The sequence below is a fragment of the Chelonia mydas genome, chromosome 27 (assembly GCF_015237465.2).
Source record: "Chelonia mydas isolate rCheMyd1 chromosome 27, rCheMyd1.pri.v2, whole genome shotgun sequence".
Classification (NCBI taxonomy): Eukaryota; Metazoa; Chordata; order Testudines; family Cheloniidae; genus Chelonia; species Chelonia mydas.
In genome coordinates this window covers 155,747-441,435 of record NC_057860.1, presented here as the reverse complement: position 1 = coordinate 441,435, position 285,689 = coordinate 155,747, and the positions used below count along the sequence as shown (strand labels likewise).

Genomic DNA, 285,689 nt, shown 5'->3' with positions numbered 1-285,689 from the left:
GTAATATCGCTACACTGCAGTGGAACTGTCAGGTTTAAGAAGGAAGTCGTCCCTGTACTGGTGCAGCTTACACCACCCCTATACTGGGGGCTGATTTGATCTTTGGTACTAGTTTGAGCAGGCTTGAGGGCTGACCTCACTCACACCCTGGCTGCAATAGCTGGGGTATAGGAACACCGCAGCCGTGCTCCCTCCCACCCTCAGTGCACTCTGGCATGACTTCAGCATGCATTCTGGGCCGGGGTGCCTGTCAGGGAAGGTGTAGAACTGGCTATGTTAGCTCTGCACCTGCTGTGGAGGCCTCCTAATCAAGGATGCAATGAACCCGTGGAATCCCCCCTTGATGCTTGATAATGCTCCCATAGAAGTCAGTGGAAAAACTCCCATTGATATCAATGGGAGCAGAATCTGGCCTATAGTTTATGATCATTGATGAGCTGAAAGCCCGTGTGGTCGTACATGTGTAATTCATAAAGGGTAAAAATGCCAAAAGTGGCTGAGAACTTAAAAACTGTACAGTAACAGACCATGAATTCCACTGAGGATTAGACCTGGTGATATTCCAGACAAAGAGAGCTCTCAACTGTCGCTTCATGCTGACTCAGCAGACATTCTAGGCTGCACAGTGACACACAAGTATCAGGGGGTAGCTGTGTTAGTCTGTATCCACAAAAACAACAAGGATTCCGGTGGCACCTTAAAGACTAACAGATTTATTTGGGCATAAGCTTTCATGGGTAAAAAACCCACTTCTTCAGTGACACACAGAAAGGGGACAATCCTGGAATCTTATGGTGTGGATTATTTGTGTTGTGTAGTGGCCAGGGCCCCCAGGATTGGGGCCAGTACCCCAGGGTGCTAGGTGCTGTACAAACAAACAACAAAAAGATCCCTATCTCAAGGTTCTTACAATCTAAGGCAAAAGGCTGCAGGTGGAACAGACAGATAGGGGAGCATATAATGCTGGTCAGCATGGCAGGCAGTGGTCTCAGCACACCAGTTTATAGTACTCCATGTGGGATCAGCCCCAAAATGTTCTGCAAGCCCTTCAAGAGCCAAGGCAAAAGAGTCATCAGCCCCTGCTGTAGAAATCACCTCTGATTCCCCTCGAGACAAGGCCACAAACCTCCTCCTAGATGCCAGCCATCAGAGATTTCGCCCCCGCATCCATTAACAGCTCATAACTCCATCTCCCAGCTTCAGAAATCCTCTTGGGGTCCCCCAGTTAACAAGCCAACAGCATCCCCTTTCTTCCCCCTGCTAAATGAGACTACAGTATCATGTCTTTCTTGACATCTCTTCTCCAGCAACAATGCCTAGATGGAATCCTTCCTAGCTCCCTGAAGGCCCTGGAAATCACAGGGGCAAACTCCACCCAAATCTCATCTAGGAGTTTGAAAATCTCCACTGGATTTCACTGAGGGTGGCTGGGGGTGGAGGGAGTTTTGTCTGTTTGTTAGGTTACTTTGTTTCTGCCCCTTGCATCCATTCCTTCTTCTGACTGAAGGCTGTTTTCAGGCCATAGTCACCTTTCAACCCCCAGCCACTGTGGTTGTAGAGCGGTTCAGACAACGGGGAAATCCGGGAAAGATTTTGTCTTTTTTAATGGAGAGTGTATTCTTTTTTTCAAACACCTCATTCTCAAAACTGACAGCACTGTTTCTGATCAGAATTTAAAATAAAAATCACTTGTGGGCAGAGATCAGACCTGAAAACTTTCAGCTCAAGAGGTAAAAGTTTCAGAAAGTTGTGAGTGACTGAAAACAGGCAGTTAAGATGGCATGTGATGGTCACAGCCACTCCCACAAGCATGGCTAACCACTGACTAATGGGGAGGAAATAATGGGACTACAAACTTTGCCAGGGTGTTAATGCAAAGAATGGAGATGCATCATTCAGCACGTTCCATGGGGTATAACAAGGGTGAATGGAAGGAGAAAACTGAGGCTGAAAATCAGAGAAAACATCACACCCGTGAGCTGCATTAGGTGGTTTAATAGTATCCTGGGACGCTCCATTGTTTGGAACTTTAAAAACGAGACTAGATGAAGCTCTTGGAGATGTCCCGTAGGCAGTAATCTTGCAGTAGCTACAGGACAAACGCAACGTGACTCGAGGAGGTCTCATTTCAAAATGCTGCTACAGAGATCATTCTACTGGCTCATGGCTTCAACCACCCCATCCCCCTCTTTGCAGGCCTCTGCTCGCTCCCCTTTCTCCACTGCACCAAAATTAATCATCAGCTACTTGTTTTCAGAGTTAAGGCTCTTCACAGCCTGTCCCTGCCCTACCTACCATCTCTTCTATGGTATGGAGACATTAACCCCCACTTTTGTTCTGGAAATGATGCCTGTTTAGACTGACCATTTGTCAGATTTTCCAACAAGCACCACCACCACAGTCTCTCCCTTACACCAACCGCAGTGCTTGGGGGATGCTTCCTGTAAAAATCCACAAGCCCAGTGTCCTCCTTCAGATCTCTTCTTAAAACTCCGCTCTGCTGCGATGCGTACAGAATACTTGACAGTGGTCAGGTAGTTAATGTGCTGTGCCTGCCCTTTATCACAGTGATCAGAACCATTTCATTGTTAAATTATGCTCCCTCAGCTGTTTTCCATAGACTCATAGATTTTAAGGCCAGAAGAGACCATTATGATGATCTAGTCTATCTTCTGTCTGAACAGGAGACAGCCAAGAAAAGAGTGTGGGTCTGCACAAAGGCTACAGCTGTACCAGGTGGTGCGGTAGATTGGATAATGTGAGTTCTGTAACTTCAGTTTCTGATTTGCTTTTGGGTACATCTGTGGATGACTGGTTATCTGCTTTGGGGAAGCGTACTGTCATGTGACTGTGGTAAAGCATCACAGAATGAGTCAATTTGTACTAACACTGAACAAACAACTTTACTAGAATGGGGAATCATAAAATCATAGAATATCAGGGTTGGAAGGGACCTCAGGAGGTCATCTAGTCCAACCCCCTGCTCAAAGCAGGACCAATCCCCCACTAAATCATCCCACCCAGGCCTTTGTCAAGCCTGACCTTAAAAACCTCTAAGGAAGGAGATTCCACCACCTCCCTAGGTAACGCATTCCAGTGTTTCACCACCCTCCTAGTGAAAAAGTTTTTCCTAATATCCAACCGAAACCTCCCCCACTGCAACTTGAGACCATTACTCCTTGTTCTGTCATCTGCTACCACTGAGAACAGTCTAGATCCACCCTCTTTGGAACCCCCTTTCAGGTAGTTGAAAGCAGCTATCAAATCCCCCCTCATTCTTCTCTTCTGCAGACTAAACAATCCCAGTTCTCTCAGCCTCTCCTCATAAATCATGTGTTCCAGTCCCCTAATCATTTTTTTTGCCCTCCGCTGGATGCTTTCCAATTTTTTCACATCCTTCTTGTAGTGTGGGGCCCAAAACTGGACACAGTACTCCAGATGAGGCCTCACCAATGTCGAATAGAGCAGAACGATCATGTCCCTCGATCTGCTGACAATGCCCCTACTTATACATCCCAAAATGCCATTGGCCTTCTTGGCAACAAGGGCACACTGTTGACTCATACCCAGCTTCTCGTCCACTGTCACCCCTAGGTCCTTTTCCGCAGAACTGCTGCCTAGCCATTCGGTCCCTAGTCTGTAGCGGTGCATTGGATTCTTCTGTCCTAAGTGCAGGACTCTGCACTTGTCCTTGTTGAACCTCATCAGATTTCTTTTGGCCCAATCCTCTAATTTGTCTAGGTCCCTCTGTATCCTATGCCTACCCTACAGCGTATCTACCTCTCCTCCTGGTTTAGTGTCATCTGCAAACTTGCTGAGGGTGCAATCCACACCATCCTCCAGATCATTTATGAAGATATTGAACAAAACCGGCCCCAAGACCGACCCCTGGGGCACTCCACTTGATACCGGCTGCCAACTAGACATGGAGCTATTGATCACTACCCGTTGAGCCCGACAATCTAGCCAACTTTCTATCCACCTTATAGTCCATTCATCCAGCCCATACTTCTTTAACTTGCTGGCAAGAATACTGTGGGAGACCGTGTCAAAAGCTTTGCTAAAGTCAAGGAACAACACGTCCACTGCTTTCCCCTCATCCACAGAGCCAGTTCTCTCGTCATAGAAGACAATTAGATTCGTCAGGCATGACTTGCCCTTGGTGAATCCATGCTGACTGTTCCTGATCACTTTCCTCTCTCTAAGTGCTTCAGAATTGATTCCTTGAGGACCTGATCCATGATTTTTCCGGGGACTGAGGTGAGGCTGACTGGCCTGTAGTTCTAGGATCCTCCTTCTTCCCTTTTTTAAAGATTGGCACTACATTAGCCTTTTTCCAGTTGTCCAGGACTTCCCCTGATCACCATGAGTTTTCCAAGATAATGGCCAATGGCTCTGCAATCACATCTGCCAACTCCTTTAGCTCTCTCGGATGCAGCACATCCGGCCCCATGGACTTGTGCTTGTCCAGCTTTTCTAAATAGTCCTGAACCACTTCTTCCTTCCCAGAGGGCTGGTCACCTCCTCCCCATGCTGTGATGCCCAGTGCAGCAGTCTGGGAGCTGACCTTGTTCGTGAAGACAGAGGCAAAAAAAGCATTGAGTACATTAGCTTTTTCCACATCCTCTGTCACTAGTTTGCCTCCCTCATTCAGTAAGGGGCCCACACTTTTCTTGACTTTATTCTTGTTGCTAACATACCTGAAGAAACCCTTCTTGTTACTCTTAACATCTCTTGCTAGCTGCAACTCCAGGTGTGATTTGGCCTTCCTGATTTCACTTCTGCATGCCCGAGCAATATTTTTATACTCTTCCCTGGTCATTTGTCCAATCTTCCACTTCTTGTAAGCTTCTTTTTTGTGTTTAAGATCAGCAAGGATTTCACGGTTAAGCCAAGCTGGTCGCCTGCCATATTTATTATTCTTTCTACACATCGGGATGGTCTGTCCCTGTAACCTTGATAAGGATTCTTTAAAATACAGCCAGTATTCAGGAAACAGTATTATCCCAAATACTGCCATGCTCTCTCCCTGTTTGGTGCAGAGCTTCTGCCTCAAACTTTCCCAGGCCATCTCCTGCCTAGTTTTCTGCTACAGCTTTGGAGATAGTTTTCACATCCTCACAGGAAAGGCAGGAGCTTCCTCCGCCTCGCTATTTGCTACTGTGTACTTTGCTCAGTTGCATTTAACTTAAGGATGGTAAATGTCCCACTTTCTACAGTGCATGTGCGATGGGGGATAGAGAGCAAAGGTAGGTCCTTGGGCCAGTTCCATCTTTTCGTTCTCTATTTGTCTAGCACAGTAGGGTCTTACTCCATGACTAGGGCTCCTAGGTGCTGCAGTAATACACGTAAATAATAACAATAATAATAGCTTTAAGCTCCCTCATTCCCCAGAGCTGCCAAGGGGCTGGCATGGCCCTCGTGTGAGCTACAGCAGCAATGACAACTCCCAAGAGATTCTTGGTGTCCTCGGAGACCACAGCCATTACTGGCAGGCTCAGCCAAATCTTCTTTGGGGTTGGGATGCGGGGGAGAAAGGGCTTATCTACACAGGGAGATGGTAAAGGTAAGGTGTGGATATACACTGCTATCGTTATACCCTGTCTAATTCCCTGTGTGGACACTCTTAAACCAGAAGAGCCCTTTTCCAGTTTAGCTCATCTCCTGTTCAAACGCACAGCTACGCTGGTAAATTTCCCCATGTACACAAGCCCTAAGTGTGGGAGGACAAGGCAGGGGCAGAGTCTCTCCTTCCCCTGAGCCTGTACCCAGGCCCGTGATAACAAGATGACCCTGGTAATAACAAGCGAAAGAAGAGCAGATGGTTGTGGGAGGGGCAGCTTGGACACATCAGCTAGGCCAACATTTTCAAACCTGAGTGTCTGAAGTTAGGCACTGAAAGTCACGTTTAGGGAACTAAATCAGACAGGGCCTGCCTTCTATTGACCTCAACAAGAGCTGCAGGCCCTTCAACCATCATCCCCAAATGTAGATTTAGGGACCTAGGGGATTTAGGACCACAAGCCCCACTGAAAGCCAATGAGATTTATGCTCCCAATTCCCTCAGCTGCCTAACTTTCGACTCCCAAATTTGGCAATTTTGGCCTGACGCTTTCTGGGCCTCATCTGTAAATGAAGATAGTAGCAATATTCCCCTGCCTCTCACAGGGCTTGGGAGGGGGAACCCGTGAGCGTGAGACGCTCGGATACTGCCATGAGCCTATACAGCGTCTGTGCTGGAAGGATGCCTGCCGGGGCAGGAGCGATCTGGGTGTTGGTTTCTATCCCCACAGAGCGGACCGGGAGCGGGGTGTCTGGGTCCAGCTGGGGTCTCCCCTCCGGGGGCGGGGGCTGCCTCGGGGGGTCTCTCGCTCGCCGCGCCGTCCCGGTACTCACAGGAAGAAGAAGGGCTGGTTGCGGGCAGCGGGCCCAGGCGGCAGTAGCCGGTGGAGCCCGGCGGGAAGGCGCCTGGCGGGCAGGGCAGCCCTGCTGCAGTTGAGCAGCCCCCGGGGGCACTGGCACGGGGCCGGGCAGGCGTTGCCGTGCCGCCCAGCCAGGGAGGCGGCGGCAGCCACCAGCGGCAGGAGGAGGAGCAGAGGCGGCCGGGGGCCCACCTCACCCATCGGGGCTCAGCGGATGTTGGGAGAACGGCGGCTGCTCCCCGTGGTTACCAAGCAACCACACCCTCACGCTCGTCGCGCACGAGGCACCGCATGGCCCCCGAGGGCTGCCCCTGCCGCCGATGTGACCTCTGGACCCACTAGCCTCTGACCCCATCAACAGCCATGGCCTGCCGGTGACCCCCCCAGCAGTGAGGTCACCACTATTCCAGAGCAGCCCCTGAGCTCAGCAGAGCCCCCCAGGTCTCCCCACTCCAGAGACTGGGAGACCTACGCAAGCCTCCCCCAGTGGAGAAGGGCCACAGTGCAAGCAAGGGGAGGGGACCCAGCCCCATACCCCCGGCCCGAGGGCACCAAGGAAGTAGATCCCTCCAGGTAGCCACCTCCTGGGCCGTGGTGGGTGGGGCTGGGGTGGGATTCCTCTGCCCCACTGCAAGGATGGAGACACACATGGAAAAGGGGGAAGGAAGCCTCAGGTACTGGTGGACAAGGGCCATGTGTGGAGCATCCATAGGGAAGGCTCCTGTCCCTCCCCCTTTCCAGTCAGGGTAAGCAATGATAGCAACCCACTGGACAGAGTGGGATGTTGCCAGCCATGCGAGGGGTTTGTGCACCCGCCCAGAAAAGGGGGAGCTGGGCAGCAGGGTGGGTGCGGCTAGGTGGCCCTCAGAGCCTTTGCAGTATTTCACATTTTTGTTTTCTCTTTGTTGATGGGCTGGTGCTCCCTGCCTCTTGTGGGCGTTGGGAAAGTGGAGTGCAGGGCTGGGGCAGATTAATGAGGGGGAATGAACAGATTGCTGTGTGGGAGGCAGAATGGATACCACACATAACCAAAAGAAATGTCATTAACTAAATGTTTGCCTAGCAGCACCTTGATTATTTGTCTGACCAGGCCTCACTCTCCCCAGCCTTCTCAGTGAGTTGTCTTGTTACACTGTCTGCTCCTCCAGGAAAGGGCTGGATCATTCCCAGGTTCACACGCAGTGCTTTGCACACCTTGGGGCACCACACGAACAAACAGGAATGACTAAAATACCGAAGCAAAAGCCTCCAGCTGTGTAACTGCCCTCTCACCTGAGCTCATCAAAGTGGGGGGGGGGGGCAACCCATCTAACCCCCGTTTTCCCTGAGGGTACCAAATAGGGGAAGCCCCATGTTGCAGATACTGTTCTCACCTGAGCCTGCCAAATCGGGGACAGCCCTGGGGATGGTGGAAGTACTAGCACCAACAGTGAGACACCTGGGAGCAGGGCATCAAGGTTTCTCAGCAATGGCCCACCACTGTGGATCTGTCCTAGAGGAACCATGGATCTCACCGTATGCAAAGAGAGAAGTAAGACTCGTCTCTTTTCAGTTGCTTTCTCACAATAATGGTTCAAGGAGAGCTCAGACCCCGACCAATAGGAGTTAGGTGCCTAAATACCTGGGCCTCAGTTTCTAAACCCTGAAGATAAATGAAGAAAAGAGAAGGGAGTAGAAGGTAATAGATCCAAGCACTCCCAATGTTAAGCACAAGGAGAGGGAGAATACAGTCATTTGACTACATATCTGCTCAGGTAACACTGACAGATTGATCCCAAAACCATCCTCACCCAAAGGCACTCAGAAGGGAAGAATGCCATGTGACAATCTGATAATCCCTGGCCTCCTCAAACCAGGAGGGTCTGCAAGATGAACAGAGGGTTGAGGGTTGCAGCATGAGGCACAGCATTGCCAACTCCCAGAGTTAAAAAGTTATGTCAGCCCCCACCCCCCACATCATGAGATTTTAAAACATAATAAATGGGGAGGGGGACTCTTGATTTGCCTTCCAGTTTCTGAGTCTTTAGGGGCCACTCAGGTAATGTTTTCAAGCTTTTCTATGCAACCTTGAGGCCAAAAATGTCCTTAAGCGGAGTTCCACACATGAAAAAATGGTTACTTACCTTCTTGTAACTGTTGTTCTTCGAGATGTGTTGTTCACGTCCATTCCAGTCTGGAGTTTTTATTCTCTCACCCACTACCTGCCCCCTGGTGGTCTCGGCGGTGAATGAAAAAGAGTGCCAGGGGCAACAGGCACCGGCTCCCAAGGCTAAGGAGGCCAAACGTATGGACCTCTTTGGCAGGAAAGTGTATACTGCTGGGGGCCTACAGCTCAGGATAGCCAACCAGCAGGCTATCCTCAGCAGGTATAACTTTAACTCTTGGGACGCTACGTCCAAATACAAAGAGATGCTCATTTCATCGTGGATCACGACTGCATCCGTACTTGCTACAACCTCGCCAAGGTTCCAGCTCCCCCTATTACGGCACACTCAACGTGGGCTCAAGCCACATCCACCATTTTCCTGGCCCAGGTGCCCATCCAGGAGATCTGCAGAGTGGTGACCTGGTCATCTGTGGACACGTTTACTACCCACTATGCCATCACACAGCATGCCAGAGAGGATGCAGCTTTTGGCAGGGCAGTTGTCCAATCAGTGGTTCCTTAACTCCGACTCCACCTCCAGGGGAGAGCTTGGGAGCCCCCTGATTGGAATCGACGTGAACAAGCACTCGAAAAAGAAAAAACGGTTACTCACCTTCCTGTAACTGTTGTTCTTCAAGATGTGTTGTTCACGTCCATTCCAATACCCACCCTCCTTCCCCTCTGTCGGAGTAGCCCGAAGAAGGAACTGGGTCATATATTGAGCGCCATGAAGGCGCCACTCCAGGGGGCTCCCTAGCCAACCCAACGGGAGCTGCTAAGGGAAAAGTTTCCAACGACCATGCATGCAGAGCACACACACCTAATTGAAATTGATGTGAACAAGCACTCGAAGAAGAATCTAGCTTTAATAAAACCACCAAATAAGTGCTGGCAACAGTGGAGGTAGTTGTTAAAAGCTCAAGTCCTAAAGAGGCTGAAGAATGTCCAGCTGCTCTGAAAATGATTTTATTAGATTAGTTTCACTGATCAAACTGTGACTGCACGGTTAACAGGACATGAGAGACCCTCACAGGTGTAAATGCCAGTAAAGAAAGTGGAAGCTAACTACCAGACGCCCAGTGCAATAGACTACAATCTGTCATAGAAGGAGACTGAAGTTGGTAGATCCCCAGTTGCTTCAGTGGAGGCTACCAGCTTCTTGTGTTACAGGCCATGGTTATTTAAGCAGGCCATAAACTACATAGGAAATGGGGAGAAGAGGAGCTTTAGTTTAACTCCAGTAATCCAGCACACATTTCAACATGGGGAATAGAAATGCAAACGTTCACAAACTTGACGTTGAACTACAGCTTCTCTTTCAGAAAAATTCCTTGTCATGAAGAACTTACCACAGCTGTGGGGAGTCTGTTCCAGTAGTTAATTATCCCATTTAAAAAAGCTGCATCTTATTTCCAATTTGAATTTTTCTAACTTCAGCTTCCATCTTGTGATGCCTCTGCCTTCTAGAGAGACCCCTACTTGTTAAGTGCTTTCTCTTCACCCCTCCCCAGGTTCTTGTCATGCAGACAGAAAGCAGAACACCAGAAGTCCGAAGTGCAGGCAATGCAATGTTTATTTGGGTTAGCTTTGTCAAAGTCAGATTCAAGACTCACTGAATTTGTCAGACCACTCTGTTTATTAGCAAAGCACTTTGCCAATGCACCCAGATATGTGTGAGCCTCTCTCTGAGGCTCATGCTAACTTATTTATACAATTAAGCCAGAGCCAATTTAACATAAGAGACAAAAGGAAGCAGAAACTGACAAATATACATACATATCTTATTTGCATACTAACGTTTACCAATCTCCTAGCTCAGTAGGAGCTCTAAGTTAATTAGTTTGAGGTCCCATTGTCTCACACTCCTTAATGTTTTTCTTCCTGACAACTATATTTCAACAAACCCTTCAAGTACCATTTCTTTAATGAATTATAATTTCAATATAATTCATTCTACTTTCACAATCCCTCCTTTTGGTCAAGCTACGCAATGACCAACAATGACTGGGTTCCACATATCAATCGTTCTTTATCTCTTTGTTCATCAGTGATATTTAAAGTCATCAAATTAGCACTCTGGTTTGGGGCAGCTATCTGTGTAGCATGCCTGACACAATTTTGGATACAACAGGAAAGTAACTGAAAACATATACAAATTATTAGGATTCCAAACAGGAGAGTTAGGGCTCCCTGAAACAACCAGTTTCCTACGCCAGAGAAATTGAAAAGGTTACTTAGCCACTTCCATAGAGAACTTGGCTCTTCGTGGGGAAGATATGCGATTTGTTCTAAGTGGCTAGCATGATCTGTTACCTCATTGGTGTTGTCTGGTATATACACACAGCAGTCTTTTCCAATGAGAGCACAAGTCCCTCCTTTTGCCGCCAGCACTATGTCCAATGCCTGACAGTTTTGGAGGGCCATCTGTCGGATTGCCCCTGTTTCTTTGGCCAGGGCTCTTAAACTTTCTCCGGCTTCATTTGCCATTATTTCAACTACTGCTTGTAACCTTAGGAGCCTTTTTGCATGGTGTATTACTCCCCCAAATGGTATGAAGGAACCGCCAATGGCCTCTTCCCAGGTTAAGGGGCTTATGCTATTTACATACCATTGAGCATCTGTTAAGTCCCTTCTTTTTCGCCTGAAATTGCGGAGGCGTTCTCGAGGGAAGGTTCCTAGCAATCGGAATTGTGGGAAGAGTCGGGCAGGATAACAGATTCCTGACCAATTAGCTGGTAGTGCGGTATAAGCTCTGGTCCCACACACTCAGCGATGGCCTATTAAGGCCGGGAAGGGTCAGTTGCACCCATTTGTCATATAGGTGTTGGCAAAGGAGGAGGAATATCCCCCAAAGGGTACAGGGTAATTCTCCTTACAAGGAGTGGTGTTATTTGCATGACTGTAGGGGGAACATGAGATTGATTTCTCTGTTTGAATTCATATCTCCATACCTGGCCCGCCACTTTTTAGTTTTGTTTGAATAATCCCATACACCATTGGCCACAATATGCTGAAGGCAACGGCTTTTCCCCAGATCCAGCTCTGTCCCATTACACACCCAACACCAATGACCTTTTCCCTCCACCACACTTATCCATTTAGATTCATTTATTCCCACTGCTTCCCAAGTGTCATTGCTGTTCCATATTTTGTTAAACGGATGAGGCCCTCCAGTGAGGTCTAGGGACTTGAGTGGGATAGCCAGGACAGGAACACCAGTTTGAGAGTGGGCTGGGATGTGGCTGCAGACCCAGCAATTAGAAATATTAAGGGTCTGAGCTATCCACACCTGGTGCTGAATAAAAGAATGGTCATCGTGGTCTCCCCAGACCATAAGATACTAGCAGCCGAGGAACAGCGTCTGCTTCTGGCAACCCTTACGAGAGCGTAGATTGTAAGGTGTTGCAGACTGTTCCTCTACGTCTTCTTCTGGAATCAAAATTGACTCTGCGTTGTCCTGAGGTGATGATTGGTTCTCTGGGGATGGTGCCTTCTTACACTGTGAAGCATGTATCCACGCTGGGATGCCAGATAGTTTAACAGCCGCCTGTGGTAGTAAGCAGTACCTGATGAGGACCCTTCCACCGGGGCTCCAAGGCTTGCTTTCAATGATGGCACCGTACGTAGACCCAATCACCTGGCTCGAGGTTGTGGCAAGCGTCGGAGGTGGGTTCCGTGGGCCAGGCGGCTCGAACCTTTGAATGGAAGTGACTTACAGCTTGCATTAGTCCCTTGCAACACTGAAGGAGCGCACTGTGAGTCAAGTTCAAATCTGGAACGGGAGTAATGGTAGTCATAGCTCGCATAGAGCATCCCATAACAATTTCAAAGGGACTTAATTTATGCCTTTGGGATAGAGTGGATCTCATGTCCATAAGGGCTAATGGTAAGGCTACTGGCCAGCTTAATCCTGTAGAGTCACAAATTTTAGCAAGCTTATTCTTAAGTACACCATTTCGTCTTTCAACTGCACCTGCACTCTGTGGGTGGTAGAGACAGTGCAACAGGTGTTTGATATGCAATATATGTTCCAGGTGTTGAACAAGTTGTCCAGTAAAATGTGTACCTCAATCACTGGACAGAGTAGCAGGAATTCCCTTGGCAGGCATAATATGATTTAACAAACATTTGGCAACAGACAGTGAGTCAGCCTTGCAACAAGGAAAGGCTTCAGTCCAACCAGAGAATAAACATACCATAACCAATATAAATTCATATTATTGACACTTAGGCATTTGTACAAAATCAAGTTGCCAATGTAAGAACGGTGCTTGAGGCAGGCCCCGGAACCCCTGGGCCACTTTTACAGGTTTACCAATATTATGGCTTTGGCAAATGGTACAGGCTGCACAGTGGCGGGCTGCAAAAGAGCTAAAATGGGGGGCCCACCATCCTGTCTTAGTTACAGCAGAGACCATCCCCTCCTTTCCAACATGTGAAACACAGTGTAGCAGGGCGGCCAGAGACGGGTAGAGTGAAAAGGGGGCTACAAAGGCACCAGTAGGCGAGCGCCAAAAAGAATCGGGATGTAGAGAGCAACCTTGGGCAACCCAGGATTCTTTCTCGGTTTCTGGGGCAGAGTCTTGGAGCAGGGTGAGGTCAGTGAGGGACCAGGAGGGTAAGAGGAGAGCTGAGAACAAGGGAATCAGACATTTCGACTAGGCACGCTGAAGCAGCTACAGCACACAGGCAGGGGGGTAAGCCTTGGGCAACAGGGTCTAAAGTGGCAGAGAAATAAGCCACTGGGCGGTTCTTTTTTCCGTGCGTCTGAGTGAGAACTCCAAGTGCACACCCAGATTGTTCATGGCAGAAAAGGGTAAAAGGCTTAGAATAGTCAGGCAGCCCTAAGGCAGGGGCAGAAGCCAAACCCTGTTTGAGGGAAACAAAGGCAGAATTGGCCTCGCGGGCCACGGCATGGGGTCAGGCGCAGAGAATCGAGTGAGTTCCTGGAGAGGTTTTGCAAGGGAGGCATATTGGGGAATCCACTGTCTGCAAAATCCAGCCATGCCTAAAAACGTCCGGACCTGGCATGGGGAGCGGGGTCGGGGAAAGCTAAGGATAGCTTGGACGCGGGTGGGAGAAAGTGCACGGGAACCCTGGGAGAGGAGAAAGCCAAGGTACATGACAGAAGCTTGACAGAGTTGTAGTTTAGAGCGAGAAGCTTTGTGACCCTTATTTGCTAGGGTAGTAAGGAGCACTAAAGAGTCAGTTTCAGAGGCAGACAATGAAGGGGAACAGAGGAGCAGATCATCTACATATTGGACTAGTGTGGACCTGGCTGGGAAAACAAGGTCAGCAAGGTCTCGGGCTAATGCTTGGGAAAAATATGACGGGCTTTCAGTATACCCCTGGGGCAGTGTGGTCCATGTGTACTGTTGCCCCTTGTAAGAAAAGACAAACAGGAACTGGGAGTCAGGGTGAACTGGGACAGAAAAGAAAGCAGAGCACAAATCAACAACAGTAAAATGAGTTGCATCTGGTGGGATAGAAGCCAGAATCTTTGAGAGAGGCAAGTTTTGATTCTGTCCACCTATGATTTGCCTCTGCCCACCACTGCATGAAACAATCAACCTCTCCTTTTGCCAATTTAGTTTTAGGTTGTCTGAGTTTGTCTTTTAAGACATTTACTCGGTCTTTGTCCCAAGATCCTAACAGTGGCCACAGAATTTTGGGATTCTCCTGAGTTAGCCTAGACCATTTTTCCAGAAATTTACAGGAGTCCGGGACCCTTCCTAAAATACATAAAATGAGCCAGCATTCCTTTAGGGAACTGTCCCGACTTAGACGTCTGGTTACCCATACAGGAGGACTTTACACACCAATCACACAAGAATGAAAGTCGGGTTTGTCAGAGAGATGCCCGGTGCAACACACAAAAGGAGCCCACAGGCTACTGCCTCAATCACCCTTGCTTTCACACCAAGGGTTTTACCCAAGGCGCAGTGCAGCTGCAATTGTGCAGATTTCACTCACTCAGACCGTGGGGACAGGAACCCTTTGGTCAGCCGATCCCTGGACGGAGACGGTGCCCAGACTCAAACACACCACAGGGAGGACGGATAGACACAGAGACAAGACAGTCCTCAGTCCGGACAAAACACAGAAATAATTACCTGACCAGATTCCTGATGTCAGATCCCGGGATCCCTACCAGAATAGAGTGGGAACCAACAGGTTCGATGGCGTAGACTTCACTGTGGTCATGCACCTTTCCGTTCTGGCGGAGGACCGCTCGGGCCAAATGCCCAGGTGCCGGCTTGCCACGGCCGTCCTAAGAACAGTCAGGAGTCACACAGCCCCAGTGAAGATGGTTGCCATCTTGGTGGAACCTCCAAATTATCAAAGTCAGATTCAAGACTCACTGAATTTGTCAGACCACTCTGTTTATTAGCAAAGCGCTTTGCCAATGCACCCAGATATATGTGAGCCTCTCTCTGAGGCTCATGCTAACTTATTTATACAATTAAGCCAGAGCCAATTTAACATAAGAGACAAAAGGAAGCAGAAACTGACAAATATACATACATATCTTATTTGCATACTAACGTTTACCAATCTCCTAGCTCAGTAGGAGCTCTAAGGGTATGTCTACACTACGAAATTAGGTCGAATTTATAGAAGGTGGTTTTTTTAGAAATTGGTTTTATATATTCAAGTGTGTGTGTCCCCACAGAAAATGCTCTAAGTGCATTAAGTGCATTAACTCGGCGGAGTGCTTCCACAGTACCGAGGCTAGAGTCGACTTCTGGAGCGTTGCACTGTGGGTGGCTATCCCACAGTTCCCGCAGTCTCCGCTGCCCATTGGAATTCTGGGTTGAGATCCCAATGCCTGATGGGGCTAAAACATTGTCGCAGGTGGTTCTGGGTACATATTGTCAGGCCCCCGTTCCCTCCCTCCCTCCGTGAAAGCAGCAACAGACAATCGTTTCGCGCCTTTTTTCTTGAGTTACCTGTGCAGATGCCATACCATGGCAACCATGGAGCCCGCTCAGGTAACCGTCACTGTATGTCTCCTGGGTGCTGGCAGACGTGGTACTGCATTGCTACACAGCAGCAGCAACCCCTTGCCTTGTGGCAGCAGACGGTACAATAGGACTGGTAGCCGTCATTGTCATGTCCGAGGAGCTCCTGGGCAGACATGGGTGCAGAGACTACATTAGAAGTGACTTGACCAGGTCATTCTCTTTAGTCCTGCAGTCAGTCCTATTGAACCATCTTAGGGTGAGCAGGCAGGCGATACGGATTGCTAGCAGTCCTATTGTACCATCTTCTGCCGGGCAGGCAGGAGATGAGGATGGCTAGCAGTCCTATTGCACCATCTTCTGCCGAGCAGCCATGAGATGTGGATGGCATGCAGTCCTTCTGCACCGTCTGCTGCCAGCCAAAGATGTAAAAGATAGATGGAGTGGATCAAAACAAGAAATAGACCAGATTTGTTTTGTACTCATTTGCTTCCCCTCCTCCCCCGTCTAGGGGACTCATTCCTCTAGGTCACACTGCAGTCACTCACAGAGAAGGTGCAGTGAGGTAAATCTAGCCATGTATCAATCAGAGGCCAGACCAACCTGCTTTTCCAATAAGAACAATTACTTAGGTGCACTTTTTCTTATTGGAACCCTCCGTGAAATACTCATTGATGTAAAGCCACCCCCTTTGTTGATTTTAATTCCCTGTAAGCCAACCCTGTAAGCCATGTCGTCAGTCGCCCCTCCCTCCGTCAGGGCAATGGCAGACAATCGTTCCACGCCTTTTTTCTGTGCGGACGCCATACCAAGGCAAGCATGGAGGCCGCTCAGCTCACTTTGGCAATTAGGAGACCATTAAACATCACACACATTATCCAGCAGTATATGCAGCGCCAGAACCTGGCAGAGCGATGCCGGGCGAGGAGGCGCGGTGGCACGATCACATGAGTGAGCAGGACATGGACACAGACTTCTCTGAAAGCATGGGCCCTGCCAATGCAGGCATCATGGTGCTAGTTCATGCTGTGGAACGCCGATTCTGGGCTCGGGAAACAAGCACAGACTGGTGGGACCACATAGTGTTGCAGGTCTGGGACGATTCCCAGTGGCTGCGAAATTTTCGCATGCATAAGGGCACTTTCATGGAACTTTGTGACTTGCTTTCCCCTGCCCTGAGGCACAAGAATACCAAGATGAGAGCAGCCCTCACAGTTGAGAAGCGAGTGGCAATAGCCCTGTGGAAGCTTGCAACGCCAGGCAGCTAGCAGTCAGTCGGGAATCAATTTGGAGTGGGCAAATCTACTGTGGGGGCTGCTGTGATGCAATCAAAGATCTGCTGATATCAAGGGTAGTGACGCTGGGAAATGTGCAGGTCATAGTGGATGGCTTTGCTGCAATGGGATTCCCAAACTGTGGTGGGGCCATAGATGGAACCCATATCTCTATCTTGGCACCGGAGCACCAAGCTGGCAAGTACATAAACCGCAAGGGGTACTTTTCAATAGTGCTGCAAGCACTGGTGGATCACAAGGGACGTTTCACCATCAACGTGGGATGGCCGGGAAAGGTACACGACGCTTGCGTCTTCAGGAACTCTGGTCTGTTTCAAAAGCTGCAGGAAGGGACTTTATTTTCAGACCAGAAAATAACTGTTGGGGATGTTGAAATGCCTATAGTTATCCTTGGGGACCCAGCCTACCCCTTAATGCCATGGCTCATGAAGCCGTACACAGGCAGCCTGGACAGTAGTCAGGAGCTGTTCAACTACAGGCTGAGCAAGTGCAGAATGGTGGTAGAATGTGCATTTGGATGTTTAAAAGCGCCCTGGCGCAGTTTACTGACTCGGTTAGACCTCAGCGAAACCAATATTCCCACTGTTATTACTGCTTGCTGTGCGCTCCACCATCTCTGTGAGAGTAAGGGGGAGATGTTTATGGCAGGGTGGGAGGTTGAGGCAAATTGCCTGGCTGCTGGTTACGCGCAGCCAGACACCAGAGCGGTTAGAAGAGCACAGGAGGGTGTGGTGCGCATCAGAGAAGCTTTGAAAACCAGTTTCATGACTGGCCAGGCTACGGTGTGAAAGTTCTGTTTGTTTCTCCTTGATGAAACCCCCCACCCCTTGGTCCACTCTACTTCCCTGTAAGCTAACCACCCTCCCCTCCTCCCTTCGATCACCACTTGCAGAGGCAATAAAGTCATTGTTGCTTCACATTCATGCATTCTTTATTCATTCATCACACAAATAGGGGGATGACTACCAAGGTAGCCCAGGAGGGGTGGTGGAGGAGGGAAGGAAAATGCCACACAGCACTTTAAAAGTTTACAACTTTAAAATTTATTGAATGCCAGCTTTCTGTTGCTTGGGTAATCCTCTGGGGTGGAGTGGCTGGGTGGCCGGAGGCCCCCCCACTGCGTTCTTGGGTGTCTGGGAGAGGAGGCTATGGAACTTGGGGAGGAGGGCAGTTGGTTACACAAGGGCTGTAGTGGCGGTCTGTGCTCCAGCTGCCTTTGCTGCAGCTCAGCCATACACTGGAGCATACTGGTTTGGTCCTCCAGCAGCCTCAGCATTGAATCCTGCCTCCTCTCATCACGCTGCCGCCACATTCGAGCTTCAGCCCTCTCTTCAGCCCGCCACTTACTCTCTTCAGCCCGCCACCTCTCCTCCCAGTCATTTTGTGCTTTCCTGCACTCTGACATTATTTGCCTCCATGCATTCGTCTGTGCTCTGTCAGTGTGGGAGGACAGCATGAGCTCAGAGAACATTTCATCACGAGTGCGTTTTTTTTTTCTTTCTAATCTTCACTAGCCTCTGGGAAGGAGAAGATCCTGTGATCATTGAAACACATGCAGCTGGTGGAGAAAAAAAAAAGGACAGCACTATTTAAAAAGACACATTTTATAAAACAGTGGCTACACTCTTTCAGGGTTAACCTTGCTGTTAACATTACATACATAGCACATGTGCTTTCGTTACAAGGTCGCATTTTGCCTCCTCCCACCGCGTGGCTACCCCCTCAACCCTTCCCCTCCCCGTGGCTAACAGCGGGGAACATTTCTGTTCAGCCACAGGCAAACAGCCCAGCAGGAACGGGCTCCTCTGAGTGTCCCCTGAAGAAAAGTACCCTATTTCAACCAGGAGACCATGAATGATATCTCACTCTCCTGAGGATAACTCAGAGAGATAAAGAACGGATGTTGTTTGAACGCCAGCAAACATACACTGCAATGCTTTGTTATACAATGATTCCTGAGTACGTGCTACTGGCCGGGAGTGGTAAAGTGTCCTACCATGGAGGACGCAATAAGGCTGCCCTCCCCAGAAACCTTTTGCAAAGGCTTTGGGAGTACATCCAGGAGAGCCGCGAATGCCAGGGCAAATTAATCCTTTCACATGCTTACTTTTAAACCATGTATAGTATTTTAAAAGGTACACTCACCGGAGGTCCCTTCTCTGCCTGCTGGGTCCAGGAGGCAGCCTTGGGTGGGTTCGGGGGATACTGGCTCCAGGTCCAGGGTGAGAAACAGTTCCTGGCTGTCGGGAAAACCGGTTTCTCCGCTTGCTTGCTGTGAGCTATCTACAACCTCCTCCTCCTCATCATCTTCTTCGTCCCCAAAACCTGCTTCCGTGTTGCCTCCATCTCCATTGAAGGAGTCAAACAACACGGCTGGGGTAGTGGTGGCTGAACCCCCTAAAATGGCATGCAGCTCATCATAGAAGCGGCATGTTTGGGGCTCTGACCCGGAGCGGCCGTTCGCCTCTCTGGTTTTCTGGTAGGCTTGCCTCAGCTCCTTAAGTTTCACGCGGCACTGCTTTGGGTCCCTGTTATGGCCTCTGTCCTTCATGCCCTGGGAGATTTTGACAAAGGTTTTGGCATTTCAAAAACTGGAACGGAGTTCTGATAGCATGGATTCCTCTCCTCATACAGCGATCAGATCCCGTACCTCCCGTTCGGTCCATGCTGGAGCTCTTTTGCGATTCTGGGACTGCATGGTCACCTCTGCTGATGAGCTCTGCATGGTCACCTGCAGCTTGCCATGCTGGCCAAACAGGAAATGAGATTCTAAAGTTTGCGGTTCTTTCCTGTCTACCTGGCCAGTGCCTCTGAGTTGAGAGTGCTGTCCAGAGCGGTCACAATGGAGCACTCTGGGATAGCTCCCGGAGGCCAATACCGTCGAATTGTGTCCACAGTACCCCAAATTTGACCCGGCAAAGCCGATTTAAGCTCTAATTCACTTGTCGGGGTGGAGTAAGGAAATTGGTTTTAAGAGCCCTTTAAGTCGAAATAAAGGGCTTCATCGTGTGGACGGGTGCAGGTTTACATCAATTTAACACGGCTAAATTCGACCTAAAGTCCTAGTGTAGGCTAAGTTAATTAGTTTGAGGACCCATTGTCTCACACTCTTTAATGTTTTTCTTCCTGACAACTATATTTCAACAAACCCTTCAAGTAGCATTTCTTTAATGAATTATAATTTCAGTATAATTCATTCTACTTTCAGAGCTTCAAGTAAACATGTCCATAGCTCTGAAGCCACAGAGCCTTTATCCATGTCCCATTCCCACCTCCTCTTTCTTAGCAGGCCCAAATATACTGCAGTGCACGCCCCTGGCCCCACCCCTTATAATTTATGGTCATGTTCTGTTCTGGGGGGTCGTGAGTCTGCGGGCTTGGTACCACCTCTTTTGTATCCGATGGGAGGGGTGAGGAGTTAGGTTGTGCTTCGGTCAGGGATCGGCTTTTCTTTGGATTTTAGTTTTCCTTATGCCTCCCCCTCATCTCCCCTTACCCCTCCCAACTGGTTGCTGGACCTTGGCTTGAGAGAGGAGCCAGTCTGACCAATCAGCTCTGTGTTTTTAGGGAACCAGGGCGCAGTATCTAGCCTGTCTGACTCATGAAAGACACCCCAAACTGTACCAAACTGATCAGAGAAAAGGCTTTCAGAGAGCAGTGAAGGGCATTGGGAGACACACCTAGACCCCTCCTGACAAGAGTGACAAGATTAAGACATCTCTATTAGCATACAGAGACAACTCCCCTAGCCTCATCTGCATTAAAGATGGGACAGGGAGACATCTCCATTTGCATACAGAATGGAGAACAGAGAACCGCACTGAACTCTGGGACAAGAAAAGCAGGGAAGCACTGCATCATGGGGGATCTCTGTTCCAGATGTTAATGAACCTACACCTGCACACACCCAGCTCAGCAGTTATCAGACCAATTCTAGTAATGAATCCTTGATTGATATCCAAAATACGGAAGCAGCCTGATTGCCTTGTGAGCTCCCTGGAAGAAAACACCACCCATAGCCAAGAGTGATCAGCTCCTACTGTCTAGCCTAAAGAAAACCCTTGAGTAATCAGTTTACCCATAAACAAATCTAGTGTTCTCCCTTGAACCATTGTTGTTTCTCTACAAAAAACCCTACCTATGTTCAAGTAAGGGTTCTGATGCATGGACCCAAACTCAGCATCAATTCTACTGGGACTCTGTTGGGATAGGTAAGGGTTAAAGCAGAAAACTGGGAAACTGCTGGTGAACAGAGATGGCACTGGGGAGTAAAAGGCACAGGCAGGCACCGCTTCTGTGCTTGATAAAGTGCAGCGTCTTTCTGTGTTTAATAGATTTAGGGCTACCTCTCTTCCCTCCCTTCTCCTGGTTAAGGGTTTGATAAGGTTACAGCTGCCTAAGGAACGTGGGGATCAAAAGGAGGCCTTCTTGGGTAACGTAGTGTTATCTCCCGCTCCCTTTGTTTCCCAGCTGCACAGGTGAGTTTGGGGTCATGGCCCCTTTCCCCCTTCCCTGCAAACTGCTGATCCAAGGAGTCCATGACTGCAAATATAGCAAAGAAGTGTATCTTCAAAGTAAAACTTATCAGTAGAATATGCTAAGGAGGTAACTAGTAATTGGGGAGGGGATGATTATATTCAGTATACGGTTATCAATATTCATTGTATGGGCGTTCATATTACTCCATAAGGGTTTTGGGGGTTGTCAGGGTTTCCTCCCCACTCTAACTCTGGGGTACAGATGTGGGGACCCGCATGAAAGACCCCCTAAGCTTATTTCTACCAGCTTAGGTTAAAAACTTCCCTAAGGCACAAATCCTTTCCTTGTCCTTGGACAGTATTGCTGCTATCACCAAGTGAGTTAGACAAAGATTCAGGAAAAGGACCACTTGGAGTTCCTATTTCCCCAAAATATCTCCCCCAAGCCCCTTCACCTTCTTTCCTGTGGAGGCTTGAGAATAATATACCAACCAATAGGTTAACCAAGTGAGCACAGACCAGACCCTTGGGTTTTTAGGACACTAAAAGCCAATCAGGTTCTTAAAGGAAGAATTTTATTATTAAAAAAAAAGTAAAAGAAGCACCTCTGTAAAATCAGGATGGAAGGTAATTTTACAGGATAATAAGATTTAAAACACACAGGATTCCCCTCTAGGCTCAACTTCAAAGTTACAAAAACAGGAATAAACCTCCCTCTTAGCATAGGGAAAATTCACAAGCTAAAACAAAAAATAATCTAACACATTTCCTTGCTTGCCTTACAATTTTTTGCTTATTTCAGGTAGGGTTTTAGGAGATGTTTTTTTCTGCTCTGGTCCCTCTCTGTCTGTGAGAGAACAACAAAGAGAAGCACAAACAAAACCTCCTGCCACAGATTTGAAAGGATCTTCTTCCCTTATTGGTCCTTTTGGTCAGGTGCCAACCAGGTTATTTGAGCTTCTTAACCCCTTACAGGTAAAGGAGGGATTTTATGCTACCCTTAGCTGTATGTTTATGACAGGGGTGTTGTAATAAATGTAGGAATTTACATACTAATGTAGATAAAAAGAGTATGATGCAACTAATCCAGGGCTTACTGGACAATTCGGTCCAGGGGAACAAGTATCGCAATAAAGAAGCCCATCTACTCAAATCCACCTCTGAGTCAACCTGTTCTTCTTCCAACAGACTCCATCTCCTGACTGATCGTGCTGGGGGCTCTGCCTGTCTCCAGCACTCAGGACCCTGAGCTACCACCATCACCTGGGAACCCCGACCAGTTCAAGCTCCATGGAGAGGGTGATCCCTCTCTCTTCTCTCTCTCTGTTTTCTTTTCTACCTCGGGAATTAACCTTTAATAATGTAACTGTTATGTTGGTTTAGGCTCTCCTTGGGTAGTTATTACTCAATAAATAACTTTTATGGTTAAGCTGGTTGCTTCTCTCTCTCTCTCTGAACTTTACTCTTTTGTGTTTTTAGCTTCCCCCATTTACTCTGCAGCAATGCTTCTTTTACCTAAGCTAAAGATCCCTAAAGCGCCCAAAATACCGTGGGGTTTGCTCATCAAGTGGGTTACGACCAGTACAATTGTGATGTGAAAGTGGGGACAGGGACGTGTTAAACCTGTGGCATATAAGGGGGTCAGCTTCAGAGTGCTGATTGACCCGGTCCGCTCAGACTTGCTGTGTGTGTGTGTGTGCGCGCGTGTGTGTGTGTGTGCGCGTGTGTGTGTGCACGCGCACGTGTTCATCTGGTTCTAGAGCTGGAGGAACCCAGTCCTGGGGAACCGAGGTCCGGCAGGATAGCTCCATTGGGAGGGGACTTGCAGAAGGAAGGAGTAGAGCTCCATATGAACACACAAGTGACATAAGCAGTACATTAATAGAATTATAGAACCCCCCGCCCCAAAGAGTAACCCTAATAAATGAGCATACCCCAAAGTAACGGGCAAATCTGGTAACACTGTGTTCCAGTGTATGGTCGTATATTAAACTCCCACTACACCCACAAACTAAGTTCCCTCTAAGCTGTGTGGCAGTGCAGCAGGCTATAAAGGGCCATACAGCCACAGGGGCTTGAAGAGAAGAGAGGTAGGGGGTGGGCGGCGACTGGGGAGGGGAGCAAGTTGGGGCATGCAGGGCTGCTGTGGGCCTCCCCACCTCCTGGAGAGCTGTGCTGCCGGCGGGAAGAGAGCTGGGGGAGTCCTCTAGCCCCAGCCCCGGGGCAGCCCTCACCCCAAACTCTTCACCCCTGGCCCCATCCCCAAGCCCGCATCCCCAGCTGGAGCCCTCACCCCTCCCACCCCAATGCTCTGCCCCAGTCCATGAGCCCCGTCCCTCACCCTGAACCTCTCATCTCCAGCCCCATCCCAGAGCCCTCAACCCCACACACCAACCCTCTGCCCCAGCCCTGAGCCCCCTCCCGCAACCCAAACCTCTCTTCCTGGCCCACCTCAGAGCCCACACCCCCAGCCAGAGCCCTCACCCCCCAGCATGGCAACCCTCTGCACCAGCCCTGAGGCCCCTCTCACACTCTGAACACCTTGGTCGCACCCCCGCTACACATTACCTCCATATTGGTGCACATATTAAAATTCATTCCGCACATGGATATGAAAAAAATAGAGGAAACATTGCCCAGTAATACTTTTCTGTTGGGCATAAGCAACACACAGAGTCTTTGTTTTTTGTTCACACGTATTAGTAAGGATATAAAAGTATCAAAAATCAAACCCCAAATTCTATCTTAGGCTAACAAACAGGCCTATACACCAATACTAGTATATTTTCCCCGTGTGCAGGCACCGTGTAGACTGTGATCAAGTCACCTTGTAACCATCCCTTTGACAAACGAAACAGAGCAAGCTCCTTTAGCCCTCCGTTGGAAGGCATGTATTCCGGATTTTGAATCATTGGTGTACCTCTTCTCCAAACCTTCTCCAATTTTTCAACAGCCTTTTTCAAGTGTGGATGGCAAAAGATGTCGGACAAAGGGATTAAGTGAAAGGTAAATCACTGTTTCCCAGAAAATTTACATGACACGGTTGGCACCACAGAGACTTGGTGGGACAACACACGACTGGAATATTGGCACAGAAGGGCAGACCTTGCTCAGGAAGGACAAGCAGGGGAAAAAGGAGGAGGTTTTTCCATGTACATCAACCATGGACACACTTGGACTGAGGTGGAGATGGAAACAGGAGACAGATTTGCTGAAAATCTCTGGGTAAGAATAAAAGGGGTAAAAAACAAGGGTGATGTCATGGGAGGGGGTCTAGCATAGACCACTTAACCAGGGAGAAGAGGTGGAAGAGGCTTTTTTTAAACAAAATCATCCAAAGCACAGGACTTGGTGGCGAGGGGGGACTTCAACTACCCAGACATCTGCTGGGAAAATAACACAGCAGGGCACAGATTATCCAACAAGTTATTGGAATGTATAAGAGACAATTTTTTATTTCAGAAGGTGGAGAAAGCTACTAGGGGAGAGGCTATTCTAGATTTGATTTTGCCAAATAGGGAGTAACTGGTTGAGAATTTGAAAGTGGAAGGCAGCTTGGGTGAAAGTGATCAGAGTTCATGATGCTAAGGAATGGTAGAAGGGAAAACAGCAGATTAAAGATAATGGATTTCAAGAAGGCAGACTTTCACAAACTCAGGGAGTTAGTAGGTAAGATCCCATGGGAAGCAAGTCTAAGGGACAAAACAGTTCAAGAGACCACCCTGGCTTAATACAGAGATCTTCAATGATCTGAAAAAACAAACAAACAAGAGTCCTACAAAAAGTGGAAACTAGGTCAAATTACAAAGGATGAATATAAAAAATCAACACAAGCATGGAGGGACAAAATCAGAAAGGCCAAGGCACACAAGGAGATTAAAAAATAAAAGGAGTACTTGTGGCACTTTAGAGAATAACAAATTTATTTGAGCATAAACTTTCGTGAGCTAGAGCTATGCATCCGATGAAGTGAGCTGTAGCTCACGAAAGCTTATGCTCAGATAAATTGGTTAGTCTCTAAGGTGCCACAAGTCCTCCTTTTCTTTTTGCGAATACAGACTAACACGGCTGCTACTATGAAAGGAGATTAAACTAGCTTGAGACATAAAGGGTAACAAGAAAACATTCAAATAAATAGAAGCAAGAGGAAGACCAAGGACATGGCAGGCCCATCGCTCCGTGAGGGAGGAAAGGCAATAACAGAAAATATGGAAATGGCAAAAAGTGCTAAATGCCATTTTTGTTTCAGTTTTCACCAAAAAGGTTAGTAGTGATTGGACATCTAACACAGTGACCACCAGTGAAAATGAGGTAGGACGTGAGGCTAAAATAGGGAAAGAACAAGTTAAAAATTAATTAGGGCAAGTCTACATGTAACAGTCGGGGGTTGGACTAGGTGACCTCCTGAGGTCCCTTCCAACCCCGATATTCTAGGATTCTATGAAAATGCTGCATTGGCGAGCTGTGCCTCTGTAGTGCTTTAATGAAGATGCTCTAAGGCAATGGAAGAGAGCTTTCCCATCGGCAGAGTTAATCTACCTCCCTGAGAGGTGGTAACTATGTCAGCGGGAGAAGCTCTCCTGTCGTCATAGCACTATCTACATGGGGGGTTAGGTCAGTATAACTATGTCGCTCAGGGATGGGGATTTTTAACACCCCTCAGTGACGTAGTTATATCGATAAAGGTCTGCCAGGTAGACCAGACCTTAGACAAGTTAGATGTCTTCTAGTTGGCAGGGCCTGATGAAATACATCCTAGAACTGCGCCGGCAGCGCAGTGAGCTGAGGCTGTGGGGGAGAGGGAACAGCAGGGGAGGGGCCGGGGCGAGCCTCCCAGGCCAGGAGCTCAGGGACTGGGCAGGAGGGTCCTGTAGGCCGGATGTGGCCTGCAGGCCATAATTTGCCCACCTCTGAGCTAGATGGAGCTGCTAGAAGGTGGGTGCATAACTGGTTGGAAAACTATTCCTAGAGAGTAGTTATCAATGGTTCACAGTCAAGCTGGAAGAGCATATTGAGTGGGGTCCCGCAGGGATCAGTCCTGGGTCTGGTTCTAGTCAATATCTTCATCAATGATTTGGATAATGGCATAGAGAGTACATTTATAAAGTTTGTGGACGACACCAAACTGGGAGGGGTTGCAAGTGCTTTGGAGGATAGGATTAAAATTCAAAATGATCTGAACAAACTGGAGAAATGGCCTGAAGTAAATAGGATGAAATTCAATACAGACAAATGCAAAGTTCTCCACTTAGGAAGGAACCATCAGTTGCACACATACAAAATGGGAAATGACTGCCTAGGAAGGCGTGCTGTGCAGAAAGGGATCTGGAAGTCATAGTGGATCACAAGCTAACTGAGTCAACAGTGTACCTCTGGTGCATAAAAAGTAAACATCACTCTGGGATGCATCAGCAGGCATGCTGTAAGCAAGACATGAGAAGTAATTCTTCTGCTTTACTCTGCACTGATAAGGCCTCAACAATTTCAGGAAAGATGTGGACACACTGGAGAATATCTGGTGGAGAGCACCATGAATGATTAAAGGTCTAGAAAACATGACCTATGAGGAAAGATTGAAAAAAATGGGTTTGTTTAGTCTGGAGAAGAGAAGACTGAGAGGGGACATAACAGTTTTCAAGTACCTAAAAAGTTGTAACAAGGAGAGGAGAGTGAAAAATTGCTCTCCTTAACTTCTGAGGCTAGGACAAGAAGCAATGGGCTTAAATTGCAGCAAGGGAGTTTAGGTTGGACATTAGGAAAAACTTCCTGTCAGGGTGGTTAAGCGCTGGAATAAATGGCCTAGGTAGGTTGTGGAATCTCCATCATGGGAGATTTTTAAGAGCAGGTTTAGGAGCAGGTTAGACAAACACCTGCCAGGATGGTCTAGATCAGGGGTCGGCAACCTTTCAGAAGTGGTGTGCTGAGTCTTCATTTCTTCACTTTCATTTAAGGTTTCGTGTGCCACTCGTACATTTTAACGTTTTTTAGAAGGTCTCTCTCTATAAGTCTATATATTATATAACTAAACTATTGTTGTATGTAAAGTAAACAAGGTTTTCAAAATGTTTAAGAAGCTTCATTTAAAATTAAATTAAAATGCTGATCTTATGCCGCCGGCCCGCTCAGCCCGCTGCCAGCCTGGGGTTCCGTTCACCTAGGCCGGCAGTGGGCTGAGCGAGGCCTGCGGCCGGGACCCCGGCTGGCAAGGGGCCGGCAGCCAGAACCCCAGACCGGCAGCGGGCTGAGCGGGCCCGGTGGCTGGGACCCCAGACCAGCAGTGGACTGAGCGACTCAGCCCGCTGCCAGTCTGGGGTTCTGTCCGCCGGCTCCTGCCAGCCAGGGTCCCGGCTGCCGGTCCCGCTCAGCTTGCTGCCAGTCTGGGATCCCGGCCCTGCCCACACAGAGTGGGTACCTACCTTCTCCCTGGTTCTAGCCCATTCTCTCCTTCTCTCTCTGCACTGAGCTGAGGGTGGGAGCGCACTGAGCACAGGGCGGGGGGTGAAGGAACAGGCTGGGGGTTGGGGTGTAGGGTCTGGCCAGGAGCTAGAATGAGGGAGGGGGCTCAGGATTGGGGCAGGAGGTTTGGGTGTGGAGTGCTTACCTGGGCAGCTCCCATTTGGTGCGAGGGTGCATGTGGGTATGTGGGGGGGGAGGGGGTGCAGGAGCTCCCGTTTGGTGCTCAGGGTGGGGGTGGGAATGTGGGGGGTGCAAGAGTCAGGGCAGAGGGCTGGGAGCATGTGAGGGGGGTGCTGGAGTCAGGGCTGGGGTCATGGGAGGACGCAGGGGTCAGGACAGGAGGCTGCAGTGTATGTGGGGGGGTGCAGAGGTCAGGGCAGAGGGCTGGGGGTGTGGGCTGGGGTCGTGGGGGTGCTCCCAGCCCCCTGCCCAGAGTGGCTCATGGCAGGGGCCTGGAGGGGATATGCCCTGATTCCATCCCCCTTCCCCAAGACCCCATCCCCACCTTGTCTCCACCTCCTCCCTGGAGTAGCGAGCGGGCTGCGGCCCCGCTTCTCCCCCTCCCTGGCAAGGGACATCAGCTAATCAGCGGCAGGGAGGGAGAGGAGGAGGGGCAGGACCCCAGCACGCTGGGGGAAGAGGCGGGGGAGGTGGGAGCTTGCCTGCCCTGCAGCAGCAGCCGGCAGGACCAAGCTTCTTCACCCTGCCCCCACACGGGGGGGTGGGGGTGGAGAGGAGCAGGCCGGGGCGGGCAGGATTTTTAATGGCACGCTGCGGCCTGCCGGGGTCCCAGCTGCCGGCCTCGCTCAGCCCGCTGCTGGCCTGGGATCGGCAGTGGGCTGAGTGGGGCCAGCGGCTAGGACTCGGCAGACAGCAGCGTGCCATTAAAAAAAAATTGGCTTGCGTGCCATCTTTGGCATGCGTGCCATAGGTTGCTGACCCCTGGTCTAGATAATACTTAGTCCTGCCATGAGTGCAGGGGCCTGGACGAGATGACCTCTTGAGGTCCCTTCCAGTCTTACACTTCTATGATTTGGGGAATCTGTTAAAACAAGAAGCCTCATGCTGCAGTTTAATGTCAATGTAATGCAAAACTTGCACTTTCTAAGCAAAAAAGGGCCTTTGTTTGGCACTATGGCAGGTTAATACGAAGAAGGAAAGGGCACATAGGAAAACCGCTTTTATCTCGCAACTGACTGGCTTGGTAGGTTACATGAGAGTTAAAGAAATGTTTCATAGGTGAGCAAACAGGTGTCTGTGTGTGTAAATTCTGCAGCTACTTACGGTCTCCTGTGGCAGGGCATTCACCTGTTGCTGCTCTCTCAGAGACTACACCTGGCCAATTGTACACTGAGAGGAAAAATATCTTCCTGACCCCCACAGGTTGACCTGCTGAAACCCTGCAGCATGAAATTTGATGATAATCTATCTTAATGCAGAGCTGCAAGCGTTATGCCCAAGCTGAAGGTAACCCAGGCAATCCTGGTGTTCTCAGGACCCATGAAGGAAGGAATGAACTGGGCGATCCTTAGCTATGTTTGTCTATCTTTATTTTAGTAACAATAGATTAATCATTTATTTCCACCACTTTATAATCCGAAGAAATAAAGCATCTAAAACATTTAGCATGTGCAATGTCAAAACTTTATGCTTTCATTCCTGAGCAACAATTTGAAATAAATACTGTAAAACTCCCAGAATACTTTAAACCACACTAATTAGATTGTTTCCCCTCCAGCAGGTGCTCTTCATCAAAACTGAAATCAGACAAAAATTCTTCTTCTTCTTCTTCAAGGTTCAGCTGCTCCAAGGACAAGTCATTGACCTGGAAAGAGAAATTAAGAGTGTATTTGCTACTCAGCACCATAGTTCAACCTTCTTTACCATTTCCTGGAAATGCAGAACGAACCATTGTATTTTAATCACATTTCAGGAAAACACTTCCCTGTCTTGAATCATGTCAGTGCAAAAACATTGGATGGGGAACCTGTCAACTACTGGCTCTCCCATTCTGGGTAGCTAGCATCTCTGCTAATTTCTCTGACTTACCAGCGCCACAAGCCAATGAAACAAAAGGAATCTCTCTCCTCCCAAGCTGCCCCTTTCAAGTTTATCATGAGTAGCTGGCTCACTGGTCTCAGTAGTTTGTGTGCTGAGAGTGAGGGCTTGTCTTCTCTACGGGGAAATTGATGCAGCCGGGTGTCGATTTAGTGGGTGTAGTGAAGTCCCACTAAATTGACTGCAGAACGCTCTCTGGTGGACCCCGGTATTCCACCTCTCCAAGAAGGGTAAAGGAAGTCGACCGGAGAGCGGCTCCCGTTGACACAGCGCAGTTAAGACACCAGGGTAAATTGACTTAAGCTATGTCGAATTCAGCTATGTTATGCACATAGAATCATAGAATATCAGGATTGGAAGGGACCTCAGGAGGTCACCTAGTCCAACCCCCTGCTCAAAGCAGGACCAATCCCCAACTAAATCATCCCAGCCAGGGCTTTGTCAAGCCTGACCTTAAAAATATCTAAGGAAGGGGATTCCACCACTTCCCTAAGTAACCCATTCCAGTGCTTCACGACCCTCCTAGTAAAAACGGTTTTCCTAATATCCAACCTAAACCTCCCCCACTGCAACTTGAGACCATTACTCCTCGTTCTGACATCTGCTACCACTGAGAACAGTCTAGAGCCATCCTCTTTGGAACCCCCTTTCAGGTAGTTGAAAGCAGCTATCAAATCCCCCCTCATTCTTCTCTTCTGCAGACTAAATAATCCCAGTTCCCTCAGCCTCTCCTCATAAGTCATGTGTTCCAGTGTCCTAATCATTTTTGTTGCCCTTCGCTGGATGCTTTCCAATTTTTTCACATCCTTCTTGTAGTGTGGGGCCGAAAACTGGACACAGTACTCCAGATGAGGCCTCACCAATGTCGAATAGAGGGGAACGATCACGTCCCTCGATCTGCTGGCAATGCCCCTACATATACATCCCAAAATGCCATTGGCCTTCTTGGCAACAAGGGCACACTGTTGACTCATATCCAGCTTCTCGTCCACTGTAACCCCAAGGTCCTTTTCTGCAGAACTGCTGCCGAGCCATTCGGTCCCTAGTCTGTAGCAGTGCATGGGATTCTTCCGTCCTAAGTGCAGGACTCTGCACTTGTCCTTGTTGAACCTCATCAGATTTCTTTTGGCCCAATCCTCCAATTTGTCTAGGTCCCTCTGTATCCTATCCCTACCCTCCAGGGTATCTACCTCTCCTCCCAGTTTAGTGTCATTTGCAGACTTGCTGAGGATGCAATCCACGCCATCCTCCAGATCATTAATGAAGATATTGAACAAAACCGGCCTGAGGACCGACCCTTGGGGCCCTCCGCTTGATACCGGCTGCCAACTAGACATGGAGCCATTGATCACTACCCGTTGAGCCCGACAATCTAGCCAACTTTCTATCCACCTTATAGTCCATTCATCCAGCCCATACTTCTTTAACTTGCTGGCAAGAATACCGTGGGAAACCGTGTCAAAAGCTTTGCTAAAGTCAAGGAACAACACGTCCACTGCTTTCCCCTCATCCACAGAGCCAGTTATCTTGTCATAGAAGGCAATTAGATTAGTCAGGCATGACTTGCCCTTGGTGAATCCATGCTGACTGTTCCTGATCACTTTCCTCTCCTCTAAGTGCTCCAGAGTAGCTGGAGTAGTGTAACTTAGGTCGACTTACCCCGATAGTGAAGACAAGCCCTGAGAGATGTTATTAGTTCAAATTCCACAAGCCACCAAGGGAGGAAGACAATTTTGTGGTTAAAGCACAGGACAGATCAGATTTAGGTTTTGTTTCCTGGCTTTACCACAAACTTCCCATTGACCATGAGTAAACCAATTACTCTGGGTGCTTTAAAGCCCTTTGATATACTCAGATGGAAGAGGCAATGGAAAGGAAGATTTAAATGGAGAACAAAATAGCTCTACATAGCAGAAGATCCATATCTTTCTTTAACAAAAAGGATAAAAAATAACCTAAGGCAATTCCACAGCACTTTGCACTGTAAATATATTAGATCCAGAACTAAAACAAACCATGTTCGAATGTTGTAATTACGAAAACACTGCTTTGCCTACGTGCACCTTAAGAGGACTAATGCATCAGGAGGTTCACTGAGACATTTCCTCTACCCACACTGCTGTGGGTGCTGCACAATGCCCAGATGTGCTGTGGGATGACTGTGTTGTCACAGATCCGGTGAATATCCCCAGCAAGTCCCACTGCTTTCAGATTAAGCAAGGCGACTATTCCTTATTCAAGCCTACATGTAAAGTTTGAATTTAAAAGTTCAGCTCTTTTTAAGTCCAGCATAAGAATTATGATTTTTTTTACATTGAAAAGATTTCCTTTTTATGATAACATAACTCACAATTAACAGCTTTCAGTCAACCCTCTACAAGTAATCACCTTTGAGTTTAGAGAACATAAGAACGGCCAGACTGCCTCAGACCAATGGTCCATCTAGCCTGGTATACGGTCCTCTGACAGTGGCTTGTGCCAGATGCTTCAGAGGGAATGAACAGAACGGGACAATTTTCCAGTGATCCATCCCCAGTGGTCCAGTCCCAGATTTGGCAGTTGGTGGTTTAGGGACACCCAGCACACGGGTTCGCATCCTTAACCATCTTGGCCAGTAGCCATTGAGGGACCCGAACTTACTTAATTCTTTTTTCAACCTAGTTATGCTTTTGGCCTTCACACATTCCCTGGCAATAAGTTCTACAGGTTGATGGTGCGTTGCGTGAAGAAGAACTTCCTTATGTTTGTTTTAAACTGGAAGCCTTCTAATTTCACAAGGTGACCACTAGGTCTTGCATTATGTGAAGGGGTAAATAACACGTCCCTAGTCATGTTCTTCACACCAGTCACGAATTTGTGCGCCTCTGTCTTATCCTCCCCCTCGTCACCTTTTCTCAACTGAACAGTCCCAGCCTTAATGTCTCGGGGTGCAGAAGCTGTTCCACCCCCTTAATCATGTCGTCACCCTTGTGTGCACCGTTCCCAATATCTTTTGAGATGGGGTGACCAGAACTGCAAGCAGGACTCAAGTTTTAGGTGCACCATGGATTTATCTAGTTGTATGATGATATTTTCTATTATCGATCCCTTTCCTAATGGCTCCTAACATTGTTCGCTTTTCTGACTGCTGCTGCACATTCAGCAGATATTTCAGAGAACCATCCACAGGATGCCAAGATCTACCCTGAGCTAACTTAGACCACATCACTCTCTAGGTGTAGTTAGAATTATTTTTCTAATGTGCATCACTTTGCACTTAATCACTTTCATGTTGTCACCCATTCACCCAGTTTACTGAGATCCCTTTGTTAACTCTTTGCTGTCAGCTTCAGAGCAAGTAGATGAAGTGCAACCCAAAGGAGAGGTTTATTTTAAAAACCGCTCTAAAGACTCATTTGGAAGTGAAGTGCCTTTTCAACCTTAATGAGAGTGTCGCTCCCACACAATGCTACAGGAAGCGTGGGCCTTGGCTTTGTCATGAGTTATACTGCTGGGGCCATTACAGTGTGGCTGAGGACATGGTCTCTACACAGCATCCCTAGTGTCTCCTATGCTATTTAAAAAATACATAATTTTGCGTAATAATATCAAGAAAATAAAGTTTTAAAATCTCAGTATACTGAATAATTTCAGGAATTGAGTACTGCAACCATACTGTAGGACATGGTAAGAAGAAATGCATTTTGAGGATCTACTAGATACATGATAAAGGGACTTGTAATGATTGCCGCTCATATCTGAGTATGACTAAAACTGGAAATCAGTTCCCACATGCCGGGTTTAGGAGACGTGCCCGGGCAAGTTGGTGTCTATGTTCCCTCCTACTGTTGGCTGAGGTGGCACGACGCTATTCTGTTGCTCGTTCTGCTTCCTTCGTAGAGGAGTGCCGAGCTCGCCTGTCGTGGGCCAGTGCAAGACAAAACAGCCTCTATTTACCTGAATAAGTCCCCTCAGCTCCTCATCTGTTAAGGAGTCAATGGGTTCCTCTTGGGCAGAGTTGTACTCCACAGCCACCTTACCATTCTCTGAAACAAGCATGCAACATGAGAATTAAGGAGGTATTTTCTTACCACTCGATTTAGTGACCACAAAATGATTCCATACTGTCTCAAGACTGAACTCAGCTTTATAACTGCCTGGAGAGCCAGGAGCATCAATCCCCTGGGGACAGGCAGTTTAAAAAGTTCAGAGATGGAGTAGGTACTAATTTTATCTTCCCATTGTTGGCACGGGGTAGGCGTGGGGGTTATAGCTCATTTGTTCCTTTAAGGACCCAATCTTGCTTCCATTAACATGAGTGGAAAGACTCCAGCTGACTTCAGTGGGAGCAGGATTAGGTTTTAAGGGATTAGACTTTTGTGGGGAGTCGGAGATATGGGAGATCTGAGAGCACAGCTAAGAAGAGAATCCAGTGATTTATGAAGCTACTTCTCACGCCCCCCATTTGAGAACACACTTTGCACAACCTAGTCTGACAATGCCAGGCTGTGAAATTACTTTGTACACTCCGTACCCCATTCCTTCCTCTGGTCTAGAGCATCTGCTTTCCAGATCAGGCAGAAAAACAAAAGGCACTTAACTAGGCCAAGCAAAGACTGGAAAAGCAGAGGAGCCAGAATCTGTGGAAAGCAGGGTACAAACAAACAAGAGGATGCTATTTACCTGCTTCTGTACAAGTGTCAGATCTGATAGCAGGAAATCCACCAGATATTTACACTTCAGACCTGGTCTATAAGTACAGCGGCTAGGAGTGTGAAAAAAGTCACTCCACAAAACCAACCATAACTATGTTGACAAAACCCTCAGTGTAGATGCAGTTATGTCAACAGAAGAGTGCTTCTGTCAGCGTAGCTAACATCGCTCGGGGAAGTGGTGTCACTGTGGCAGCAGACCTCCTTGGGTCAGCACACACTGCGTCTACACTAGGGAGCTGTGCCGGCACAAGCTCTGTAGGATAGACATGGCCTAAATGACATTTTAAAAGTCTAAGCCAGTCGTGGGAATTTAGGCTCTGATTCAGCACAGCACTTAAGCACATATTTAAATCTCATTGATTTCATGGAACTTAAGCCCACGTTTAAGTGCTTTGCTTTATCAGGGCCCGAGAGTGGGAATCAATGTTTGCTGGAAAGATTGCTGCGTATTCCTCTGCTCATGAAAAATACTAAACACCAAATCTGCTCCATCAAAATCATCAGACTGGAAACCGACTTTGTTTCTTAAATGCAAAAAATAATAATCGATATTTAATGCAGGTTTAAGAGCTATTCATTTAAACAAAGTATTGACGGATCAGCATCCATGAGGCACCTATGTTCAGATGGTGGGCATGTGTCCAGTTCAATAGTTAATCAAAAGTCAGGTCCAAATGCCCTTCCACAAACCCTCTTTCCTTCCATGCAACTTGTGACAGGCATAAGTTAAACGCTCATGGACAAAAGCACTCATCTTCAGGAATGTCCATGGAGGAGCTCCCAACACAGAGAGGGCCCTGCTCTGGCCCTAATGACAAACCTGGGAAGGAGGAGAGCACAGGCCACCTGAGTGATCTCGAGTGCCTCGCCACAGGTCACGCCAGGCTTTCTGTATCAGCACACAGACACTGGGGTGTCTCTCTGGGTTCCCTGTAGACAGTGCAGTTATTGTATGTGTTATTTTAAGAAAGGCCCAGGGTTAGGGAGCCTGGGACTCAGGAAACCTGGGTTGGATTCCCCGCTCTGCCACAGAGTTCCTGCAACCTTGGGCAAGGCCCTCTGAGTAAAATTCTAAAGAGGGCCCAAGTGACTCAGCAGCCCAAGTCTGTCTGAAAATTTCACCCTTCGGCTACGTCTAGACTGTGAGCTAGGGGTGCGAGTCCCAGCTTGTGTAGACATACTGGGGCTAGCTCTCATCAAGCTGGCACAAGCATAAATAGCAGCACAGCTCCAGTAGCACATGCAACAGAAACACAGCGAGCACAAATCCGCCTGGAACTGCTGGGTGTATGTATTCACATGCTGCCGCGACCACTACCATGGCTACATTGCTAGTTATACTTGATGAGACCTACCATATGTTTACCTGAGCTCAGAATATCAGCCCTAGCTCTGAGTGTAGACTCAGGTACTATGATAATGGTAGCCATATAAGTATAATAGATAGATAAGCTAAAACACATAGAATCATAGAATATTAGGGTTGGAAGAGACCTTAGGAGGTCATGTAGTCCAACCCCCTGCTCAAAGCAGGACCAACACCCACTAAATCACCCCAGCCAGGGCTTTGTCAAGCTGGCCCTTAAAAACCTCAAAGGATGGAGATTCCACCACCGGCCTAGGGAACCCATTCCCGTGCTTTACCACCCTCCTAGTGGGATCGTTTTTCCTAATATCCAACCTAGACCTCCCCCACTGCAATTTGAGACCATTGCTCCTTGTTCTGTCATCTGCCACCAGTGAGAACAGCCTAGCTTCATCCTCTTTGGAACCCCCCTTCAGGTACATAAGAATGGCCATACTGCGTCAGACCAAAGGTCCATCCAGCCCAGTATCCTGTCTGCTAACAGTGGCCAATGCCACGTGCCCCAGAGGGAGTGAACCTAACAGGTAATGATCAAGTGATCTCTCTCCTGCCATCCATCTCCACCCTCTGACAAACAGAGGATAGGGACACCATTCCTTACCCATCCTGGCTAATAGCCATGAATGGACTTAACCTCCATGAATTTATCCAGTTCTCTTTTAAACCCTGTCCTAGCCTAGTCCTATAGTCCTAGCCTTCACAACCTCCTCAGGCAAGGAGTTCCACAGGTTGACTGAGCGCTGAGTGAAGAAGAACGTCCTTTTATTTGTTTTAAACCTGCTGCCCATTAATTTCATTTGGTGGCCCCTAGTTTTTATATTATGGGAACAAGTAAATAACTTTTCCTTATTCACTTTCTCCACACCACTCATGAGTTTATAGACCTCTACCATATCCCCCCTTAGTCTCCTCTTTTCCAAGCTGAAAAGTCCTAGCCTCTTTAATCTCTCCTCATATGGGATCCGTTCCAAACCCCTAATCATTTTAGTTGCCCTTCTCTGAACCTTTTCCAATGCCAGTACATCTGTTTTGAGATGAGGAGACTACATCTGTATGCAGTATTCAAGATGTGAGTGTACCATGGATTTATACAAGGGCAATAAGATATTCTCCGTCTTATTCTCTATCCCTTTTTTAATGATTCCTAATGTTGGGGACACTGGGGCATGGCCACTAGGTAACTCGAGGGGATGGAAGACCACGAGTGTCGATGAAGCCCCCTCGCACTAGGCCCAGGTGTCCTTGGCCCCCCCTCCCGCCTGGAGGCACTCGGAGCAGCTCTGCGTACTAGGCCCAAGTGTCCTTGGCCCCCCCGCTGGAGGCACACACAGCAGTTCTGCTGAGAATCTGCAACAATATGTTGCAGAGTCAGATTGCCTGAAACTAAGCAAGGCCAAACAGGGCAGATATGGAAGAACAATGCTGAATAAAGCAGCTTTATGTATAGTTTAACAAATGATACAGAGAACCAGGGAACTAGCTGGGAACTGGATTGGCTGGCTATATGGATACTTGGGGCAGCTTGCTATTGGATAAGTGTGCTGGGAAAAAGGATGTATAAAAGCCTGTGTAACTTCCTGCTCTGGGTGCAGGATTTGAGATTCAAATCTCCCTGTACCTATTTGAAGCTTCAAATAAACTTTTCTGCTTCTCCACCCCGTTGTGATTATTGGGTGTAGCACACCGGGTAACGAACCAACTCAAGCTGTTGTTCAGCCTCTCGGCACTGGGTGCCGGCAACACTAACACCCTGTTCGCTTTTCTGACTGTCGCTGCATACTGTGTGGATGTCTTCAGAGAACTATCCACGATGACTCCAAGATCTCTTTCCTGATTAGTTGTAGCTAAATTAGCCCCCATCATATTGTATGTATAGTTGGGGTTATTTTTTCCAATGTGCATTACTTTACATTTATCCACATTACATTTCATTTGCCATTTTGTTGCCCAATCACTTAGTTTTGTGAAATCTTTTTTTATATAGAGGTAGTTGAAGGCTGCTATCAAATCCTCCTTCACTCTTCTCTTCTGCAGACTAAATAAGCCCAGTTCCCTCAGCCTCTCCTCATAAGTCATGTGCCCCACCCCCAATCATTTTCGTCATCCTCTGCTGGACTCTCTCCAATTTGTCCATATTCTTTCTGTAGTGGGGGCCCCAAAACTAGATGCAATACTCCAGATGTGGCCTCAGCAGTGCCAAATAGAGGGGAATAATCACTTCCCTAGATCTGCTGGCAAATGCTCCTACTAATGCAGCCCAATATGCCGTTAGCCTTCTTGGCAACAAGGTCACACTGCTGACTCATATCCAGCTTCTTGTCCACTGTAATCCCCAGGTCCTTTTCTGCAGAACTGCCGCTTAATCAGTCGGTCCCTAGCCTGTAGTGGTGCATGGGATTCTTCCATCCTAAGTGCAGGACTCTACACTTGTCCTTCTTGAACCTCATCAGATTTCTTTTGGCCCAATCCTCCAATTTGTCTAGGTCCCTCTGAACCCTATCCCTACCTTCAGCATATCCACCTCTTCCCACAGATTAGTGTCACCCGTGAACTTGCTGAGGGTGCAATCCATCCCATCATCCAGATCATTAATGAAGATGTTGAACAAAACTGACCCCAGGACCGACCCCTGGGGAACTCCGCTTGATACCGGCTGCCAACTAGACATCGAGCTGTTGATCACTATCCATTGAGCCCATTGATCTAGCCAACTTTCTATCCACCTTATAGTCCATTCATCCAGCCCATACTACTTTAACTTGCTGGCAAGAATACTGTGAGAGACCGTATGAAAAGCTTTGCTAAAGTCAAGGTATATCACGTCCACCGCTTTCCCCATATCCATAGAGCCAGTGGATATAGAAGGCAATTAGATTAGTCAGGCATGACTTGCCCTTGGTGAAACCATGCTGACTGTTCCTGATCACCTTCCTCTCCTCCAAGTGCTTCAGAATGGATTCCTTGAGGACCTGCTCCATGATTTTTCTGGGGACTGAGGTGAGGCTGTAGTAGGGCTGATGATTAATTGCAGTTAACTCATGCGATTAACTCAAAAAAATTAATTGCGGCGTTTTAAAAAGTTAATCTTGATTAATCGCAGTTTTAATCGCACTGTTAAACAATAGAATACCAACTGAAATTTATTAAAATTTTTTGGGTGTTTTTCTACATTTTAAAATATATTGATTTCAATTACAACACAAATAATAATGTAAAGTGAGCATTGTACACTTAGTATTTTTTTATTACAAATATTTGCACTGTAAAAATGATAAAGAAACAGTATTTTTCAATTCATCTCATACAAGTACTGTAGTAAAAAGAAAAGGAGTACTAGAGACTTACAAATTTATTCGAGCATAAGCTTTCTTGAGCTACAGCTCACTTCATCGGATGCATTCAGTGGAAAATACAGTGGGGAGATTTATATACACAGAGAACATGAAACAATGGGTGTTATCATACACACGGTAAGGAGAGTGATCACTTAAGATGAGCTATTACCAGCAAGGGGGCGGGGGGAGGGGGGAACCTTTTGCAGTGATAATCAAGGTGGGCCATTTCCAGCAGTTGACAAGAATGTCTGAGGAACGGTGGGGGGAATATAAGTACTGTAGTGTGATCTCTTTATCTTGAAAGTGCAACTTACAAATGTAGATTTTTTTTTTTGTTACATAACCACACTCAAAAACAAAACAATGTAAAACTTTAGAGCCTCCAAGTCCATTCAGCTCTACTTCTTGTTCAGTCACACTAAGAGAAACACGTTTGTTTACATTTACAGGAGATAATGTTGCCCACTTCTTATTTACAATGTCACCTGAAAGTGAGAACAGGCGTTCCCATGGTATTTTTGTAGCCGGCATTGCAAGGTATTCCAGAGGACATGCTTCTATGCTGATGATGTTAGGTAAAAAAAAAAAAAAAAAAATGTGTTAATTAAATTAGTTTCTGAACTCTTTGGGAGAGAATTTTATGTCCCCTACTCTGTTTTACCCGCATGCTGCCATATATTTTGTCTTATAGCCGTCTCGGATGATGACCTAGCACATGTTGTTCGTTTTAAGAACACTTTCACTGCAGATTTGACAAAGCATAAAGAAGGTACCAATGTGAGATTTCAAAAGATAGCATAGCACTTGACCCAAGGTTAAGAATCTGAAGTGCCTTCCAAAATCTGAGAGGGAGAAGATGTGGAGCAGGCTTTCAGAAATCTTAAAAGAGCAGCACTCTGATGTGGAAACTACAGAACCCGAACCACCAAAAAAGAAAATCAACCTTTTACTTGTGGCATCTGACTCAGATAATGAAAATGAACGTGTCAGTCCGCTCTGCTTTGGATTGTTATTGAGCAGAACCAGTCATCAGCATGAATGCCCCTTGGAACGATGGTTTAAGCATCAAGGGACACATAAATCTTCAGCACATCTGGCACGTAAATAACTTGCGACGCCGGCTACAACAGTGCCATGCGAACACCTGTTCTCGCTTTCAGGTGACACTGTAAACAAGAAATGGGCAGCATTATGTCCTGCACGTGTAAACAAACTTGTTTGTCTGAGTGATTGGCTGACATGAAGTAGGACTGAGTGGACTTATAGGGTCTAAAGTTTTACATTGTTTTGTTTTTGAATGCAGTTATTTTTTGTACATAATTCTGTTTGTAAGTTCAACTTTCATGATAAAGAGATTGCACTACAATACTTGTATTAGGTGAATTGAAAAATGGTATTTCTTTTGTTTTTAACAGTGCAAATATTTGTAATCAAAAATATCTAAAAAGTGAGTACTGTACACTTTGTATTCTGTGTTGTAATTGAAATCAATATATTTGAAAATGTAGAAAACAAGCAAAATATTTAAATAAATGATATTCTATTATTGTTTAAATCGCGCGATCAATATTTTTTAATAGCGCGATTAATCTTTTTAATTGCTTGACAGTCCTAGTCTGTACTTCCCTGGATTCTCCTTCTTCCCTTTCTTAAAGATGGGCACTACATTAGCCTTTTTCCAGTTGCCCGGGACCGCCCCCGATCGCCATGAGTTTTCAAAGATAATGGCCAATGGCTCTGCAATCACATCAGCCAACTTCCTCAGCACTCTCGGATGCAGAGCATCTGGCCCCATGGATTGTGCATGTCCAGTTTTTCTAAATAGTCCTTAACCTGTTGTTTCACCACTGAAGGTTGCTCACCTCCTCCCTATACTGTGCTGCCCAGTGCAGCAGTCTGGGAGCTGACCTTGCCTATGAAGGCCAAGACAAAAAAAGCACTGAGTACTTCAGCTTTTTCCATCTGTCACTAAGTTGCCCCTCACCCTCACCCCCCCCAGCATTCAGTAAGGGTCCCACACTTTCCCTGATCATCTTCTTGTTGCTAACATACCTGTAGAAACCCTTCTTGTTACCCTTCACATCCCTTGCTAGCTGCAACTCCAATTGCGCTTTGGTCTTCCTGATTACACCCCTGCATGCTCGAGCAATATTTTTATACTCCTCCCTAGACATCTGTCCAAGTTTCCACTGCTTGTAAGCTTTCTTTTTCTGTTTAAGCTCACCGAAGATTTCTCTGTTAAGCCAAGCTGATCGCCTGCTATATTTGCTATTCTTTCTGCACATCGGGATGGTTTGTTCCTGTGCCCTCAATAAGGCTTCTTTAAAATACAGCCAGCTCTCCTGGACTCCTTTCCCCCTCATATTAGCCTCCCAGGGGTTCCTGCCCATCAGTTCCCTGAGGGAGTCAAAGTCTGCTTTTCTGAAGTCCAGGGTCCGTATTCTGCTGCTCTCCTTTCTTCCCTGTGTCAGGATCCTGAACTCGACCATCTCATGGTCACTGCTGCCCAGGTTGCCACCCACTTCTACTTCCCCTACCAATTTTACCCTGTTCGTGAGCAGCCGGTCAAGAAGAGAGAAGGTGTCCACAATTCCTATGTAGGCTAGGAGCCAGGTTCTGTAACTACAACTCTAAAGCTCAAGGGGGAGAGAGCGCCCCAGTTAACAGGTACAACACCGAGCAAAACAGTTACAAAACACACAACTCACCAGACTGCAGGCCAGAGATGGCAGAAGGCTAGCCAGTAGTCAAAAATCATGTGTAACGGTGTGGCTGGGTTACTGCTGCTATTGGAGCCTTAGCTTCTTCAAATCTTGGATTTTTGTTCCAATTACAACCTTAAGATAGTATTAATGCAGGGTTTGCATTTGAAAAGTGTCCAGGTTTTCAGACATTTGGCTGTTTCAGCTATCTATAGACCAAAAACATCTAATTTTTCCTTTGCAATATGCCAAGTATATTTTCCTTCCACTCAGCGGACTCAAATGGCTGACTTATTTGATGCAAACTTTGCACACACTCACAAATTTAACTTTGAGCCGAGACCAAACAAGGAAGCATTCAACCCTAAGCAACACTTTTGAGAAAATATATTTATAATAGTTCATATTCACTATCATGAAACCTACAACACAGCTATTCTCAGACCAACCCCCCCGATATTTATAATCAATGTATAAAAATGCCTTACCTAAAACTATGAGAAGTATCTTCTGAAATGCAGCCGACAGAGCTTTCTCAACTGCAAGTTTCTGAACATTTCCTGTTTTCATGACAAACTCAAGGGGATCTAAACCCAAAAAGGTGTTATTTTCAAAGATTACATTTGAAAGCATGATGGTCATACAGTACTACCAAGAGCTTATTGCACAGTTAAATCCCTTCTGATAAGCAGACGCTCACCCAGTAACTCATATTACTCTGGTAGGAAGACTGTTTATTGCTGCACTTTTAAAATTATTTGTAACACGGCAGTGCCGTGAAACCTCAATCCTGATCAGGGCCCTATGGCATTAGGCACCGTACAGAGATATAGTGACACACCATTCCTTCCCAAAGAGTTTACATCTAACGCCCATAGCAGCCAACCTGACAGCGTGGAGTCCTGCTGCCAGTGTGTGATGCAGACACTCTGTCCACTAAGAACTGGATGAGTATCAAACCCATTTCACATAATTAAGGCTACGATTATGTAGATAAATCTCTGCACTAAGCATCTTCACATACCTTCCATATGACTTTGTATTATGCCTCTATTTTCACACAACTTTGTATAAGATCCTTATACAGAAAACTTTGTATTGAGCCTTGGAATAATGTTAAAAAAAAAAAGTCTTTTTGCTAGCAGTAGAATAAGATTTCCTCCCCCTCCGCCCTTTTAATCAATTGCCCTGTTGAATGAACGAGGTGTGAATGAGTAAGGCGTGGAAGGCAAGCACCTCCAGACAGCTGCAACAGTTGGAGAGGAGATGGAAGCCAGACCCAAGAACAATAAAACTCGTCAAGTGGGCTCACTAAAGAAGAGCAGACATACTGACGACCTTGGGGGTTAGAAGCGATCACCTTCTTTTGAAAACACGCTCTTTGAACAGCATTGGGACAAAACCCAGAAGGAAGCAGCACAAAGGACCAACTGACACAGACACAGATTTTGCATCTGGTATAGATTTGCGTGAGAGGAAAGCTGCTATAAATCTGAGGAGTCTTGCAGAGGACCCTGGGTCTTATCTTGTCAACATAGGAACATCGATCCGGATCGGCAGAAGCTCGGCTCCACCCCTCCCCCATCTAACTCACCTGGCCAGTGAAATTAAGGGGAGCAACTAGTTGGTAACAACAAGACGGAGTGTGCTTGTGTGCGTGCGTGAGTGCATGAGTGTAATATATATCATACGCATATGATACAGTGTTGATTGATACATGTATCACCAATAAATGTGGCGCTTTGCCTTATTCCCCCTGAAAAGATCCTTTGCAGTACTTTAAGTACAACAATTATGTCATGGAGGTCACAGAATCCGTGACTTCCATTGACCTCTGACATTTTCTGCCCCAGGGCCAGAGTTCCCATCCAGCCCCGCCTCTGCAGCTCCCAGCCCCCACGCTGGTCGGGGGGACCCCCCCCACAGCTGCCCAGCCCCGGTGGGTGGACTCCAAGCAGCCCAGCCCCGAAAGCCGGGGGACCCCAGAGTTCCCTGCACTGCAGTGGTGTGGGACCCGGGAGCCCCAGCAGCAGTGGGTGCTGAACCTGTCTACCCCTTTTGTCAGGGATATTCTTAGTGAAAGTCAGGGACAGGTCACGGCTTCTGTGAATTTCTGTCTATTGCCCGTGACCTGTCCCTGACTTTTACTAAAAGTATCCGTGACAAAAACTTAGCCTTACACATAATGCATCCGAGAAGAGTGCCTGTGATGGAGCGCAAATGAGCACTAAAGAAAGACATGAAAGGAAAGGAGACGAGAGAGAGAGAGAGAGAGAGATACAAAACAGAGGAGAGGAAGGGAGAGAACAGTGGTGGTCCTGTAGCTTTGGTACTCCACAGCGTTTGTTACCAACACCTTGCTGAACAAGCTGGTAGTCCACAGGCCCACCCTGCAGAAAGTCCAACAGCAGTGCAACATTCTAGTGCCTCTGAGCGTCCAGCAGCGTGGAAGCGATCAACACTAACAATCACAAAGTTACCAAATTGCACTGGACACGTACCTCGGCCATTTTCTACATGTGCCTCAGCAACGCCAAGTCCTCTGGTGCAGATCCCATGGTGGGGCAGCATTACTTCCACAATGCACAGGTATTTCAGGCACCTGCTCTCTGGCAAGCCTCCCAGCTCTTCATTCTCCACGTCAAACCCAGAAATATTCTGCAGCTGTTGGGATTTGCATTTTCAAACCATCACAGAAGGATTTTGACATAGCTTTTACTGTGCATTTGTCAATACTTAGACAATAAATGTCGGCACTGACTAGGAGATCGGCAACAGGAACCTTTGTGGCTGAGAAAAGATACTTCAGATACATGGAAGGGAGCTGCTGCATGTGGGGCTCAGAAGTGGTTTCCTTCGGAAGTGGTGCTAAAACCGGTGTTTTAGTATCCAAGTGACAGTGCAACTAGTTGAAGAGTTGGGGATAGCAGTGAGAGAGGGGAGCCAGAGAGATGGCATGGGGTCCATCCAGGGAGCTAGTTTTATCTGTGTACGAGAGGATGTCTGTTAGGTGAGACCTGGTGAGGGCAGGGATGGTAGGAAAAAGAGATGAATAGATTTTTATGACCAGAAGGGATGGCTGCGATATAAACCCTGAGCCCAATAACTATGGTGAAGCCATAGCAGAAGTGTCCAAACTTTCTACCCCGAGGGCCATGCATTTTATTTCAAGAAGCTCCAGCAGCCACCACCCTCTCTGACAATCAGGCTTGCAATCTCCAAGTTGTCTTTGACCGCTTGTGTCACACGCAGGGTATGGCCAAATCTTGGCTCTTCTCTCTTCTCCACAGTTTGAAGATCTGGTACCTCCATGTCTGGCCCCAGCGCTAGGATAAGCTTCTGTGCTCATTACCTTGCTCAGCAGAGCAACTCCTTCTGGCCAGTCGACCCCATAGCCAGGTAATTCTCTGACATTTTGTCCAAAATGCAGCTGCTAAGGCTCTCTTCGCTGCCCGATCAGACCAAGTCACTCCCCCATTTCAAATCCCTCCATCAGCTCCCCAGATCAGGAATAAGGGACCAGGAGGGAACAAAAGAATACAAGAAGGGCTTCTTACCATAATGATTCGGTTCGACCAGCCATTGAAACCAAGGTAGTAATTGGCTAATTCCTTACACTTGTAACTCCTCAGAGCAAGGACTTGCTGCTTAAAGGTCTTCTGTCTGGTGCAAATGCAAACCTGCCCAGAGGAGAAAAGCCCTACATGGATTAGGTGAGACTGGCTTTGCAGGCAGGAAGCTGTAAGTATTCACTAGCACTGCTCTTCCTGTTCCATATGACCAGGCCCTTAGTGCTCAAGGGTCCCACTGAGGAACCAGCATCGATAGCTCTGGGAGGACAAGGGTGATGGTACCCCACTCCCCAACCTCCTCAGAGGCAGCAGTGGTTCTGGGAGGTGGCAAATGCAGTCTTGCCAGCCCTGGTTGTGAGACAGGATGCCCCACCCCATGGAAGCAGGGGTTAGAGGAGGGAGTGGTAGCGATGTTAGTGTAACAGACGCCCCTGAGCATTCCAGCAGCTACCCCTCGAGAGAGCGGAAAGAAAGGGAATGATTTACTGCTGGATCTGTGTGGGGGTCCAGCAAGACCCTAACGTGCCATTGAGATTCAGGGCTTCAAGGACTGGGAACCCCACCCTCAAATGGAGAAGACTCCACAGCCACTTGTGTTTCCCTGTGCCAGCACCACCCTAGGCCCTAAGGCAGACATCTCAGGTCCCCAGCCTATGTCCCTTCCCCATTCTTCCAGACAGAGACCGTACTAACCATGTGAAGGAGTCCTGACTTGGAATTAGGTAACAGTCTGTTGTGTGTTCTGCTTTTTATACATATGAAGGAACCACATGACCATCGCGGGGGGCCAAAGAACCACGTTTACTAACTATACACAACATGCAACACCTAGTTACACATACACACTACTGCTCTGTGTGGTGTCTAAACTACAGAACATACTGAGTGCCACTAGAGGGTTCAAAACTATTTAAAGGGATACCCTACGGTTGCCAGTTTTGGTTGGACATCTGCCTGGAGGTTCCATTACATGAGATAATCTCTAATTAAAGATTAATCCAGGATACCACCCTATTTGCAGGACACCTCTCTGCTAATAACTGGAAGTTACACCTTGTTTTAATTCACTTACCTTTAAGGGAGATTTCTGAAATAATCTTTGCCTGTGGCATGCGCGCTGGGCTCTGCTGGCATCTCTAGCTGAATAGAACTTGACCAGAGCATAATACCCAGGCCCCGCAACTGCAGCATTTCTGTGAACTCGAACTGAATACAGCAACCCAAACTCAGAAAATGCTGAAAACAGAGAATGCTGAGGAAAAAAAGAGGAAAACGAAGATCAGCGCTAAGGAGATAGAGCAGCAGCCAAGAGGCACTGTGAACAGGGACTATGCACAACCTTGATTATTAATTAGGGAGTATTTTTCCTACAATCAGTTTCTTCCTCTAATAATAATAAACCGCCTGAGTAATTAACATGGGTAAAATATAACTTGAGTGTTTGGTTTGGACAGATATTGTCTCTGACTCTTTACATAGGAATACAGGAACTGCCAGGCTGGATCAGACCCAACATCCATCTAGTGCAGGAGTGGTCAACAAATTTTTGGTGGCTTCAGAGTGCAGCCACCAATTCTTGCTGGTGGCCGCTCCGACAATTTTTCATAAAATACTTAATTAACTTTAGGAAAAACCAATAAATATGCACAGCTGCATGTCCAGATCCTTGTATTTTTTTTTTTTTTTTTTTTTTTGCAGACTCAATAATACAAATTATGTGCAGTTGTTTCTATTCTTTTCTGGACCTAAACAGACTAGAAACACAAATAAGGTGCTTTGCATGTTTTTGTTTTTGCATGTTTTTTGTTGTTTTTTCTTTCGCTTTTTTTGCCCCTCTCCCCCCCCCCCCCTTTTTTTCTTTTTTTTTTAAGACTTGCTGGCTGGTAAGTTGCTGCTGTGAAAAGTGATACTTGTATGTTACTATCACTTTTCCCAGCCACCCAGCTAGCTACTAGGGCTACGGCTACGCTATGGATCTTACAGCAGCAGAGCTGTACGGCTGAAGCTGCACTGCTGTAAGGTCTCCCGGTGGCATAATTAAACCACCCCCAATGAGCGGCGGTAGCTATGTTGGCAGGAGCTGAAGCCACCGCTGTGCGGCTGGGGGACAAAGCCAGAAGCCCTGAGCCCGGAGACAGACCCCAGAACCTGGAGATGGAGGCCGAAGCCCTGTGGCTGGAGCCTGACCCCACCACCCCTAGGAAGATGGGGAAACTCACTGGCTGCTTGCTCCTCCAGTGTTTGTCACCTCAGAGTGGACAAGGCTCAACCCCTGCTGGAGACTGTGGCCACAAGAGATCCCCATTTATTCATCCAAGGATCACATTAGCACTGGGAGCTGGTGTTCAGTTGATTATCCACCATGGCCCCCAGATCTGTATCACAGTCCCTGCTTCCCAGGATAGAGCCCCCCATCCTGTAAGTATGGCCTACAGGCTTTGTTTCTATAGGTATATATTTACATTGTTCCCAGCTTACCAAGTGATCCAGATCACTCTGTATCAGTGACCTGTTCTTGTCATTATTTACCTCTCCCCCGATTTTTGTGTCATCTGCAAACTTTTATCAATGATGATTTTGTTTCTTCTTCTTGATAATAATGTTAAATAGCTAAGAACTATTCCCTGCAGGACCCCACTAGAAACATACCTGATCAATGATGATTCCCCATTTATAATTACATTGAGACTTATCAGTTAGACAGTTTTTAATCTATTTGGAGTGTTGTGACATTCTATACCTTGGGGGAGCATCCTGTAACCCCCATATTCCTCATTTTTATATAATCGTTATTTTACATATAAAGCATACCTTGTAAGGTATCAGGGAAAGGTTATGACCTGCTGAAAGTCTCTTCTCTATCCACACATGCATATCATTAATGCATATGAAGTCATGAGAAATGTGTTGTACGGTCGTCACTAAAACATGATGTAAGTTGGGGAATCAGCCAAGATATTATCTCCCCAGAGGCAACAGCAAGGCAAATAACCAACACCTGGGCGGGCTTTCAAACAACCCATCAACAACCATTGCACAGCAAGGGAGCTACAATTCAGTGACTCACCTGCATGAGGCCACACCAGGGGAATTACTCAACATTGCCTGGAGACTGAGGGCTAGTCTACACTGGCAGCGCTTTAACATGCCTTGTGTGGTCGCGGCGCAGCAGTGGGAGAGAGTTCTAAAAAAACCACCTCCAAGAGGGGCATAGCTACCAGCGCCGCGAGCACAGCTCCCGGTGCTGGTGCACTGTCTTCACTGGTGCTTTACAGCGCTGAAACTTGCTGCGCTCAGGGGGAGTGTTTTTTCACACCCCTGAGAGAGACAGTTGCAGCACTGTAAATTGGCAGTATAGACAAGCCTTGAGCAATGCCCCCAGACATGCCTGGACTTGTGTTTTCCAAGCACGTGGACCGAGGGTATAAAACAGATAGAGGGGACACATACTGGAGCGTTCTCCTGCCCCCACCTACACTGCAAGCAACTGAGGCCTTGTCTACACTGCCACTTTCTAGCTGGGAGTGGGGCTCCACATGCGGTTGTGCTGAGTGATCACAGCACCTGGAGGGGTTTGCTGCTGGTCACTAGCAAGGCACTGTGAGAGACAGCCCAGGCTGGAGAGAGTTAAGGGGGCACAGCAGTCCCACAGTTCCAGGCTGCACCCTGGGGATCCAGAATAGAATGATATAAAATTATCAGGTTTCAGAGTAGCAGCCGTGTTAATCTTTATTCGCAAAAAGAAAAGGAGGACTTGTGGCACCTTAGAGACTAACCAATTTATTTGAGCATAAGCTTTCGTGAGCTACAGCTCACTTCATCGGGGCCAGGGATGAGGGGTTTGGGGTGTAGGAGGGGGCTCTAGGCTGCATCCGATGAAGTGAGCTGTAGCTCACGAAAGCTTACGCTCAAATAAATTGGTTAGTCTCTAAGGTGCCACAAGTACGCCTTTTCTTTTTATAAAATTATCACAATGCACTATGCCTCCAAGTCAAATGCCTTCAACCAAACTTTGTCAACCAAACTTGTAATCTCATTCAAAAAAAAAGTGTTATCAAGTTTAGTATGACAGTATCTATTTTCCAGAAACCCACGTTGATTGGTATTAATCTTATTACCCGCCATTAATTCTTTATTAATCAAATCCCATATCAGCCTCTCCATTATCTTGCCCGGGATCAGTTTCAGATTGACAAGCCTATAATTATCCAGGTCTTCCCATTTAGCCGTTACAAATATTAGTGCAACATTAGCTTTCTTCCAGTCTTCTGGAACTTCCCCAGTGTCTCAAGATTATTGAAAATCAACATTAACTGTCCATCACATCATCAGCCAGATTTAAAAAAGGCAAAACCAACACACTCTTGGAACAAGTTATATGGACTTATTTAAAAATGTCGAACTTTAGTAGCTGCTGTTTAATACCCTCCTGAGATACGAGTAGAATGGGAAGAGTATTATCATATGACATGACGCCATCATCTGTTCCCCCCCCACACAGAACAGAACTATTTATCTAATATTTCTGCTTTTTCTGTATTACTATTGAGAATTCTACTATTGCCATCTAGTCATGGCCTAATACCATTATTAAGATTCTTTTTGTTTCTAATATACTTAAAAATATTCCTCCTTAGTGTCCTGAACTCTGCTGGTTGTAGATTTCTCGTTCTGTCCCCTTTGCTCCCCTACTAATTTTCTACAACTCCTGGTTCATATTCATTACTATCATATTCATTACAATTCATATTCATTACTATCAACCTCCCCTTTCTTCCATTTATATATAATAGCTGCCTTTACTTCCCCTCTAAACCAAAACCAATTATGTCCTACTTCCTTGATTGTGGCTTTTAGGGCAGGAAGTAAAGCATTCTTAAAGAATTCAATTCCCAATTATCATTCACATTTTTCTGATTAAATTCTTCCTCCCAGATGATCTGGCTCATGACTGTTTTCAGCTTTGTGAAAATGGCCCATTTAAAGCCCCCTACCTGGCCTTCATTCTGTTTGCACAATACAAATGTGGTCAAGTCACATTTGATCACTTGTACCTAAGTTACTATTAATTTTTAGTTCTGTGATTAATTCCTGTGTGTCATGACGAGGTCTAATGTATTCTCTTGCATCACGTACAACAACACTTTTTGATTTAGGAAATTGTCACCTATAACGTTGAGAGACCAGTGTAAAACTAGGGTTGCCACGTGTTCGATTTTCAACCGGAATGCCTAGTCGAAAAGAGAATCTGGTGGCTCTAGTCAGCACTGCTGACCAGGCTGTTAAAAGTCTGGTCGGAGGCTTAGCAGGGCTAAGGCAGGCTCCCTGCCTGCCATAGCTCCCATAAGCAGCAGCAGCAGGTGCCCCCTCCAACTCCTAGGCGTAGGAGCAGCCAAGGGGCTCCACACGATGCCCACACCCCAAGCGCCAGCTCTGCTGATCCCATTGGCCAGGAACTGTGGCCAATGAGAGCTGTGGGGGTGGCGCCTGAGGACAGGGCAGTGCACAGAACCACCTGGCTATGCCTCCATGTAGGAGCTGGAGGGGGAACATGCCACTGCTTCTGGGAGTTGCCTGAGAGAAGCACTCCCGAAGCCTGCACCCCCCCCCAACCCCTCAGTCCCAGCCCAGAGCATTCTCCTATGCCCCAAACCCTAATACCCAGCCCCACCCCAGGGCCTGCACCCCCAGTCAGAGCCCTCACCCCCACCATCCCAACCCCCTGCCCCAGCCTTGATACCCCCCACACCCCATGTACCCATCATTTCTGGCCCGCCCCCAGAACCTGCACTCCCAGCCGGAGCCCTCGTTCCTCCCCTTGCATCCCAACCTCCTGCCCAAGCCCAGAGCCCCCCCCACCCTGAACCCCTCATTTCTGCACCCAATAGCCCAGAGGCCATACCCCCCTCACACATCCTCAACCCCCTGCCCCAGCCCAGATCCCCCTCCTGCCCTCCTAACCCCTTGTCCCCAGCCTGGAGCCCCCCCTCCTCACCCCCACCCTACCACCTTGCCTCAGCCAGAACCCACAACAGCCCCCCCCAACCCTGATCCCCCTCCCACCCCCTGAACCCCGCCTAGAGCCCCCTCCTACACCCCAAATCCCTCATCCCTGGCCCCACACCAGAGCTCGCACCCCAGCCAGAGCCCTCACCCCCACCCTACCCCCCTGCCTCAGCCAGAGCCCGCAACAGCCCCCCCACAACCCAACCCCCTGCCCCAGCCCTGATCCCCCTCCCACCCCCCGAACCCCTCATCCCTGCCCCACCCCAGAGTTCGCACCCCTGCCCCAGCCCCAGCCCCGATCCCCCTTTCCCCCCTGGCCTTAGCGACTCCAGCAGTGACCGGGGGGCGGGCCCCCCCCGGCTCTGCTGCTCCGGGGGGGGCGCCCCACGGCAAGTCAGGCGCACTGAGCGGGATTCCCCTGGGTCCAGCGGCCCCCAGCGGGCCGGGCCTCACCTCCGCCCCCTCCTCCAGCCCCCAGACCAGCAGGGCCTGGCCGCTCTCCGCAGGCACCCGGAACCCCAGCACCTCGGGGCCGGCCGCCAGCGCCATGCGGGCCGCCAGCGCCAGCAGCAGCAGCGGCCCGGCCCACGCCCGCCTGGCCCCGCCCCCGCCCGGCCTAAGCCCCGCCTCCTGCCCCCGACCCCAACCCCACCTGGCCCCGCCCGGCCCAAGCCCCGCCCCGCCCTCGACCCCCCGCCTGGCCCCGCCCCACCCGGCCTAAGCCCCGCCCCCAACCCCCACCTGGCCCCGCCCCACCCGGCCTAAGCCCCGCCCCCAACCCCACCTGGCCCGGCCCTGCACGGCCTAAGCCCCGCCTCCTGCCCCGCCCCCGCCTGCCCGACCCCCCCAACCCCCACCTGGCCCTGCTCAGCCTCTTCCCCAGCCTGGTCCTGCCATGGCTGCCTCTTGCCTCCCAGGCCCAGGAAGCTGCGAGCCCTGTTCCTCGGCCCCCGGCAGGGCCAGTGCACCCCAGGGCGCGGCGCGCCCCTCGGAGGGCCGTGGCGTTTCACGCAGGGGGCGGGAGGGCACCGGGGGGAACAGGGCCCTGAGAGCAAGAGCTGTAACTGGCAGAAAGGGGTGGATGCGAGGGGCCTCTCGATGGCCTGTCTCAGGAACGTCCCCGGCTGCCCTGGCCTCCGCCCGCCCTCCGCCGCCCTCCACATGCCCAGGCCCATGGTCCTCACTGCCCTCGGCCCAGCTTGGTGGAGAACAGGCTGAGCTGCCAGGCCCCTCCATCCAATGGCAACGTGAGCATGGTGGTGGTGGGAGAACGAAGACGTGGGAGCGGGGTTCTGGCTGCCGTCCCGTGGGCTGTGGTTCCTCAGACATCCCCTCTGCAAGAAGCCAGAGGAAGCAAGCGCACCGAGCAATGAGACGCTGCGGCACAACGCGGGGCTTCTAGCTCGTTTATTCTCTGTAGGCAAAAAGGATTTTCTTTACAAAGGGGGAGGAGCATCATTATGCAGCCCCTCCAAAACACCACAGCTAGTGGGAGAGTATGTTCACGCACAGACACATCAGCCTCTGAGGTTCTCTCCACAAAGGGGGTCACACAGGCGGGAGCATGCTAACCTTGTCTTGTGTTAGCGCTCGGGGATAAAAGAACAGTGTTTCTGCCATCAAATGGTGCAGTTGCTCTCTCCAAACCGCCGGCACTTCATCAGTTTCAGGTAGGTCTCCACCTTGTGCAGGTCTTTCTTGAAGCAGGATAACAGGCCGTAGTTTTTTAATAAGGCGTCTTCGTTCCGGAGATTGATGTCAAATTTGTCATAAGTGGGTCTGAGGACTTGAAATCCCCGGAGGCTTCCATCTTCCAGCTCCTGTGGGGACATGGCAGCTTAGGTGGGAGGGAACGGCTCTTGGGCTGGCACATCAGAGCCCAAAGGCCTGGGACCATGGAAACAAATGGCAAGGCACCTGCACAGCTGAGTGCTTCCCAGTCTCAGCACTCCTGAAGAAGGGGCTTTCACAGGCACAGAAAGCCGGAGACAGGATTCAGGCAGGTGGTGTGGAGCTGTCTTAGCACATTTGCTTTTGGGAGTTAGCCTGCAAGAGGGAGTATGCTGGGGAGAGGAGCTACTGTCAAACCCAGCACACCCCCTCTCATAGGTGAGCTCATCAGCTACCCAAGACAGGCACCTGGGAGGGAGGGGGAGAGATGGGGTCTGGAAAGGAGGGGCAGAAGGGAGTAGGTGATGTGGGTCACCCTCTATGAATGTTACCGAAGGGTGTGCAGGATGAAAGCTCCTCTTTTGGATTCCTGTCAACCTTGGGATGGTCCCTTAGCTGCTGCTTCCCTCCCCCCTTCCATTTTCTTCTTGTAAACTACAAGCACATATGTTTAAAATCCATGGTTCTCAACCCAGCGCCCCATGTTACACCAGAAGATAGTTTCCCATCTAGCCATAAAGGAGGTGGGTACTGGGTTGCTGTTCAGAGCTCATGTTCCACTTGTGCACATTCTTTCACATACACATTTTCACAAGAAGAACAATTATACATGTACGATTGTGGACATATTAAACTATAGTCTGCATGAAGAAAGCTGGACAGGGCCCCGGACAAGACACAGCGGTGATGGGAGGGATGTGTGAAACAGGTTGGAGACTGCCTAGGTGTCTCAGTAACACAGCTGGCCAAAGTGCTGGCTTAGGGGAACTGGTACACTGGTGAAATAAATCTCTTTTCTCTTTAACACTTTGCAGTCCCAGTGGAGAAATCTTTAGCTGATGTTACCAGGCTCCTGCTGCTTCTGACTGAAAAGCTTTGTGCACCAGCTGGAGCTTTTTTAGCTTTTTTGGCCAGGTAAGCACTGCTTGAAATGGAAACCTGTTTATTTGACTGGCTTCTCAGCATCACTCTGCCCAGGAATTGAGTACAAGTGTAAGTGAAAACAGGGGGGGTTGCACAAGTGCATGTAAAGTGCTGTTGATGTGTGAGAAGGAAAGAACCCAGCTTGACTCTCAGGGCCAGACTTTCAAAGGCATTTAGTTGCCTAAAGATGCAGCTGGATATGTAGGTGCCTAACTCCCACAGGACTCCTAAGACACTTCTGAAAATCCCACTCAGCTGCTGTCTGCATCTTTGGGCACCTAAGTATTCTTACAGATCTGGGCCTCAGAGCCCAGGCTGAGTTTGCGGTAGATCTGCCTACGCTACATTGATGACGTCTTCATCATCTGGACCCATGGGAAGGAAACCCTGGAAGAATTCCACGATGAATTCAACAGATGCCACCCACCATCAGCCTCAGCCTGGACACCATCTGTCTGCTGGAGTCCAGGAGAGCAATATGATTCTGTAACCATGTCACATGCTGCTGCTTACCCTCATCAGAGCCTGGATACCTTCTTCTAAGTCCCTCAGTTTTTCGTAGACTCTGTCTGAGGTGCCAAACACAAGGCTATTGGTGAACACCCTGCTTAGGAACTGCACGGGGTTTAACCAGGACTGAATGAGAATCAGTGAAAACCGAAGCAGCTCCATGTCCTGAAATGAAAATAAATTGGGGTCAGAGCTCTGCTGGAAAGGTGTCTTCTAAGCAACAGGCATGTGCTTTCCACTCTAAAACAGAATGTGACTGAAAGGAACTCTGGAGCACTGATGTGCTTAAAGCCTGTCCTCTCCCTATGCAGTACCCTCCAGGGTCACGCATGGTGAAAAGGGTGATGCAAAGAGCAGCGTCTCTCATAAAGCACCTTTCATCCCAGAGCATTTTACACACCTTACATATGCCGGAATTGCTTTACCCCCAAAGGAAGTGGAATGTGGCTGAGAGCTATGCTATGTGACAGCTTGGGAAAGGAAGTGAGGAATCCTGATGATTCTACAAGGGGAGTTTAAAGAGACAGACTGGAATTCTCCAAACTAGAATTTGGCCAGGACACCTGGAAAAACTCCTGCTCAGAAAAATGCCACAGGCTGGTTAATGAGCACAAGTGTCTAAGCACCTCTTGCTTTTATCTCCCGTTGGGAAGTTAGCAACCTCCCCCAAGTACCATGCTGGGTCACTGCATTTAGTATTGTCTTTGATGGAATGTGCAGCTGACTACTTCATTCAGTAACCTGAACTTGATCCTCAGAGGTCTCCTCTTCAGGTACTGTCCAGGCCCAGCCCTCTTTAGCTTAGCACATCATGCTTAGCTGTAGTTTTACTGGGCAGGCGCTAAGGAGCTACCTCAGACAATGTAGAGTTCCGTTGGAAACCCTCTTTTCAGAAGCGGCTCTGCTGTCAGAATGTATTTGCCAGGTGAAGAGAACTTACTGATTTCTGCTGGGCATCATCTTTTCCGGTGGGAGCCGGAATGGTTTCTGAATAACAAAATGCTGATTGGGAAATTTTGTTGGAATGCCTCTGCTCCTCTGGAATATAGGTCCGTTCCTGTGAAAACATCCCAAACACACTGAGAACTGCTCTTTCTAGTGCCCTGGGAAGGGGCCTGGGACCCTTCTCCCCAGGCTGAACTGTACTGTTAACAAGGTGGGAAAATGAAGGAAAAGGTGACAGATGCTGTGAAGGGCTGGCAGGTGGGAAATGGCGTGCAATTCCATTGATGAGCCAGCATGTTGGCCAAGTAGTTACTGAGGCTAAAGATCAACCTCTGACTAGGTCTGTGCTATGGAATAACACGTGCAGTATTCAGTTTAGCTTCTCAAAGGAAGGACATGGACATGTAATCCCATTTGTATTTCTGCAAGCTAAGGTAGCAGAAAACCAGACAATTTTGGAAAGCCCAAGGTCTGCCAGCTCCATAAGTAAATTATACACTCCGTGGACGCAGTAAGTCTTGTAAAGATGTGTCATCTCCCATGGCTTCCAGGGGAATTGACGCCAAGTTCCCCTCAGTGAAGGTGTCTGAGCCACTCTGGGCTTTGGAAACTGAACTGTAATGCTGGTCACCATGAGGGGACAAGCAAATGTGGCGGATGAGAAAGAGAAATGGGGGGAGGGCAGGGGAACGTGAGGAAGAGGGGGGACTGGGGTGCAGGAAGGAGACTAATGGTTGTTGCTGGGAAAGGTGGGGAGATGGTGGGGGACATGAGAGATGCATGGGAATATGGAGATTGGGACATAAATGAGTTCAGAACCCCTGCCCAGGATTGGAGAGAACTCCACAAACTGAACATGTCTGCGTTTGTGGGGAAAGATTATCCCATTTTCAAATAACATGGGAGTCCAATGTCACAACCCCGCGATACTTACAAACTCTTTGTACGTGTCAGCAGCCAGCAGGTGGAGGTGCTGGGCCCTCAGCACGGCGTTGGCAAACAGACTGGAGAGGGGCATGGCAGGGAAGGCTGCTGCCCCCTGGGGCCACTGCAGCCCCAGGATGATTGCGGCAAAGAGCAGAGGAGAAAAATATGACCCTGCAAAAGAAAGGGGAGGTGTCAGTAATTCTGGGGGCAGTGGCCTAATTACTGTTGGGGTGGGGGGGTGGAAGGCTACAATGAAGCCCCTTCCATCCTCTTTGTTCTTTCCAGGGCTGGCACATAGGGTAAGCTGATGGTGTGTTGGGGTTCAAAGGGGCAGCTGGTGACTGCTTCATACATTTAAGATCATTCTGATCATCTTGTTTCAACTCCTGCATAGCACAGGCCAAACAACCTCAACCAGGGATTCCTGCATCACGCCCAGAACTTCTGGTTGAGCTCAAGAGTATCTCTCCAAAAGACATCCAGTCCTGACTGACTGACAGCAAGTGACGGAGAATCCCCCACGTCCCTGGATAAGCTGTTCCCATGATTAATTACCCTTGCCATTACAAATGTGCGCCTTATTTCTAGTCTGAATTTATCCAGCTTCAGCTTCGATCCATTGGCTCTTGTTCTGCCTTGTCTGCTGGATTAAAGAGCCCTCTATGATCAGAAATCTTCACCTCCTGGAGGTCTTTACAGATCAGGATCAAGTCACCTTTTAGCCTTTTCTTGGACAAACTAAACAGACTGAATCTTTCACTGTGAGGCCGGTCTTCCAGACCTCGAATCATTCTTGTAGCTCTTTTCTGAACCCTGGCCTTTGCACTCATTGTACTTACCCATTCGTATTACCATGAGGTTACTTCTGCATAAAATAAACCAGATTAGACGAGCAATATGCAAGTACAATGCCAAAGAGACAGACCTTTTCTTGCATTTTTAAGATTCTCTCATGCTCATCCCCCACCCCCACTCTCTCCCTCTGGCCTGTTCTGTGGTGACTGTGGAAATTCTGTTCCAGACTTGCTGAGCCAGTGTGCCCTCCTCCTTACCCAGGGCTCGCCTGGTGCTTTATAAAGGGGCAGAGAATCCTTGCCTCCATTTTACAGATGGGGAAACAGCCTTTGAGAGATGAAAGCCAAAACTTTCAAACATGGGCGCCTAAATACGAGTGGGCTGGCTCCGAAGGGCCGAGCACCCACAGCTTCCCCTGCAATCAGTGGCAGCACCCAGCATGCCTGAAATTCAGGGCGCTTCTTTAGGAGCCTCAATATGGATTTACAATGCCTGACTTTAGACAGCCAGATTTAAACGTGTTGGTCCTAATCTCTGTGTCCTAGTTCCCCCTTGCCAGCTGGGGTACCGATACACATCTTCCTGGGGGACTGGGGAAGGTTTGGTTAATATTGGGGCAGTGCTTTGAAAATGTAAAACACTCTGTAATTGTTATCGGAGCACACACTGGTTCGAGGGGTGGAGTGGATTGCACATTACAATCACAGGCTTCAGTGGACACATACTCCCCAGCATTGCAACCAGAAAAACACCCACCTCCTCTTCTTCCCCCCCAAGGGCAGAAATAAAGCTAGTCTCTTTCACCGGTGCCTGTCCAGGGCAAGCAGAAACAGCTCTAGTAAGGTTCTTGGGTGCTGGGGCAGGTGTGTGGGTGTGTGTGGGGGGGGTGTAAGGCTAGCGAGTGGTGCCAGGTGCAAAGTCTAATGCCAATGGATGGTGCTGAAGGTCATGGGTTCCGAGGTGAGGTGGGTGATGCCAGTAGGTGGTGTTGGAAGTTCTGGGTACAGGTGGGAGCTGGGTGACGCTAAGGCATTATGACAGGTTTCAGAGTAACAGCCTTGTTAGTCTGTATTCGCAAAAAGAAAAGGAGTACTTGTGGCACCTTAGAGACTAACCAATTTATTTGAGCATAAGCTTTCGTGAGCTACAGCTCAAATAAATTGGTTAGTCTCTAAGGTGCCACAAGTACTCCTTTCTTTAAGGCATTATGGATGCAAAGGGGAGTCGGTGTTGCCAGTGGGTGGTACTGGGGCTTTGGGATAAACTACATTTCTGTCTGATCAATGATCTAAAGACTACTGCTTAGAAATGTTTATTGATCCTGACATCATGTGTACAGGTTCCAGGGGAGTGCATCTCTGCCCTGGCAAATCCTAGAGCACCAGACCTGAAAGCCCGGCTGTCATCTCACTGGCTACATTCCTCTTCTCAATATTTTTGTTTTATTGGATGTTAACTGTATTCAAAAGTTCCTCAAAACACACTGAAAATCTCTTCGCCCCTCTCCCACCAAAGCCCTTTGAGTCTTACGCAGCTGACATTGTTTCTGTAAGCCGCTGTTCTTTCCCAGCTGAGGAGGAGCCGTCATGGCCCTATGAAACCTAAGGGGTTTCATCATCCCTCCCCCACGGTGTCCAATATTTTCTCCATCAGGCCTTGTCTGCACTCAGAAGAAGGGTGTATAGCTAACAGCTGGCGACTAACATGAGGTAAACTCCTAGTGAGGACGAGCCAGTTGTAGGATTAACACATGTTAATCCTGTTTATCTCAACTTGCTAATGCATCTGAAAACTATACACAGCAGTGGTTTCACTGTGATTTTACCTTGTGTTAGCTAACACCAGAGAAGAGCACACCTTTCTCCTAGTGTGTACCTGAGTGTGGATTTCCTCATAAAAAAGAGGAAATTCTCATCCCTCGACACCATGAGTCTCAAATGGCTTCTTTGGGCAAGGGAACAGTAAGTGAGGGACAAATACAAGCATTTTTGGGTTAGTGAAATTACCGAGCAATCTTGCATTGTTAATATTTGGTAATAATGAGCACAGTCCTTACAGTAACAAATGAGACAAGAGCCAGGCTTCAGAAACTGGTCATTCTGAGGACTGGCTTCAGTTCCAGCTACTTTGTAGCAGGTAAAGATCTCATGAGTTCCCTGAGTCAGGGATTAATGCGCACATGTACAGGTTGGTCTTCACCTAGTTGCCATTTTTTCAGGTGCAAATATTTTGGGGCACAATTTTGATCCCACAATTTGTGTCACTTAGACACCCAAGCCATTGATTATTCCACGTATTGTGGCCACAGACGTCTGGGTGATCTAAATCGTGTGAGAATACCTGCAGGAGCAAAATAGCAGGCAGTTATTTGTAGCCTTCGTTTCCATCCCCAAAACCTGTCCATGCTGCTTTGTACCCCGGGATTCTAGTCTGCCAGGTTGCATGAGGCATTGTTTTTAGCCCTGAGGTCTTGAGAGAGGGGCCTTGAAAAGCAGCTCAGAACTGAAGCGGAGTGATAAAGGTGTAGTCAGAATAATGGGATGCCTGAAGTCTGATATCTTGTGAGCCACCATAGAGCACCTGCTCTACCGCTACTGCTCAGCTTCCCCATGGGGGATCACATTCATGTCTGTCAGTCATACCTTTGAAACTGTCACAGGCTCTTCAAACCGGACAAAACCACAGATCGTCACAAACCATTTCCCAGAGAGGCATCCCAGCATCCCAACAGACTGAACTACTCTGCTGGTCAGAGTAATGCAGTGCCATGGAAAGCCGGCAACTCTCCCTGTACCTGAGATCAGCCGGCGTCTGAACCTGGGGGGCCCCAGCCCAGCAGATCCAGCCCAGACAAAGTGTATATGGCTTGAGAAAGGAGATAAAACTTGAAGAGTGGGGCGGGCAGGGCAGACCTAAGGGTATATCCCGAACCATAGTGAACATGAGGTATCACTGAGCCCAGAACAAAGGATGTTCCCAGACAAAACACCTGGAATCGGAGTAAATACGTGTTGCTAATGAAAGGGGGAAAACACCCATTCGAGCGTTGTCTTCCAAGACTGCCAGGTTGGCTCTCTTGGCACATATGGAGCAGGGTTTAACCCTTAGGAGCCTGAAGATGAGTTTAAGGTGAGGGATAGGAGTGGAGCAAATGAGTCTTATTAGTCTCCTGCAGTTTCCCTCCTCCTTCCCCTTTCACGCCTCTTCCTTGAATGAGAGCCCCTTCCTCCACAGGAGCTGATGAAGGGGAGAGAGCCTCCTGCACCCCACCTGCCAGACCTACCCCATCAGCCATCTCCGTCAGCATGGAGCCAGGCAGTATTTATCCCAGGTGCTGCTGACCTCCCACAGCTGCAGGGCTGGGGATCAGCAAGGGGTGGAGCAAGGCTCCTCTGCAGCAGGGGTGTGGATGTGATAGATGGGGCAGCTATGCCCTGTTGCTCCAGCACCCCTGAACATACCCACACGCCCCAGCAAACCAGCTGTTTTATTATCTGTCATGGGCCAGGATCTCCTTGTACCAGGCACTGTACAAACACAGCAGAGATGATCCCTGCCCCAACAAGCTTACAACCCCCTCGACATTGGCTAGGGTTCTTAGGATTAGTGCAATGGAGCTGAGCTTTAAAAAACATAATTTAGAACTTCCTGACTTTTGTGTGATTAAAATGATAACCTCCCTGTTGCTTAGGAACACAGAAATCACCAGGCTGGATCAGACCTGCGGCCCCTCTATTCCAGTATCCTGGCTCTAACACTGCCCAGCACCAGCTGCTTCAGAGGAAGGTGCAAGGACCCTGCATTAGCAGGTACAAAATAATCTTCCCCCACATAAAGGTCCTGGTCTCTAATAGTGAGAGATTGGCTTAAGCCCTGAAGCAGCAGATTTAATATGCCTTCATAATTTTTGTTAGTAATAGAAATTATAACTCTGGATATTCCTGTGTCCATAGAAATATCCAATCCCCTTTTAAAATTGCTAAATTCTTGGCCTCCACATCTTCCTGTGGCAGTGAGTTCCACAAGCTAATTACGCATTGTGTGAAAACATATTTCCTTTATCGGGTTTGAAAGTCCCATCTTTTACCATAGACATTGAGTTTACACAGCAATACTGTCCTCTCTCTGCACTGGGTCCCACCAGCCTGCACTGATGTTCACAGTACTTTACAATTCAGATATAAAAAGGTACCTGAAGCCATTTCTCTTTGGTAAGTTGCAGTTGCTCAGGTGCTGTTTGAAGCTGGATGTTTCTAGGCTGATAGTGGGAACCTTTGAGCCATTCTTATATACTGGGGGTCATTGTAATATTTATGCATGTTCCCATGAACGTGAGACACCATTCCCCCCTGCCATATTGGTCTATGCATAAATGCACAGGTGTTCACAATGGTGTTACCTACTCAGAATTGTATTATACATAAATGTAAAGTGTATCACGGATGTTTGCCTAGTGCTAAATTTAGCACTGAATGATCCCCCCATGTTCTGTTTATTGTAAATAGAGGTCATCTAACAGAGATGTTCATCCCCAATTTCAGCAACCACTGAGTAACTCATCCTCCACATTGTTCACTGTGCTGTGTAGAAAATGTACCCTCCTCCTAGCTGGATGGGGCAAACCTTGCTCTGACCTGACAGGGACAGCTGATTTCTCAAGGCGGCCTTCAGAAGAAGCAAATGGGATACTGTGCAGTATTTGTTGCTTGGGACAACACATGTCAGCCGCTCTCCAGAGCAGAATGACTGTGTGTTAAAACATGGTCAGTGTGGATGGAGGGACAGATCCAGCAAAAGGGGCCCCCGCTTCCCCCCATGTGCTTGTCTATTGTCCACCCTGTACATTGCAAAACCAGATCCAAAACCTATTAGTTAGGCCCCTGGTATTCTAAAGCACTTTAGACCTAAATTCTGTTACAAAGCCCTGGATTTATGTAGCGGAGCTGCACTGAGTTTCACTGCAAATGGGGATTTCTGTTTTAGTCTATATCAGTTCTTATACTGTGCTCGTCACCATTGTATCTGAGCATCTTCCAGTAATGCATGAAATGACATGGCTAACATCTGTCATGTGCTGTTTGTTCTCTCATCCTCTCCCCAGGGGAGAAGTGGGGCAGAGGCGTGTCTTGCTTTGGTAGGGTGTTTTGGATTTCTTGGGGACGGTTTTGTTTTGTTTCTTTGTTGATTTGTTTTTGTTCTGCAATACATCTGTTGCTGTGTGTTTGTAAGAGATGGCAGGTCAAAGAAATGTACCGTGCACTTGGAACAGAAGGTGGGGAGGTTTGCGATGGGCTTTAGTTCCTGGGGGAGTTCGCTTGACAGTCTTGCATCAGTACTGACAGAAAGTTCCGTCTCCTGCACAAATAAGCTTTACTCTTGTTGTAGAGAGTTCCACTGGGCCAGAGGAGTGAAGGTGTGGACTACAGTCTTCACCCCAGAGTTTCAGGCAGCCTTTTAGATATCCTGGGCCTAGGCTATGGAGCGCCGTGAGGATCTGAATATGATTTGCTCTTGTAGGGAAGCCAGCATGGAGAGTGGCGGACTGGTCGTACGTAGCCTGTGTGGCTGAGGGGAGGCGTTGCAGTGTGTGGTGCTCGTTGGAGTTCTCTGCATGCAGAAGTCTCCGTGCCCAGGTATATGACATTGTTGCTGTCCAGCCGAGAGGTGACGAAGACGTGAGTAACTGAGGCCAGGTCTTCATCTGCCAGGGCGGGATGGAGTCTCCCAGCCAGCCGGACTCGCATTGTTCTTCAGGAGGCAATGTGAATTGAGGGCAAAACCAGCCAGTGAGCTTCCTTTTTCCCGAAGCAATTCCCAGAGCCCAGCGCAAGACATGTTATCAGGAATACAGAGTGTTGGGGGCATCACAGCAGGGGGGTCTGCCCAGGTTTCCTAGTATTTCCTCCGTGGGAAAAAAGGACTAGTTCAGAAGCTATTTCCAGTCTTCCATCCATGAGTGTGAAATTTCACTGAGTCTAAACAGAGGGCTAGTGAGGGAGGGAAGGTGGCTGGTCAAAGTAGCTGCTAGGCCCCATTTCAGAGAGTGCGGGGAGGGGAATCTACATGTGCCTCTGCTATTCAGGTGAAGCTGGGGGAGCAGCGGAGAGGTGGGGGGTGTTAGAAGGTCTGCATGGCAGTCACCACCTCTTGCCACCCTTCTCTTGGTCTCTCCTGCAGGCCCCCTGCCCCTGTCTTCCCTGCTTCTGGCCATTGAACTGGGGCCCTTCTCGTGGCACTCCCATGCAATGTCCTGAGCCCACCAGACATTGCTGACAAAAGCACTGGGGGCCATCTGGTTTGGTCTGCACCCCCACATGTGATCCAACTCTCCTTTGGGCTCATCATCCAGGGCAAGCAGCCCCCCAGGTGCTGGATCCAGGGACGCAAGGTTTGACGTAGGCTCGTTAATAAAAACACTGTTGGGAGGACGAGTATGGCGTGTTCCTGGAAGCCACTCGGTGTTTGTATCCTGTAGGCGCGACAACGTCAGAGAGTAAATGTCAGGGCCCCAGGCAGGGAGAGTGCTGGATCCTGCTGCTACCGCGTATCTGGTAACTCCGGAGCCAGCAGCATCTGGGGGTGTTTTTCTCCTGCCACTCCAGAGTATGTTTGCAGATGTCAGGCTGTGTCAGGTGCATGTAGGACAGGAGGTGCCCTGCCCAGCCGTCAGGTGCTGGGTAAGACTCAGCTCTTGGGGAGAGGGAACCCGCTGGGAAGTCCAGCCAGCATAACTGTGTGTGTATGGCACTTCACGCAGTGGGGGTCACTCGGCGGCAGTGTACTGAAAACACACCACCAAGGCAGCGATCTGCGTTACAAGGACATTCTGTAGGTTGCTAAGTCAAGCACTTGGAAGTGCCAGATTGACGCAACCTTCATTCTTTCCCATTGTGCGTGCGTCCTGGGTATTGAATGAGGCAGGGGTGCAATGGGAAGCCCATGTGGGATCGTGTAATCATAGACTGTACCAGGTGTGTGCGCCCAAAGGGCAGAACAAGGGCTGTACAAGCAACCAGAAGCTGTACAGCTGGCATTTCCAAACTTGTAAGCACCCGAAATAACTGTCTTGTAATGTTGATTTACTGCAGGCAACATCCTAGGGGGTTTTTTACAAAGAAAAACCAGATTCTGTTATGCACAGTGATGAGCCCCTCACTGTGCATCATCAGCAGAGTTTTAACTCTGAGCCATCAGCATTTCCGCACAGATTGCTCACACTGGGGCTACAGGATTACATTATCTGGGGCCAGGCAAGGGGTTATTCCAGCGGGAATGGACTGCTGGGCCCAGGTGCTGGATCTAAAGGTGGTTGATTGGTTGGGGGTGGGGGGGAGCTGGCTCACTGTGCTCTCTGTCTCCCCCGACTTCCAGAACTGGGGGAACTCCAGACCCTTGTGTTATCCCAAGAGGGTGGGAATGGGCCACTGGGGCCAAGGGCTTGGTCCTGGGGGAGGTTTCCAGTCCTGCTCTCTCTCCAGCCTCGGCACTGCAGCTCGTCTGGCAGCTCCCAGCTGTGCCCAGCCCAGCGCATGTTGCTGCTGCTGCTGCTTTGGGGGAGGCAGGAGCCCAGCCCTCTTGAATGGATGTGGATTTAGTTCTTATTTTCCAAAATTTCCTGAGAAATGGCTGTTTTCCAGTTTATATCTCAGCAATAGGAGAACAGGATTTTATGAAACAAAGACGAGGCCCAAGGCTGTCCCCCGGCTGAGTATCAAAGACTTGCTGCAAACAAGGAAGGCGGGAGAGCTTCTCAAAGGAGAGGCGACAAGAATCCTTTCTAATGGAAAGTAATCGGCAACCCAAGTATAGGGACTGCTGCCAGATCCCCCTGGCATTGCTGCGAGCTCTTGCAGTTTGCATGAGTCTCATGCTGTCTGGTGTTTTTCTTAAAGCCGCAGGTCCAGGAATGATGAAAGCACATGAGAATCTCATTGAACCCCCCTTCCAGATCCCGAGAAAAGGATGAAAACATGGCTCCTAAGGGCTCCACAATCAAGGCGAAGACGGGGAACCCCACATTTGTTGCTTGTTAAAAATCTCATGATTTGTAAGCCATCCTCGGGGTTTTTGAATGCGTGGAGTTAGTGACCCTGAGGCAGGTTCTGTGCCACCCGCTCCCCAGGCTCCGGATAGGGTGTGTCTGGGATGGAGATGGGAGAGAGGCCCTAGCGGCTCCTGGGCTGCTTTGGGCCCCTGCTGGCCCAGGTTGGGGGGGAAGCAGGCAGGTGGCTGCTCCTTGTCTCTTCCCCCAGCGATGCCGCACTGCACACACAGGATGTGCTGCACACACAGGGCGTGTTGCAGTTTCTCTCTGTTTCCTGCCTGCGGAAGGGACAGAGTTAGCCCTGCTCTGTGAAACAACAGGAAAGAAATGGTTTGGGTTCAGTGAGTCGCAGGAAATGAGCCCAGCCCGTGAAGCAACTGTCAGTGCAAAATCTCTCTTGCATCTTTCCGACCTGCCCCCAACACTCTAGCACGCTGGTGGGTGGGGGCGCAGTATATTTGTGTGACAGCAGCGACTACAGGCTCCTCCTGGGAACAGGGCCCGCTGGGCAGGGTGCTGTGCACACACAGGAAGAGTCAGCCTTGCCTCAGGTTGCTTCCAGTTAGCAGGTGGGGAGCGGGCAGCGAGATCTTTGCAGTGAGGGTGAATGGCAAAGGCCATCCCGGGGCCATGTATGCTCACTGCAAGGGCAGGTCTGCGCTGCAAAGAGAGCTGCTGTGTATTTAACTTGGGTTAGCGCCCAGGTTACAATAGAAGTGAAGACCCGGCAACTTGGCTTTTAACACAGGTTAGCAGCTCGAGCCAAAGCCTGTGGGGCAGCCTGGTGCTGAATTTGAGCCAGAAGTGAGTTGCCGAGCCTCACTGCTGTTCTACCCCAAATTTGCTAATCCCAGGTAACACATCCTTTGAGGCTGCTGGAGAGTGTGAAGGGGCCTGCACGTTAATGAGCGTCTGGCCCCACCAGTCTGAAGGAAAGACTGAAGGAAGCCCGTGGAGGTGAGAAAGAGTTGGGCTGGGTGAGTACTGTCAGATCCGCGCCAGCTCCCAATGGATGCTCCTATCTCAGGTGAAGAGCACCTCAGTTCAGCGTAGCTTTCCCAGTGAAACCAATGGCTCCAGGATGCCTGCAATGTGAAGTGAGCAAAGTGTTCACACCAGCCTTGTTGAGTCCAGTTCTAAAATGACTGAGTTGAACTGGTGTAACTTGGGTGCACAGACAAGGCCTAAGGGATTCAGGTACCCAATCCCATTGCCCTGCACAGGCAGCTGTGTGCCTAACTCCTTTGGGGCCCTTGCAAATCCCAGGCTGGACTCTGGGTGAAAGAATTTGCCCATCCGTAAGTGACTTGTAGTATTTACATACTACATTACAGAATCAGTCAGTGCTCAATTACTGGGTGTGTGAACCAGTGACCTTTTAATTACAACGAATTACTGACTAATTCAGCTATAGAGTTAAAACAATGTTGAGAAGTTCTGATACTGGCCCTCCCCCACCCCTGTGCATCTCACAGAGCAGGGACCCTCCTCTCCCCCTCCCTCCCGCATTGCACAGAGCTGGAGTATGCCCCTCCCCCATCCTTGGGCATCGCACAGAGCAGGGACCCACTGTGACACTCTGTACCCAAATCAACACCCTGGCACCCCCATATTTATCATGGTGATATGATTATGATATACTTGGTACGAAGTATGCCTTGTGACGTATCATTCTAAAAGTCTTGATCTGTTGAACATTAATATCCTGTTGGATTATATGCGCTATCATTGTATGTGAAGTTTTGCTATGTGTGTGTTACTGAAGTATGGTGTAAGGTTGGAAACACCAACAACCAACCTTTCAGGTACAATAATGTAAGAGCCAGATGCTGCTGATGGCCCATTAAGGGGAATCCACACTACCAAGGACTATCACAGGAGCTGTGTACAATGAAAACCTTTCAGCGATAGCACATAAACAATGGACACAGCTTGACTCAAATCCTAGCAAAAGATCTACAGCTCCTCCTATAAAGGAGGGAAAATGACCTAATCATTTGGCCTCACTTCCCCCCACAACTCAACACCTGGAAACACCTCTGGAGGACAAAGGCTGAATGGGGGAGGTGGTCCCAGGCTGGAAAGGAGAATCCCAACCTCTATATGCAGGAACTATACCATCTACCAGGGTGAGACACTGCTTGATTCAAATCCTGTCTAGTTTATAGAATTCAGATTGCGGTTTTACTTTCATTTCTTAGGTAACTAACTTTGATCTGTACATTTATTACTTATAATCACTAAAAATCTCTTTCTGTAGTTAATAAACCTGGTTTTATATCTTACTTAAAACAGTGTGTTTTGGTTGAAGTGCCTGGGGAATCTGCTCAGTGTACAAAAGCTGGTGCACCTCCGCTTCCTTTTTTAGAATCATAGAATCTCAGGGTTGGAAGGGACCTCAGGAGGTCATCTAGTCCAACCCCCTGCTCAAAGCAGGACCAATCCACACCTAAATCATCCCAGTCAGGGCTTTGTCGAGCCTGACCTTAAAAACCTCTAAGGAAGGAGATTCTACCACCTCCCTAGGTAACCCTTGCCAGTGCTTCACCACCCTCCTAGTGAAAAAGTTTTTCCTAATATCCAACCTAAACCTCCCCCACTGCAACTTGAGACCATTACTCCTCGTTCTGACATCTGCTACCACTGAGAACAGTCTAGATCCATCCTCTTTGGAACCCCCTTTCAGGTAGTTGAAAGCAGCTATCAAATCCCCCCTCACTCTTCTGCAGACTAAATAATCCCGGTTCCCTCAGCCTCTCCTCATAAGTCATGTGTTCCAGTCCCCTAATCATTTTTGTTGCCCTCCGCTGGACGTTTTCCAATTTTTCCACATCCTTCTCGTAGTGTGGGGCCCAAAATTGGACACAGTACTCCAGATGAAGCCTCACCAATGCCGAATAAAGGGGAACAATCACATCCCTCGATCTGCTGGCAATGCCCCTACTTGTACAGCCCAAAATGCCGTTAGCCTTCTTGGCAACAAGGGAACACTGTTGACTCGTATCCAGCTTCTCGTCCACTGTCACCCCTAGGTCCTTTTCTGCAGAACTGCTGCCGAGCCATTCGGTCCCTAGTCTGTAGCGGTGCATGGGATTCTTCCATTCTAAGTGCAGGACTCTACACTTGTCCTTGTTGAACCGCATCAGATTTCTTTTGACCCAATCTTCCAATTTGTCTAGGTCCCTCTGTATCCTATCCCTACCCTTCAGCGTATCTACCACTCCTCCCAGTTTAGTGTCATCTGCAAACTTGCTGAGGGTGCAATCCACGCCATCCTCCAGATCATTAATGAAGATATAGAACAAAACCGGCCCCAGGACCGACCCTTGGGGCACTCCACTTGATACTGGCTGCCAGCTAGACATGGAGCCATTGATCACTACCTGTGGCGGATTGGGAAATAAACTTACACTGGCCAGGCTTCTGACCAGGGCAAGATGGTACAGGTGTAGGGTCCTAGCCTGGGGAACTGGGGGAATTGTCTGGAGCCTCTCTATTGTTGGTTCATGAGTGTCTCGGAGATCATTCATGTAACTCAGCTGGTTGTGTCCCCACCTGTGGATGGCTGTGCAAGTGCAGGACCTGGAGAGGATTGTAGCATGTCACAGCATTACAGTGTGAGAGGGAGTCCAGGTTGGTGATACAGACGGCTCAGCAGTACCCCAGTTCTAGATTGCACCCCGGGAAACCCATCACACCTGCCCCCCTCGCACTCCTGGGCATCGCACAGAGCAGGGACCCTCCCCTCCCCCAGCCTGGGCACTGCACAGAGCAGGGACCCACCCCTCCCCCACTCCTGGGCACTGCATAGAGCAGGAACCCTCCCCTCCCCCAGCCTGGGCACTGCATAGAGCAGGAACCCTCCCCTCCCCCAGCCTGGGCACTCACAGAGCAGGAACCCACCCCTCCCCCACCTCTGAGCACTGCACAGAGCAGGAACCCTCCCCTCCCCCAGCCTGGGCACTGCATAGAGCAGGAACCCTCCCCTCCCCCACCACTGGGTATCGCACATGCCAGGGTGCTGTTTTGATCTGCTTTAGCACAGCGTAGCCATGGTGTGAGCAGGGGTCAGTCCGTGCCCTGTTAGCTGTTCACACTGGGGCTGGGTCAAGTCTGTTACTCTCATGTCTCAGTATCCCAGACCTGTGGGTACCTTATCATGGCATGTGTGAGTGTGGGGCCATTGCAGCCCCGAGGTTTCCACTCTGCCCCTGCACCTTGTCTGGGGAGAGCACCCCTTTCTCCGGCTGGTGCTGCTGTCCCCGCAGCCGGCTCGAAGATCCCAGCTGGGTAATGGGGCTGGGGTAGGCTCTGAATGACAAACTCTCCACCCCCTGCTCTCCAAGCAGACATTGTGCTGGGAAAGCCCAGGGGAAAATGCTCTGTTTACTGGCCAGTGGGCGCAGCTGGGGCCTGACTCTCGGGGGTGCCAGCACTGAAGGCGCGAGCTGGCCTCAGTGGGTACATCTGCACTGCAGCTGGGCATGTGCCTCTCACGCCGGGCAGACAGCCACATGCCACTCCACTTGAGCTAGTGTGTTAACAATAGCAGCCTGGCCACTGCAGCTGGGAGACGGTATGGGCTAGCCACCAGAGCTCAGACCCGGGGGATCAGGAGGGCTTGTACTCGGGTGACTAGTTGTTGTCACTGCCTGGGCCACAACGGCCACACTTCTGTTTTTAATTCTAACTTGAGCAGAGCTAGCATCTGTCTGTCCAGGCTGGGAGCCTGGAGTGCTCAGCACTGTGCAAAGCAGGCCCTGGCTGGCCGACTCCGTTTGCTTCCGGCTTTCTAGTTGCTTCTCTGGCAGAAGTTCTCGGTCCGGTAGTTCGCAGGGCCAGGCAGGTAGCAGCAAAGGCAGCATGTGGCCCATGTGTCTGAGGGGGCAGGGTTACACACTGTTGTTGTGGGCAGCTGCTGACAGATAGGGTACAGGTGCAATGACAGGTTGTTTGCATGTTATTGTTCTGTTAATATAAAATCCAGAAATAAGACATCGTCCACCCATCTGCCAGAAGCCCCATTCCGTGGAAACCAGATACTGTGTCAGCAGCCTCACCTGTGCTGTATTTGGGAAGTGCTGGGTAAATCCAAGAGAGGAGTGTGTGCATGGGACCATCTGGCCAGGACCCTTTCAACAGTGAGCAGTAACAACAGACGGTGGCTGTGTAAAGGGACAGATGCTTTAGCCAAAGCTGCTTAATGTTACACTCGGTCTCTCGTGCCTTGTGAGCCGGACTTTCCGTCACGTGACCTACCCCAGGCTGAAAACAAACTCACCAAAGCGGAGGCCAGTTTTCAGTCAGTTCTGTAGGCAAGGGTTGTGGAAATTGCCCTGGGGTGGGCTGCATCTCCTGGACACCGCCTCCCCATACATGTTTGCAATCACATAGCTTCTCTGGGACAACCACATAGCAATGGCTCCCATGGAAAGGTTCTTAGGAGAGCACGGACGGGTGCTTAGCTCCCTTCAGTGCAACCAGGCACAAGCTTCCGAAACTGCAGCTCTTTGGATCCCTTAGAGCCACAGCGAGGTATTGGCTGTGGGTGGATGTGCGCCGTTGGAGAGAAAATGCAGCCAAGAATTTCCAGGATGCCTCCAAATCCTACAGCTTCTTCCTGCAGATCCTCCCGAAGAGCAACCCTTTCCTGTCCCGCGGCTAGAACGCTCATCACCTCCTGCCTGCAGCAGGGCAGCCTCTTCTCCACTTCCCTGGTACCTGCCTGGTCCTCATACGGCCCATTCTGCTACAGTCACCCTCCTGGCCCATTGCCCTGCTGTGTCACACCCCTCCTTGCGACTCCCACTTGCTCCCCCTTGATCCATGAGTCTCACACACAAGCTTCTGGGCCGTACTTGGAAGGCCCTGCACAGCTTCGCCCATCCCCCTGCTTGCGTAAAATGTCATCTCTCGCCGCCTTCCTTTACTTCCTTTGCTCTTCCACTACACCAGCCACTTCTTTGATGCGCCCATCAGCAGTTCTGCAGCCTCTTGTGCACTGCCCCTTGTGCAGGAAGCAACATCCCTGAACAGATCCCACAAGCCCCTGCCATGTCTCCCTTCAGATCCCTCCTCACTGCTGCTGGCAGCCGATGGTAAATGGGCCACGAGGGTTGGCAGGTGACCAGCAAAGGATTGTATATTCTGATGACTGACCCCCCTGCTCTGTCCCAGGTCAGTGGTTTGTTCCATTTACTTTTTGTGCCTCGTCGTTCTTTGGGGCAGGCACTGTCCTTTCCATGTGTCGGTATAGCACCTAGGTCAACGAGGCTTTGATCCTGGCCAGGGCTGCTGGGCCCTCCACGAATACAAGGCGGTGCTAGAGACCTCCTGGCTCACCTGGCAGCAAAAGCCTGTAGAAGCAGCTGCAAACAGACCCAGCACTCCCTTCCCAGCCAGTCCCTCCGAAATCACTGGCATGGGTGTGTGCATCTTACTGGTGCAGTGTGGGGAACATCTGCTCTAATGTGTCTCATAAGAGCTCAGTGCCCACGACTGTATTTCGGTCCCTGCCTATACAGCCCCACCAGCCTGCATGGCACTTCACAGACACGCCCCTGCTACAAAGAGCAGCTGCTCTAAACAGACAGTACAGGCAAACCTAAAGGGCCTGGGGAGGTGAGCGAGATGCAAAATTTTGCTGGTATCGTTCCACCCAGTAAAATTTCTCCTCTTGCAATGGAAGGTCCTGTGACGTTATTGACATGAATTGTGACCATATAGATCATTGTTGCAACCAGGGTCCTATGGTTGCACCAGGTCTTGTACAGAGGAAGCCAAGTGGGGTGTCTATGGGAAGGTTGTAGTTTGCTGGTTATGATTATGCTGTCTGCATGTGTGTATCATTTTTGTAGTTGAAGTTATGAATATTGGGTATGTACTTATATCTTGAAGTGTTTTGATTCTAAGTAGCCTCAGTGAATCATTTTCTCAGCTTCTTGAGAAAGGACTATTCTCAGTAAGTGCCCAGTCAAGAAACACTTAACTGACAATGGACTTTGGGAGATGCCAATCCACATCTGAGCTTTCCTGGGAACGTTTAAACTAACGTAAACAATGGCGTCGGCCTGCAAAAAGCCGAATCATTCATAGACATGTGACTTGCCCACGTGACTGCAAACTCCATCTTGTGGAGGGTATTTTACACAGGAGAAAAAGGGATTTCCACCCACAAGAGAAAGACTATATAAGGTCCTGGAAACCCCTCCATTTTGTCTTCAGCTGGCTTGAAAGATAGCCTCTCCACTCCAAAGAGATGCCTGAAAGAAACTGGAACAAAGGACAGTTACTACGGGTGTGTGAGTGATTGCTGGACCCAGACTAGGAAGGACTCTAGTCTGTCAAAGAAGCTTATTAGAATATCTTTGAGGGTGAGATTTACCTGCATTTAGTTTCCTACTGTATTAGGCTTAGATTTGTGTGTTTTATTTTATTTTGCTTGGTAACTTACTTCGTTCTGACTGTTATTACTTGGAACCACTTAAATCGACTCAATAAGTTTATGGAGGAGATGGTATGATGGGATAACATGATTTTGGCAATTAATTGATCTTTAAATATTCATGATAAATAGGCCCAATGGCCTGTGATGGGATGTTAGATGGGGTGGGATCTGAGTTACTACAGAAAATTCTTTCCTGGGTATCTGGCTGGTGAATCTTGCCCATATGTTCAGGGTTTAGCTGATCGCCATATTTGGGGTCAGGAAGGAATTTTCCCCCAGGGCAGATTGGAAGAGGCCCTGGACGTTTTTCGCCTTCCTCTGTAGCATGGGGCACAGGTCACTTGCTGGAGGATTCTCTGCTCCTTGAAGTCTTTCAACCACGATTTGAGGACTTCAATAGCTCAGACATAGGTGAGAGGTTTTTCGCAGGAGTGGATGGGTGAGATTCTGTGGCCTGCGTTGTGCAGGAGGTCAGACTAGATGATCATAATGGTCCCTTCTGACCTTAATATCTATGAAAAAAAATCCTACTTTTTATATTTAATAAAATTACTTTTTGCTTATTAATTAACCCAGAGCAAGTAATTAATTCCTGGGGGAGCAAACAGCTGTGCATATCTCTCTATCAGTGTTATAGAGGGTGAACAATTTATGAGTTTACCCTGTATAAGCTTTATACAGAGTAAAACAGTTTTATTTGGGGTTTGCACCCCACTGGGAACTAGGTATCTGGGTGCTAGAGACAGGAGCACTTCTTAAGGTGTTTTCAGTTAAGCCTGCAGCTTTTGGGGGATGTGGTTCAGACCTGGGTCCATGTTGCAGCAGGCTAGTGTGTCTGGCTCAACAAGACAGGGTACTGAAGTCCCAAGCTGCCACGGAAAACGGGCTCAGAGGTAGTCTCAGCACATCAGGTGGCAGTCCCAAGGGGGTTTCTGTGACCCAACCCATCACAGGCCCGTGCAGCAGAAACTGTAGGACTGGGCCTAAAGTGCTGCTCAGAGCAGGAAATCAGTGAATTTTAATTGACATTAAGCAGGCTTATTATTAGCACTGAAGGAATGTTCCATGCTCCGGTCCATGGAAAACCTCTTCTGGTGTGTGAGTTGATGTGAAATAATCTTTGGTGTTCCTTAGTACAGAACCTGTCTGAGATCCCAGCATCATGATAACGGCCCACGCACCTAGACAAGTGGCTCAATGAGAGAGCCCCTGGACTGTGCATCTCACCCACGCACTATGCAGTAAGGAGCCAGTCTGACTCCGGCCGGTGGTAACAGGACGAGCAGGACACTGATTTATTGTGTTTATTAAAACTTTAAAAAGCAGTTGGACATTTTGATCCCACAATTTCCACACTTTGCTGGGACGCCCTAACTCACACTTGGTAGAACTTCATTCCTGCTGAGTAGCACCTTGCTACAACCTCACGCACGGTGTAAGGTTCGGTTCAACACGAGTAAAGCGATCACATTCCAGCCCTCTGTGAATGTGTCGTCTCTGCAAACCTGTCTCTCCTTCCTAGGCCCAGGGCCTAAGAGATTCAAGTGATTTGCTGCTTTAAACGTACCAGGTTCTTTTTGCTGCCTAACTCAGGCTGAGGTTAACTCACTGTTTGCTGCCAGTCAGTGGCAGCTTGCTACTAATTTCGGTACATGCACCTTGGGGCTTGTGGGTTGAGATAAGAACAGCAACTTCCAGGCTAAAATCATCCTGGCCAGCTCCCATCCAGACCTGGGTACAGACTCAGAAAAGCAAGCACTGAATATATAACACCAAAAACTCAAGCAAGCTCTACTAACAGTCATGGGAGGCAGCTGCGTGCGGCAGGGAGGTGGGAGCTCCTGGCAGCGTCCCATCATCTCGTTGCAGTTCGTGATGTGCTCCTGCCACACATGAGTCTGTAACAGCCACAGCCCATGGCAGGAAGCCAGGAATCCCATCCCCTCCGGCATCAGTGGGTAGCTCGCGGGCACAGCGGGTGCAAGAAGCTGTGCCACTAACATAGGCAAGTCGCCTGGGTGCAGAGCCCCTCACTCCTGGCCTGGATGCTCCCCAACTGTCCACTTGGCTTTTACATCCCGCAGAGGTGCAATGTCTTCGTAGGTGGCAGTTTGTTCGATCTCTAAGCCCTGTGCAAAGAAGAGGGAGACTGAGAAGGAAACGTTCCCAGAGACCGGGTTCGGCCCTGAGATATGCCCAGGCGCCTCCCTTGGCTCACCCGTTGCTGCACAAGCCGAGCTTAGGGCAGAATTGGGAATTCAGTGTGACGTTAGTTGGCAGAAGAGCTTTACCAAAGCTGACTCCTCGCCCCCAGCCCTCCCTCCCTCCCATCTCCAAGGCTGGCCTGGCAGTGCCATCTTCAGGCTCATTCCCAGGGATATAATGGATTGGTGCCTCTTTTTGCTCCTTCATGATTCACAGAGAACTTGAAAGGGTTTATTTGTTTCCCGCGGCTTATTTTAGACAGAAATTCAGGCCTTCTCTACCCTGGCAGACTCTGTGGATGACCGGACAACTAGTGACACTATGACCGCCCAAAAGTCGGGGAGCTGCATCTGAGAGGGGAAAAGATTTTGAGGCAGGCTGTTTGAAACGCTTAGTTTTGCATGGTTTTGTTAGCATTTATTTAACTCCAATACATAGACATGGGAAGTAGGGGTGCGTAGGATGCTGCATCACCCCCAAATTTTGTGCCCAGTGTCCCGGCCACCGGCCGCCGGTCCCTGCTACCTGGGGTCCTGGCCACCGGCCCATGCCCCTGCGCAGCTGCTGGCCCCGCATGTGATGTCCCGGCCGCCAGCTCCAGGGTACCACCCGGGGGTGGGACCAGCTGCTGGCACCTGCATGCAGGGTTCTGGCTGCCAGCCCGGGGTTTCACTCAGCCACTGGCCCCATGCCCGGGGGCTCCACTGCCGGCCCTGGGGGTCCTGCCCAGCCGCTGGCCCCACACCAGGGGCTCCACACCCACCCCTAGCTGTGGCCCCAGCCTCTGCCACCTTACCCCTGTCTGTGCCCCGCCCCGCTCCCAGAGCCACAGCCCTGCTCCCGGTCCCAGCTCTAGGAAACGGTGAGGGGTGCAGACAGGGGTAAGTGGTGGTGCAGCTCAGCACCCCCACTCCAAAAACTGTTCCAGCACCACTTTTCCAATACACAACACACACTTGGGAGAAAGGACGTCAGTCTTAAAGATCCACTCCTCCTCCCCTTCAGCTCGCAATGTACATCTGAAACCCCCAACAAATGAGCCGCCCTGCCCAGCTCACTGCTTCAAAAATATTCCTATTATATTAACTATTATTAACCTAATTAACATGATATTGTTAACTTACCTCGTAGGTATGGTCCTCATCAGAGCTGGCCTTGCCGTCACCCTAGTGGGAGGGGAGAAGCGCAGGGTAAATACAGTGATATTCCTTACCACCGTGTCCTGCCATTTCTGGGCTCTTCCGTGGGCTGCTATCAGAATGTCTGTGTCGTTAAATGTTTCCCCCAAAGGTGTCTCAAGTGGGTGTAAAACCAGGGCATGGCCAAGCAGCTATGCCCTCGGTGAAGTGGGGCCGTCCAAGAACAGACCCGCTCAGCATGGTTGTGTGTGAATGGCCTGGGCGTGTCTCCTATTGCGATGTCCTGGATTTACACTGAGTCCTTGGTGTAAACCAGCCCGGGTTAAGCCACGCGATGCACTCAGAACAACCCAGGTGCCAGGGATAACAGTGAGCAGCCTGGGTACCAGGGGCCTGCTTCCGCTCCCAGCCACGCCAGCCCCATCCCAGATCTAAGCCTGAGGTATGCACCGCCAGTGCCCAGACTCTTATGACAGTTTCCCTTGGAAGAGCCAGGAGACATCACTGAACCCCTATCAGAGGCGACACATGGGGGGGGGGCATGCAGGGTCATGTGCCCCCCAGATTTGCTCACATGGGCTGAGCATGCTCAGTAACACTGCTGAAGCCGGCTGCCCTCACTCTGCCCCCTTCCCCCCACTATCTCTGCCCTATCCCCCTAACCCACTAGACCCAGAGCTTCCCAGGGGCATTCCAGATGCTTCTAGGGCTCCCTGGGGCTAAACGCTTTATTCCTCCAAGCAAAGGAAGACAGATGTTCCTCCCTGAGGCCTGGTCTACACTTAAAACTCAAGTCAACATAGCTGCGGTGCTCGGGGATGTGACAAATCCACAGCCGCTGAGTGCGGCAGCGGTGCCAGGCTAACCCGCAGTGTAGCCGCAGCGAGATCGATAGCAGACTGCTTCCGTCATGCTAGCGACCGTCGCCCAGGGAGGTAGAGTTCCCACTGCGACGGAAAAACCGCTTCTGTCGCTGTGGTGTGTGTCTGCACTACAGGCTTCCCGCGGTGTAGCTGTGGCTCTGTAGCCCCTGTAGTGTAGACGTCCCTGGCCTACACCTTTCGACAGCCACGAGGGCCACCAGGGTGAGGCAGTGCAACCCCTTGCTGTTCCTCCATGGCCCTGCCAGCTGGGGTGGGGCCCAGATGGCAATATCCCGTATAACTCCCCCGCAGCTGCGAAGCAGTGGGTGGAAGGGACTAGCTATCCTCCTCCATCTTTTGCATTGCCTTGGGGTCCTAGCCCAGGTACCCAGTTCTCAGAGGAGGCTGTCAGGAAGAGCGCATTGGTTGAATAGACACCATGGAAATGAAGCCTCTTGTGACACAGCTATATACCCCCCCAGCGAAGGCGATATGCCTGCCCTGGCTCCAGGGCCATTAGCTCCCCGCCCCCTAGGAAATACAGGAGACCTCTCCCCATTCTCAGCAGGTCTCAGAGCGATGGCTGGGAGCCTGGGATGATGGTGCCCAGACAGGCCTAGGAACATGGTCCCCCAAGACGTCGTGCTGAGACATTCCAAGATGCCTCGCAGTGTGGGGCGGTCAAGGCACATTTCAGTAGGAGGCGCCCAATACTCACTTTCTCCAGGAGCAGGAGCATGGGGACGCTCACAAAGATGACCAGGAGAATGGACTGGATCATGATGATGATGTCTTTCACGCTGTTCCGTCTCTGGACCTGCTTAATGGTGCTGAAACCTACAAACGGGGCAACGGCAGGACGGGGCGCTTTGAACCCTTCTCAGTGCCTCTCCCAGATGGGAGGAGCAGGAGCTGGCTGGAGTTTTGTTACAGAACAGCTGTAAGGGCCTAGGACAGGGGCGGGCAAACTTTTTGGCCTGAGGGCTACATCAAGTTTCCAAAATTGTATGGAGGGCTGGTTAGGGGAGGCTGTGTCTCCCCAAACAGCCAGGCGTGGCCCGGTCCCCGCCTCCTATCTGCCCCTCCCCCAGCCTGCTTTTCGCCCCCTGACGGCTCCTCCGGGACTCCTGCCCCAGCCAACCCCCCTGTCCCCTGACGGCCCCCACCGGGACTCCTGCCCCATCCACCACTCCCTGCTCCCTGTCCCCTGACCACCCCCAGACCCCTCACCCTTGACTGCCCCCTGCCACCCCATCTAACCCACCCTCTCATTCCTGACTTGCCCCCCTGGGACTCCTGCCCCATCCAACCACCCCTTCTCCCTGTCCCCTGATCGCCCCCGGAACCCCTGCCCCTGACTGCCTCCCGCTGCCCCATCCAACCCCCCTCTCCTTCTTGACTGCTCCCCCAGGACCCCTGCCCCACCCAACCCCCATGTTCCCCACCCTCTGACCGCCCCAACCCCTATCCACACCCCCGCCCCCTGACCACCACCCCCAACTCCCCTGCCCTCTATCCAACCCCCCCGCTCCCTGCCCCCTTACTGCACTGCCGGGAGCTCCGGTGGCTGGCGGCACTACAGCTGCACCGCCCGGAGACCGGGTCAGGCCGCGGCTCTGCAACTACGCTGCCCGGCTGCCCACAGCGTGGAGCTGGCGGCACGGCGCACTGAGGCTGCAGGGGAGGGGGGACAGCGAGGGAGGGGCCGTGGAGGAGCCTCCCGCGCCAGGAGCTCAGGGACCGGGCAGGAGGGTCCTGCGGGCCGGATGTGGCCCGCGGGCCGTAGTTTGCCCACCTCTGGCCTGGGAGGAGGAACTTAGCATGAAAGGGCCGCCTAGCCCCTGACTCTGGCTCCGGCTCCAGAGCACATCCCAGGGTTCTGCATGGAGTAGTGAGTGAACAGTTGAAAACAAAATTGATAAAGGGAATTCTTGAAAGGAAGAAAGAAAGAAAAATGCCTGCTTTGCTTTCACGACAGCCCCGTTTGCACCCCGTGAGCATCACAGACTTGCTTTTCTGATGGAGAAAAACCTCCCAGTTGATTCAAGAGCTTCCCTGACCTGCTGTTTGCTGTGACCTCCCATCAGCTCTTCCCCTACCTCTCTTTGCTGCTGATACCCTCTCCTACCTTAGGAGTAAAAAAAACGAGGAGTACTTGTGGCACCTTAGAGACTAACACATTTATTTGGGCAGTCTCTAAGGTGCCACAAGTACTCCTTGGTTTTTTTGCTGATGCAGACTAACACGGCTGCCACTCTGAAACCTGTTACCTTAGGAGTAGTGATTCATATCCTTTTCCATACTGTGACCCCTTGCCCCTGTCCATCTAGCCCAGATCCAGCTGGGACACCCCTCCCCACAATTAGTAATATGGAAGGGCATGACCTGCTGATGCCTGTTTGTACCTCAGTCTGGGGCGAGAGCTCCTGTTACAGATTAGGGGGGAGCTATGAGCTGATTCAGAAAGTCCTAGAGCCCCAGGAGACAGGGATCCCTGCCAAAATGCTGCCACTGGGTGCCCTAAAGTCCTGAGTGCTTTCCAAAACGCTGTCTGGCTCTCCACGAGTGCAGGAAGCCAGCTCAGTTTGTCTGCAACATGGCAGGATGGGGGGCACTCACAATCTGACATAGGGATATAAAGACACAGACTTTTAGCCTTAAATAAGTGAAGAACTTTTAGGGCTCCACTTTGAAGGGTGGGACGGAGCCACTAGCCTGCAATGTTACCTGCTATTGCGATTTTCTCATGAGTCTGAAGATATTTGGTGCTAAATCCCAGCTCTGGGAGTCAGGTGAATACATAAGAGTGTCAGCTTTGGGGGGTTTTATGTTTGCTTGGTTTGTTTTTAAAAGTAAGTACATGCCCTCCTGGTCATGGATAAAAGCCTGAAGACATGAACCCTAAAGGATCCAGACCCAGAAGGGAAATAAAGAGAACTCCAGTTTAAAATCTCATGATTTTAAGCCCATCTTGTGATCTGGGGGCATGGCGGATGATCTGTGCGTGCTGAGGGATGGCCAGCTCCACGGGTAGCCCTGCTCTGAGGATGGGGAACGTCTCCCTGAAATGCTGCCCAGAGAACAAAACAAGCGGCCTCCCCATGCCACACAGAGCTGGGCTTGCAAGTGGAAGGTCCTTGTCAGCACCACCACATGGGCAGCCAGGTCATGGGTCGCTCAGGGCAGCAAATAGCTCTTTCTGAACATGACATGCTTGGACGGCAACAAGTGCAAGGTCCAAATGACTTTTCCTGGCCCTCCAGGTGAACTGGTGGTATCTGCACCAGAGACCTGGCACCGACATAAAGCAGGCGCTGTCCCCTCAGCACAGTGCCTTGGGCATGCTACTCCCATGTGTGTGTGACGGCACCCAGAGCAGCACCATGAAGATATACACCCCAATGTGAGCGACTGGAGGCAGTCACAGAGCCATTGGCCAGGAGAGCTAGGGTTCCCTATTACCTGGGTAACTGATAGGTCTCAAAATGTAACTGTGAACAGGGAATCAGCATCGAGCAGGTGTGTTTCCAGCAGAGTCCTGCAAGAATTGGTTCTTGGTCTTACACTAATTACCATGATACTATTAATGACCTGGAAGAAAACATAAAATCATCACTGATGATGTTTGAGATGACATGGGGAGTGGTACATAATGAAGGGGACAGGGCACTGATTCAGCACAGTTGGATCACTTGGTAAGCTGGGCACATACAAACCATATGCATTTTAATACAGCGAAATGTAAATGTGCATGTCTAGGAACAAAGAATGTTGGCCATACTTACAGGATCGGGGAGGGGGCTACCCTGGGAAGCAGGGACTCTGAAAAGGGTTTGAGAGTCGTGGTAGTTAATCAGCTAAACATGAACTCCCAGTATGACACTGTGGCCAAAAGAACTGATGGGATCCTGGGATGTATAAACAAGGTAATTCTGAGTAGGAGCAGACAGGTTATTTTACCTCTGTATTTGGCACTGGTGCGACAGCGGCTGGAATACCATGTCCAGTTCTGGTGTTCACAATTCCAGGAGGATGTTGAAAATTGGAAAGGGTTCAGAGAGGAGCCATGAGAATGACTAAAGGTTTAGAAAACCTGCCTTGTAGCAATAGACTCAAGAAGCCTAATCTATGTAGCTTAACAAAGAGAAGATTCAGGGTGACTTGATCACAGTCTGTAAGTACCTACATGGGGACCAAATGCCTGGTAACAGTCAATCTAGAAGAGAAAGGTCTAACAGGATCCAATGGGTGGAAAAGTTGAAGCTAGACAGATTCCGCCTGGAAATAAGGGGCACGTTTTAAACAGTGAGAGTAATTAACCATTGGAACAACCTACCAAGGGTCCTGGTTATCACTGGCAGCTTTTAAATCAGGATTGGATGTTTTTCTACAAGATCTGCTCTAGGAGTTATTTTGGGGCAGTGCTCTGGCCCATGTTACGTGGGAGGTCAGACTGGATGATCACAGTGGTCCCTTTTGTCCTGGGGAATCTATTAATTTATTTATTACCTGTATTGCGGGAGTGCCTAGCTGGTGGGTGCGAATGGCAGGAGCTGACCCCAGTTCTCTGTGATAAAAATATGGCAATCAAGTTAAAAGGTAGGGTGTATAAACATTGTAATTCAACCCATCCTCATGTAGGGGACAGAGACTTGGCCAACTACGGGGAAGTATGTTCCCTACCATGGGAATGAAGATGTTGAGATGGTTAAATGGATGGACATGCTGTGATAGTAATGGAGTAATGGTCTCAAGTTGCAGTGGGGGAGATTTAGGTTGGATATTAGGAAAAACTTTTTCACTAAGAGGGTGGTGAAACACTGGAATGCGTTACCTAGGGAGGTGGTGGAATCTCCTTCCTTAGAAGTTTTTAAGATCAGGCTTGACAAAGCCCTGGCTGGGATGATTTAATTGGGGATCGGCCCTGCTTTGAGCAGGGGGTTGGACTAGATGACCTCCTGAGGTCCCTTCCAACCCTGAGATTCTATGATTCTATGATAGGAAATGAAATGAGGTTGTGAAGGACCTAATGCGGATTGCCCCAGTTGAGGACAAGTTGATGGAAGCTAGGATATGTTGGTGTGGTTGTGTCCAGTGGAGACCTGGGAGTGCTATTGGTACGATGACCCTTGCAGTGATTGTGGATGGAAGACGAGCAAGGAGGAGGCCAAAGACTAGGTACGTGGAGCAGACATCAGCGGATGTGAGAGACACCAATTTGCACAACAGCCAGCCGTAAAATCACGAGTTTTGGAAGAAGGCTATAAAAGTCCCCAACACCAAATAGGGAAGTGGCAAGAAAGGAAGAAGATTGTGGTAGCACTTGGGTGCTCCCATCATGGACCAGGACCCCTTTGTGCCAGGCGCTGAACAAATGCAGAACAGAGGGATGGTCCCTGCCCTAAAGAGCTTACAGTATGGGGGACGTGCCAGCAATGGTACTTGCCCCATTGAACTGCAGGGATGACTGGCACCTTCATTCTCCAGGGTAAGCAGCCTGTTCTCAGGTAGACACCTGGTGCTTCAGGCTGAACGTCCTCAGGTTGGTAGGTGTAAGTTAGACCTGTAGTGTGAGTATTCACACCCGTAATGCAAGTTCTCTGCACTTCTTGTATTTTACAGTGTGAAAAGGGGCTTTTTTACACAACCTTTCTGGAATGATAATAGTCTTATCATTTCCTGTGTATCCTGGGATTGCGCTCATGGGCCTCATTCCTGCTTGGCCCCATTATGCAAGGTGCTGTACAGAAATAGAGGCAGACACAGTCCCTGCCCGAAACAGCTGAGAGTCGCAGCAATGGTTTGCTTATTTGTTCCTGTGTTTCATAGCTTCCAGCACATAGATTCATAGAGTCACATACATCCATGGATTTTAAGGCCAGGAAAGGCCATTAGATCCTCTAGTCTGCCCTCCTGCGTCATATAAGCCAGAGAAACTCACCCATGGATTCCTGCATCTAGCCCAATGGCTTGTGGTTGAACGAGAGCATATTCCGAAGGGGGTTTGAGAGAGAGAAATGAGAGCTGAAATAAGCCAGAAACCATGCAAAGAACCTTGGGGGCTCAATTGCCACAATGGGAATGGCTGAAGGCCCAAATGGTCCCTTTAATTAACCAGGGTTGAGAAGAGCCTAACGCATTACTGAAATTAAAACTCAGCCTGACATACCCGGTGTCAGAGGCAGGGCTCCTTTGCTGTTGGGATCTGAGTCGCAGCCCCTTCTTGCTGTGTGGCTGCTAATGTGTTCAGGGGGTTCTGTACTGCTGTGTAAATGGGTCAGACGGGGATTTTCAAAGCACCATCATTAAGGCTAAGATTTTGTCATGGCTGTTTTTAGTAAAAAAAGCCTGTGGCCTGTCCATGACTTTTACTAAAAATACCTATGACAAAATGGAGAGCTCAGCTGCGGGGTCCCCACATTGCGTGCAGCAGCTAGGCAGCTGAGGGGACCGTGGTGCTGGAATGCTTTTTATAGTGGAGGTGCTGAAAACCAGCAAAACTATTCCCAAACTTTTTACCTCATGCCCCCCCCCCCCACCAGAGCTGAGGGCAGGAGCAGGGCCGTGGCTCCAGGAGTGGAGGGGGACACAGACAGGGGTAAGGGGGCCAAGGCTGGGGGCAGGGGCGGGGCCAGTACCGGAGCCCCATGCATGGGGCCGGCAGCCAGGACCCTGCATGTGCAGCCAGGAGCGGGGCCGGAAGCTGGGACCCCACATGCGGAGCCAGTAGTGGGACAGCAGGATCCTGCCCAGGGCCCCCAGGCACGGGGCCAGCAGCCATGATGCAGGACCCCGTGTGCGTGGCTGGGAGCGGGGCCAGCAGCTGGGACCCCACATGCTCAGCTGGCACCTGGGACCCTGCATAAAACCTGGGGGTGCTGCAGCACCCCCCGCACCCCTACTTCCCGCACCTATGTGTGGGGGCTGCTTGGAGTGCCAGGGTCCCCTCTGCCACCTGTGGCAGTCAGGAGCTGCAGGAGTACCCCGCAGCTCCTGGCCGCCATGGGCTGAAGTCACTGAGGTGACTGGAAAGGAGGACCTGTGGCACCTTAGAGACTAACAAATTTATTTGAGCATAAGCTTTTGTGAGCTACAGCTCACTTCATCGGATGCATTAAGTCACAGATTCCGTGACTTCGTCGACCTCCCTGAAAAAATCATAGCCTTAATCATAAGGGATCCCATTGGAGTGGGAGCTAGATGCCAACATCCCTTCGGTGACTTTGAAAATCCTGCCCAAAGGTTTTAAGTAGAAAACTTGAAAAAATACATATGAGATAGATAGATAGATAGGATGTAGGGGATAGATGGATGGGTGTGTATAGGGATAGATAGACAGAGAGAGAGAGAGAGAGACGAGTGTCTATGGGGACAGATGGGTGTGTCTGGGGCTAGACAGAGACAGTGATAGCACCTCTCACCTATTACTCTCAGTTCACTCCCACACGTGCGTATCCGTCCCAGATCACGAGCCAGGCTCTTATTTTCACACAAGTAAATGCCGTTGTCTTCAGGCTGGATTTTGCTGAAGGTGATCATTACAAATGACTCACTCCTGTTCTCGTTCACCCTCGGGTCATTCATATTGATCATCTGGGGGGTTTTGTCATGTCCAGTCATTTTGTACCACTGCACATCGGCTGAGTTGCGGGAATGGCAGATGAAGTGAACTTGGGTGTTCTTTTTGGCAGCTATGTAACGAGGGTGCTGCCGGAAGTTTGAACAGAACATATCTGAGGAGGAGACAAAACCAGGCCAGGAGGGTAAATTGATAACACTGAATCTTATTAGCTCCTCCAGTGCTTCCCTGTGATGCCTGTGGGCTAACAGGGATCATCCTAGGGCTACTAACACAGCATGCTTCCTGGCAAATGACTGGCAAACTCTCACCGAATGCAGAAATGTAGGTTGACATAAAATGCAATAAGAAGGACTACAATGCTGTGCGTGTGTAAACTGCGGCTTTGCTTCTGTGTGCACCAAGCACAGCCCCAGCTTTGGGCGTGCATCAGGCACAGGGCATGTGCCAGAGCTTGTCAGCACTCTTGGCAGTTAGGGCCTTAAATGCAAAGAAAGTCAAGAGGTGCACGAGGTTCTCACAAGACCACTGATGTGACTCCCCCACACCACACGTACTACTGCTATTACACTGCCCAGCACCATTAACTCCCTGCCACTGAACACCCCACTGCATGCTGCACTGCACGCTGCACTGCACAGCACAATTAACTCGTGCCCACTGCATCTTACACTGCACAGCACCATTACAAACTTTCAATGGAAAAATTTTGACCAGCTCTACTTTTAATTATTTACAGTTTGCACAACGGTTACATTTCTATGAAGTGGCGAAGAAATATATCCATTCTGTGCTTATTCTGAAGCCATTCATAGGAATTTTTAGCAGTTAAATACTAAATTGCTGCATTACATATACACAGTATTGTACTTTTATTCAATTATTCCTTATAAGTAGCATTTAATTCAGCTGCTTCAGAAAATCATGAATAACCACTACTCATTTGAAACACTCAAGGAGGCTTTTCCTCTCTAATGCAAGCTGCTTGCAGTTGCTAATTTAGCTATTTGATTTTATCGCTTCCAAGTTATTCCTGCCTTTCATAATTATAAATCAACAAATAGTTTGGAAAAGACAGAAAATCAAATAGCTAAATTAGTAACTGCGAGCAGCTTGCATCAGAGAGGAAAAACCTCTATTACTAGCCCCCGTGATATCTCGCAGGACACTACCAACAGAACAAAGCTTAAGCCTTAAACAGTATCAAACAAAAAGCACCATAAAGTTACGTTTATCGTCAGTAGTCTTCGCCCAGTTCTCTGTTATGGAGTGTGTCTCATTAAGGGTCCTTTGGCGCAAGATACCACCGCCTAGAACCCAAGTCATTCAAATGTGCAGGGCAGTTCCCTTTGACACTCCATAAATGGCCCTAGAACAATCGGTCAGAGCTCGTTCCCAGCATTCCTGTCTCACCAGCAGCTCTGCAGCTTTTGAAGAGGTTTCGGTCCCAGGCTGACTGGGAGGGCAGTGTTTATTTCCTCTGAGGAGAGGAACCATGGGAAACACTGGTATATGAATTGGCCCTAATGGCCCTTATTATAGTCATTGTTACTGATTTGCATTGTGGCTAGTCATGGGGCTGCATGGCGCCGGGTGTTGCTGTACCAGCACAGACCAAAGAGCTGGGTCTCTGGTTCTCACAGTAGTTATCTGCCCTCCCCAGCCAGGCTGGCCCTGGGATCAACACCCTGGGAAAAGTCCAGTCCTGCCTCCCTTGCCCGTCACGTGACAGACCCCCCTGTAGCCAGCCTGCAGCTGTGGTTCTGTGCAGGTGAGACTCTAACTCTGCCTGTGTAACTTATGTGGCCGGTAGTTACACAGCTCCCCTCACTGTGATTTACAGCAGCATCTAGAAGCCCCAGTCATGGCCCTGTTGGGCACTGCACAAACCCAGAGCAAATCACTCATAGAGCTTAGCCTCCCAACACCCCTGAGCTGGGACTCTTACCCCCATTTTACAGAGGGGCAGCTCAGGTGCGAGGCAAGTCAAGGGACTTGCCTGAGGTCATACAGGAGACCACTGGCTGATATGGGAACTGAAGGGAGATTTTCTGTACCCCAGAAAATTCCCCCCCCCCCCCGCAGGCAGAGAGCCAGACAGCCCAGGGTGTGTTGTCCTCCATGCTGCTCTGTGTGCATGTCCCCCAGGCACTCTGGGCGAGCTGCCCTGATGTCCTCAGCATGCACTGGTACAAAGATTGTTCAGCAGCATAGTAGATGTAGACTCATGAATGCGGCTGTGTCATCGCTTGTCTGCATGGGAAGGTTGCACTGATTTAAGCTAAGGAGTGAATTTAAACCGATAAAGTTAAGCCAATGCAAACCCCTTGTAGGCATCCTTATTTTGGTACAGTGGCTTTTTTCAGCTTTGCTTATGTCAATGGGGAACAGGTTTAAGCTAAACCAAAATAAGCCAGTCCCTTAACTTGAAATAAGAGCATCCACACAGGGGGTTGCATCGATTTAATTAAATTGGATTAAGAACAGATTTAAGTTAAATAGTTCCAACTTTCCCATGTAAACATGGTCTCAGAGCAAAAACCGGTTCAGATACAAATGTCTTCTGTGGTTCCCCTCCTCTAAGGAAATGGCAAATTCTGTAGCCAAAGTCCACATGTGACCAACAAGTGGAGCTGAAGGAACTGAAATGTAAGGGAAAATATGCAAATTTTACAGAGGCTGGGAATTGCTTTCACATTATTAGGGCTATTCGAAAAGGAACATATTGATTATAAATTGTCAATAGAGAAATGGGTAGTGGTTTGGGTTATAAGTTTTTGCAACAGCTTAAGCATTAAACATATTTAAGAATGAAATAGGGAATTTACTATAATGGGAAAGAGACAGGCAGTAGCTAGGAACCTTAGCTAACTCATCCTCTCAAAATATCTCGAGAAGTGGTTTTCATGTAGTGTTGTAGCAGTCATTCTGTGTATTTTAAAATCACTTTTGATCATTACTAATTCTATTTGATTGGGTGCTTTTCTGTCCTGTACTTTGTAGCAGAGCATTTCATCTTTTCCACTGGACTGCATCACTGTAATCACTCTGTTGCAGAACAGAATAAAAGTGATCCAAGCAATGACAAATCTCTCCAGCCCCAAGCTCTGAGGGTCAGACCCTCAGCTGGTGTAAAGCAGCACTCCAATGGAAGATCTGGCCCTCAGGGTCCACCAGGTGGCTGCAGCTGGGGACTAGAGGTTGGAGCCACCAGCTGAGTTTCAGCTTTAGAGGATTTTCACTGGGACACTCATTTTCTCTTAACCTTGCTGTATTTTCAGTGGGGGAGGAGGCACCTGAGAGGTGCACTAGGCAAAACACAAGTGTCACAAACGAGGGCATTCACTGTAACAGTATTATTCAGCTGTACTGACCTGAGTTCCGCGGGCTGCTGTTTCTTGAGGCTGAGATTTCACCTGAAAGACAGGAGAACAACAGAAAAAGCAGCTCACAGCTGGTGTAGTACAGAGAGGTCTCTCTGGAAGCACTCAGCAAGCAGCCTCCGCTGCCAGATAATCCCGGGCTCAGCAGGGCCCATGCAAACGTCACTGGCATTTGGAGGCTCAAGGGGCTATGGGAGCCAGGGGCCTGACTCTCCCAGACATTCTGGCTCTAATCTTCCTCCGGGGCAGCAGGCAGAGTGGGCTGGGTGGGCTGGGTGGTCTGGGGCTGAGGCTCAGGTATGCTCCAGGACTGACTCACTGGCTGACTTTGGGGTGGGGGAAGGGGACTGTCCTTGCTCACTTACGTTCAGCGGGTGCCCTGAGCATTAACTAGCTAACGCCTGTGAGCACACACTGCACTGAGCAGCCACGGCCCCGGGGCGGAGCTGCTCCAGTCCTCTGTCACAGGGCTGAGACTCAGGGTGGGACGCAGGCCAGGCCTGGGGCTTGAGTGAACTCAGGACTGCACCGTGCTGGGGTTGATATAGGCCGGCTAGCATGATGGTTCAGCCACTAGCCTGGGACTTTGGAGACTGGGAGCCATCTCCTGCTCTGCTACAGACTGTGTGACCTTGGGCAAGTCACTGAGTCCGTCTGGGCCTTGGTTCCCCAGCTATAAACCAGGGCCGAGAGCCCTTCTCCTCCAGGGGGATGTGAGGATAAAGCCATTAGCACGTGAGCCCAGCTAAGCATCCCACCTCACTAGCTGCTCTAGAGTCTGGCTCCAGCCTTATTTCAACAGCTCCAGCATTGCAAAAACCAACTTTAACAGACTCGTCAAGATAAGTGGAGCCCATAGGGCAGGAATTGCCTGGTCTCCCTACCATGACCCTCACCCCACACCCCTTGTATGTCTTAGGGCCTGTCTACATGGGGCCACTCACAAAGTTAATCCAAATTAACTTCTACACTGAATTAGTTAAACCGTATTTAATCCCTGTGTGGACACTCTTATTCAGAATTAAAGTGGCCTGAATTTGGTTTAGCTTAATTGACTTAGAAGCACAGACTCACTTCTTTAGGGCCCAGGCCAGGTCTCTCTCTTGGTTGTGCAAAGTGCTAATGCCCTGGCGGGCACTGTGTAAATAAATCATTAATGTGGCTGCGTCCCCCAGGAAGGGCTGGTGTGGGACTGGAACGCAGGGTAGCTACACTGTGATAAAAGACCCACAGCATGGCTGCGACTGGCCCAGGTCAGCTGACTCGGGCTCACGGGGCTCTGGCTGCAGGGCTAGAGAATGCAGCGTAGGTGTTTGGGCTCCAGCCCAAGCTGGGCTGTCTACGCTGCTATTTTTAGCCCCACAGCCCTAGTCTGAATCAACTGCCCTGGACTCAGAGCCACAGGTTTTTTATCACTGTGTAGACACACCCTTGGACTCCTAGCAGCAATTGTGCCCTACACCAGAAACTCCCAAGGTAGCCCGCAATTCTCCTCCCTAGCCAAGCACCTCCGCCCTGCAACCTGAGCTAGCCAGCCCCAACCTAGCATCTCCCCCGACATCCTGCAGCGGCTGCACCACTTCCCCCGTGGGGCAGGTGGGCAGGAAGCGCTGCTCTGTTTACTGAGTCGCTCCAGTGCCGGCTCACTCCTTTGCTATTTCTATGAAAATTGATCTGGGTGGTCAGGTGCAAAAAGACATTTAGCTTTACTCCGTGGTTGTCTGCCAGCTCCCTGCCCGTTCGGGCTGCGGTAATAACAATTCATAGTAATGGTTTAATCATAGAAAGTGAATGTTGACACGCTATAGCTGTGCCCCTGCTGTTCACCTTGTTTGTGAAAGTTTGTATGAGCGGACGCCTCTGTGTATTAATGTTCCCGAACCACCTGTCACCTCCTCCTTCTGTGGGAAGAGTGGGGCTTCCAGTTAATTCAAGCAACAGCTGCCCAGTGCTCATGCACGGCTACTCCAGGTTTCTAACAGCAAGAGCTCAATACACCAGCCACATTGGACAGCAAGTTGTAGCTGCCCAGCATTTCCCAGCCCTGGAGGGGCTCTGGCTCTATGCACAAGGGGGATGGCACACTGCCTACTTAGCAAGGTTCCCAAGAAAAAACTCGGCAGGGTCTCGCTTCTCTTACCTGGCTCCCATCACCGCAGCATCTGAACATCCCCCAAGCTTCAGGGGCTCTAGCCTCCACCCTGGGAAGCAGGCCAGGGCTCCAGACCCCTTGTACAGAACACACAGAGACCGGACATACCTTGGCCAAGGACACACAGGATGCCTGTAGCACAGCAAGGAATTGAAGCAGGATCTCACACATCTTAAGCCAGGGACCTAAACTGGGGCACCAGCCTTCTCTCTGCTGGGTGGTTGTTTTGTGGGTTAGAACTGCAGAGCCCAACAGTGAAAACGCGGCTATCGCCTTAGCGAGCAAAGGGCTGAAACCAGGCAGAGCCTGGACATGCCAAGGGCATCACCTAGGCTATTGATTTCTTTCCCTCGGGTCTCACCGTGCTGGGCAGCTCTGCGGCCAGAGTTCCTGCCTTGTTGCGTGTGCTGTGAAATCCAGGTCCTGCCTTCCTGGGAAACGTTTGCTGTGTGCAAACGGATGCTGAAATGATTTGAAAGATGGAAGGCATTTGGGCTGAAAAGCTTAGAAACAAGTGCGTGATAGCTGAGATCCCATTTCTGGGTGAAGTTCTTCAGTGTTCCAACCCAGGACCGGGTGCAATGGGAGAGATTTCAATACTCTGTTGGCAGAATCTGCATTTAGGAATAATTCCCATAAAGAGTTAATGCTGACGGCACCAGCCGATAGCCCCGGTAAGATTAAAGAACATGTGAAAACCCTACCTGTGATCAGGACTAACAGCCAGAGCTGGGTGCGGAGAGCTGCCAGACTCTTGCAAGGAGAAGCCATTTCTGAGATAAAATGGCAGGAAAACATCAACGCCCCGGCCTTGCGCTGCGGCTGCAGAAACGCTGCTAACTCTCCGACTGGCTTCTTCTTTAGTGCTAAAAATGACAACGCTTTGGCGAAGCAAGACAGGACTTTCCTGTCGATGTAAATCTGGCCCTGCCGGGACAGCCCCAGGGGCTTGGTTTAGCACAGACTCAGATGTGGGCCGTGGCTATGCAGCTGAGTGCATCTTCCCCACCCCTGGGCCAGATGCAGAGATGTGTCAGCAGGAGCAGGGGAGTGTAAAGAAGTCTCCCTTCGGGTCGCGCTACGCCCAAGCTGGAGGTGTAATTTCCAACTCAAGGAGCCCGGCCCACGCTAGCTTTGATCGTGCTAACGCACTAACAACTGCAGTGTATCCATGGTGGCGGGAGCGATGGGAGGGCCCATCAGGACTCAGGGCGGCCAGCTCCTCCTGCCGCTATGCTACATGTCTGTGTTTAGCACCTTGATCAGAGCTAGCGTGGGTATGGCTCCTCCAGCTGGGACGGACACCTTCCCACTTCAGTGCAGACATACCCTTGCACACCGACAAAGGTGTAAGTGACACAAGTGTAGCCTCCTTGGGCCAGATCCTCCTGCAGGCAACAGCATGAGTCTGGATTCATTGAGCCACCTCCCGCAGCACTGGGCAGGCACTTCCCTCTCCAGCTTCGCATGTTTCAGACAGACTCGTGGCACTTCTGCCTGGCCTTTGCTGGGGTGTGCTGAAAGCCCCGAACAAAACCACAAACACTGTCTGGGATTGAAGCCATGCATTTGGTTGCTGTTATTGCTTCAAGCCAGGGAGCATTGCTGCACCCCCAGCACCCCCAGTTCTGGTGCCCCCTGCCTTTGCCCTGTGGTGTGAAGTGATTGCTCAGTGCTTGCCCTAGGTCTGCTTTGTTCTGGGTCTGGTTCCAACTGGCTGTCCATAACAACAAGATCTTCTCAGCGCCCTGGCCAGACCCTCTGTTTGGGAAGCTCAGACCTTAAAGGCACAGCTCCCCCCCTCCAATGCCACAGGCTTTCCCTGCACTGATGCGGTGCCGATGGAATGCAGGGGGCAGGGCAATCCCACAATTTCTCTCTTCCCCACTGCCACCAAAGGTGCTGGCGGTCAGCTCCCACCCAGTGTGCACTGTAACGTGTCGTTTTCTGCAGCGGCTGGAGGGGTCATTTCATGTTTGTGCTAGTTGCTGCTGGATCGTCTGGTTAGGTGAGCTCAGTGTGTGACCTGTGCCCACTCCATGCGGGGCTCTGGCCCCTGTAGTGGTGGCTGGGGCCTACAGGCCTTGAGGAGTCTGCTGAAGCTTTAGCTAACAGAGCGGGGGCTTTTAGCTCAGGCAGTGGAGGCTCAAGGCCCCACGTTCTCTGCCTGCAGCTGACAGCCCCCCAGGGGTGTGGTGTTACACATGGTGACTGAAGGATTGACACCCCTCAACCTCTCTACGCAGTCCCTGGGCAGAGTGCCCCTCTGGGGGTGGGTTACAGCAGCACCAGCATTCAGCTGCAGTGCGTGGGGAATATTTAAACAAAGGCTTTTATAAAAATGTGATGCCCCAATGGCCAAGGGGGGCCGATGCTGGAATTCAAAAATTTCCAGTCCCACCTGGCCTTGCAGCAGCCCGCCTGGTAAACCACCAATCAACTGGGAGTTGGGGCTACACAGGGAGCCAACTGCCCCAGGAACTGGGGAGACTGGAAGTCCTGAGAGCCCCAGATTGGGCAGGCTGCTGGGAGCCTGGAAGCCAACCAGGCAGGCTGCCTAGGATTCGGGGAGATGGCTGAGCTGGCAGGAAAGCTGCCTGCTTTCCACTGAAATTTCATGGGAATCCACGTTCCCACAGAATGCCTTGAGGCTAGTGAATTGATATTTTCCAAGGGAAGAATGTTTCACGGGAAAACCTCTGACCAGCTGTAGCCATGCACCGTCTCTGACGGATGTCCACTGTGCCGCGCCGCTGCGTGTGGGTGTGAAATACAGGCTGGAATCGCTGATATCCTGCAGAGTCCTCCTGTCTCTAATCCATCAGAACCTTCTGGGAAAGCCCTGGAGCGCTTCCGAGGTGAGCCGAATATGGCCCGATAGAAATGAAAGAGGGATCTCTGGAAATAACCCTGAAGTGCTGCTTTCTTTTTATCAGGTAACACTCCTGCGTGGGGGGGAACGGCAGCACTCAGCCAGGTTCAATAGAGCTCTGGTCTCTCTGGACAAATAACTAAACCAACCCCACCCAGAAACCTGGGGAAATTAGACCCTCTGTGGATACCCTTGATAGGCAGAATGTCTTCACTTGCAAGTTCTCTGGGACTGTGAGCAGACAAGGCAATCTGGACAAGAGGAAAGGGAACAGTCATGAACTTGGGAAAACACAGCAACAGAACATGCGGTCAAAATAAGAGCAACATACCCTCCCCCTTTCCAGTAACTTTTGAGCAGTAACCTGCCGATGAGAATATCCCCCAGATGATTGTCCTTTTCAGTAACTCCTCACTTAAAGTCGTCCCGGTTAACGTTGCTTCATTGTTACGTTGCTGATCAATTAGGGAAATGCTCGTTTAAAGTTGCGCAATGCTCCCTTATAACGTTGTTTGGCAGCCGCCTGCTTTGTCCACTGCTTGCAGGAAGAGCAGCCCCTTGGAGTGAGCTGGTGGGGGCTTGGAACCAGGGTGGACTGGCAGTCCCCCATCAGCTCCCCCTAAGTTCCCTTGCAGCAGCCGCCCAGCGGGCTACCAATTGCCAGCAGTTCAGCTGTCCCTCCCCCCACTGTGCTGCTCCCAGGAGCCTCTTCCTTGCTGTGCAGAGGGGCTAATGTCAGGGTGTCCCCCTCTCCCCTGCTCCTGCCCCTCGCTTACCCCATTTCCATAGAGCCGGGGGAGACACGTGACAGGGCTCAGGACGGAGGGAGAGTGCTGGCAGCAGGGACTGTCTCAACTTGCTGATCTACTTAAAAAGGCAGTGTACATAGAGTGGGGTCAGCATACTTAAAGGGGCAATGCACATCTCTCTCTCACATACACAGGGTGTCTCTGTCTCTGTCTACCTTGCTGTCTCCCCTTCCTCCATTTGTGCTGCCTTGTAGAGTGTGAGGCTACATTAACAACAGTGTGTTAACTCTTGAGGGCTCAGCTGTTCTAGTTCATCATTTAGCAGTAAGGCATTCCCTGGGAAATATCCCACCCTCTTCCACCCTCTGACTCCACCACCTCAACCAGGCTTCATGATCATCATTGCTGTGTACAGTATTAAATTGTTTGTTTAAAACTTATACTGTATATATATTGTCGGGAGGAGGCCATGGGGAAGTAGCCCAGGGAGTTGTAGCTGTCATGCAGCTGTTCCAGGAGCCACTGTAGACAGCTGCAATCCACAGGGCCCTGGGCTGGAACCCGGAGTAGAGGGCGGGCCTGGGTTCCCCCCATTCTTCCATCCCCCCAATTCCCTACTTGATACCGGAGGAGTTGAACTGGACTGTGGGTTCCACCGGAGGGGAAGGTCTCTGGCCTGTTCCCTGATCCACTAGGTGGATCAGTAGAGACTGCGGGGATTGTTCTTCTTCTTTCCCCATGCTGGCCAGTGATGAGGCTAACTGAGTGAACGGCAGATTTGAGCCACGAAAGTGGCCAAACTGAGGGCTGCCGTGAACCTCTGAGGTGAGAAAATCCACCAATAAGCGCAGGACCCACTAAGGCAGAGGAGGAACTTTGTCACTATATATATATACATAAAAATACAGTCTTTTGTCTGGTGAAAATTTTTTCCCTGGAACCTAACCCCCCTATTTACATTAATTCTTATGGGGAAATTGGATTTGCTTAACATTGTTTTGCTTAAAGTTGGATTTTTCAGGAACATAACTACAACGTTACGCGAGGAGTTACTGTAGCTGCACCACTTCACCCACCCACCGCACCATTCACGCTTGGGATCAGGAAATAGCAGTGTCCATGTGTCTTTGTGCAGGTCTGTCTTCATTCCTGAGGGGGCTGCTTGTCTGGAGATGTCACTGCCTAACCCTTAGTAGCTCAGACTTATTAAGGTGCTAGCTCTGGGTAACTATATAGCTGTTTATTGTATCATCTCTCATAGCAAAGTTCTCAACCTGCCTTTTCTCTCACAATGAAGTCCCCACAGAAGAACCAAAAAGCACTCTTGACTCTGGAGCAGAATTCTGGGTCCTTAGTTATAAGCTTTTTATTATAAAGTAAAAACTCTTTTCTTTTCTTTTGGCCTTCTTTTGGAGACCACTACCCCCCAACATCCAAGTTCAAGTGTAGTTATGGTGACTCCCTGAGTGTCACTAGAGGAATTGTGAGTAGATAGCTTATGCAAACAAAGTTCTCTATGGCATCACTTTTCCTTCTTCATCAATAGAGGGAGTAGTGAGCTTTTTCCTGTCTGGAGTTTCTGGCCACAGGGCTTACACTATTTAACATTCAGATAATGCTAGTTCCTAGAGACCAACCGGTTTTGGGCCCTATTGCACTGGGCAGTGCAATCCCTGCTCCAAAGAGCGTCCAATCCACGAGACAAGATTGAACAAGCACATGAGATGCACAAGTGGTCTGGGGCAGAGGAGACACCATGACAAAAATAGTAGGTGGTGCACATTGCCTCGCCAACCGGAGCAGTGCTTCCAGCCATCTATTGTAAGCAGCCTGTGCGACTGAACAGAGAATGCTGCCCCCCGCTGGGATACTCACCCAGGGAGGTCGTGGATTCTTCAGAAAAGCTCTCATTCTTGGAGCAGTTCTTCAGGGCTTTCCCTTGTTGTTTGGACCTTCCTAGCCCATTGTGATGGCACCCAGATCATGAGTGAGCCCAGAGTTCTCCTAGCTGTTTACTGCAAGAGCTAAGAGAGTGTGTTTGTGTCTTCAGTGGAAAGAAACACAGTGTTACCTGCCCTTTAGGTCTCTGTGCTCCAGGCAGCGTATGCAGATGTGACCTTTGCTGGGCCATGCCTATTCATCATGGAGTTGGGTTTCACTTGTGTCCTTTTGGCAGCTGCAGTGCGACACAGAGAAGACTGTATCCTCCACCCCATCACACGGTTTGCTCCAGAGCCTTCTGTTCTGAACTTGAATGCCACTGGCCCCAGGGGACATGCTGTGCCATTGAAAGAAGAAAACAATTCACCAGGATCTGTTTACCAGGAGGCTTCCCGGTCAGTCCTGCCAGTGGCATTATGGGAAGAGCATCCTACCCCAGGTGAAGTCGGTTTGGCCTGCTCCTGTCCCATTTCAGTCAGAAATATGCCCAGTGCCCCCATCACACTGACCCTCTCCCAGCCTGACATGGCTGAACTGGACCAGTACAGACACTTGCTCTGCCTAGGGTGGTCAGGTGCCCGTTTTTTGGCCAGAAAGTCCGGTCGAAAAGGGGACCTGGCAGTGTCCAGTCAGATCTACTGACTGGATACCCAAAGTCCGGTTACTTCAAGCGGGGGAGGCGCTGGGTCATCATCTGCTTCAGCCCCTACTCGGCCGGGGCTGCCTTCTACCTGCGTCTGGTGGTTGCGGCTCCCAGCCACGGCTCCGCAGGTGAGTCCCTCCAGACCTGGGTGGAGTGGGTGGGAGGGGAAAAGCATTGACCGACGGGGGGAGAGGGGAAGAGGAGTGGATGGGGCGGGGCCTCAGGGGAAGAGGCAGGGCTGGAGTGGGGCCTCGGGGGAAGGGGCAGGGCAGGAAAGGTTCCAGCACGCCTACTGGAGTGTCCAGTTTTTAAATATTATCACGTTGGCAACCATAGCTCTGTCCTGACCCAGCTGCCGGACTCCCCGCAGAGCTGCCCAAATGAGCAGCTGATGAGGATTCAGTGGGTGGGAGACACCTGGGCTGCTCGCTGCTGGAGACGCGGGGGGCTATGAGAAGCTGGACGGGGCTGAGAGGGACTTGGCTGCTGGGCTGTAGGAGATGGAGGCTCGGGAGTGAATGCCAGTGGGAGTCCGAGGGTCTGGGCAGCTGTGGGAGGAGGGATTAGGATCTGGGTACGTGTGGGAGAGCTAGGAGGATTTTGGCACCTAAGGGTGGGGGTCAGCGCTGGTTACCACAGGAATCCGTACAGCCATTGAGTCTAAGGCCAGACGGCCCACTGGATTGGCGCGTCATCCTCCTACACAGCAGAGACCGAGACCTTCCCCGTGACCCCTGTACTGAGTGCCCCGATGTACAGATCTGGGAGGGGCTGGCTGAGGCGTAGCCCATGCCATCCTTGCCTTTGCTGCCTGCCCAATACCTGAAACAGCCCCCCTGAGCTTCCCTGAGCTTCCCCCAGCTCCCACCCACAGCTTCGCCAGTGCCCTGGGCTAACCCCTGGGCATGGGCATGACACATGGTTCTTAAACCAGCACTTCCTTCCCTGAGTAGGGCAGAGCATAGCCAAGAATGAAAAGTGAAGTGTGTGTGTGTGTGCATGCGTGCGTGCACATGGTGTGCACCTTCTGGGGCCTGTGTGCATTGTAAATACACCCAGGCTCTGTGTGTGTGTGTGTGTGTACCCTCTGGGGTCTCCGTGCATTGCTGTAAATACACCCAGGCTCTGTGTGTGTGTGTGTGTGTGTGTGTGTGTGTGTGTGTGTACCCTCTGGGGTCTCCGTGCATTGCTGTAAATACACCCAGGCAGTGTGTGTGTGTGTGTGTGTGTACCCTCTGGGGTCTCTGTGCATTGCTGTAAATACACCCAGGCAGTGTGTGTGTGTGTGTGTGTGTGTGTACCCTCTGGGGTCTCCGTGCATTGCTGTAAATACACCCAGGCTCTGTGTGTGTGTGTGTGTGTGTGTGTGTGTGTGTACCCTCTGGGGTCTCTGTGCATTGCTGTAAATACACCCAGGCAGTGTGTGTGTGTGTGTGTACCCTCTGGGGTCTCCGTGCATTGCTGTAAATACACCCAGGCAGTGTGTGTGTGTGTGTGTGTGTACCCTCTGGGGTCTCCGTGCATTGCTGTAAATACACCCAGGCTGTGTGTGTGTGTGTGTGTGTGTGTGTGTGTGTGTGTCTGTACCCTCTGGGGTCTCTGTGCGTTGCTGTAAATACACCCAGGCTGTGTGTGTGTGTGTACCCTCTGGGGTCTCTGTGCATTGCTGTAAATACACCCAGGCAGTGTGTGTGTGTGTGTGTGTGTGTGTGTGTGTGTGTGTGTGTGTGTGTGTGTGTACCCTCTGGGGTCTCCGTGCATTGCTGTAAATACACCCAGGCTGTGTGTGTGTGTGTGTGTGTGTGTGTGTGTGTGTGTGTACCCTCTGGGGTCTCTGTGCATTGCTGTAAATACACCCAGGCTGTGTGTGTGTGTGTGTGTGTGTGTGTGTGTGTGTGTGTGTGTGTACACCCTCTGGGGTCTCCGTGCATTGCTGTAAATACACCCAGGCAGTGTGTGTGTGTGTGTACCCTCTGGGTTCTCCGTGCATTGCTGTAAATACACCCAGGCTCTGTGTGTGTGTGTGTGTGTGTGTGTGTGTGTGTACCCTCTGGGGTCTCTGTGCATTGCTGTAAATACACCCAGGCAGTGTGTGTGTGTGTGTGTGTATGTGTGTGTGTGTGTGTGTACCCTCTGGGTTCTCCGTGCATTGCTGTAAATACACCCAGGCTCTGTGTGTGTGTGTGTGTGTGTGTGTGTGTGTGTGTACCCTCTGGGGTCTCTGTGCATTGCTGTAAATACACCCAGGCAGTGTGTGTGTGTGTGTGTGTATGTGTGTGTGTGTGTGTGTACCCTCTGGGGTCTCCGTGCATTGCTGTAAATACACCCAGGCAGTGTGTGTGTGTGTGTGTGTATGTGTGTGTGTGTGTACCCTCTGGGGTCTCCGTGCATTGCTGTAAATACACCCAGGCAGTGTGTGTGTGTGTGTGTGTGTGTGTGTGTGTGTACCCTCTGGGGTCTCCGTGCATTGCTGTAAATACACCCAGGCAGTGTGTGTGTGTGTGTGTGTGTGTGTGTGTGTGTGTGTGTACCCTCTGGGGTCTCTGTGCATTGCTGTAAATACACCCAGGCAGTGTGTGTGTGTGTGTGTGTGTGTGTGTGTGTGTACCCTCTGGGGTCTCTGTGCATTGCTGTAAATACACCCAGGCAGTGTGTGTGTGTGTGTGTGTGTGTGTGTGTACCCTCTGGGGTCTCTGTGCATTGCTGTAAATACACCCAGGCAGTGTGTGTGTGTGTGTGTGTGTGTGTGTGTGTGTGTGTGTGTGTGTGTGTGTGTACCCTCTGGGGTCTCTGTGCATTGCTGTAAATACACCCAGGCAGTGTGTGTGTGTGTGTGTGTGTACCCTCTGGGGTCTCTGTGCATTGCTGTAAATACACCCAGGCAGTGTGTGTGTGTGTGTGTGTGTGTGTACCCTCTGGGGTCTCTGTGCATTGCTGTAAATACACCCAGGCAGTGTGTGTGTGTGTGTGTGTGTACCCTCTGGGGTCTCTGTGCATTGCTGTAAATACACCCAGGCAGTGTGTGTGTGTGTGTGTGTGTGTGTACCCTCTGGGGTCTCCGTGCATTGCTGTAAATACACCCAGGCAGTGTGTGTGTGTGTGTGTGTGTGTGTGTACCCTCTGGGGTCTCTGTGCATTGCTGTAAATACACCCAGGCAGTGTGTGTGTGTGTGTGTGTGTGTGTGTGTGTGTACCCTCTGGGGTCTCTGTGCATTGCTGTAAATACACCCAGGCAGTGTGTGTGTGTGTGTGTGTGTGTGTGTGTGTACCCTCTGGGGTCTCTGTGCATTGCTGTAAATACACCCAGGCAGTGTGTGTGTGTGTGTGTGTGTGTGTGTGTGTGTGTGTGTGTGTACCCTCTGGGGTCTCTGTGCATTGCTGTAAATACACCCAGGCAGTGTGTGTGTGTGTGTGTGTGTGTGTGTGTGTGTGTGTACCCTCTGGGGTCTCTGTGCATTGCTGTAAATACACCCAGGCAGTGTGTGTGTGTGTGTGTGTGTGTGTGTGTGTGTACCCTCTGGGGTCTCCGTGCATTGCTGTAAAAACACCCAGGCAGTGTGTGTGTGTGTGTGTGTGTGTGTGTGTGTGTGTGTGTGTGTACCCTCTGGGGTCTCCGTGCATTGCTGTAAATACACCCAGGCAGTGTGTGTGTGTGTGTGTGTGTGTGTGTGTGTGTGTGTGTGTACCCTCTGGGGTCTCTGTGCATTGCTGTAAATACACCCAGGCAGTGTGTGTGTGTGTGTGTGTGTGTGTGTGTGTGTACCCTCTGGGGTCTCTGTGCATTTCTGTAAATACACCCAGGCAGTGTGTGTGTGTGTGTGTGTGTGTGTGTGTACCCTCTGGGGTCTCCGTGCATTGCTGTAAATACACCCAGGCAGTGTGTGTGTGTGTGTGTGTGTGTGTGTGTGTGTGTGTGTACCCTCTGGGGTCTCCGTGCATTGCTGTAAATACACCCAGGCTGTGTGTGTGTGTGTGTGTGTGTGTGTGTGTGTGTGTACCCTCTGGGGTCTCTGTGCATTGCTGTAAATACACCCAGGCAGTGTGTGTGTGTGTGTGTGTGTACCCTCTGGGGTCTCTGTGCATTGCTGTAAATACACCCAGGCAGTGTGTGTGTGTGTGTGTGTGTGTGTACCCTCTGGGGTCTCTGTGCATTGCTGTAAATACACCCAGGCAGTGTGTGTGTGTGTACCCTCTGGGGTCTCTGTGCATTGCTGTAAATACACCCAGGCAGTGTGTGTGTGTGTGTGTGTGTGTGTGTGTGTGTGTGTGTACCCTCTGGGGTCTCTGTGCATTGCTGTAAATACACCCAGGCAGTGTGTGTGTGTGTGTGTGTGTACCCTCTGGGGTCTCCGTGCATTGATGTAAATACACCCAGGCTCTGTGTGTGTGTGTGTGTGTGTGTGTGTGTGTGTGTACCCTCTGGGGTCTCTGTGCATTGCTGTAAATACACCCAGGCTGTGTGTGTGTGTGTACCCTCTGGGGTCTCTGTGCATTGCTGTAAATACACCCAGGCAGTGTGTGTGTGTGTGTGTGTGTGTGTGTGTGTGTGTGCGCGTACCCTCTGGGGTCTCCGTGCATTGCTGTAAATACACCCAGGCTCTGTGTGTGTGTGTGTACCCTCTGGGGTCTCTGTGCATTGCTGTAAATACACCCAGGCCGTGTGTGTGTGTGTGTGTGTGTGTGTGTGTGTACCCTCTGGGGTCTCTGTGCATTGCTGTAAATACACCCAGGCAGTGTGTGTGTGTGTGTGTGTGTGCGTACCCTCTGGGGTCTCCGTGCATTGCTGTAAATACACCCAGGCAATGTGTGTGTGTGTGTGTACCCTCTGGGGTCTCCGTGCATTGCTGTAAATACACCCAGGCAGTGTGTGTGTGTGTGTGTGTGTGTGTGTGTGTGTGTGTGTACCCTCTGGGGTCGCTGTGCATTGCTTTAAATACACCCAGGCAGTGTGTGTGTGTGTGTGTGTGTGTGTGTGTGTGTGTGTGTGTGTACCCTCTGGGGTCTCTGTGCATTGCTGTAAATACACCCAGGCAGTGTGTGTGTGTGTGTGTGTGTGTGTGTGTGTGTGCACCCTCTGGGGTCTCCGTGCATTGCTGTAAATACACCCAGGCTGTGTGTGTGTGTGTGTGTGTGTGTGTGTACCCTCTGGGGTCTCTGTGCATTGCTGTAAATACACCCAGGCAGTGTGTGTGTGTGTGTGTGTGTGTGTACCCTCTGGGGTCTCTGTGCATTGCTGTAAATACACCCAGGCAGTGTGTGTGTGTGTGCGTGTGTGTGTGTGTGTGTGTGTGTGTACCCTCTGGGGTCTCCGTGCATTGCTGTAAATACACCCAGGCTGTGTGTGTGTGTGTGTGTGTGTGTGTGTGTGTGTGTGTGTGTGTGTACCCTCTGGGGTCTCTGTGCATTGCTGTAAATACACCCAGGCTGTGTGTGTGTGTGTACCCTCTGGGGTCTCCGTGCATTGCTGTAAATACACCCAGGCTGTGTGTGTGTGTGTGTGTGTGTGTGTGTGTGTGTGTGTGTGTGTGTGTGTACCCTCTGGGGTCTCCGTGCATTGCTGTAAATACACCCAGGCTCTGTGTGTGTGTGTGTGTGTGTGTGTGTGTGTACCCTCTGGGGTCTCCGTGCATTGCTGTAAATACACCCAGGCTGTGTGTGTGTGTGTGTGTGTGTGTGTGTGTGTGTACCCTCTGGGGTCTCCGTGCATTGCTGTAAATACACCCAGGCTCTGTGTGTACACCTGCAGCATTGCTGTTACGTTTGCTTTGTCTAGTTTGCAATTCCTCTCTAGGAAGCCACTCGCTAAGAACCATGAATCTTGTCTCTTTCACCCCGGTCACACAAGGAGGTGGCGGAGAAGCCAAGGGTTAAACCCCAGGGTCTGGAGTCCTCTGTTAGCAGCTTAAAGTTCTCACTATTTATTTTAAAGGAAACAAGAGGGAGGGAGGGGGCGAGCAAGAGAGAGCAGAGGGGTGGGGGTGGAGGCAGATTTTCAGAAGCTCCCAGGCAAGGCTCAGGCTCAGCACCCACAATTGGGGCCAGGTTCCTTAGCAGGTTCAGTGCCCCCTCCTCCCCCGCCATGGTGGCACCCAGTATGACCCTGTTGGCCTTTAAGCTGTAATCACTGGGTGCAAGGTAGCCCCTGAACACACCTTACAGAGCCTTGATGGGTCTGTCTACACTGCAGTTAGATACCCGTGGCTGGCCCGTGCCAGCTGACATGGGCTTGTGTGGGTCGGCTAAGGGGCTGTTTAATTGCAGTGTGGATGTTTAGGCTCGCCCTGGAGCCTGGGCTAGGACCCTGTGACGTGCAAAAAGCCCCTTAGCCCAAGCCCTGCGAGCCCGCTGGGGGCATGGGCCAGCCCCAGGTGTCTAACTGCGGTACAGGCAGACCCACAAAGACATGATTGTGGACAGCCCAAAATCTGTCAAGATTTGAACACTCCTTTGCAACAGGGAAGCTAAATGGCTTGTAGGGCCGCTACGCTGCACTGGAACAGAGCGGCTCCACCAGACGTTTGGGGTTTAGCTGGCCAGACACCCTCTCCCCTGCTTCTACCAGGTGCTTTGCCGCTGCCTCACCCTAGACCAGGGGTAGTCAAACTTTTTGGCCCGAGGTCCACATCGGGGTGCGAAACTGTATGGAGGGCCAGGTAGGGAAGGCTGTGCCTCCCCAAACAGCCTGGCCCCCGCCCCCTATCCACCCCCTCCCACTTCCCGCCCCCTGACTGCCCCCCTCAGAACTCCCATCCAACCCCCCCTGTCCCCTGACTGCCCCCCGGCCCCTATCCAGCCCCCTGACAGGCCCCCCAGGACTCCCACACCCTATCCAACCCCCCCTGTTCCCCATCCCCGACAGCCCCAGAACCTCCACCCCATCCAACCGCTCCCTGTTCCCTGACTGCCCCCTGGGGCCCCCTACCCAACCCCTCCACTGCCATGCGTGCACACCGCCGCCACCCCCTTACCATGCCGCTCAGAGTGGCAGGAGCTCGCAGCCCCACTGCCCACGCGGCAGCATGGCTGCAGGGGAGAGGGGACAGCGGGGGAGGGGCTGGGGGCTCGCCTCCCCTGCCAGGAGCTCAAGGGTCTGGCAGGATGGTCCCGCGGGCCGTACTTTGCCCACCCCTGCCCTAGAACCACAGGATATGACGACACTTCATGGGAGCCCAGGGCTGCGGGACCTGGGCTTGCGTGTCCACACTGCATTGCAAACCTGGGTTTACAATTGCGGGTCTCACAGCTGTGCTGACGTGTCCACATTGCACTGTGCACTGCTGCGTAGGGCAGAGGTGGGCAAACTACGGCCCGCGGGCCACATCCACCCAGCCCCTGAGCTCCCGGCTGGGGAGGCTCGCCCCCGGCCGCTCCCCCGCTGTCTCCCCGTAGCTACGCTGCCATGAGGGGAGCACGGCTTGTGCCCGCCCACCTCCCAGGCTTTCCAATAAGCCTGTCCAGCCGCTCTGAGCGGCATGGGAAGGGGGCGGGTAGCGGGGGGGTTGGATAAGGGGCAGGTCCTGGGGTGCAGTCAGGGGACAGGGGGCAGTTGGATGGGGCAGAGGTTCGGGGGGGGCAGTCAGGGGACGGGGGCGGGGTTGGATGGGTCTGGGGGCCTGTCAGGGGGCGGGGGTGTGGATAGGGGGCGGGGCTGTCAGGGGACAGGGAGCGGGTGGCGGAGATTGGATGAGGGGGATTGGATGGAGGTGGGGGAGTAGCACTGTATGTAAGGGAGCAGTATGACTGCTCAGAGCTCCGGTATGAAACTGCAGAAAAACCTGAGTGTCTCTGGATTAAGTTTAGAAGTGTGTGCAACAAGAGTGATGTAGTGGTGGGAGTCTGCTATAGACCACCGGACCAGGGGGATGAGGTGGATGAGGCTTTCTTCCGGCAACTCACGGAAGCTACTAGATCGCATGCCCTGATTCTCATGGGTGACTTTAATTTTCCTGATATCTGCTGGGAGAGCAATACAGCGGTGCATAGACAATCCAGGAAGTTTTTGGAAAGCGTAGGGGACAATTTCCTGGTGCAAGTGCTAGGGGAGCCAACTAGGGGGGGCGCTTTTCTTGACCTGCTGCTCACAAACCAGGTAGAATTAGTGGGGGAAGCAAAAGTGGATGGGAATCTGGGAGGCAGTGACCATGAGTTGGTTGAGTTCAGGATCCTGACGCAGGGAAGAAAGGTAAGCAGCAGGATACGGACCCTGGACTTCAGGAAAGCAGACTTTGACTCCCTCAGGGAACAGATGGCCAGGATCCCCTGGGGGACTAACATGAAGGGGAAGGGAGTCCAGGAGAGCTGGCTGTATTTCAAGGAATCCCTGTTGAGGTTACAGGGACAAACCATCCCGATGAGTCGAAAGAATAGTAAATATGGCAGGCGACCAGCTTGGCTTAATGGTGAAATCCTAGAGGATCTTAAACATAAAAAAGAAGCTTACAAGGAGTGGAAGGTTGGACATATGACCAGGGAAGAGTATAAAAATATTGCTCGGGCATGTAGGAAAGATATCAGGAGGGCCAAATCGCACCTGGAGCTGCAGCTAGCAAGAGATGTCAAGAGTAACAAGAAGGGTTTCTTCAGGTATGTTGGCAACAAGAAGAAAGCCAAGGAAAGTGTGGGCCCCTTACTGAATGAGGGAGGCAACCTAGTGACAGAGGATGTGGAAAAAGCTAATGTACTCAATGCTTTTTTTGCCTCTGTTTTCACTAACAAGGTCAGCTCCCAGACTGCTGTGCTGGGCATCACAAAATGGGGAAGAGATGGCCAGCCCTCTGTAGAGATAGAGGTGGTTAGGGACTATTTAGAAAAGCTGGACGTGCACAAGTCCATGGGGCCGGACGAATTGCATCCGAGAGTGCTGAAGGAATTGGCAGCTGTGATTGCAGAGCCCTTGGCCATTATCTTTGAAAACTCGTGGCGAACGGGGGAAGTCCCGGATGACTGGAAAAAGGCTAATGTAGTGCCCATCTTTAAAAAAGGGAAGAAGGAGGATCCTGGGAACTACAGGCCAGTCAGCCTCACCTCAGTCCCTGGAAAAATCATGGAGCAGGTCCTCAAAGAATCCATCCTGAAGCACTTAGAGGAGAGGAAAGTGATCAGGAACAGTCAGCATGGATTCACCAAGGGAAGGTCATGCCTGACTAATCTAATCGCCTTTTATGATGAGATTACTGGTTCTGTGGATGAAGGGAAAGCAGTGGATGTATTGTTTCTTGACTTTAGCAAAGCTTTTGACACGGTCTCCCACAGCATTCTTGTCAGCAAGTTAAGGAAGTATGGGCTGGATGAATGCACTATAAGGTGGGTAGAAAGCTGGCTAGATTGTCGGGCTCAACGGGTTGTGATCAATGGCTCCATGTCTAGTTGGCAGCCGGTGTCAAGTGGAGTGCCCCAGGGGTCGGTCCTGGGGCCCGTTTTGTTCAATATCTTCATAAATGATCTGGAGGATGGTGTGGATTGCACTCTCAGCAAATTTGCGGATGATACTAAACTGGGAGGAGTGGTAGATACGCTGGAGGGGAGGGATAGGATACAGAAGGACCTAGACAAATTGGAGGATTGGGCCAAAAGAAATCTGATGAGGTTCAATAAGGATAAGTGCAGGGTCCTGCACTTAGGATGGAAGAATCCAATGCACCGCTACAGACTAGGGACCGAATGGCTAGGCAGCAGTTCTGCGGAAAAGGACCTAGGGGTGACAGTGGACGAGAAGCTGGATATGAGTCAGCAGTGTGCCCTTGTTGCCAAGAAGGCCAATGGCATTTTGGGATGTATAAGTAGGGGCATAGCGAGCAGATCGAGGGACGTGATCGTTCCCCTCTATTCGACACTGGTGAGGCCTCATCTGGAGTACTGTGTCCAGTTTTGGGCCCCACACTACAAGAAGGATGTGGATAAATTGGAAAGAGTCCAGCGAAGGGCAACAAAAATGATTAGGGGTCTAGAGCACATGACTTATGAGGAGAGGCTGAGGGAGCTGGGATTGTTTAGTCTGCAGAAGAGAAGAATGAGGGGGGATTTGATAGCTGCTTTCAACTACCTGAAAGGGGGTTCCAAAGAGGATGGCTCTAGACTGTTCTCAATGGTAGCAGATGACAGAACGAGGAGTAATGGTCTCAAGTTGCAATGGGGGAGGTTTAGATTGGATATTAGGAAAAACTTTTTCACTAAGAGGGTGGTGAAACACTGGAATGCGTTACCTAGGGAGGTGGTAGAATCTCCTTCCTTAGAGGTTTTTAAGGTCAGGCTTGACAAAGCCCTGGCTGGGATGATTTAACTGGGACTTGGTCCTGCTTTGAGCAGGGGGTTGGACTAGATGACCTTCTGGGGTCCCTTCCAACCCTGATATTCTATGATTCTATGATTCTATGATTCTATGATCCCGGGGGGGCAGTTAGGGGTAGGGAGTCCTGGGAGGGGGTGGTCAGGGAACAAGGAGCAGGGAGGGGGGTTGGATGGGTTGAAGGTTCTGAGGGGGGGCAGTCAGGGGGCGGGAAGTGGGAGGGGGCCAGGCTGTTTGAGGAGGCACAGCCTTCCCTACCTGGCCCTCCATACTGTTTCGCAACCCCAATGTGGCCCTCGGGCCAAAAAGTTTGCCCACCCCTGGCATAGGGTCTGCGGCTCCAGGTGCATCCCCACTGCACAATGACAGGGCTTGGACCTGAGTCACAGCAGGACTTGGGCTCTGACCTCCCCTACCCCAGCAGGGACCCAGGAGCTGGCTGACCCAAGTCAGACTGATTTGTGTGTGGACAGAAGCGGGGACTTTGGCTCAAACCTGAGTTAGTCCTGGGCTTAGTGTGCCATGTAGACACACCCACAGCCCCCTGGAGTAGAGCCCTGTGCTCTGGCCTGCATCAGGGACTCTGCAGGGTAGGCCTCTCCGCAGCTGTGCTGTGCTGAGCCAGGCCTCCTGGCTGTGTGGAGTGGGGCAGGCTGGCTGGCTGAGGGGTGGTGAGAAGCTACGGCAACCGGTACTCAAATGTTAGCCATGCAGGGGCTGAGTGACCTGCTAGTTCCAAGCCCTGAAGAATGAAGCTACTTGTCTAGTCCCCCCGCCCTCCCCAAACCCTTTCTCTTTTAAACAGACCTGACAAATTAAAACACTGCTAATGGGGGGGCCTCCAAGTACCCAAGTTAAGTAGCTCAGGGGGATGGGGGAGCCTCGGGTTCGCAGGCCAGCAAGTGATGTATGGTGGATTGGACCCCAAGGGGTTAATGGGAATGTTGGCAGCTGATGTAACCCAAATCGGACACATTTCTGAACAGGCTTGATCATTTCCAGTTTTTATTTTAAGAAATGTACAAAGAGAAATTGCACTAGCGCATTGATGGAAACTCCTTGGCATTCTTCCACTCCTGCCCAACAAGTAGGTGCGGGCGACAGCGGCTGTATAATATGTTTGGTTGCCAGTACTGCACCCCCTTTCTCCACGGATGTTCACAGGTAAACACACTTGAAACCATCGTCTCAAGCACTGAATAGCCCAGGCGCCTGCCCCATCGCCCTGAGCACGCTGAAATCATGCTGATGAGCGGAGAACTCTGTTGTCTGCAGCAAAGATGCTCACCCTGCCACCCCAAACCCCAAGAGGATTTGAACCCTAGCCGTCTGCTGCTGGTTCGAGGCAAGTATGCTCAGCGGACAAGCCCGCAGGACCCTGGGTTAGGAGAAATCGCCCTTTTTCTCCTGGAAGAGTGCCTGGGAAAGTTATTGGGGACAATAACCTGGACAAGGCCGGTCAGGAAGGACAATAACTGTTCATTAACAGCAGGTCTCTGCTGTGGGATGCTGGCTCCCAGCCTTGTTGCTACATACTGTGGGTGGAATCGCAGCCCTGGTTAAGTCAGTGGCAAAACACCCATTGGCTCCCACCGGCCGGGATTTCCCCCTGCTTGGTTCCTGAATTGCAGCTGCAACATCCAGCAGGAACGAGACCCGATGGGAAGGAAGAACAGTTCTATCAGCACAGAAATCACGCAGGACCAAATCCCTGCCTGCCTCCAGAGGGGCTCCCAGCTGCTGCCTGGGGGTGCTGCAGGACACAGTCCTGCCTCGTTCCATGCCATGATGCCCCGGCAGAGTCACTCTACAGCTGCTACAGGGAGCCACTGGCATAGACGCACCAGCAGCCACACAGCCCTGTGCAGGGCACCTGCGTGCAGGGCCCTTGTGCTCAGTGAATCCTCAGGCCATGTCCCTGCCTCCCCCGACCTCCTCCAATCCACTCACCCTGGTGCTCCGGAGGAGCTGGCTCTCCACCGCCTTCTGCCCCCTGCAGCAGCACCGTTCCCTTTGCTCCCAGGTGTGCGTGCCCACGCCAGCGGGGAGGGGAGGGCAGGAGTCACAGCTTGAGCCTGGTCCAACGAAGCTTTTGCCATTGGCTTCAGTAAGGGCAAGTTCAAGCCATACAGCTCCAGCCCAACGCGTGGGCAACCTTGAGCCCGCGACCGGTCCCATTGGAACCCACTGAGCAACTCCCAGGCTTAAAGCTAAGCACGGGCTGGGGAGTGATTTGTGGGAGCAGGGGAATGCACCGAGACCTGTGCTGAGTGTGCACATGCAGAAACAGCTGCCATGCTGCCCCCATGCTCACTGCCTGCCGGGGAGTCGCTAGGAGCTTGGCCTGAGCTGGGGCTGCAAGATCAGGCCCCCACTTCCACAGGAGTCTGGAAAACAAATCTCTGTCATGAATCTAGAGAGGGCCCAGCTGCCCAGGGCTGGCTAGACCCGGGGCCCTTCTTGATGGCCACTGGTGATGCTCCGTGTCCCTTTGGCACCTCTGACACTTCATCTGAAAAAGAAACTGAACAGAGTGAACGGAAGAGGGCGACTCCATTAGCCAAAGGTGAGGAGGCTCCAGCTTATCTAGTACACAGCTCGACACCAGATGGTGCGGCTCTGAGCAAATCCACAGACCGACCAAGACAAAGGATTCAGAGTCAAAGCTAATCAGTTAGGAAGGCCTGTTTTGAAACCCTACCCGATCTGTTTCCACAGCAGAAAGTCCAAGTCCACACTAAAGAGACGTGATAGAAAAGTCTCCCCGTCCCAGTCAGAGGTCACCGTATATGGGAGGAGGAGTTGGCAATAAGATTTAGAAAAGGGAAACAGTATTTCTAAGGTGACTTTTTGCTTTACTATTTTAGGCTTTGCACATATGTTTTGCCCTGATATGTACTATCCTCCTGGAGGATTGTTAATTCATAAGGTGGGAGGAAAGTATTAATCACCAAGAAAGCACAGGGTTTTCCGCAGTAGATATCAATTCTGTAAAGGCACCCAATCAAGCAATTCATTGTAAATATTCCAGTGCAACCAAACTGTTCTATTACCTGATCTGGCTCCACATGGCAGCCCGTGACCTGATGGGATCAAAGATTTCCTGCTCCAGGAGATGTGCATTAGTTAAGATTTGTGAAGCTGGACTAGGGGTATTTCTGTAGAGAGAAGTGGGAATATTTGGGAACTAGTCCCCATACACCATATTTTGGTGGCTATTTTCCTTCCACATAATCTAGTTCCTAGACTAAATGGGAACCCAGAAATGCAGCATGGAAATAAATAGTTTATATTCCTACTGTTGAGAGTTGAATGCTTTCTGGTTTAGATGAGTGTTCTGAAAAACTTTAAAAGCTGGCATTTGACCCTGAGAATATAGCTGCAGATTTTTTTAAAACTATGCAAACAAATCTTTAAGACATAATTGCACTTTTACTGTATATAACAAAAATCCATAACGCCTATTCAAATATTCAAAAGAAAGGTGCTACCTTTAAGACATTGGAGATTTTTGTTCACAAAACCTAGTCATTTCTGCAATTATTTTTAATATTATTTCACTTGGCTCATCTCTCTCTTCTCATTCATTGCACTTCAGGAACAATAATGGGGCAAACACCTCAAGTGTGAAATAATATTAAGAAATAATTTTGAAAATAAAAGGAGAGCCATACCCAGTCGTTAACTTCTGAAACACAGCGCTACCGTGGTTCTATCGTTTTAAAACTTAGTGTTTCTCTTTCACCAGCAATAGAGAGATTTCACATCTATCTCAGAAGAAAAATACTCAACGCCGCAAGGCGCGTGAATTATAAAACCTGTAATGAATACGAGGTTCTGCTGAAAAAGTTAAGATGGGTCTGAAATATGGTAATATGGCATTAGCTCAAATGTCTAGCGAGAGGATACGGGTGCGTTCTTGCAGAAGAGACACAAATGGAGTCTTTGTAGGACAGGAAGAGAAAAGTGCTTTCCGCTATACTAACGACTCTTTCACCTCTCGCTCCCCATCCCTTTTTTTCGCCTCCCTAGGAGCAGCTCGAGTCTCTGGGCTTGCAACTGGCACAAGAGCCAGGCCTGGGGCCATTTCCAGGTGTGTATCACTGTTCCCATAAATCTCATGCATTTTGTCTACGATCAGTCCTTCTTTTTCCGGCGCTCCCTCTGCAAAGGCGCCCTCCTCTTGACTATGCCTGTACAGATAAGAAGCCTGTTTCATTGATCGCTTTAGCAAATACCTTCGGAAGGCTCTTTGGATTTTTATGGCACAGACTTCCTCGTGCTTCCTTTTCAAAGTCGTAGTGATGGGTTCATAGGAAACCTTGGATGGGTTGGCAGCCATGAATTTCTCCTCCATTGTGGCTTTCAAGCCGTCCATTTCCCCAGAGTCACCCAGCACTTCTTTAGTCAGTGCAAAGAGAATATCCAGACAGTGGATTTTATCTCCGACGACCATTGGTAAATCCATGGTGATTAATTTAATCTTGTTTGGTTTGGCAATCTTGAGTGGCTCTTGCAAGGTGTCTACAAAATCCGACAGCACGCTGTACGCGATAAACTGGGTGGCATCTGGATCAAACTTTTCCCACGTTTCATAGAACATTTCAAAGTCATCTTCGCAGAGTGGTTCGCTGCTCTCCTCTGTAGCCACGTTGAAGTTTTCCAGGATGATGGCGATGTACATGTTCACAACAATCAGAAAGGAGATGATGATGTAGGTGCAGAAAAAGCAGATGCCAATGGATGGGTTGCCGCAGTCTCCTTTTACCGAACTTCCAGGATTCTCCAAGTCCGGGTCGCAGTCCGGTGGGCCACTGTTCAGGATAGGGTTGAGGAGACCATCCCACCCGGCAGATGTCGTGATCTGAAACAAGCAGATGATGCTGTTCCCGAACGTCTCAAAATTGAAGATGTCGTCGATCCCAGACTCCTTCTTGACGTAGGCAAAGTTGGACATCCCGAAGATGGAGTAGATGAACATCACCAAGAACAGCAGGAGGCCGATGTTGAACAAAGCAGGGAGAGACATCATTAAAGCAAACAAGAGAGTCCGGATTCCTTTTGCTCCTCGGATCAGCCGCAGAACACGCCCAATTCTTGCCAACCTGATCACCCGGAAGAGGGTGGGGGACACAAAGTACTTCTCTATGATGTCGGAAAGGACGATACCTGAAAAGGGTGATAAGAAGGTAAGCGTGGCTTGCTGCCTGAGCAATGGGTAACCTGCTCTGGATCTAGATGCACCTCTGTGCTGGAGAGCTGAATGCTTGTGAAGGCAAGGGTGCTTAGCAGAGGACCATAAACTCACATGGGCTGGAAAAGGCCTCAGGAAAGTTCCCTAGCCAGTGCTGCTGCACAATCCTACCTTCCCTGTGATTTGCCATCCAGCCGCCAGCTAAGAATCTACCATGTCCCATTGCTGCTTGCCCCATTGCCTGACGTGTTTCATGGTTAAAAGGTTTTGCTTACTGCTTAGTCTAACCCTTGCTCTTTGCTGCTGCCCCCTGGTACGTCTCTTTTGCTACGGGCGACAATCATGCTTTAGCCCCTATTCTTCCACACAGGGAGAAGAGGGAGAGGCTGGTGACCAAGGACGGTGTGGCAGTTAGGGCAGTAGCAGTGGATTTGAGGCATTCAGGGCCATAGACATCCTGTGTGATCTTGGGCCTCATCTGGCTGTCTGTAACGGGGAGAACTGCCCTGCGCCCCAGAGGTGTTCTGAGGATACCGTCCATGGGAACAGGTGGCCCTTATTATTTTGAATGTATGAGATTATCTAAAACAGCCTTGTAGTGCACATGCATAGATTAAAATATAGCCAACTCGTTGCTAATGAGACATGCCCTCCCGGAAACAATGAGCCCTCCCGAGTCCTTGCTGCACCCCAGTCCATGGTATAGGGGTGTGCCATACAGTGCCTCCTGAAGAGGGGAGCAAGGGAGCCCTCTGTGAGGTGCCTGGGGTTGCAGACAGACCTGAGCCCCTTGGAGAAGGGAAGGTCTGTCCATGTAGAATCCCTTTATGCGTGGAACCTGGGGAGTTGCTTTGGGCAAGCACCTGGGGTAGGATTTGCGGGAAGCCCTTTAGGGTGCGCACTCAGGGAAGGTTTAATGAGCACACAGGAAGGAGTTTTTTAGGGTGAGCACCTGGGGCGCAGGACCAGGTTAAGGTATAAGCACAATGGACCCCTGCACCTGGAGTCATGTGAATCTCAGCTTTAATATATATAAATAATCATGTTTCTAGCTCTCCTGGTTGTGAAGAAAGTCTTGAGAACATGTGCTGAGCACGAACAATGCAGCGACAGCTGTCTGAGTCTGCAGACAGCCTGAGACAATTGCTCTAAAAGGGGTGAAATGTCCCATGCATCCCTATGGGCTATTAACTCTGAAACCTACTGCTTTGGGGGCCCTGCCACCCTCTCACCTCTTCTGGGATGACTGATGTTTGTAGGGTGCCCCCACACCGAGTCCTCTATTTGGGGAAGGGGTGAGGGTGGAAATGTTTCCTCCCTCCTATGGGGTGGACTTCTGCCCACCTGAACAGTGCTCAGGGGAGGCCCAGTCTGTCCAAAGAGGAATGGTGGTGGGTTTCTCCAAGGGGCTCATAGAGGGTGTCCACTCCTACCACCACTCCAGCAGGCACAGGATCAGTGGCAGAGCTAGGGCTCAAGGGCAGGGCCATGAGTCTCCCAGATAGGGGGGTGCCACCAAACCCATATTTCCCATCTAGCCATTTCTTCTCTATCTTTCAGAGTAACAGCCGTGTTAGTCTGTATTCGCAAAAAGAAAAGGAGTACCTGTGGCACCTTAGAGACTAACCAATTTATCTGAGCGTAAGCTTTCATGAGCTACAGCTCACTTCATCAGATGCATCCGATGAAGTGAGCTGTAGCTCACGAAAGCTTATGCTCAAATAAATTGGTTAGTCTCTAAGGTGCCACAAGTACTCCTTTTCTTCTCTATCTTGGTTGCTACAGAACCCACTTCGTGGCTTGCCTGAGTCAATGGAAATGCAGCTGGCGGCTGGCGCTTACCTCCGATGGAGAGGATGACCACCACAAAGTCGAAGATGTTCCAGCCAATGGTGAAGTAGTAATAGCGCAAGGCAAACATTTTGAGCAAGCACTCGCCCGTGAAGACGACGATGAAAATCATGTTGATGTTGTAGAGGATGTTGATTTTGGTTGGGCTTTGGTCATCTGTTTCAACCATCATGGTCACCATGTTAAGACAAATCAGGACCATGATGATGATGTCAAAAGCTTGCTTTGTCACAAAGTCAAACACCAGCCCCTGACATTTGTTCTTTAATACATGGAATGTGGGTGAAGATGGAGACAGAAGGGCAAGCCAGGAGGTGGAATGGACACACAGGGCACAGCGGAGAATGAAGACAAAAACAGAAAGAGAGAGAGAGAGAGAAACAGTGTTTAGAAGAGGACAGAGGCCCATCTGTCTTATCCCTTGTGCAGTTTTATCATGCAACAAGGATGTGGGCCCAGAGTCTCCCATGGGAATTAGGCACCTAAATATCTTTGAGGATCTGGGCTGTGCTGCCTGGAGATGCTGTAGGCCCCTCACCCGCTACTGAGGTCAGTAAGTGTTGCAAGATGGAGCCTAGCTGGCATATGCCGATGTCTCATATGCTATGATGTAATAATGACATGTCTCCCAAGCACCAGGCTCAATGACTGGGGCTCCCCATGATGGATCAGGAGGGATAGCTCAGTGGTTTGAGCATTGGCCTGCTAAACCCAGGGTTGTGAGTTCAATGCTTGAGGGGGCCATTTAGGGATCTGGGGCAAAAATTGGGGATTGATCCTGCTTTGAGCAGGGGGTTGGACTAGATGACCTCCTGAGATCCCTTCCAACCCTGATATTCTATGATTCTATGAATGCCAGTTGTTCATCATGGCAAAAACGGGAAAGGTCATCATTTGAGTTACGGGGAGGAAATGTCTTTTAGTGGACAAAGTTGTGTGGTGAAAGAGACAAGCTTTCGAGCTACACAGAGCTGTGACACTCTCAGGACCTTTCCCAGACCTGAAGAAGAGCTCCATGTGGCTCCGAAAGCTTGGCTCTTTCACCAACACAAGTTGGTCCACTAAAAGACAATCCCTCCCCAACCTTGTCTCTCTAGTATCCTGGGACCGGCATGGCTACAACAACACTGCAAACAGCATTTGAGTTGTACCTTTTCAAAAAAGTCAGTCACAATTGTCTAATTATTAATTACCCCCATTTTCCATTCTAGGACTGTTAACAGCTGCCAGGAATAGTGCAAAGCTGGGGATTTTCATAAGAGCTGCCACACTGGGTCAGACCAACGGTCCATCTATCCCAGTATCCTGTCTCCAAGAGCGACTGCTTAAAGAGCTTCACGGGGAGTGCACAGAACAGGCCAAGTTTGGAGCGACCCACCCCTTGTCTTCCACTCCTGGCTTCTGACAGTCAGAGGTTTAGGGAGACTCAGGGCATGGGGTTGCATCCCTGGCCATCTTGGCTAATAGCCATTGATGGACCTATCCTCCATGAACTGATTAATTCTTGTTTGAACCCAGTTATATTTCTGGCCTTCACAACATCACCTGGCAACGAGTTTCACAGGTTAGTTGTACAATCTGGTGAAAAAGTACTTCCTCTTGTTTGTATTAAACCTGCTGCTTATTAATTTTATCGGGTGACCCCTGGTTTTTGTATTGTGGGAAAAGATAATTAACACTTCTCTCTTCCTTTTTGCTACACCAGTCATGATTTTATAGACCTCTGTCTTATCCCTCCTTAATCGTCTCTTTTCTAAGCTGAATAGCCCAAATCTTTTAAATCTCTCCTTGTATGGTAGCCAGGCCAGACCCTTGATTACCTTTGTTGCCCTTCTCTGAACCTTTTCCAGTTCCACTAAATCCTTTTAGAAATGGGGCGACCAGAACTGCATGCAGTATTCAAGAGAGTGGCACTGTGATATTTTTGTCTTGGTTTCTATCCCTTTCCTAATGGTTCCTAACATTCTGGTCGCTTTTTTAACCGCTGCTGCGCACTGAGCAGATGTTTTCAGAGAACTCTCCAGTGACTCCAAGATCTCTTTCTTGAGTGGTAACAGCTAATTTAGACCAGTGGTTCTCAACCAGGGGCCCGAGGCCCCCTGGGAGGCTGCGAGCAGGTTTCAGGGGGTCCACTAAGCAGGGCTGGCATTAGACTTGCTGGGGCCCAGGGCAGAAAGCCAAAGCCCCACTGCCTGGAGCTGAAGCCGAAGCCTGAGCAACTTAGCTCTGCAGGGCCCACTATGGCGTGGGGCCCCGGGCAGTTGCCCTGCTTGCTCCCCCTTAATCCCAGCCCTGGCTTTTATATGCAGAAAAAACAGCTGTTGTAGCACAGGTGGGCCGTGGAGTTTTTATAGCATGTTGGGGGGGCCTCAAAAAGAAAAAGGATGAGACCCCCTGATTTACACCCCATCATTAGAAGCACTTAACTATCCTCGGCACCTTTGAAAATCTGAACCTGAATGCTTGGCAGAGCCAAATGTGCAGCAATTCCCGGGGAGGTAAAAGGCCAGAGGTGAAATCCTGCTCCCAGGGAAATCAATGGGAGTTTTGCCTTTGGCTTCAATGTGGCCAGGATTTCACCCCATGCCCAAGCCTGAGCAAACCCTGAGCATCATGGATTTTGCCACAAAACTCATTGGCCATGATGCACATCAAGCTGTAACTCTGACACATATCTGGGAGCATCACATAAGGCTCACGCAGAAAAGAAAACACATGCAGTACGAGAAATTACAGTTCAAAGATGGAGCAGTGACAGAATCGTGTTTGCTAGAAAGAGAACAGCGGCAAGCCGTTTGGAAGTTTTAAGGAAAGGAAAACTTAAAGAAATCCAAACGAGCAAGTGATTTATGAAACTGGTAACAGGAAAAGGAGATTTGGGAGATAGTGTCACAGGAATAACAATCTTTCACATCGCCCTTTTCATCAAGAGATCTCAGCGTGCTTTACAAAGCACATCAGTATCATTATCCCTATTTTACCAATGGGGAAACTGAGGCACAAGCCGGTGAAGTGACTTGTCCAAGATTGCCCAGCAGGCCAGGGTCAGAATTGGGACGAGAACTGGGTCTCCTGAGCCCTGGTGACTGCTCTAGCCACCAGGCCACACTGCCTCTTCCCCTTACAGACCTGATGGACTCAGCCAGATTCAAAATTCAAAGGAAGTGGCATTTTTAAAACCGCTGCCACTCTCACCATTCCAACAAACCAAGGGGCTGTGCTCGCGGTCCCAGCAGGGCCCTTCTCTCCTAGCAGCATTTGAAATGGCTGGGGACACCTAACACGCTCAGTGTGCGCACTCCAGCGCGTCCTGCCAGATGCCCACACGTGCTGGCTTGGCCTCTAGAACAGCACGGGTCAAACTGGTTTTATCTGATTTGTGGGTTTTGAGCCTTCTGGGGAGAAGCTGCCTGCTCTCCCACAAGTGCTCCCTGATCCCCTTGGCTGCTCAGAGGGGTCACCACATACCTTCCCCTGTCTCCTGGGCTGGGGGAGCTGCCTCTCCACCGCTAGCCATTGCCCTCCATTATCACTGCCCTGCATCCTCCCCACACCTTTCTTCCTCCCTCTCACCTAGGAACCACGGGCAGGGGGATGGAATCACCTGGGCTGGATGCTAACCAGGGCATGGGGCAAACACTCTGTGCTTGTGAAAAGGGCTACCGGACGATGGGTCGGCAGGATGCTGCGGGCACGTCTCAGCAGGAGAGCTCTAGCACCATGGGTGGCCATGGGGAAACCTCCCACCTAATGGACTCAGCATTTCCTGGGAGGTTTCCTCTCCACAGGGCTGATTCTGGGAGATTCTGAGTGCCCCCCACCCCGATGCACTGAGCACGGTCAGCTCCCAGCGAGAAAGTCAGCCCTTGGCACTTCTCAGGGTCAGGTGCTTGGCAAGTACTCAAGCAAGTACTCAGTGTACCTGGGTAAGTACTCAGGGTCAGGTCCTGGCCCCTGGGGGGTAAGCCCTCAGTCAGAGAAGGAGACCATAACAAAAAGAAAGCGGTCTATGATGCATTAAATACTCCACTAGTACTGTATGGCTGAAGGGCTTGGGTCCCCGGGCGCTCGCCCAACATGCTGCCTCTCTGAAACTCCAGTCCTGGCTGAGTCCAGGGCTGCTCGTTGCCAGATGTAAAAGCCCGGAGCTCTTTGTGGAGTGGTAACAGTGATCTGAGGTGCATCACAAAACCCGATCCCCCCGCTGGACACCTGGCCCAGGCTCACGCTTGTCGGCACCATTTCTGTTTCTAAACACCCCCTCCCACTAGCTTCAACACTTTTAACGTGCCATACATGGGGCCTGGGGATTGGCTTCTGGGGCTTCTTTGATCCAAGCTTTTTCATGGCGTTGTAGTATTTCTTCTGCTCCTCCGTCATGAAGATGTCCTTCCCTCCAAAGTATAAAAGGAATCGCCATTATTAGACTTGGATACATTTTGGTTTTTAACAAGCATCTGCACCAGCTTCCAGTAACACTGGGAGGAATTTGCTGCTCCTGGCAAGTCTTGGGGCTTGGGTACACTACAAAATTAAGTCGACTTACGTTGACGTACAGCTACTGCAGTAATTCATGTGGTTCATGTCCACACTATGCTCCTTCTGTCAGTGGTGCATGTCTTCCCCAGGAGTGCTTCTACTGACTGAAGGGAGGCATTGTGGGGCACTGACAGCTGGAGTCTCGCGGCCCCAGCTGTCAGCCAGGCGTGGGGTTCACAGTTGCCCCCTGCCCTGGTGCTGACAGCCAACAGGCGATGTAAGCAACGCAATGTCTGGACGGACACTGCATCGCCCTGACTACATTGATTTAGGCGCTACACCTCTCGTGGGGGTGGTGCTATTAGGTCAGGCTGGTGGGTGACTTACATCGCCAGGGGCACCGTTGTAGTGTAGACACTGACACAGTGAGGTTGACGTTAGCTGCCTTACACCCACCCAGCTCTGTAGTGTAGATCAGGCCTTGCTCTGCTGGGAGCAGCTTCTCCTCAAGTTCAGACTCCCTGTCCTCCGTCTTCTAGAGTCTTTTCTGCCCTGCTTTTCTTTACTCCACCCAGGAATGGAGCTTGCTTTAACTGCAGCCATGTTTTAGCCAGAGCTACTCGCAGTGGCTCATGTCTCTTTCCTTGGAGGATCCCACCAGCTCAGCAAACCCTGCTGGCTCCTGAATCCCAGCTGCCCTGGTGCTTCCTAGCCTGTCTGGAGTTCCCCATAATCTTCTAGGGCTTTTCCGAATGGAAGCAGCTCAGTGTCATCACCCATCACCCGGCCGCTCCCTCCCCGCTCTGAGTTTCTCCAAGGGGGGCAGGGGTTGCCCGTGGGTCCCACCCCTGGAATCTGGGGTTCACTCTGAGACCAGCTGGAGTGCAGGGGATCCATGGGTGCTAGGGCACCATCCTCCTAGCGGCTCAGTGCCTCCACAACACCCCTGAGTGCCCAGTCCCAGGCCACTGCCCCCCAGCGACCCCAGCAGAGCACCGAGGGCCAGGCCTGGCAATGCTGATGCTTCTGGGCTCAAAATCAAATAGAAAAGAGACTCCCTCTCTGCACCTTCTTTGGTTTTTCTGAGTACTTTCCAGGCCCCCTTTACACACCGTAAATGAGAAAACCCCTGGGATGTGACTTCTCAGGTTCCTGTGAGGAGCTCATTTAGCAACCCCAGTGATCGGGAAGAGTGGGCACCAGCATGGCAGGGAACTGCCCAGGGGACTCTCAGCTCATGCGAAGCAGCTCCTCTGCCCCTAGGCTGGGTCTGCTCCTGTGTCAGACCTCCCACTGTGACCCCATGCCCCCGGGTCTGCACCCTCGCCCAGGAGCTGCAATTCGCCGCCCGCCGCAGAGCGCTCCTTCCTGGCCTGCCTCCTGAAGCTCTGCGCTAGGAATGACTGCGGGGCAGTGGTCTGGGTTAGCAGGAGGCCGGACTAGCTGATCCCAATGGACCTGTCCAGATCTCTGGGGCCACGGGAATGCCAGGAGCCCAGGCGGGCCAGGAGATACTTATCTTTTTCTTTTGCTGGTTGAAGTTGTCGATAATGACACCGATGAAGAGGTTGAGGGTGAAGAAGGCGCCAAAGATGATGAAGATGACGAAGTAGATGTACATGTAGAGGTTGGTCTCATACTGCGGCTGTTCTTCGATCTGAGTGGGGAGAAGGGGATGCATGAGTGCAGGGCACAACCCACTCCCCCCACGCCCCAGGCATGGGGTCACTGCTGCACTGCAGGATGCTGGGAATGCTGAGAACCCAGCCTCCCCCGACATGGGAACCTGAGGTGCCTCCATGCCCAGAGCCTGCTCAGAGGCGGACTAAGATTTATTAGGGTCCTGGGCTCAAAGAACAAAGAATGCCCACTGCTCCTCCTCTTCCCCCAAGGCCCCGCCCCCGGCCAGGCTGGAAGCTGGAGACAGCCTGTGGTGACAGCCAGCTCTGGGGAGCCCCGGACCCTCCACCTGCCCTGAGACGCTCCGAAAAGCTCCATGCCGCAGAACGTCAATCTGCCCCTGGCTGCAGATGTCAAGAGGGAAGACCAAGAGCAGCTCCCGGGATAGGGGGACTGGAGGGTTTGGCTACAGGAAAGAAGCGGGGGCACAGGGTGGGGGGGACAAAGCTTCTTTCCCAGAAAAGAAGGGGAGATCTGACAGTTTGGGGTCAGGTTGGAGCAATTTATGGGGAGCTGGTTTCTGGGGACCAGGCTGGGGGTGCTGGCAAGGCAAAGGGGAAGGGTGGCGCCTGCAGAATGTGAGATCAATGAAACATCAGACTGTGTCCTGTTCCCATAGTTCGCTGCTCAACTATGGGACAGGGTGAGAGCTCCACCCCTCCCTTCCTGGCTCCTCTTCCCCCCACCTGCCCGAGCCCCCCACCTGGGTGCGTGTGGGGCCTGGATCAGCCTGCCAGTGCGAGGGGGCAGAGCACAGAGAGAGTGCCCCTCAAAGCCCTAAGCAGGCCCCAGGGCCATGCTGAACCATGTAGGGCAGGGCTCCTTGTCCCAGCACGCCCTGCGAAGCCAGGCATGTTGACGAGAGAGCTGCAGTACACGCTCCTCTCTCTGTGTCACCTCACCTCGCGGGAGTCCACGGCCGCATACATGATGTCCATCCAGCCTTTGAAGGTGGCCTGCCGGGACAGCACAGAGCAGTAGAGTCAGTCCCCAGGGGAGCTCAGCACATTGGCTGCTGAACATCTGGCCCCCAGGCTGTGGAATAACCAAGCTTAAATTCCTGTCCTAACTCAGGCAGATCAAGGATGTAAGCCTGGGGCTTCTGCATCCCTCAGAAGTGTGCTAACCACGGGGCTCTCACAGGGTCTAGCACAGCCTCTCCCGCTTGGACCAGAGATTCCAGCCGAGATACGAGGAGCCTTCCCAATGAATGGGTCGCTAAAACCGAGACATTTCCAGGGGAAGTTCCCCCTTTGACAAATCGGCATTCGGACAAAAAAACCCTCACGACGAAAAATTCCCAAGCAGCCTGGCATGGAACAACCAAAAGCCCCACCCATGCTCCATTCAGGGAGAAGCTACACTGATCTCTGGAGATGGCACTTTATGTCTGTCTGGGGAGCCAGGAAAATTGCAGTGTCACCCAATGGGGCAGGCTGGTGTCAGCCACTGAGCTGGGCCAGGAGCTGTCTCAAACTCCAGCTTTGCTAAACAGAAGTCTAGCTGACCCCTCGGCTTCCCAGTTAGCTTCCAGGCTGCATTTGTACAGCACACAGCTGACTGATCACTGCCTAGGTGTTAAGCTGTAGCACCTGATCCTGAGTCTCTGGCAATTCGGGGGGGTTGGACCATTCACTCCACCAGGAGCTGCAGCGAGCGTGGTGTTTGTGACTGAACAAAAGAGGGTGCATATCTCGTTTCCTGCATTAAATGGCATGACACTACAGCAGGGGAAGCTGAGCACCAGATGGGTGATCAGCTAGGGCGGCACTGTGATGTGATTGCGCCCACCCAGTTCCCCTGGATGTAGGGGGAGTTCCCTAGGCCCAGTCACCGAGCAGTCAGACTTTATTTAAAAACAAGGCAGAGGAAACTGCAGAGGTGAGAGGGGGAAGAGGCAGGAATCTCCGTGGCAAGCAGATCAGTTAGGCTGCAGAATCGTCTCCGTAAGGCCCAAGAGGAACTAGATTGGACAAAGCATTAGAAGTGTCCTCAAGGGAAGAACAGGCTGGAAATGAACTGCAAGATCTACCAGCTCTTGTCCATCTCGGATGCCTAGGACTCTAGGACAGCTGTCTCGTCCCTTTTGCCCTGAGCGTTTGTTCCACCACTTGACTAGGGATTGGTCTTTTGCTCCCTTAATAGTAATGGCCGCAATCATCCTATTTCCTTTAATAAAGAATGGTCTGTTAAATCCCTGTCCAGCCCACCGTGCCCCACATTCTCTGGTAGCTCCCCCAGTTCTACACGCCATTCTAGAAAGGATTGTCAATGGCCTAGCTAATTAGTGAGCGTAACCCCTTAGGGCGCAGTATCATCTGCACAGGTTGACTGGAATAGGTTCACATTTTCCAAGCATTCCTTTACCTCCTCTCCAGTGAAAGCTAATTTCTGCTCATGGCCCCATGACGTCTCACCTGTTCCAAGCTTTTGTGTGTGTGTGTGTGTGTGAAATCTAGATTTTGGAATTAAGAGGCATCATGATCCAGTGGACTGGCAGCTGGTTTGGCAGGCAGGAGGCCTAGGCCTTGATCCTCAAAGGTATTTAGGCTCTTAATTGCCATTGATTCCAAAGGGAATTAGGCACCTACATGCCTTTGATGAGCTGAGCACTGGGTGCCAATCTGACCTGTAGGAGGTGACCTTGGGCAAGTCCCTTCCCCTTTCTGTGCCTCAGTTTCCCCCACCCCTTCTGTAAAATGGGGCTAATCATTTGGTCCTATCTATTTTTCCTGTAAGCTCTTTGGGGGCAGGGACGGTCACTCACTCTGCACTAGCATAGCGGGGCCCTGATCTTGGTCAAGACTCTAGGTGCTACTGTCAGGTACATAATGATAAAATAGAGCCCAGCAGCCTGGTGGTTAGGAGCTGCAGGGGAGCCTCTCGCTCGGCATCTGACAGCTGCTCCGGCTGGGGAGCTGTGCCAGCCTGGGGTTACCTCAGGCCAAGAGCTGCTGCACGGCGGAGTACTTACCACCTGCAGCAGGGACAGGTAGCCCAAGCCCACGTTGTCGAAGTTGACCTTGACGTTGACCCAGCGCACCTGGTTGGTGTGGAGCAGCGCCAGGCAGTCGCTTTTGTTGTTCACCTCGCTGATGTCAAAGAGCTCGTCCGTGGTGGTGTTGATGCACCGGTAGTACTTCCCCGCAAACAGGTTCACCCCCATGATGCTGAATATCAGCCAGAAGATCAAGCAGACCAGCAGGACGTTCATAATGGAGGGGATGGCACCCAGCAGGGCGTTCACCACCACCTGCAACGGGAGGGGAGAGAGGGCAGGGCTGGCCTAGGGGAAGTGGCTCGGGACTTGGCGAGGGGCAGTTCTGTGGCTGGGTGTCTGCTGCTCGGACGGAATTACAGGTACCCCTCACCTGGGGGCAGCTGCGACTCCTCAAAGCCCCCTTGACAGTTACTATGCTGCAGGTGCAGTTACCTGGAGTTCCTGTATGAGGCACACCCCACCAAGGCCAGATCTGAGCCTCCCCACTCCACAAAGCCGAAGAGCACACGGGATGTGCCACCCGGGAGAGATGGGACCTTGTCTAGCTGGAACGGGACTGTCTACACTGCGGTCAGCGGTGTGATTGCAGCATGTGTAGACATACCCGCACTGGCTCTGATGTAGCTAGATAACTGAGTGCCAAGAGCAGGAAAGCCATGGCAGCATGGGCGGTTGCACAGGTTAGCAGCATGGCCTCCTGGGCCTATGCCCTCCTCTTCCATTTCGAAGCTCTAGGCTGGCACCGCGGAGGAGAGAGGAGCAGGCAGGGGGCCAGGCACATGCCAGGTGTGGTGCAATCCAGGGCTGCACTTGAAGGGCATTAAAGTTGGAGCAACTGAGCTTCAAAGAGTGAGGCCCAGAGGAGAACATCTCCCCAGGTGGGCTGCGTTACCCCATGCACCACCAACACCAGCTGGAGAGCGAATCCGAGTCTTCTGAATACAATTTGGGGGCCTGGCCCCTCTGTGCTCACCCTGCCCTTCCCTCAGCTCTGTGCAGGGAGCCACCAGCCTGGCAGGAAGTCCTGTCCCCTGCCCTCTGTGAGCACTCCACGCTCCCCATCGCTGGGTCTGTAGGGGAGTGATCCAGTGTTGCCCACTCATGGCGAGTCTCAGGGTAGTTGAGGATCTTGTTAAAGCTCCAGCTCCTGGAAGCTGGTGATTTCATGAGAGTTCTCAGCTTTCAGTAAAGAAGCAACATGTCTAGCCCTTGTGATTGCAGAGAAAAGCTTCAACATGTGACCCCAAAAGAACAGCGAAGGAACTTGCCAAAGTTACTAGTTTTAGAATCTCATGATTTTAGGTCTATCTCCAATATCCAAAGGCTGGGTTTTGGCAATGCAGGCAGCCATTTCCTCTGAAAAGCCCTTTCGAGAAGCACCAGGGCATAGCACCAAGGGCAACACATTGGTTCCCTAGGCCCTCACACCAAGAAATACCTAGCGGCTCTGGGTCTACCAGGTGCCAGCAACCCGGGGTCACACCCAGCCAGGAGGCCTGGCAAAGGACCTACCCTCATGCCTTCGAATCTTGACAGAGCCCGCAGTGGTCGCAAAGCCCTAAGAGTCCTCAGCGATTTGATGGCGCCCAGTTCAGAATAGCCCAGCCAGTTTGCTGTCAAGCTGATAATGGAAACCTTGGGAGAAACTCAGAGCCATTAGCAGGGGCGCTGATGGACCCGAGGCAGCTCCAGAGGAGATGGCAACTTGCATTGGCGCTGACATCCTCTGTTGCCAGGGGGATGCTCGACCCCTGCACTGCCCCAGGCCCTGCCCCCGCTCCACCCCTCCCCCCAAACCTCCACCCCGCCTCTTCCCACCCCTGCTCTGCCCCAGGCCCTGGCCCCACTCCACCCCTCCCCCCAAGCTCCCACCCCACGTCTTCCTGCCCCCTCCCCCGCCTCTTCCTGCCCCTGCTCCTTCCCTGCCCCCTCAGCACCTCCTGCACGCTGGTTGTGGGGGGTGCAGGTGTTGGCAAGGATGGGGAGGAGCTGATGGGCAGGGCCGCTGGCGGGCGGGAGATGCTGGCGGGGGGAAAGGCACTGATCCATGGGGCTGCCGGAGGGTGCTGAGCACCCACTACATTTTTCCATGGGTGTTCCAGCCCCGGAGCACCCATGGAGTCGGCACCTATGGCAATGTGCTGCCTTCCCCTGCAGGGCCCGCACCTCATTCCCCATCCTCGATGGACATTTCCCACCCGGAGGGTTGGCGCTCAGAGGCTCAGCCCGCTGGTTACGGGGTGAGCCTGGGGTTCAGGGGACCCTGCTTCTCCGCACATGCCATGGGTGACCGTGGGCCAGTCTCTTGGGGGCGATCTACACAGCCTGGGCACCATAGGTGGTGCGTGACACTTGTGTTAGGTGCAAGCGCTGGAAGCTTCCTAGAGGTGGGGGAGGCCACTGGCGCCTGGACAGTGGCCCTGCCTCCCGCTCCGCCCTGGGGCCCCCCGACTCCGCCTTTTCCCCTGAGGCCCTGCCCCCACACCGCCTCTTCCCCCAGGCCCTGCCCCCCACTCCGCCTCTGCCCCCAGGCCCTGCCCCCCACTCTGCCTCTTCCCCTGAGGCCCTGCCCCCCACACCGCCTCTTCCCCCAGGCCCTGCCCCCCACTCCGCCTCTGCCCCCAGGCCCTGCCCCCCACACCGCCTCTGCCCCCAGGCCCTGCCCCCCACTCCGCCTCTTCCCCTGAGGCCCTGCCCCCCACTCCGCCTCTTCCCCCAGGCCCTGCCCCCCACTCCGCCTCTGCCCCCAGGCCCTGCCCCCCACTCCGCCTCTTCCCCCAGGCCCTGCCCCCCACTCTGCCTCTTCCCCTGAGGCCCTGCCTTCCACTCCGCCTCTGCCCCCAGGCCCTGCCCCCCACTCCGTCTCTGCCCCCAGGCCCTGCCCCCCACTCTGCCTCTTCCCCGAGGCCCTGCTCCCCACTCCGCCTCTGCCCCCAGGCTCTGCCCCCCACTCTGCCTCTTCCCCTGAGGCCCTGCCCCCCACTCCGCCTCTGCCCCCAGGCCCTGCCCCCCACTCCGTCTCTTCCCCTGAGGCCCTGCCCCCCACACCGCCTCTTCCCCCAGGCCCTGCCCCCCACTCCGCCTCTGCCCCCAGGCCCTGCCCCCCACTCTGCCTCTTCCCCTGAGGCCCTGCCCCCCACACCGCCTCTTCCCCCAGGCCCTGCCCCCCACTCCGCCTCTGCCCCCAGGCCCTGCCCCCCACACCGCCTCTGCCCCCAGGCCCTGCCCCCCACTCCGCCTCTTCCCCTGAGGCCCTGCCCCCCACTCCGCCTCTTCCCCCAGGCCCTGCCCCCCACTCCGCCTCTGCCCCCAGGCCCTGCCCCCCACTCCGCCTCTTCCCCCAGGCCCTGCCCCCCACTCCGCCTCTGCCCCCAGGCCCTGCCCCCCACTCCGCCTCTTCCCCCAGGCCCTGCCCCCCACTCTGCCTCTTCCCCTGAGGCCCTGCCTCCCACTCCGCCTCTTCCCCCAGGCCCTGCCCCCCACTCCGTCTCTGCCCCCAGGCCCTGCCCCCCACTCTGCCTCTTCCCCTGAGGCCCTGCTCCCCACTCCGCCTCTGCCCCCAGGCTCTGCCCCCCACTCTGCCTCTTCCCCTGAGGCCCTGCCCCCCACTCCGCCTCTGCCCCCAGGCCCTGCCCCCCACTCCGCCTCTTCCCCCAGGCCCTGCCCCCCACTCTGCCTCTTCCCCTGAGGCCCTGCCTCCAACTCCGCCTCTGCCCCCAGGCCCTGCCCCCCACTCCGCCTCTGCCCCCAGGCCCTGCCCCCCCTCCGCCTCTTCCCCTGAGGCCCTGCCCCCCACTCCGCCTCTTCCCCCAGGCCCTGCCCCCCACTCTGCCTCTTCCCCTGAGGCCCTGCCTCCCACTCCGCCTCTGCCCCCAGGCCCTGCCCCCCACTCCGCCTCTGCCCCCAGGCCCTGCCCCCCACTCCGCCTCTTCCCCTGAGGCCCTGCCCCCCACTCCGCCTCTTCCCCCAGGCCCTGCCCCCCACTCTGCCTCTTCCCCTGAGGCCCTGCCTCCCACTCCGCCTCTGCCCCCAGGCCCTGCCCCCCACTCCGCCTCTTCCCCCCAGGTCCTGCCCCCAGCTCCAAATCGCAGAGATGCTCTTTCCTGCTCCATTGCTCGAGCAGCAACTTACATCCACAATGAGAAAATCAAGCCAGCACCAGGCGTTGGTGAAGTACACCTTGAAACCATAGGCCACCCACTTGAGTAGCATCTCGAGGACAAACACGTAGGAGAAGATCTTGTCAGCGTACTCCAGGATGGTGCGGATCACCTTCCGCTGCTCAATGTAGATGTCTTCAAAAGCCTAGGAGAGGCGCAGAGCTAGATGAGTCGGGCTTCCATGAGACGGGCTCCCAGCAGAGGGATTCACGGCTACAGAGTGACAGGAGAGCAGCAGCCGGACTAAGGCCTTTCTCCTTTTGCTGCATTTAAAGGGCTCTGGTGGTTTTAAAGGGCAAAAATTTCCAAAGCACTTCAGTGACTTAGGAACCTAAAGCCCATTTTCAAAAGTGACAGACACTTTGGGCCAGATTTTGAAAGGTAGTTGGGCACCCAAAGGTGCCAATGAAATCAATGGGAGATAGGCGCAGAGGGCATTTGAAAATCCCACCGAGTGCCTATTTGCATCTTTAGGCACCTAAATACCTCTGAAATTCTGCCCCTTGGAGCCTATGTCCATTGACAGTGCCACTCCTAAGTGCCTAAATCACTTCTGAAAATTGGATTCAGGCCCCTAAGTCACTTTAGACACATATGAAAATGTTACCCCCAGAGTTGCAGAGAGGAAGGTCTCAGGAATGCAAACAAGGACTTACTTTTGCAGCCCGGATGTATTCAGTCCAAATACTTAAAGGGGAACCAAAAACAAGCTGAACCATGACTTACTATCTGACCAACTTCAAACCATCACTCTGGGACTAGGATAGCAAAGCAATAACCAGCTGCTAATGCTAAACCAATCAATACAATAATCTTGTCTAATGAGTGTCCCCTGACAGCCAGGGCCACAGAGCTGATGAAAAGTGATAAAACCATCTCCTTAAAATCAAGCCACCATTACAAAAAAGTTCTCCGACAATGCTGAAGAGTGGGTGGTATTTGCCAAAGGGGGAATGGACTATATGCCCCGCAGCTTGGCCACCCGAGCAGACCCACAGTCATCTAGGACATTCTAAGGGGATGGATCTGCAAAAGCTGTGTTTGGTTCTGACACCATCTTTCAAAGAGCAGGGCCCTGGGGCAGTGGAGAGGAAGGGTGTCTCCTGGAGCTTTGGGAGTCCCTAGGAACAGCCAATTTTGGGGCCATTCGAGGCTTTTATAATCTAGGTTGCAAATCTTTGCGGGTTACAAAAATCCCTTCCAAATGGGAACAAATGAAATGAAGTTTGCCGGAGTGTGCAGGAGTTGTGAACAATCTCATTTATTCATCTAAATGGATCATTAACACTGAACATAAGAACAGCCATACTGGGTCAGACCAAAAGATACTAACCCAGTATCTTGTCTTCTGGCCAATGCCAGATGCCTCAGAGGGAATGAACAGAATAGGTAATCATCAAGTGATCCATCCTCTGTCACTCATTCCCAGCTTCTGGCAAACAGAGGATAGGGATACCATCCCTGCCCATCCTGGCTAATAGCCATTGATGGACCTGTCCTCTATGAACTTATCTAGTTCTTTTTTCAACCCTGTTATAGTCTTGGCCTTCACAACATCCTCTGTCAAGGAGTTCCACAAGTTAACTGTGCATTGTGTGAAAAAATGGTTCCTTTTGTTTGTTTTAAACCTGCCACCTATTAATTTCATTTGGTGACTCCTAGTTCTTGTGTTATGAGAAGGAGTAAATAACACTTCCTTATTTACTTTCTCCACACCGTCATGATTTCATAGACCTCAATCATATCCCCCCTTAGTCATCTCTTTTCCAAGCTGAAAAGTCCCAGGCTTATTAATCTCTTCTCATATGACAGCTGTTCCATACCCCTAATCATTTTTGTTGCCCTTTTCTGAACCCTTTCCAATTCCAATTTTTGGAGATGGGGCTATCACGTCTGCACACAGTATCCAAGACGTGGGTGTACCATGGATTTATATAGAAGCAATATGATATTTTCTGTCTTATTATCTATTCCTTTCTTAATGATTCCCAACGTTCTATTCGCTTTTTTGACTGCTGCTGTGCATTGAGTGGATGTTTTCAGAGAACTCTCCACAATGACTCTTACGATCTCTCTCTTGAGTGGTAACAATTAATTTAGACCCCATCATTTTATATGTATAGTTGGGATTATGTTTTCCAATGCACATTACTTTGCATTTATCAACATTGAATTTCATCTGCTATTTTGTTGCCCAGTCACCCAGTTTTGAGAGATCCTTTTGCAGCTCTTCACAGTCTGCTTAGGACTTAACTATCTTGAATAATTTTGTATCATCTGCAAATTTTGCCACCTCCCTGTTTATCCCTTTTTCCAGATCGTTTATGAATATATTGTATAGGACTGGGCCCAGTACACACCCCTGGGGGACACCACTATTTATCTCTCTCCATTCTGAAAACTAACCGTTTATTCCTATCCTTTGTTCCCTACCTTTTAACCAGTTACCAATCCATGAGAGGACCTTCCCTCTTATCACATGACAGCTTACTTTGCTTAAGAGCCTTTGGTGAGGGACCTTGTCAAAGGCTTTCTGAAAATCTAAGTACACTATATCCACTGGATCCCCCTTGTCCACATGCTTGTTGAACCCCTGAAAGAATTCTGGCAGATTGGTGAGGCATGACTTCCCTTTAAAAAAAACATGTTGACTCTTCCCCAACAGATCTTCTTCATCTATGTGTCTGATCATTTTTTCCTTCACTATAGTTTCAACCAGTTTGCCTGGTACTGAAGTCAGGTTTACTAGCCTGAAACCTACTGATGGCATTTTACTGTTCAACATTAACTATTTTGCCACTGATCAGAGCAAAACATCCCCAGTTGTGGTGCTTAGCCCACAGCCCCAAACTGCCTCCCCTACCTGGCCAGGTGCCCAAAGCGCAGAATGCTGATCCTTTCGCTTCATATCCAATTCACCTCCTTTTAGGGAGTATCTGGCACTGCCACAAGCCTGCATACAGCCTGCCATTCCGGGGTCCCACAATCCAGGGGGCTCGGTGCAGGGTACATGGGGGCTTCGGTGAGGGACCGAAACCTGTGACTCACCAGCGCTCCACTGCTGAGGAGGATCATGAAGATGATAAAGGTCTCAAACCAGTTGTGCTCGACGATCTTGAAACAGGTTTTCCGAAGATTCCACCAGATCTTCCCCTTGTCGGTTGTGATGTCGACGTAGAGGAAAGGAAAGCGCCGCACGCAGGCTGGGAGGGGATGCAGAGAAGCACGGTTAGTTCTTGAGCCATGGCATGGCAGACGCAAGGCCAGCGGCCCCTCTGGGGAGCTGCAGGTGGCAGAGTCATCTCCCGGTGTAGCAAGCCAGCCAGGTGCTGCTCTGCCAGACCAGAGCAAGCTGGGCCTGGATGGGCAGAGGCGGTCCGGCCTGGAGACAGGCAAATTCGACTCATCTGCCAGGAGCCTGCCCTCTGGGACGGACCAGGCTAGGTTGTAAAGCTGCTCACCTGTGTTGGGATGCCGTGGCGTTGTCGCCTGCCCTCGCCTGGGGAAGCGCCTCCTCTGGGGCACATGGCCCAAAACCATACACCCCATCAGCCCCCTGCTGCTCCCTTATAGCGGCCCCCCTGGCTGCTCCCTTGACCCCTCCCCTGCACCAGCCCCCATGACCCCTCCCCTACACCGGCCCCTCTGACCCCGCCTCTACGTGCCCCCCACCCCTCCCTAACACCTGTTCTCTCCTCACTCCACTTCCTCTCATGCCTCCTCTTTCCACTCCTTAACACCAGCCCCTCCTTTTCCTTCCCTCTTTCTTTCTCTCTCCCCACAACAGCGCCTCCCCCCACTTCCCCTTTGCCTTTCCCCCTCCAGGCCTTTCCTTCACCTTTTCTGTTGTCCTGGTCCATGTACAATTCCTGACCTGCTGCAGGGCCCCTGCCTCCCACCACCAGCCTTGGAAAGCACTGGCCATGCTGCACCCTCCACCCCTGGGAAAACTATCAATGGAGGGGGCTGGCACCCTTTGGACCAGGGGCCTGTCATAGCCTGGGAACAGAAGCATTATTCTTGTGAGTTGCCATGTGAGTTTTGGGGTGGGATCTGGTGTGGCGCTGCATGAGTTTGGAGTGGGATTCCTTGGGGGGGGGGAATCCCAGGGGAGTTGGGATCCCTGGGGGTGCTGTGTGAATTTGGGAAGGGATCCCATGGGTGTTGGGAATCAGAGGGGTTGGGATTCCATGGGGGCTGTGTGAGTTTGGGGTGGGATTCCAGGGGGGAATGGGATCCCCGTGGAGGGGCTGTGTGAGTTTGGGATGGGATCCCATGGGGGTTGGGATCTATGGGGGCTGTGAGTTTGTGGGTGGGATCCCATGGGTGTTGGGATCCAGGGCTGTTGGGATTCCATGGGGGCTGTGTGAGTTTGGGGTGGGATTCCAGGGGGGGATGGGATCACATGGGGGCTGTGTGAGTTTGGGGTGGGATCCCAGGAAGGATGGGATCTATGGGGGCTGTGAGTTTGTGGGTGGGATCCCATGGGTGTTGGGATCGCACGGCATTGAGATCCCATGAGGGCTCTGTGAGTTTGGGGTGAGATCTAAATATGTTAGACCTTTCTCTACTACACTGAAGAGCCCATGATTAAATATTTGTTCCCCAGGTAGGTACTTATAGACAGTAATCAAGTCACCCCTTAACTGTCCCTTTGTTAATCTAACTAGATTGAGTTCCTGGAGTCTATCACTGCAGGGCCCGTTCTCTACCCTTGGCCCATTCTCTGTTAGTTTCGGGGCAGTTGTGCTGTGTTTTGCAGGGACAGCTGGTGCTCTGGGACAGTACCAGGACGGGGCAACCTTCCACCCACCTGCTCCCCCGGTGCAGGGTCACTGCGCGGCTCCCTTACCCTCGGTGAAGCACTCCTCAGGCCCCTGGCCCTCGGCAGCCTCGTCTGCAGCCTCCTCTGCCTCTACCTCTGGTGCTTTGTAATCCACGGTACTGCATAGGGATGACGTGCTGCCTCTGGACAGCGGCTTCTGCAGAGAGCAGGGATGGAGACAGACTCAGCCCAGGGCTCCAGCAAGCACCGGGGACAGATTCATAAACAGGAGACACCCCGAATGCTGGGAGTGGCTAATGCACCAGCAACGAACGGCTTCACACGTTGGAGCTCAAATGTTTCCAGGGAGCAATAGGTGCCTCATCTCGGGCAGGGACAGGGATGGTTACAGCACAGGCTGGGCAGGGCTGGGTTAGTGCAATTCTGAGAGACGTAGTTAAAGCCAGCCTAAGCCCTGAGGTGGACACTTGGGGTCAATGGAAGAACTCCTCCCTTGACCTTGCTACTGTCTCTTAAGGGGGTGGACTAACTACAGCGATGGCCAAACCCCTTCTGTCTTGGTAGCAGGTGGCTACGCTATAGTAGCGAAGCTGCCACAGTGCCGCTGTAGCACTTGTAATCTAGACATACCCCAATTCTGTGCCTGGGCACGGCAGGTGGGCGGCAAGGAGCCCTGGGGGGTGTGCCGTGGGGCCTTGTCTCCCCAAGGCAGGGCTCGGGGAGTGGTTCTGGGTGAGTGGGCTGCACCAGTGGTTCTCCACCTTTCCATACTACTGTACCCCTTTCAGGAGTCTGATCTGTATGGTGTACCCCCAAGTTTCACCTCACTTCAAAACTACTTGCTTACAAAATGAGACATAAAAATACAAAAGTTAATTCATTTTTTAAATTAATTTGCACACTGGACACCATCAAATTAGGCCTGAATAAAGACTGGGAGTGGATCGGTCATTGCAAAAACTAATTTCCCCATACTGTTACTTACACCTTCTTGTCAACTGTTTGAAATGGGCCACCCTCATTACCACTACAAAAGTGATTTTTCCTCCCTTGGTATTCTACTGTTAATTGAATTGTCTCGTTAGACTGACCCCCCACTTGGTAAGGCAACTCCCATCTTTTCATGTACTGTATATATACCTGCTACTGTATTTTCCACGCCATGCACCTGATGAAGTGGGTTTAGGCCCACAAAAGCTTATGCCCAAATAAATGTGTTAGTCTCTAAGGTGCCACAAGGACTCCTCGTTGTTTTTGCTGATACAGACTAACACGGCTACCCCTCTGAAAAGTGTCACAGCACCCTATTACTGAAATATTGCTGACTTTCTCATTTTTCGCATGCAATTGTAAAATTGATTGGAATATAAATATTGCACTTACATGTCAGTGGATAGTACGTAGAGCAGTATAAACAAGTCATTGTCTGTATGAAATTTTAGTTTGTACTGACTTCGCTAGTGCTTTTCATGTAGCCTGTTGTAAAACTAGGCAAAAATTTAGATGAGTTGATGTACCCTCTGGAAGACCTCTGTGTTCCCCCAGGGGTACACGTAACCCTGGTTGAGAACCACTGGGCTGCTGCCACTGTGGGGATTGTTGAAACTTTTGGAAACAGGAGTTTGTTAGTCTAAAACTGACAATTTTTTAAATGCATATTTTCACCAAAAATTGTCATCTTAAATAAAAAGTTCTTGGTGAATTTTCTCAGGATATTTTTATTCACTTTTGTTTTTAATTGACAACATGATGGAAGTGGATATTGATGTCTACGAATGAATTGGTTTTTATTTTTATTTTTTGGATAAAAATGGCAATAAAAATTTGTTGCAAAAAATGTGGAAACCCACTAACTGCTGGGAACTCTGCAAAACAAAAACAGCCATGAAATGCCCATGCTGTTTGCCATGTTCTTTTTCTGTGTATTGACCTGCTCAGTCAAAGACCCCCTCTGTTGCCCCCCGGCAACTACAAGATCAGACTTTTTCAGTTCAAATCAAAGTGGTCACATCTGCTTCAGGTGAGATTTTACAAGTAATAAGCAAAAAGCCAGAAGCTGCAGAATCAAAGGAAGGAAGCTGCACAATTCCTGGTGTGGCTTGCATCAGAGAACTTGTCCCCAGCAATGGTGGTGCAGGGGGAGAGCCGTGTCACCCCGGGGATGCGCTGATCATATGGAGACAAAGGAGTTGCCACGTTTGATGAGCTGTGTTTCTCGAGCATTTCCCAAGTCTCAAAACGCCTGGGAATTTTCTTCTTTTCATTGGGAAAATGCTGATTTGACAAAAGCAAAAGTGTTGGTGAGAAAGGGCCGGTTTGGCTGAATCTCCCACTTCGAATTTTTTTTGTTTTAAAACAAACAAAGGTTTGGAAGTGTCAAAATGTTCCGGGTTGAGAATTTCGAGTTAAACCCTCGGTTTCCCAGTTCAAAACAAGGGAATTGTCTGCTTGCAATTTTAGTTCATTGATACTAAAAAAAGGTGAAAACGGGTAAAAAAATGGGAACATTCGAAATGAGTGAAATAACACATTTCATTTACCTCGTCTGGATTCTTTTTGGGATGATCCGTGTGCAAAATTTGTCGAGATTCTGCTTTTTGTTCCAGCTCAGAACAGAAACGCTTCCAAAAGCTCACAAGCTCTTGCAGGACGGAAAAGCCATTTCCCACCCAGCTCTATCCAAAATCTCCGAATGCTTCTCATTGCCCCAGTCCTGTCCCTGAGCTACCAACCCCACTGAAATTCCTGACAAATACCCTTTGTTATAATTAGATCAGCAGAAACCTGGGCTCCCGGAATTCTGTTTATCTCAAATATTTCTGGCTCCACTTACTCTGAAGAGCTTTTAGGACAAAGATCACTCCAGTGCAAAATCTGGATTCCAAATAGTTTTCACCCAGTAGAACTGACTCTGAATCTTGACTTGGCTGGGCTCCCAGAAAGCACTCTGCAACCCCCAATGGGTTAGATAAGAAGAGAAAAATCTTAGCAAATCTCCAGGGATCCTCTCTATTTTTATCTGTCTTTCCAGCTTGAATAGCCAGCTTTATCCAATGTGCTGAGTGGCCATGTGGTGGGTAGAGACACATCTACAGACCTGTACATTCTACACAGCAACAAGAGAACCCAGGACAAGGGCCCACTATGAAGGGGTATCTTGTGTGCAATTGGCATGTGCACTGTAGGGCTAATCTCCCCCAAGGTTACTAGCGAGTGTCAGTGCATTCAATCAATCACAGATGAGACAGAGATTCTGGAGCCAAGGGGTGCAGGTGGCAACTTATGGTCCCAAAAGTTTCAGCCATCGCTCATACTGGGTATTGTATCCACCGGGGGTGAAATATACTAGCTGCTCTGTGTTGATTCACTGGACACTGCAGCCAGCAAGGCAGCCAGTAGCCAGCCGATTTGGCCATGCTGCACTGTGGAACTAACATGCCCTAGTCTCCCACTGGGGCTAAACTGGAATTCAGAAAGGATGGGAAAGGAAAGAAGCAGAGGGGGATCAGAAGAGCTGGGACAGAGCTAAGCTCACCCATGCTTCCACATATGAGGGCCACACATGAGCAATTTGCCACAGGAGCTATTCCGGCCAAGGTACACAGTGAGGTATACAAACTGTCCCAAACACTTGTGAAGGGATCTGGAAAGGCAGATCCCTGGCTAGACTTTATCTCCCTTGATGCACTACAGTCATGTGACTCCCAAGAAGCACTGCAACCATTCAAGCAAATGGAAGGGATCTGGAAAGGCAGAGAGAAGGGATCCTGGCTCACATAAGTGAATGGGGGCAAGAAGCATTCTGTTCTGTGCTAGTCTACGTAGGTACTACAACTCCCATGAGGCACTGGGGCAGTTCAGAGGACAAGGATTAATGTCGATCATAGCCAAAATGAAATTTTTCAACATTTCGAGCCACTGGGGCAGGGCATGCGCCAGGCTGGTGAGACTGACAGCAGATGCCTCCATCACAGCCATTGCTCCAGCCAGTGCTTGGAGCAGCTTCTGAATGTGGGTCACTAGAATACCCCAGCTGCTCCAAACACAAGTAGAAAAAATTCTCTTCCAGCAGCCCCCAGTGCTTCCTGCTCTCCACACTTTACTTCCAGCAGGCAGAACCCCACATGGAGAGCTGTGGTTGGAATCACATACATGGCTTCAGAGATGCTCGGTATTGTTCTGTTCTTCCCTTCCCTAACCCCATTGGCTGCCTTTCCCCAGTGGCTCGAAATGTTGAAAAATTTCATTTTGGCTATGATCGACATTAATCCACGTCCTCTGAACTGCCCCAGTGCCTCATGGGAGTTGTAGTACCTATGTAGACTAGCACAGAACAGAATGCTTCTTGCCCCCATTCACTTACTTGAGCCAGGATCCCTGGCTAGACTTTATCTCCCTTGATGCACTACAGTTATGTGACTCCCAAGAGGCACTGCAACCATTCAAACAAATGGAAGGCTGTAGTGCATCATGGGTGATGTAGTCTAGCCAGGGAGACTTCCCCGTAGAGGAGAATGAGGTATCTGAGCTATAGCTCCCATGAGTCACCTGCATATTTTGTTACCTTGCTGTTTATTTCCTCTTCCAGACTGCTAATGAAAATGCTACAAAGACCCCATGGGAGAGCTGCCCCAGCACACTGCAGTTTAGAATGACCCTTTCTTTAGAACCTTCTGGTCAGCTTTCAGGGACAGCTCAGTGGTTTGAGCATTGGCTTGCTAAACCTAGGGTTGTGAGTTCAATCCTTGAAGGGGCCATTTAAGGATCTGGGGCAAAAATTGGGGATTGATCCTGCTTTGAGCAGGCGGTTGAACGAGATGACTTCCTGAGGTCTCTTCCAACCCTGATAGTCTAAGATTCTGTGCATGGGATTCCAATAGATCTATTCACGGTTTGAGATGATTTGCCAGATATTTTTCTGTGATCGTCCTCAGGCGGTTCGTTGCTCACAGGTTTATCCTGATGGCTTTGCTTTGAGCGCTTGATATTCACAGTACAAGGACCAGACTGTGATATCCTGATTTCCAATAGCTCAGACCTTGCTGGAGGAGAGCTATTGAAATCAATGGGGCACAAGTGGCCACAGATGTTGTTCCAGGTGAGAAAAGAGAGCACAGTCCATCCCCCAGTGCCAAGCTCTTTCGACTGGACACCTGCATGCAATGCTATGTGTAGAAGAGCTGAGCGAGGCATTCCGTGTTTCTCTTCCCTGATTCGATGACTTACTGTTAAACCAGGGCCCCTGGCGTGCTCGCAATACAATTCCCAAATGCGGTGCTCACATGTCTGCCACTAGGTGTCATCCTAACACAGGGGGAGAGCCCTGGACTTTGAATTAGGGCTCGTCTACACTGGAAACGCATAGCTATGGCTCTGGCATGTGAAATCCGCACCGCCCAGGGATGCAGCTATGCTGACCTCACCCCCAGTTCTTCTGTCGACCTGGCGATTGCCTCTCAGGAGGTGGCTGAACGACAGTGATGGGAGAGCCCTGCCCATCGCGGTAGGGACTGTCTACACAGACGTGATGCAGCCGTTCCACTGCAGTGTTTCAGGCACAGCCTTTTAGAGTCACAGGGGTTAAAAAGGCCAGCCGGGACCCCCAGATCACCTAGTCCCTGCATAGCACAGGGCACCGACACCGCCCAGCACCCGCACACTGACCCCAAAGCATCACAGGCCTCAGGAGACTGGACTACCACGTGCACAGGCACCGAGGTGCACCAGTGCCCGAGGGCAGGGAAATGATGACGTGAGATACACCCAGATAATCCTGGCCAGTGACCTGCTCCCCATGCTGCAGGCGAAGGCAACAGCCCATGCCCCAAGCTCACTGCCAACCTGACCTGGGGGGAAATTCCTGCCCACCTCACATACGGCACTAGGTTAGACCCTCAGCTTGTGAGCCAAACCCACCAGCCAAGCACCTGAGAGAATGGCCCTGGCCCTCCCCCAGGACTGGGTTCGCAATGGCGCCAATGGCACCAGGCCCACACCTGGCCCACAGACTGTGGACCCGCCTCGCCCACTCTGCCCCATGGCTCCACCCCTGCTTGGCCTCTTCCCCCCAAGGCCCTGCCCGACGCTCGCGCCTCTCTGCCCCCTGCTTCCCTTGACCCCTGCTCACTCCTCTCCCCCCCATGAGAACGGTGAGTGAGGCCTCAGGGGGAAAAGTCCAAGCAGGGACGGGGCCTTGGGGTGGAGCACGGGCAGAGCAGGGGGAGTGGGGACACGGACTGGGCGCCAGGGCCCATAAAAGGTTAATCCGGCTCTGCCGTCCTCCTCCAATGTCCTATCTCCAGCCGTGCCCCTCTCTGATGCTTTAGGAGATTCATAGATTCATAGATACTAAGGTCAGAAGGGACCATTATGATCATCTAGTCTGACCTCCTGCACAATGCAGGCCACAGAATTTTACCCACCCACTCCTGTGAAAAACCTCTCACCTATGTCTGAGCTATTGAAGTCCTCAAATTGTGGTTTAAAGACTTCAAGGAGCAGAGAATCCTCCAGCAAGTGACCCATGCCCCATGCTACAGAGGAAGGCGAAAAACCTCCAGGGCCTCTTCCAATCTGCCCTGGGGGAAAATTCCTTCCCGACCCAAAATATGGCAATCAGTTAAACCCTGAGCACATGGGCAAGATTCACCAGCCAGATACTACAGAAAATTCTTTCCTGAGTAACTCAGATCCCACCCCATCTAACATCCCATCACAGGCCATTAGGCCTATTTACTATGAATATTTAATTACCAAAATCATGTTATCCCATCATACTCCATAAACTTATCGAGTTTAATCTTAAAGCCAGATAAATCTTTTGCCCCCACTACTCCCCTCGGAAGGCTATTCCAAAACTTCACTCCTCTGATGGTTAGCAACCTTCGTCTAATTTCAAGTCGAAACTTCCTGGTGGCCAGTTTATATTCATTTGTTCTTGTGTCCACATTGGTACTGAGCTTAAATAATTCCTTTCCGGTATTTATCCCTCTGATATATTTATAGAGAGCCATCATATCTCCCCTCAGCCTTCTTTTAGTTAGACTAAACAAGCCAAGCTCCTTGAGTCTCCTTTCATAAGACAAGTTTTCCATTCCTCGGATCATCCTAGTAGCCCTTCTCTGTACCTGTTCCAGTTTGAATTCATCCTTCTTAAACATGGGAGACCAGAACTGCACACAGTATTCCAGGTGAGGTCTCACCAGTGCCTTGTATAACGGTACTAAAACCTCCTTATCCCTACTGGAAATACCTCTCCTGATGCATCCCAAGACCTCATTAGCTTTTTTCACAGCCATATCACATTGGCGGCTCGTAGTCATCCTATGATCAACCAATACTCCAAGGTCCTTCTCCTCCTCCGTTACTTCTAATTGATGCATCCCCAGCTTATAACTAAAATTCTTGTTATTAATCCCTAAATGCATGACCTTACACTTCTCACTATTAAATTTCATCCTATTACTATTACTCCAGTTTACAAGGTCATCCAGATCCTCCTGTATGATATCCCTGTCCTTCTCTGAATTGGCACTACCTCCCAGCTTTGTATCATCCGCTGGGGGGAGGGAGCAAAATCTCTTCCTGACCCCTGCAGATGGCTAGCTGAAGCCATGAAGCATGAGGGTTCTTTAGTTTATTGTTGGTGCCACCACCAGAATCCATCCAGAGAGCTGGAGATGCAGCAAGTAGCATGGAGGGAGAGAAACATGGGCACTGATCATGTTAGTGATCATTGAAGGCCACCTCCTTCAATCCTACAGCCAGGCTATGGCAGTGAGAATAGTGCCAGCCATGATTTCAAGGGTGAATAACCCCCTGCTTTGGGAGGGAAGTAGCTATCCGGGGCACAGCCAGAGAAATAATGACTCAAACTGAGCGACAGAGTTTCTTAGAAGCAGAAGAAGAATCTGTCCCTTGTGTGGAGTAACACGGAGAAAAGCTTAGTAGCTGATCACACCAATTCCTTGTAATTCCTGCACAGGGAACTGCAGCTACTCAAGGCTGGGGGCAGGGTAAGCAGCCCAGAGAGCATGCAGGCCTGGTGCACAATTCGAAGTTAGGTCAGTGTAACTAGGGTGCTCAGGGTTGAGAAAAATCCACACCCCTGCGTGCAGTAGCTACGCTGACCGAACCCCGGTGGAGACGCAGCTATGGAAGATTTCAGAGTAGCAGCCATGTTAGTCTGTATTCGCAAAAAGAAAAGGAGTACTTGTGGCACCTTAGAGACTAACCAATTTATTTGAGCATAAGCTTTCGTAAGCTACAGCTCACTTCATCTGAATACTTCCGGCTCCCTAGATACCATCACTGGGGGAGGTGGATGGAAAAACAGTGACGGAAAAACCCCTTCTATGCTACTGAGCCTTTAGGTCACATGCGGGTCATGTGAAGTCCAGCTTTTCTGTGCAACCACAAGGGCTAGAAACATACTTCTTTAAAAACGTGAAAGCAGAGAGTCTCACCTAATCACCTGACTCCAGGAGCTGGCACTTTAAGACATAAAATATTATGAGAGTCTTGATAAAAATTGTGACAGTTGGCAACACTGAGTGCTGGAGGCAGAATGCCTCTCAGCATTCCCATGTGCACACTGCTACGTCCCTTGTAGAGGCGCCGTATACCCCTGTCCCGCTTGGCTGCTCAGCTCTGCTGCCCTGTCCCGCCTCTGGGGCTTAGTGTCAGCCTGAAGCAGCCCCAGTGGAGGGTCTGCAGTTCTCCCCAGCCCCTGCACAAACCACACAAGGTGGGGAGGATGTTCCCTTGATCCTGCCGTCTTCTCCTCTCCAGACCCTGCTCCCACAGACGTGCTCGGCAGACTTTAGTGGCAGAGATGAAATCCATCATGTGTATGCCCCTGCGAACTCCTGCAGGAGAAGTGGGTGTGCCAAGGGTTGGGGGTTGTGGGCTCCATGGGTGTTGTGAACTGTCTCCAATTTCTCCCACCATCATAAGTACTATTTGAAATAGGTCATGAACAGCCGGCTGGGGGCAGGAACCTGGCACTGGGGGTGGGGTGAGGAGGCGGGAGAAGAGAAGCAGCTCAAGGCACCTGCTAGGTGTCCCAGGCACATGGCCCGGGAGTGACCTCTGCTCTGACAAGAGAGGAAGGAGGAGCCAGTGGTTAAGGTGTCGGCCTGGGGTTAAATCCCTGCTCCACAACAGAGCAAGGAGCAGATCACTGAGACTCTGTGTACAATAATGGCCTGCCCCACCTGGCAGCCGGTGGGGAGGGAAAAGACATTAGAAGGCTGTGGGGTGCTAAGACCCCCTTGGCAAAGATGGGGCTGTAGAAGTACTGGGCCCAGGGCCTGGGGAGAGCATTCTGGAGAGGGATGTGAAGTGCTGTTCATTTTTGTGGTGGAGGTGGATTGGGTGCAGGTGGGAATTTATTTCTGTGCATGACATTTCCTCCCTTCCCCAGCCAGTCCACCAACCAGTCACACCTGCAGTGTGGGAAGTGGATTAAAGCCCACGTGCGCTAGGCAGGGGACGTGGGCCTGATGTCCCAGGAGCGGGTCAGAATATCAGTTTTCATTTCAAAGGAAAACCTGAATCGAAGCCCCAGGTGGAACTGCTCTGGGGATGTCTGCCTGAGTCTGCAGACAGCCTGAAGCAGTAGCTCTGAGAGGGGGGAATGGCCCTATGCATCTCCATGGAGTGTTAGCACTCAGTGTGTGTGTGTTTGGGGAGGGGATCCACTGCCACCCCACAATGGCTCTGCTGGGGTGGTGTCAGCAGGGCCTCATCTGCTTGGGTGGGTGGGGGCTGAGTCCTCCCTCCTCTGGGACAGCCCCAGTCCACCTGAGATCAGGGGACACCGGGAATGGTGGGAGGTCTCGGCTGGCCCAAAGAGGAGTAGAGGTGAGCCCAATGCTGGCCTATAGCTCTTCTCTGTGTGTGTTTGGGGGGCCGGGGGCGGTCACTTTCCACCCGCACCCCAAGCAGGGAAGGTACCATGAAGTGTGGGGAGGGGCACAGAGCTTCTATCCGAGCTGCTGCCTCATGCAGTGCCCCAGACTCTGCTCCCCCACAGGCCAGCACCACCCACGCATTCACCCTCCATCATGCACATGGGAGGGCCTGTGTCAGTCAGCAAGCAGAGCCTGGGCTGCGATCAGCGGGGGCCGAGGGAGCAGCAGATGGAGAAACTCTGGGGTGGTGTGTCTGGGGAAGTCTAGAAGCTGGGGAGGGGCTAGGAGAAGTCATAGGGGGCATGGATCCTCCAGCACTGGTTGCAGCATTCCTTGTAGGGACAGGCTCAGAGCGGTTCTGACAGAGCCAGGCCAGTGGGAAGGGAAGGGAGGGTGGGGGGTGGGGGTGGGCAGTATAGGAAGCAGTGGGGATGCGGGGCAGAGGCAGCTCCCCAGGCATGGGCTCCGGGAACTCAGACCTCCCCATCCCCACTGTCACTGTACCCTCAGCCCCAGAGACACTCCCAAATCTACTGACTCCCACAGCACCTCCAGCCCCCTATCCCCAGAGAGACCCCCAAATCACAGAGACCTTAAACCCCAGAGAATCATAGAATCTAGAATATCAGGGTTGGAAGGGACCTCAGGAGGTCATCTAGTCCAACCCCCTGCTCAAAGCAGGACCAATCCCTGACTAAATCATCCCAGACAGGGCTTTGTCAAGCCTGACCTTAAAAACTTCTAGGGAAGGAGATTCCACCACCTCCCTAGGTAACGCATTCCAGTGTTTCCCCACCCTCGTAGTGAAAAAGTTTTTCCTAATATCCAACCTAAATCTCCCCCACTGTAACTTGAGACCATTACTCCTTGTTCTGTCATCTGCTACCACTGAGAACAGTCTAGAGCCATCCTCTTTGGAACCCCCTTTCAGGTAGTTGAAAGCAGCTATCAAATCCCCCCTCATTCTTCTCTTCTGAAGACTAAACATCCCCAGTTCCCTCAGCCTCTCCTCATAAGTCATGTGTTCCAGTCCCCTAATCATTTTTGTTGCCCTTCCCTGGACTCCTTTCCAATTTTTCCACATCCTTCTTGTAGTGTGGGGCCCAAAACTGGACACAGGACTCCAGATGAGGCCTCACCAATGTCGAATAGAGGGGAACGATCACGTCCCTCGATCTGCTGGCAATGCCCCTACTTATACATCCCAAAATGCCATTGGCTTTCTTGGCAACAAAGGCACACTGTTGACTCATATTCAACTTCTCGTCCACTGTAACCCCTAGGTCCTTTTCTGCAGAACTGCTGCCGAGTCCCTAGTCTGTAGCGGTGCATTCGGTCCCTAGTCTGTAGAGGTGCATTGGATTCTTCCGTCCTAAGTGCAGGACTCTGCACTTGTCCTTGTTGAATCTCATCAGATTTCTTTTGGCCCAATCCTCCAATTTGTCTAGGTCCCTCTGTATCCTATCCCTACCCTCCAGCGTATCTACCACTCCTCCCAGTTTAGTGTCATCTGCAAACTTGCTGAGGGTGCAACCCACACCATCCTCCAGATCATTTATGAAGATATTGAACAAAACCGGCCCCAGGACTGACCCCTGGGGCACTCCACTTGATACCAGCTGCCAACTAGACATGGAGCCATTGATCACTACCCGTTGAGCCCGACAATCTAGCCAGCTTTCTATCCACCTTATAGTCCATTCATCCAGCCCATACTTCTTTAACTTGAGGGCAAGAATACTGTGGGAGACGGTGTCAAAAGCTTTGCTAAAGTCAAGGAACAACATGTCCACTGCTTTCCCTTCATCCACAGAGCCAGTTATCTCGTCATAGAAGGCAATTAGATTAGTCAGGCATGACTTGCCCTTGGTGAATCCATGCTGACTGTTCCTGATCACTTTCCTCTCCTCTAAGTGCTTCAGAATTGATTCCTTGAGGACCTGCTCCATGATTTTTCCAGGGACTGAGGTGAGGCTGACTGGCCTGTAGTTCCCAGGATCCTCCTTCTTCCCTTTTTTAAAGATGGGCACTACATTAGCCTTTTCCAGTCATCTGGGACCTCCCCCAATCGCCATGAGTTTTCCAAGATAATGGCCAATGGCTCTGCAATCACAGCCGCCAACTTCTTTAGTACTCTCGGATGCAGCGCATCCGGCCCCATGGACTTGTGCTCGTCCAGCTTTTCTAAATAGTCCCGAATCACTTCTTTCTCCACAGAGGGCTGGTCACCTTCTCCCCATGCTGTGCTGCCCCGTGACCTTGTTCATGAAGACAGAGGCAAAAAAAGCATTGAGTACATTAGCTTTTTCCACATCCTCTGTCACTAGGTTGCCTCCCTCATTCAGTAAGGGGCCCACACTTTCCTTGACTTTCTTCTTGTTGCTAACATACCTGAAGAAACCCTTCTTGTTACTCTTAACATCTCTTGCTGAGATGAGAGACCCCAAACCTCACTCTATTTTAACCCAAGCCCCAGAGAGACCCCCAAACCCACTGAATCTCACTGCGCCCCCAGTCTCCTATCCCCAGAGAGACCCCCCAAATCACAGAGACCCTAAATGCCAGAGAGACCCCCAAGACCATTGAATGTCACTACAGTCTCAGAGAACCCCAACTCCACTGAATCTCACTGTACCCATATCCCCACAAAAAACAGACTCCAAGGAGAGACTGCTGAATTGGAATTAATTTGCAAACTGGATACAATTAACTTAGGCTTGAATAGAGTCTGGGAGTGGATGGGTCATTACACAAAGTAAAACTATTTCGCCATGTTTATTTCCCTCCCTCCCCCCCACTGTTCCTCACATGTTCTTGTCAACTTCTGGAAATGGCCCACCTTGATTATCACTACAAAAGGTTTTCTCCCCCCCCCCGATTTGTTAGTCTCTAAAGTGCCACAAGTACTCCTTTTCTTTTGCGAATACAGACTAACACGGCTGCTACTCTGAAACTAATCATTTTTGTTGCCCTCCACTGGACTCTTTCCAATTTCTCCACATCCGTCTTGTAGCGTGGGGCCCAAAACTGGACACACTACTCCAGATGAGGCCTCACCAATGCCGAATAGAGGGGAATGATCACGTCCCTCGATCTGCTGGCAATGCCCCTACTTATTCAGCCCCAAATGCCATTAGCCTTCTTGGCAACAAGGGTACACTGTTGACTCATATCCAGCTTCTCGTCCACTGTAACCCCTAGGTCCTTTTCTGCAGAACTGCTGCCTAGCCACTCGGTCCCTAGTCTGTAGCGGTGCATGGGATTCTTCCATCCTAATGCAGGACTCTATCCAATCCCTACCCTCCAGCGTATCTACCACTCCTACCAGTTTAGTGTCATCTGCAAACTTGCTGAGGGTGCGATCCACACCATCCTCCAGATCATTAATGAAGATATTGAACAAAACCGGCCCCAGGATTGACCCCTTGGGCACTCCGATTGATACCGGCTGCCAACTAGACATGGAGCCATTGATCACTACCCATTGAGCCCGACGATCTAGCCACCTTTCTGTCCACCTTATAGTCCATTCATCCAGCTCATACTTCTTTAACTTGCTGGCAAGAATACTGTGGGAGACCGTATCAAAAGCTTTGTTAAAGTCAAGGAATAACACGTCCACTGCTTTCCCCTCATCCACAGAGCCAGTTATCTTGCCATCAGGAACAGCATCCCCGATAATGTCACGGCAAACCTGGTGACTGAACTTTGTGACTTTGTCCTCACCCATAACTATTTTACATTTGGGGACAATGTATACCTTCAAACCAGCGGCACTGCTATGGGTACCACCATGGCCCTACAGGATGCCAACATTTTTATGGCTGACTTAGAACAACGCTTGCTCAGCTCTCGTCCCCTAACGCCCCTACTCTACTTGCGCTACATTGATGACCTCTTCATCATCTGGACCCATGGAAAAGAAGCCCTTGAGGAATTCCACCAGGATTTCAACAATTTCCACCCCACCATCAACCTCAGCCTGGACCAGTGCACACAAGAAATCCACTTCCCGGACACTACAGTGCTAATAAGCGATGGTCACATAAACACCACCCTATATCGGAAACCTACTGACCACTATACTTACCTACATGCCTCCAGCTTTCATCCAGACCACACCACACGATCCATCGTCTACAGCCAAGCTCTACGAAACAACTGCATTTGCTCAAACCCCTCAGACAGAGACAAACACCTACAAGATCTCTATCAAGCATTCTTACAACTACACTACACACCTGCTGAAGTGAAGAAACAGATTGACAGAGCCAAAAGGGTACTCAGAAGTCAGCTACTACAGGACAGGCCCAACAAAGAAAGTAACAGAACACCACTAGCCATCACCTTCAGCCCCCAACTAAAACCTCTCCAACGCATCATCAAGGATCTACAACCTATCCTGAAGGACGACCCATCACTCGCACAGATCTTGGGAGATAGGCCAGTCCTTGCTTACAGACAGTCCCCCAACCTGAAGCAAATACTCACCAGCAACCACACACCACATAACAAAAACACTAACCCAGGAACCTATCCTTGCAACAAAGCCCGTTGCCAACTGTGTCCACATATCTATTCAGGGGACACCATCATAGGGCCTAATCACATCAGCCACACTATCAGAAGCTCATTCACCTGCACATCTACTAATGTGATATATGCCATCATGTGCCAGCAATGCCCCTCTGCCATGTACATTGGTCAAACTGGATGGTCTCTACGTAAAAGAATAAATGGACACAAATCAGACGTCAAGAATTATAACGTTCAAAAACCAGTCGGAGAACACTTCAATCTCTCTGGTCACTCGATTACAGACCTAAAAGTCACAATATTACAACAAAAAGACTTCAGAAACAGACTCCATTGAGAGACTGCTGAATTGGAATTAATTTGCAAACTGGACACCATTAAATTAGGCTTGAATAAAGACTAGGCCCTGGTCTACACTAGGACTTTAGGTCGAATTTAGCAGCATTAAATCGATGTAAACCTGCACCCGTCCACACGATGAAGCCCTTTATTTCGACTTAAAGGGCTCTTAAAATCGATTTCCTTACTCCACCCCTGACAAGTGGATTAGCGCTTAAATCGGCCTTGCCAGCTCGAATGTGGGGTACTGTGGACACAATTCGACGGTATTGGCCTCCGGGAGCTATCCCAGAGTGCTCCATTTTGACCGCTCTGGACAGCACTCTCAACTCAGAGGCACTGGCCAGGTAGACAGGAAAAGAACCGCGAACTTTTGAATCTCATTTCCTGTTTGGCCAGCGTGGCAAGCTGCAGGTGACCATGCAGAGCTCATCAGCAGAGGTGACCTTGATGGAGTCCCAGAATCGCAAAAGAGCTCCAGCATGGACCGAACGGGAGGTACGGGATCTGAGCGCTGTATGGGGAGAAGAATCCGTGCTATCACAACTTCGTTCCAGTTTTCGAAATGCCAAAACCTTTGTCAAAATCTCCCAGGGCATGAAGGACAGAGGCCATAACAGGGACCCGAAGCAGTGTCGCGTGAAACTGAAGGAGCTGAGGCAAGCCTACCAGAAAACCAGAGAGGTGAACGGCCGCTCCAGGTCAGAGCCCCAAACATGCTGCTTCTATGATGAACTGTATGCCATTTTAGGGGGTTCAGCCACCACTACCCCAGCCGTGTTGTTTGACTCCTTCAATGGAGATGGAGGCAATACGGAAGCAGGTTTTGGGGACGAAGAAGATGATGATGATGATGAGGTTGTAGATAGCTCACAGCAAGCAAGCGGAGAAACCGGTTTTCCCGACAGCCAGGAACTGTTTCTCACCCTGGACCTGGAGCCAGTACCCCCCGAACCCACCCAAGGCTGCCTCCTGGACCCAGCAGGCAGAGAAGGGACCTCCGGTGAGTGTACCTTTTAAAATACTATACATGGTTTAAAAGCAAGCATGTGAAAGGATTACTTTGCCCTGGCATTCACGGCTCTCCTGGATATATTCCCAAAGCCTTTGCAAAAGGTTTCTGGGGAGGGCAGACTTATTGCGTCCTTCATGGTAGGACACTTTACCACTTCAGGCCAGTAACACGTACTCGGGAATCATTGTACAACAAAGCATTGCAGTGTATGTTTGCTGGCGTTCAAACAACATCCGTTCTTTATCTCTCTGTGTTATCCTCAGGAGAGTGAGATATCATTCATGGTCACCTGGTTGAAATAGGGTGCTTTTCTTCAGGGGACACTCAGAGGAGCCCGTTCCTACTGGGCTGTTTGCCTGTGGCTGAACAGAAATGTTCCCCGCTGTTAGCCACGGGGAGCGGGAGGGTTGAGGGGGTAGCCACGCGGTGGGGGAAGGTAAAATGCGACCTTGTAACAAAAGCACATGTGCTATGTATGTAATGTTAACAGCAAGGTTTACCCTGAAAGAGTGTAGCCAGTGTTTTATAAAATGTGCCTTTTTAAATACCGCTGTCCCTTTTTTTTTCTCCACCAGCTGCATGTGTTTCAATGATCACAGGATCTTCTCCTTCCCAGAGGCTAGTGAAGATTAGAAAGAAAAAAAAACGCACTCGAGATTAAATGTTCTCCGAGTTCATGCTGTCCTCCCACACTGACAGAGCACAGACGAATGCGTGGAGGCAAATAATGTCAGAGTGCAGGAAAGCACAAAATGACCGGGAGGAGAGGTGGCGGGCTGAAGAGAGTAAGTGGCGGGCTGAAGAGAGGGCTGAAGCTCGAATGTGGCGGCAGCGTGATGAGAGGAGGCAGGATTCGATGCTGAGGCTGCTGGAGGACCAAACCAGTATGCTCCAGTGTATGGTTGAGCTGCAGCAAAGGCAGCTGGAGCACAGACTGCCACTACAGCCCCTGTGTAACCAACCGCCCTCCTCCCCAAGTTCCATAGCCTCCACACCCAGACGCCCAAGAACGCGGTGGGGGGGCCACCGGCCAACCAGCCACTCCACCACAGAGGATTGCCCCCAAAAAAGAAGGCTGGCATTCAATAAATTTTAAAATTGTAAACTTTTAAAGTGCTGTGTGGCATTTTCCTTCCCTCCTCCACCACCCCTCCTGGGCTACCTTGGTAGTCATCCCCCTATTTGTGTGATGAATGAATAAAGAATGTATGAATATGAAGCAACAATGACTTTATTGCCTCTGCAAGCGATGATCGAAGGGAGGAGGAGAGGGTGGTTAGCTTACAGAGAAGTAGAGTGAACCAAGGGGCGGGGGGTTTCATCAAGGAGAAACAAACAGAACTTTCACACCGTAGCCTGGCCAGTCATGAAACTGGTTTTCAAAGCTTCTCTGATGCGTACCGCGCCCTCCTGTGCTCTTCTAACCGCCCTGGTGTCTGGCTGCGCGTAACCAGCAGCCAGGCGATTTGCCTCAACCTCCCACCCCGCCATAAACGTCTCCCCCTTACTCTCACAGATATTGTGGAGCACACAGCAAGCAGTAATAACAGTGGGAATATTGGTTTCGCTGAGGTCTAAGCGAGTCAGTAAACTGCGCCAGCGCGCCTTTAAACGTCCAAATGCACATTCTACCACCATTCTGCACTTGCTCAGCCTGTAGTTGAACAGCTCCTGACTACTGTCCAGGCTGCCTGTGTACGGCTTCATGAGTCATGGCATTAAGGGGTAGGCTGGGTCCCCAAGGATACATATAGGCATTTCAACATCCCCAACAGTTATTTTCTGGTCTGGGAATAAACTTCCTTCTTGCAGCTTTTGAAACAGACCAGAGTTCCTGAAGATGCGAGCGTCATGTACCTTTCCCGGCTATCCCACGTTGATGTTGGTGAAACGTCCCTTGTGATCCACCAGTGCTTGCAGCACTATTGAAAAGTACCCCTTGCGGTTTATGTACTCGCCGGCTTGGTGCTCCGGTGCCAAGATAGAGATATGGGTTCCGTCTACGGCCCCACCACAGTTAGGGAATCCCATTGCAGCAAAGCCATCCACTAGGACCTGCACATTTCCCAGGGTCACTACCCTTGATATCAGCAGATCTTTGATTGCGTGGGCTACTTGCATCACAGCAGCCCCAACAGTAGATTTGCCCACTCCAAATTGATTCCCAACTGACCGGTAGCTGTCTGGCGTTGCAAGCTTCCACAGGGCTATCGCCACTCACTTCTCAACTTTGAGGGCTGCTCTCATCTTGGTATTCATGCGCTTCAGGGCAGGGGAAAGCAAGTCACAAAGTTCCATGAAAGTGCCCTTATGCATGCGAAAGTTTCGCAGCCACTGGGAATCGTCATAGACCTGCAACACTATGCGGTCCCACCAGTCTGTGCTTGTTTCCCGGGCCCAGAATCGGCATTCCACAGCATGAACCTGCCCCATTAGCACCATGATGCCTACATTGGCAGGGCCCATGCTTTCAGAGAAATCTGTGTCCATGTACTAATCACTCACGTGACCGCGCTGACGTCGCCTCCTCGCCTGGTATCGCTTTGCCAGGTTCTGGTGCTGCATATACTGCTGGATAATGCGTGTGGTGTTTAATGTGCTCCTAATTGCCAAAGTGAGCTGAGCGGCCTCCATGCTTGCCTTGGTATGGCGTCCGCACAGAAAAAAGGCGAGGAACAATTGTCTGCCTTTGCTCTGACGGAGGGAGGGGCGACTGACGACACGGCTTACAGGGTTGGCTTCAGGGAGCTAAAATCAACAAAGGGGGTGGCTTTACATCAAGGAGTATTTCAGGCAGGACTTCACGGAGGGTTCCAATAAGAAACGGTGCACCTAAGTTATTGTTCTTATTGGAACAAGGAGGTTAGCCTGGCCTCTGATTGATACATGGCTAGATTTACCTCGCTGCACCTTCTCTGTGAGTGACTGCAGTGTGACCTAGAGAAATGAGTCCCCTAGATGGGGGAGGAGGCAAATGAGTACAAAACAAATCTGGTCTATTTCTTGCTTTGATCCACTCCATCTATCTTTTACATCTTTGGCTGGCAGCAGACGGTGCAGAAGGACTGCATGCCATCCACATCTCATGGCTGCTTGGCAGAAGATGGTACAGTACGACTGCTAGCCATCCTCATCTCTTGCCTGCCTGGCAGAAGATGGTGCAATATGACTGCTAGCCATCGTCATCTCTTGCCTGCCCGGCAGAAGATGGTACAGTACGACTGCTAGCAATCCGTATTGCCTGCCTGATCACCATAAGACAGTTCAATAGGACTGACTGCAGGACTAAAGAGAATGACCTGGTAAAGTCACTCCAAATTTAGTCCCTGCGCCCATGTCTGCCCAGGCGCTCCCAGCCGACGTGGCCAGGAGCACCTCGGACATGACGAGGATGGCTACCAGTCATACTGCACTGTCTGCTGCCAGAAGGCAATGGGTTGCTGCTACTGTGTAGCAATGCCGTACCGCGTCTGCCAGCACCCAGGAGACATACGGTGACGGTTACCTGAGCAGGCTCCATGCTTGCGGTGGTATGGCGTCTGCACAGGTAACTCAGGAAAAAAGGTGCGAAACGATTGTCTGCCCTTGCCTTCACGGAGGGAGGGAGGGAACGGGGGCCTGACAATATGTACCCAGAACCACCCGCGACAATGTTTTAGCCCCATCAGAGTGCTCCATTGTGACTGCTCTGGACAGCACTCTCAACTCAGATGCACGATTGTTTGCCGTTGCTCTGACGCAGGGAGGGGTGACTGAGGACACGGCTTACAGGGTTGGCTTCAGGGAGCTAAAATCAACAAAGGGGATGGCTTTACATCAAGGAGTATTTCAGGCAGGACTTCACGGAGGGTTCCAATAAGAAACGGTGCACCTAAGTTATTGTTCTTATTGGAACAAGGAGGTTAGCCTGGCCTCTGATTGATACATGGTTAGATTTACCTCGCTGCACCTTCTCTGTGAGTGACTGCAGTGTGACCTAGAGGAATGAGTCCCCTAGACGGGGGAGGAGGCAAATGAGTACAAAACAAATCTGGTCTATTTCTTGTTTTGATCCATTCCATCTATCTTTTACATCTTTGGCTGGCAGCAGACGGTGCAGAAGGACTGCATGCCATCCACATCTCATGGCTGCTCGGCAGAAGACGGTACAATAGGACTGCTAGCAATCCGTATCGCCTGCCTGCTCACCATAAGACGGTTCAATAGGACTGACTGCAGGACTAAAGAAAGTGACCTGGTCAAGTCACTCCAAATTTAGTCCCTGCGCCCATGTCTGCCCAGGCGCTCCCAGCCGACGCGGCCAGGAGCACCTTGGACATGATGATGACGGCTACCAGTCGTATTGTACCGTCTGCTGCCACAAGGCAATGGGTTGCTGCTACTGTGTAGCAATGCAGTACCACGTCTGCCAGCACCCAGGAGACATACGGTGACGGTTACCTGAGCGGGCTCCATGCTTGCAGTGGTATGGCGTCCGCACAGGTAACTCAGGAAAAAAGGCGCGAAACGATTGTCTGCCCTTGCTTTCACGGAGGGAGGGAGGGAACGGGGGCCTGACGATATGTACCCAGAACCACCCGCGACAATGTTTTAGCCCCATCAGGCATTGGGATCTCAACCCAGAATTCCAATGGGCAGCGGAGACTGCCGGAACTGTGGGATAGCTACCCACAGTGCAACGCTCCGGAAGTCGACTCTAGCCTCGGTACTGTGGAAGCACTCCGCCGAGTTAATGCACTTAATGCACTTAGAGCATTTTCTGTGGGGACACACACACTCGAATATATAAAACCGATTTCTAAAAAACCGACTTCTATAAATTCGACCTTATTCCGTAGTGTAGACATACCCTAGGAGTGAATGGGTCATTACACAAAGTAAAACTATTTCCTCATGTTTATTTTTCCCCCCTACTGTTCCTCACACATTCTTGTCAACTGATGAAAATGGCCCACCTTGATTATCACTACTAAAGGTTTTTTTCTCTCCTGCTGGTAATAGCTCACCTTAACTGATCACTCTCATTACAGTGTGTATGGTAACACCCATTGGTTCATGTTCTCTGTGTATATAAAATCGTCCTACTGTATTTTCCACTGCATGCATCCGTTGAAGTGGGCTGTAGCCCACGAAAGCTTATGCTCAAATAAATTTGTTAGTCTCTAAGGTGCCACAAGTACTCCTGTTCTTTTTGCGGATACAGACTAACCACGGCTGCTACTCTGAAACCTGTTGCTGATGTGATGTGTTTATCAAAGAACTTGTGAATTGTCTGTGTCAGGTGTGTGAAAATTTAAATCGGCCGGGTTATCACAGGCACCCCCCCCCCCCCCCCGCTTTGTCCAGGCCACGTTAAGCACTGGGGAGCCGGGATCTACCATGGAGCCAGAGCAAGGGGGATATTGATGGAGCACAACCCTGAAAAGGATTCCTTACAGAAATGGTCACTATCTGCCACTGCCCAGCTCATGTGGGCGGACCTTAGTCCAATCCTTTATCCTATTCCCACCCCAGCTTGACATGTTTGTTTAAGGGGGGGAGCAGCTCTGTGGGGCCCGTCTTGCCTCCATCCCCCCCAGGTTCATTAGCTTGGCACCAGAAGCTGGAAGAAAACAAGCCCCAGCATCCAGCCAGTTACAAGAGATTCCAATTCTCCAGGTGAAATCCTGGCTCCATTGAAGTCAATGGCAAAGCTACCAGTGACTTCAAGGGGGACTTCATCTGGAACCTTTATCTCTGGGCCAGTGTCTATGTGACTCTCAGCATGGCCCAAGCTTCTCAGAAAGGCTAGCAGGAATGTGGGAACCTCCCCGCTGGGTATGGCATGTGGCTGCCAATGACAGAATTACCCACTGGAGCATCCCTGTTTCATGGGTCTCACAAGTGCCAGGGACACTCGGCAGTAGCTGCACACCTGGAGCATGTCCTTGCCCAGAGATTCGGCTCCCAGCTCTGCAGCAGTGAGCAGTCAAGGAGCAGGCTGCAAGTGAGAGACTCAGAGGAAGTGTCTCTGATATCTGGGCCTGGGGAGCTCTTTGCACCCAGCTCCTGGCTGCACCTACAGGATCAGCACCTTGTGTAGTGCTGGCTGGAGAAACTTCACTGGAACTACAGTCCATGGGAGTGTGTGGGTCCATTGAAATGGAAACGCATCACGAAATCAGGTTGCTTCCATGGGAATCTTGTTTTGGGGCAAAACGGGGAGTGTGGCGGGAGTTCAACAAGGTTGAAACGTCCCATTTTGTCATTTTTCATTTTGAAACAGATCTGCATTTCCGCTTTCTTATTGGGTATTATATTGTAAGTTTACACGTAATATAAAATTTATAAAAAAGTCAAAAGCAAAAGGAAATGTTTCAATCTACTGGAACAAATTTCTTTTTTCCAGAGTTTTTCTTTGCAGAACATTTTGAAATGTCTGGTTTTCGTTCCCATCCGGAATGAACCCAAATTTTGAAATCCTCTGCGAAATGGACTTTCCATCCCACTTCTCTGTCTGAAGCCACGAGACTAATTAAAGGCTTAGAAAATGTGCCCTCCCTTCAGTGATAGATTCATGGAGCTCAATCTATGCAGTTTAACAATGAGAAGATTAAGGGGTACGGTACCATGATCACAGTTTGTAAGTATCTACATGGGGAACAAATATTTAATACTGGGCTCTTCAGTCTAGCAGAGAAATGTCTGACACAATCCAATGGTTGTAAGTTGAAGCTGGACAAATTCAGACTGGAAATTGAGCATACATTTTTAACACTGGGAGTAATTAACCATTGGAACAATTTTCCGAGGGTCATGGTGGATTCTCCATCACTGATAATTTTAAATTGAGACGGGATGTTTTCTAACAGATCTGCTCTAGTGAGTATTTTGGGGATGTCCTGTGTTATGCGTAAGGTCAGATTAGGTATTCACAATGGCGCCTTCTGGCCTTGGAATCTATGAATCTCTGAGGTTTGCTCCTATCGTCTTGGTTACACTCACCTGTAAATTGTGCACCAGACCAGCAAGCGCCAAGACTGATCCAAGGACTTGTCTACACAGCAGGTTACAGCCCAGGGTGTGAATCTACAGCACACCAGTTTGCCATGCAGTGATGTCCCACTTGGACATTGCTACGGGGCAGTGAACGTCCCAGAAGCCGGAGTGGCTACAGCAGTGGCCAGGGGACATTACTGAGCAGCAAGCTGGAGTGCTGTCGATTCACACCCTGGCTTGCTGCACTGTACCTTCCCGAGGAGCCACGCCCCACGAGGGATGTGGCTAACACTGCAGAGAAGCAACAACTGCAAATGAACACAGCGAAGGAACTGGGCAGTGATCTGGGGTGTGAGCTGAAGTCAAATGAAACATTTTGCTTAACCTGAAGCAATTTTTTTCAGACATTTCAGAATTGCCAGTGACCTGGAAAATCCGTGATTCACCCACCTGCACATCTCACAGCTCTGGCAAAGCCGCTGGAAGCCCCTCGGAGGCCTGCTACACAGGTGTGAAAATTTAATCGACCTAGCTGTATCCATCAGGGATATGAAATGTGGTTAGGTTGATATAACCCCCGCTGTAGATGCAGTTAGATGGGCAGAAGAATTCTCGGAGAGGTGAATTACCAACCCCTCGTGTCAACGTAGGACGCAGCTGCACTGTGGCATGGCAGCGCTGCAGCAGTGCCTCTGTAGTGCAGCCGTCCCCTGACTCTCCAAGCTGCACACGTTGTAGCTGTTCACTCTCTTGACATAGGCAAACCCCTCCGCAACACTGATCAGTCCAGTAGCTTTTCTCCCTGCACAGATATGGTGGCCCAAATGCAGTGCTCCAGGAAAGCAGTCCTCGTTATGATCTGGCAGACTGGTATTATTTCTAGGGCTGTCAAGCTATTAAAAAAATTAATCGTGATTAATCACGCTGTTAAACAATAATAGAATACCATTTATTTCAATATTTTTGGATGTTTTCTGCATTTTCAAATATATTGATTTCAGTTACAACACAGAATACAAAGTATACAGTGCTCACTTTATATTTATTTTTTATTAGAAATATTTGCACTGTAAAAAACAAAAGAAATAGTGTTCTTCAATTCTTCTAATACAAGTACTGTAATGCAATCTCTTTATCATGAAAGTTGAACTTATAAATGTAGAATTATGCACAAAAACTAACTGAGTTCAAAAATAAAACAATGTAAAACTTTACAGCCTCCAAGTCCACTCAGTCCTATTTCTTGTTCAGCCAATCGCTGAGACAAACAAGTTTGTTTACATTTGCAGGTGATAATGCTGCCCACTTCTTGTTTACCATGTCACCTGAAAGTGAGAACAGGTGTTCACATGGCACTTTTGTAGACGACGTTGCAAGATATTCATGTGCCAGATATGCTAAAGATTCATATGTGCCTTTATATTTCAACGACCATTCCAGAGGACGTGCATCCATGCTGATGACGGGTTCTGCTCGATAACGATCCAAAGCAGAGTGGACCGATGCATGTTCATTTTCATCATCTGAGTCAGATGCCACCAGCAGAAGGCTGATTTTCTTATTTGATGGTTCAGGTTCTGTAGTTTCCGCATCAGAGTGTTGCTCGTTTAAGACTTCTGAAAGCATGTTCCACATCTTTCAGATTGTCGGGCTCAACGGGTAGTGATCAATAGCTCCATGTCTAGTTGGCAGACGGTACCAAGCGGAGTGCCCCAGGGGTCGGTCCTGGGGCCGGTTTTGTTCAACATCTTTATTAATGATCTGGATGATGGGATTAATTGCACCCTCAGCAAATTCGCAGATGACACTAAGCTGGGGGAGAGGTAGATACTATGGAGGGTAGGGATAGGGACCAGAGGGACCTAGACAAATTGGAGGATAGGGCCAAAAGAAATCTGATGAGGTTCAACAAGGACAAGTGCAGAGTCCTGCACTTAGGAAGGAAGAATCCCATGCACCGCTACAGGCTGAGGACTGACAGGCTAAGTAGCTGTTCTGCGGAAAAGGACCTAGGGGTTACAGTGGACGAGAAGCTGGATATGAGTCAGGAGTGTGCCCTTGTTACCAAGAAGGCGAATGGCATATTGGGTTCCATTAGTAGGAGCATTGCCAGCAGATTGAGGGATGTGATTATTCCCCTCTATTTGGCATTGGTGAGGTCACACCTGGAGTATTGCATCCAGTTTTGGTGCCCCCACTACAGAAGGGATGTGGACAAATTGGAGAGAGTCCAGTGGAGGGCAACAAAAATGATTAGGAGGCTGGGGCACATGATTTACGAGGAGAGGCTAAGGGACCTGGGCTTATTTAGTCTGCAGAAGAGAAGAGTGATGGGGGTGTGGCGGGGTGGTCCCGCCGCCATGCCTTGAAGGGCTTAAAACAGCCCTGGGAGAGGGCTAAGAGGGAAAAAGCTGGGCTGTTTGGGAAAACAGCCACAGCTGTATCCTGTGTAATTAGGGCCCAGCTGGCCCTTATAAGAGGGCAGTGGGCCAGAAGGAGACAGACACTCTCTCTAGATACATGGAGAGAGGAGGACCTGGCTGCCTGGGAAGCTGAGGAGGGTACCTGGGAGCTGGGGAACTCCAGCCTAGCAGAGCCCCAGGCTGCAGGCTGAGGTAAAGGCCCATGAAAGGATACTAAAGCTGCAGAGAAACAGCCCAGACCTACATGGAGGCAGCTGGTCCGAACCCCCTTGCCGATGATGAGTGGTACAGACTGCAGTCTGCCCCAGGGAGCGGGGGCTAGACGATGACTGACAGTAGCCACTGAGGCAAGGGAGGGATAGGGGGTTGGGGGTTCCCCTGGGGAGGGGATACCCAGATGGAGGGGGTACTGCCAGGGGGCAGAACCCTAAGCTAGAAGGGCACCGGGGTCCGGGAGGCGCACAAGGCCAGCGGCAGGTGAGACACTGACTGGCAGAGGGCGCTCCTGGCTGAAAAGAGCAAATTCCCTGGACAACCAGTGGGAGGTGCCGCAGCAGTGAGTCGTCGCCCCGCGACAGGGGGTTCCAAAGAGGATGGAGCTCAGCTGTTCTCAGTGGTGGCAGATGACAGAACAAGAAGCAATGGTCTCAAGTTGCAGTGGGGGAGGTCTAGGTTGGATATTAGGAAACACTATTTCATTAGAAGGGTGTTGAAGCACTGGAATGCGTTACCTAGAGAGGTGGTGGAATCTCCATCCTTAGAGGTTTTTAAGGCCCACCTTGACAAAGCCCTGGCTGGGATGATTTAGTTGGGGTTGGTCCTGCTTTGAGCAGGGGATTGGACTAGATGACCTCCTGAGGTGTCTTCCAACCCTAATATTCTATGTTTCTATGATTCTCTCTCATCCCTCTCAGATTTTGGAAGGCACTTCATATTTTTAAACCTTGGTTAAAAGTGCTGTAGCTATCTTTAGAAATCTCACATTGGTACCTTCCTTGCATTTTGTCAGATCTGCCGTGGAAGTGTTCTTAAAACGAACAACATGTCCTGGGTCATCATCCAAGACTGCTATAGCGTGCATTACATGGCAGAATGCAGGTAAAACAGCAGGAGACATACAATTCTCCCCCAAGGAGTTGAGTCACAAATTTAATTAATGCATTACTTTTTAACGAGCATCATCAGCATGGAAGCATGTCCTCTGGAATGGCGGTTAAAGCTTAAAGAGGCATACAAATGTTTAGCATATTTGGTAAGTAAATACCTTTCAATGCTGGCTACAAAAGTGCCATGCGAAAGCCTGTGCTCACTTTCAGGTGACATTGTGAATAAGAAGCAGGCAGCATTATCTCCCGAAAATGTAAAGAAACTTTTTTGTCTTAGTGATTGGCTGAACAAGAAGTAGGACTGAGTGGACTTTTAGGCTCTAAAGTTTTACATTGTTTTGTTTTTTGAGTGCAGTTATGTAACCAAAAAAAATCTAAATTTGTAAATTGCACTTTCACGATAAAGAGACTGCACTACAGTACTTGTATGAGGTGAACTGAAAAATACTATTTCTTTTGTTTATCATTTTTACAGTGCAAATATTTGTAATCAGAAATAATAATATAAAGTGAGCACTGTACTCTTGGTATTCTGTGTTGTAACTGAAATAAATATTTTTGAAAATGTAGAAGAACATCCAAAATATTTAATAAATTTCAATTTGTATTCTATTGTTTAACAGTGCGATTAAAACTGCGATTAATTGTGATTAATTTTTTTAATCGCGATTAATTTTTTGAGTTAATTGCATGCGTTAACTGTGATTAATCGACAGCCCTAACAATTTCCCCTGGGCTTGTTTATTAGACTCATTTTCATGCAGGCTCAAATCTTACAGGGTTTTTTCCTTGCGTGTCTCTCCGTTGTAATGTTACTGCAGCCCACGTGATTCCCTGTGTCGCACTCGCTGACAGTGCCTTCTAGGGCATTAGCCAGCAGCACAGACATCAGAAACCTTGTGAGTTTTAACTCTAAGATGCATCGTTTAATATTTACCCATGTTAAACTCCCTTCGCTTCGTCCCAGGCCCCCCCCCACCCAATGTCATGAGAGCCTGGCTGCAGCTGATCCTTTCTAAGGTATTAACAGTGGATCCAATTTTAGTGGCGTCAGCAAATTTCACCACCTTCCCCCAAGTCATTTATAATCGAATTGGAAAGCTACAGCCCTGGCACTGACTCTGCAACCGCCCACTGGTATCTGCTGATATCAACAACGACCTGATATCCTTTCAACCCTAACCCTAAGCTATTACCAGCAGGAGAGTGAGTTTGTGTGGGGGGGGGGAGTGGGGTGAGAAAACCTGGATTTGTGCTGGAAATGGCCCAACTTGATTATCATACACATTGTAAGGAGAGTGATCATTTTAGATCACTTTAGATCACTTCTACACTTTCCACAGTATGCATCCGATGAAGTGAGCTGTAGCTCACGAAAGCTTATGCTCAAATAAATTGGTTAGTCTCTAAGGTGCCACAAGTACTCCTTTTCTTTTTGCGAATACAGACTAACACGGCTGTTACTCTGAAACCTTTCAACCAGGTAGTTCTCGGGTTTATATCCCTGTACTCCACAGCAGCAGGGGTTCTCTGTGTATTAGTTAAACCACACTGTCTACAGCGTGCCATAATCATAGTCTATAAGTATTTACACGAGAAACAAATATTTAACAATGGGCTCTTCAGTCTAGCAGAGGAAGGTCTAACCCGACCCCATGGCTGAACGTTGAAGCTAGACAGATTCAGACTGGAGATAAGGTATATGTTTTTACCAGGGAGGGTCATTCGCCACTGTAGCTATTTACCAAGGGTCAGGGTGGATTCTCCATCACTGACAATATTTAAATCAAGATGGGATGTTTTTCTAAAAAACCTGCTCTAGTTCAAACAGCAGTTATTTCAGGGAAGTTTTCCGGCTGTGTCGTACAGGAGGCCAGACTGCGTGATCACCATGGCCCCTTCTATGAATTTCCATTTGTAACCCATTTCCTTAGGAAGTCCCACGAGGCTGCAGTTTATAAGAGATCCAGAGTCTGACTTGGAGCATGGGGGTTCCTGGGCTTGTATGAGCCAGGAGCTCACACAGGAAAAAGGTTTGTCAAGGAGTCCAGGAGGAATTACCCAGTGTGTGGAAGGGGCCCAGGAGGGGGTTAGGATGAGAAGTGATGGGGAAAGGAAAGAAGGGAACATGTTGATCATCCCCAAGGGGTGGAAGCCCCCTGTGCTGCAACATTAAAAAGAAGCCGGCACCAAGCCAGGGGGAACTGACTGTGCCCCTGGCTCTCACAGCTCCCGCAGGAGCCATGCTGCCAGGGGCTCCATGCAGCCCCACATCACAGAGGGGTGAGCAGCACAAAGGGCTGAGGAGGGCAGGGGAAGAAATTGTTGGAGGCTGGATGAGCATGGAATGGGGCAGGGTCTAGTGGAAAAAACAGTCTGTGATCATGCAATTAACGAGTGTCTCGTGGTGTCTCCACACAAGAGGGATGAATGAAAGTAGCACAAGCATCCTTAATTCTGTCATTTACTAATTTCTGAGTGCTCGACATTACATTTTTAACATAGGGCATTTGTGTTTTAATGTCATTTCCTAAGTTTTTAAAAAAGTAAACGGAATAAACAGAAATTTCATCCTGCAGAACTACGCTGTTACCAGTGTAAGTAGTCATCGGGGCTAGAACTTTTAGACCCACAGTGGAGACCTCCAGCATTCAAGCTAATGGAATGACCGGTAGCAGTAGAAGGCTGTTATCCTCTGTGGACCAGCCATTGCAGGAGGATGAGACACATGTTTTGTCAGAGGGTTTCACAACTACTGGCTGACACCAGAGGACTGCTGGGACTCAGGGATGCTGGGTTTGATTCCAGGTTCTGAAGAGGAGTGGGCTCTAGTGGTGTTAGACCTTTCTGCCCATGCTCCCTGCCCTTGCCTCCTCATCTGCTCCTATTCCTGCTCCTTATCCCTCTGCCTTAAAGAGAAAGCTGCTTCTTCCTTCACCTCCATGCTGCCAGGGCACCAGCTGGAGCAGTAACTTGGAGAGCACTGAGAGAACGTCTGCCTTCCTTCTCTCAGTTTCAGTGGATCAGCAACTTCCAGCAGCCTGGAGGACCAACAGCGCATAAAGTCCTGCTGAGCCCCTGCAGCCCTGGAAGGGAGCATGCTCAGTCCCTTGGTGGGGATGGCACATGTGCAGTCCACTCATATCAAGGAGGCGTGAGGGGCTGGAGCATGCTCAGTGTGGAAGGAATGTTTGGAAAATGTAGCTGCCAAACTCTAAGAAACCATTAGTGAACGTGTGCTTACTGTATTTGTCAGTGGCTTATCACTTGGCGAAATGTAGGCTGATTTTCATCGGGATGGCAAAAGGCATCTCCCCTTACCAAATTTCAAGTCCTTGCTCCAAAGCACGGGGGCCCTGGACCTCCTCAATGAAACAGTTGTAAGGATTTTTTAACATAGACAAACCAATGCATTAGTCCCTAATCTTATTCTTGGAAATGGCTGAAGATTTTTTTTGCTGAACTGTTCCAGAATAACTCCTCCTGAGGCGTATGCATGGAAAACTTGAGGCCCAGCATGGAAAACTTGAGTCAGAAAGGTCACATTTTGGAACAGTTAGAAGTATCTGAAAACAGGGTCTTCTTACGGCGCGCGTCAGGCAACTTCGACCAACTGCTCCTATAATGAGAGTCCTGTGGCCAAATCCGAGGTCATTGCCTATCACATGGAGAACTTCTTCGTTGGTGTTTTAGGGCTGAGAAAAGAGGAATTTTTCCCTATGAACAACAATTGGGAGAAAAAATAAGGCCAAAAGTTTTGAGTCTGTTGCTTAAAGTTAAGCACCTAAAAAAGTGGCAGGTTCTGAGAGGAGGAGCCCCAGCAGTGGCCACTGACTCCAGCTGGGCCAAGGGTGCTCAGCAGACCACTTTTAGTAGACCTAGATGTGCTGAAATGTGCTCTGCTGGGTGATCCCAGCCCCGCAGGGCGGCTAGGAAGAGACCAAGTAGGGTAGCATGATGCTGACCAGCTGGAGACAGTACGGTTTGCTGGAAGGTGGTGGGTAAAAACCACAGTCAGTGAGCTCTCTTCCTTGCCTTGTGACAGGTTGTCCCATCCCACGGAGCCATTTGGAGGCAGCTTTGCCTTTGTGGTGAATGGAGTTAAGAGGCTGGAGATAGACGGGTATGGTGGAGTGTGCCCCTAGAGAGGACATTAGCTGAAAGCTGCTATATTCCAGCAGTTCTCCTCTGCTGCTGTAGAGGGTGCAACCTCTACTGGACAATTTTTTTCCACCTGATTGTACCTAAAAAGGTGAACGACCTGCCAAATACCTGATTAGGGGGATGGAACGACTTCCGTATGAGGAGAGATTGATAAGACTGGGACTTTTCAGCTTGGACAAGAGGCGACTAAGGGGGGATATAATAGAGGTCTATAAAATCATGAGTGGTGTAGAGAAAGTAAATAAGGAAGTGTTATTTACTCCTTCTCATAATACAAGAACAAGGGGCCACCAAATGAGATTAATAGGTAGCAGGTTTAAAACAAACACAAGAAAGTATTTTTTCATGCAACGCACTGTCAATCTCTGGAAATCCTTGCCAGAGGGTGTTCTGAAGGCCAATATTATAACGGGGTTCAAAAGGGAGGTAGATAGATTCATGGAAGATAGGTCCATCAACGGCTATTAGCCAGGATGGGAAGGAATGGTGTCCCTAGCCTCTGTTTGCCAGAAGCTGGGCGTGGATCACTTTATGATAACCTGTCTGTTCATTCCCTTTGGGGCACCTGCCATTGGCCATTGTTAGAGGACAGGATACTGGGCTTGAAGGACCTTTGGTCTGACCCAGTATGTCCATTCTTATATTATGTTCTTAAACTGCCCCCATCCCAAAACAGGATGTCGGGATAAACCTTCCTTCCACTCACCACTGTCTCTCATCCTTCCGACTTCTACTGACGTGGGTTTGACCCAAGTACCAGTGGACTCCCAGTTGCAGACGCACTGGCATAAATAGATCACCTAATCAGACATGCAGAATACTGTTCAATTGTATTGCTACGTTCCTATGATGCACTCATCCCTGCGGGATCTGGGATCATGCAACACTAGAGCCGTGGCTTTCACAGCATAAAGCACAGCTCATTTTCCCACAGGGAGATGAAACAAATGAAAGAAGAAGGAGACAACAAGGGAGCAGATGTTTCCATGTGGTTTTAGTCCAGGACATTAACCACTGCAGAGACATGTACTCCCTGCTCCCATCCCCACCCCAGACAGCAGAGCCAGAGACAGGCAGGTGTTGCCATCACACAGAATGTACCTTTGGCCAGAAATGGCTCATACTCAGGGCTGCGTAGCTCTGTCAGTTAGGGGCAATATTTTTTTGCTGATATCATTATGCTGGTAAAAGCCCTCTTGTAGATGCAGTTATCCTGGGATAATGGTGCTTATACTTGGATAGCTTAGGCCAGATCTACACTACACAGTGACTTTTATAGAGAGAATTTCAGCCAAATGGTGACTAGCCATTGTTGAGTATACCAGTGGGACAAAGGTCCTGGCCAAATGCTCCTCTTCTGTGTGCTTATCTGAGTGGAGGAGGGGGCCCAGTTGGGGGCTGGCGAGAGGGGGGAGGTTTGGTTTGCAGGCTGCAGCATGATTCCTCCCTCTCCCACTGCCCCATGGCTGCCACTTAATGCTCAAAATGCAGGAAGAGTAAAGAGTTGCCTGAGGCAACTGCAATGATTTAGCAAACCTAGTGCATCTGCTCCTTTGTCTGCAGCACAGACCAATCGATTCAACTGACATCCCGGCTTGGGCAACTAAACGTGCATGCAATTCCCATCAGGCTTGTCGCGGCAGCCCCAGAAAACAATCCTGCGACATGGAATGCAAATCCCACTCCAGTCCCCTCTGCCTTGAATGGGAGTGCGGGGCAACAGGACATGGCCCATTAGCATCCGTGAGGCTGGCTGGCTAAAGCAAAGACTGGTTGCCTACCTTGGTGTCTTCTGTGTCTGACTGAGTGCTTGTTTCTTCATCGTAGAGGTCCGACTCCTCCGAGGCAATTGGCACGTGGACAGTCAGGTTGGGGTTGTTAATGAAATTCATGTGGTCCAGCTCATCCACAAACAACTGCTCTTTCCCAGCTACTCCATCCATATACTCCGACTTGGAATCCTGGCCCGAATCCATGTGGTTTAGCACATAGTTGTCTTTCTTATTATCCTCTTGTTCCTCGGCCGGCTCTCTCTTCTCCTTCCACTGCAGGTGAAGTAGTGTGAGGACAGTTCTCTTTACAAAGTCAATTGCCCTGGTGATCCTGCCAATAGCAATCTGCAAATTGTTCAACTCACCATCATCATCAGAAGCCGCAAGGCTATCGGCGCTGAAGGAGCTCAGCAGCAAAGCTAAGAAAAGGTTCAGGACCTGGAGGGGACAAAAGCAAACACCAGGTCTAGTGTCAGACATGAGCACAGTCCTAGGGTCTAGATCAGGTGGGGGATCTCAATATTTTCCTTGGTGTGGAAGACACCTTACTAAGACAGAATCTCATATAGACACCACCCCTCCCATTTGTGACTGTGTGGACCTGACCCTCCCATCCACATAACATCCCTGTGGTCCTGACAGCTTTTGCTCCCCTCTGGAGGAGTCGCAGTAGGAAAGTGTTGATCCATTAGTAAGGGAAGCTCTTCACTGCTTGGTTGACCCAGGTGATCAGCACCCAGGTGTGAGCACTCGGTGAGCCTCGCCAGGAGTGAGCATCCCTGCTGCAAAGTGATGTGCCCTGCCTTGGCAGAGGCCCCTGGAGTCTTTCCCACACAGGTCTGCCCATTGCGGGAGAACTTTTGTCTGTCCGGGGGGGATTTTCCCCTGTGTCCTTACTGCAAAGCGTGTGGGTTCGAGCCCGAGTTAAAGCAGAGCCCAGGTTAACTGCACTGCGCAGATACAGCTTCAGTATCTTTAATGCAACACAGTTATTGCTTCTGTAGAAAGGTCTGTCACCCCGTCACCTCCTGGTGTTCTGTGCTGCTATTTCATCTCCATTCCCACCTTTTCTGCCCCTGCTCTCCCCTGCCTGGTCTGTTCCCAGAGCTGGCCCACTAGGCCTGGTGCCCTTCTTCCCATGTTCCCCTGGACATGCTGCCCAGCTGCCTCATTCCTTCCTCCCCTGCTGGTGGCGCCAATTTCTCCTTCTCCTGCTTGGTTCCATCTGTCTTTCCACCCCACAGGCTCTTCTCTGCAGTGAAGAGCCCGGAGAGCTGTAGAAGCAGCAGGAGATGAAGGGAGAAGAACCAGCACCATGTGACCAGACAGCTCTCCACAGACCACTGGCTGCATGTGTAACACCGACAGACCCCGGTCGTCGTCGGGTGGGATTGAACCTGGGACCTCTGGAGCTTAGTGCATGAGCCTCTACATGAGAACAAGGCTGGAAAACAACCTCATTAATCTCTGGTTTCAGAGTAGCAGCCGTGTTAGTCTGTATTCGCAAAAAGGAGTACTTGTGGCACCTTCTCTAAGGTGCCACAAGTACTCCTTTTCTTTTCTCATTAATCTCTCTAAGTGATATTGGTGCCACTAGATGGGACATAACACCACACCCGGGAGGTGTGTGGGTTACACTGGCACCACGCTTTGGCTCCCTCCTTTGCCAGCAGAAGTAACATAGGCCCTGAGTCAACCAGGCACTTAAGCATGTGTCTGACATTCAGAATGTGAGTGGTTCACTATTTCACTAGGACTATTCACAGAGTTGTAGCAGGGTCACCAGCTCTCACGATTTTATCGTGATTTTCACGATATTTGGTGGGGTTTTTTTATAACTCTCCAGCTTCTGGATCACGTGGTTACATGGGAACCTTGGCTTTTATTTCAGTGAAGATGAGCTTCTAGCTCTCATAGCTGCAGAGAAAAGCTTCAAAATGTGGCCCGGGTGCCTCCACTGAGAATTTTCACGCCCTCAGTGAGTACGAACAACTTACTTTTCATTTTTTGTTTGCAATGTTGTTGTAGCTGTGTCGGTCCCAGGATACGAGAGAGACAAGGTGGGTGAGGTAATAGCTTTTATTGGACCAGCTTCTGTTGGTGAAAGAGAGAACTTTTGAGATGCACAGAGCTCTTCTTTGCTGTCTCTTTCACCAACAGAAGTTGGTCCAATAAAAGATATTACAACATGCACCTTGAATCTCTTTTAATTGTTTGTAATACAAGCTGAGATTCTTGTGGACTCACATGACTCCAGAAGCTGGAGCCTACAAAACCAAACCAATAGCATGAGACTCATGATAACTCAACTTGGGAGAGTTGGTGATGCTGCAGTGCTCAAGGACCGTCCGTGGTCATCCATGGGAAACTGAAAGTGTGAGAGTTTTCAAAACAGGCAACTGTTGCATGAACCTTTTGGTGCAAAGAGGCTTTTCCTTGCACTGGGCACAGAATCATCCAATTCCTGCATTCATCTATTTCTTTATGGATCTGCACTATTGTCAACCCCTAGCATTCAAAAATTCCAAGGTAACCTAATGGGAGCATGCTCCCTGACTTCTCACCATCCCTGTCTTGACTCAGCACCCTTGGGTGGAGTTTTGGGGGCAGAGGAGCCGTGTCCCAGGCCCTAATCTAATGGAGATTGCTCCCCTCCGCACTGCGCAGTGGTGAAGAGCATGGAGTCCTGCACATGGACCCCCTCATGGGATGCCCTGCCTCAGTCCCCTATTGCACTGGCTGCATTCCCACCATTGTTTTCGCTCCAGAGGATGCCCCATTGCACAAAAAGCTAATTGGTCCAACGACAGATTTTGCACCAGTAGTGTGCGTGGGGCTAAATCCAGCGACTCCACCCAACCCCAGAGAAAGGCCGGCCTCGCCACACAATGGGAGCGGCTGGTGCTTTACAGGGTACAGCAGCATTGCCCAGGACGTGAAATGCATTTGCTGTGAAAAACTGACCCCTCCAGTCCAGCCCCCACAGCTGTTGATGTTTGTGCCTCCCGGTGCCAGAAGCACATTTGAGAAGGGAATTAGCTGCTATTCAAGGTCACTGCTGTTTTCACATGGCTCATGCCATATGACTTAAACAGAGTCTTTAAATAAATCCCTGGGACCACACCAGTTTAATACTCACGTTAAGTACCAATTACAGCTAATCATTTCTGTTGCCGTTGTCTCCGGAGTGTTTTGGCAGGAGTTGATTATCTTGTCACCTAAGTGACTTCCTCCCTTCCCCCTTTAATAATGCCAAAGGAAATGCCCAAAGTGTCATTACTAGTAAAGGATGACCGGCCATGGCATTATCTAGGGGGAGGGTTCCATAAATATACATCATTGTAGCCAGAACGCTTAGGCCATCACCTGGTTTATGCTCCAGGAAACTGAAACCCAGTACTGGTCTGATTTCCCTATGCAGAGAGGAGGCAAAGCAGCTGGACCCAGTGGGGGGATATAGAAGCGGGCCCAGGCTACTCCCCTTTACCTGGGACTCTGCAGAAGTGTCTGCTAGAGCTCTGTGGGCTGTTGTGGGTCTTAAGGGTGGGGCAGTCACCCTCTGAGACTTGGTCTCCCACGGGAAATCAGGTTGGTTGCTAGTGGGGCTCCAGTGTGAGCACTCTGCAACCCTGGGGAAGAGGCCCCCTGCCCCCTCTCCATGCAGTGATAAGTCTCAAACCCAGTGAATCAAAATTCAGGATGTTATCCTGCCCCTTAGGGGTAGGGGGAATTATAGCGCATGGCCTTCAGTCATCCTACACCCCGTGTATGGGAGATCTGGGGGGGCATAAGGAGTGAGCTCAGGTGATGACCAGTGACCAGAAACTGATGACAGAAGAAGAGCAGGAACCAGGGTACGGGGCGAACCACACACATACATTGACAGGGCCACATTTTCAAAGGCAGCCCCTCTGTTTGCAACTACAGTTTTGCCTGATCAAATTGTGTGACGTCCAAAACCACAGAGTCGCTGGGCAAGCAGCCATCACACTCACACCCCTACCTACTGCACCCCGTCAATAGGGACGTGTTCCAGCAGGAAGTACAGGTGGAGCCCCCTTGAAAATGTGGCTCTAAAATTGGCATCACTCCTGCCAGGGGCCATGCTGGGGTGGTCTGGCAACGCTGGGTTAGGGCTCCAGTGTTCTAAACACACGTCTCTACAGCAGATGTTCCTGGAGGCGCCTCAAGAGGGCTCTGAATTATTCTCAGTCTGGGCTGTGTTCTGATAAACGGATCCACCAGAAAGACGTGCTCAGTAAATGCTGCTGGGGAGGGAGGCTCTACCAGCGGGCAACGTGGGAGTGTGAATGCATTAGTCCTGCAGCTGGGGGCACTACCGGGGTTACAATGGTGCCAATGGCACCGTGGCGCTGGGCCCACATGCAGAAGGGGCCCCAGCACCTGGACCCCCCCCCACTCCACCTACGCTCTGCCCCGAGGCCCTGCCCCTGCTTGGCCTCTTCCCCCCAAAGTCCTGCCCATCGCTCGCTCCTCTCCACCCCCTCCCTGGTGTGTGAGCAGCAGCAGGGCCTCGGAGGGGAAGAGGCCTAGCGGGGGCGAGGCCGCAGGGCAGAGTGGGGGTATGGCCACAAAAGATTAATCTGGCCCTGGCCGGGGGGAGGGGCAGGGCAGCCGAACAGGAAAACGTTAGGGTTAGGGCAGATGTGTCTTCCTAAAAGCCATGACACTGCAGCCCCGCCCCTGCCTCCAGCACTGCCCTTTGCAGCGTCAGCACCCAGGCCTGATGGAGCTCGTTACGCATCTCACACCCTGTCTCGCACTGGGGCTGCGCCTGGCCTGGAACCTGAGCTGTGACTTTCCATCCTGGAGGTGAGCTCAGCCACACTGACAGAGCCCGGAGCTGCCAACTTCACTGGCCTCTGTGGCCTTCTGCCCTCTTATATCAGGGCTGAATTTGGCCCCCAGGGAGCTGTGGAGGCCCCGGGATGGCAGGAACATCTTTAGCGACACCCACAGGGTGCCATGACGCAGAAAGAGATGCAGTCAGCTCTCCCCTAGATAGTTTTCAACGTGAATTCCAACAGACTTACACAACTCTGAGAAATAATAGAAGCAATTAGACAAGCCACCAGGATGCCTGCTGCTGCCTTGCTCCTTTGAAGGAGAGAACAGGACCCATGCAGCCAGGAAAATAACTTTCAAAGCCAGTGGGTAGAAGGAGACCAAGGATAGAAAGGATTTCACACTTCCCTGGAACTTAGGGGTTACATCTGCAATTCAGGCAGTGGTATCAGGGCAGCGAGTAGCTCGGTCATCGAGGGAGGTAAACGGGGGCGGAGGTGATGCAGGGGGGCGATGCAGGGGGGCGGAGGCTGCAACGGCTCCCGTGTGGAAATCCAACAGAAGGGGGCACTGCGGAGAGGAGGAGAATGAGGGGAAATACAGGGTGTATCGGGGAGGTGTCAGGATTTGTCATGTGGATGAGGGCAGGGAGGAGAGCAGGTGACATTTCTGTGCTAATTGGTTTTTTACCAAAAAATGAAATTTGAGGTCGAATTCAGTGACTAGTTTCAGCCAAAACAAAATGGAAAAACCTGTAAATGTCCAAACGAAACATTTCAACATGTCACTTCGGAAAGCCGTTTCGTTTCAGTGTTGACCTACATTTCATTTAAAAAACACTGCAAACATTTCAAACCCTTTGAAAATTAAATGAAATGGTTCATTCAACCCTACAGTAAATCATTCTGGGTTTTCGTTTTGGCCCAAAAAACCAAAAATGTGTCATTTTGGTTCGATCCAGAATGCCTTTTAAAAAAATCCATTTCCGTTCCCCCAGTGAGCGAGAAAAGCCGGAACTCGCCCAGCTCGAGAGCGGAGGTTTCATTGCAGAACTGGCAGGGAAGGACCTGCTCATTGCAAAGATATCTAGTGCCTCAGGGGGGATGGTGAAGCTGTATGGAATATGGGCGACCATTTATAATACTATCAATACCAAATTGCAATGACTCTTATACCAGATATGCCACTTAAGGTATCCATGGAAAAGATATGATTTCCTAAACATGATAACCTTGTTTATATGTAAGACAGCGCTATGATTGCTCAGAGCTCCAGTATGAAACTGAAGAAAAGCCTGTTGAGAGTCTTTGGGTTAAGTTTAGAGGCAAGAGCAACAAGGGCAATGTCGTTGTGGGCGTCTGCTATAGACCACCAGACCAGGAGGATGACATAGACAGGGCTTTCTTCAGACAACTAACAGAAGTTTCCAGACCACAGGCCCTGGTTCTCATGCGGGACTTCAATCACACTGACATCTGCTGGGAGAGCAATACAGCAATGCCCCGAAGCTTTTGGAGAGTGTTGGGGATGACTTCCTGGTGCGAGTGCTGGAGGATACAACTAGGGGCCATGCTCCTCTTGACCTGCTGCTCACAAACAGGGAAGAATTGGTAGGGGAAGTAGAAGTGGGTGGCAACCTGGGCAGCAGCGATCATGAGATGGTCGAGTTCAGGATCCTGACAAAAGGAAGAAAGGAGAGCAGCAGAATATAGACCCTGGACTTCAGAAAAGCAGACTTTGACTCCCTCAGGTAACTGATGGGCAGGATCCCCTGGGAGAATAAAATGACGGGGCAAGGAGTCCAGGATTGCTGGCTGTATTTTAAAGAAGCCTTATTGAGGGCACAGGAACAAACCATCCTGATGTGCAGAAAGAATAGCAAATATGAAAGGCAACCATCTTGGCTTAACAGTGAAATCTTCTGTGAGCTTAAACAGAAAAAGGAAGCTTACAAGAAGTGGAAACTTGGACAGATGACTAGGGAGGAGTATAAAAATATTGCTCAAGCATGCAGGAGTGAAATCAGGAAGGCCAAAGCACAACTGGAGTTGCAGCTAGCAAGGGATGTGAAGGGTAACAAGAAGGGTTTCTACAGGTATGTTAGCAACAAGAAGGTGGTCAGGGAAAGTGTGGGACCCTTACTGAATGGGGGAGGCAACCTACTGACAGATGATGTGGAAAAAGCTGAAGTACTCAATGCTTTTTTTGCCTTGGTCTTCACAGACAAGGGCAGCTCCCAGACTGCTGCACTGGGCAGCACAGCATGGGGAGGAGGTGACCAGCCCTCTATGGAGAAAGAAGTGGTTCAGGACTATTTAGAAAAGCTGGACGAGCACAAGTCCATGGAGCCGAATGTGCTGCATCTGAGAGTGCTAAAGGAGTTGGCGGATGTGATTGCAGAGTCATTGGCCACTAGCGTTGAAAACTTGTAGCGATCGGGGGAAGTCCTGGACGATTGAAAAAAAGCAAATGTAGTGCCCATCATTAAAAAAGGGAAGAAGGAGAATCCTGGGAACTACAGGCCAGTCAGCCTCACCTCAGTCCCTGGAAAAATCATGGAGCAGGTCGTCAAGGAATCCATTTTGAAGCACTTGGAGGAGAGGAAGGTGATCAGGAACAGTCAACATGGATTCACCAAGGGCAAGTCATGCCTGACTAACCTGATTGCCTTCTATGATGAGATAACTGTCTCTGTGGATATGGGGAAAATTGTGGACATGATATATCTTGACTTTAGAAAAGCTTTTGACACGGTCTCCCACAGTATTCTTGCCAGCAAGTTAAAAAAGTATGGATTGGATGAATGGACTATAAGATGGATAGAAAGCTGGCTAGATTGTCAAGCTCAGTCGGTAGTGATCAATGGCTCGATGTCTAGTTGGCAGCCAGTATGAAGTGGAGTTCCCCAGGAGTTGGTCCTGGGGCTGGTTTTGTTCAAGATCTTCATTAATGATCTGGATGATAGGACAGATTGCACCCTCAGCAAGTTCCCAGATGACACTAAACTGGGGGGGGGGGGAGAAGTAGATATGCTGAAGGTAGGGATAGGGTCTACAGTGACCTAGACAAATTGGAGGATTGGGCCAAAAAAAATCTGATGAGGTTCAACAAGGACAAGTGCAGAGTCCTGCACTTAGGATGGAAGAATCAATCCCATGCACTGCTACAGACTAGGGACCGACTGGCTAAGTGGCAGTCCTGCAGAAAAGGTCCTGGGGATTACAGTGGATGAGAAGCTGGATATGAGTCAACAGTGTGCCCTTGTTGCCAAGAAGGCTAACTGCATACTGGGCTGCATTAATAGGAGCATTGCTAGCAGATCGAGGGAAGTGATTATTTTCCTCTGTTTGGCACTGTGAGGCCACATCTGGAGTACTGCATCCAGTTTTGGGCCCCCCACTACAGAAAAGATGTGGACGAACTGGAGAGAGTCCAGTGGAGGGCAACGAAAATTATTACGGGGCTGGGGCACATGACTTACAAGGTGAGGCTAAGGGAATTGGGCTTATTTAGTCTGCAGAAGAGAAGAGTGAGGGGGGATTTGATAGCAGCCTTCAACTACCTGAAGGGGGGTTCCAAAGAGAATGGAGCTCGGCTATTCTCAGTGGTGGCAAATGACAGAACAAGAAGCAATGGTCTCAAGTTGAAGTTGGGGAGGTTTAGGTTGGATATTAGGAAAAACTCTTTCCCTGTGAGGGTGCTGAAGCACTGGAATGGGTTCCACAGAAAGGTGGTGGAATCTCCATCCTTAGAGGTTTTTAAGGCCCAGCTTAAGAAAGCCCTGCCTGGGATGATTTAGTTGGGGTTGGTCCTGCTTTGAGCAGGGGGTTGGACTAGAGGACCTCCTGAGGCCTCTTCCAACTCTAATCTTCTATGATTCTATGATCCTATATGCACGTATCATCTTTGTACCATGAGTTATAAATATGTGTGGTATATTGATATCTCAAACTTGTGCTGAGCAGCTGGGTCGCACCCACAGACAGATTGGCATCAGCAGTATCCAGCCTGTTTGATAGCCTATCAGGGGAAATCAGCTGTACAATGAACCCATTGAGAAAAGCCAGGGGCTATGCCTATGAGTAGCAGGACATGCCCATGACATGGGACTGCATGTGCTCTTCCATGCCATGTGCTGTGAGCTTGTGTTTGGGACAAAGGATGCACAAGCCACATGACAATTTGCAAAGGATATAAAAAGGCAGCTGCATCACCTCCATTTCATCTTCAGTCCTGCTTCTCAGCTCTGGAGTAACTTCTCTGCAAACTGAAGCTTTGAATGAAGGACTGACAGACCTATCCAAGCTGTGGATATGTTCCAGAGGGACTTTACAAGCCAGCAAACTCACCAATGCTGCTAAGAACCTGATATGTGGACTCTGAAGTCATATGTATGTATCTGATTGCTTGACTATTTAACAACTCTCTTCTCATTCTTTTCTTTTATAATAAAACCTTTAGTTTTAGATACTAAAGGCTTGGCGGGCAGCGTGGTAGTTTGGGTAAGATCCAAACCAATTTGCTGATTGCGAGCCAGAGACTTGAATGTAATAAAGGGGGCTGTGTGATTCTTTGATAACCAGTGTGGGGGATCAGGGGCACTGCCTGTGACTGGTTGGTGAATTTAACTACAGTGTTAACCACCAGTTTTGGGGGAATGAGCTCTCCTTTTTTGCAGCCTGCCTTGGCCTTGGCATTTCCAGTGTGGGCTACCCTAAGCACCTTGGGTCACAGGGATATCACAGAGTTTACGGCCACAAGGGACCACCAGATTATCCAGTCTGACCTCCTATACATCACAGGCCAGTGACACCGCCCAGCACCTGCATTCTGAACCCAGCAACCAAAATTAAACCAAAGTATCACAGTCCACTGGAGACTAAGCTAGTGTGTGCCCTAGTCAGAGAATAGAAGGGACTGAGGTGAGCCAATGCTGAAGGCCGCTGCAGTGGCAGGAAACTGATGAAGTGAGCTACACCAAGAGGATACAATCCAGGCCTAGCTTTCAGGCACAGCACCCGCCTGCCATATGACGTGCCCAGCAGCTTGAGAGAGCGTTTAGAGCAGATGGAGCCTCCATTGCTTTTGCTAGAGGAGAGGCTGGGAAATGGCCAAAATGAAACATCCAGGTTGGATGGAACCAGGAACCTCAGTGCCCTACCAGAACAGGGATGGTCTGGGAAGGCCCAGCTTGGTGAAGATAGGCAGAAAGAGACCACCCAGGGCAAAGGGCTCGGTGGAAATAGACACGGGGATGCACACTCATCTGCCTCATCACAAGGGGTCTCAAAAAGGGGCAGGAAGGCCTGGAAATTCACCTGGAGGGTGAAGCGGGGAGGGAAGAGCTGCTCATGGGATGTTCTTTTCTGCCCCAGAGTCCACGTCCAGCCACCCTTACCCCAAAGTCCACCATCCCCCCCAACGAAAACAGACTAGACAACTCCCCAGTCCTAGCTGTCGTGCACCCAGCTGTTGGATGGGGGGTGCCAGCAAGCTGCCAGGCCCCTTCCAGCGCTTTTGCCTATCTGTATGTGGACTGAATCCAGGTGCTCTGAGACACAGCCTCTCCCCGTGTGCCGCCCCTGAAGCTCTGTTCAGCATGGACAAGGAGATCAACAGAGCCCGGGGCAACCCGGAGGAGGTGGGAGGCAGGGCATTCCTTGGACTGTGGAATCCACTGCTGGTCCTGAACAGCTGAGCCAGGGTATGATGCCCCAAACAGCTCCCAGGGGATGATGCCCCAAACTCCTGCCTTAGATTCCAAGGCCAGAAGGGACTGCTGTGATCACCCTGTATAGCCTAGGCCAGGGGATTGCCCCAGAATACATTCCTAGAGCAGATCTTCTAGAAAAGCATCCAGTCTTGAGATTGCCATGCCCCTTCACCCACAAGCCAACACTGCAACATGGCTCCAGTCAAGTGCTGCTAGACATAAAGAGCTTGGAGCACAGGGCAGGAGTTGGGTGATGTGGTCCAGTGGGGTGGGCATGGGATGGAGGCCTAAGTTCTATTCCTGGTTCTTTCTGTGGGACGTTGGCAAGTCATGTCTCCCTGTGCCTTAGCTTTCCCTCTCTTTGTTTGGTTTGTAAACTCTTCAAAGCAGGGACTGTCTCTTGCTCTGCGTTTGTACAGCACCTAGCACAATAGGGCCTAAACCTCAGCTGGTGCCCGTATGGGCTACTGTAAGATAAATAATGCAGGACTGATGTACTTCTGTAATGGGGCACAGATCCTGTAGGGATGGCGCCTTGGATATGTTTATCCTAATAGCAATACTAACTGATGGCTGGGCAGCTAGAGGGCGAGGAGCCGAAAGTGAGTGTGTGATGGCTCAGGTGTCTTCCCTACATGGATTTCAGATAAGACCATAGGAACATAAGAACAGCCATAGTAGGTCAGACCAAAGGTCCATCTAACCCAGTATCCATTGCTCCCCCTTTGGTCCCATTTTATCAACTGATGCTACCACGAGCCAGCGACTCACCACGAGGTTCCCGATGACCATGACCATCAAGAAGACAATGAGGCACATGGGCTGGCCGGCCACCTCCATGCAGTCCCACATGGTCTCGATCCACTCCCCGCACAGGATGCGGAAGATGATGAGGAAGGCGTGGAAGAAGTCGTACATGTGCCAGCGGGGCAGCGTGCAGTCCAGAGAGATCTTGCACACGTACTCCTTATAGCTCTTCCCAAACAGCTGCATGCCCACCACGGCAAAGATGAAGACGATGATGGCCAGTACCAGGGTGAGGTTTCCCAGAGCGCCCACAGAGTTGCCAATGATCTTTATCAGCATGTTGAGGGTCGGCCAGGACTTGGCAAGCTTGAAAACTCTCAGCTGCAAGGAGGTGGAAACAGAAACCTCGATTGGCCTGTGGAACTCATTGCCACAAGATATCACTGACATTAAGAGGATGCAGGATTCTGAGTGACAGCATTCAGATAGTATCCAGAGTGATAGTAGTAAATACTAGGAACATAAGTGTTTTGGAAGGGGTATGAAACTTCTAGCTTCCACGGCTAACCCAACCTGAAACCATTGCGGGTTAGGAGGAAACTGTCATGGGGCAGATAGCTAACTACCTTCTGCACGGTTTCCTGCATCTTTCTCTATAGCTTCTGGTGCTGGCCTCTGACAGAGACAGGACATTGGGCTGGACTGACCTTGGCTCTGATCCAGCCTGGCTGTTCCTATATTAGCTCAGAGGGAATGCGGATGTCCCTGTGAGTTTAGCTACTGCCCCAGTAAGACTAGGGGAGCTGCTGTTGCCATTTCATCTAAAATGGACAGTACAGACATGCCTTCCTCGCATCTGCCATGCTAACAGCTCCCCCGGACATGCGGAACATTCAACCCGGGCTGCATCAGCCTGATCTTTGAACCCAACGTGATTCAGTGACCGTCACCACCCGGGAGTTAGAAATGACCCTTCTCTGGGTATGGCACTTGCCATGAAGCCCCTCAGCACAGCAGAGCCACAGGGCAACCTACCAGGCGGAAGGATCGGAGCACAGAGAGCCCCTGCACATTGGCCAGGCCCAGCTCCACCAAGCTCAGGGTGACAATGATGCTGTCAAATATGTTCCACCCCTGCTGGAAGTAATCGTAGGGATCCAGGGCTATGAGCTTTAGCACCATCTCCGCGGTGAAGATCCCAGTGAAGACCTTTGAAAACAGACCCCGTTAGTGCTCATCACACAATCAGCGCGTCACAGTCCCGCGAGGGAGGGGATGGGCCCAAGGGGGATTTAGCACCAGAGCCCCCCCGGGCATAGAAAGCAGCAGTGGGCAGCCGACTGAGTTCATGCCACAGCACCAGAGGGCCTGATCCAAAGTTACTGGCTTGGGACCATAATGCCATGCGCCCTGGCCCCCAGCACTGACCACCCATCACATGGACATTCAGTGCCTTTCCTGTCAGGGTGTACGGTCAACACTACAGGCACTGCTGCAGCTCCCCCGACTCTGTGTGACAGTGCGGGCTCATGGCCATCTCCTGCATGGCCTCCGGGCTGGTTTTGGGGTGTGCTGGACAAGGCAGGACTGGGCCAGCCCTCGCCCACCCTGTTCCCAGTTACGATAGAGATCACAGGGCTCGCCATAGGCTCGCCCTCACACATGGGCAGGAAAGCAGGGTTACGTTCTGGCAGGTCTGAGGGCATAGAAACAGCGCAGGGGAGGCTCCGTCCTGCGACAGCCCCTTGGCCCTTGGCCAGCCTGGGAACAGTTCCCCCCACGCGGACACTGGCTAAGACTGCCATCGGTCCCTGGCAGTGGGGGCGGGCCAGTGGCAGGGCCAGAGCACACAGCGCTGTGGGGATTCTGAGCAATGGCAGAGCTCCTCAGAGGCAGCCCAGGCAGGGCAGAGGTAACTTACAGCAGACCTCCGGGGTGAGTTACACTGGGGGCTGGTCGCTTCCAGAGCAGCCCAGAGCTGGGAGGGCAAAAAGGGGCTTAAAGAGCTGCAAGTTTGGTGAGAGTCTGTCTGCACTGCCGTTGGGAGGTGCGACTGCAGCATGCATGGACATACACAAGCCAGCTTTGATCTAGCTTTGCCAGGGGCTGTTGTGAAGGCTCAAAGTGTAACTGAGTTCAAAAAAGAGCTAGGTAAGCTCATGGAGGATAGGCCCATCAATGGCTGTTAGCCAGGATGGGCAGGGATGCAACCCCATGCTCTGGGGTCCCTAACCTCTGACTGCCAGACGCTGGGCGTGCATGACAGCAGATGGATCACTTGTAATTGCCCTGTTCTGTTCACTCCCTCTGAAGCATCTGCCTCTGCCTCCTGGCGGCAGACAGGATACTGGGCTAGATGGACCATTGGTCTGAGCCAGTGTGGCCATTGGTATGTTCTCTAACTAGATGAAAGCTACCGCAGGTGAGAATAGCAGTGAAGCTGTGGCAGCATGGAGGGTGCATGGGCTACCCCTGCTCACCCAGCACCCTGGTAGAGCCACAGTTCATGCTGCTGCAACTGCACTGCTCGTGTCACTCAGACAAAGCTAGCTCAGATATGTCTACACGCCGTGCACCACACCCGAGTGCAGGGTAGACATGCCCTAAACGGCAGATCATGAGGTGTCACGCACCAGGCATGACAGCACCAGACGACAAAACGGCACAGGAAACATGAAACTAAAGCAGATAGTCCAGGAGCCTCAGGAGACGCAGAGTCTTGGAATTCTCTTCCTGGAAGCCCAGAGAGACTGAGTGCCCTGGAGTTCTTTTGCTGGAAGTCGTGTGGGAGTGCAGCAGGCTCCAGGAGACCCTGAACGAAGGTTGCTATGCGGCAGCTCTAGGCTGACTGGGAACGGGGGAAAGATTGTTTGTGAGCCCCATGTGAATGCTTTTGCCACCAATCGCCTTCAGAAATACTTGGCATGGGGGGGTGCTGTCACAACAAAATAAAATCCAGTTGACCAAGTAGCACCCTCAAGTTACTTTCAACTCAGGAGGAAACCCAGGGGTCCCTTCCAGCGCTTTGCCTCTGTCACTCCCCCTGAGGTTGGCTGCTGGGTAAGGTGATCTGGCTTTTACACATTACTGTCTTATTGGGACAATAACGATGCTCTGCATTATCGCATTACCGCAGCACAGTAGCAGTTATGTGACAATTAGCCACCTACTCCAAGTGTTTGCATTTCATGGCCCCAAGTTCTGGGTGTGCAGAGCTGGGCTGATGGTAGGTTACAAACATGACACGTGTTCAGCTCAGCAATGCTCGTTTTGCTGACTTTAGTTTCCATTTGTATTTGACTCCTGCTGGGCTTCATCTCCTCACTGGCCAGACTGATTCTAATCATATTGTCTCGTCCAGCCACAGGGGACTGGGCCAGGTGCAGGAATCCCTGGGTGAAATCCTCTGGTCTGTGCTAGGCAGGAGGTCAGACAAGATGATCATGCAAGCCCAATGAGAAGGTCTCTTCATTCTAACTCCCTTTCCTCTCTCCCCCACAAGGTTTTCTTCAGAGATTCTGCCTGGGCTCAGTCCAAAAGGGAGTTTGCTGGGAAGGGGTGGGAGAGTGGGTCTTGTGGAATCCATTCAGCCGCTTTCTGAGCAGGAGACAAACACTTTCCCTTACAGTTCTGACTGAGTTTGGCACTCAAATAGTGGCAAACATTATCGTCACCATGGGCCAGGCCTCTTTCAAAAGAGTTCCGTGCCCCAGTGTGCTGAGCTCTGGCAAAGCTGGCCACTGATTTTGGTAACTGAGCTCTGAGAATCCAGCTGCATGAGGCTGGGTCTCAGGGAGAAGCTATCTCTGATAGGTTTAAATTGGCGAACCCGTCTCTGAAGGGCTAGTGGGATAGCTAGCCTTTCTGCTCATGCTCAGTACCTGGTTTCCGCCCCATGTCGGGAGCTGCTCCTCCTCATCCCAAGTGTCTACAGCAGGAAGAGGTTTTATTCCAACTCTCCAACTTACAGTCATGACCCACAAAGTCACGTCTGTGCCTAGAGTCTAGGCACATGCTGTATGTAACTCCCGTGGGCAATCCACCAGCGGGTGGGAGAGCTGGCTTCATGCCATGCTCCCCCACCTCGGAATCCATGGACCAGCCTTCACTGGAGTTCCATAAGGTCTGGGCTGGGGAGAGCAGGATGGGAGGGGAGAGAGTGGGGGGCAGCTAGGGTCCCTGGCAGGCTTCTTGTCTGACCCTGCTTTGGTCTGTAGCAGGGTCGCAACTTTCTCTGCTGCTGCGGGCAAGCGGTTTGCAAATGTGCTGAGGCCTTATCCTTGGGAGAATGGTCTGAATCGCTGGGCTCCCATGGCACGACTGACCTGCCTGAGGTGGAAGGCAGGGGCAAGGCCGGGTGGGTGCTTGGCAGAAGCAATATGGATGCTTAGGCCATTGGGGAGCATGCTCACTCTCTCTGCATGCTCAGCCCTGCCTGGGGAAGGCACTGGCAGGGCTCTCTGCCTCCCCCCGACCCCCACTGTCCTCGTGGATTTAAATTCTACAGGAGGATTGTAAATAGACTAAAGGAAAAGCCAGAGCTGATTTTGTGGATAGACTGTGCTAAACCCAATAGTCTATTAATCCCCTTGTATTTCCTGAATGAAATCAGATACAAAGCCGGTATGTGACTAGCGTCATTCTGCCTAGGGCCGCTGGCCCCCGCTCCATGTCCGTTCAGTAGCTATGCGCAGAGGCTCTGAGAGGGAGACTAGCCTAGCCATGGGAGGGAAGGGGCATGCTTTATGTTCAAATGCAAAGGGAATTGGAGTGAAGTCATGAAATACTGGGTCCCCTGCATGGAGGGAGAGCCAGGGAGAGAGAGTGCCTGGACTGCACAGTCTGCTCTGGGGGGAGAGATGGCAAGGGTTGTGCACACAAAGGGAAACAGGTAGATATTCACCCCAGTTCCCTTTGGCTTCCCCCCATCTTACGGCAAGGTGACAACAAGAATTGCTGGGTGCTTGCCTCTGCCATGTAGCACCTAACGCAGCCCCGTTCTGCTCACGCTGAAAGCCACTGGGCAGGGAGGGGGGCTAATGCATGCTTTGCAGTGACACACGTACAGGACATGGCTACCTTGCAACGGGGTGTGTGTGACTGCAGCATGCGTAGCCCAACAGCAGTGAAGCCACGGCAGTGCAGGCCTTAGCGTGGGCCAGCTGCCCAGGGTCTGGGCTGGGCTCGTACAGCCAGAGCTGCTGCAGCTTCACCTGATCTAGCTGGGCCTGTCTGCCTGTCCTGCCCGCCTGCCCCAAATGCCGTGTAGCCAGACCCAGTGTCACACTCACACCGCGCTGGCTCCTCATTGCTTTGCTGTTTTGGGAGGGTCTCTTCCTCACTCTCAACCCCAGATGATGTTTCCTTCAGCCCCCTGGCTGTGCCACTCAGCTGTGCCCCATTCTCTCAGGCACCTGGCCCTCTCTCGCCTTCGGCATCAACCTCACAACCTTCTCAGCCAGCACAGCTCGGTCTTCTTCCATCTCCACTCCACCTGCTCCTGCTTCCCTCTCTCCAACACCAGCCTCCTATCTCACCACTCGTTCTTCCTCCTCCTGCCTGGTGCTCCCTTCCCCTCCTTCTGCCTGGAGCTGGAAGTTCCCAGGGAGTCTGCCCTTACAGTCACATTTGGACGCTGTTCTCGCCACCCTGCCCCTCAGTTTTGAATCGATTTCCGGGGCTGGTCTCTTGAGCCCTGCATGAGCTGGGAGCTGTGGTGTGCTGCGCCATGCCCAGAGAGCCAGGGTCCAGCTTCCAGGCTGTTTATTGAGGCTGCAGCATTTCCAAAAGTGGCCTCCAATCTGGCTGCCTAGAACCTGATTCTCCAAAGAGTGGTGCACATGCAGACCCCAGGGCATTTGTGGGGCTGCAGGCACTCAGCACCTCCGAGCATCACACTTGAGCATCACTCTGAGTTCAAGGTGGGCTCCCAGAAATGGTGGTGCATATGCCTGACAGTTCCCCATCTGTGCCCGATCCACAGAGGAAATGAGTCTGCTACATCCCAGCTCTTTAGCGTCAGCTGGGACAGCTCTTGAGGTCCCCACTTTGTCTGGGTTTGCCAAGACAAACAAAGGGCTGTAACAGACTGACCTGCTCTGCAGATCAGGCGCAAAGGGACACCGGTACCACACCCTCATGAGTGGGCTGCAGGGCCACCAGGATCAGTAGCCCCCTTTAAAATGATGGGCCTTCACTGGCCTCTTAAGGAGTATGTGAGAACATGGGTGGGTGACACATGCATCCTCTGCTATATGGAAACATTTTAACCTGGGGTGTTCAGGGGAGCCAAGAGGAGTTAGCAATTTGGTGGGGACTGGGGCCATGCCCCAGTGAAATTCACAGGTGGGATGGTAATTGTGTGGCACGTTCCCATGGTCTCTAAAGAGCTACAGGAAAGTTAACATTTGCCCCTCAGCAGGGCCCCCCCCCCACACCCAGCAAGGTGCCCTTGGAGTCTCCTGCTTCTGCTGACAGCTAAGAGGGTCCCGTGTCCAGATGCAAGAGTTCAAATGGCCCTGTGCAGCCCAGTGAGGAGAAAATACGCAATTCAGAAGACACAAGGGAATGAAATCATCATTTTGCCACCCTGGGCCATGGGGACACCTCGCAACATGGAAACAGAAGCTGCTTCTGCTGAGACTCTGGCTTTGCTGGGGAGGAGATCACAGCTAGGAGACAAATACGGAGTCTCCTTAGGCTAGGGTTTTCCAGGGAGCCAACAGGAGTTAGATGCTTACTTCACAGATTCCAGTGGGATTTGGGTGCCTATCTCCTTTTGACTCCTTGGAAAATCCCACCTGCACAGCCACATGAGCTGGGTAACAAGTGAGGCCGGGGTCTGACATCCCAGGATTTGCCAGGGCAGAGAACAGGCTGGCAGGACCTGTCCTCGGGGCTGTGCCTTGATTGACAGCCTGGCTGTCTGGGGTCTTCACTTGGAATTGCCCACCCTGACAGTGCTCTTTCTGACCAGGATCCCTACAGTGGGCTGGGACCCATCTGTGGGGCTGTGATCCCCCCAGGCTGCACATGCCTCAGGGCTGACAAGGAGGTGTCAGGCCACGTGAGCTTCTCCAGGGAAGCTCCAGCAGGAGAAACGGGGGCGGCTCCTGGTCCTCTGGCTCCCTTCTGCCCCTCGTGGTAGCTTTCCTTGAGTTGATGCAGTCATGCTGCGATCCAACCCTGCTCAGCACCGTCCCTGCAGTACGGCAGGGGGTTGTTCACACGCCTGTGGTCACTGCTCATAGGTCCCTCACTGAGCTCTGGAGCAGAGCTGTAAAGGGTGATCAATGGAAAAATCAAAGCCAGGCAATTTCCTACCAGGTTGCCCACACTCAGCACGTTCTCAAACTCTTCGGTCATTGGGTAGTGCTCCATGGCCATGAACAGCGTGTTGAGCACAATGCAGATTGTGATCCCCAGGTCGACAAACGGGTCCATCACAATCAGCCGTATAAACGCCTTCAGCTTCAGCCAGAGGGGGCAGCAGTCCCAGACCAGGAATGTCTGGGCGAATTTATACCACCAGGGTGGACACTTCTGGCGAGCTTCCTCTAGCTCTGAAAACAAGAGACAAAGACCCCATGTCATCGCCCTTGTGCCTCCGGAGAAGAGTCACATGCTAAGTCAACAGACAGGAGCTTGGCTGAGGAGGCTTGATCCAGCCTAGCGCTGGCAACAAGACCAGTGCATTGGGCCGCTAAGCATAGAGTGGGTGCAAAAGGGTGCCAAACTCTTTATTATGGTTGTGTAAAGGACCGTTTGGGACACACAGATGCGGTAGGTGTCACGAAGGTGTAACAGGAACACAGGCATCTGCGGGACACAGGCATTGCCTTCGTCCTCAAGAATGTGTTCATTAGGCTGTATGCAAACCCACCGGCAGATGCCGGTCTGCTCCTGTCCAGGACGTGACATTTCTCACTGCAGCACAGCAAAGCAACTTGGTGGAGAAAAGTGTGGGAAACCGGCTTGGCTGGGCTGATATTCAAAAATGCAGCTGATCTAAGCTGGGGCTTTCAAATTAGCCGAGAGTTTGGTACCTGAATCCCACTGAAATGGTTATTTATATATTTAGTTGTATTACCGTAGCAACTAGGAGCTCCACTCCTGGCCCTGAAGCCTATTGTGCAATGTGCTGAACAAACAGGTGGTCCCTGCCCTAATGGGCTTACAATCTGAGACAGCCACTGCAACTGAGTGCCTAACTCCCTTGGGTCTCTTTGTATATCCCAGCCCCAATTATTGTTGAACAGCTGCATCTCTGATGGAACAGATCCAGGGGAGATGCAGCTGATCCACTAAATCAAAGAGGACTAGAAAGGTCAAGGAGACAATGAATAAACTATTCCTGGTCTATCAAACCTTTCCTGCTCTTCAGATCTTGGCTATCTTAATGGGGCCTGCCCCCAGTGCAGCTGGGGTCAGCTGGAATGCCCGAGCTGACAGTCCCTATGCTGGATCAGCTTGCAGCTTTCATATTTGTGTTCACAGATGGGATTGGATAAGGGCTGGCATCAAAGAGACATGTTATAGCCAGGAGGACAAATCAGTAAATGAATAGAGTGTGTTTTTATTTGGGAAGTCACAGAATCACTCCTGGCCCCACTTGATACAAAGACTGAACAGCATCTCTGGCTGGGTCCATAACGCAAATCGTTGCCAAGGAGTCTAGGGGACATCCTACTTGAGTTAAGAAAAATGTCCCATGTGGGCCCAGCCATGGAACCAGGCGACCAGGAGCTAAGAGATGAATCTGGGGTTTGAAGTGATATCATGACAGTTTGCAATCTTGCTTTGCTCATTTTATCATCTCTTTGGAATCCTGCAGTGTGCCCACAACCTGAAGAGCCCTGGCCACAGCCACCAAAATACACAACTTCTGCCTCAAAGGCCTTGGGCAACAAACACTGTTCACAGGTTATCAGCAGGGATTGAAAGCACGCTTTTCATGTGGAGAGCATGCAACACTGTCACCTAGGAGCTACTCCTTGAGCAGCTACTTCGCGGACCAGGCACTAGAGGGGACTGGACCTATACTAAACAGTCTTACAATCTAAGACAAGCAGCAGACAAAGGATGGGGAAGAGGGGAACAGCATAGCATAGCTAGATTGGAGTTGGGGTAGCACTGAATTGTGTTGATAGCGAACCTTGTGGGGGGTGAGGGGGGAAACGTTGGCACAAGAACTAAAGGGGAGAAAACTGGCTGGGAATAAATTTAGGCTAGAAATTAGAAGAAGGTTTCTAACCATCCAAGGAGGAAGGTTCTGGCACAGCCCCCCAGTGGGCACAGTGGGGGGAGCCAACCTCACTAGTGTTAAGATGGAGTTTGCTAAGTTTATGAGCAGAATGATATGACAGGTTGCGTGCAATAGTGAGGGCCCGCACTTAGTGACCCGACAGGTCCCTTCCAATCCTATGTTCCTATTCTCTGGTTTATATTAAGCGACATTTGTCCTGAAAATCCTTTTTGCTTCTCAGAGCCTTTATGGATTTGACACTGATTGTCAGCGCTACAGTCAATCCATACAGAGCTCTCTGCTGCACATGGGAGCGTGTCCTCGGCTTGGCATTTTCGTGTTGAACAGTACCCAGCGCAGCCCCTTCTTTATCAGGGCAGGAATCTACCTTCCATGGTGTTAGAGATCATGCTGACTGCGCTATCTGCCCTCTGCTGGAGACCAGGCCCGTTTTGGCCGCCCGCTAGCAGGTGATCAGGATCCGACTTGTCTTGCTTATCCACAGGACTTGGCTACAAAAAGGAGAGCAGGTCATAATATGAGAACATGGGTCACAGGAGTCCGTTAAACGCATTTAGAGTGAGGGCAGCATAATAATCACATGGGTCCTCATGGCACAGCCTGGGCTGTACTAAAAGGAAGAACTAGGCAGGTAACAACCAGATGGGTCTGGGGCTACGGTGGGAAGCTCCTTAAACCATCAGATGACTCTATGGCTGCAGTAAAGGCAGGTCATTAGTCCCCTGAGGGATGTCCTAGGCTGAAAGCCGTATAAAAGGGAAGTGATTGGAGCTGGCCCATGAGCTGAGATCTGCAAAGCAGACTGTGGAGGGAAGGTTGTTTCCAACAGGTTCCTCATCCCAAAGGGGCACAGAAGAATCTAAGGGAGTTGTATGTCTTCACTGAAGTTGGAAGTGTGATTCCCAGGGTGGGCAGACAGACAGGCCCTCGCTTTGATCGCGCTAGTGCACTCAACACGGCCGTGTAGCCGCCGCATTCTTTGGCACATACTTGGGCGGCAAGGCCCACCTACTGCTTGTAGCACGGCAGCTACTCTGCTATTTTTAGCACACTAGTTTGATCAGAGCTGGCACATGTCTGTGAATGTGAGCTGGGACCTAGACCTCCAGCTGCAGTGCAGATGGAACTCACACACTCAGGGGCCCGCAAACAGGGTGCAGCAGGAAAAGCAGCCGACACGGGGAGGGTAAGAAAATGTTGGTTAAAGTAGTTCCCACCGCCCTGTGAATTACACCTGGGGCCGGCGGGCTTCCTGGGGCCGGGACACCAGTTACACTGAGGCTCGCCCCTCTCCACCATGTGCATCAGAGCGGGATTCTCTGTGAGTGGAAGGGAGTCAGGTGTGGTCCTCTTCCCCCCTCCCTCTCCTGTGAACTGTTACGCTCTCATTTCACCTGTGACAAGTGGACGGGGCTCCTGCTGAAATCAGCTCGATGGGAATCATTCTCCTGAGCCCAAGAGCAGAGTTCATCCCGTGGGTGCAGGAGAGTCACTGGGGCAAATTCACAGGCACCAGGCAGACTCTCAAAGAATCAGAGACTCGGACTGGAAGGGACCTTGAGAGGTCATCTAGCCCAGTCCCCTGCACTCAGGGCAGGACTAAGGATTATCTAGACCGTCCCTAACCTCTCCAGCTCCACTGGGGAAAAAGGGATGAGAAGCAGCTTGAGGCCAGGCCCTTCCCCCACTCAGGGAATCCCCTCTGGCCCGAGGGACCTGGCCAAGATTGCAGGGGCCTGGGGACAGGACAGGGCATGGCTGGAGTGTTAGCCCCAGATGTTCTGCTGGGCTGTAACAGTCCATCACAGCCATTGCAGCAAGCAGAACAAGTTGGAGAAGGCCTCGGACTGTGGCTCCCAGCAGCCCCAGGACAGACAAGTCCAAACTCTCCCTATTTGGTCCCTCTGCTGGGCTCTGCAGCAGTGCAGAGATGAATACAGCGTCCCATGCACAGACAGCACCAGAGAGACGAAACATAACAAGTATATACTTCCTCAACTGTCGCTGAGCGCTCCAGCACGACACTGGCAATGACTCGCCCGTTGCAGTCTTTGGATTTGCCTTGGTTGTCAGCTGCAGCTGGGGCAGAGTCCCCCATCTTCTTGTTCAATGCACTGCTGCTCTGGGAGATGCCACTTGATTTACGGTCTCGTAACTGCAAAGAAACAAGAGACTTGTGTGGTGGGAGCTTCCTCAGTGGGACGCAGTGTGTGTGGTAGGGGGGAGGGGAGGGACTCTTTCTGCTGAGATTGAGGCAATGGTTTGATGACCCATTTCTCTTTGCTTAATGCTTAGTCTTTCCTCATGAAAATGGGTCAGGATGCGCCTTGGAAGTGACACAGCCCATGCTGCCTGCCTGTCAGCTCCACACGGGAAGGGACATGGGTAGCAGCTACCAGAGTTATCTCCTTGGGGAAGGGAAATGGTGCAGCCTCTCCCACTGCTGACATGTCTTTTCTCCTCGGGGCCTCAGAGCTACCGCTGTAGGCAAACAGTTCTCCCCTCTCAGCACATTCTCAGCTCAAAGCAAACCAAACTCAAAGCAGAGTGACCTAGACAAATTGGAGGATTGGGCCAAAAGAAATCTGATGTGGTTCAACAAGGACAAGTGCAGAGTCCTGCACTTAGGACGGAAGAATCCCATGCACTGCTATGGGCTGGGGACTGACTGGCGAAGCAGCAGTTCTGCAGAAAAGGACCTGAGGATTACAGTGGACGAGAAGCTGGATATGAGTCAGCAGTGTGCCCTTGTTGCCAAGAAGGCCAATGGCATTTTGGGCTGTATAAGTAGTGGCATTGCCAGCAGATCAAGGGAAGTGATTATTCCCCTCTATTTGGCACTGGCGAGGCCACACCTGGAGTATTGTGTCCAGTTTTTGTCCCCCCACTACAGAAGGGATATGGACAAACTGGAGAGAGTCCAGCGGAGGACAATGAAAACGATTAGGGGGCTGGGACACATGACTTACGAGGAGAAGTTAAGGGAACTGGGGTTATTTAGTCTGTAGAAGAGAAGAGTGAGGGGGGATTTGATAGCAGCCTTCAACTACCTGAAGGGGGGTTCCAAGGAGGATGGAGCTAGGCTGTTCTCAGTGGTGGCAGATGACAGAACAAGAAGCAATGGTCTCAAGTTGCAGTGGGGGAGGCCTAGGTTGGATATTAGGAAACACTATTTCACTAGGAAGGTGATGAAGCACTGGAATGGGTTACCTAGGGAGGTGGAAGGAGACCAAAGCCCTGAGGCAAGTGGGGAAGTGGGATACCGGGAGGAAGCATGAGCAGGAGAGCGCAAGACGGGAGGGCTCCTGCCTCATACTGAGAAATCGGGATGATCAGCGAGTTATCTCAAGTGCCTATACACAAATACAAGAAGCCTGGGAAACAAGCAGGGAGAACTGGAAGTCCTGGCACAGTCAAGGAATTATGATGTGATTGGAATAACAGAGACTTGGTGGGATAACTCACATGACTGGAGTACTGTCATGGATGGATATAAACTGTTCAGGAAGGACAGGCAGGGCAGAAAAGGTGGGGGAGTTGCATTGTATGTAAGAGAGCAGTATGACTGCTCAGAGCTCTGGTATAAAACTGCAGAAAAACCTGAGAGTCTCTGGATTAAGTTTAGAAGTGTGAGCAACAAGGGTGATGTCGTGGTGGGAGTGTGCTAGAGACCACCAGACCAGGGGGATGACATAGATGAGGCTTTCTTCTGGCAACTAATGGAAGTTGCTAGATCGCAATTCCCTGGTTCTCATGAGAGACTTTAATCACCCTGATATCTGCTGGGAGAGCAATACGGTGGTGCACAGACAATCCAAGAAGTTTTTGGAAAGTGTAGGGGACAATTTCCTGGTGCAAGTGCTGGAGGAACCAACTAGGGGCAGAGCTCTTCTTGACCTGCTGCTCACAAACAGGGAAGAATTAGTAGGGGAAGCAAAAGCGGATGGGAACCTGGCAGGCAGTGACCATGAGATGGTAGAGTTCAGGATCCTGACACAAGGAAGAAAGGAGAGCAGCAGAATACGGACCATGGACTTCACAAAAGCAGACTTTGACTCCCTCCGGGAACTGATGGGCAGGATCCCCTGGGACAATAAAATGAGGGGGAAAGGAGTCCAGGGGAGCTGGCTGTATTTTAAAGAATCCTTATTGAGGTTACAGGAACAAACCATCCCGATGTGTAGAAAGAATAGTAAATATGGCAGGTGACCAGCTTGGCTTAAAGTGAAATCCTTGCTGATCTTAAACACAAAAAAGAAGCTTACAAGAAGTGGAAGATTGGTCAAATGACCAGGGAGGAGTATAAAAATATTGCTCGGGCATGCAGGAATGAAATCAGAAAGGCCAAATCACACCTGGAGTTGCAGCTAGCAAGAGATGTTAAGAGTAACAAGAAGGGTTTCTTCAGGTATGTTAGCAACAAGAAGAAAGTCAAGAAAAGTGTGGGCCCCTTACTGAATGAGGGAGGCAAACCTAGTGACTGAGGATGTGGGAAAAGCTAATGTACTCAATGCTTTTTTTGCCTCTGTCTTCACGAACAAGGTCAGCTCCCAGACTGCTGCACTGGGCAGCACATTGGGGCCCTTGGCTCAGTCCGGGCCTTGAGGCGCTTCTGCAACACAGCTAATAGTTAACGCCTGGAGGAATAAGAGAGGGAGTGGATGAAGGGATGGGGTCACCGAGGGGAAGGGAAGATGAGGAAGATGGGAGGGAGAGAGGCCCACCGGGCAGAAGAGTGAACTGAGCCAGTAGCAGTGGTAGGGGGTGGTGGGAAGTAACAGCCAACAGCAACACAGCAAATGAGACAAGAGATCCAGGCTGCAGGATCCTCAGCTGCAGCTAAGGAGCCCTTGACACAACAGAGGACAGGGGTTGCAAACGTGGCCTTAAGCCACCTCCCCGCCCCCAGGTCCTGGACCATTCCTTCAGTGTAAGATAGACCTGCCTGAGGGTCACTTAACTTGCACCTGCTGCAATGCCCGACAGGACCAGGATGTGGGGATGCCTCGGCCACACCCCTATTGCTCTGGCCACACACCCATGGCCAGCTGCAGGGAGCGGGGGCTTAGAAGCTGCTCAGGGCAGAGCAGCCACAGTGCAGCCAGTAAGGTTGCCAACCCTCCGGGATTGTCCTGGAGTCTCCAGAAATTAAAGATGAATCTTTAATGAAAGATTATGTCATGTGATGAAACCTCCAGGAACATATCCAACCAAAACTGGCAACCCCACAGCCCAGGATCGGAGCCCGAGAGGCTGCATTACAGAGCGGAGTGAAGGATAGTGCCAGAAGGCTGTGAAGGCCCTTCCCAGCTGCTACTTACGATGTGGGCAGGACCCTGAGGCTGCTGGGCCTGGTGCCCAGGGGTGGGTCCAATGGGGACGTGGGAGAAGGTGGGACTGGACATCCCTAATTTACCTCCTTCAGGTCTGCCTGGCACTGGCTGCTTTGAGAAAGGAGGCATGAGGGCTTGGGGACTTCAGCCCAGCCCCGCAAGCTCCTCCCAGCTCCGGCAGAGAATGGCCACACAGAACTGCCAGGCTTCTTCTGATCCACATTTGCACCACGTCCTCTGTCATGCGGGGGGCTCCTTAGCTTCAGTGGAGGACCCCGGAGCCTGGATCTTTTGTCTCATTTTCTGGGCTGACATTGGCTGTTAATTCCCTGTAATCCCACCCCTCCCGACCACTGCCACTGGCTGACCTCGCTCTTCTGCCCAGTGGGCTTCTCCCTCTCCCCCCTTCCTCATCTTCCCTTCCCCTCGGTGCCCCCTTACTTTGATCCTTCCCACCCAACCCCCTACACTTGGCAGCCCGAGATGCAGTGTCCACTCTGGCACTAGTTCCAGCCCTGCCCTGTTGACCCGGTCTGAGCAGCTCGCACCCAGCTTCAGTACAGACCTAGACTCCAGCCCCACATTCTTAGTGCTCCCAATCCCCATGGCAGCCAGGCCGCCGTAGGACTGACCAGTTTCTCTTGTTCCTCCTGATGCTTCTTCAGCTGCTCCAGGAGCTGCTGAAACTCTGCCTCTCTCTGCTGCTCCTCCAGCATGGTAGCATCGTTCTGCTCGGCGTAGGCCATTGCTACAACAGCCAGGATCAGGTTGATGAGGTAGAAGGAACCAAGGAATATAACCACCACAAAGAAGATCATGTATGTTTTCCCAGCGGCGCGGAGGGTCTGTGGAAAGAAGAGGCACATTCCATCCCAGGTGGTCAGACCACTAGTCTATTTACTCTCTCATTGCTAGGCTACCTTAGTGCCTCTTCCCAGTGATGGGCGTGGCTTTGAGTCACCTTCTCCTCACATAACTGAGAGGGCCTTACTCCCAGCTAGCCTTCCCCTCATTGCTCGTGCTGTGGTGAGTGTCAGTGGGTTGTGAGTTATACTACAGTCCCCAGAGGCGTCAGCACAACAGGGCTCTCCTCCGGCGTGCGCACTGGGATGGCATGCATGGTGCTTCCACCACAATTACAGCAGAGGAGCCTGAGGGATTGCCGTGAATGAAAACCACAGATCCTCACGCTCCTGAGGGGCTGAGAAGCCGAACCTGGATCTGGACAGCAGACTCTGATCATCACAACAGGCTCATCCAAATGCCCCTGGCCCTGGGAGGTCTCAGACTCTCGGTATGGATACAAACTGGCAGGCTCAGTAGAACGTGAGTATACCTGTGTGATCTTGCCCTCTAGTGATGCCCCAACAGAGAAGATAGAGGACCTGCTATTCCCACAAGCTGTGAGTCCTTCAGCGCCAGCAGTTCCAGCTCCCAATGTGCCTGGGAGGGACTTATTTAGGGGATTGTGATTATGTCTGTTGTCAACTGTATCGTGTGGACTGGTTACATCAGGCCCAGCTCCATGGAAAATATGCCCCATTGCACTCAGCCGGGTGCTCCCTTCCAGCCCAGATGTTTTCAGATGAATATCAATAAGCAACAAGCTCCCACGTGCTTTACACTGAGTGACCAAGTGACCAGAGGCACGTTTTAGATTTCCCAGCCCACAGATGGGCTGGACCCTCCATCACCACACACAAAACAAGAGGAAATTAAAAAAAAACACAATGACCTTTAATTCAAAGGACCCCTGCCACGTGAAGGGGGACGTGCAATCGAATGCAAGCTCTTGCCTTTGCCAGTGGGAAAACCCAGATAAAAGGAAAGAAAGGGCTCACCAGCTGGAAGAGATTCTCCCAATAGTCCTGAGTCATGAGGCGGAAGAGAGAAAGGAAAGCCCAGCTAAAAGTATCATAGCTGGTGTAGCCATAGTTCGGATTCCTTCCTGCTTTCATACACATATATCCTTCAGGGCACTTCCTGCCAGTGGGAGCAGAGAGAAGAGGGTGTGTTAGTGCCAGCTTCAGCCCCAGCCTGGCCCAGGAAAAGTAAGCCAGGGCAAAAGTGAATCTAGTTTTATGTTCAGAAACTTGAGGAGGGTGCAAGGTGTGAATAGCCCAGTTTTACCTGCACAACCCCAATGAAGCAAGTGGGCTGGCACAGGAGTGACTCAAGGCCAGATGGAGAAGCATTCAGTTCAGAGTCAGATCCTTATTGAATAGGCAGCCCTGGACTATCACACGATACAGAAGAGCTAATGCGTGTGAATGCTAAGGAGACCCCCTGTGTTTACCCCACCATATACGATGTACAGGCCTGATGCTGGTGGTACACTGGAGGCAGCTGGTTTGCTGGAGTTTAAAAGTAAGAGGCAAGAGTTCTGTATCTTAAAAGTACTTGGTTCTGTCTGTCTGTCTGTCTCTCTCTCTCTCTCTCACACACACACACACACACTCACACACAGCAATACACATTTGCAGACAATTAAGCCAAGCCTTTCAAAACTAGGTGCCGGGGAAATGGAGTCAGGGTGCAGGGGCTTGCCCCACCCCCCCACCTGACATGCCTGGGGTTGGGGCACGGGGATGTTGGGCAGGTGGATCAGACGCGGGGGAGCCATTTTTCTGGGCCCGCCCAGTGGCCGGGGCCCCTGAGCACAGGCCCTGTTGGCCCAGTGGCTAATCCACCACTGCCTCAGACTCCCTAGTTCCCTCCCAAAATGTGGCTGCTCTAACTCTGTGTGGAAAAACTTGACTGTCCACCCCGGCCATTACAGGAAGTTTGAACAGCCACCAACAGATCCTGCTGACTTGACATTTTGATCTGCACTGTCCCAGCAACTGAAGGCAGCAACACGGAGGAGGTGCATTTGAAGAACTTGTCTTGCTTGCACTGTCACTCCTGTTTCAGGAAACGGTCAGAACTTCCATGAGACTCCAGTGGATGTCCCGGCAGCATTTTCTGGCCCACCAAAGAGCTAATGATGGAGCAGGAGGAGGACACAGACATGGCTGATGCTGCTCACAACTCTTGGCATAGCTGCTGCTGGAGCAGGGCCACAAACACGGACTGGTGGGATCACATCACCATGCAGTTTGTGAGCAGCTTGCCCCGACCCTCCAGCACAAAGACATGCATGAGGCAGGCCACGCCAGCCCAGAAGCGGGTTATTATACCTGTCTGGAAGCTGGCTTCACCAGACTGCTATAGGGCCATTACTAACCAGCTTGGTGTTGGAAGGTCGGCTGGGGGTAAAGTGGTGGCAGAGGTTTCTGAGGCAGTCAGGCATGTGGCTTACTCCCAACGTGAAGTTATTGCTGACTTTGAGAGAATGGGGTTTCCAGACTGCCCCGGGGCCGTTGATGGGACTCATGGGCCCACAGTTTGTCCTCAAGAAGCACGAGGACTTGAACGGCAAAGGGTACTTCTCCATTGGTATGCAGGCCCAAGTGGACCACAGATTCCAATGTATGGATGCCAGCGTGGGCTGCACTAGACAGGTTGTGATACCAGGGTTTTCCGCCTATCGGGGGGCTACATTCAAGGACAGGCTGGGACACTATTCCCACCAAATGACATTGTCATAAGTGGAGCTACTGTCTCCCTGTTTTCTTGAGGACCCCATATGCGCCCTTTTGCCTTGGCTAATCAAACTGTCCCCTGATCTTGGAAGCCCTGGCAAGAGGAGGTTGAATGACTCGCTCATCCGGCGTTGAATGCGTTTTTGGCAGATTGAACTCCCATTGGAGGTGTTTACAGACCAGCCAGAAAGTGCTGGTGCTGGATGTACCTGGGCACCAGAAGTCAGGGATGCTGCGTGCGCCTGCGTGACGGGCTTGCCTGGACCAAGGGAAGAGGGAGAACAGCACCGGTATGAACGTGGTGAGGTTGGGGTGGATTGCCTTAGGGGGTCATTGCCATGCATTGTACTTATGAATGACGTGATCGCTTGTGACAGAGGAAGGGGGGGTGGGGTGAATTCCCAGTATGGATTGATGTACATAGCTGATCAATGTACAGATTGATGTAGATAACTGTGTTGGGAAATAGCGTTTGCATACAACTGCCCAACTGTCCCCTGATCATGTGGTTACCTTCATTATTTGAAATACACATTATGGGATGGGATGCAGGATGGTCAGAACATTTCTTAACAAAATAAAACCCTTTATTATTAAACATTTATTAGAAAAGAGCAGCTGCCATGAGGACCCCAAAACACCAGTAGCACCAAAACCTTTGAAAAAACCAGGAACAAAGTGCAAACAGTGAAACCATCCTCCAGACAGAAAGCCCCAAGTGTTGCATGTCCCCTGGGTCCCTGCTCTCCTTTCCCTTCCTTCCTCTTTTGCTGCACACTTCGTGCCAGGGCAGCATCCACAGGGAGGAGTTCAGCCTGGAGGGCTGCATGGGGCACACTTGCCCTGTCCAGTGGCTGATAGGGTCCGACTGCATGGGCCACCCAGCCATGGAGCTGTCCCAGATGTTTCTGGATTGCAGCATGGGGTACCGAGGCGGGGTGCAGATAGTGGGTTGGGCAATGCAGTGGAAGCTGGGACTCTTGTGTCCATTAATGATAGCTGCTGCTCAAACAGCTCTTTCTGCTGAGCTCAGTCCTTCTCCCTCAGCCACCGGGCCTCTTCCAGGAACCATGGAGCAAGTGCTACCGTGCTGCAACCCTGTCCTTAAGCTGTGCAGCCAGCCTGAACTTTTCCTCTTTCCTCATGGCCTGCCTTCCTCTAGCCGCAGGTCCCTCTGTCTTTAGTCCTGGACCTACATGTTGGCCCTGTCCAGAACTGGAACTATATGTTCACCATGGAGCGGCCTGTGAAGGTATGGTGAACCAGGCTTCTGCTGTAGTGAGGGTGAGCTCTGGAGGTCCTACAGCCAGTAGAGGTTGAGGGGCCTGGAACAGGACAAGACACAGTGGGTTGTTGTCCCAACAGCTCAGTGCAGGAGCACAGAAAAAATCCTTTTGGAATGTCAAAGACATAAAATGTTACTGAACTTCAGCTCATGGGGAGATGGATGCTTCGGGTAGCTGGATCTGCCCTGGACACAGCCGGGTTAATCGCAGCAAAAGATGTGCACGGAGAATGGGGAGTTAAAACACAGCTGGTTTTTTTTCTAAAAACTGCAGTCCACCTGGGGCTCTGGGGGAGGTGAGTGGCCACATCATGCTACAGAAGCCTTGGCTTTCATTTCAAGCATGCCACATTTTGGAGAACACAATAGTGCCCGTGGAGCCCAGCTGGCCAAGAGTGTTGTTCCAAGCTCAGAGCTCCGGTACGAAACTGCAGAAAAACTTGAGTGTCTCTGGATTAAGTTTAGAAGTGTGAGCAACAAGAGTGATGTAGTGGTGGGAGTCTGCTATAGACCACCGGACCAGGGGGATGAGGTAGATGAGGCTTTCTTCCAGCAACTCGCAGAAGCTACTAGATCGCACACCCTGGTTCTCATGGGTGACTTTAATTTTCCTGATATCTGTTGGGAGAGCAATACAGCGGTGCATAGACAATCCAGGAAGTTTTTGGAAAACGTAGGGGACAATTTCCTGGTGCAAGTGCTAGAGGAGCCAACTGGGGGGAGCTTTTCTTGACCTGCTGCTCACAAACCGGGTAGAATTAGTGGGGGAAGCAAAAGTGGACGGGAATCTGGGAGGCAGTGACCATGAGTTGGTTGAGTTCAGGATCCTGACGCAGGGAAGAAAGGTAAGCAGCAGGATACGGACCCTGGACTTCAGGAAAGCAGACTTCGACTCCCTCAGGGAACGGATGGGTAGGATCCCCTGGGGGACTAACATGAAGGGGAAAGGAGTCCAGGAGAGCTGGCTGTATTTCAAGGAATCCCTGTTGAGGTTACAGGGACAAACCACCCTGATGTGTCAAAAGAATAGTAAATATGGCAGGCGACCAGCTTGGCTTAATGGTGAAATCCTAGCGGATCTTAAACATAAAAAAGAAGCTTACAAGAAGTGGAAGGTTGGACATATGACCAGGGAAGAGTATAAAAATATTGCTCGGGCATGTAGGAAAGATATCAGGAGGGCCAAATCGCACCTGGAGCTGCAGCTAGCAAGAGATGTCAAGAGTAACAAGAAGGGTTTCTTCAGGTATGTTGGCAACAAGAAGAAAGCCAAGGAAAGTGTGGGCTCCTTACTGAATGAGGGAGGCAAACTAGTGACAGAGGATGTGGAAAAAGCTAATGTACTCAATGCTTTTTTTGCCTCTGTCTTCACTAACAAGGTCAGCTCCCAGAATGCTGCGCTGGGCATCACAGCATGGGAAGTAGATGGCCAGCCCTCTGTGGAGAAAGAGGTGGTTAGGGACTATTTAGAAAAGCTGGATGTGCACAAGTCCATGGGGCCGGACGAGTTGCATCCGAGAGTGCTAAAGGAATTGGCGGCTGTGATTGCAGAGCCATTGGCCATTATCTTTGAAAACTCGTGGCGAACGGGGGAAGTCCCGGATGACTGGAAAAAGGCTAATGTAGTGCCAATCTTTAAAAAAGGGAAGAAGGAGGATCCTGGGAACTACAGGCCAGTCAGCCTCACCTCAGTCCCCGGAAAAATCATGGAGCAGGTCCTCAAGGAATCAATCCTGAAGCACTTACACGAGAGGAAAGTGATCAGGAACAGTCAGCATGGATTCACCAAGGGAAGGTCATGCCTGACTAATCTAATCGCCTTCTATGATGAGATTACTGGTTCTGTGGATGAAGGGAAAGCAGTGGCTGTATTGTTTCTTGACTTTAGCAAAGCTTTTGACACGGTCTCCCACAGTATTCTTGTCAGCAAGTTAAAGAAGTATGGGCTGGATGAACGCACTATAAGGTGGGTAGAAAGTTGGCTAGATTGTCGGGCTCAACGGGTAGGGATCAATGGCTCCATGTCTAGTTGGCAGCCGGTGTCAAGTGGAGTGCCCCAGGGGTCGGTCCTGGGGCCGGTTTTGTTCAATATCTTCATAAATGATCTGGAGGATGGTGTGGATTGCACTCTCAGCAAATTTGCGGATGATACTAAACTAGGAGGAGTGGTAGATACGCTGGAGGGTAGGGGTAGGATACAGAGGGACCTAGACAAATTGGAGGATTGGCCAAAAGAAATCTGATGAGGTTCAATAAGGATAAGTGCAGGGTCCTGCACTTAGGACGGAAGAACCCAATGCACCTCTACAGACTAGGGACCGAATGGCTAGGCAGCAGTTCTGCGGAAAAGGACCTAGGGGTGACAGTGGACGAGAAGCTGGATATGAGTCAGCAGTGTGCCCTTGTTGCCAAGAAGGCCAATGGCATTTTGGGATGTATATGTAGGGGCATTGCCAGCAGATCGAGGGACGTGATCGTCCCCCTCTATTCGACATTGGTGAGGCCTCATCTGGAGTACTGTGTCCAGTTTTGGGCCCCACACTACAAGAAGGATGTGGATAAATTGGAGAGAGTCCAGCGAAGGGCAACAAAAATGATTAGGGGTCTGGAACACATGCCTTATGAGGAGAGGCTGAGGGAACTGGGATTGTTTAGTCTTCAGAAGAGAAGAATGAGGGGGGATTTGATAGCTGCTTTCAACTACCCGAAAGGGGGTTCCAAAGAGGATGGCTCCAGACTGTTCTCAGTGGTAGCAGATGACAGAACAAGGAGTAATGGTCTCAAGTTGCAGTGGGGGAGGTTTAGGTTGGATATTAGGAAAAACTTTTTCACTAGGAGGGTGGTGAAACACTGGAATGCGTTACCTAGGGACGTGGTGGAATCTCCTTCCTTAGAAGTTTTTAAGGTCAGGCTTGACAAAGCCCTGGCTGGGATGATTTAATTGGGGATTGGTCCTGCTTTGAGCAGGGGGTTGGACTAGATGACCTCCTGAGGTCCCTTCCAACCCTCATATTCTATGATTCTATGATTCTAAGCTGCCGGTGGGAAAGCACCACGGAAGCTACCAAAGTATTCAAACGTATAGGACTGAACAGCACACATGTGAGCGGAGTGGGCAGCTCAGCTACCAAGGAGGCCCTGGAATATATGCCTTTCCCGAAATAGTACTGCCTATCTGGAGTTCCTGCTATGGGAAAAGTTAGCAGCTATCAGCACCCAGGATTGGGTCAAAAGTAACGAGGGAATGAACAGGATGCTGCGTTAGCGTACACATGGCTCAGTGCTTCCCCAAGGCTTTCAATATAGCCTGTTATGACTGCATGCAAACACACAGACCTGCACTGCCATCCCCCTTACATCACCCCCCCGGCAAATTTCTGGACTGAATTCAAACCTCCAGTCGTATTTGGGAGAAATGATTCTGTCATCCATGGATGGCATGGGTTGCATTTAGCAGAAATGGGTGAGATTTGAAAATGGATTACATTTCAACTGCCCCCGAGCCCCAGTTCACTCTTTGGGTGGCTGGTCACGCCGGTGGGGTGGGGTCAAGCAGTGTGCATACATGGAAGGCAGTTTAAGGTTGTTATTTTTAACAAACCAGAATGTCCTCAGAAAACGTGCACTTTTCTAGTAAAACTTCACTTTTCATTGCTTGCTTTCCTGTTTGTATTACCTGAGTTCCATGTTGAATTCCATATGGTGGGAGGGAGGTGGGGGATGCCAATGTGCTGGCATGGTATCAGCCATTAGCGGATACAGGTTGCTACCCAGGGCTTGCATTGGTTCATGGACTGGAAATCCCTCCCATTTCTAATTCCTATTTTAATAAACACAAAAATGGAGCCAGAAACTTACCAGTGGCTTCTGCCTCTTCACTTTCTGAGGCCAGTTCTGCAGCGGCCATTTCTCCAGGGTGGAGGGGAGCCTCAAAAAGCTCCTCTCTGCTCAGCCCCAGGATGTGCTGCAGCTGCTCCTGCGGCAGAGCCTCCTCTGGGGCCGGTTTGTCAGCAGAGTCACTTTGTTGGCCTTCTTCGGCAACGCTGCTGGCTCCCCTCAGCTCCCACGTTGGATTCTGGGGCCAGCAAGTCGCCATGCCAGCTGACCAGGTCATCCTGCACTGCCAGCGGCTCCGTGCTGGAGGCAGGACCTCCCAGAGCCCGGGCTTCAGCTCGGACCCAAATATCTACCCTGCAATCTCCTAGCCCCGCATCCCGAGCCAGACTCAGGTGGCCTGGCCAGCTGTGGGTGGTTTATTGCAGTGTAGCCATACGCAGAGTGGCCGGATTGTCAAGTGTGGAGAACTCAGCTCTTTCTACTGACTTCCCGGGAGCTGCTGGGTGGACAGGACGTTTGAAAATGTGGCCACTTACTTAGGTATCTAGTCAAGATTTATGACCAAGATTTTCGCAAGTGACTAGTGATTTGGGGTGCATCATCTTAGGGGTGCTCAATGTCAGGCGCCCCCAAGGGGCTTGGTTTTCACAGGGCAGGTGCTCAACACTTCCTGACAATCAGGCCTTGTGGGGCTCTGGGCACAGACCCTCACTTTAGGGCACCTAGGGCTGAAAACCTCAGCTCCAGCTCTTAGGAGGTAGCTACTAGTCCATTTGAGTCATTTCACAACAGCCAGTCAGGGAAAGATAGGAGACTTGACACAGCCGGGGCTGCATGGGTAGAGCAAACATCCAGCTCTTCTAAGGCTAGAATTCACACCCACCGCCCCTCCCCACAAAAACAGTTTGTCAATCTCAGTATATTATAAAGCGAAAACGCTGTGCTTGGAACAGGCCTGAGGCTAAGCTGTCTAGAAGAACCTCTGGGGAGTGACAGGGCGGAGGTGTTCTCCAGCACCGATGGCAGGAGGCAGAAGGAGGCTGCAGCTGCCTATCTAGCTTGCATCTGGGCTTCCCCTTTCTCCCCATCATATTTCCCACCCCCCAGTCTGTGTATCATTTCCTGCGCTGCCCTGGGGGATCTGCATTCACCAACCAGGTGCACCTTCAGGGAGGGTGAACAGGGTGGGCAGAGACCTGCAGTTTGGCCAATAGCTCTTCAGATACGGAAGCAGAGTCATCCCAGAGGACCCCTCAGGAATTAGCCCCCAGGCACTCCCAGCAGAACCTCCCACAGGGTCATTTCTCCGGGAGAGGTACAAATACGTCAGACTCCTTTTCCCTCCCAGTAAAGAGGGCATTCCCCTGGCAGTGGGGGTGCAACTGGCCCAGGGCACCCTGGAGCCCAGAGGGGTGCGCTTGTGCACCAGTCAGCATTTCTACCAGCACGCAACTCCTCATCCCCGTGAGGAGTCAGCAACCAAGCCAGCACTCTGGTCACTGTTTAGCCAATGAGGCCCCGGAGAGGGCCTCATTAAGGAGAGGAGTACTTGTGGCACCTTAGAGACTAACCAATTTATTTGAGCATAAGCTTTTGTGAGCTACAGCTCACTTCATCAGATGCATTCATCAGAAGCTCACGAAAGCTTATGCTCAAATAAATTGGTTAGTCTCTAAGGTGCCACAAGTCCTCCTTTTCTTTTTGCGGATACAGACTAACACAGCTGCTACTCTGAAACCTGTCATTAAGGAGAGCTCCTGACGACCAGATCAGATTGGGGCCGGGTAGATAATGAGCTAATTAGCCCATTAACAAGGAGCCTGGGTAAAAGAGCCCGGGAAGGAAGTGCAAGGGGGTGGGAAAGCAGAAGCGGGAGAGATACAAGGGTAGCTGGGGCCTGATGCAGGGAGATCTCTGTGTGGAGAGTCCTTTTCCCACCCCCCGTCCCTCGGGAGAAGGGCTAGTCAAGCTGAATGACTCTGTACATAGGGTGGCTGGGCAAGGTGAAGCACTGTCAGTAAACTACATGGTAGTGTCTACAAAAGGAAGGTCTCTGAACGGTCTGTGTGAGAGCAAAGAAGATGGGAGCAGAGGGTTCCCTTCACAATTCCCAAAAGATTTGTGCCCAGACGTACAATGGGCATTTGTGCCCACAACCCTCTTCGCAAAACTCACACCAGTCGCTTCTCGTTGGCTGGTCCGGTTGAGTGCTATCCTCAGACTAAGCCACGTCTGGCCTCTTTGTTTCCCTCCCCAGGGGCTGCCCAGGTCTGTTTGTGCCAGTCAGAACAGACCCCACTCACCCGGCATCGCTGCTGTTCCCGCAAAGCAGAGCATCCAGTGAGCCCTCCAGAAAGTAGAAATTCCCTTTGCAATTCAGGAAAAAAGCAAGAAGTCAGAATTGCAGACATTGCTTTGCACACGTTTGTTTATCTTTGCAATTCTTCAACAAATGGCTAATTGGATTGTATCCCAGCACAAAGCATTCACCACAGCTATTGCTTCCTATATTTGCTATTCATAATGTGCTAATTTGCACAGGTGACCTTAGTCACACAGTTTTGTTTCACTTGCCCGACTGGCTGACTCCCAAACCCAGTGACAGCTCTAGAGACAGCCAGCGAGAGTGGCCAGCGTGAATGCTTGTGTGAACATGTGTTAACATTCCCTTTCACGCAAACCAAAGCTCACTGGTGTGAACGTTCATAGAAAGGGACTGAAAAGACTGGAGAAAGGCCAGTGTCATGGCTCTGCGGGTTTTCAGCTGAGTGAATTTTTGCACATGCCCTGCTGGGAAACTGTGGAAAATAACAAGCACTCTCAGGCCAGCACCAAACTGAGCCCACTACGAGTTCCTTTTCCCAGATGCTCCCATCCCAGTCAGCCCACACCTTCCTAAGGCAGCCAACCCCAAAGGGCGCCGAGACCAGGAATGCATCAAGCTCATTCCTCTTTGATGTTGCCAGTGACCCACTCACACGAGAACCACAGCAGCTGCTGAGACGCAGCAAAGAGGGAATTTAATTTCATTTACTGACATGGGGAACCTGCCCCGGGGTCAGGCCCTTCTGGCGGGTGCAGATCAGCAGCCTGAGACACCTGCATGGAGAAGCAATGAGTACCCCACCTTGGGTGTTACCTGATTCGGACTTTGCCCTCTCAATGGCCTGGAGGGACCTATCTGGAGCCTATTCTGTGCATCCCAATCGGTTATTCCTTCCCAGACCCCATGCTTTTATTCAACTAACCCGTGGAGTGTTGAAAAGCCGCCCCCTACATGGCATTTCAGGCCAGGATGTGTTGTTCTGGTGTGAGCAGCTGTTAACCTGAATGCATGGCCAGAATGTGGCACTGCTGTTTGTACAGATCTCAGTCATTCGAGGATATTGACTTTAACTCCCCTGCTAAGGAGCCTTCCTGTTGTTAACCTCACAGCCACTTATGCCGTTGGAATAAAGCACCTCAGTCAGCATGTAACGTGACCTGCCACTGAGTTCTGCTGAGGGCTCTAAACAAGATGTGAAACACTCCAGACAATACCCATCCCGCTGCAGCATTACTTGGCAGCAACAGGCTAACTAGCAGCTGGTTCTGCCTCCTGTATAACTGTGCCTGCACTGTGGAAGGACCCTGGATATGGAAGCAGTTTCAGAATTCTCTCTCCACCCTTGGTGTGTGGCTCCTTATTCAATAAAGGGTTCTGCCCTTTTGTTTTAAACACTTTCTTTTTTGCCAAAACATTTTGATTTTCTCATTTTCTTGTTTTGGACAAAAATATTCATTTATTGTTTTTGGATTCCACCTCCAGCTTTTGATGTTTGTGGCCAATTTTGATTCGTCATTGGCTTAGTCACATGGTGTGAAATTTTCCAAGGATGGTGGACAGTCCTGGATGTTGATTGGCTAAAGAGAGGGGCTCTGAATGGTAGCAAGGAGTCAATCAGGTTGTTTACTTGGGTACATTTTAACAGCAGAGAGAAGGCACATAAGTATTTACCTTCATCGTTGATGTAAGAATCCCAGTCAAAAGTCCCATTACTCAACCCAGTTGTGTTGCTGGAGAGAGTTGAGTTAGCGAACATGTCATTGTCCATTCCGAAGATGTCCTCTTGCAAAGTGTCGTTTATAGGGGGTGGCCACCTGATGCATTTTTGCCGAAGGTTCCCCATGAACAACTGAAGGCCAACCAGTGCAAAAACACTCAGACAGAAGACGGTGAGAATCATGACGTCAGAGAGCTTCTTCACGGACTGTACCAAAGCTCCAACAATTGTCTTCAACCCTGAGGAGGGAGACATTATTATTGGTGTAGTTATTAATTTGTTAATCATCAATAATGTTCTAATGTTGCTATGGAGCTCATGCGTCCCATAAGAGAACCTGGATTTCAGTGTAAGGCAAGACCCCTTCCCATAAAAATTCACCTGTCTGTGGTGCAATGCTATTATCCGAAGGGCTGGAAATAAAGCAGGGTGATATTTTTCTGTCAACACTTTTTTTTCTGGCTTGTGTCCCTGACCATTTTGGCTAATAGCCATTGAGGGACATATCCTCCATGAACTGACATTTTTTAAACTCAATTATGCTTTGGGCCTTCACAACATCTCCTGGCAATGAGTTACGCAGGTTGGCTTTGTATTAGTAGGATTTTATGTTTGTAGTTTGTATAATCTAAAATGAAGGATAAAGAATAAGATAATAATGTAGCATGTATCAAATGTATTGATGTATGATTTGACCATATCCTGCCAGCCACCCTTTTTGAGTAGCAGAAAGGAATGGCCTAATGTGCCATTGGTAGAGATGCATCAGCCAGAATTTCTTTACTTTTGGACTGATTTCAAGGCAGTAATAGACCTTTGAGGGTCACCGCTTTGTTGTAGGTTTAGCATTTTAAAATAAGTAAAAGAATGCTGTGATTGTTTTTCTTTTGAATTGCAATTTGGTGTTCCTGTTCAAAATGTTCTGTGTAAATTAATTCTGTTTTGTATGTCAATGAGGAATGTGTGTTAAGAGATAAGTGTGAAGGCCATCACTAAACCAGATGTTCTAGGGAGAAACCGGAGACAGATGCAAGGGCGCCAGGAGGCTGCAACACGCCCCTATTGAAATGTCAGAGGAGGGCAGATTGATGACTCTAAAGATGAGACAGGCACCTATCAATGGGGACAGGATAGGTGTGATTAAAGCCAGCCTGGGGTAACTCCCTGAGAGACTTAATAAAAGAACAAGATAAAGGATGAGAACGACAATTTAAGAAAACAAGCACTCGTCAAACAATTGATTACAACATGATGGTGCAAAACTCACTGGTCCCAGTGAAGGAAAATCACTATATAAACAGGGGGTGTGGCCATGAAATTTTGGGTTCATGCTGTCAAGATTTCCCCGGAGCATTGTGTCATGACCAATGGAACCCGACTCCTACCTACCCGTGATCAACCTAGCTGGCCACCAGATTGATCCCAACTCTGGACTGGTAACTATAACATCGACTGGCGGGACAGTGTGTGTGTTTGTGGTGTGATTGAATGCATATGCTAATTGTTGTATCTTCAATAAACGTGGCACATTGCCTTTTCCCCTGAAAAAGATCCCGTTGTGCTTCTTATAAGCATAACATTTTTGGTGGAGAATGTGTTGTGTGACGTAGTACTTCCTTTTGTTTTTTTAAAACCTGCTGCCTGTTAATTTCGTTGGGTGACCCCTGGTCCTTGTGCTATGTGAGAAGATAAATAACACATCCCTATTCACTGTCTCCACACCAGTCATGATTTTATAGACCTCTATCATCTCCCCCCTTAGTCGGCTCTTTTCCAAGCTGAACAGTCCCAGTCTTAATAATCTCTCCTCATGAATAGCCCCACTGAATGAATGGGACTCACTCACATGTGTAAAAACCAGCAGGATTTGACCCTAAAGGCTACATCTATGCTTGGAGCTAGGGGTGTGACCCCAGCTCATGCCGACACTCTTGTGCTAGCTCTTATCAAGCTAGTGTGCTAAAAACAGTAGTGTAGCCGCGGAAGCCCAGGCAGCGGCAAGCGGTGGCCTAGCTTAGCCACCGCCAACACACGCCTAGGGGGTCCAGGCAGGTTTGTGTGCTGGGCATCTAGCCTAGGCCACCGCTCGCCACTGCCCGGGCTACCGCAGCTACACCTTAGCCCAATGAGGGTGAATGCGAGTATGTCCACACGAGCTGAGAACACACGCCAAGCTCCAAGTGTAGACAGTCAAAGGCTGAAACGTATGCCTTTTTGTAAAAGACGGAAAATAATATGAAACAATTAAATGCATTGTCCTCAAAGTTTTCCAAGGCAAAAAAATCACTTTGGGCCATGGAGAATGTCAGCTCAAAAAGGCTTTTTTTTTGCAAAGTTATGCACAAGCGGAAGCAGGGTGTTATAACTGGGCTGGCAATGCTGCTGGAGCTTTTAGCACTACCAATGCCAGAATGCCCCCAGCTCAAAGAAAAATGCCTTTGCCTCTCAACAGGCAAGGGGCCATTGTCTCCACTATCCTCCAACCTGTATAGTCAGTTACACCAGTGACAGTGAGTGCAAAGGGGGTATAAAACACTGTCACACAAGAACAGGAGTGTTCCACACTCATTTTGCACTGGTGCACGGGACAATCCAAGGTGCAGGGCAAAGATCTGCAAGCCGGCTGGTTTTTCAAGTTAAAGCTTAAACTGTGGAAAGGAACGGAGATGGTTTGGAAGGCAAATGCTCCTTGACCCACCTGGAATCACGGTGATTGTTTTCAGTGCGCGGAGGACACGGAACGTTCGTAGAGCTGAGACATTTCCCAAATCCACAAACTCTGTGGTGTAACTGTGGAGAGGGGGAAAGAAGGATTCAGACTTTGCTCTGCTGTGGCAGCTGGACGTGAGGGGTGTTTTGCAGCACTCTAGGACATGGTCACTTTCAGACACAAAAGCAGTAGAGCTGCCAACCTGCAGCATTGCCTCCGAGAGAGCCTATGCTGTGTGCTGCTCTGAGTGCCTGAAGAGGACTTGTTAGCACTTCACAGCTACTTGCAAAGACTCTTGGGGGAAGGTCTGGAGCTGTGTTGCCTTGAGAGGGCTGGGGAAAGCTCCCAGGAGCAAGGTGCCTGTGGTATTGTCTACACTGGGAAGTTTTACACCAGGTGAGCTATACCGATTGATTCCTGATGGTGATGATAGCATCCTTGAGTTCCAGTCTTGGACCATGGCCCCACTGCACTAGGTGCTGTACAAACACTTAGACAACCCACCCCCCTGCCCCAGCCCAGTGAAAGTGAGTGAGGGTGGGGTAGAGTGAGTCACCAAGGGAGGGGGAATGTAGTGATCGGGGAGCAGGGCCTTGGGGTAGGGGCAAGCTAAGGTGTTAGGTTTTGTGCAATTAGAGAGTTGGCAACACTAATCTGGGAAGGCTGGGAGCCATAGGCATGGTAACTAGGGGTGTGGGGGGTTCTGAAGGACTCCAGATTTTATGTGGGGTCCCGGCTGCTGCCCCTCAACCGGGGCTCCGTTGCTGGCCCCACGCCTGGGGTCCCGGCTGCTGCCCCCGACCCCAGCTGTAGCCCCAGCCTTGGTCCCCTTACCCCTGTCTGGGTCCCCCCTCCCGGAGACATGGCCCTGCTCCCAGCCCCAGCTCTGCAGGGGGCAGGGACAGACATAGACACGGTAAGAGGGCTGGCTTTCAGCACCCCCACTATTAAAAGTGTCCCAGCGCCACTGGTGGGAGCAGGGGAGGTCGGACTCTACAGCATCCCCTCTGGGCTGCCACCATTCCATCCCCATGGAGCAGAGAACCCGCTGGGTCCTGCACGGCAAGCAAGGCCTGGTGTTTAACAGTGGAGTCAGCATCACACCTCCTGGGACCAGTACTGGGATCAGAGCTTAGCCCACAGGAGTTGGCACCACCCATCCTGGTCTGCACGGAGCCAGTCGTTGGTGGCCAGCATCATGTCACCAAACTCAGTGGATCAAAATAGTCTTTCATTATGATTCCCTTTCCAAGTGAAGAGGAGGCCAGAGGAGCGCAAGCATCTTTCCCCTGCCCTTCCCTGCAGGTTGTCCTACAGGACAGAATAATAGAATCATAGAATATGAGGGTTGGAAGGGACCTCAGGAGGTCATCTAGTCCAACCCCCTGCTCAAAGCAGGACCAATCCCCAACTAAATCATCCCAGCCAGGGATTTGTCAAGCCTGACCTTAAAAACTTCTAAGGAAGGAGATTCCACCACCTCCCTAGGTAACGCATTCCAGTGTTTCACCACCCTCCTAGTGAAAAAGTTTTTCCTAATATCCAACCTAAACCTCTCCCACTGCAACTTGAGACCATTACTCCTTGTTCTGTCATCTGCTACCACTGAGAACAGTCTAGAGCCATCCTCTTTGGAACCCCCTTTCAGGTAATAGAAAGCAGCTATCAAATCCCCCCTCATTCTTCTCTTCCTCAGACACAACCCCAGTTCCCTCAGCCTCTCCTCACAAGTCATGTGTTCCATTTCCCTAGTCATTTTTGTTGCCCTTCCCTGGACTCTCTCCAATTTTTCCACATCCTCCTTGTAGTGTGGGGCCCAAAACTGGACACAGTACTCAAGATGAGGCCTCACCAGTGTCGAATAGAGGGGAACGATCACGTCCCTTGATCTGCTGGCAATGCCCCTACTTATACATCCCAAAATGCCATTGGCCTTCTTGGCAACAAGGGCACACTGCTGACTCATATCCAGCTTCTCGTCCACTGTAACCCCTAGGTCCTTTTCTGCAGAACTGCTGCCGAGCCATTCGGTCCCTAGTCTGTAGCGGTGCATGGGATTCTTCCGTCTTAAGTGCAGGACTCTGCACTTGTCCTTGTTGAACCTCATCAGATTTCTTTTGGCCAATCCTCCAATTTGTCTAGGTCCCTCTGTATCCTACCCCTAACCTCCAGCGTATCTACCACTCCTCCTAGTTTAGTATCATCCGCAAATTTGCTGAGAGTGCAATCCACACCATCCTCCAGATCATTTATGAAGATATTGAACAAAACCAGCCTCAGGATTGACCCTTGGGGCACTCCACTTGATACCGGCTGCCAACTAGACATGGAGCCATTGATCACTACCCATTGAGCCCGACAATCTAGTCAACTTTCTCTCCACCTTATAGTCCATTCATCCAGCCCATACTTCTTTAACTTGCTGGCAAGAATACTGTGGGAGACTGTGTCAAAAGTTTTGCTAAAGTCAAGAAACAACACGTCCACCGCTTTCCCCTCATCCACAGAGCCAGTTATCTCCTCATAGAAGGCAATTAGATTAGTCAGGCATGACTTGCCCTTGGTGAATCCATGCTGACTGTTTCTGATCACTTTCCTCTCCTCTAAGTGCTTCAGAATTGATTCCTTGAGGACCTGCTCCATGATTTTTCCAGGGACTGAGGTGAGGCTGAGTGGCCTGTAGTTCCCAGGATCCTCCTTCTTCCCTTTTTTAAAAAGAGAGTCTCTCTTTTTTCCCATCTGTAAAATGGGGAGAAGGAGCCTTCGCCAGAGGGCCCTGCAGGTATAGAATCCAGGGCTGCTGAGCTACCAGGCAGCCAGCACCTCCAGGCTGTCCCCCAGCAGCAGCTCTACCCAGCCTGTGTGCCATGTCCCATGACTGGCTGAGACCATCTTATGGGGTTGATAGGCAACAGCCTCCTGTTTGGCTCCCGGCTCTATACAAACCCAAGGGGCATTCCAGCAGGTGTCCAAGATGGTTCCTGTTCTATGCTCTTGAAACTCTTGGCTTGATCTCGGCTTGTTCTGGACTTTGCGCCTGACTCAGACCCTGAAAAGTTACTTGGATTCTGACCCTTGGTATCGACCCTGGCCCAGAACGGACCGGGAACTCCTCAGCTACTCCCAGCCTCTGCTGGGACCCTGATGGACCCTACTCCATGCAGCGGCTGCCGAGCCTGCAAAGCATTTTCAGACTCTCGGATGAGGGAGCAGCACTGCAGGAACGAGAAGGCTGCATGAAGGAGATGGACAACGCTTGCTACAGTGACTTGCTAAACCTTATTAGCTAAACTAATTTGACTCTGCTTGGATGGAAACACCACCTGAGGGACTGCGAATGAGGAGCAAGGCTGAACCTGACAGATCAAAGCATGGGGAGCCAAGCAGTGGCGTGAGGCAGTCATCAGAGTTAGGACTGGTCGGATTTAACGTCTTCACTGCTCACCTGGAAGAGGGAGCAGCTGGCACATTAACCAATCCCAGCGGATACTGAAGGGGTGTGGTGTGAACACTAGTGAGGACAGAGAAATAATAGGAAGAGATTCACTGCAGAGAGACTAGAAATATGGGTAGGAAGTAGCACAATTTGATTCTTCCTGGGCAAAGTGAGGTAACAAGCCAGGCCTGACTGAGAGGGACAGGCAAGGTGGCCACAGGGGGCCACCAACCAGAGCAAAACCCCAAGTGTAGACAAGGAAAGTCACAATATGCCCCAGTGACGTTTAACCCTGCTTGGCACCGGGGTTAGCGCCACCGATGCAATCACAGCTCTCCTTGTCTACATTTAGGGTGTGGCTACTTTAGTGACTGGCCATCCACTGCAGGATTTGGGGCATACCCCCACTGTAGACTATACCAGCTCTAACATCCTTGGCTTTCCAGACATTTGTTTCCAATTCATCCTATACCACAGATGTTACAACTTGGTTAGCTGGGCTTCCTGCCTGTGCCACGTCCCTTACTGAGTATACTTACGCCATAACGATAACACTGAAATCCAGCCAGTTCCATGGGTCACGTAGGAATGTAAATTGGTCAATGCAAAATCCTCTGGCTACTATCTTTATCATGGACTCGAAGGTGTATATCCCAGTGAAGGTGTATCTGAAAGCAGAAACAGTGACTTATGGTAAGTAGACAAGACAAGCAGCTCAAAGGGAAAACTATCCAAGACACTTGCAAAAATGTTATGTGTATGCGGGAAAAATGGGTCCTGGGACCTTCATGGGAAAAGGGTTGGAAAATATGTCTTATCAGTCATTTCCCATGGCTGCTGACAGCAGCTGAGCTCTGCTAGCATTAGCAAAATTGGGAGCCTTAATAGAGATGGGCCACTCACTACCAGCACTACTTTCAGCACCATGGGCCGGATTTCCAAATGAGCTCAGCATGGTGAGGGCACGCAGGGTCTGGGCCATTAGTGTCACCACCAGGGCTGCTGGATGTTTTGAAAACTTCAGCCCCTGTTTAGACGCCTAAATGGGAGGCTCTTTGGAAAATCTGGCACTGATAGTGGGCGCTGAGCCATGGTAATCTGGCCCCAAATTTTGGGTGCTGAGTCCTCAAAAACCTGCTGCCTGCTCGGAGCCCTGCCTGTCCTGCAGCTGAGCCGCAGTGAGTAGTGGTGGGAGGCTGTTCAGAAATGTTCCCATGGTTGCAAAGTCTAGAGCTGGAGACAAACTTGGGTTCTGAGATCACAAACATGGCGATAGCTCAGTCCAGGGGTCTCCAAACTACACATGCCCATTTCCAAAGGCCCCTTTCCCTCAGGCCCCTCTCCGATAAGCAGGACAGATTTCTGTAGAGAGCAGCCACGCAGCGAAAGGGGCCGCCCTCTCCAGTGCCATCAGGAGGCCAAGCTGCGATGGGAGGAAAGGAACTTACTCCACGTTCTTGGCCCACGGTGGCGGGTCGCTCATTGTCATGAACACACAGTTGGTCAAAATGGTGATCATGATAAACATGCTGAATAATTTATAACCAGGTCAAGGAAAATCTCTCTGGGCATGTCACAGGCTCCCCTCCTCCCCCGAGTCCTCTCCAAGGCCGGGCGCAGCGGTAAGAGCTCCCCTCCATCCCAGCCCTGGAGTGCGGCTCCCAGACGAGATGCCTGGCGTTCCAGAACAACGCAGAGATGAAGAAAGCTTAAACTATTCCACCAGTGTCCCTCTTCACTATGGTCACTTCTCCACCTCCAGCCACACCCACAGCCTGCCCCAAGCCCCAGCCCTTCCTGGCATCCCTTGGCCCTCCTCTCCCCTTCCCAACCCCCAACCTCGAGCCACTTTGCAAACAGGATCTTCCTTTTGGCCCCCCGCCTCTCTCCCTAGCAACCTGCCCCCACCTACTGGGCCCTTCAGGCAGCTGAGATGAGCCCTCACCACAGGCACTAATGGGCCCCTTAAAGAGATGCTCAGGTTCAGCTACAGCTATTTGACTCGAAGCAGGAGTGAGTTCAGGCAAGCCTGTGAGGTCAGGCTGGGTGATCACAGTGGTCCCTTCTGGCTTAAAAATCTCTGACTCTCCTGAGCAGAGCAGGTGAACACTTCTCTGTTCATATTCTCCTTGCACACCCTGCTACCCTCACTGACCTGACCGCCCCCGCCCTATCTCCTCCTGCCCGTGACCCCTCAGCTCCTAGTACACGCTGCACCCGCTGGCAGCTGGAGAACTCCCTCCTAGGCAGGGCCGGATTTATACCTTGCGTGCCCCTAGGCAGGGTCCCCACACCACTCCCGGTGGCTGGGCGGCTGCAGGGGCCCCGGCTTCAAGCTGCCCAGCACTGCTTGCAGCGGCTCAGCTCTCCAGTGTCCCCTGCCGCCTGCGGCTCACAGTTCCAGGCCCCCACCGCCGACCGCAGTGACCAGGAGCTGTGGGGTGGACCCTTGTGGCGGCTGGGAGCTGTGGGGTGGCCCCCAGTGCTCGCAGCGGCTCGGACCTCCTAACCGCCACTTTTAACTTTTAGGCACCCCACTGCCCAGCGCCCCTCTGTCCACAGACCCCCCACTGCCCAACATCCCGAAACACACAAACCTCCTCTACTCCCCACTGCCCAGCGTCCCCCACAAACTCCCTACTACCCAGCATCCCCCACCCCCTCACTGCCCAGATCCCCCCCACAAGCCCCTCCAGAGACCCACTCTCCCGTGTCTTGCCCCCTGGCCACACTCACTGGCCCCACTGGGAGGTGACTGTGTCCACTAGGTTAAGTTAGGAGTGCTCCAGCAGGGCTGTGTGCGGCCGTCTCCCCCTCAGCCGGCCCCAACCCCTGCCAGGACCTGGGAGCGGCAAAAATTGCATTTTTAGGCACCCCTAGAATGCCGGCATCCCTAGGCACGTGCCTAATGAGAAATCCGGCCTTGCTCCTAGATCCCCTTCAGTCTGGCTTTTGTCTCCCCCCAACCCCCCACAACATCTCTGCTCCTCTTCCTGGCCGGGCCTTGTGGTCTGTTCCCCATCCCTCAGTATCTCTGTGGCCTTTGATGCTCTCAGTCACTCTTTCCTTCCTTGACCTCCGCAGGACTGGGACAAGTACCTGCCCCACCTGGGGTACAGGGAAGTGCCCCAGGAATCCACAGGCTTCTTCCCTTTCGAGCTGTTGTATGGGAGGAGAGTGAGAGGACCCCCTGGACCTGGTAAGGGACGATTGGGAGGAGAGGTGGGAAGATCCCCTGGTGGATCTCTTCCCTGAGATAGGAGCCAATCCTCCCATCAGGTGTCCCCTGTTCAGAGTCACTGGGAAAACAGCCCAGAACCTGGAGAGAGAGGTCAAGGTCATGCTGGCTTTAGAGGGGATCCAGTCGTTCAACAGCCCATGGGCTCACTCGTGGGGCTGGTCCCCAAGAAAGACGGGTCAATCCGATTCTGTGGGGACTATCGGAAACTTAATGCCATCACCATGTCCAATGCCTACCCCATGCCTAGGCCTGGTGAGATTCTAGACAAGCTGCGGGGGCGGGAGGGGGGCTCATTACCTCTCTACTACGGATCACCCCAAAGGCGACTGGCGGGTGCCTTTGGACCCAGATCCAGGTTGAAATCTGCCTTCACCACCCCTTTGGGGCTCTTTGAGTTCCTGGTCCTGTCTTTTGACCTCAAGGGAGCTTTGGCCACCTCCCAGCGCTGGGTGGATCAGTTACTGAGGGGGATGGAGAACTTGGCCCTAGTATACATTGATGATATCTGTGTCTCTAGCCAGACCTGGGAGGAACACGTGTCCCAGGTGAAGAGGGTGCTGGGCTGCCTCAAGGAGGCAGGACTGACGGTAAAAGCTGGAAAGTTGAAGGTGGGGATGGCAGAGGTGTCGTACCTGGGCCATAAGGTTTGGAGCGGCTGCCCAAGCTTAGAGCTGGCCAAGGTGGAGATGATCAGAGGTTGGCCTGTTCTCCAGACCAAGAAACAGGTCCAGGCGTTTGTTGGGATGGCGGGGTACTACTGGAGGTTTGTACCCCACTTTAGCTTGCTAGCTGCCCCCAGCACTGAGCTATGTAAGAAGGGTAAATCAGATGAGGTGGTCTGGACTGAGCAGTGCGAGAGGCCTCTCTGTGCACTGAAGGAGGCTCCAATCCAGGGCCCGGTAAATCTGGTAAACCCAGACTTTGCCAAGCCCTTTGCAGCGTTCACCGATGCCTCAGATGCAGGGCTGAGCGCAGTGCTGATGCAAGCTGATTGTAAGTGGGGAGACACCTCATCAGGTACCTGAGCAAGAAGCTGCAGTCCTGGGAGCAGAACTATGTGGCCATCGAGAAGAAATGCCTGGCCATGGAGCAGGCCCTTGAAAAGCTGCAGCCGTATCTATTGGGTGGTGCTTTGCTGTGTACACTGACCCCTCTCCCCCGACGTGGCTGCATCCAATGAAAGGGGCTGATGCCGAGCTGCTGGTGACAGAGACACCTGGTCAGAGGGTGGCCAAGGTCAGGAAGGGGGCTCTTAACCAAGAGAGCCCGAATCGCAGCCCTCCAGACTGGAGCGCTGGGAGAAGACCCGATCTCAGTTTGAATCCCAGGGGTTTTGGGGTGGCAAAAGGGCCCGGGCCACATAAACCTTTCCACATGTGGCCTGCGAGGGCCATCAAGCACACCTGACCTAAGGGAGGGCGTGAAACTGGAAGGGCCTGGTGTAACTCCCACCAAGGAATGGGAAAGATGCTGGGGCATCCATGGGAATGTTGGTAGGTTCAAACTTCACCAGGTCACCGGCTAAAGTGACCCCGCTCAGTTCGGTCTCGAAGGGGGGAGAGATGTGACGAAGTGGAAATGTTCTTAATGTTTTCTCTGAATACTGTGTGGGTACCTCAGTTTCCCCTATACATTTCTTAAGTATCTAGATGATGGGATAATGGTGTGTGCTTGTTGCAGAACCCTAGAGGGCCAGTGTGATGCTGTATGCACAGAGAATGGCCGACACCCTGCCTCCTGGCAATGGATGGCCTGGGCCCCTCCCCTGCAAAAGTGCCAACCGAAGGTGTTGGAGAACAAAGAGATCAGGTGGCCTCCTGGCCTGGGAAAGAGACAAAGGCCAGAGGAGGGGCTGCAGGGGGTTTCAGTTTAGAGCTGGCTGGGGAAACGGAGGAAGGCCCAGAACTGGGGTCTGGGCTCCCTACCCGCCAAGATGAACCTGACTGAGGGTCCTGTTTTCCGTACCTACAAGCTCTGTTTTGGACTGTGTTCCTGTCATCTAATAAACCTTCTGTTTTACTGGCTGGCTGAGAGTCACAGTGAATCGCAGGAAGTGGGGGGTGGAGGGCCCTGACTCCCCCACACTCTGCGATGATTAGGGTTGGAAGAGGCCTGAGGAGGTCATCTAGTCCAACCCCCTGCTCAAAGCAGGACCAGCACCAACTAAATCATCCCACCCAGGCCTTTGTCAAGCCGGGCCTTAAAAACCTCTAAGAATGGAGATTCCACCACCTCCCTAGGTAACCCATTCCAGTGCTTCACCACCCTCTGAGTGAAATAGTGTTTCTTAATATCCAACATAGACCTCTCCCACTGCAACTTGTTCTTGTCATCTGCCACCACTGAGAACAACCTAACTCCATCCTTTTTGGAACCCCCCCTTCAGGTAGTTGAAGGCTGCTATCAAATCCCCCCTTACTCTTCTCTTCTGCAAACTAAATAACCCCAGTTCCCTCAGCCTCTCCTCATAAGTCATGTGCTCCAGCCCCCTAATCATCAAGTGATCCATCCCCTGTCGCCCATTCCCAGCTTCTGGCAAACAGGTTAAGGACACCATCCCTGCCCATCCTGGCTTATAGCCATTGATGGACCTATCGTCCAGGAACTTATCTAGTTCTTTTTGGAACCCTGTTATAGTCTTGGCCTTCAGAACATCCTCTGGCAAGGAGTTCCACAGGCTGACTGTGTGTTGTGTGAAGAAATACTTCCTTTTGTTTGTGTTAAACCTGCTGCCTATTCATTTCATTTGGTGACCCCTAGTTCTTGTGTTATGAGGAGTAAATAACACTTCCTTATTTACTTTCTCCCTACCAGTCATGATTTTATAGACCTCTATCATATCCCCCCCCTTAGTCGTCTCTTTTCCTAGCTGAAAAGTCCCAGCCCTTTTAATCCCTTTTCATATGGAAGCTGTTCTATAGTTGAGTAGTTTTGTATCATCGACAAATTTTGCCACCTCACTGTTTACGCTTTTTCCAGATCATTTATGAATACACTGAATAGGACTAGTCCCAGTACAGAACCTGCGGGACACCACGATTTACCTCTCTCCATTCTGAAAACTGACCATGTATTTGTTTCCTATCTTTTAACCAGTTACCAATCCAAGAGAGGACCTTCCCACTTATCCCATGACAGCTTACTTTGCTTAAGAGCCTTTGGTGAGGGACCTTTCTGAAAATCTAAGTACACTATATCCACTGGATCCTCCTTTCCCACATGATTGTTGACCCTCTCAAAGAATTCTAGTAGATTGGTGAGGCATGATTTCCCTTTACAAAAACCATGTTGACTTTTCCCCAACAAATTATGTTCATCTATGTGTCTGACAATTTTGTTCTTTACTATAGTTTCAACCAGTTTGCCTGGTACTGAAGTCTAGGCTCACCGGCCTGTAATTGCCAGGATCGAGGCGATCCTGGATGGAACCTTTTTAAAAAAATGGTGTAACATTAGCTACTCTACAGTCATCTGGTACCGGAGCTGATTTAAGCGATAGGTTACATACCACAGTTAGTAGTTCTGCAATTTCATATCCGAGTTCCTTCAGAACTCTTGGGTGAATCCCATCTGGGCCTGATGACTTACTACTGTTTAATTTATGAAAGGATATGAATGTATAAGCACTTTGATGGCACCTCTCCTGAGGGGATTGAAGGGTCCCAGCATGTATAGGGCCGGGGTTGCGCTGAACCGGAAGATTGCTTTTCCTTTGTTTAGGACGATGAATGTCTGAAAAACAAAGAGAGAAGGAAGATTCATTATTCCCTCCTTACAACACACACACAAGCCAAACAAACAAAAACATAAGGCTACCCCAAGCAGAGCTTTTATGTCCAAAATCAAGTCAGCAGCTCCATGAATCTCACTATGGACTATGCTATTGCTAATACATTTCACTGGATGGTGTTCAGATCCTAGGTGATGGGCAGAAGGATAAAACCTTAAGCTAGAGTGCTAGATGTTGGTGGATATCTGAATGATCAGTGTATAGCTTTAGCTTCAACTGATTATTAGCATGGCTGCTAATGGTGTCATCTATAGGTCACGTAAAAATCAAGTTTCCACAATAGCTTCATGTTTTCAGATGTTCATAATTTTTGAGATCTCCGGAGATGAAATTTTCCATACTTGGTCTCTTTTCAAATGAGAATATTGCCTCGTGCTAATGATAATCAATGGTAATGACTGTTGCTTAATCAGGGCTATATTAGAATAATTTAGCTGATATTGAGTAGTTCAAATGTCAAACTGCTTCTACCGTGAAAAATGTCTTTATATAAAAAGTATTGAGGGGGTTTCTACATCTATTATGTCTCAATGACACCAGTTCAAATGTGCTGTTTACATATTAAAAGTTGTTGTTTTTTCTAGCTGCCAGCCTTGCAAACTCAACCTGGGATCTGAGAGTCAAGCTGGGAACCTTCATGGGCCACTCTGGCTTTCGACAAACTAAGCAGTTGCCCAGGGTGGCAGATTTCTGGAAGAAATTATTTTTTGAGCAGCATTGTGAGCGGCATTTGAGCAGCATGCTCCCGACCACAACACTGTCTCAGATTTGGCCCAGATGCCCCTCTGTAATGGCAGCAGGGAAGGTTTAGGGGCCAAGGGCAGCACCTGTCCCCCCCGCCTTCTTCAGGTTCTCAAAAGCGGTGGTGGGGGGGCAGTGGCCTTAGGTGCCCCCTATCTCCATTGCCTATGAAGAGGGGGGGCGGCACACTGAAGTTTTGCCTAGGGTGGCACTTTGTCTTGCGTGATGTCTGGGGTTCTTTCCATCTTTCTTGTGCACATCAGATTCCATTGTCAGTGACATCTGTGCACCTTGTTAGCCTCCTGGGCATCTATTTCCCATGAAGGACAATATAATAGCATGTCAGTTTTCCTACAACCTCAGATGCAGATGCATAGCGCCTTACTGTGCTGGAGGCTACTCAGTGTGTGCCAGGCAAGGAAAGCCCATGCAAATCATTCACAGAGCTGGTCAAATATCGGAAGAAAACTAGTCATAGATTTTTAAGGCCAGACAGGACCATTATGACCCTCTAGTCTGACCTCCTGCTGGACACAGGCCAGAGAACCCCGCCCAGTAATTATTTCAGCAAGCCAATAACTTCTGTCTGAGCTATTCATGGAAGTCTGGCATGTAAACAGGGAAGTTTATGGAAGATGACACTAGCCGTGGTAGAATCTGGAGCGGCGGCAGCTGACTAAGGGGTACAGTCATAGCCTCAGGAGCCTGCTCCAGGTCTCAGATCTTCACTGTTAATTTTTGGTGGAGCGGGGCATTGTGTGGAGGTGAAGGGCAGGAGCCGGTTACTGGGAGAGCCGTTAGGATCCTGCTGGACTTTAGGAGCGGAGGTGGATTAAGGTCTCCTGGGGCCCTGGGCCAGAGCAAGTGGGCGCGCTCTGGCACCGGAACCGTCGCCCTGCCCCACCGCTTCCACCTGTGGTCCCACCCCCATTCCTTCCCTTCCACCGGTGACCCCACCCACAGCCCCACTCCTTTCTGCCCCTTCCCCCATGGCCCTGGCCCTGTTCCACCCATGGCCCCATCCCATTCTGCCCCTTCCCCCATAGCCCTGCCCCCACTCTACTCCCTTGCCCCGTGGCCCCACCCCCATTTCGCCCAGAGTCGCTCCTCATTCTGCTCCCCTCGCAGCCCCGCCCTCCATTCACAACTTTCTGCCCCCCTGCACTGTGGTCCCAAGACTGGAGAAGCTCTGTCACCCCGCCAGGGCCTGGGGCCGCAGCCAGGGTCTGGGTGCTGGGGATTCCCCTGCCCACCTCGTGGCTTCTGCCAGGGCTCCGGGCTTCCACCGCCCCATGGCAGATTTCCGCTGGTGCGCCCATTTTAATGGGGCCCCTGGGCACGGGCCCCATGGACCCATTGGATAATCCACCACTGGTTGGGAGGGTCTGTGATGCTGGCAGGCCAGGTGCCAGCTCTTGCCAAAGCTTTAGGCCTCAGCTGAGCACTGACAAAGTCATTGCTGGAGACCAGTCTGTTTCCCCTGTGGGTCCAGGCTTGTCTGCATGAGCACTTTACAGCGCTGCAAGTTTATCACTCAGGGGTGTGGAAAGACACCCCCTGAGCGCAGCAAGTTTCAGCGATGTAAAGCACCAGTATAGACAGTTCCCCAGCGCTGAGAGCCGCACTCCCAGCACTGGTAGCTACGCCCCCCATGGAGGTGGTCGCTCTGCTGCGACTACACAAGCCGCGGTAGCGCTTTAACATTGCCAGTGTAGACTAGCCCGTAGTGTGGTTGAGATGGCTATTGCTGGATTTATAGCCATGTGTTTAGTGTTTAGACTTTCTCAGATGCTTGTCAGCGGCTGCATGTGGTAGTCTCACCTATACTTTCTTTATCACCTGCTATACAGTAATATTTAAGTTTTTGCTTTGCCACTGTAAAAAATGTTTGCTCTGAAACTGTGAACCCTGCAGGAGGGATCATCTTCTGCCCATCAGGAAGGCTGATCAAAACTAAATGGGCCATTATGGGACATCACAATACAAAGACTTTCTTAATTGCCCCCTCACATCCAAGAAGAGGCTATGTAAAAAAGGGCTCATCCCATCAGCTTGAATTCTGGAAGAAGGGAAATAAAAATAGCTGATCAAGAAAATTTTTAATCTCTTTTGCTTCTTGGAGTCTCACAGGGCTGGAGCTACAAACCAGAAGCAGAGATCCCCAGACTCAAACTGGGTTAGCCCTAAAAGACATTCAGTGCTGACAGATTACTGCAGCTCTGTCATAGAATCATAGAATCATAGAATATCAGGGTTGGAAGGGACCTCAGGAGGTCATCTAGTCCAACCTCCTGCTCAAAGCAGAACTGATCCCTGACTAAATCATCCCAGCCAGGGATTTATCAAGCCTGACCTTAAAAACTTCTAGGGAAGGAGATTCCACCACCTCCCTAGGTAACGCATTCCAGTGCTTCACCACCCTCCGAGTGAAAAAGTTTTTCCTAATATTCAACCTAAATCTCCCCCACTGCAACTTGAGACCATTACTCCTTGTTCTGTCATCTGCTACCACTGAGAACAGTCTAGAGCCATCCTCTTTGGAACCCCCTTTCGGGTAGTTGAAAGCAGCTATCAAATCCCCCCTCATTCTTCTCTTCCGCAGACTAAACAATCCCAGTTCCCTCAGCCTCTCCTCATAAGTCATGTGTTCCAGTCCCCTAATCATTTTTGTTGCCCTCCGCTGGACTCTTTCCAATTTTTCCACATCCTTCTTGTACTGTGGGGCCCAAAACTGGACACAGTACTCCAGATGAGGCCTCACCTTTTGGGACCACAGACTGTAACTTATCAGTGTACATACGTTTGCTTGCTTTAACCATGTTATAACTCTCTCCTTTCTTTTCTTAGTTAGTAAGTCCTTAGATAGATTATGATAGGATTGGCTAAAAGCGTTGTCATTGGTATGAGATGGGAGGTATAAATTGACCTGGGGTAAGTGACTGAATATTTTGTGAGCTTTGGTGTATACCAGCCAACCACAGGTGCCAACTCCGTGGGTGGTCCGGGGCTGGAGCACCCACAGGGAAAAATTGGTGGGTTCTCTGCACCCGCTGGCAGCTCCCCACCCCGCCCCGCTACCCCAGCTCACCTCCGCTCTGCCTCGGCCTCCTCCCCTGAGCGTGCCACGTCCCTGCTTCTCCCCCAAGCTCCCAGGGCTTGCCGCGCTGCAGCAAGTGCTGGGAGGGAGGGGGGAGGAGGGGGAACGCAGCGCGTTCCAGGAAGAGCGGGTGCCGGGGCGGGGATTTGTGGAAGGAGTCCAATGGGGAAGGGAGGGGGCAGAGTTGGGGCAGGGCCTTTGGAGAAGGGGTTGGAATGGGGGGCGGGGCAGGGATGGCGTCAGGGTGGGGGCGAGGCCAGGGGCGAGGCCGGGGGCACCAGGAAAAGTTGGCACTTATGCACCCAACTATCACTAAGTCCAACTTGCCTTAGTGGCAAGATAGACTGGATCGCCCAAGGGGGCAGGTAAGACTGTAATAGTACTTTAGGAGGTCACACTTGTTACTGGGTTGGTGAAATCTAATTGTAGAACACACAACTGGTTTGGGGTGTCCGCCCTGCTTCTTGACAGGTTGGCACTCACAGTCGTGAGCCACTCCCAACAGCGTGACAGGGTCATAGCATGGAGTGGCTGAGTGGGCCATTAAGAAGGTTGGGAGAAAATCATAAAAAATGGAAAGGGCAAAAATACTGTGTGCTCAGTTGTCTTCCCACCCATATCTTTTGTCTGTGTGGTGCGATATTGTTACACTTGTGAGCTCCCTGGGAACAGGGGCCCTGCAATACTATAGATTCGGTAAAGTGCCTAGCACATGGAGAGCACTAAATTAAAACTAGGGCTGGTCAGACATTTTCCATCCAAACCGCTTCTCGATGAAAAATTGGGTCGTCAACAAAATGATTTTTTTTCATAAAAAGTGTCCATTTCAGTGTAAAATTTTGACTTTTTTCTAAAAAACCAAACATACAGAAACCTAAAAGTTAATGTCCGAAATGTCACCGCAATGCTTCATGAGAGTTGTAGTCAGGTGCTTCAGACCCCCATTCTGCCCTATAAGCCAGGCTCCCTAGTCGGACTTCATCTCCCATGATGCACTGCACCCATGGGACTCCCATGATACACTGCAGTTGCTCAGAAAGAGGGAGTCAATCGCTGACAAAAATTACATATAAGTACAATTTTGCCTTATTTTCAGGAGATAGTGTAAATATTGCACGATTCACTGTTAGCTGCTATTTCCTGTGACAGTTTAGAGGATCCATTTGGAGATGCAGCTAAAATTGTGGCTGCTTCTTCAAAGCAGATCTAAATTCCTTTGCTGTGGAGATCCAGTCGGACATTTCAGGAGGTCTCCCATAAACCTTTCCAGGGTTTCCTGATTTTATCCTGGGTCAGACACATAACAAATCAGCCTCACTCCTGCTGTTTCTTCCCTTCTGGTCATAAAACCAAGAAATGCAAAGAAACAAGCCACACCACATGCCACACAAATCAGCTGAGGGAACATACTATAACAAGATGCCATGGCTTAAGAAATGGTTCAGAGAACATGTACTGGAGGTACTGGAGAACATGCCACAGAACATATAGAATGTACCATGCCATGCCAAACTAAGGGAATTCTCCTCTCTCTAGAAATAATTAAAAACTCTTTGGACTTTTCAGAAGATATTCTGAATGCAAGGGACCATGTCCAGAAAATCCAGTTCACTAAGCGTCACTAAGAACACCCACGAGCAAACAGCAGAACTATCCTACAGCTCTATGAGAAACTCAGAAACTACACCTGCCCTATGAATTTGATTGCATGTGGAACAGGCCTTTATGCAAGATGTAGTATTGAGCAAGTGATGGACAAATGGGCAGTTTTCTTTAGGTGGGAAAAATCTGATGATATTCACCATGATTTTATCGTGACTCTCACAATATTTTATGTTTTACTTCAAGCCCCAGCTCCTGCAGACAGTGATGGGAGAATCTAGCCCTCATGGCTGCAGAGAAAAGCTTGAAAATGTGACACAAGTGCACCCCAAAATCCGCAAAAACCAGAAGGCAAAGAAAAAGACCCCAGATTTATTATATTTTTTAAAATCTCGTGATTTTTTCAGCCCTGACTCACATTTTTTGAAAGTCTAGCAACTTAGGACTTCAGATATTTTCAGGCTGTCTAGGGGCCTGCCTGGACTTTGGCATAAGTTAGAGCCTCAAAACGTCTCTATATCAAGTTCTGGCTAAAATGCCTGAGAAAAATTGGGAGTGCAGCACACAGCACACACCCCATGCCGGGAGTGGGACTTGGGAGGGAGTCAGGGGAACTGTTTTTGGGTTTTGTTGCATTCTGCAGTGTTCTGCAAAAGAGTCTTGATAATATAAATAGCAACGGCTCTGCCCTGTATGCCAGAATACTCTGCAGCCAAACAAAGCAAAAAATTGATAACATTGTTTATTTCCAGTTGTGCCCACAACGTGCTAAGTGCTTTCTAATTTGAAAAGAAGGTAGATCCCTGCCCCAGAGTTCGCCATCTAAAGACAAACAGACACAGTCAAGGGAAGGAGGACAATGTTAAGATATGGCCAAGACAAGGTCATGAGAAGCATTAGCTAGAGTATAAGCTTTCGTGAGCTACAGCTCACTTCATCGTAGCTCACGAAAGCTTATGCTCAAATAAATTGGTTAGTCTCTAAGGTGCCACAAGTTGTTGTGGTTCAAATGCAAGACAAACAAAGCTTTTAGCAAGCAAGCGGGAAGGTCTGCCGTGTCGGCTTTCCACCCTCTCTTTTATTCTTTCTCCACTCATGTGCATTACATACTCCAACCGCAAAAGGAAACAACAAAAGGAATAATATGACTTTGATTAATATTCTTATTTACCAGCTTCTATCTACTACATTCCTTGCTCTCAGGCCTTGAGCCCAGTCCAAGGAAGCTTCCCACGATTCATGTCCTCTGGGCGACTTCCCATGGTCCATGTCCTTGGAAGGAGCAGTGTGTGCACTGCTCCTACATAACACTCAGGGTGCGGCCTGAATGTTTCCTAGTGCATGAACCCTGCATGAACCCTTCAACAAGTCCTCCTTTTCTTTTTGCGAATACAGACTAACACGGCTGTTACTCTGAAACCTGTCATTAGCTAGAGTGTTTCGGTAGCGTGAAGTGTGTGGGAACCATTTTGGGGGAGAGACGCTCAAGTTAGTTGGCATGTTTATTGAGTTTAGAGTTGAAGAGAATTACAGAGATGGGGCAGTCGTTGAAGAGTTCAAGCTGACAGCAGAGCAGAGACTCTTTGAGAATAGGCAATCTGGAGAATGCTTGTATTGCAAAGGAAAGGAGCCGGAGGTCAGCATAAAAGGTCTGGAACCAGCAGAAATGGGAGAGGAGGAGTCCAGTGTCTCACCTCTCCCTTGGGAATGATTGGAGGTGTGAGATTTGTAATAATGAAAAAACACCCTGATCGTACACAGCTGACAAGGCTGTGTCAGTCAGGGGGGTGCCATGTTTCTGTGAGTGCCAGGACATGGGGAAGGAGTTGAAAGTATTGTTAGGGTGGTGGTTCTTTTCAAGAAAGCATGGGCAGAGCAGGGGCAGCAGGAAAAGCAGAATGGTCCTGACTCATGATCATTGAAAGTCTTCACCTAATAATACTGGAGAATCGAGGAGTTACCCAGCCTGCACCTTCTCCATGGTGGGATGGGACGTTATGGGGGGGGGGAAGAAGTTCCATTCTAGAGGTGCCATATGATAATCTAGAGTCAATGAAAAGCATTATGTGCTGGCACAGACGGATGTTTATAGTTAAATTAGCTCGTTCAGTGACCTCATCACTGTTAATGGCGTTACACGGATGGATGGTTGCGTGAGGGAGAGGTGAAGCCTTGGAGAGGCAGCCAGACCTACAAGGGCTCATCCAAACCTAGAACGAGTTGAAAAAATGTCGACGTAACAGTTTTCCACTGACAAATGCAATTTTGTCAAAATTCTAATGTGTTGCGGAAATGTGCTGGTTTTAACAAAAAAATTTGATGTGAAAAAGTCAATATTTTGTTTCAAAGGTGTCCTATTTATTTATTTCATTTAGATGATTTATACAATAGTAAAATAATAATTGTAATATTATATTTATATATATTTAATGTTGTGTCTATATAATATAAATCAAAATGAAATGAAAAGTTTCAGCACCATTGAAATGGAATGTTTTGGTGCTCTCAAATCAAATTGTTTTTGCAATTTTTGGTTCATGGAAAACTTTGAAGTTTTGGCTTTTTGTTCTGATCCAGAACAACATTTTTGGTAAATGTCTTGATTTCCCACAGAAGGAAATTCTGGTTTGTGACCAGCTCTTTCCAAAGCCTTGTCATTACTCAGACTCTTACCCCCTCCATGGCATCAGCTCGTGCCCCCGCTCACGTTTTTGAGGCATCCCCAACCCAATGGGCAGCTTCAAAACCAATGTGTATGAGCTCAGTGGTGAGATGCTTGTAGCAGGCTCAGAACATGTGGTGGGGGAGCTCCCAGGAGCTGGATTTCCAAAATCAAGCACTGATTTAGTGAGAGCCCCTGAAGATTATGTGGAGTGACCCAGAGCAAATCCCTATCAACTTTGCCTGCTCCAGAAGGTGGAAATGTGGCAGAAAAGGCACAAATCAGATTCTGCCATTTAGAGATGGGGCCACGGTGCAAACTTTGGATTTGGACCCAGGTTTGGATTCTGGATGTCCCAAAGCTCAGCGGTTTTGGGAGCTGGGATTTTGGGTTAATCCACAGCAAGGACCCATTGGCAGGATTTGACTCCATTCTGGGTTTGGGAGGGAGCTGGGCAAATAATGAATTTTTTGGGTTTTTGGCAATTCAGAAAAGTAATTTTTTAAGAAGTTTCATTTCAGGCCAAAACAAAAACAAATTTTTAAAAATTTTGGGCTGATTGAAAAGTCAGACCAAGGTGAAAGTGGGGTTAAAACTAAATGTTTCATTTAAACCCAGCTCGACATTTTATGCTTTGATTTTGAGTATTTGACCAAAAGGCAGGCAAAATCCCCGAAATGGGAGGTGGAGGGGTGGCAGCTCCACGGGCAGAGCACTTAGCTGGGATGGGGAAAACCCCGGTTCAATTGTCCCAATGCCAAGACAGGATTTGAATCTGGGTCTCTCTCCTGTTAAAGCTGTTCCATTTTTTACAGATAAACAGTTACTGGGGTTTGGCAGCCCCTGGCCTGAGCAGTCTGGGTAGGACCCATCTCTCTGAGAAGGTGGTGGCTGTCCCTCAGCCCTTTCTCAGCAGGGCCTGGCTCCTACTTCCCTACCTTTTTATCGTTGTAGAAGGGGTCTAGGTCTTCCAAGGGCACCCCGATAAGTTCAGGAGGCAGATCCCCATAAATGCGCGGGAGGGGTTTCCCAGCTTCCAAATCGCTGCTGGCCTTCAGCTCTTCCTCCTCAAGCACTTCCACATGCTGCCGTTTGATCTGGAGCTGTTCCGCTTCAGCAATCCGCTGCTCTATGGCCGCGAGGGACTCGCGCGTGAACGGGCGGAGATTATCGGGACTGGGTACATGTGGCGGGATTGCCATCTTCTCATCCTGCTTTCAGAAACCCTCTGCCTGGCCTGTTGGGAAGGGGAAAACCTGAAACGACAGAAAGGAACAGGTCTGTTTCATGCCACATCAATTTCACATGCAGCTGAGTTTCCTCCATCTGGGATGTGATCTACAATGTGACGTTCTTGTTTCCCTGAGGCGAGCGAGTGCCCCTAATTGCTGAATTCGAATCCCACAAGACTGCGTAACTGACAGCAGAATACAGCTGCTAGTTCGGCACTATCATAGAGCTATGGTCAGTAACAGGATGTACCGTGCACTCTTATGTCCGCGTAACTGGCTAGTGTATGTTCTGTGTCCCTCTCTGAGTCTGTCACTGCTCCAATTAGTGAGCGCGGCTTTTTTGCTCCAACTGTAGCACCTCACGCTTTTAGTTCTAGAGACCCCCAGTTCAATCCCTGGTCTGTCGGCCTAGCTGGCAACCATCACACATGCATTTCCTCAGAGTGCTCTAGGAGTTGATCTGCTAATGCTCTCTGGCATCAGCTGTGACATTTATAAATAAATCTTTAAAACTGAGATCGATATGTTCAATAAACCACACCCAACATCTGTCCCTGCCTCATCCCCTCCCCTCACTCGATACACTGCCAGCTGCCATGACCCTTGGACTTAGTTTTCAGTCCTTGAGGCACAATTCAGATCCAATTTGTTGTTGTTTATATTAGGGAACTGGACCCCAATCAAGGATCAGCACCCCACGATAGCAGGCGCTCCGCAGACACGTAACAAAGACAGACCCTGCTTCAGACTGGATCCTGCAGGCACATGGGTGGAAACACACAGATTCATAGATCCCAAGGCCAGAAAGGAGCACTGTGATCATCTTGTCTGACCTCCTTGTCTGACACAGGCCTCAGAACTTTGCCAGAATAATTCCCAGAGCAGGTCTTTCAGAAAAACATCTAGTCTTGACTTTAAAATTGGCAGTGATGGCAAATCCACCACAACTCTTGGGAAATTGTTCCAATGGTTAATTACCCTCCCTGTTAAACATTTACACCTTATTTCCAGTCTGAATCTGTCTAGCTTCAACTTCCAGCCATTGGATTGTGTTAGACCTTCCTCTGCTACATTGAAGAGTCCCTTATTAAATATTTGTTCCCCATGTAGATATTTACAAACTGTAATCAAGTCACCCAGTAGCCTCCTCTTTGTTAAGCTAAATAGATTGAGTTCTTTGGGTAAATAAAACACCTGTGGCATGGTCTGCGGCTGGCCCGAGTCAGTTGGCTCGGGTTGTGGGGCTAAAAATTGCAGTGTAGGAATACAGGCTCGGGCTGTAGCCCTGGCACTGGGACCCTCCTCCCTTGCTGGGTCTCAAAGTTCAGGCTCTGGTCCAAGCCCAAACATCTACACCACAATTAAACAGCCCCATAGCCTGAGCCCTGTGAGTCCAAGTCAGCTCACCCAGGCCAGCTGTGGGTGTTTATTTGCTGTGTAGATGTCCCCCTTGAGTCTGTTACTACAAGGCAGGCTTTCTAATCCTTTAATCATTCTCGTGGCTCTTCTCTGAACCCCTTCCAATTTATCAGCTTCCCTCTTGAATGGTGAGTTAACAATGTAATCATGATGATGAGTTAACAATGAAATGAACAGGCTTTGGCATGAGAGCAGAAGTCCCAGCTGGTCAATGAATGCACGTGGTCGGTAAGATCTTGCTTGAGATCATCAAGCTAAAGATCTATGGTGTTTGTTTTATGACACCCTGCCCGTCCTGTGCTTTCTGCACACATGGTCAGAAATAAATGAAAACAATTAGCAGCAATATCCCCCCTTATCAAACACTTCCAAATCTCTTCACGGCTGTACGGTCCAGACCCACCCAACTAGCCACTTCCCCACTCCCTCTGGGAGGCTGGGATCTGTAACATGTGAATCGAAGGTCAACAGGTTCAGACTCTGATGACCAATGAGAAAAGATCAGTCAATGGGCCCAATAGATCCTCCTTCCAGCCCCTTCACACTATTACTTCGTGCATAGCCACTATCACTGGGCCCCAAATCATTTATTTTGACTGCCTTCCCTTCAGCCATCTGTCCTATATTATTCAATTAAAAAAGCTGAGCAAGTTCTCGTGATGTGACATCTTCTTTACAAGCCCTCAGTGCTACTTCCATTAGCCTCTTGGTGTTTGCAGCCCCCTGCCCCACCATCTGTTCCATTATTTTATTAAAAAGAAAAGGAGTACTTGTGGCACCTTAGAGACTAACCAATTTATATGAGCATAAGTTTTCGTGAGCTACAGCTCACATCATGGGATGCATCCGATGAAGTGAGCTATAGCTCACGAAAGCTTATGCTCAAATAAATGGTTAGTCTCTAAGGTGCCACAAGTCCTCCTTTTCTTTTTGCGAATACAGACTAACACGGCTGCTACTCTGTAACCTGTCATTATTTTATTAGTGATAATACTAATGCTGCTTCAGAGTGCTCTGCTCCAAGGACACCAGTATATACAGCCACCTGCTCTGGGGGCTAGGAGACCAGATCCCAGGGACCTGCAAAAGCCAGGGAATTTCAAAGGTGGCCTTATGGATTCATGTCTTGAAGACTAAAGCACAAGTGTAAACTGGGAATGAGGAAACACCCACTGCTCCGCTTTGACCATGGCAGGCAACTGTAAAATGACCTTCTGCTTAGCAAGAGGGTGTTTACCACCCTGTAGCTTCCCCTGGAGGGAGAAGACAATCTGAGACCACTCCATCCACCTACGGCCTGCAGCCCCCTTGTCCAGTGAAGCAGAGAGAGGCCAGGTTTCAAGGCATATTTTGAAAGGGGAACAGAGTTGTTTACTCCTTCCCCAGTGCCGCCTCTGATATGTTAAATCAGGTACCTGAATTCTGCCCTGGGATGTGTAAGCAGAGTCAGAATGAGCTCTATCCTGACATCTGATGGTGAGCTGTGGAAAAGGACTTCAGGGGCTGATCTTGTTTGCATGGGCACTCTCGTTTGCATGGGCACACCCACCCTGCCTAGCATGATGGACTGCTTGCCCAAATGGTCACTTTGGCTGCTGTGGGATCCCCAGTCTCTCTGTTATTGGGGCAGGAGTAATAAAGGGTTGTTATCTTGGTTATGTGAATCAAGGGCAGTAGAACTGTACTTGGCATTTTATGATGGAGGGACTCGCCCTCAACTAAGTAGCACTCTTTAGGCAAGGGACATGTCTTCCAAAATCCAGGGTATTGAGAGAAGTTGGGGACAGGTACGTGTATCTGGTGGTGTCTGAGGGCCCTAATTGCTACTTTAACCCCCTACTCTCTCCATGGTGTAATAACAGAGCTAATTTTGGCTCTGTTAGGAGTCTTGTTACAGCTTAGGTCTAAGCATTAGACTTACTTTGGGCCAGCTGGTGCCCCAGTGCTGAGGCTCCCCCTACTATCAGCTAAAAATCACTGAGAGCTGTGTTAGGTGGGGGGCCCTGAAAATAAGTTGGTAAGCAGACAGCTGGGTGGCTGGTGGTGAAGACTGTAGCAGAACCCTGTGGAGTGGTGTGGCGCTTGGCTATTGACCCAAGCAGTGGAGCATGTAAGATGCCCCCCATACCTCCCTCCACTTCCACCCAGGCTGGGAGGAAAACTGCAAATGAACTTCTGAACTCGGGGGGGGGGGGGGGGCTGCAGTGACCAAGGACAGAAACTGTGTGTGTGTGTGGCGGGCGGGTGACTATTGGGTTGCTGGACTTAAGACCCTGAGGGGAAAAGGACACTGCCAAACTTACTTGGGGGTGAGTCTTTTGCTCATGGTTGGTGTATGAATCCTGTTTGTGGTGTGTCCCCAACATAATGCTGCATTGTTTCCCTCCTTTCTTAAAAGGTTTTTGCTATACTCAGATTCTGTGCTTGTGAGAGGGGAAGTATTGCCTCTTAGAGGTACCTAGTGGGGTGGTATGTAATTGTCCCAGGTCACTGGGTGGGGGCTCAAGCCGGTTTTGCATTGTGTTATTGAAACAGAACCCCTAGATACTGAACCCCTGGCTCTTGTTGCTGCCAACTCTGATGTGCAGAAGGGTTACAGATGGGAGTGCTGTGGTCTGCCCATTTTAGCGGAATTGCTTCCATTTTATGCTCTGCAAATTGTGCATAGAAACAACGAAGACTGTGGATGCTATTTCCTGCTGGTAAACTCTGTAAATCAACTTCTAAAAATTTGAATCCACCTGGTTTAGCATTGGTCCTCTGTCAGGGTTTCCTCAGCAGTGGAGCTGTGGACAGTGCTGTGGCCTCTGGACACTACTTATAATATAAAAACTAATACCTTGTTTGAGGTCCTATAGTTCCTATAAGACAATTAGCCCTGGATGAACCATTGTGTGGCAGGGCAAATGGACCCTGATGCTCAGCACAAGTGGAGCTGGTCCACATTTTCCAAATTTTGATTTTTCAATTACATTTTTCAACAAATTCAGAACTTTCACAAAAATGGGATTTTTTTTTCACACACACACAAAATTTCACATCAAAGATTGCCCCATTTTTCAGTCAGTCGGAACTGATCAAGGTAATCTGAATTCTGAAATGTAGATAACAATTTTTATTGAAAGTTCAGATTTTGATGGTAAAAAAATGGCAGCTTTTTTTGGCAAAAATATTCCTGAATAATTGTTCCCATGTTTTGACCCACTCTAGCACCGACATAGAACAGAGCATTATTAGCAGTAACCCAGCACCACAGATAATGACTGCTGCCTTGGGGTTCATAGATTTGAAAGTCAGAAAGGGCCATCATATTTATTTAGTCCAGTGATTCTCAAACTTATTTGATTGTGCCCCCCTTCTTTGTGTCTGTAGTTGTTTTTACGCCCCTCCCAAGTACATACACCGCCACCCAGCTCTGAAGGCAGAATGGAGAGCAGCGGCTGCTGGCCGGGTGCCCAGCTCTGAAGGCAGCGCTGCACCAGCAGCAGCACAGAAGTAAGGGTGGCAATGTGAAAAGTGACATTTGTCAATATCATTTTTCACAGCCAGGGAATCAAAGCAGACTTAGCCCTGGTCTAGTTGAGGTCGAGTTTAGCAGCGTTAAATTGATTTAACCCTGCACTCATCCACATGACGAAGCCCTTTTTTTCCGACTTAAAAGGCTCTTAAAATCAATTTCCTTACTCCACCCCCGACAAGGGGATTAGCGCTGAAATCGGCCTTGCCTGGTCAAATCTGGGGTACTGTAGATGCAATTAGACGGTATTGGCCTCCGGGAGCTATCCCAGAGTGCTCCATTGTGACCGCTCTGGACAGCACTCTCAACTCAGATGCACTGGCCAGGTAGACAGGAAAAGGCCCGCGAACTTTTGAATTTCAATTTCCTGTGGCGAGCTGCAGGTGAGTGCGGAGCTCATCAGCAGAGGTGACCATGATGGAGTCCCAGAATTGCAAAAGAGCTCCAGCATGGACCAAATGGGAAGTACAGGATCTGATCACTGTATGGGGAGAGGAATCCATGCTACCAGAACTCCGTTCCAGTTTTTGAAATGCCAAAACATTTGTCAAAGTCTCCCAGGGCATTAAGGACAGAAGCCATAACAGGGACCCAAAGCAGTGCTGCATGAAACTTAAGGAGCTGAGGCAAGCCTACCAGAAAACCAGAGAGGCAAACGGCTGCTCCAGGTCAGAGCCCAAAACATGCCGCTTCTATGATGAGCTGCATGCCATTTTAGGGGGTTCAGCCACCACTACCCCAACCGTGTTGTTTGACTCCTTCAATGGAGATGGAGGCAACACAGAAGCAGGTTTGGGGGATGAGGAAGATAGCTCACAGCAAGCAAGCGGAGAAACCGGTTTTCCCGACAGCCAGGAACTGTTTCTCACCCTGGACCTGGAGCCAGTACCCCCCGGGAACCCACCCAAGGCTGCCTCCTGGACCTGCCAGGCAGAGAAGGACCTCTGGTGAGTGTACCTTTTTAAATAGTATACATAGTTTAAAAGCAAGCGTGTTTAATGATTAATTTGCCCTGGCATTCGCAGCCAGTACAGCTACTGGAAAAGTCTGGTAACGTGTCTGGGGATGGAGCAGAAATCCTCCAGGGACATCTTCATAAAGCTCTCCTGGATGTACTTGCAAAAGGTTTCTGGGGAGGGCAGCCTTATTCTGTCCACCATGGTAGGACACTTTACCACGCCAGGCCAGTAGCACGTAGTCAGGAATCATTGCAGAACAAAGCATTGCAGTGTATGTTTGCTGGCGTTCAAACAACATCCATTCTTTATCTCTCTGTGTTATCCTCAGGAAAGTGATATCATTCATGGTCACCTGGTTGAAATAGGGTGCTTTTCTTAAGAGGGCATTCAGAGGCGGCCGTTCCTGCTGGGCTGTTTGCCTGTGGCTAAACAGAAATGTTCCCCACTGTTAGCCATGGGAAGGGGGGAGGGGTTAGCCACATGGTGAGGGGAGGCAGAATGTGACCTTGTAACAAAAGCACATGTGCTATGTATGTAATGTTAACAGCAAAGTTTACCGTGAAAGAGTGTACCCATTGTTCTATAAAATGTGTCTTTTTAAATACCACTGTCCCTTTTTTTTCCTCCACCAGTTGCATGTGTTTCAAGGATCACAGGATCTTCTCCTTCCCAGAGGCTAGCAAAGATTAGAAGGCAAAAAAAATGCACTCACGATGAAATGTTCTCTGAGCTCATGCCGTCCTCCCACACTGACACAGCACTGACGAATGCATGGAGGCAGACAATGTCAGAGCGCAGAAAAGCACAAAATGACTGGGAGGAGAGGTGGCGGGCTGAAGAGAGTAAGTGGCGGGCTGAAGCTGAAAGGTGGCGGCAGCTTGATGAGAGGAGGCAGGATTCAATGCTGAGGCTGCTGGAGGATCAAACTAATATGCTTCAGCGTATGGTTGAGCTGCAGGAAAGGCAGAAGGAGCACAGACCGCCACTACAGCCCCTGTGTAACCAACTGCCCTCCTCCCCAAGTTCCATAGCCTCCTCACCCAGATGCCCAAGAACGTGGTGTGGGGGCCTCCGGCCACCCAGCCACTCCACCACAGAGGATTGCCCAAGCAACAGAAGGCTGGCATTCAATAAGTTTTAAAGTTTTAAACTTTTAAAGTGCTGTGTGGCCTTGTCCTTCCCTCCTCCACCACCCCTCCCAGGCTACCTTGGCAGTTGTCCCCCTTTTTGTGTGATGAATTAATAAAGAATGCATGAATGTGAAGCAACAATGACTTTATTGCCTCTGCAAGCGGTGATCGAAGGGAGGAGGGGAGGGTGGTTAGCTTACAGGGAAGTAGAGTGAACAAAGGGGGAGGGGGCAGTTTCATCAAGGAAAAACAAACAAAACTTTCATACCGTAGCCTGGCCAGTCATGAAACTGGTTTTCAAAGCTTCTCTGATGCGCACCGCACCCTCCTGTGCTCTTCTAACCACCCTGGTGTCTGGATGCACGTAACCAGTGGCCAGGCGATTTGCCTCAACCTCCCACCCCACCTTAAATGTCTCCCCCTTACTCTCACAGATATTGTGGAGCGCACAGCAAGCAGTAATAACAGTGGGAATATTGGTTTTGCTGAGGTCTAACCGAGTCAGTAAACTGCACCAGCGCACTTTTAAACATCCAAATGCACATTCTACCACCATTCTGCACTTGCTCAGCCTGTAGTTGAACAGCTCCTGACTACTGTCCAAGCTGCCTGTGTATGGCTTCATGAGCCATGGCATTATGGGGTAGGCTGGGTCCCCAAGGATAACTATAGGCATTTCAACATCCCCAATGATTATTTTCTGGTCTGGGAATAAAGTCTCTTCCTGCAGCTTTTGAAACAGACCAGAGTTCCTGAAGATGCAAGCATCATGTACCTTTCCTGGCCATCCCACATTGATGTTGGTGAAATGTCCCTTGTGATCCACCAGTGCTTGCAGCACTACTGAAAAGTACCCCTTGCGGTTTATGTACTCGCCGGCTTGGTGCTCTGGTGCCAAGATAGGGATATGGGTTCCGTCTACGGCCCCACCACAGTTAGGGAATCCCATTGCAGCAAAGCCATCCACTAGGACCTGCACATTTCCCAGGGTCACTACCCTTGATATCAGCAGATCTTTGATTGTGTTGGCTACTTGCATCACAGCAGCCCCCACAATAGATTTGCCCACTCCAAATTGATTCCCGACTGACCGGCAGCTGTCTGGCATTGCAAGCTTCCTCAGGGCTATTGCCACTCGTTTCTCAACTGTAAGGGCTGCTCTCATCTTGGTATTCTTGTGCCTCAGGGCAGGGGAAAGCAAGTCACAAAGTTCCATGAAAGTGCCCTTACACATGCGAAAGTTTCGCAGCCACTGGGAATCGTCCCAGACCTGCAACACTATGCAGTCCCACCAGTCTGTGCTTGTTTCCCGGGCCCAGAATCGGCGTTCCACTGTATGAACCTGCCCCATTAGCACCATGATGCCCACATTGCTAGGGCCCGTGCTTTGAGAGAAGTCTGTGTCCATGTCCTCATCACTGTCGTCACCACGCTGACGTCGCCTACTCCCCCGGTTTCACTTTGCCAGGTTCTGGTGCTGCATATACTACTGGTTAATGCGCATGGTGTTTAATGTGCTCCTAATTGCCAAAGTGATCTGAGTGGGCTCCATGCTTGCCGTGGTATGGCGTCTGCACAGAAAAAAGGCGTGGAACGATTGTCTGCCGTTGCTCTGACGGAGGGAGGGGCAACTGACGACATGGCTTACAGGGTTGGCTTACAGGGAATTAAAATCAACAAAGGGGGTGGCTTTACATCAAGAAGAAACAAAAACAACTGTCACACAGAATGACCCCCTCAAGGATTGAACTCAAAACCCTGGGTTTAGCAGGCCAATGCTCAACCCACTGAGCTATCCCTCCCCTGGGTATTTCAGGCAGGACTGAATCTCCATTAAACTTTTCAAGGTGCCCCTAACAGACCTCACCGAAATGATTGTTGGCCGTTGATTTCACGGCGGGAGGAGCAAATGAACACAAAACAAATCTGGTCTATTTCTTGTTTTGATCTACTCCATCTATCTTTTACATCTTTGGCTAGCAGCAGATGGTGCAGTAGGACTGCTGGCCATCCTCATCGCCTGCCTGCTCACCATAAGATGGTACAATAGGACTGCCGGCAGGACTAAAGAGAATGACCTGGTCGAGTCACTCCTATTTTAGTCCCTGTGCCCATGTCTGCCCAGGCGCTCCTGACCGACCTTACCGAGGCAGCCAGGAGCACCTCGGACATGATGATGATGATTATCCGGCCTACTGCACCGTCTACTGCCACAAGGCAATAAGCTGCTGCTGTGTAGCAATGCAGTACTGCATCTGCCAGCACCCAGGAGACATACGGTGACAGTGAGCTGAGCGGGCTCCATGCATGCCGTGGTATGGCGTCTGCACAGGTAAATCAGGAAAAAAGGCATGAAACGATTGTCTGCCGTTGCTTTCACGGAGGGAGGGAGGGAGGGAGGGAACAGGGGCTGACGACATGTACCCAGAACCACCCGCGACAATGTTTTTGCCCCATTAGGCATTGGGATCTCAACCCACAATTCCAATGGGCGGCAGAGACTGCGGGAACTGTCGGATAGCTACCCACAGTGCAACGCTCCGGAAGTCGACGCTAGCCTTGGTACAGTGGAAGCACTCCGCCGAGTTAATGCACTTAGAGCATTTTGTGTGGGGACACACACAATCGACTATATAAAAACGATTTATAAAAAACCGACTTCTATAAATTCGACCTAATTTCGTAGTGTAGACATACCCTTACTGCTGCACTGCCACCCTTACTTCTGCATTGCTGCTGCTGCCCCAGGGGTTGACAGCCAGAGCCCCTCTGCCACCAGGTGAGGGATTTGGTTAGGGAGAGGAAAGCCCAATCCCAGGCTGCCTCCTGGTGAGGGATTCATGGGGGGGAGGAGAGCCTGAGCCCAAATGGCGGAGCTCCAGCCATCTCCTTTTCCCCCGCCTCCTGGGTGTGCATGGCCCTTCTGCAGGAGCCCCAGCCACCGGGAGCTGACAGCCAGAGCTCTTAAAAATACCACACAGCTCATGCCTCTCTTGACACATTCCCGCACCTCCTGTGGGAGGCCCGCCCCATAGTTTGAGGACCACTGATTTAGTTTAACTCCTGCATCACACAGGCCAAGGAATCTCATTCAGGGATCCCTACAGCCTGCCCATGACACACCATTTGAGATCAAGTATGTCACTTAAAGACACCCAGTCTTGACATAAAGACTTCAAGTAATGGAGGATCCACCACATCTCTAGGTGAGTTGTCCAATGGTCAGTTACCCTCCCTGTTAAAACTCCCCTCCTATACCTAGCCTGATGTGATGATGCAAGACCAGCAGTATTAACTCTTAAACTGCCACCTTGGCTTCGGAGCAGGACAGCGTTAAGCTACTGATATTCTTGGTGCAGTTCTCAGCACTTTGTCTCAAAGACTGCACCCTTGATAAGGTTTATTGAATTGGTTCTTGACAAATTAATTCAAAGTAAAGGATCTGCAGACCCTTCACTCTGGCACTGCCTGGATCCACTGGTTCTGTTCTTTATGGGCCAGGCCCTCAGCTGGTACGAATCAGCACAGCTCACATCTAATTCTGTTCTCTTGGGGTTGTTTAGATGATGATGAGTAAATCAGATGAGTGACTTAGGCACCTAAGTGCTATTGAAAGTCAATGGAACTCAGACTCCTAAATCATGGAGGTGGCTTTGAAAATTTTGTCTCAAGCCACTTACGGATGCACCAGGATCACTGCAAGACTGGGGGAGAATCCTTCACAAACATGAGGTGTAGTTTTGCAGTAAAGCATCCATGGATCAAGCTTGGATCAATCCTGTAGCCCCTGTACACTAGAACTGGACAAGTAATGGAATTTTCAGTTCACTGGCAACTCCAAAAATTGAAGAAATTAACTCTGGTGCCAGGTTGAACTGAAAATGTTGTGTGTTTTTTTTTTAATTTTCAGCAAATTGAGAAGTTGAAAAAATTTAGATTTAGATTTAGGTTTCTGGCATTTGGACAAAAACAATGGCAGTCTAAATCTCAAGCTGGAAGCGCCAGCCTCCCTTATAACTGTTAGCCCGGTGGTTAGGGCAGAGCCGAATTACCCCATCTCGGGACCCCAGGCAAACATTCATTGCTGGGCCCCTGCCTTCTCCTGTGAATAACAACAAACCTGAGCGGTACTGCAACCCCGCACACCAGGTCACCATGCCACTCACTCACGTTTGGCCCGGTTGCCACCCCGTCATGATGGAGGGGCAACTGGGCCAAACCTGAGCAGTTCTGTGACCTGGTGCTTAAAAGTGGCTGGAGCATGGCCTGGGTGGCCCGCCTGGGAGCACAGCCTGTGACTGAAATGTCAGTGAGTGAGGGTCTTTCATGTGCATGCAGACCTGTATGTGTTAAAAAAAACCTCAAAAAACCTAGGCCACCTCTCCTAAATATAAAGGGAAGGGTAAACCCCTTTAAAATCCCTCCTGGCCAGAGGAAAAATCCTCTCACCTGTAAAGGGTTAAGAAGCTAAAGGTAACCTCGCCGGCACCTGACCAAAACGACCAATGAGGAGACAAGATACTTTCAAAAGCTGGGAGGAGGGAGAAAAACAAAGGGTCTGTGTCTGTCTGTGTGATGCTTTTGCCAGGGATAGAACAGGAATGGAGTCTTAGAACTTTTAGTAAGTAATCTAGCTAGGTATGTGTTAGATTATGATTTCTTTAAATGGCTGAGAAAATAGCTGTGCTGAATAGAATGAATATTCCTGTCTGTGTGTCTTTTTTGTAACTTAAGCTTTTGCCTAGAGGGATTCTCTATGTTTTGAATCTAATTACCCTGTAAGGTATTTACCATCCTGATTTTACAGAGATGATTCTTTTTTACTTCTATTAAAAGTCTTCTTGTAAGGAAACTGAATGCTTTTTCATTGTTCTCAGATCCAAGGGTTTGGGTCTGTGGTCACCTATGCAAATTGGTGAGGATTTTTACCAAACCTTCCCCAGGAAGTGGGGTGCAAGGGTTGGGAGAATTTGGGGGGGAAAGGCGTGTCCAAACTACGTTTTTTCAGGAACCCAGATAAAGTCTGGTGGTGGCAGTGGAAATCCAAGGGCAAAGGGTAAAATTAGTTTGTACCTTGGGGAAGTTTTAACCTAAGCTGGTAAAAGAAAGCTTAGGAAGTTTTCATGCAGGTCCCCACATCTGTACCCTAGAGTTCAGAGTGGGGAAGGAACCTTGACAACACCTTTTGGGGCCTCCCCGTGAATGTGGGCCCTAGGTATGTGCCATGTTTGTGTCGGTGTTAATCTGTCTTTGAGTCAGTGAGGGACCTCAGCTGGGATGCAGGAGACCCAAGTTCAGTTCTCCCCTTGGTGTGACAAGGGGAAGAGTTTTGAACACAGCTCTCCCTCATTGCCAGTGGATGCCTCGGGCATGGTGGAGGTTGCACTGGGTTTATCTCAATCTCCCCTGGTAAAGCTGTTTCACTTTTTATAAATAATTAGTCACTTGCACAGGGACTTGGACTTGAACTTGGATCTTGGATGATTTAACTGGGAATTGGTCCTGCTTCGAGCAGGGGGTTGGACTAGATGACCTTCTGGGGTCCCTTCCAACCCTGATATTCTATGATTCTATGATTCTATGATCTGCCCCCTGCTAGGTCAGTGTGTGACCCACCAGGCTAAAAGTCACTCCCTTCCCCCAAAATAGCTTTCTTGGGGGTTCAGCTTAAAGGTTACAAGCAAACAAAAGCATCTGGGGTTAGTACAGAGGCGATCCACAAGCCAAAATAAACCTGATTGTGTCTAACTAAACATTCCCTATCCAAATAATTTCTTCTAGGTATGGAAGATGAATTTTCATTCCTGGTTCAAGCCTTACACAACATTGCTGCTCTGTCCCTGCAGCCCAGAGAACAACAGACAAAGGAAAAGTTTCTTTCCCAATTTTAAAAAGTTCTACCTTTTCATTGGCTCTTTTGGTCAGGTGCCCACTCCTTTTCTTTGACCTGTGAGCTTGTTAACCCTTTACAGGTAAAGCAAGCAGAGAACAGACCAAGAGGGATTTTACAGCTAACTGGCTGGCTGGTGTCCATCAAAGGGAGCTACTCCCCCGACCTTCATGTATCACACATCCCCCAAATCACAGATGGTGCTGGCCAGCCTGGTTCAGGTCTGGTCCACAGCGGCTGGGATTTTTTCCTGGAGGGTTAAGAAACAGAGTTAATAAGATACATGCACCTCTAATTTTACTAATAATTACATGAAGAACTGAACAGTATTTTCCATATTTTAAGGACTACAATGACTTAGAATGCAGGGACATTTTTACCCAGCTGATTGTGGGAAACTTTTCTGGCAGAGTGCATCAGCCACTTTGTTAGAGGCTTCTGAAATGTGTTGTATTTTAAAATCAAAAGTCTTGGAGAGCTAAACTTCACTGAAAATGTTTTTTGTTAGTCTGTTTGACTGTGTGCAGCCACTTCAGTGCAGCATGGTCAGTCTGCAGGTGGAACTGCTGTCCCCAAATACATGGGCATAGCTTCTCCAGAGCATACACAATAGTGTAACATTCTTTTTCTGAGACTGACCAGTGGCTTTCCCTCCAAGAAAGTTTTTTCCTGAGAAACACAACAGGATGGAATTGTTGATTTGGTCCTTCCTGTATTAAAACTGCTCCTTCACCACGCTCGGATGCATCTGTGGTAATGATGAATGGTTGGTTGAAGTCCAGGGCCCACAGTACAGGGTCAGATGTAAGGGCCACCTTAAGCTGGTTAAAGGCTTTCTGATACTTCTCAGTCCACTGAACTGCATTTGGTTGTTTTTCCCTGGTCATGTATGTCAGTGGGGTGGCAATTTGGCTGTAGTTTGGTACAAATCGTTTGTAATACCCGACCAAGCCCAAGAAGGACTGGACCTGCTTCTTTGATTTAAGGACAGGTCAATTTTGGATAGCATTTACCCTAATCTGTAGGGGGTTGATAGTACCTTGACCCACCTGGTGTCCAAGGTACGTTACCCTGTTTAGGCCTATTTGGCACTTTTTGGCCTTAATGGTTAATCCTGTCTCCCTTACGTGCTGGAAGACAGCTTGGAGGTGTTCCAGGTGTTCTGCTCATGAATCTGAGAATATAGCCACACTGTCGAGGTAGGCGACTGCAAATTCCCCAAATCCAGCTAGAAGGTTATCTACCAGTCTCTGGAAGGTGGCGGGTGCATTTTGCAGTGCTAAAGGGAACACATTAAATTCATACAACCCTACATGGGTGATGAAGGCTGACCTGTCCTTGGCGGGGTCATCTAGCGGCACTTTCCAGTACCCCTTAGTTAAGTCTAAGGTGGAGATGAACTGGGCACGTCCCAGTTTCTCCAACAGTTCATCTGTGCATGGCATTGGATAGTTTTCTGGGCGAGTTACAGCATTTAGTTTACCGTAGTACACACAAAAGCAGATTTCTCCATCTGGTTTGGGAACCAGAATCACTGGAGAGGCCCATGCACTCTCAGAGGGGCAGATTACACCCCTTGGTAATGTGTCCTTGATCTCCCTTTTTATTGCGGTTTTTGGCTTGAGGAGCCATGCGGCAGGGTTGGGCTCTAATTGGGAGAGCATCACCTGTGTTAATGGAGTGGTACGCCAGTTCTGCCCATTCTGAGGTGGCTGAAAACATTGGTGCGAAGCTGTTGCACAGATCCTGGATTTGCTGTCGCTGCTTACACCCAAGGGTCATGGAAAGGCTCACCTCTTCCACACCATTGTTGTTTATGTATTTTTTTCCCTTTTTGTTTTTAATAAAATTTACCTTTTTTAAGAACAGGATTGGATTTTTGGTGCATGTTGTTTGATGAGCTGATAGCCACAGCTAATTTCCTTTGTTTTCTTTCTCAGGTCTTCCTCGGGGCAGGGGGTGGGGGGGTTGGAGGGGTGAAAGGGCTGAGGGTACCCCACAGGGAGGAATTCCCAAGTGCTCCTTCCTGGGTTCAAAGGGAGTTTTTTGCATTTGGGTGGTGGCAGTGTTTACCAAGCCAAGGTCAGAGAAAAGCTGTAACCTTGAGAGTTTAATACAAGCCTGGACTGGCAAGTATTAATTTTTAGAATCCTTTCAGGCCCCAACTTTATGCACTTGGAGTGACAGAGTGGGGATTCAGCCTTGACAGGGCTGTACACAAGTTCATAAATACAAACAAACCTATCTCTGGGAGGGCTTTGGACAGGAGGTTTAACTGGCCAGCACGGGGCCCACTCATGTCCTTCTGCTCACCCTTATCAATGCATTCTCCCCCTCCAGCACCAGGCTGAAACGCCTTCTGGGCCCCAGGCTGCCTTCTGGAGCAGGGGCTCATTGACACTTGAAAGTTAATTCGGATTAAGGTTGGGTGTGAACGTCAAGAGCAGTGGCTATCCTGGAGTAACTCCAGATGTGGACAAGCTCTAGCATGACTCCACAGATAGGCCTGCTGCAATCCACAGGGCTGGGCACGGAGCGAGAACCTACTCCAGGTGACTGAGGCCTTGTCTACATACAGAACTGGTACCTCTTTAACCCCAGCAGTAAACTCCCCTAGCGTGGCTGTGGTTAAACTGGTCTGGGGTGCCTTATACTGGTGCAGCCGTTCCTCTATGGAAGGGGGAATGAGCTATACTGGGGTGAAGCCCTTTTATACAGGTATAACTGCGTCCACAGTAGGGGTTGTCCTGGTATAACTATGGCAGTAACAAATCCCACACCTCATGAGTAGAGCTACACTGGGACAAAATCTGTGGGTAGGGCAGGCCAAAGGCCACTGAAGCTGGCCCTCTGGCATTGAGATTTCCAGTCAGCATCCAGAAGCAGCTCCCAGCCCTAGAACCAGCAGTGGCGGAAGCCCCCTAAAAGTAAGGGGGGGGGGGGTCACAGTGCCTGAAATGCGGCCCTGCCCTGATACGCTATGCCACCCCCAGGCTGTGCCCTGCCCCTTCTCCCTGCGTCCCTGCCCTCACACTGCCCCTGAGCTGCCCTTCTCCCCAAGACTCTGCCCCCATGCTGCCTCTTCCCCTGAGGCCCTGCTTCTGAGCAGCCTCTTCCCCCCACGACTCCGTCCCCCACTCACTCATCTCCGCCCCTCCCACCATCACTTGCCCTTACAGCCGGTAGAAAGTGGGAGGGCCTTTTTAAAAGTAGGGGAGCCCATGGCCTCCTGGCCCACCCATTCCGGGACCCCGGCTCTACACTTCCCAGCCAGCCTGGCTGCTCTAAGAGCCTGATGGGCCATGTGGGCTGGAGAGGGGCCAGGCTGGAGTCAAGGGGATCTAGTCCCCCTAGAGGTCAGGGATCTAGTCCCACTGCCCTTCCGTGTTACCATGGGTGAGTCTTTTGGCTTCTCTGAGTTCCAGCATCCCCTGCTGAGAAAAGGCAACAACACACCGTGCTTTGAGATCTCTGGCTGGCGAGCGCTGTGGTGCAGAGCAGTGTGCTCTGGGGTCTCCGAGAGGGGTGTGCTAGGAGAGAAGAGGCAGTTATCATGCCTGATTAACTTCGCCTGCCTGGCCCATGCTGAGAAGCACTTTGCTGTCAAGCAGTGAGGCGCTGCTCAGCCCGAGTGAAGCTGGCAGAACGGGGGCCAAAGGATTCACAGGGGCCAGGGTGCTTGCTCTGGACTGTGGCTGGCGCAGCAAGCGGGCTGCTGGGACGGAAACAGTACTGCTGCTCACAGAACTTCAGCTTAGCAAATACCCACAGGCAGCAGCAGCCCCACCCCAGGCCTGTGCCGAATCCTTCCACACAGGGAATCCACGCCCAGGCATCTGTGTGAATTCCTGAAGGGATAATAAAAGGGCCATTTCAGCCGGCTGTGGCTCTGGAGCCCACCCAGGGCGTGGGCTGGTTGTGGGAAGCTGGGATGCTTCCCTCTGGAACGGGATGTTTTCAGTGCAGCTGAATTCCTGTGATCCCATTCCCAGGGCATTAAAAGCAGGTGCTAGAAGAAAGATGCCAACAGATTGCAGGGAGTTTCAGAGAAGAGGCTGAGAATAATAATAGCAAGGCTCCTGGAGGGACTGCTTCACGGGGAACGACGGAAAGAAGAAAACAGACCTAGCATGGCGCCGTGACAGCTAGCAGCAGGCACCATGGATCTGGCTCGGCTTCTGAGGTCGCCCCACCTGCCATTTTGTTTCCCTGATGGTGGGTCCGGAGGTGGCTGGGTAGCTGGAGACACTGTTCCTTTTACAAACTGCATCTTAAAATGGCTGTATTTTGTAAACTGTTCCTTTTAACATACCAGTGACCACGCTGGGGATTTGCCCTTGTGGCTATGAAGAAGCTGGTTTGGAAAGCCCAAACAAGCCGTGGGTAATCAGTCAGAGGAAAGAAAGTCCCCTGGTCTAGCAGCAGCAGAGCATGTGAGCACTGCCCCACACTAACTCGGGGCTGCTCCTCTATAAACCAGGGCCTCCGTGAATTCCACAATAGCCACACCCGGGCGCACAATGAGGCGGAAAGGGACTGGCATTTCTCTGCTGGCCCCAGCAGTGCTGGGGGAATTTGTGCTGTGGTGGAGCATCACCGAAACTAGAGGGAGACAAGCCTGTTAACTCTGCTAGTCCATCCCTGCCAGGGCAGGACCCTTCCCACCAGTGGCGGCCAGTGCCTTTCTCAGCCCAGGTGATACGGATTCCACCCAGGTGGGGCCTGATCACAGACCCCTCCCAACCTGTAGGGAAGTCTGGGTCTGGATCAGTGTGCTCTGATTCAGGCCGATGCCCCAGCCGAGATCCCATACGTCCCACCATGTCTCTGGGGAGCCACTCCACTGTCCCAGAGCTCTCACCACTGGAGCTCTCCTGGTCTTTCCAACCTCCATGTTCTTAGTTTCATCTCATTTAGCCTTAGAGGAACCAGAGTCGGGGAGCCAGGGGGACCACTAGTGAAAGGGAAAGAGGGCCCAGGAACCCCCAAGGCAGGGGCATGGGGAGTAGAGGATGAGTACACAGACGTCCCTTCCTGGGTGGCGTCAGGAACACAGCACCCCGGAGAGCGGTCTGTGTCTGCAGCTGCCTAATGCGGGGCTGTCGCTAGGATTTGCTGCGTGATGCTCACCAAGGCCAGGCAGTGATGTAGTTCTGACACCCGCTGGTACTGTACTCTCCTCCCTGTGTGTATGGCATACGCTATAACCGATGCAGACGCAATCAAACACATGGATTGAGCAGAGGTGTTATTAAACCTCATGTCCTGGCTAAATTCCAACATGAGAGGTCACATCCAGCTACCTGAATTTCCCCCTGTCACTTTAACTGCTGTTCTATTCTCCTCCATGTCCTGTCCTTAAGATATGTTCTCTGGGGTTACTTGTACCATTATGCTGCTGCATCCGTCCCCAGAGGTGGCTGCATTGTAGAGCTGGGTGAGGTGACCAGGGTAGGAATGGAGCCTGTAATTTGGTGAGGCTTGCAGACACCCTTTCATGGATATTGTAATAACAATCAATGGCCTTTCTTTCTTGCAAGGAGCCTTTGGAGCCCTGCTCACTGCATCTTGGCCACTCCTGCGGCTGATTGCAGACGTCCCTACAGTCAGATATATCCAGCTGCCCTTAATCCTGAGATTGGGGTTAGAGTGGAAACAGCTGTCAGCCTCTCTCTGAATGTACCCCTTGTGTCATCACCCAGCCCCCCTCTCCTCAAGGCACATCATGGGCTCTTTGTAATCATCAGACAAGCAAAGACCATTTCACGTTTTGAGAATTCGCCTCTTTGTGTCCCATTTTCATTCCCTGCTGCTGTTTGCATTGATCCTGATGCAGCATGGAGAAACCAACCCTACCCGCCTCTGTACCTGCCCTGCTTTGATCCTGCTCCATGCCTCTTGCTCTCCCCCTTTGACCCAAAGGCAGAGTTGTCTCCTCCCTCTGTTCCTGACCTGGTCCCCATCCCCATTCCATTCTCCTTTGTAATCACCTCTCACAGGGTTCCCGTTATTTCCTTTCTTCTCTACTCCCTGACCTTTGCCTGGTGTGTGTGATGTATGATCTGGAAATTGCTCTGCTTGGAACCTGCCCTGTGTGTGTGCACGTGGGTGGGGCAGCATATATTGTGTCCCCTGCTTTTATCAATCCGACAGTGCTGGAGGGCTGCACTGGCAGAGCTGTCCCTGCAGCAGTACGTGCATCATGGAGATTAACCATCAGAAGGTCCAAGGCTGAAATTCACACACCTCCCAGGGGAGAACATGCCCTCCCCATGCACATGCTCAACATGTCCTGCACAGAGCAGATGGAGAGCACGCCCCCAATAAAGCGCTTGGTCAATCGATGAAGGAAAGCCAGGATAAGCCCCAGGGCAGGTGTAGAGGGGGGAAGGGTTGGCTTCTCCAAGCTGCGTTGCAGGTTCCTGCATGAGGAACGGTCCAAACAGCACCAGGGAATGAAACGGGACCCAAAGAGCCGGAGTCTCAGAATGCTAAATGCTCTTTGCTTGCCTGATGGATGCCTAGAGACTCAGTCACAGAACACACCTGCCGTGGACCCAGCTCGCACCCTGGCTGCAGAGGTGTGTGTGGCATATTTCCCCAGGGAAGCTCAGCCCAGAGAAAGCACCTGCTTTTCAGGGAGGCACACAGGGACTCACAGGCTGGCTCACACCAAGGACCATGGAGTCCAGCATCCCACCTCTGAGAGTAGCAGCCGTGTTAGTCTGTATTTGCAAAAAGAAAAGGAGTACTTGTGGCATCTTAGAGACTAACAAATTTATTTGAGCATAAGCTTTTGTGAGCTACAGCTCACTTCATCGGATGCATTCACTGAATGCATCTGATAAAGTGAGCTGTAGCTCACAAAAGCTTATGCTCAAATAAATTTGTCCACCTCTGAGAGTGGCCAGCACCATATCCTGCAGAGGAAAGGTGGGATAACCTGCCCCCAGGAAAAGTTATTCTTAACCCCAGTAACTAAAGGTTGGCTCATGCCCATTTAGCTCCCTCACTCAGGTTCCTGCATCGTCTCCCTGACTGAGCGGCATGAGGGAACCGTGCAGTCTCACCGGGACTCAGAAGAGAGCCCAGACTCTCCGTGGCTGCAGTAACCCCAAGGCTGCATGGCCTCCCCAGGACAGAGGCCCTAGGAGCCAGTCAGATCATTTTCACTCTTCTTTTGCTTCATTATTGGCTGTGCCAGATTTCCTGGCAATCCTGATCCCCCAGCCCCAGAGTTCTGGCCTCCCGCCAGAAATGGGGAGTTCTGCTGGGGAGGAGAAAACTGCTGTCCTTGAACAGATGCCTCAGTGACCAGCCATGGGCTTTGGCCATGACACAGACTTTGCCCTCAGGCTCAGAAATGGCCTCCATTTTGAGCAGCAACAGCAATTGCCCCCTCAGTGAAGGGCAGGTGCAGATGGTAGAGAACAGACCTCCAGCTACCTCTTGTGCCCGCTGAGCGGAGAGCCGGGCATTTAACAACGGTGCTAGTATCAGTGCCTGCAATGAGCGGCAGGGGCAGAAATTGCAGCTGCAAGAAGAGAGGCTGCTTGAGGCCTGGAGCCTGAAGCCTCTCCAAGTCGGCTGACATGCAGCTGGGGCATTTCCACAAGCTAAGCTAACCCGAGAGCGCCTCCCTCTGACAGCACCAGGCATTTCAGCACCGCATCTGCTCCCCAGGGGCAAGTCTGCAGCTGAGGCAGAACGGAGCTGCGCATCCCACACCCGGCTGCATCTCCCCCTTGCATGGCAGCCTACCGAGAACGATGCCTGACAGGATGGCTCAGGCCAGGGTTCAAATCCGCTGGTCTAACTCCTCAGCAGTTCCAAGCAGCTCCTATCATTCTGTCCCAAGGACGGGCTGGACTTGGGGCCTTAGCTCAGGTCCGTTTGTCAGAAGGAGCACATGGCTGCTGGGTTAGGTTCCCTCCTGTGTCTCCAGCCCTGAGAGACAGCTTCTCCTCCTCCTCCTCCTTCCTTGGTACCTCTCTGAGCCCTTCCCTTACCAGCCTGCCTGCTCAGCGGGCGTCCAGGCCCTACCTTCTGCTGGGGGCAGGGTGGGGGAGAGAAATGATTCCCCTGGCAATCACACAGCACAGAAAAGTTACCAACACATTCAATGGCTGGCCAAGGGAGCCGCTCCCTGCCTTGCCCTGGCTTTCCTGCTGCTGGCCTGGCGGGCACGGAAGGGCTATCCTGGAGACTAACCGCCTGCTGAGCTCCCTCTGAAATGTCTGCAGAGCCAGCAGCTCCCTGGCCTGCTACCCCACAGCCAGCCCCATGCCGCTCCGTCCTGCATGCTTGGGATGGCTCTGTTTCTTCCCCAAGAGCCTGCAGGTGGGAGCTGCCCCTGGGCACCGTGGTTGTGCCCCTGCCCCCAGGCAGACCCTGGCTATGACTCCTGGGACGGGCTGTAATTTTAGAGAGGCGCTCTGATCCGCTTCCAGACAGAGTGCCCCCCGCCCCGCTGGAGATTGGCTGCTCCTCCAGCTGCCGCCAGGGATCACTGAAGGAGTCAGGTTTCGGCAGCGTGATGACTCGGCTCATTCCTTCCGAGGAAGGGGCGAGAGCAAGAGGCATGAAGAGGAGACAGAACTCAGGGTGCCTCGCTACAGGGGGCTTCACCGTCCATATATACCACCGCCTCCTCCCTCCCCTCCTACTGCTCCACGCAGGCAGAAATCGGCTCGCTTCCGCTCTCTAGGCAGAATCTATCGTGCCAGTTAATCTCTCTCCCCTTGGCTGGATTAGCTGCCAACAGATCGCTTCCCACTGACATCGGAAACCAGCCGGTGCTTTTCACACCCCGAGTCCCGGCGCCTCTCACTCAGATCTGTGCAGGCTCCAGATCCCATCGCTGCCGGAATGTGGGGGCTGGGCTCAGAGCCCCAGGAGCAGGGCAAAGAAAGAGAGGAACCTGCTAGTCAGCGCAGTAGCACTGCACCCCCTAAAAAGGGGGGTCCTCTGGTGGGCTGGGGGTGCCTGCTCTGCATGGTGGCCCAAGAAGGCAGCTGTGGGGGAGGGAGCGTTACCTCTGCAGCATGGGCCTGGTTCTGATCTCAGCTCTGCTGGTGTAGCCCCACTGGCGTGGATGGAATTACACCATTGGGCGTGAGAGCAGAATCAGGCCCATAACCCAGATCTCTGCCCCACCCAGGAGCTTGCTGGCCTCCTGCGTGCCGCAGACCCCCAGAATCAGCGGGATTCCCAGATCGGATGGGAGCGGGTGGACACTTCTCTGCCTGGAGAGAAGGGCTGGTGAGCCTGCTGCCCACAGGGCTGGGGGCTTTGTGGCTGAATCCCTTCTCGCCTTGCCTGGCCAGGCATCCCGCTTGGTCCCAGGAGCAGCTCAGTGCCAAGCCCAGTGTCTCTGACAGCTCTGAGCAAAGTGCTCTCCAAGTGGAGGGGAGGAATTGCTGCCTCGGCGTCACCACCCTCACCTCGCAGTGTAGCTGCTGCGGTGAGCCGGGACGTCACCGGCCTGTGGCTTGTCTCCCCCACGCGGTGCCATCTCCAAACAGGCTCTCCGCAAAACGTTACGTCAGGGGCTGCCAGCGAAGACGAACAAACAGCCTCTTGCCCCTAGTACAAGTTCAAAGCAGATGGCCCTCCACCTCTCCCCCTGGCAGATCCGAGCATGAAACCATCCCCTATAAATAACCCCCGGCACAAAGGGTTTGATCTGGGATAGGTGAGAGCAGTTAGGCTGTAGCAACAGGTGCGGCTGAAGTCACAAATGTGTCCTCTCCAGCTCTCCTCCGGCGCCACAGGGAAATCCGCAGCAGAGGAGCCCTGCCCTCCTCCAGCATTCTGCTGCTGGCCGAACAGGCTCAGATCTCCCCTCGGGAGCCTGCTGGCTGTGCCACGGCTCCCTAGCCATGCTGTTCCCTCCTGGCCATCAGGCCCAGGGGCAGGGCCCCAGGAGCGATTCATGTGTTCTGGCACGGTGATGTTCTCTGCTGGGCAGGTACGTGGACTCCGGCCCAGCAGGGTCACTGGATTCAGAATTCCTTGTGGCCAGATTTCCACCCACAGTTGGAACCAGGAGCCCAAAGCACCCACCATGCAGAGCAGCGCTGTCATAAACATACAGTTAAGGGTAGCATAAAATCCCTCCTTTACCCATAAAGGGTTAAAAAGCTCAAATAACCTGGTTGGCACCTGACCAAAAGGACCAATAAGGGAAGAAGATCCTTTCAAATCTGTGGCGGGAGGTTTTATTTGTGCTCTCTTTGTTGTGCTCTCTCGGGACAGAGAGAGGACCAGGCAGGAAAAAAACCTCTCCTAAACCCTACCTGAAATAAGCATCTAAGATTACAAAAATTGTAAGGAAAACAAGGAAATGCATTAGATTATCTTTTGTTTTAGCTTGTACATTTTCCCTATGCTAAAAGGGAGGTTTATTCCTGTGTTTTGTAACTTTAAAGTTTTTCCAAGACGGGAATCCTCTGTGTTTTAAATCTTATTACCCTGTAAAATTACCTTCTATCCAGATTTTACAGAGGTAATTCTTTTACTTTTTTCTTTATAATAAAGTTCTGCTTTTAAGAACCTGATTGGATTTTAGGACACTAAAAACCCAAGGGTCTGGTCTGTGCTCACCTTGTTTAACTATTTGGTTGGTATATTATTCTCAAGCCTCCCCAGGAAAGGTGGTGAAGGGGTTTGGGGGGATATTTTGGGAAAACAGAAACTCCAAGTGGTCCTTTTCCTGAATCTTTGTCTAACTCACTTGGTGGTGGCAGCAGTACCATCCAAGGACAAGAAAGAATTTGTGCCTTGGGAAAGTTTTTAACCTAAGCAGGTAGAAATAAGCTTAGGGGGTCTTTCATGTGGGTCCCCACATCTGTACTCCAGAGTTCAGAGTGGGGAGGGAACCCTGACAAGCGCACTTGAGAAAAACTGGCAACTGATTTGCTTGCCTAGGGTAACCGAGCTGGTTTGAAAATGATGGGCTCCAGGTGTGCAGGACACCGGCCTAGTGTTTTTCTTCACAGGAGTATGGATCCACAGTTCACCCACCTACCTGCTAACTTAACCCTCAGGCAGTGTAATGAGTGCAGGTGGGCCCCAACTGAGCTGCTTGATTGGCCAACCTCCCCTCCCCTACTCCACACCCCATAGGCTGAGGGGGTCGGGAGTCCTGCGCTTTTAGACCAGCAGCAGGGGCTGGCTGGTCAGAGCATTTGCCTGTGGCTGTGATAGCGCCTGTGGGTGCTTGGCCCCGGTCCTGCCTCACTATATCTGACCCTTGGCTCTGATTCCTGAGTTTTGACCCTTGGCTCGGGCAGCTGGCCTGTGACACTGCGTTTACACCACGATGAAAATACCCACAGCAGAGTCTCAGGGCCCAGCTGATGGGGAGGTCTAGGTTGAATATTAGGAAAAACTCTTTCCCTGTGAGGGTGGTGAAGCACTGGAATGGGTTACCTAAGGAAGTAGTGGAATCTCCCTCCTTATAGAGGTTTTTAAGCCCCAGCATAACCAAGCCCTGGCTGGGAGGATTTAGCTGGGGTTGGTCCTGCTTTGAGCAGGGGGTTGGACTAGATGACCTCTAGGGTGTCTTCCAACCCTAATCTTCTATGATTTCTATTTCCACAGTGCAGAGCTCTCTTTAGATTCTGGCCCCAAAGGATGGAAATCTGATGAGACTGGCTGGTCCCATGAAATCCTGCCATTGTGGGCCACATCCAGTTTTGGATTCTACTTGGACTCAAAAGTACAGGGGTCAATTTGGACACAAGCCAGGGGAGCAAGGGCTGGATTTGAGTGTCCAGTTCAGCCCCTTTCTACTAAAAACATGGACCCTGAATGATGAAAAGCATGTCAGCCAGGAACTATGAACTCAAACTGCCCACACCTCAGGGGGCAGCATGGTAGGTCTGTATTTTTACAGACCTACCATGGGTTTTTATGGGGTTTTAATACAAGCAAATCCTGTCTATACTACAACGTGTAAGCACATTTGTAAGCAGCTAGTGCCTCAGTTGTCTCTAAATGTTACTGATTGTTGAATTGTGGTAGCACTCGGGTTCCCCACTCATGACCCAGGAACCCTTGTGCTAGGCGCTGTACAAACAGAACAAAGACACAACCCCTGCCCCTAAGAGTTTACAATCTGCTTTATGGCAAATATTGGGTTGGTGGTCATAGCAGCTAACAGTATCTTGCCCTCATCAGGACAGGTTTCCGAGTAACAGCCGTGTTAGTATTCGCAAAAAGAAAAGGAGTACTTGTGGCACCTTAGAGACTAACCAATAAATTGGTTAGTCTCTAAGGTGCCACAAGTACTCCTTTTCTTTTTGCCCTCATCAGGTGCTTAGGCTGGTACCTGATTGCCTGCCTGTAGCTTGTCTCTAGGCCCACGTAACCATAGCGTATTGTATGATTATAACATGGCTTGGTCCATCTTCGCCCAGGCTAACCCAAACTGAGCTAACACGCTCAGAGCACTCTCATATTGTAATATAGACTCTGAGGCGTTCGGCCCATGCCCTGACAAGCATCAAGCCTTCTGCAGGGTTTTGTGCCACACAGTGTCACAGGGCGGGGGAACGTTCAGTGCCTGAGAAGCACAGCATTCCCGCGCCTGTGCTATGCGGAGAGTGGGCGCCAACCGCTGGCACACCACCACCATCATTAAAGTGCGGGTCCACTCGCAAGTGGGACCTCACAGACAGCGACCGTCTCTCCAGGACTCCTGACCAGACCAGCGCGGAGGGGGCGTGGTTGTAACTATACCACATCACCCTAATGTATCCCACTGTGCTTTACCATCCTCAAGGCCGAACCCAGATTACCCCTGAGTCCAAGGTTCATCTGGAAACAGGGGCCAGACTGGGGGTGGGGGGAGAGAGAAGGAGGTGGGAGCTCTAAGCCCTACCCACAAAATAAGCTCTACCCACATGCATTTGTCGAAACAAGACACTGCTCATAGGCATTGAATGGATGTGATGGTGTGCACCGCTTGGCTACAAAGGGCTCCTTGCCCTGAACTCTCCTTCACTGTGGCTTGAACATGCCCATGGGCTCTGCCAGCCTCCTGGAGATTTACTTGTTTCCCTGGTCAGGAAGGAGCCAGTGGTGCTGTATACCAAATGCCACCCAGCTGTGGCACCAGAATGCGACATCACTGACAGTGCATGGTGCAGACCTGTGACCTGGCCCTCTCCCTTCTCACATGGGGGTGAAAGAATTAACAACATTTACCTCACCCTCACCTGAATGAACGGGGCCATTCACACCCCTCAGCTACTGTTCCAGGCTCTCTGGGCCTCCTCTCTGCATCACAGAACCACAGAAATGGAGGGGGCCTAAGTTGGTCAACTCGTGCATCCCCCCAATGCTGAGAACCATAGAGTTTCAGGCCAAAAGGGACCATCACATCATAGAGCCTGACCTCCTACCATTACAGGCCCTCAACACCACCCAGCATCCGAACACTAAACCCCAAAATTAAACCAAAGTATCTCAGTCCCTAGGAGACTAGACTACTGTGTGCCACAGGTAGGTGATTGGAGGGACTGACGTGCGCCGGTGCCTGAGGCCTCCACAATGGCAGGGAATTGATTGAGATATACCCAGAGGCAGCATTAACTATACCTGTAACAGGGGCTTGGCTAACCTCTTCTTAAAAACCTCCAGTGATGGGGGTTCCACAACTTCCCTGGATAAGCTGATCCCGGGATTAACTATCTGTAGAGATACAAGGTGTGGGAGAGAATATCTTTTATTGGACCAACTTCTGCTGGTGAGAGAACCAAGCTCAAGCCCCACTGAGCTCTCTTCAGGCCTGGGAAAAGTACTCCCAGCATCACAGCTAAATGCAAGGTGGAACAGATTGTTTAGCATAAGTAGTTAGCACATATTGTAAAAAGAAAAGGAGTACCTGTGGCACCTTAGAGACTAACCAATTTATTTGAGCTAAAGCTCACGAAAGCTTATGCTCAAATAAATTGGTTAGTCTCTAAGGTGCCACAAGTACTCCTTTTCTTATCACTACAAAAGGTTTTCTCTCCCCCCACCCTACTCTCCTGCTGGTAATAGCTTATCTAAAGTGATCACTCTCCTTACAATGTGTATGATAATCAAGGTGGGCCATTTCCAGCACAAATCCAGGTTTTCTCCCCTCCCCCCCCCCACAAACCGTTTGGGGCATGGCTCCCAGCGCTGGTGCACTGGCCACACTGGCGCTTTTCAGTGCTGAAACTTGCTGCGCTCGGGGGGGTGTTTTTTCACACCCCTGAGTGAGACAGTTGCAGCGCTGTAAAGTGCCAGTGTAGACAAGCCCTTAGTGAGCTCTGTGTGGCTCAAAAGCTTGTCTCTCTCACCCTCAGATTTGTGCTGGAAATGGCCCAACTTGATGATCACTTTAGATAAGCTATTACCAGCAGGAGAGTGGGGTGGGAGGAGGTATTGTTTCATGGTGTCTGTGTATATAATGTCTTCTGCAATTTCCACAGTATGCATCCGATGAAGTGAGCTGTAGCTCACGAGAGCTCATGCTCAAATAAATTGGTTAGTCTCTAAGGTGCCACAAGTCCTCCTTTTCTTTTCACCCTCAGAAGAGATATTACCTCACTCACCTTGTCTCTCCCATCTTGGGACCGTCATGGCTACAACTACACTGCACATTTATCCTTCGAGTTAAAAGTTTCTTAATATCACACCTAAACCTCCCTTGCAGCAAACGAAACTTCTTCTACCTTCAGTGGACATGGAGAACAATCCTCTTTATAACAGCCCTGAACACACTGGAAGACTTATCAGGCCACCCCCCAGCCTTCTTTCCTCAAGACTACACATACCCAGGTTTTTGTCCCAAACTTTCCTCAGAGGTCAGGTTTTCTAAACCTCTGATCATTTCTGTTGCTCTCCTCTGGATTCTCTCCAGCTTATTCACATCTTTCTTCAAGTGCAGTGCCCAGAATTGGTGGGTTCTCACAGTTTTATGATTATGAATTCTGCTTGTGGCATTTTCCCTAATTGATGTCAGGTAACTTTCCTCCTCTCATTAAAAGTTTCATTTCTTTTCTACACTCCGACTCTGTGCTTGCGAGTGGGGGGGAAGTATTGCCTCTTACAGGCACCCAGGGGTGGTGTGTAATTTTCCCAGGTTACTGTTGGGGGCTTGAGCCGGTTCTGTGTTGTACTGTTGAAAAGGAACCCCTAGATATTGAACCCAGGCCTCCCACAGTACCACCCTCCTTCCGCACCTCCTCCCCAACTGAGCTCTTCCAGATCTTTGCTGAAACCACCCAACTCCTTCCCAGGTGGGTCTGTTATTGACCAAAGCCAACTTCCCTTAAAGGGCCAGCCTGCCTATGCCACTCCCATTTTCTCCTGTGGGCCAGACTCCCTGATCAGACTATATATCCCATGATGCATCTGTAGCCATGTGACCCGCCCCCTTTGATCCTCCCCACCCGCCCGCTCCTTGGGCAGAGGGAAGACTGCATTGCATCATTCGTGGGAGATGCAGGGCAGACAAGCAACCCAGCCCACAAGGCAGGACACCATGAGAGGACAATGCAGTTTAATGCTGAATAGATGCCAAATGAAATACTTTGTTTTTCCTGACAGAAAACTGAAAAATTTTCAGCAGAAGCTGCCTTATCTGTTAGAAAATTATTTCTATGGGAATTTCCTAGCCCCCTCTAGCTGTGAATGCTAATGAAATGGTGGCAAGTGACCGTTTTGCTGGTGTTGCTGTCATTTGAGTTACGCAATGACAGCGAGGGAGGGTTGCAGCAGGATCAGTTAAAGTGGTCTGAAAAGCAAATTGTAAAAATAGCACCTTTGTATGCCCCAGACCTGCCCCGGGGGATCCCTACGTCTTCCCCACTCACCAAGAAACCTCTCCCCTGACAGAAGAGCTGGGTGGAATTTTTCAGTTGAAACTTTTTTTTTGCTGAAAAATGCAGACCTAGGTCAACCAAAACGCTTCATGAATTTGTGCTGAATTCACCAAGTTGGTTCAGTAGAAAGAAAAGCGCTTTAAAATTATTTTCTAAAAAAAAATCAAAATTTTCATTTTGACACTTTTGAAATGTTTTGATTTTTCAGTTCAAAATGCCTTTTTATTTTGAAATTTACTTCAGTCTTATTTTAAAAATATATTAACAAGGTTAAAAAACTTTGAAGATTGAACATTTAGTTCAACTCCAAATGAATGTTTTTCTCAACTTTTGGTTAGCTGAAAAATGTTCATTTCAGGTCTACCCAAAATGAAACTGTTGTTCTCATTTTTTGGAATGGCCACCAAACCAGAACCACCCCGCTCCGTCCTTTGCACAGTTCTTCATATAAGACAAAAGAGGAACCTTTGCAGTGGCCTAGCACCGGCAGGCACAGACCAGACTGAGGGGAAATGATATACTAGAAAAGGAGTAAATCAGAAGTGCTTGACTGGAATTAATGTGGTGGGGCCAATGGATGCCAGATGGGACACAGCGAAGTATTTGAGCATAGGTGCAGCAGTGAATGCACAGTGAGCTCCCGTCAGTGGGAATGAACGCAGCCTCTGATCCTGCACACATACGCTGGTGTAAAGCAGAAATAACTCTACTGAAGTCAATGGAGTGACCCTGGTGTAAAGGAGCTCAGAATCTGGCCCATACGCTTCTTTCTACCCAAGTACTTTTGTACTACCTGCACCATGATTCAATCTAAGCTAACTCAGCCCCACTAGTAACAGGGCTGCAGCTAATAGCGAGTGCCGGGTTAAAGCTCCTAAGGCTAATGTAGGTCCAGGCAGGGAGGCATGGTTCACATCATATCACGGTCTAGGCTGTTTCTTATTCCTCTATCAGCCACAGCCTGCAGCTGCGGTGTGAGCCCGGGCTGGATGGAGGAGACAGCAGCCCACAAACCAGCACAGCCAGGCCTGAAGTTGAATGTGTCACATTCCCTGCACATTGTATCGGCTGAGATACTGCTGGATTACTTACAGCTCCTCCGGGGTGAATTAGTGCCTCTCAGGGATATAATCAGAGGGCTAATTTGAAAGGCCAGGCACCCTAGAAACGGAGACATGGCAGCAGCTGGAGAAAAGGTCAGCAAAAGCCAATTGTGTGCAAAACAGAAACCCTGTTCTATCGTACACACATTCTGCAGCCTGCCTGCACATCCTCCCAGATGCCCTGTGATGCACATACGCACGCTGCATCCTCTTTACATACCCACTACATGGCCCTACAATACACACACTGCAGCTCCTTGAACACCCACCGGGCTTCTCTATGATACACACAGTTACTGCACCTCCTCACGCACCTGCTGGGCTGCTCTGCACACTGCCCCTGCCCCAAGTGCCACCCCCGCAGCTCCCATTGGCTGGGAATCATGACCAATGGGAGCTGCAGGGGCGGTGCCTGCGGACAGGGCAGTGCACAGAGCCACCTGGCCACACCTCCACGTAGGAGCTGGAAGGGGAACATGCCGCTGCTTCCAGGTAAGCACCACCCGGAGCCTTGGGCCCTGACCCCCTCCTGGGCCCTAACCCCCTGCCCCAGCCCTGATCCCCCGCACCCTCCAAACCCCTCAGTGCCAGCCCAGAGCATCCTCCTGCATCCCAAATCCCTCATCCCCAGACCCACACCACAGCCCACACCCCCAGCGAGAGTCCTCACCTCCCTGCACTCACCCCCTGCTTCAGCCCAGAGCCCCCTCCCATACTCCAAACCCCTCAGCTCCACCCCACAGCCTGGAGCCGCCTCCTGCACCCCAAACCCCTCATCCCTGGCCCCATCCCCAGTCAGAGCCCTCATCCCCTCTTGCATCCCAACCACCTCGCTCAGCCTAGAGCCCCCTCCCGCACTCTGAACTCCTCATTTCTGGCCCCACCCCGACCCCGCACCCTAGCCAGAGCCCTCATCTCCTCCCTCATCCCAGTCCCATGAGCCAGCCTGGTGAAAATGAGAGAGTGAGTGAGGATGGGGTAAGTGAGCAACAAGGGGAGGATGCAGTGAGTGGGGGTGCAGGGCATCAGAGAAGGGGTGGGGGAAGGATGTTCAATTTTGTGCAAGTACAAAGTTGGTAACCCTAGAGCACACTCACCCCAGAATGGTACCATGCACTGCTCAATATAACGGCTAAACCCTGAGCCATGGGACAGAGATCAGCTCCTCCAACCAACAGCTAGAACAGGAACTAGCCCCAGTACCAAACTGGAAGCTGATGAGCTAAGCAAGGGCCAGGAATTATTCAGGACGTAGACTGTTATAGGCTCCAAGTAGGGTTATCATAGTTCAAGTTCCCAAATAGAAGACACGGTCAGGGGGATGGGTGTGTGTGTGTGTGTTCTGGGAGGGGGTATTTGGGGGTACTGGAGGAGTGTGTTGGTACTGGGAGGGGGTACAGTTGTGGGGTGCAGGAGGGGGTACCTGCGGCCTCACAGCTGAGGTAGGGGACAGTGGTGCGCTCCTTGTCACGGTGGGTGGTGCAGTCCCAGGATGCACAGCCCATCAGTTAATGCCTCCCAGGGAGCTCTCCACCCTCCAGGGTGGGGAGCTGGGGCCTGGCCCTGTCACCCCGCCCTGCTGAGCTCTGAGACCCCACAGTGGGGCAGGTGTCCCAGCTGAGAGGTGCTTGGTGGCTCCACTTACCTGGCGGGGTGGGCTGGATCTGGCATCTGCGGATGCAGGGGAGGGACCAGTCAGAGCTCGGAGACAGCTCTTTCCAATCTGCATCGTCTGCTCCACAAGGAAAAATCCCGGACATTTCGTTGTATTTGAAAAGATCTGCCCAGACAGAGATCAGCAGACCAAAAAAGAGGAAGTGTCTGGGAAACCCCAGATGTCTGGTACCCCTAGCTCCAACAGAGATCAGGGACCCACTGTGCCAGGTGCAATAGCAAGAAATAGCTGCTGCCCCAAAGAGCTAACTGTTAAATAGATAACACAAGCAAAGAGGAGGAGGGAAGACAACTTATAGAAGATCAGAGGCAGGATTAGAACCCGTGTCTCCTGTGCGGTAGTCTAGCACCCTGGTCGCTACACCCCACTACCGCTCCTGTGGAAGTAAAAGACAATCCTTTTAGAATTCTAATAGTGCCAAGCCAGCCAAGGTCGATGGGCGAGCAGGACCCTCATGTGGTCTCAGTGGTTCGTTTGCATTCTGTTTCCTACACCGACTGCCTTCTACCCATGTGTGAAATCTGTAGTGTTTCTGTCTGGCCAGGCCAGGTCCCCCGGGCTCTGTTTTTAGCCTTCACCATGCCTGTTGGGGCCCTGCAGATCACGCTTAGCATCTCTAACCTGATGCTGTGCAATATTGTGATACAATATCCTCTGCACACAACCCAGCACATGCAGCAATTTCAGCTCGACAACCGTGGTGTTTGGCCTCTTCCTAGGGCCTTTTATCTTGAGTAAGCATCTCAAGCTGGTGTAAACACCCTGTTTCACGTTGGAGAGTGCCGTCAGATTTTGTTTCAGGAATGGTTAGTACTTGAACCGTGGTTTTGTCAAACTCCTCTTCCTGCTGGCCCGGCGCTTCGCTATTTATAGATACTCCTGACAGCTACCAGAAACTCCATGCTGGGCCTGTATTTCCCATTTAACAAGTACTTGTGCAATTTATAGATCATTCTCTGATGTCTGAGTGATGCTTTGCACAATGCTTCCTGTAACATGGCTTCTAATGGTTTATGGTCTGTCTCTGCCATATTGGCCAATATGCCCTGGGCATAACTAAAACATCACTGCGGTTGCTGCTGCTTGCACCAGGGCTAAAATTGGCCCCGTAACTCTGGCCACATTCCAGCTGGCTAACAACACTAAATTCCCCCTACCATTTCAATTGGGTACAGTATTCTTCTTCACTTCCTGTCCTAAAATCTGTTCTAAGAACCTAAGATTCCTAGGATTACCAGAGGATGAGGAAGGAGATGACCTTATTTCTGGCCACTGGGAATTTTATCCTGGGAGATAAAAAAGGATCATATGTCTAGTGCTCATCCAGAACGCAGGGTAAAAGAGCACACGGGTGAAGACAATCATTGCCCATGTCTCACACTTGTAGGACATAAAAAGAAAAGGAGTACTTGTGGCACCTTAGAGACTAACAAATTTATTAGAGCATAAGCTTTTGTGAGCTACAGCTCACTTCATCGGATGCATTCAGTGAATGCATTTCCACAACAAAGTGAGCTGTAGCTCACGAAAGCTTATGCTCTAATAAATTTGTTAGTCTCTAAGGTGCCACAAGTCCTCCTGTTTTTTTACGGATACAGACTAACACAGCTGCTACTCTGAAACTTGTAGGACAAAAGCAGCACACAGTTCTGGGGACACCAGGCTGGCAGAAGGAAACACAGCACCAAAGCAACCATCTGCTGTTCTGGATTTCAGACCGTTACAGGCTGTGCTCACTCTGGCTCTGCCACTGTCCTGCTGTGTAACCTGGGGCAAGGCTCTGTGCCTCAGTTTCCCCACCTGCCCTTTGTCTGTGTCATCTGTTCAGACGGCAAGCTCTTTGAGGTCGGGGCTGTGGTCTGGGCTGCAGTAGAAAATTAGGTCAGTTTAACTACATCACTGCGGGGTGTGAAAAATCCACATTGCTGAGCGACGCAGTTAAACTGACCTAATCCCCGGTGTAGACAAGTGCTAGGTCAAGGGAAGAATTCTTCTGTCATCCCAGCTACCACCTCTCAGGGAGGGGGATTACCTACAGCGACAGGAGAACCCCTGCCCTCAGCATAGGTAGTGTCTACACTGAAGCAATGCTGCGGCTGTGCCGCTGTAGTGTTTCAAGTGTAGACAAGTCCTGTGTTCCTTATTGTGTGTTCCTGCTGAGTCGAGTACAATGGGGCCCTGACCCCGGCTGAGGACTCCAGGAGCTATTGTTAACAGATAGGATGCTAATGATAAGAGTGCAGATCCTGACAACATGTATCAGCATCCTGCAAACCTTTGTGGATGGTCAGGGAAAGAGGAGCAGATGCCATTCAGGCGGCACTTCCTGCTACATCACATCTGAGACCTCTTCACCCTTCAAAGTAATGTCTCCTGATGCCCTCCCAACTGTCTGCATCGGCGTAACTCCAAATCCTTGGATTCATCACCAATGCATTCTGAAACTCCTACGCAAGCTAAAAGAGCCCCAAATGCTTTCAGTGTCTAGGTTGCAAATAGAAATAATTCTCATTTCAAAAGCCACAAAAGAAAGCTGATTAACATGGGACAAGATCAAAAATCACCATGAAACTAAAGTGACAGCAGCGTTGCCAACTCTCATGATTTTATAATTAGTCTTGTGATATTTGGGGTTTTACTTAAAGCCCCACCTCCTGGAGTCATGTGAATCTCAGCTTTCTCTCTTTTTTTTTAAAAAAAAAAGTAAGTTTCTAGCTCTGGTGGCCGTGTAGAAAAGCTTGAAATTGTGACCCCCGAATGACCTAGAGGCTCAGAGACCTGAAGTTAAAGGGAAAGAACTCAACATTTGTTATTATTTACCCTGCAATGACACTGAACGCAGAATTCAGATTCTGCCACCAGGATGATTTTTATCTTGTAGCTCCCATCGGAATATTTTGGTTCTTTGTCTGAAGGCTGGCTGAGACCAAGCTGCACAGTGAGGAACCTAGGGAGGTGGTGGAATCTCCTTCCTTAGAAGTTTTTAAGGTTAGGTTTGACAAAGCCCTGGCTAGGATGATTTAGTTGGGGATTGGTCCTGCTTTGAGCAGGCGGTTGGACTAGATACCTCCTGAGGTCCCTTCCAACCCTGATATTCTATGGATGCAGGATGCTTCCAGGCAGCATCAGTCATGCTGTGGAGCTGAGTTAAACAATGTTGCATGCACTTTCCTGCTTCCCAGCAAAAGACCTAGTCTGCTTACTCCTGCCCTTGAGAGCAGTACTGGACAGAGCCTGTGCTTCTGAGCCAGCAAATACCTTTCCACAGCCAGAATAGATAGATACAGACTCCGTTATGGGTTTACTCTCATCAGGTGTCATTATGGTATGGGGAAAAAATCCAGATTATATGGGGTCACTCTTATTAGGTGTCATCATGGCCAAGAGCATGACATTGTACATATTACAAGAGGCTTCATGTTCCCAAGGCAGGAAAACATTGACGTGCACACTTAACTTTACACATAAGTTAAGTGCTCGGTAGAATCTGAGCATCCCAGGTTACAGAAAACAGTGCAGTTCCTTTGCATTATGTTCTGGTGTGTTATTTGCCAAGAGGTCTGTCTCAGCATGCAGTGGTGTGTGATCTTGTCAAGAAAGCCCCAATCGTGGTGCATACACATAAGGGGGCAGAGTTCTGGTTTTATGGGGCATGTAACTCTGAATTCCCTGACTGATGTTTGTAAAATCTCCAGCTCCTTTCTGTATTCGCTTAGCTCCTGCATTCCTTTTTAGAAAGGTAGCTTAAAGCCAATTAAGCCAGCCCCTCTTCTCCTCTGAGGTCATTCATTGCCACCTTGATCTTCTGAGCAGATTCTAACTCTAAGCACCCAGTGCCTGCCAGCAAAGGGGACAGTTGTGATAGTGGACAGGTGACCCCAAATCCACCAAGATCTGTGTTGAGGCCTGGGTTAGCTTCTTAAAAAAATAACTATTATTATTTATTTGTGTTGCCATAGCACCCAGGACCCCACTGTGCCACATAAACACAGACCAGAAAGATGGTCTCTGCCCCAATCCCCTTACAAACATAGAATTTAGCACGAGTTCTCATCAGAATTTCCCCTTCTCCTTTAAGTGGCCCAAAGCACCAATGTCACAGCCCCCAGGGGTCTTGACTGTAGCTAAAATAGCAGCTGGGTCCTACAGCAGGGCTACAGGAGTCCCAGGGTGAGGTCCTTTAATCCGTGGTTCCCTATCACCCTATTTAGTCCAGAACGCCTTCCCAAGCAGCATAAGACAGTGTGTGCAGACAGGATTCCAGATGCAGCCAATTGTTGCCCACAACATGGCGCTGTTTGCTCCAGACTCAGTAACAGACAACTTGTATCTTGGACTCAGAAATGCACCAGCTCAAATCGGTCTGTTGATGGATAATCAACACAAGGCCTCCGTGGTTGCGCTGGGGGCTCCAGGAACAAGACCATTCAGCTTGTTTATTAGCTCAGACTTTGAAAAGAGCTCACTGCTGGGTGTGGGGCAGACCCTCTCTGTTAAAAGGACATTGCAGGCCTGATTTGAAGCTGTGCCCATTGTCCACTGCGAGCAACTCCCTGGACTACTCTAAAGCACAGCAGCTGGCTACGGCCCCTATGTAGGGTTATCACCTTTGAAATGCAAAAAACCCAAGCAGCAGCCCCCCACCCCACAAGACAAGCCCGCTGCAACCCCAACCCCCAACAAGGCAATTCCGCAACCTCCCCCCAAAAGTCACTTATAGTATCTAGAGATATAACACATATAGATAAGATTGAGGACATCCCAGTCTCCTTACTCTTGTGTGACACAAACCCTCTCTCACACGCCCGCGCAGCACGCTTGCATGTTGGTGGGCACACAGGTGCAGTATTTCAACAGTTTTGATCTGTTATCATGTAACCTGAGGAAGTGGGAACACTGAAGCATCTCTGGCTGGACACAGACACTTTGAACATTAGCTAGCCTAGTGCAGTGTGACAATAATTCAAATCTTTAGACCCATATAAAAAAAAACCTGGCAGATTAAATTATTTGTCTGGCAACTACTCTTGAGTATCATAGAATTCTATGATACTCAAGATAGTTAAATCCAAAGCAGAATGCAAAAAGTTACAAAGGGATTTCACAAAACTGGGCAGCAAAATGGCACATGAAATTCAATGTTGATAAATGCAAAGTGATGCACATTGGAAAACAATCCTAACTATACATATACAATGATGGGTCTAAATTAGCTGTTACCACTCAAGAAAGAGACCTTGGCGTCATTGTGGAAAGTTCTCTGAAAACATCCACTCAATGCACAGTGGCCGTCAAAAAAGCAACCAGAACGTTAAGAAAGGGAGAGATAATAAGACAGAAAATATCATATTGCCACTATATAAATCCATGATACGCCCACACCTTGGATACCGTGTGCAGACGTGATCGCCCCATCTCCAAAAATTGGAATTGGAAAAGGTCCAGAAAAGGGCAACAAAAATTATTAGGGGTATGGAACGGCTACTATAGGAGGAGAGATTAATAAAACTCATCTCTTTTCCAAGCTGAAGAGTCCGACTAAGGGGGGATATGATAGAAGTCTATAAAATCATGACTGGTGTGGAGAAAGTAAATAAGGAAGTGTTATTTACTCCTTCTCATAACAGAAGAACTAGGGGTCACCAAATGACACGTACAGGCAGCAGGTTTAAAACAAACAAAAGGAAGTATTTCTTCACATAATGCACAGTCAACCTGTGGAACTCCTTGCCAGAGGATGTTTTGAAGGCCAAGACTATAACAGGGTTGAAAAAAGAACTAGATAAGTTCATGGAGGATAGGTCCATCAATGGCTATTAGCCAGGATGGGAAGAGACCCTAGCCTGTGTTTGCCAGAACCTGGGAATGGGTGACAGGGGATGGATCGCTTGATGATTACCTGATCTGTTCATTCCCTCTGGGGCACCTGGCATTGGCCACTATCTGAAGACAGGATCCTGGGCTAGGTGAACCTTTGGTCTGACCCAGTATGGCCATTCTTATGTTCTTAACTGGCAAATCCATAAAAAACCTGGCCAGGCCGGTCAAATACAGCAAGGTGGTAACACTAACCCTATGGGACCATCTGCCAGCAGAGCCTACCTGGTGCACAGTAGTGCTCTGGCCATATCCTTTCTCCACCCCCAACATACCCCCTACACCAGCCAGACTCCTCAGGACAAAGGGAATGAGCTCTGGAGGGTGACTATGTCTAGCTTGACTAAGGGGCTACTTAGGTGGGGATGAAAAGACTCCTGCTGGCACCCCCCTCTACTGGGCAGATGCTCGCCTCCAGGAGGCGAGGAATTACTTAGGATGCTGCAGGGGAAATATCTCAGACAAATGGGATGAGCCTGAAAAGGGAGGTGTCATGAAGTGACAACTTGCTGGTGTGGCGCCTCCTGCTGGTTGTCTCGGGAAATAGCTCTCCAGCATATGGAGCATCTCCTCCTGGCTGGTGTCTCGCCTGCCGCTGGCCCCCATGTCCCTCCTGGACCCTGGTGCCCCTTTACCTTGGGGTGCTACCCACTCTGTGTCTCCCCTCCCAGGGGAACCCCCAACCCTCTATCCCCACCTTGCCTCACTAGGGCAGACTCCGGTCTGTAAATCACTCATCACTGCAAGGGAGGTTTGGACCTGCTGCCTTTGCCTATCTCCTGGCTGCACCTCTGTAGCCCCAGTACCTTTGTAGGCCTTCACCACGGCCTGCAGCCTGGGGGTTTTCCAGGCTGGAGCTCCCTTTGCCCCGCCCCGCCCCACTCCGCCCCTAGTACCTTGCTCCCAAGCAGCTAGCCCTTCCCACACCAAGGCTAGAGTGAGACTCCTTCAGCTTCTGGCCCACAGCCCTCTTATCAGGGCCAGCTGGGCCCTAATTGAGCTGGCTCCAGCTGTGGCTGCTTCCCCAATCAGCCTAGGTTTCCTGCTTTCACTCCCTTTCCCCAGCCACAGCCCTCTCCAAGGCTGATTTTATCCTGTTCTGCGGGCATGGGGCAGTTGCCCCACTACAGGAGGATTTAACCAGAAAAGCAGGAAAGGCTTCCTGGGAGCCAGCGGCCTGGTGTGGGGAGTGTCGTAGGAGTCCCAGGAGGTGGGGCGCTGAGTCTGACCAACCAATGCTCTAGGAAACACGCTGCAGAGGGATAGCCTACCAGGCGCTCGATGGTGATCAAGAGGTCTGATAGGTCTTTTCCTTCTTTCTTTTCCATGGGGCTCCCTCCAAGTCTGAGCTCTGAAGATTTGCCTTAGATAAAACCTCAATTTTTGTGCTGCAGCTCAAGCGCCTTCCTCACCAGTGCCAGACCTCTGCCCAGGTCACTGAATGGCACGTCATAGGGACAGGGTGAACTACCCTCCCGCACCCCAAAACTGCAGGGCTCCCCTTGGGCTGCTCCTCCATGTGCAGAGCCAGCTTCCCTCTGGGCAGCAATCGGGTCACTCCCCCTGCACCTCAGGGTCCCCTCTGGGCCGCTCAATACTGCGGCCCCACATAAGAGGTGGGAAGCTGGGGGATGTAGGTGTGGAGTGCCCTCTATTAAACTGCCTGCCTCCATGTCGGACCGATGGCAGAGAGATCTAGGGCTGACGGGGAGAGCAGCCTCGGGGGGTTAGCCGGGCAGAGGACAGAGGTGGGGGCGGCCATTTTGCTGCTCTTCAGGGTTGGGTTACGCTCTCAGAGTTGCTGTTTGTTTGGTTTGGCAGGCCCATTTCTGAGTGCCGCTATTAGATACCGGCTCAGGATTATTTCTGGACTGCGCATTGAGCTGGGCTTTCAGACAGCTTTCAGTTTTCTTGCTTGTTTCTATAGAATCACAGAAGTGTCAGGCTGGAAGGGACCTCGGGAGGTCAGTGAGTCCAACCCCCTGCACTGAGGCAGGGCCAAGTAAATCTAGACCATCCCTGACAGGTGTTTGTCCAACCTGTTCTTAAACGCCTCCAGGAGTGGGGATTGCACAGCCTCCCTTGGAAGTCTGTTCCCGAACTTAACTACCTGAGAGTCACAAAGTTTCTCCTAATATCGAAATCTCCCTTGCAGCAGATTAGGCCCATTACTCCTTGTCCTACCTTCACTGGCAATGCAGAACAATTGATCAATGTCATCTTTGTAACAACCCTTAACTGAGGACTGTTCTCAGGTCCCCCTTTTGTTATCTTTTCTCAAGACTAAACATGCCTAGTTGTTTTAATATTTCCTTATAGGGCAGGTTTTCTAAACTGATGAAGTGGGTTATAGCCCACCAAAGCTTATGCCCAAATAAATTTGTTAGTCTCTAAGGTGCCACAAGGACTCATTGTTTTTGCTGATACAGACTAACACAGTTACCCCTCCGACACCTTTAACATTTCTGTTGCTCTTCTCTGGACTCTCTCCAATTTGTCCACATCTTTCCTAAAGTGTGGCACCCTGCACTGGATGCAGTATCCAGCTGAGGCCTCACCAGGGCTAAGTAAAGCAGAACAATTAGCTCCTGTGTCTTACATACAACATTCCTGTTAATACACCCCAGAATGATATTAGCCTTTTTTGCAACTGCATCACACTGTTGACTCATATTTACTCTGTGATCCACTATAACCCCCAGATCCTTTTCAATGGTACAACCACTTAGCCAGTTATTCCCCAGTTTGTAGTTGTGCATCTGATGTTTCCTTCCTAAGTGCAGTACTTTGCACTTCTCTTTATTGAATTTCATCTTCTTGATTTCAGACCAATTCTCCATTGTATCACAGTCGTCCTGAATTCTAACCCTGTCCTCCAAAGTGCTTGCAACCCTTTCCTTTTATAAGCATACTCTCCACTCCATTGTCCAAGTTATTAATGAAAATATTGAGCAGCACTGGACCCAGAACTGACCTCACTAGATACGCCCTCCCAGTTTGACAGCAAACCACTGATAACTACTCTTTGAGTATGGTCTTTCAACCAGTTGTGCACCCACCTTATAGAAATTTCATCTAGATCACATCTCCCTGGTTTGCTTATGAGAATGTCATGTGGGATGGTGTCAAAAGTCTGACTAAAATCAAGGTATATCACGTCCAACACTTTATTCAGGTTTGATGGTTTCGTGCCCACCAGCAGATGAAGAGACACCCTCCACTCCATCCAAATGGGCACCAAGCTGCAATTGATCTAGGACAATTTTTGCCCCCCAGCTGTTGGGATGGAGAGAGCCAGCCTCATTGTTCTTTGCAGGAGCTGGCACTTTTGGGGGAGGTTCCTGAAGGTTCTCTAACAATTTTGCCCCAAGCCAGGAAGCTCCAGAGATGAGATTCTGAGAGACCATGAAAGTATCCACCTCAAGGTGCACAGTAGAGCTCAGCATGTTGAGTCTCCCACCTGGGCACCAGAACGGCACCTACAGACCTCTGCACACCTTCCGTGCCTCCTGAATCCTGGGTTACACTCAGGTACCTTTTCACTGTTCTGGCAATGGTGTAATTCCAGACCAAGCCTTGAGGGCATCTCAGCCTCCCTGACCTCATTAGCTCTTGTCACCGGCTCTCCAGATAGTGGCCACAGTTCTTTGTTTTGCAGCAGTAATGGTTCGTGTCTCTGGTTGGTTTTCATCCCAGTTGGGATCGGATCGGCTCAGACCGAGGTCATGTCTACACTACAAAATGAAGTCGACCTTACACTGGCATGCTGCTGCCGCAGTAATTACAACAGTTGTGCATGTCTACACTTTGCTTCTCGTGTCAGCAGTGTGGGTCCTCACCAGGAGCCATTTTATCAATTGCACTGACAGCGTGGGCCATTGTGGGAAGGCTCATGGAAGCCAGTAACAGTCGACATAAGCAAGGCAGTGACTAAACTGACACTGTGTTGGCCTAACTACATCGACTGTGACTCTACACCATCCATGGAGGTGGAGTTATTAAGTTGGTGTTGCAGGGCAGTTAGGTTGGTAGGATTGAAATCTAAATGCACACTTCCATAATTAGGATGACATAAGTGGCTGTGCATTGAAGGGGGAAGTCGTAATTCCATCAGCCTTTTGTTTCCCAGGCATCAGTTGCCTCTTTGCAGTGCTAATATTGCCCGGGGATCCAGCCCCTTCCATCCGCACGGTCCCCAAGTGCTTTGCAAACTTCATAGGCAGAAACCACTCCACCTGGAAATACAGCCACCTTTGGGTGACCCAATGGCCTGGCAACGCTCTGAGAAAGCACCGAGTGCCACACCCAGCTGAAACTGCAGGAGGGAGGTGGAGGATGGTGTGCAATCACCAACCGCACTGGGGGCGGCCCGCAGCCAGGGACGCTGTAACAGCAGAGACCAGGGGGCCTGGCCCATCCACTTTTTGCCACAGGATCCCACTTCCTTCCCCTTCTCTTCCCTCCAAGATCCACCTTCCAGCCAGGCCAGCAGCTGGTGGAGCCCGGTCGGGGAGCCTGGGCAGTTGTGAGGAGCTGTGCGAACCCTTCAGCTGCCCAGGGTGCGGAGGGCCCGTGAGCAGCTCCCAGCCCATGTCCCAGCCTCCCCCACCCCCCAGGGCAGGTGGAGGGTCTGCGCCGGCTCCCCACAGCTGTCTGTGCGGCTCTTACCATGGCTGGGCTGCGGTTCCAAGGTGCTGCCCCCGGCTAGAGCCGCACAGGCAGCTATGGGGAGCGTGGGTCCCTTCACCTGCCTTGGGTGGGAGATCCTGGGGACAGAGACACTGGCCGAGGGTGCTTTCAAACCCCCCCCACTCCAGGTGGGGAGTACAGGCTCCCCAGCTCTGCTCTGGCTTCTGGCTTGGCTGTGAGTGGGGCCTCTGGGGGAAGAGGAGGGGCCTCAGGGAAGGGGCGTGGTCTTGGGGGAAGGGGCGGGGCCTAGAGGAAAGAGGAGGGGTGGGGTGGGGCGGGGCGCTGGGGTGGGGGGCCTGCCCTCCCACTTTTGGGAAGGCTCCGCTGCCCCTGCCTGCAGCGCCCTGCTTTTGCTAGCACACTCCCGGGATCTCCAGTGACCCGGGTTCAATGCTCATGTCAGGAAGTGCTCATTAGTTAATCTCCCATCACTTAAGGGGAGCCTGAGTCCCTCCACCTGGCCACTCTCTCCACCTAATTTTCAATGAGGCGCCACAGACCCACCCTGAAAAATCCTCTGCACACTGCCCTAGAGGCTGGGAAGCCACTGGCCAACTTGAGATGGGAGCCTATGCCCACAGCGCCCTCCCCATCCACTGCACAGGGCATCGGTACCCCACTCTGCCCCCATCTGTCTTTCAAATATTGCCCATGCAGCAGGCTGCCCCAGGCCCTGGCTAGACAACACATTGCTCCATGGCTGACCTGAGCTCAGCATCTGCCCAGCCCGCTAAACCCCCCCACACTCTCACCAATGGGCTCGAGGTCCACTCTGTATTAGCTAGCTCAGAAGGGTGAGGGCAGGTAGGATCTTCCTACAACAAATCACCTGCTGTTCTGAGCTGCTCCTGCCACAGTGCAACCCCTGGCATAAGGCAGAGCAACCCCCTCAGCTGCTCTAACATACCGCAGCTGCCCCACATGGGCTGCAGGATAGCTTAGAACTGCCAGGGCATGGCATGCTCCAGCCTCTCTTCCTCGCACCCCCAATTCACACCTTGTATCCTCAGCCACATCCGCAGCACACCCCTTCCCCAGCACACCCCTTCCCCAGGGCTACCGGCCAGGGAGCAGTATAAAAGCTGCTGCTCCTGCTCGGGGAATCCCCCCAGAGGCTGGTCCATGCCCTGCACAGTCCCAATGGGCCACCTGAGTCATCCAGTCCCAGATCCACACAAGTATTTAGACGCCTAACTCCTACTGGTTTCACTGCACCCTCTCCCCGGTCATAGTATACATCAGAGATGGAGAAGATCATAGACTCATAGAATATCAGGGTTGGAAGGGATCTCAGGAGGTCATCTAGTTCAACCCCCTGCTCAAAGCAGGACCAATCCCCAACTAAGATGATCCAGTTCATTCTCTGGGCACCAGTGCAGGGTTGTCCCCTCCAGGGATTTCTCCAGCCAGGTTTTAAACATCTTGTACACTGAGGGTCTGATCTATTCCTGAACTGACTCCATCTCCATCAGGGTCAGGCCAGGGCAAAGACAGGACTGCACTTCATTCATGCATTTAGTGTATTTATTTGCAGACCTTTTTCTGGTCCTCAGCCCCACCGGGTGGGAGTTAAAACAACTGCCACTGGGGGAATTGACCGCAAGGCCACAACTGAAGTTAAAGGCTGGCTTCCAAAGGAGAGTGGAGAAAGGTCTTATGGAACAGGGCAACGGCATCCCAAAGGGATGCAGCAGGTTCCTGGCCCCTTGCATACACAGCAGGTACATGGCCCGTTGTGTATAAAGCCGGTGCATCACCGCTTGCATATACAGCAGGTGCATGGCCTGTTGTGTATAAAGCCAGTGCATACCCCTTACATACACAGCAGGTGCATGGCCCCTTCTGCATAAAACAGGTGCCCAGCCCTTTGCATGCACAACAGGCGTTGGGCCTCTTATGTATACAACAGGTGCATCAAACCTTGCACCTGAGGCGGATTCATAGCCCCCTGCATATACAGTATGTGCATTACTGCTTGCGTAGTCGGTAGCTGCATGACCCCTTGTGTACTCAGCAGGCACATGAAAATTGTCATCAGGTGTGAGTGAGTCCTATGCAGAATCTACTCAATCTGTGGTTTGTTCCCAGTCCCCCTCCCCTCTGGGTTTCCCTCTTTCATCCCCTTCCATCTTGCCTTTCTCAGTCATCCTCTCTCTTTTTCCCCCTCCCCCCTCCTCACTCCAGTTCTTCATTTCCCTTCTCCCCGTCTCCTGCGCCAGGACCACTATTCCCTCTAAGCTGTGCGCATGTGCGTGCACACACAGATCCTAAACCCCACGCACACGGCGAAACACCACGCGCACAAAAATTTGCACAGAAGCACAACAATTTGCACAGAAGAAATTTTTTGCACACATGGCTTGTCAAAAATTAGAGGGAACGTTGGCCAGGACCCATGGCCCAGGGAAGAATCAGCTGCCTGTGTACACACCACACAGTGCAGTCTCAGGGAATCTTTCGCTGGGAAATAGGAGAGGATTCGCAATGGCTTCAAATGGCGTCTTCTCCTTGCATGTCACCTTATGCCATTTCGTAACAGCGCAGAAATTGTTCCCTCCTCACTACCTTCCCCGCAAGGGGCTCTTTGCACTTTTCCACGGGGCCCAACTTCAGCACAGAAGAGGGCCAAGGGATCTCTTCCACAAAAGGAGACGCAGCAAATGCTCTCTACCCAGGGCAGCCTGAAGACCTTTCATGCAACCTCCGGCTTGGACCGGCCAAAGTTTATATTTAGAACCTGAGGAGGAGAAGCCAGGAGCCAGGGGATTTCTGACTTTAAAGCTGTGTTTTGAGCTGTGTGCTTCAGCAGAAGGAAGATGGAATAGAAGTGTAATTTCTGCCCCCACCCGCAGTCTCCCCTGCCAGCAATACAGTTCCTTCATTGGAACAGCCAATTTGCAGTCACTAGGGTCTGTGTCCTACTGGGACAACTGGGATTGGTTAGTCCACGTAACTCTGTATTTACTTTCTGTTTATTGCCACTCTCCACGGGGACTTTCTCCCCTTTTCCTAACATGACTGACCAAGTCTGGAGTGAGGGTCACCTGACGTTAGGAAAAGCACAACCGAGCGGTCTTTCTTCAGACACTGTCGGCTCCTTACGAGACCCCGGGGACGTCGCAGTGCTGAGTTACCAAGAGCAGGGTAGCGAGAGCACTCAGGCTGCGCTGTCATTTAGGCAAAGCACAGGGAGAGTGGGGGCTTGTTAGTTTGTACCAAACACCGATCTGTGCTACTCTAGGGAGAAAAAGCTCCGAGACACTGACCGGCTGCCTGGCAGCAACCCAGGTCTTAATCAGATACTTACTTTTTGATGGAAAAAGCAGTGTCCCAAGGAAAGAGCTTTTAGGGTCAGATTTTCACTCTCCTTCGACTCCGAGAGTGTGAGTGGCTTTGGCTCAGCTGGTGCTTGCTGGCAGGACAGCTGCTGCTGCTGTCAGATGGTCACGAGTGAAACCTGAGGACCTGAGGGGTTCTTCAGGTAACATCGGTCTCTCTCGGCTTTGGCATTCGTCCTCCGGGCAGCCAATCAAGTGGGAGGCAGTTCCTCTGGCTCTGCAGCCCCATCGCAGGGTGCTGGACAGCGGGGACAGGCTCCCTGGGTCACACACACAATGGGGACCCCTTAGCCCAGCAGCTACCAAGTGATCCATGGTGAGCAGAGTTGGGAAGCAGCTCACTAATTGTGTCCCAGCGAAAGGCTGATCCAGCCAGGCAGCTCCTGAGCTCAGGGCAGAACAAGGGGCAGGACCTGCTGGCCGGCGAGGGCGCTTCAGACTCGAGCTGGGCAGCAGCTGGTTTTTTGGTGCAGGAGCCGCCAAACCATAGGAAATAATCCGGTTCCAACAGTGCCAAAATGACATTTTCTTTTCATTTTTCAGTTAAACGAAACAACAAAATTCACTTCAGCCCAAACCAAAAGGCTTGTTCTGAGTTTGAGTTTGATACCGTCTTCTTTTTAAAAATAAAATAAAATGGAAGTCAAATTTTGAAGCGAAGGGTAGTTTCAAATTGAAGACAAAAATGTTTCATTTTGATTGTTTCTTCTTTCTTTTTTGGGGGGCAAAAAATGAATGTGGCATAAACTATTACAGTTGACCTAAATATGTGCTTTTCAGGGGGAGAAAGTTTTTTTTCCCAAAAAGGGTGGCCTAGTTGCCCTCCTGACTGAGTCTGGCACATCAGGGATCCCACAAATTGCTACCAAACAGGAGTGGGGCAAACCAAGGCCATCACACTCCAGCTGTTCTAACCTGAAGAGAAATGACATGCAAACAGGCAGGGCAGTAAGATGAGACAACTGTTAGGTAGGGGGTGTTCTGAAACCACTGCCCTTTATGCCGACCAATACTGTCTCATTGCCTCCTTGTCCTGCCCCGTCTGTCCATGTGTGTCCGCCTGCCCTCTCTTGTTGTACACGCCAATTGTCAGCTCTTTGGGGCAGGAACCAACTTTTCGTTGTGTGTTTGGACAGTGCCTGGCACAATGTGGGGCTGGACCATGGGTTCCTAGCTGCTACCTGTATAGAAATAATACCTACTAGTGGCTGGAGGGTCAGGCTGTAGATTGAGAATGTACCAGCTCTGCTCGGATCCAGGTCTAGCACCAAATGGCTCCCAGGGGCCAATTCTCCTCTCATTGCTCCTGAAAGAAGCTGTCTGTTGTCAAGGACAATCATGCCGCAGCACCCAGCCTTCTGGGGAAACCAGGAAAGCACCAGCATCCTGGCCCAGAACAAACTCAGGTCCTATGTTGCAAGCCCCATAAATGGATGTGCCTCAGTAAGTGCCCCCGGAAGCAATGAAAACCCTACAGTGGAAGGGGAAGGCATCAAGAGCATTCTATAGAATAAAGAGGCTGCTCGTAATCCCGAGCTCTCATATAGAACTTGTCATCAGTTGATCTCAAAGCGCTTTACTGAGGAGGGGAGTCTCATTAGCTCCATTTTAGAGAAGGGAAAACTGAGGCACAGATCAACAACATGACCTGCCCCAGGCCACCCAGCAGGGGCAGACACAGAACCCAGATCTTCTGAGACCCAGTCCATTGCTATATTCACTAGGCCACACTGCTCTGAAGAGAAACTACAGTAGACACCTGCTTTATCCAGTCAGACTCCTGCTAAAACTGTTAAGATGGCAAAATCCAACCCGTCTGACTACACACTAGAGAAACCTGGACCCCAGTTCTGTGTGTCCCCCCAAACGGCCTCACCCCCTGCACTAGACTGCTGGAGAGCCGCACAAGCTGAACTCTGCCCAAAGCACAGACCTCCTCGCCTCCCAGCAGCCTCCAGCCACCCACAACCCCCCTGAACAAGAGCGCAAGCAGCCCACCCCTCCCCCACCACAGGATGAAATCCTCTGAAGAACAAGTCACAAACCATGCCAGCCTGGATGGCTACAGGTCCCCAAGCAGAACTGTGGGCTGGGCAGTTACCCCTCCAGGGTTAAGTGTGCAAAGCAAGGGCAGAGCCTCAGAGTGCAAATGGAGAGGGATGGTCAGTGTATCCAATCCAGGGAGACAGAAACCCAGAGATGCTCTTGACTCTCCTGGCCAAGGGAGAAAGACACTGCCTCAGAATAGCAGAAATCATCAAAAGCCACAAATTAAAACTGGGCGTAAGCCCAGGGGAGGGACATTGAAGACGGCAATGCCAGTCGAATGGCAAATGTGTGAGACAACCCCGCACACTGGAAGGAAACTCCACCCCAGGCACCTGCTTGCGGATGTATCCACCTGGTATGGAGGCGCATAAAGCCAGAAGGGAGCACTGTGACCCCCTAGTCCGATCTCCTGTATAACACAGGCGGCTGAACACCCCCAAAGTGACTCCTGTTTGAATTGGAGCAGATCTTTTCAAAATTTGATTTAAAACTTGCCAGTGGGGCTCCAGCTTCCCACCCTTGGTTTCCCTACAGAGACACTCCTGTAGTTTGTTGGGGCAAAACAGATTTTGCCGCACACCAGAAAGAAAAAGAATACAAAGCTGAGCACCTCATCCACGTATCCCAGCTTTTCAAAGACACAAACCACCTTCTCTTATCTGTAGTTAGGGCACGTGGCACCAGGCAGCACTGTTACACAGCTTTCTGCATATTCTTCTTCACATGTGAGCAAATATTAAGTCTTGGGAAGACATGCTGTGTTACCGTTAGCTTTGTTACATGAGGTTCGAGTATAGGGAGCTGTGGGAGCAGCCCTCTGCCTTGGTCTCTCACAAAGTCAATTCTTGATGCAGAGTGGCTCTCTGGGATCTAAGCACTGGTGCTGAGCTGAGTTCCACCAAGTGGGTATTGCCTGTGTGCTGTTTGTGACTGCCTCCATCCCAGGACTGGGATATCCATGTTCTGTTCATTCGCTCTGCAGCACCTGGCATTGGCCACTCTCGGAAGGCAGGATACTGAGCTAGATGGACCATTGGTCTGACCCAGTATGGCCGTTCCTATGTTCTAATTTTTTGCTAGAAATTTTAAAAATCAGGACTGTTTAGAGAGGCCTGGGTAGCAGTCCCTGCTCTTCCTGACTCAGAGGAATCTGGAATGAAACACTGTGGTTTGAATCAAGCTGGGCTAGGACCCGAACATGGTTCTCCCACAGTCCAGTGAGCTATCGCCAGACTGTGAACACACAGACTCCTCAAGCTCAGGGTTTGAGCTGAAAAGTAACATTCGGACACAATTTGGTTGTCACAGAAGGTTTGGGGCTTGTTCCACAGCAAACCAAAAACAAATGTCAGAACCTCAAAAGTTGCTGTGAAGTGGGACTGTCACTCACTAGGCAGCTCTGCTCACCAGTGCCCGGCTCCTCCTCATGCTCACCACCAAGAGGTGCAGGCCACTAGCGTGCGCTGGATTGGAGAGAGGCCCATGCCACGACAGGACAAGCTCAGCACCACACAGGCTGAAATGTGAATGGGGAATATTGGGTTCCTCCTTCCCACATGGCCTGCTTGCTTTCCTCCCCAAGAGCAGAGGGTGTCTCCAGGGTCCTCACTGGGGGCTCAGGATAGCTCTGCGTAGACCAAGGCTACTTTGGCTGGAATGGCCAATCTGAACCAGAGCAAAGGAAGCCACATGGATCTCACCTTTCAGTCTTCGAAGCGGTTTCCACTTCCCCATGGCACTTCCCCTGGCTCAGATTAGGGGCTGTGCTGAGCCCAGGTTTGATCCTTGCTGCCCCATGCTACACATGCGCATGTGTTACGGGCCTATGCAATCTGAGAGCGGGGTACTGCTACTGTAACACTGACAGACCCCGGTCTTTGGGATCAAACCTGGGTCCTCTGGAGCTTAGTGCATGTGCCTCTACCATATGAGCCTAAAGCCAACCAGCTGTTAGCTAAGGCTGTAGAGCAGACTCATTAATCTCTCTCTCTCTAAGTGGTCTTGGCACTACTAGGTGGGACACAACACCACGCCCAGAAGGTGTGTGGGTTACAGTACCAATTGCAGCTTTGTGACTGGTCTGGTGACAGCTCCTGTGACTCAGACTGGGATAGGAATACACAGCTTCCCAAGGTAAAGCAAGTTATTTAGTGCCCGGGGTCCCTTGGCACACAGTGAGCTCCACCTTAGCCCTGCACTCCCCTCCCCTCTGCCAGGCAGAGAATATTCCCATTGCAAAGGCCTGCACGCATCTCCTGAAAAATGAAGGGCTAAGTTCTACTCTCAGTACAACGAGCAGGGATCCAGTTATATGGCTCCCATCCTTGTCAATGGGGAAAGGCCCCGAGAACACAGGACTGGGAGCGAGGCCGGGCGGCTCTGACAGCTCCTCCTGGGGGCAGAGTCCCGGTGGAGAACTGCAGCAGGATGAGTCTGCAGAAAGCCCGCAATCCACGCGCCCAGGTTTCCGGGGAGCAGCGCCGCAGCCTGCAGCTCTTGGGCTGGGTGTGGCGGGGCAGCCGCTGCAGTTTCAGGGACACGGGGGCTGAGCGGTGTTAAAGGCAGAAAGTTTGGGGCGTCCACAAGCCCCGTGGGCTGGGGGAATCTCCCGCCTTCACCGCGCCCCGCGTCCAGGCACCCACCATCCGCCCCGACCCCCACCCCGAGCCGGCAGCCAGGGCCACCAGACACCCCGCACTCACAGCGGGCTCCAGCCGATCGCCCTTTTTTGCAGGGGAGGGATAGCTCAGTGGTTTGAGCATTGGCCTGCTAAACCCAGGGTTGTGAGTTCAATCCTTGAGGGGGGCCATTTAGGGATTGGGGCAAAAATTGGGGATTGGTCCTGCTTTGAGCGGGGGCTTGGACTAGATGATCTCCTGAGGTCCCTTCCAACCCTGATATTCTATGATTCTATGACTGGAAAACCTTCCCTGGATATGCTGGGGTGTCTCACTCTAACAGGATGCAGAGGGGACAGCAGGGCTCTCACTCAGGAGAAGCACAGACACTAGGTCACCCGGATCTTCCCGCAGCACAGGTGAGGTTCTTGTGGGGCGGCTGCTCCCAGCGCTGCCTGGCCTCCAGGTGTCTCTCTAGCTGCCCATGGAGCTGACTGCCTGTGGGGGTGAGGGCTGGCTCCAGGACTTGACTGGGATCCTGACTAGCTGCTGGCGAGAGCTGCTGTGAGTACGCTGCCCAACCAGCCACAATGAGAGGGGCCAATGGGAGGATACAGCAGGCCCAGGCTACAGGCTGTGAATACACCTGATAGGGGCTTCCCCAGGTACCTCAGTGTAACTTGACTTGCCCTTCCCTGAGCCTGGGGCCAGCCTGGCCTGACTGCTGAAGAGGCACACCTGAGAGGGGTCAGGTGCTTCCCCTACAAACAGCAACAGGGGACTGCGTGGAAGTGGGGATTGAGGGGGCCAGAGCAGAGTCAGCACATAAGCACCCGCAGAGAAACCTGCAAGGGGGCTATGAGACTCACTCCAGGCAGGAAACATCTGGTGGTGCTCTGATCAGAGGGTAACTGGTTGTATTGTGCTCAGGGAATTGCAGGTTTATTTTGAGTTTAGTTTCTGTCAATAAACCCAGACCCGAAGAAGGGACCTTGGGAACAGCTGCCGAAAAGGCTGCGTGAAGATTATTTAAGAAGCTCCTTGAGGGGGAAACTGAGGCAGGCAGCCTATAGTGTGACCCCAGACCCTGAGATGGTGTACAGGAGCTAGCCAGCCTGGTGACACTCAGCCATAATGAGGAGGGGAAAATGGCCAAAGGGAGGTGGCCCTCAGGCCAATGGAAAATCCTGCCATGCTGTCTCAGCTGCAACCAGCCTCACAAGGACTTTCATGGACTTCCCTGTGAACTGGACTGCCTGGCAGCCATGCCCCCAGTGAGAGGGAACCAGGCGAGTCTGGGAGAAAGCAAGAGACCTTCTCCCTGGTCTGCCACAGGGAAGCCATGGGCAAAGGCGGGAGAAGGCGAAGGGGAGAACCTGCCCCGAAACGCTTGGCTCCAGTCATTGCCAGTGGTCATCCTGCTGCAGCCCATCGGAGAAGAATGTCTCCACCCCCCAAGCAGGAAAGCACAGAGTGCACACAGCACGGTTGCAGCTGTCCCTGGTACATGGAGTGGCCTGTGTGTCTTTCCTCGTAACATCATGCAGCTGGCTCAGAGCACACTAATGTGGCTTGTTGGGTCTCATTGTAGGGTGAGAGTACCTGAGGGTGCCCATGAGCCCTGACTGAATCCTCCCATCTGGGCCCTGCTCTCCTGCAGAAGGTCCTGACTCAACAGCTACCCAGTCAGTTCAGTCAAGGCAGAGGGATTCAATGCAGGTGTGGCCAGTCCCTGTTGGTCACCCCACGTCAGACACCAGCTCTCCTTGCCTATTGCTGGCTCTTCTGGCCTAGCAAGCCAGCTCCTAGCATGGCCTTGGGGCCCATCAGCAATGGTGCAGACACGTCACTCTGATCCATTAGAGTAGTCATGTCCACTCCAGGCAATTCTTTGCCCCCAGGCCTGAGCACCATGCGGCAAGGAGGGCTCACGTCCCCACCAAGGCAGGTGGGGGTGCAGCCGAGGGACAGAGTGGGGTGGAGCAGAGAGGGAGAAGATAGGTCCCAAATACCCCTCAGAGGAGAACAGCCATCTTTCCCTTCCCATCTCCCAAGGGCAGTGAACCTTGTTTGCTCTCCTACTTCTCCCAAAGGCAGGCCCTGTCTTGTCCCTCAGAGCAGCACACGCTCCTCTCTGGAGCACCAGTCACTCACATTATAGCTGCATTGACCAAGGTGTTGAATTAAGAAGATTCCAGGGTGACAGATTTCAGGCTGTCTCCCCCAAACTGTGCCTTGCAGCTTACAGCTGGTCTGTACTGTCTTCCCAAAGAACCCCTGGAAGAGATTGGCCCTTATATATAGTGGAGACGCAAAGCTCCTTGTCCTTTCCAAAGGCACCCTGTGCTACTGGTGTCTGGCCTCCCATTAGCCCCTGCCTGGGTATGTCTGGACTTGCTTCTTCCACCCTGCCTCACCCTGCCGGGAGCCTCCTTGCTGCAAAGAAATCCACAGCTTTGGCCTCACCCCGACCTTAGAATTGCCTGGATTTCTAACTGTTATTTTGTTGATAATGTTTGTGGAAGGCTTTTTCCCTGTATACTTAGACTGTGGAACTCCCTGCCACAGGATGACAAAAACATCACAAGAGCCAAAGTGGGACTGGATCTTTATATGGCTCACAGGACTAGCCAGAGAGCAACGGTTGATGCTAACAAGGAGCATTGGAAAGGAGGGAAAACGCTGTGGTTCAGGCTTTAAATCAGTGTCTAACTATTAGGGACCAAGACGAGACTTATTCTGGGGGGCAGATTATCCCACATCGGCTACTGCAGGTTTCCTGCTTTGTCCTTGCAGCAGCTGGTGCTGGCCACTTCAGAGACAGGCCACTGGACTGGCTGGACCTTGGCGTTCCCACCTATTCCCAGCCTTAACTTCGCCTTACCAACCTGCTTGGTCTAGAACTAGGAATGGAGGCCTGGCTGGGTTCCCTGAGTACACATGTCCTGCAGAGAGTATCAGCTGCACCACAGGGACATTGATGAGCCCTGGTGAAGAGTCTAGCAAAGGCTATTCAGAAGAGACCCCTCCTTTGTGCTCCAAATGCTGCCGTAGTCCTGCATGCATTGCTGTGAGCCAGGCTAGGACGCAGCGAAAGGAGGCTATGCTGAATGACGCTAGCCCTGCTGGATCCCACGGACACAGCGGGCAGGATCATCCCATGCCAGGATCTGGGAGCGAGGAGTTTGCACAACTCTCCCCAACTCCCGTGTCATTGCTCGTCGCGCGGCAGACTCTTAGCAGCTGGGCGCACACAGCACAAGGCCCAGTGAGTGCCCTGCGCAGGCTCCGTAGCGGGACGTCTGGGCACGCAGAACAGACTTGCTGGCTCCCCGTGTCCCAGCTGTGAGCTCCACGGGGCAGCTGGGTGCTGAAATGGCTAGTGGCACATCACCAGTCAGCAGCAGGTGACTGGAGATGGGAGCAAACAAAGGGGAGGGGTGGAAGAAGCAGCAGGGAAAGCACTGGACTTTTCTGGCTCATATAAAAGCTGGCCTGTGAGCAGGACCTTTGGCTTATCCCCCATCCCAGTCTGCTCATTAACCCCCTAGCAGCCAGGTCTCTGGGGTGACAAGTGGGGAAACCCTGGCTCCCCGAGCTCTCCGTCAATGCCAGGTGGGCCCGGGTGCCAGGAGCTGCTGAGAGCAGCAGAGCCCTCCCCCCTTCCTCCACAGGTGCTCTCAAGTCCCCAGAAGAAACACTCATTGACTGCTCAGGACAGCAAGAAGAGGGCAGCAGCCAGCGCTACTGTGGGATCGACAGGGCCCTCCACTTCAGCTGAGCCTGTCTCCAATGCCTGCTGCTCTGGGGCTGCTGCTCATTCCACAGCCCATGCCGCTGTATCCAGTGTCAGCTCTGGCTGGACTGCTACAGGCTCACAGTGCCACCCGCAGGCTCTCAGCAAAGCCCTGCCACTCCCCGCACTAGAGACGCAGCCCAAGCAGTGGAAGGGCCTTGTGTAGCCAGGAGGCTACAGCATATACTTGCCAATGAGGCAGCACCAGGAGATGGCTCAGGTGCTTGTACCACCAAATCATCTAATGCTGATGCCTGAGCCTTGTCTGTACCAGGGCCCTGAACAATGCCACCCTGGGAGCTGCCCCCTGGCAGGGAGAACAGCCCAGAAGCAGCCTGGCGTAGGCGAGAACTCAGGGAGTCAGGCCAGACTGGTCAGGGCAAAGAGCTCCACAGAAGATTAACTGAGGCAGGACCATGGCCCAGACTCCTTCCCGTTCATCTGTGGATTGGGCCCAATGTGCATCAAGGAGAGGCCGGGCCACCCAAAGTAACCTGCAGCGCCCTGGGGCCCCAACCCTCTGTCGCTGCAAGAACCAGGACACCACTGGGACTAGAAGCACACAGCAGGCCAAGCAATGCGGAGTAAGGGGCTGTCCGCACTGGAGCGGGAGGGGTGGATGTACTCACGCTAGCTCCACGGGCGCTAGTCTGTGAAAAGTAGCAGTGTTGCCACCCCATGTACACTCCTTGGGTCTGCACCTGAGTGACTAGCCTGTCCCACTGCTTGTGTCTGAAAATTACCCTCCTTGCTCCAGTGCACACATTCCATTAGGGCCTCCCACAAGGGATTCACCACCCACTTGCCTGTGTGTGTTGTGTCCTTCCTCTGTGCCCAGGCCAAGCGGGCTAGGACTGTCCACAGCTCCTAGGAATGGCACTTAGCCCGTTAGCCAGACACATTAAGGCCAGAAAGGACTGTTAGGTCATCAAGTCTGAGTTCCTGTAAAGAGCACAGGCCAGAGACCCTTCCCTGATAGCTTCCTCATCAGTCCTTACCTTCCCTGTGAGCTGCAGAGTATCTCTAAGAACGACACCCCATCTTGACTTAAAGATGGCGAGAGATGGGGAGTGCACCCCATCCTTGGGCAGGTGCTGCCGTGGGTTAGCTCAAGCTGCAGAGGGCTGTGCTCTCAGTGTTGCAGAGCCTGGGGTTGGTCACCTGCCAAGAGCATGAGAACAGTTGCTGCCAGGCCCCTTTGCATCCTTGTGACGTGGTTCCATTGTTGGGGAAGGTACGTTGACACCTGCAGACGTCTATGCAGTGTGGCCGAGTTAACACGGCTGCATGGAAGCCGACATTCCCGACACCCTGCCCCTAAATTCCCCAGCGTAGCACAGCACGGACGTAGGTCTTTTTATTGAAATCACTCCTATGTGCACAAATAATTACAGAAGGAGAAGAGCTTTTAGTCACCTGGGCTATGACCACGATTACAGAGTGTGGCAGTATTGCCTAGTGGGGAGAGCAGTGGGCTGAAGTACAGAGATCTGGGTTCTAATCCCAGCTCTGCCACTGGCTTGCTGAGTGGCTGGATCCCTAGAGCTATTGATCTGTGCACAGGAGTGCGCTAATCTGTCTAGGGAGGCAGTGTGGCCTAGTGTATAGCACACAGCACTGGGAGTCAGGACACCTGGGTCCTGTTCCTGGCTCTGCCATTGGCCTGTTGGGTGACCTTTAGCAAGACACTTCCCCTCTCTGTGCCTCAGTTTCCCTGGCTATAAACTTGGGATAATGAAACTGATATCTTCAGTAAAACACTTTGAGATCTACTGGTGGAAAGCTGATTGATCAGGGTTGGCCTATCCCCAGGCCTTTAAAGGGGCAGGCTATGCCCTTACAAGGGGCCACAGGAGCTGGTTCTGATACTCTATCTATGCCCTGGTCTACACTAGGAGTTGAGGTCGAATTTACAGCGTTAAATTGATTTAACCCTGCACCTGTCCACATGACGAAGCCCTTTTTTTTGACTTAAAGGGCTCTTAAAATTGATTTCCTTACTCCAACCCCTACAAGGGGATTAGCTCTGAAATCGGCCTTGCCCGGCCGAATTTGGGGTACCGTGGACGCAATTAGACGGTACTGGCCTCCGGGAGCTATCCCAGAGTGCTCCATTGTGACCGCTCTGGACAGCACTCTCAACTCAGATGCACTGGCCAGGTAGACAGGAAAAGGCCCGTGAACGTTTGAATTTCAATTTCCTGTTAGGCCAGTGTGGCAAGCTGTAGGTGACCATGCAGAGCTCATCAGCAGAGGTGACCATGCAGAGCTCATCAGCAGAGGTGACCATGATGGAGTCCCAGAATCGCAAAAGAGCTCCAGCATGGACCGAACGGGAGGTACGGGATCTGATCGCTGTATGGGGAGAGGAATCCATGCTATCAGAACTACGTTCCAGTTTTCGAAATGCCAAAACATTTGTCAAAATCTCCCAGGGCATGAAGGACAGAGGCCATAACAGGGACCCAAAGCAGTGCCACGTGAAACTTAAGGAGCTGAGGCAAGCCTACCAGAAAACCAGAGAGGCGAACGGCCGCTCTGGGTCAGAGCCCAAAACATGCCGCTTCTATGATGAGCTGCATGCCATTTTAGGAGGTTCAGCCACCACTACCCAAACCGTGTTGTTTGACTCCTTCAATGGAGATGGAGGCAACATGGAAGCAGGTTTTGGGGACGAGGAAGATGATGATGATGAGGTTGTAGATAGCTCACAGCAAGCAAGCGGAGAAACTGGTTTTCCCGACAGCTAGGAACTGTTTCTCACCCTGGACCTGGAGCCAGTACCCCCCGAACCCACCCAAGGCTGCCTCCCGGACCCGCCAGGCGGAGAAGGGACCTCTGGTGAGTGTACCTTTTAAAATACTATACCTGGTTTAAAAGCAAGCATGTTTAATGATTAATTTGCCCTGGCATTCATGGTTCTCCTGGATATATTCCCAAAGCCTTTGCAAAAGGTTTCTGGGGAGGGCAGCCTTAATCCATCCACCATGGTAGGACACTTTACCACTCCAGGCCAGTAGCACATACTTGGGAATCATTGTAGAACAGAGCATTGCAGTGTATGTTTTCTGGCGTTCAAACAACATCCATTCTTTATCTCTCTGTGTTATCCTCAGGAGAGTGATATCATTTATGGTCACCTGGTTGAAATAGGGTGCTTTTCTTACGGGGACATTCAGAGGTGCCCTTTCCTGCTGGGCTGTTTGCCTGTGGCTGAACAGAAATGTTCCCCGCTGTTAGCCATGGGAAGGGGGGAGGGGGGAGGGGCTAGCCAAGCACTGGGGGGAGGCAAAATGCAACCTTGGAACGAAAGACATGTGCTATGTATGTAATGTTAACAGCAAGCTCGTGAAAAGAGTGTACCCATTGTGTACCCACCATGTACCCACCGTGAAAGAGTGTACCCATTGTTCTATAAAATGTGTCTTTTTAAATACCACTGTCCCTTTTTTTTCCTCCACCAGCTGCATGTGCTTCAAGGATCACAGGATCTTCTCCTTCCCAGAGGCTAGCGAAGGTTAGAAGGCGAAAAAAAAAGCACTCGCGATGAAATGTTCTCTGAGCTCATGCCGTCCTCCCACACTGACGAATGCGTGGAGGCAGACAATGTCAGAGTCCAGGAAAGCACAAAATGACCGGCAGGAGAGGTGGCAGGCTGAAGAGAGTAAGTGGCGGGCTGAAGAGAGGGCTGAAGCTGAAAGGTGGCGGCAGCGTGATGAGAGGAGGCAGGATTCAATGCTGAGGCTGCTGGAGGATCAAACTAATATGCTCCAGCGTATGGTTGAGCTGCAGGAAAGGCAGTAGGAGCACAGACCGCCACTACAGCCCCTGTGTAACCAACTGCCCTCCTCCCCAAGTTCCATAGCCTCCTCTCCCAGACGCCCAAGAACGCGGTGGGGGGGCCTCCGGCCACCCAGCCACTCTACCCCAGAGGATTGCCCAAGCAACAGAAGGCTAGCATTCAATAAGTTTTAAAGTTTTAAACTTTTAAAGTGCTGTGTGGCCTTGTCCTTCCCTCCTCCACCACCCCTCCTGGTGCTTCTCTCCTCCACCACCCCTCCTGGGCTACCTTGGTAGTCATCCCCCTATTTGTGTGATGAATTAATAAAGAATGCATGAATGTGAAGCAACAATGACTTTATTGCCTCTGCAAGCGGTGATCGAAGGGAGGAGGGGAGGGTGTTTAGCTTACAGGGAAGTAGAGTGAACCAAGGGGCGAGGGGTTTCATCAAGGAGAAACAAACAGAACTTTCACTCCGTAGCCTGGCCAGTCATGAAACTGGTTTTCACAGCTTCTCTGATGCGCACCGCGCCCTCCTGTGCTCTTCTAACTGCCCTGGTGTCTGGCTATGCGTAACCAGCAGCCAGGCGATTTGCCTCAACTTCCCACCCCGCCATAAATGTCTCCCCCTTACTCTCACAGATATTGTGGAGCGCACAGCAAGCAGTAATAACAGTGGGAATATTGGTTTCGCTGAGGTCTAACCGAGTCAGTAAACTGCGCCAGCGCGCTTTTAAACATCCAAATGCACATTCTATCACCATTCTGCACATGCTCCGCCTGTAGTTGAACAGCTCCTGACTACTGTCCAGGCTGCCTGTGTATGGCTTCACGAGCCATGGCATTAAGGGGTAGGCTGGGTCCCAAGGATAACTATAGGCATTTCAACATCCCCAACGGTTATTTTCTGGTCTGGGAATAAAGTCCCTTCCTGCAGCTTTTGAAACAGACCAGAGTTCCTGAAGATGCGAGTGTCATGTACCTTTCCCGGCCATCCCACATTGATGTTGGTGAAACGTCCCTTGTGATCCACCAATGCTTGCAGCACTATTGAAAAGTACCCCTTGCGGTTTATGTACTCGCCGGCTTGGTGCTCCGGTGCCAAGATAGGGATATGGGTTCCGTCTATGGCCCTACCACAGTTAGGGAATCCCATTGCAGCAAAGCCATCCACTATGACCTGCACATTTCCCAGGGTCATTACCCTTGATATCAGCAGATCTTTGATTGCGTTGGCTACTTGCATCACAGCAGCCCCCACAGTAGATTTGCCCACTCCAAATTGATTCCCGACTGACCGGTAGCTGTCTGGCGTTGCAAGCTTCCACACAGCTATTGCCACTTGCTTCTCAACTGTGAGGGCTGCTCTCATCTTGGTATTCTTGTGCCTCAGGGCAGGGGAAAGCAAGTCACAAAGTTCCATGAAAGTGCCCTTATGCATGCGAAAGTTTCACAGCCACTGGGAATCGTCCCAGACCGGCAACACTATGCGGTCCCACCAGTCTGTGCTTGTTTCCCGGGCCCAGAATCGGCATTCCACTGTATGAACCTGCCCCATTAGCACCATGATGCTCATATTGCCAGGGCCCGTGCTTTGAGAGAAGTCTGTGTCCATGTCCTCATCACTCTCGTCACCGCACTGACGTCGCCTACTCGCCCGGTTTCGCTTTGCCAGGTTCTGGTGCTGCATATACTGCTGGATAATGCGTGTGGTGTTTAATGTGCTCCTAATTGCCAAAGTGATCTGAGCGGGCTCCATGCTTGCCGTGGTATGGCGTCTGCACAAGCAACTCAAGAAAAAAGGCGCAAAATGATTGTCTGCCCTTGTTTTCATGGAGGGAGGGAGGGAACGGGGGCCTGATGATATGTACCCAGAACCACCCGCGACAATGTTTTAGCCCCATCAGGCACTGGGCTCTCAACCCACAATTCCAATGGGCAGCGGAGACTGCGGGAACTGTGGGATAGCTACCCACAGTGCAACGCTCTGGAAGTCGACGTTTGCCTCAGTACTGTGGACACACTCCACCGACTACATGCACTTAGAGCATTTGTGTGGGGACACACACAATCGACTGTATAAAAACGCTTTCTACAAAACCGACTTCTATAAATTCGACCTAATTTCGTAGTGTAGACATACCCTATGTTAGATACTTACTTGCCCCTCTTCCATACCCCAGCAAGACAGGACAGGGCTGTTATCCCCATTAAACAAATGTGAGGGGAGAGAGAGTGCATGTGTGTGTGGGGAGGATGCAATTCTCCAGCAGGCTGGGGACCCTTGGGAAGTAGTATGTTGGCAAGCACTGATTTTATCGCAGTCTGGGCAGCAACAGGAAAAAAACCAGAGGAACTGAAAATCACTGGCCAGTGGCCACTTCACTGTGTTGCTCAAAGGCCAGACTTTGTTGTTGCTTTTGGCTCCCTCCAGGACTGCGCTCTGAATGCCTGGGCTGTGGGGGCTCTTCTGAGTGGGCCATAAAATTAAACAGTTTCATAACCCAGGAGAGAAGAAATCAGTAAACAGCTCAGGGATTAGGGAAGTCAGCGGAGTGGTCTCACAAAGGACAAGTCTTACTGGACAAACCTGACTGGGGCTTTGCAATGTTGTTGTAGCCGTGTTAGTCCCAGGATATTAGACAGCCAAAGTGAGAGACAGTCAGAGTGTTGGTAGGTGA

The 285,689-nt window shown here is 50.6% G+C and overlaps 4 protein-coding genes and 2 long non-coding RNA genes across 14 annotated transcripts; 2 read left to right on the top strand and 4 right to left on the bottom strand.

The window, feature by feature from the left end:
- Positions 1-29,292: 29,292 nt before the first annotated feature.
- RDM1 (RAD52 motif containing 1) lies at positions 29,293-52,097 on the bottom strand. Of its 8 annotated transcripts, XR_005223506.2 has the most exons (8): positions 51,946-52,097; positions 46,559-46,738; positions 45,472-45,594; positions 44,416-44,578; positions 42,403-42,501; positions 41,921-42,049; positions 33,754-33,842; positions 29,534-29,584 (listed from the first exon to the last, which is right to left on the bottom strand). XR_005223506.2 is itself a non-coding variant. In XM_037886969.2 (7 exons), the coding sequence occupies exons 1-6, from the start codon at positions 52,039-52,041 to the stop codon at positions 41,967-41,969; spliced, it is 744 nt and encodes a 247-aa protein (XP_037742897.1). In that variant the 5' UTR covers positions 52,042-52,097; the 3' UTR covers positions 29,293-29,584; positions 41,921-41,966. The 8 variants fall into 8 exon arrangements, 7 of the variants coding, with proteins under 7 accessions (XP_037742897.1, XP_037742895.1, XP_037742901.1 ...); XM_037886969.2 differs by lacking the exon at positions 33,754-33,842 and having other exon boundaries at positions 29,293-29,584; XM_037886967.2 differs by lacking the exon at positions 41,921-42,049 and having other exon boundaries at positions 29,293-29,584.
- Positions 52,098-53,022: 925 nt separating this feature from the next.
- LOC119564529 lies at positions 53,023-67,812 on the top strand. Of its 2 annotated transcripts, XR_006287640.1 has the most exons (4): positions 53,023-53,162; positions 54,198-54,297; positions 61,175-61,292; positions 63,001-67,812. It is a non-coding gene; the product is annotated as an uncharacterized LOC119564529 (long non-coding RNA). The 2 variants fall into 2 exon arrangements; XR_006287639.1 differs by lacking the exon at positions 61,175-61,292.
- Positions 53,112-61,737, bottom strand: LOC102937830 (somatotropin). The gene is made up of 5 exons (XM_043536609.1): positions 61,676-61,737; positions 56,696-56,859; positions 55,757-55,873; positions 54,820-54,981; positions 53,112-53,312 (listed from the first exon to the last, which is right to left on the bottom strand). Exons 1-5 carry the CDS (start codon positions 61,683-61,685, stop codon positions 53,112-53,114), a joined length of 654 nt encoding a protein of 217 aa, XP_043392544.1. The 5' UTR covers positions 61,686-61,737.
- Positions 67,813-74,264: 6,452 nt separating the features above from the next.
- Positions 74,265-91,298, bottom strand: CD79B (CD79b molecule). Its single transcript, XM_027831166.3, has 6 exons — positions 91,000-91,298; positions 88,135-88,176; positions 84,603-84,914; positions 77,900-78,018; positions 76,304-76,345; positions 74,265-75,103 (listed from the first exon to the last, which is right to left on the bottom strand). Exons 1-6 carry the CDS (start codon positions 91,091-91,093, stop codon positions 75,005-75,007), a joined length of 708 nt encoding a protein of 235 aa, XP_027686967.1. The 5' UTR covers positions 91,094-91,298; the 3' UTR covers positions 74,265-75,004.
- A 19,225-nt stretch (positions 91,299-110,523) lies between these two features.
- On the bottom strand, positions 110,524-225,277 carry SCN4A (sodium voltage-gated channel alpha subunit 4). Its single transcript, XM_007069042.3, has 25 exons — positions 225,014-225,277; positions 215,797-215,915; positions 210,391-210,480; positions 209,482-209,610; positions 205,495-205,586; positions 202,751-203,035; positions 201,057-201,120; positions 191,889-192,030; positions 190,680-190,892; positions 186,705-186,869; positions 185,082-185,205; positions 182,773-183,011; positions 176,485-176,658; positions 175,474-175,830; positions 164,193-164,621; positions 132,003-132,132; positions 130,199-130,353; positions 127,122-127,295; positions 124,503-124,625; positions 122,964-123,242; positions 120,892-120,945; positions 119,829-119,966; positions 118,127-118,231; positions 113,822-114,092; positions 110,524-111,954 (listed from the first exon to the last, which is right to left on the bottom strand). The coding sequence occupies exons 1-25, from the start codon at positions 225,275-225,277 to the stop codon at positions 110,762-110,764; spliced, it is 5,508 nt and encodes a 1,835-aa protein (XP_007069104.2). The 3' UTR covers positions 110,524-110,761.
- Positions 114,048-115,463, top strand: LOC119564542. Its single transcript, XR_005223525.2, has 2 exons — positions 114,048-114,379; positions 115,042-115,463. It is a non-coding gene; the product is annotated as an uncharacterized LOC119564542 (long non-coding RNA).
- Positions 225,278-285,689: the final 60,412 nt, after the last annotated feature.

Bases quoted from the DNA above. Each gene is read 5' to 3' on its own strand.
- LOC102937830 (XM_043536609.1), bottom strand. The intron at 54,982-55,756 runs GTAAGTTCTCTT...TTTTCATTTCAG, and splicing joins ATGATGCCCAGCAGAAATCA to GACATGGAGCTGCTTCGGTT. The intron at 53,313-54,819 runs GTAAGCAGCAGC...ATGTCCCCACAG, and splicing joins GTATCCAGGCTCTGATGAGG to GAGCTGGAAGATGGAAGCCT.
- RDM1 (XM_037886967.2), bottom strand. From the start codon at position 52,041: ATGGCGCTGGCGGCCGGCCCCGAGGTGCTGGGGTTCCGGGTGCCTGCG. The intron at 44,579-45,471 runs GTAAGAAGCCCT...AAATCCCAACAG, and splicing joins GGTCGAACCGAATCATTATG to CTGCAGAATATTTCTGGGTT. The intron at 33,843-42,402 runs GTAAGGCATTTT...TGCTTGTTTCAG, and splicing joins GATACTTCTCATAGTTTTAG to AGAATGGTAAGGTGGCTGTG.
- CD79B (XM_027831166.3), bottom strand. From the start codon at position 91,093: ATGTTTTCCTGCCATTTTATCTCAGAAATGGCTTCTCCTTGCAAGAGT. The intron at 78,019-84,602 runs GTGAGAGGTGCT...CCCCGTTTGTAG, and splicing joins GAGTGAACTGAGAGTAATAG to GTTTCAGCACCATTAAGCAG. The intron at 76,346-77,899 runs GTGAGTATTGGG...CCCTCCCACTAG, and splicing joins TGCTCCTGCTCCTGGAGAAA to GGTGACGGCAAGGCCAGCTC.
- SCN4A (XM_007069042.3), bottom strand. From the start codon at position 225,277: ATGGCAATCCCGCCACATGTACCCAGTCCCGATAATCTCCGCCCGTTC. The intron at 209,611-210,390 runs GTAAGTTCCTTT...TTCTGCTTTCAG, and splicing joins CCGTGGGCCAAGAACGTGGA to ATACACCTTCACTGGGATAT. The intron at 201,121-202,750 runs GTAAATACTTAT...TGAATTGCAAAG, and splicing joins TTCTTACATCAACGATGAAG to GGAATTTCTACTTTCTGGAG.